This window comes from Cheilinus undulatus, linkage group 12, assembly GCF_018320785.1.
Source record: "Cheilinus undulatus linkage group 12, ASM1832078v1, whole genome shotgun sequence".
Taxonomy (NCBI): domain Eukaryota; kingdom Metazoa; phylum Chordata; class Actinopteri; order Labriformes; family Labridae; genus Cheilinus; species Cheilinus undulatus.
The window spans coordinates 29,462,740-29,722,777 of NC_054876.1; the positions used below are offsets into that span (position 1 = coordinate 29,462,740).

General features: G+C 38.2%; 7 protein-coding genes across 7 annotated transcripts; 2 read left to right on the plus strand and 5 right to left on the minus strand.

Annotated features, from left to right (window-relative positions):
• Positions 1-9,433: 9,433 nt before the first annotated feature.
• On the minus strand, positions 9,434-78,213 carry LOC121518482 (replication protein A 70 kDa DNA-binding subunit-like). The gene is made up of 17 exons (XM_041800814.1): positions 78,078-78,213; positions 77,502-77,549; positions 76,243-76,321; positions 76,031-76,139; positions 75,846-75,937; positions 75,672-75,770; positions 63,584-63,857; positions 59,110-59,212; positions 58,929-58,997; positions 51,770-51,962; positions 44,770-44,906; positions 44,054-44,202; positions 39,659-39,788; positions 24,041-24,217; positions 23,802-23,909; positions 23,543-23,629; positions 9,434-10,128 (listed from the first exon to the last, which is right to left on the minus strand). Exons 1-17 carry the CDS (start codon positions 78,108-78,110, stop codon positions 10,027-10,029), a joined length of 1,989 nt encoding a protein of 662 aa, XP_041656748.1. The 5' UTR covers positions 78,111-78,213; the 3' UTR covers positions 9,434-10,026.
• A 6,751-nt stretch (positions 78,214-84,964) lies between these two features.
• On the minus strand, positions 84,965-157,307 carry LOC121518483 (olfactory receptor 1-like). The gene is made up of 4 exons (XM_041800815.1): positions 156,224-157,307; positions 150,175-150,195; positions 139,737-139,858; positions 84,965-85,355 (listed from the first exon to the last, which is right to left on the minus strand). The coding sequence occupies exons 1-4, from the start codon at positions 157,249-157,251 to the stop codon at positions 85,114-85,116; spliced, it is 1,413 nt and encodes a 470-aa protein (XP_041656749.1). The 5' UTR covers positions 157,252-157,307; the 3' UTR covers positions 84,965-85,113.
• On the plus strand, positions 118,763-119,836 carry waif2 (Wnt-activated inhibitory factor 2). Its single transcript, XM_041800816.1, has one exon. It carries the CDS (start codon positions 118,763-118,765, stop codon positions 119,834-119,836), a length of 1,074 nt encoding a protein of 357 aa, XP_041656750.1.
• Positions 150,226-152,278, plus strand: LOC121518485 (cytochrome c oxidase assembly factor 4 homolog, mitochondrial). The gene is made up of 2 exons (XM_041800817.1): positions 150,226-150,381; positions 151,877-152,278. Exon 2 carries the CDS (start codon positions 151,908-151,910, stop codon positions 152,157-152,159), a length of 252 nt encoding a protein of 83 aa, XP_041656751.1. The 5' UTR covers positions 150,226-150,381; positions 151,877-151,907; the 3' UTR covers positions 152,160-152,278.
• A 5,565-nt stretch (positions 157,308-162,872) lies between the features above and the next one.
• On the minus strand, positions 162,873-163,853 carry LOC121518514 (olfactory receptor 1-like). Its single transcript, XM_041800864.1, has one exon. It carries the CDS (start codon positions 163,851-163,853, stop codon positions 162,873-162,875), a length of 981 nt encoding a protein of 326 aa, XP_041656798.1.
• A 1,756-nt stretch (positions 163,854-165,609) lies between these two features.
• LOC121519145 (olfactory receptor 1-like) lies at positions 165,610-166,593 on the minus strand. Its single transcript, XM_041801962.1, has one exon. The coding sequence runs from the start codon at positions 166,591-166,593 to the stop codon at positions 165,610-165,612; it is 984 nt and encodes a 327-aa protein (XP_041657896.1).
• A 13,140-nt stretch (positions 166,594-179,733) lies between these two features.
• ubl3a (ubiquitin-like 3a) lies at positions 179,734-239,341 on the minus strand. Its single transcript, XM_041801223.1, has 5 exons — positions 238,641-239,341; positions 189,148-189,256; positions 185,954-186,040; positions 182,634-182,711; positions 179,734-181,479 (listed from the first exon to the last, which is right to left on the minus strand). The coding sequence occupies exons 1-5, from the start codon at positions 238,668-238,670 to the stop codon at positions 181,427-181,429; spliced, it is 357 nt and encodes a 118-aa protein (XP_041657157.1). The 5' UTR covers positions 238,671-239,341; the 3' UTR covers positions 179,734-181,426.
• Between the last annotated feature and the right edge of the window lie 20,697 nt (positions 239,342-260,038).

The following is a 260,038-nucleotide window of genomic DNA, read 5'->3' on the forward strand; positions in this document are numbered from 1 at the left end:
GCCTAAGCTTATACACAGACAACATGTTGTGCCACTGTGTTTCTGTTTTTAGAACACAGAAGCCGAGAAAAAGGGTCAACAGTTTAAACTTTTGATACTGATTTTCAACTAACAGTCTCAGATTTGACAAAAAGGTATAAGCTAGGCTTTATGGAGCTGAACAACTTCCTGCTCACCCAGCAACTTTATTCTTTTGGTTCAATTTTACTCCTCTCTGTGCGTTGTTTTCAACTTTTGAGAATAAAAAATCCTAATCTCAAGAATTTCGTCCATTTAGAACGGCTACTTGCTTTAGATAGCTACATATGTGTGATCAATAACCTGCATTTAACTGCAATAAAACATTAAAACAGAAACACTGTGAAACAGTTTCATATCTGCACTAAAGCAGGACTGAGGACATATTTTTCTATCTGAACCCAACCCATAGACCGACACAGTAGAAACGAGCTGGTGGTAAACCCGCATTCTTGTTACCCTGTTATTACAGCCTACTTGTTTACACATACACATAAAGACATGATTTTATTTGTCTATATGTGAGTTATTTAAACACGATAAAAACTTTGGTAACACTTTATTTGAAGTTTTATTCATAAGACTTACATTATGCTGTCATAATCATGACATGACTCCTGTCATTAACAGGAATAAGGGTTCATGAATGCTGCCTTTAAGTGTCATTAAGTGTCATTCGCTAAATTATGAAAACTTTACCGCAAATGTCAAGTTATCATGATTAAGCCCTCCAGGAAAAATGTCAACTTTGCGGTAAAGGTGTCATAATTTAGCAAATGACACTTAATGACACTTTATGGCAACATTCATAAAGCCCTATTTATGTTAATGACAGGTGTCATGTCATGATTAAGACAGCATAATGTCAGTCTTATGAATAAAACTTCAAAGTGTTACCAAAACTTTCAGCTTTTCCTTACATGCATGCGGCCTGTTGCACAATACACACCTATGTTTAACACATAAACTACAACTGCACTTAGCTTAACATTTTCATTGTTAGCTCTAAGTTAGCCACTCAGCACATTAGCTTCTACCAGAACTTAGCAGTATACAACAGCCAAATAACATCCTCCACTGAAAACACCAACAAATCATCCAAACAAATAACTAACCAATTCCCCTTTAACTATACATCACCTTAAAAGTCTGCATTGCAAATGAAACTTGAGTCTTACTCTCAACTGTCCCATATCAGTCCCCTAAACTGATGATCTCAACTGTAACCACGACTAAAACAGTCAAATCCAACCATCGTGGATTCTTTGGAGTTGTCCTGAAGAAAGACCAAAGCTTCCACTGAGAGTAGTTCAGTACAGTCCTCCTCTGATTGTTGTCTTTCCTACACTGTTGCTGCTGATTAGCCAGGATGACCTGAACATGAACACCCAGCTAGGGGAGGTGAGATGGTGCTTTCGCCTTTGGCCCTACCAATCTACACCTCTCTGCATGACATGATTTTGTGTTGAATACAGTTCCATGTCGTCAAAATTTGTCATAGGTAGATTTACCCACTCATTGAAGTCCACTACATCTTTGCTTGGCCCAGGCCCATCCTTGTCCCGACCACTGCAACAGCGTTTACACAGCGCAGCTATTTGCACTTCCCTTCATTTCGGCTTCTATATTACTCATAGTAATGACAAACTCAAAATCCTTCCATACTGCTGATGTCCCTGCATAGCTTCAAGTAGCTCTAAACTCTCCCAGAGATATGCTTTGTTTGATGCCATCCACGTTGATCATGAGTATTCACTCATGACTAAATTTGCCATATGCTGTCTATGTAGAAATACAACCCCAGCACCGCACAGGAAGTAGTAGTAAAATAACTTTGGGTTTGTATTAGTTTAAGTTTATATTAAAGGATTCTTGCAATAAATCTTCTATGTAAAACAATATATATGTAATTATTCACTATTTACTTATTTGGATATTGGCAGATTTTTAAGATGGACCTTTAGCCTTTAATATTTTTACCTGCCAGACATCCACCTGTGAAACTGGCCAAAGACCAGTAAATGCCAGCTAACAGAAACTCTGCATTTCACATCATAAAGAAATGCTTATTACAATAGTTGAGAAGCTTCTTAAATCTCTATATCATCTATAAAACTGTAATGCTTGCTGCAGGTATATTTAAACAAGCTAAAATGTGTAAACTTGCAGAAGACTAGCCACCTTTTCTAGATGGATGCAGCATTTTCTAAGCTAGTGCTGCCCCTGGCCAAGCAGGGGCCCTCTTTCACCTTAAATCATGATATTTTCCACTCCTAAACTAAAGCTTTTATTGTCTTAACCACATACTGAACAGCTACTCTAATGATGATTACTGCAGATTTATGTTAGTCAGTCAATCCTTAGAAAGTGGATCTTTACACGGGCACCTAGAGCCTCTCCAAATCCAGGTCCTCTGCAGTGAAGATCTGCATACCAAGTATCAATATCCTGTGTATATTTTAACTTTTAGCACCCATAGAGTCGACTGAGCCAGCAAGACTTAATTGCCTTGGGAATCAAACAGCATAACATTAGATTTATACAAACTTAATGATATTGTCATAATAATGAGCACATGGCTAAATGGGGAATTAAAGCATCTATGCTTAACATGATGAGGTATTTTTCAGCTAATTTCATACTAACTCACACATACTTAGAATATGTGGAAGTCCAGTGAGGTCATGAGCCACAAGTACTCAGGTGCTTGTTCATAAGGTTAGGCATACTCGAGTTTGAAATTACTGTTAAGTCTCATCCCTAATATGTACAATTTAGACTGCACTACACTGGTATCCCAGTTTATATGAGTTAGTTTGCAAAAACCGGGAATTGATGTTGGTATCCAGAAGGGACAGGGAAACTGCATATCGATACTAAAAGACGGCGCGTGCCAAAGTGTGCATTTCATGTTCACCAAAGTAGTTCTGTAATGCACATTCACCCTCTTTCTTCTTACTCAATGAATTTTGATGTTAATTTGTCTAATTATTTTGTAATTCTCTTTTTCTTTTTCTCTTGAAAATTATCACATTTTTGCACAAAGAAACAAAACAAACACTCCTATGTCTCTTAAGTTTCCTTTTTGTTCTTAAAAGAAAGAAAGACTTGCTTTGAATCACTTCTTCTTAATGGCTTTTCCTAAGAAGTACAAAAACGTACAAAAAATTTACTCCTATATCTTAAAAGAAATAAGTACAAAAAAGGGTAAATTAAGAAATTACCTGAACTGGTTCTTTTGCAAAGTCCCCCCCCCCCTCTCTCACACACACACACACACACCCACACACAGAAAAGCTTAACTGAACTACAGTGTGTCTTAAGATAAGACTGCGGTCAGATACACTGTGATCAGGGCTACGACCTGTGTGATAACAGCGGCTCATTTCCATCGGCTGTCCTTGTAGCCTCTCTCTCTCACACACAGATAGACACTCAGTGTATATCCACCAGACTGGAGGTCCCACATTCCCATAGAGGAGATATGACGAGCTTACCAGGAATTCAGTTCACTACTGCTTAGCACATCACATTCAGATAAAGTTCTCTGAGGATAATACAAAAAAAGTATTTCTCTTAATCTCTTCACTATGTCCTCTGCTGTCCCATATTGCCTTGGGGTTATTCGCTGCCGCAGACCGATGTGTCTCCATCTTAAGTCTCAATCACTAGCAAGGCTTTAAGTTGGAAATGACTTTCTGATCTCATGGACTGGTTTTTGAAGAAAATAAAGTTAGAATTTCAACACTTGCTTATGCCAGAAAATGAAAACACTTCCTGGTTTCTGAGCTGGTGAAGTCTGAAACTGTCTAAACCAGGAGTCATCCATTACATTCATACAAGGGCCAGCAATTTCCTTCATGGACACTTCACAGGCCGGACTTTCAAATTCACAAAAACAAACAAAGATCTTAGTCCAACTAACATAATTTTGTCTACAGAGTTTGATATTTTTTAACTGTACATACATTTTTGCCTCAAGCAGTGAGATTAGTCCTGATCACCTATTCTGCAGCCAGCCACAAGGGGGCGAATGAGATATTTTGGTCAGATATTTCTGGGATTGTCACATTGTCCTTAATATGGTTTGACTCTAATATAATGTGTTGTGATCCATGTTATTTGCACTTATCAGCTGGCAGGTGGATTTCTAAGATCACGGATCAAATGTTAAGTCATTCCTGATAAAAGTGTTTCAGTCACAGTTTTTTTTGTGACCGCTTAAATGGCTGTAGGGGTTTAAAGAAAGCAAAGATACCTAAATACACAACACGTATTTTCCTCTGCATATTTTCTGAATTAATCATCTTCAGGGTGCCGGATGGGAAACTGTGGGGCACCTGATGTGGACATGAGGCATTTCATTTTGAAGTTGATATATAATCAAAAACCAACCAAACTTCATTGTTACATGAAAATGATGTTTTCTTGTGAGGGTTTGTCATTGTTCTGCCACTAATACAATGATTCAGGAACTCAGCAACATCATGTGACAGGACGTGTGAGGAAACCTAATTTATGTTTGTTAAAGACTTTCTTTAAGGTGACTTCTCATCTATCACTGTTAGAAAGATGTATATTTTAAAATGTATTTACAGGAGTGAAATAACAATGAGGAACTTTGTAACCATCTTATTTTAGTGGGCCCTAATTACCTGGTGATGTTACAGTAATAAGTGATAATTATCTAGTAATTTTCAAAGAATAAAGTAGTGTTTATCTCATAATAAGTTGGCATTTTAATAAGTAATAACTCATAAATGTGGCAATATTAAGGAAGTATTTATCCAGTAATAATGTATTAGTTATCAAGTAATTCCTTGTAGTTTTGTAGAGGTGCTCTGGTGCTCAGGTGGTATTTCACTTTAACCCCCTAAATCTAACCCTAAAAATTATGTGAAAATTATTTAGGAAAGACTCACTTTAATTTAGTGGGCCAAAGTAGGAAAATTGGAATAGTGCCATCTTATTTCTAGGAAAAAATTACGACCTTATTCTTGTTTAAATTACAAGATAATTGCACTTCAATCCATCCATCCATCTTCCTCCGCTTATCTGAGGTCGGGTCGCACGGGCAGCAGCCTAAGCAGGGAAGCCCAGACTTCCCTCTCCCCTGCCACTTCGTCCCAAGGCGTTCCCAGGCCAGCTGTGAGACATAGTCTCTCCAGCGTGTCCTGGATCTTCCCCGGGGGCCTCCTCCCAGTGGGACCTGCCCGGAACACCTTGCCAGGGAGGCGTCCAGGAGGCATCTGGACCAGATGCTGGAGCCATCTCATCTGGCTCACCTCAATGCAGAAGAGCAGCGGCTCTACTCCGAGACCCTCCTGGATGGCTGAGCTTCTCACCCTGTCTCTAAGGGAGAGCCCAGACACCCTGCGGAGGAAACTCAGTTCAGCCGCCTGCAATCTTGTTTTTTTTGGTCACTACCCACTGCTTGTGACCATAGGTGAGGGTAGGGATGTAGATCGACCAGTAAATCGAGAGCTTTGCCTTTCAACTCAGCTCTTTCTTCACCACGACAGACTGATGCACCGATCCACCTGTCAATCTCCTGCTTTGTTCTTCCCTCACTTGTGAACAAGACCCCGAGATACTTGAACTCCTCCACTTGGGGCAGGATCTCATTCCCAACCTGGAGAGGGCATTCCACCCTTTTCCGACTGAGGACCATGGCCTCAGATTTGGAGGTAATTGCACTTGTTTCTATAAAATTACTTGGTTATTAGGCCTACTAAGATAAAGTGCTCACATAAACTTTAACAACTATTGCTGCCGGTGGGGTTAAATGGGTTAGAAATTTGGCATCATGTAAATCGATGTTGATGTGAATTGTTTGAATCAGTTCCATTTGCCCTTCCTTGCATGCATCAAAGTAAATCTCTTTTGATAATTTTGGATAATTGTATTTCATAGCTCTATACTAGACTCTGTTGTCTTAAACTTGATTATAAGTGATGGTCCTGGACAGTTTTGGGGAAAGAAAACAAAAAAAGGAAGGAAGAGAAAAAAGAGCAAGTAAAGTAAAGATAATGGAAAGTTAGAGGAAAGGTGACACCAGATGAAAAGATCAGTGTGTGTGTTTCCTAATCTCCCAAACCACCACACACACACACACACACACACACACACACACACACACAGCTTGGCGGGCAGCAGGCATGAGATGGTGCTGATGGAGCTCTGAGTGAGGGGAGCAGGCGGCTTGCTGCCAACATAAATCAGAGCTGTGCCCTTGAGCCACACCTTTGTGGAGAGACAACGCCTCGGATACACTGTCCTTGCTTCCACTGTCTAAATGTATACTCACAGTGAACATAAAGTAGAATGATTTAAGTCGAGAGTCAAGAGCTTAGTAGCTCACCAGATCAATGAAAAACTGCTCAGAGTGGTGCATCTGAGGTCAGAAAAATGCCTGGTTTATCAATCTTTTTTGGCATTTTTAAAAATAATTCTCAGAGAGCTTATGTATCTTTGCCTGTCAGGACAGTGAATAAAGTATGTGATTTACAGGAGAGCTGGGGATGATGTGCAGAAAGGAGCATAGGGATCCATAGTATGTATAGATATGGATACATAGTCTGTAGATATTAATAATCAGGGTTCACTTTTGTTCATGCAGAATTTTTTAAAAGCATCTTTTTGATATTTCTGAAGTGTGTAAGTGTGTCTCTGTGAATTATAGCCTAAATCCTCTAAAAACATATTTAATAAAATAGACCATGTGTATTGTGTCTGTTCAGTGGAACAATGAAGAGAGAGGTTTAAAGAGCCAACTGGAGCTCAGTCTATAAAATAACAAACTTCCAAATACTCCACCTGCACCACGTACCAGTTGTGCAGTAGTTTGCTCCAACCAACAGCTTGCATCCTTATTCACTGGATACACTTCTGCAGCCGACCAGAGAGGAGTGCTTCTTCTGCCATCTGCTGTAGATATATTAGAGCACATATGGTGGAACTGCAAAGTCTGACTAAAGCAGGAGGCTCCAGAGTGCTCTTTGCCTGCGTATCTTTACGCGGGTAGAGTATGTGGAAGTTGAGGGTAAAATCCACCGTTTACAAAACCAGCCAGCCATTGTGTGCACTTGGTTCTTGAAGAAAGAAAGTTGACTCTCGTAGTGGTTTGATTCATGTCCCTCCAAAAACACACCTCTGTATGATCAAGCCATGTAATCCTTCACACCTCGATTGTGTGCCTTATAGGTGGTAAAATGTGGAAGAACATGCCCATGTACTTTAGACAGTGTGCCTTATGCCATCATTGTACGGCCCATAATCTATAATTTATCCACTATCTACATTGCTTATCCTGTTGGGGGTTAAGAGGTGCTGGAGCCATAACCAGCTGTCAGTGGGCAAGAGGAGAGGAACACCCTGGACTGGTCACCAGTCAGTCACAGGACTGAAATACAAGCAGCCCCATTCACACTCATACCTATTGTCAATTTCAAGTTGCTAATCACCTTTCACAAGAGTGTCTTTGGTCTTTGGGAGGAAATTGTAGCACCAGGAGGGAACTCAAGTAGTAAGGTCAGACCAAGTCAGGCAAGGTTGCACATGCCAGTTCAGCACTTCACTGCATTAACACCGGCCCTGTGGCCTACTGTTGGACATCGCTGAGGCCTGCACCAGGCCCACACCCCTTCTCTCCAGGTATGCTTCCAGCTGGCCCCTCCACAATGCATGTGGCCACCCCTGAGGTCTGATCCAACCCATCAGGTCCTGGGCAAATACTCCAGGTACCTACAGAAGTGCAGCTGCATTAGACACATGGTCTTGCCAATGATACTTGGAAATGCGCCAAAGACAAGGCCTCACAAATAAGTCCAGTTGGTGATTCTGGCCATCAGTCAACATCCAGGCCTCACAAGAGTTTAGTAAGACCAGGAGGTCCAAGGACCGAAAGACTGACCATCTTGCCCAGCAAACCCATCACTCTGTGCGTGCTGCTCAGGGCAGTGCATGAAAACTCCTCACTCAGTGCTTTCAGAAAGACATGGTTCTGGTACTGGCTCTGTTCTGGAGTCTCAGAACCTTGGTGCTCTCTGGTGAACCAGCCAGTGTTCACATAAGTTTAAGAAGAACCTATGTGGGAGTACGTGATTGACATGCATAACCACGTCCAGCTCCACTTTTGCTTAAGTCTTTCTTGCTAACCTCATATTCCTTCTTCAGTTTCTTGAGTTTATTAATTATTTGGTCTTGTGTTCAGGCGAAGTCAGCCTTCAGCAACTCTTCCCAAGTTCTGCATGTAACTCCTCCTTCTACCACTCTCCAGCTTCCCGTGGAATTCTGCTGATAGCCTGATGGCAACAAAACATTTGTCTCCTCAGACAGCTTCAAAATTTTCCACCCGTCTTCACTCCCTAGAACATGACTCACCCACTGATGATGTCACAGTCCGCAAGGAGGAACAGATATATTCTTGATTCCAGCTAAGAACCACATTTTCAGGTTCTTAACCTTTTTTTTGTTGTTTGTTTGAATGTGCCAGTTCGGGAACCAGAACTGGCACTGAGCCCTGCCAGTCTGAAAGGCCGAACAGTGAGACCCTGTCCAACCAGGAACCTTCTTGCTGTGAGGTAACAGCATTAACCTCTGCACCACTGGGAAGCCCCCACAATCTAAAATAGCAGCCAAAGTTACCATAGGTGTAGCACCCTCCTGTAGATTAAATGGGATGAATCATCTCTTTGCTGTAACCTACATGTCTTAGTTGTGTTATATGACAAACCATCTCATTCCTCTTTATCGTAAATGTCTGATAAGTACCTCACAAGGGCTTTTGAACATGAGTTATTGCAGCAGCATGCTTTTAATCACCTAACCTGTTGTGGTGTGTACAGGGACATCAAATTAGTTTGTCAAAAATATCTCTCTTCTCTGTGGTCCTTTTATTGGTAATTAAGAGGAATCAGCATGAATTTTGGTATGTTCAATTACTATATAAAAACTGCTCATAGTAGTTTTAAATCTAGTAACTAACAAAAACAAGAAATATTCCCAGCAAAAGTAAGTCATGGACAGTCTTTTAAAGTCTACAGTCTTAAAGAATTCCTGCTTGTAACCATAATTTCTTATCTATATATATATATATAAATACACATGTGAAGACAAACACATTTAAAATGTATGCTTGTAGGATTTGAAGGTAATGAGAGGGAACCCATGACAAAATTGACATCTAAGTAACAGTAATAAAGAGACGTGTACTTCTGATTATTTTGAAGCAAACTGGCTCATGACTGCTAAACCATGTAGGCATTAAATGTTTCCTAACAGCAGGCCACGTTTTAAGGTGGCCTGCTGCTGTGGTGGTGCTGAGACATATGAAACATGCTTAAGGCTTTGTAAAACATTTTTGGAAGATAGCGAACATCCCGTTAAATCAAAAAGTGAAACGATTTTTTGTGAAGTGTTTTTTTAATCAATCTTTTCTGGTAAAACATTTTGGATGCTCACAGCACAAAACTACTCTCTCAAATTTTGAACAGAAAAGAAGTTTAACAAACGTTTAAGACAATGAGAAATTAAAACAGCTGCTACCACCTACATTGCCCACACCTTCTTTTTTAAAACAAAATTAAATAAATCTGACTCATCTCCATCTCACACATGGAACACTGGGCATCAGTCACTGATCCTTAACTCAACACATGAATCACATGAATAAAACAACAGCTATCACTGACCTCATCTGTGAGAGACATGACAGACATGAAAACAATGTCAAAACAGTAATTTATCCAATGTTTTGGTTAAACTATTATAAAATTAAAAGAAAGAATAAAATTCTGGTGTTTTACAACAGGCCAGTTGAAGAAAATGAACAAGTCTTAGTTTTTTTCTTGTTTGTTTGGCTGCCATTTAAAACGTGATGAATCACTGACCACCCATCTGCTGTCTTAGATATGCTGATATCTCACTGGAGGAGAAAGTTGAAGCCAGTCAGAGATCAGCGGAAGACGGGTTTAATCAGCAGGCAGCTGTTGGATGACTGGGACGAGTTTATCCGGCCAGCTTGTGGATGTTGCTGATGAGTCTCCTGCTGTATTCCCGGTGGGCAATGGGTTGGACTTCCAGTACAGTTACCTTCAATCGAACCTCATCCTAAGGAGCAAAGATACATCATCAGTTAGAAGAAGTTCTTTTAATAAAGAGGAACTTCTATTCCAGACAAAAGGCCCTCCCCAGACCAGTAGCATTGGTGCTAGCATCCTGGCTAACAGATCCATTTTGGATGGAAAAGTGTGTCAAGCTATTATTGATTTTTCCATCCATATTTGCCGCTTGTAACACATTTTCACTACGTTTTCTTTTCACTTTAAACAACTTTTTGTAACTTTTAACCCATTGTTGCCAATTATTGCCACTTTTAATTCATTTTGTCACTTGTAATTTTAACCCATTTTTGCAACTTTTCGGGCACTTTCATCCTGATTTGCCAGTTATTGCCACCATCAACTCTTTTGTCCTAATTGCCATCTTTAACCCATTTTCACCACTTTCTGCCAATCTTTTTTCTGTTTTTTTTTTTTTTTTTTACCACTTTAAACCCATTATCACCATTTGTTGTTCACATTTGCATCATTTTGCAATTATGTAATCATTTCTCCATTTAAGTTGTATAAGTTTCTTTTGTTTTATTTTCTGGCATCCCTACACCTGACACTGCTTTATAAATGTTTTAGTTCAATGTGCCCATCCACATTGTTATCATTGCCTACAGAAAATATAATTCTGTTTTTTAGAAGAGGTCTACATCTTGAAAAAGGCTGCAGCATAAATAAATAAATTTCACTTTTGTTGCTATGATAAGAGTTATTATTATTTAGGTTAAAAATAATGGTTTTCACAGCTTAACTTTACAACTGATCATGATTTTGCTGACCTCCATGGGCCCCCCATTCAGCAGGGCCCTAGAAAGCTCTTCCTTTTAACCCCCTTATACAATGGCTTGCAAAAGTATTCCTACCCCTTGAACTTTTCCACATTTCTTCACATTACAACCACAAAGGTAAATATATTTTATTGGGATTTTGCGTGATAGACAAACATAAAGTGGCACATAATTATAAAGTGGAAGGAAACTTAAACATGATGTCTTTCAAATTTTTTTGCAAATCAAAATCTGAAAAGTGTGGTATGCAAAAGCATTCACCCCGCTGGAGTCTGATACCCATGAATAAAATCCAGTACAACCAATTGCCTTCAGAAGTCACCTGATTAGTAAATAGAGTCCACCTGTGTGTAATCTAATCTCAGTATAAATACAGCTGTTCTGTGAAGGCCTCAGATGTATGTTAGAGAACATCAGTGAATAAACAGCACCATGAAGACCAAGGAACACACCAGACAGGTCAGGGATAAAGTTGTGGAGAATTTTAAAGCAGGGTTAGGTTATTAAAAAATATCCTGAGCTTTGAACATCTCATGGAGCACTGTTCAATCCATCATCTGAAAATGGAAAGAACATGGCCCAACTACAAACCTACCGAGAAATGGCCGTCAACCTAAACTTACAGGCCAGTCAAGGAGAGCACTGATCAGAGAAGCAACAAAGAAGCCCATGGTAACTCTAGAAGAGCTGCAGAGATCCACAGCTCAGGTGGGAGAACCTGCCCACAGGACAACTATTAGTCATGCACTCCACAAATCTGGCCTTTATGGAAGAGTAGCAGGAAGAAAGCCAGTGTTGAAAAAAGCCATAAGCAGTCTCATTTGCTGCTTGCCAAAAGCCATGTGAGGGACACACTATACATGTGGAAGCAGGTACTTTGGTCAGATGAGAACAAAATTGAACTTCTTGGCCTAAACACAAGGCACTATGTGTGGCGGAAAACACTGCACATCACCCTGAACACTTCATCCCCACCTTGAAACATGGAGGAGGCAGCATCATGCTGTTGGGATGCTTTTCTTCAGCAAGGACAGGGAAGCTGGTCAGAGTTGATGGCAAGATGGATGGAGCCAAATACAGGGCAATCTTGGAGGAAAACCTGTTAGAATCAGCGAAAGACTTGAGACTGGGGCGGAGGTTCACCTTCCAGCAGGATAACGACCCTAATCATACAGCCAGAGCTACAATGGAGTGGTTTAGATTGAGGCATATTCATGTGTTAGAATGGCTCAGTCAAAGTCCAGACCTAAATCCCATTGAGAATCTGTGCCGAGACTTGAAAATTGCTGTTCATAGACGCTCTCCATCAAATCTGACTGAGCTTGAGCTATTTTGCAAAAAGGAATGGGCAAAAATTTCAGCCTCTAGATGTGCAAAGTTGGTAGAAACATACCCCAAAAGACTTGAAGCTGTAATTGGAGCAAAAGGTGGCTCTACAAAGTATTGACTCCAGGGGGCTGAATACTTTTGCACACAACACTTTTCAGATTTTTATTTGTCAAAAATTTTGAAAGCCATGTATAATTTTCTTTTCACTTCACAATTACATGCCACTTTATGTTGATCAATCACATGAAATCCCAATAAAATACATTTACGTTTGTGGTTGTAAGGTGAAGAAATGTGGAAAAGATGCAAGCCACTGTTGGTGTCATTTCACTTGGAGGCTAACCAACGTCTATGCAAAGACCAGAGGTCATTGACAGCATTCAAATGTTTTGTTAGAATGCTTTATCATGGCAATAAAAGAGGTGTTATTTACTTATCAAATGTTTAAACTGTATAAGAAATAAATTTACAATTAATTATAAAAAAACTCATGCAAACCTGGCTCCGATAAATGCGCCTGTACTATTTATTAATTTTGGGATTTCCTTACAAAATATGCCAGTAGCCCACCCAAAGACATGAAGACAAAATCCTAACAGGCTTGAGGCTAATTAGGCCCAGACTTACAAGAAAACATCCCCAACGTAAAGCATGACACACATGGGTGAATACTATTAGTAAATGTCAATACTCCACCTCAGCTGAAGACAACAAAGAGAAGAGTTTCAGAATTTTCCTTTTGTTAGTTTCATTAACAGAATAAAGACTGTAAAGGTAATGTGACTGTAACACATTATCTTTGAATTTCAAACATTAAAATATTGATGTAATACTGCATTGTTGCATGAATGTGAAGTTAAGGCCAACAACACAAAATCATTCAGTCTAATGCTTGTTTTTTTTCATCAAGATCTCACAATTAAACATAAATTAAAACTTATATTATTATTTTAATGAAGACATAGAGCTAAAATAAGTTTCTATTATAGCCACAGGCGCTATAGTGTCAATCCAAAGATTTTTCATTAATCAAATAACAATTCAGCCAGCACAGCCGGCATCAAGGGTTTCACATTTGCCCATTATCTCAGGTGTGATTCTACAACTAGTTTAGTGTTTTCAATTTGCATCTACCTCATAATAGCAAGTAAATTAAAGGAAGCAGGGGGCTGCTGGGACACAAGTTCTGCTTGAAAAGGTGACAACTTACACAAAAACTTGCAGTCTTAAAAAAGGACAGGCAAGGTTGTGAGACAGGGCTTCATCTAATGAATGTAGACTTACATTCTCATTACATCAGGAGAAACACATTCAAACTGATGCTAGAGCAAGCTTTGTGATATAAAACACCGTGGATAGAGGTAGCTCTCACCTTTTTGCCCAGTAAACAAACAACTAACTCACACCTGTTTGCTGTGCCACAACCTCACAGCGGATTAACAAGGCTCTCTGCTGTAGTGAACAATAAATACATACATTACATAAGGACCCCTGCCGATTTATGAATAATGGAACAGACTGATGGTTAGCATGTTAATGAGAGTTACATTATACGTATATTTAAATTCACCTACAACCTTCAAACTCTGAGCATGCTGGCTATATGGATGTTTAAAAATGTCTGTTGACTGACTGTGCCTTGAATCTAGACTAAAAAACTAATGTACTAATTTATTAAATAAACCCTTTAAAAACATTTAACCAACATAAGATATGGGTTGGCAGTCAACATTTCAAACCCTCAACATCTATAGTGGAAAAAGTAAAGACCACATAGAAAAGGATTCCTGGGGAATGTTATATGCCTGTCATTTTGGAAGAGTCATTGTTGTACCAAACTTCTTCCATTTGAGAATTAGGGAGGCAGCTGTGCTCTTGGGAACTTGACCGCAGCAGAACTTTTTCTGTAGCCTTCTCCAGATCTGTGCCTTAAAACAATCCTGTCTCTGAGCTCTGCTGGCAGTTCCTTTGACCTCATGGCTTGTTTTTTGCTCTCATATGCATTGTCGGTTGTGTCTTTCCAAATCATGCCCAATCAATTTAATTTGCCACAGGTGGACTCCATGTCAATGTGATATTTCAGTTTTCTATTTCTAATCAATTTGCAAAAACTAAAATACAGAGAAAATTGCATTTAAATGAATATTTCACAAATAATGTAGTGCTGATGAAAAAGCAAAGTTGGTTCCCTAAAAGCTGCATGGTGCAGTTGACATTGGCTGCTATTGTCCATTCTAGCCAGCAGTTTGTCCAGTGTCCGTCTCTCTGCCATTGCCACCACAGAGTCCTGCTCCATGCCGACCACGGAGCTGGCACGCCTCATCATCTTGTCCAGCCTTAGGTTGTCCCTGCCTCCCCAGCACACCGCGGCATAAAACAGGACACTGGCTACCACAGACTGGTAAAACATCTGTAGGAGTTTCCTGCAGATGTTCAAGGAAGCCAGCCTCCTCAGGAAGTAGAGCCTGCTCTGCCTTCTCCTGTACAGATGGTCAGTGTTGACTGACCAGTCCAGTTTGTTTTCCAGCTGCAAGCCAAGGTACTTGTTTGAGCTCACTACCACCACCACCTCCCCCCTGATGGAAATGGGCTAGGGAGGGGGGCACTTCCTGTGGTAGTCAAGTACCCTGTCCGTAGTTTTGGCTGTGTTTCTCTGCAGCTGGTTCCACTGGCAACACTCCACAAAGTCTCTGTCCTCCTTCTCACTGCTTCCTCCAATACAACTCAAGTGTCGTCGGAGAAATTCTGCATGTGGCAGAAGTAAGAAGTGTACTGTAAGTCGGCATTGTACAAGGCGAAGAGCAGGGGGGACAGTACAGTCCCCTGTGGTACTCCTGTGCTGCTGGTCACAGTTTCTGATGGACAGTCCTGCAGTCTGGCATACTGTGGCCTGTCAGGAGGTAGTCTATGATCCAGGAGACCTGAGACCTTGTCAGTTTTTCTCGAGTAGGTGGGGCATGATGTTAAAATATTACGATGTCATTAAGCACCAAAACCACTTGTGACAGGTGTTCCTGACGTTAAGAACCTTGCCCAAGGGCACGCACTGAACACTCCTGCTCTGACTGGGATTTGAACCCCCACTCTCCCATACCACAGTAAACAATGAAAACCACAGAGCTATCCAGCCACATGGTGTCAAAGGCACTGGAGAAGTCAAAGAAAATATTCTTACAGCACCACTCTTCTTGTCAAGCCCCACCTCCTCCTGGTAGGCAAACTCTAGGGGGTACTGAGCATGCTGCACCTGGGGCCGGATGAGGTGGAGGATGAGCTGCTCAGAGGTTTTCATAAGGGGGGGAGGTGGGTGCCACTGGTCTGAAGTCACAGAGGTCGCTTCTTCTTGGGTATGGGGACGATGCATGAGGCTTTCAACATGGTGGGCACCTTCTCCAGACTCAGGTTGAAGATGCGCTGGAGAGGCTCCCCCAGTTCACCAGTGCAGGCTCTCAGTATACGTGGACACACCTTGTCCAGGCCAGCTGCTTTACTATATGGTTTCATTAATAATCAAAGCACTGATTGAAAAAAATTACAACTCCTTGTGCATCATCAGATCTAAAAATCGTTCACATAAGTGTCAGTGTCACTTTTTTGGCACCGTAATTACAGAATTTTCACTATTGTCACAGTAAAGTGTCGTCCTTTTTTTCCTTTTCAATGAAAACTGCAGCTCCAACTATCCACCCCTCTCCTGCTTGTCAACATGCCCGGTGCTGACCCCGTGTGTAGTTATACAACAGTTATGGTGACTGACAGTGGAGCGCCAAAAATAAAGGAGAGAAATGAAGGACATGATTGAGCTGTGAGAGAACCATAGGCTATTCTTCAGCCTGATCAATCTAATTTGTTTGCTTTATGCGTTGTTAGTGTGACTGGAATAACAGCTGGGATTGCTGTGAAACAAACAAGTGAAGACGTACATGCAACTCGTTCTAAACGTATAAGGAAAGACCATTATGTGGATTACTTTCATTAGGAGATGAGACTGTATGTACGCATGAATCAAGATCATGTTTTATTTAAAGATTTGCCATGCATGCATTGTTCTGTTCAGCCTCCCAGCTTCAGCATCACCTGCTGTGATGCTATAACTCCTCTGTTTCTATCTGTGATGCTGGATCAGTGGCAGACTTCAACATAACACCAATATTAACACTGACTGCAAGGTGTTCATAATCAGGCTTTGAGATGGCAGTGTTAAAATGGCCTGCAGTGACATTAGCACCGTTGTATAACTCACAGATTTTATAGCTACAGAAAAACTGATTTCAGGCATTGTATTAATAGTGAATAGAAGACAAAATACGGAAACAGCATGAATTAACACAATGGACTTCATTTCCTTAGTAGTACTAAAAACCCCTCTGTCAAATTGAGTTGACATTCCTGTCTCAATAAAAACCAAACACAATGAGCTTCAAAGATGACAAGAAAAAGTGAATTTGATATCTTTAATTTGATTAAACATCCTGCAATAAGTGCTAATAATAACTTACAAGTTTAAACAGAAAAAAGGCAATTCTAAGGATGTAATTCAAGTTATTTAAATCCCTGATCTGAATATCAGCTTTCTGAATAATTATGCTTTCTTTCACCTTCACCTCCTCACCAAAAGTCCTGATATTGACACAGCCTGCTTTGAGTGCGGTTTGTCCATGGTTTTAAATGAATGTGTCAGGCGTGGGTGCAGAGCTTTCAATGGCCTGTCTGTTAACATAAGGCCAGAAAGAACAGGTTCTCACTGACACTAATGTATTCATCCCGACAAAATCAATTAATTCATGTCAGATAGAAAGGTGGTGGACACAATCAAAGTTATATTCATGCATACAGTTTATAGCATCCAACAGGCAGGTACACACACATTTTCCTAATCTAATAAAGCACAATATCTTCAAAGCAACCGTGAAGTTATCACAGAGATTAATAGACATCTAGTCACTGGCAGTGAATCAGATGCTTTTCCCCTTAAGTGCAACAGTTATCCTTGATCATCTTTAACAAATGCAGATTTTATGTTTACAAAGAAAAGTGCACTCAGTAAATTTGATTTTGAAGGCTAAATCTGAACTAAACAATCACCTAAATTCCATTACCTCCACCTGTTGCAGAGTGAAGATTAGTCTTCATACTGAAGACTGCAAAACACAGCACACTATCCTTTCTCTGGCAGCTTCACCCTAAATCAAATACCAGCAGCTGCTGTTAAAAACAACAGCTGCTGAGGTTTGATTTAAGGTGTATTTTTTACAAAGTAAAAGTGGAAACAGTAATATCTAAGTCAATCAATAATATGCACCTTTAGAAATCATTTATGGCTAATTATTACGCAACAAGAGCTCCCTGTTCTTTTGAAATCTAATGTTGTTTTCACAAAGCTCACGTGAGAAACTTTTAGTTTCTGTTGATTTTTGCGGCCCCATCGGACAAAATGCTCATTTATTGCGTGTAAGTGTGTTTTTCCACAGTTTCTAATGGTAAAACACGATTCATTCAGAATTTCTAAGAAGAAAATGTAAAAGCAGCGAACAAAAAAGCTGCTTCAGCAGTGTGCTGTTTATGCTTGACGTCTGTGTTCAGTAGAAATGCAGACTGACTGTCTACAGACCTTCTGTCCAGATCCTGCATTCATTCAGACCATGCCACTGCTCATTAACTAGAAGGTTACAGATAAACAGATTGTGAAATCACCACGGATCATGGGGGCAGTATAGTAAACAGTTCAAACCAGATGAGCAAAACAGAAAGAGGAGAATAGGCTTTATGCAGACAACGTCACACAGCAGCCCCATGGGGGGCAGGTAGTGAATTCTGCATGGACAAACACTTCCAAAAAGTCCATGATTTGTTCTGTTTAGGACTATGCCAAGAATTCAAAGTGTGAAAATATAAACATTCTTAATTCTTAGGCTACTTCTGTGTCCTGAAAGTAGTGAAATATACAAGCAAAAAAAAGTTTACTCACTCACAGAGAACAGGGAGGAGTTAAAAAAGCCTCAATCTACAGCCTGGACGAGTGATGTCACACATCAATCCTGTATGGTCCGTTTGGTTCAGTAAAATTTTGTCATGGTTTAGCATCTTAAACCCTGATCTTACTCATCTCATGTCTGTTTTGCTTGTTTTGAATGGAAATCCATCTCTTTTTAGGGATCCCGATCGTTTGGCTCAGCTCAGTAGAGCTGGTTGCTTGGCTCCTAAACGGCTCCTCGTTTGGCACCAGTTTGACTTTTTAAATGTGGATTAAATAATAGCAAAGGATAAAGGAAAGGAGCTGGCACTCAAACTTGAGCTAGCTAGAGTGGTTCACGTTAAAGAGCTATTTCGTAGCACAGGCTCGTTTGTGAACGGTCCATCATGACTCGGTCTCTTACCCTACAAAGTTTATTGAGTTGATTCCATATCACCGTTTCAATTAAAAGCATGTTTGTGAAAGAATGAAGATTTTTTTTTATATAGTAAAGGGGCTCAAGTAGCCTCTGTAGCCTGGTATACACTGTGCAATTTTGGCCTGTCCCAGTCGAAAGATGACCAATTGTGGCGATATCTTTGGCCATGGCTCTAAAAGGATGGTCCAACATCGCTCTTTGAGACAGGTTGATAGTTTGCCATTTTTCATGGCCTAACAATCAAAGATAACCTGGGATAACTTTCTGATCGTGTCAGAAATGTGGGATGCCCGTCTTACAATGTGACTGCTGCAATGCTCTACGATTCCAACAAGGAGTAAAATCTTGATCCTACATATTTAAGCATATGAATGCTACAATTACAACTACTTTGTTGTTGCTTTGCTCCATTATTTACCGTGGCACTGGCAGCATAGATTGATGACACTCAATGATGTGGTGCACACTGTAGACGTTAATTTCTTGCATAGAGGCGTATGTCATAGCCTGTAATTCAGCAAGGTTTAATGGGACTTCAGGAGTAGTGCGAGACTGTGCCCTCTTGTGGATGAATTTACATTTTCAACCCTAACATAAAGTATTTGCTTGATTACATTGGTGATGACTGTTGTATCATTTACAACATACAGACCTGTATTCATACGTAACAGCAGCCTGTAATCAGTATGAAAGCTGTCACCTACCCCCCTGCATGGTTTTATGTGATTACAACTTAAGTGTGGAATTAATTTATTTAATTTAGTGCTGCTGGTAAAAATCAATTTGTATTTTCATAGAACTTTTAAAACCACACAGTTTCGAAGTGCCTCAATGAGGTGAGATGCACAAGTGCAATCACAAAGGTGATAACAAAAACTTGCATGCACAGAAAAATAAAAAATAACCTTCCCTACATCACATATTCAGTAACACAGCATGGTGCCAAAGTTATGAAAACGCTGACGTATAAATGAGTTTTTAGATGCTGTTTAAAACAGATCAGAGGTCCAGAGTTTAGGAGCTGCCACTTTGAAAGCATGATTGCTTCTGGATCTGAAACTCGAATGAGGAAGTGATAAGAAGCCCTGATTGGATGGTTGGACAAATTATCTTGCCAAGAGACCACTAATAATTTTAGTTTAGTTCCTAAGGAGTAAAAAACTTAGTCAAAGGATGTTAACACAATAAACACTGCCTGTAAGAGAAAAGATCTCTCAAAACAATGACTGATCAGCTATAAACTCATTCTAACCTCTAGCTCTGTAGTCACGCACAAACTTGAATGTGCCCTTTTATAATAAAGTGTTGATCACGCTGGTTTTATCATGTCTTTAACAAAGTAGAGTCAAATACCTCCACACAGTCAAGTCAAAATCAAAAGAAGCAGAATAGGCAGCTTAAGACTGAGCAGCTGTGTGATTTAATATTTATGCTTGATGACAGTAGGTGGTGGTTTATCCTCACTGCACTGCACCAAAATAATAAAAACAAGACAAAGCACACATTTGTAACTTTATTATTCCTGTAAAGCTCTGAAAAGTCATTATATTGTTCTATTTTTGTGAAAACACTGCTGGATGTCTGATCTTTTTTCTTGTGTTACACTCAAAAGTCTACAGGAAAGAACTGAGGCTGAGGCAGAAAGATGCTCTGAACAAGGAAATCACAGGCTCTCCTCTGTGTTCGACTTTTTGAGTTAAAAGCTTTGAAACAAAAACTTTGACAAACACCCGCTGAAAATAAATTCAGGATAAATTGATGAACCTTTCAACTTTGAGCTTGATTCAGCTCAGAGCTCAATTTGTCTGGAGTGTGGAATATTTAAATAATTATTTCTGAATCGTTCCTGCTGGGCCACTAACATCTCCCCCAGCATGACAACAATGAGACTTTGAATCGAATCGCTGGAAATATAATCCACACCTGTTTAGCACTTGATTTTCAGATCTGCTCCTCCTCATAGCAAGTACAGTCTCATGTTTGTAAATAGGTTAGACTCATTATAATGAATTTATCTTGAAATTAATTTATCACATTAAAGAGCTGTAAATTAAAGAGCTGAACAATCTGGGTGCAGATTTGGTGCTAAACATTACTTTAACACTCTCACACTTCCTAAATTAAACAGGAAAACAAAGCACAATGTAGAATTTAAGGAAAATACTATTATGAATTGTTTGTGGTTTTGTAAAACTGGGTATGTTTTAAAATTTCTTCATGCTCAATACTGTTTTTAAATCCCATTCAGGTTCTGTTTTAATAGGGTTGTCACAATTTATGCTTCAATTGCAATAAGGTAAAGGTCAATTTTAATTCATCAAATTTCTAAATCCCATTAACTATATGTTTTGGCCCTTAAAGCCCACTGTTGTAAAGCTGCTGTAAGGTGGCTGCAGCAGAATACTACTCCACATTGCTTCTTCCTGCTCTCACAGTGATGAAAATAATTCTTTGATTAACTTTACTTTTTTAACTTTAAAAACTTTCAAACATCCTGCTGCATGAGTCCTGAATAATATGCTCCTTGCTCCTTGTGTTATCTTTCTCTTAAGTTATACGATTGACTTTTCTATCCGTAGAAAGGCTGTTCGTTTGTGCTTACACTAATATTGCGCCTTTTTGTCTACTAACACTTCATGACCGTCTTCAGAATAAAAGCAGGTTTTGAAGCCTTAGAAGAAGTGGAGTACCCTTGGCTTTAGACAGTAAAACTAACAGAAAGGCATAACAAAAGACAAGATTTCTTAAGAAATATCTCAACTAAATTTGGAACCTCAGCTTGGTTCCTTACACAGTGAAAGATATGAACATGGACCCCTAAAAAGTGCAAATGCTATTGATAAACCAGGGATCACTGGATGTAAGTTAGCCATTTTGTACATGCACTCCTGCTCATTTTTTCATGTCTTACAGTGTTAAACACTGTATTTCACATCAAATTCAGTGATGGATTGCAATTAGGAAAACAAATTGTTGGACAGCCCTAGTTTTTAATGTTAGAAAAGTGCATAATAGGGCACGCAGATGGTCGAGTGGTTTAAGGCGCTACCCATGTACGTGGGCAGCCGGAGTTCGAATCCGGCCTGTTGCCCTTTACCGCATGTCTCTCCCTACTCTCTTCCCTGTTTCCGAGTCTATCCACTGTCCTTCCTCTATCCAATAAAGGCATGAAAAAGCCCAAAAATAAATCTTTAAAAAAAAGAAGTGCATAATAATGTTGTCGTAAATTAGCCGACATAGCAATATATTATTGAAAGTCTTTCAACACCACTGTATCTGATGGCCGTGACAGCCGTGATCTATCAAATGATAGAAGACTGTTGTTTACCGAACTGGCTGATTAGAATAAAGTATTCAACACTGCAGTAACACTGAAGTCAAAACACAATCTAAATGTTCATGCCCCACAACTGAGGAACCATTTGTTTTTAACAACCCCAAACTCTTCCTGCAGTGTAGCACAGATGGAAAAATGTCTATTTCTCATAATAGTCAAATACTCAAAATTTAGTTTGCTCTGTAGCAGTATTTGTAATGAAAATATATAATGGATTCATAAAGCATCTCTGTGTTAAGCACATTAGAATGCTAACATCTCATTTAACTTAAAGACTGAACCATTTTTTATTAGACTGCAGAAACATACATTATGAATTCCATACTTAACAGAACTTTTCTTTTGGGGACTTTAACAGTTTTTGAATTTTTGAAAAATGGCTTCTTACTGCTGTTTGGCGTTCCTTGTAGGTTTTCTTGAGGTCAGTATGCGGCCTGCTTACAGCTCATCCTACATCTCAATCATTCCACTCTGACTCTTGCTTTGTGCCCCAAGTAGCAAATTAGCCTCTGAATAATTAAGCTAATTAGGCTTAGACAGACAATTGTGAAATGCTAATTAGTGCCTAATTAAGAGCAATGAATTCACAGCTGTATTTGTTTTCTGTTATCCAATGCACACTGGCTTCATAACAACTCCCTTGTCACTGTGATACTAACTGAAATGATTTTGCATTTATGACCCACATTGTACTTTGGTGATGTTGCACTTTGCACATCATGTTGTGTGGCAATCGGTTGTTGTTGCTTATTCATTGATGGCGTGCAGCATGTGAACTAAATAACATTGAAGGTTTTAACAAAAAAAGGTGATTTGCATACAACTAGGATGACTCATGTTTCCTTTGTACTTTTCAGGGAGGAGTTTTTAACAAGCACATATCCTTGTGCACCTTTATTCAAGTCACTATTTGTGGAGCATCCCTTTACCTCCTTCTGCTACCAGCTTGTTTTAAAGGTTGCTGCTAATCAGAGCGTAGTTTGTGCCAATCAAAATACTAAATCTGTAAACACTGCAGGCTCTGCCATCTCATCATGTTGTAACCATCAGACTTCATTTGTCTCCGACTTGACAAAGGAGGTGTTGCTTGGATCTGACAAGAACAAAATCCTGTGGGGTTGGCAAATATTCAGTGCAACAATTTCCAACCACAATGGAAGGATTAAAAGGTGGTTTCTGTAATAAGAAAGACGCTCTGGTAATGTACCATAGCTGGCTCCTGTTTTGTGGAGTTGATTTGAAATTTACCTACAATAAGACTATTCACTGATTTTATACCACCACTTGTTTGCAACCGTGGCTATATTTATACATATTCATATATTAGAGTCCAGGTAAAATAAAATGCCTGCTGCTTTATTCGTTCAGAGCAGTGACAAGAAAGCTGTTTATAAAAGAAGCCAATCATAGGTCAAGGACTCCAGTGAGGCAGAGTATACTTCAAACATATCCTTGAAGCTTTCAGGACAATGATGAGCACCATCACGTTATTACATTCTGGCCGTTCATTCCTGGGAAACTAAAACGTGAATCAAAACCTATTGTGCGCCGTTTATATTTACTTACGTTGTACGTCTCCAACTTGACTTTGTTTTTGAAGACGTGAGTTGTGTAGTTGGCTTTCTGAAAGACTTCATCAAAGGCAGCCTCGTCCTTTGGAACAAAGACAAACACAAAACCAGGTAAACACAGAGTCAAAAGGTTTACAGGAAAGTCTGTTATAGTTAACCCTCCAAGCCCAAGAGGCTATTTTCTTGTCAATTGTAGACAAGCTGGTTTAAGGAGAGCTGTGTGCTGTTGCAAATTGTGTTTGTGTGTCTCTCACTGTGTCTCTAAGCTGTCCCAGCATTTCTGCGCTGTGACCTAACAGGACCTCAGCTGTCTCCTGGAAGCATGTCACCCACTGGTTATCCCCGAAGTCTGCCAAGTTGGCCTGAGAGTCAGACAGACAGACAGGATGATGAAGGCGCCAGAGATTATTCATGTGTATATGCGATCACAGAAGTGGCAATATTCCTCAAAGTCAGTGATGCTGTGTTAATGATGGGAAATGTGCACACTTACAGAAAGGAGGAGTCTGTATTTGAAGTTGGGGAACTCTCTGTTACACTTTTCGCAGTGGTAAAATCCGTTCTGCTGGTCTATGACCTTCTTGTTGCAGCCATCAGATGGACAGGCCTGGTACAGACAGTTCTCCTTACGAATGTACACCACCGTCGCCACGCAGCTGAAATAATCCGCCTGAGAAGAGAGGAAAAACGGTAGGAAATCTAATTATAGGCACAGGGTGGCAAAATCAGTAAAAAAGACACAATCACAAAAAAATCTAAAGTGCTGCAACTTTAGCGCCTAAAGAGGTTGTGATTATTTTGCAGAGGAGAAACAAAACCTGCAGAGCAAGTGGCATGCCGGGAAATCTTCAAAACTCCAAACAACATCATCTCATTATAGAAAATGTTTTCACTGAGAGATGTTTATCTTATTTTCCATAAAACCAGAGGTTCCTGGAAATGTGGAAATGAATACATTTCTCAGCATAACTCAGAGCGCTGCATTAAATGTACCACTTTGGAAACTGGAGCTGCATCTGTGAAACCACCCCCACCAGAGCTGGGAGAGAAGACAATGTAACAGTATGATTCACCAGCTCATTACCATTGGCCCTCAAAAGCATGATTCTAGTCACTGGAAATGTGAGATATTGATAGAAGACAAGACAACAGCCGCAGGAGGAAGGAAATGATGATAGAGGAAAAGTCAGGGTGCCGGTGTAATGGATCATCTCGTTCCCCTGTTTAAGTGACAGTGCTCTCCTTGGTGTATGCTGAATATGTTGATGTGCAGATGATAAAAACATGAAGCTTGCTGTAGCAGTTCTTGTGACAGCTGTGTTTCATTAAAATCTTATAGTAGTAGAGCCATCTAGTTAGGTTTTTGGAGTCTTTAGCCAAACTGTGTTGGCAAGATGTTTTCAGCTGCATTTTAAATGAGAAAAAAATTATAATTTCAACACACAGTAACACATTCTCACTTAAGGTCTGCAATTAGAGAATGCAACACAGAACAGGGTTTTCTTAAATCAAGATGTTGAAAATGTGAGACACCAGGCAGGATAACACATAAATATAAATAAAACTGTTTAGTTTGAATAGTGTGTGAAGAGGAATGACAACCTGACTCTAAAAACTGGAAATCTTACAAAAACAGTTATGGTCAAATGCAATTTCAGAGTAAACAGAGATGCTGGTAGACAGAAATGAGGAAATTACTTTTAGCTAGCAGATGTACATATTGTGAAAATTAGGGCTGATACGGTGCCCAAGTTTAACAAGTTAGACAATGCTAACAACTGAATTAACAGCAATTTCATGAATTTAAGTTAATCTATGGGTTGAGTGAAAACATGGGCTGTACTGTACATGTAGAGCAGACTGGAGATAAACTAACTTTGATTGGCTGTGGTTGTTTTGCTTCCTTCCTCAATTAGCTTTACCAATTCACCATCAGTTGTTCATGTGAAAATCCACCGTGTGTGTGAGCCTGGCTGCCCTTAAGGTTCATCCCACACAACAGGATATTGTTTTAAAGCTGTAATGTTTATGATTTTAAATTAGTACAACCTTTTCATTCTTATATGCAGTTTAGATAACTCCTAACTAACCTTAAACCCCAGGATGTTTCTCAGTTCAGGGGAAATTGGGCTCAAAATTGGCCTGATTATCTTGTAGTGGGTACCTCCTTAAAGCTAGCAGACTTCAGCACTGTGAAAATAAAGCCAGCATGTTTCGCTGCCCCATTTATGAACTCGCAAATGACTTTAATCTAATTTTGGATTCTGACCCTGTCTGAATAGAACTAAAAACTAAAACTACCACCTGGTGTTTATTTGTCTTAAAAAGGTATACAACAGAGGTAGAAAGTAACTAATAACATTTACTGAAATTACTGTAATTGAGTACCTTCCCTGTACTTGCACTAGGGCTGTCAAGATTAATCACATCAATCGCAATTATCCATGAGTTACATTAACTATTTTCATTGCGATTAATCGCATACTTTAATGTCCTTGTCAACACTCCTTGGTTAAACCCCTGCGGCGTCTCCTAGCAGCCACAGTGATGTAAAATAAGCACCCTACTACTCCTAAATGTCTCATTTCACTTTAAAGTAAAAAGTCCTCTGAACTTGTCTTTCTTTCTGTTGCCTTATCTCCTGTTCAATCCATAAGTTCTTTTTTCCATTATTAAGTTTATGTCATAATCTTAGATCTACCAATAAAAGCAAGACTGTATCTAAACAGGAAGTCTATTACCCTCGTTTTTTTTAACCAATGCTGATAACAGATTAAAAAAAAACATTTTTTTTCCAAATGCTTTTTTCAAAAAGAAGTTTATTTATGTTTTTTGTACATCTGGGGCTAAAAGAGGTTAATATGTAGAGAGGAAAGATATTTAAAATTATTCAAACTGACATCACTTGTTATTTATTATTTTTTTCAAACCCTAACTAGAACATTTGTGCACAACATGAACAAACACTGACACAATTTGGTCTGAAATCCAATCCATTCATCTCTGAGCACAGTGGATGCATGTGAAAAGTTTGAAGAAAATCCCTTAAAGCTTGCTTGTGATACCAAGTTCATAGGTAAGAGACAAAAAAAATGCGAAATGATTTTAACCTTACTTCCCAAATTTGACCAGATCATCCTTAAATCATAGACGGCATGTATGTAAGGTTTGAAGAAAACCCCTTAAGGGGTTTGTGTTCACAAGAATGGATGGATGGAGGCAAGGACAAACGGAAGTTTGCCTCCAGCCTCAGCCATCGCTATCCACAGTTTGTTTAGAAGTTAAAACATTTTCCTTTCAAAAACTTTACAGATCAGCTCAAGCACAGAATAAGGCCTGTTTTTGTCTCATTCTGATTTGCACAACAAGAAAAAGAAGGATAGAATCCTTTTTTTGTCTCAAAGGTTTTCACATTCACAGGATGTGCTCTGTTATTACAGAGCCTTGAGTTTCTTTTTAGATAGACTGTTGCTGATCTTTTCCGATGCGGAAATCTTAAAAAGGTATACAACAAGTAGAACACAACAAAAACTTCAAAGAGTGTGTTATGTAGGAGGCTGAAACTTGGTCGATGAACAAGACACCAGGTGGCTCCGGCTGAAAGAACACAATGAATCACTAGTCAAAACTTAAGAGTCAAAATTGTATGACAGTGGTCGGGTAGGATGACCAATATCACACCAAACTATGTGTCATACTACTTTTGTCGAGGTAGAACAGCTGATCACCATGGGGGGTAACTGCTGCCCACCATAAACAAAAACATGTTTCCAATGGTCTTTGAAACTTTCATAAAAAAATGTTGACTATAAAAAAAAAAAAAAAAACCTTTGTCAGCGCTATAACATATGAATACTATGTCCCAAGATTATTTTAGTGAGGCAAGGCAAGTTTGTTTACAGAGCACCACAGAGTGATGAATAGTCCTTTAACCTATTGAAAACAGCATTAGGAGCACTGTTAGGCGACAAATCTTAAGTGTTAAATGCAAACAAAAGCTCTGTTTAGCCAAAGTGATTTTCTCCCAAGGCGGCATTTATGCAGTTGCACTTATTTGAGTAGGAAGCTTGAACTCTGTAGGTTGTTTTCTGAACCAAAAACAAGCCATATTGATTTTTTTCTTATACGTGTAGAGAGTAGAACAGCATACATTTAGGTTTGAAGAAATAAAGGACAACAAGTTTTAATTGCTCATTTCAGGAGATGTATAACACTCTTTAATTCTGTTTTTAAAGCATTTTTGAGTCTCTTCAGTCTCCTTACATTACTAAGATCAAAAACAACAATGAAAACTGAATAGTCTCACATTTAAGACTTTTAATACTTTGTAAAAGCCTTAATTTTGGCTAAATTGATTTCTTAACTTTTGTGAACATCAGCTCATTGCATCCTCTGAGCTGCACGGTTGATGTGGAAGTAGGCAGAGGATCACTGATAGCATATACAAACATTAGAGATCTGAATCTTTACGTTATCTCAAGATTCAATTTGATTATGATTCTTTGGGGCCATGATTCAATTCAGAATCAATTTTAGATTCAAACCAAACCTATTTCACAACACATTCTCTATTTCTCATAAAGAGGTGATCAATTTAGCATCTGCTCCAGTCTGTTGTGCAGTAAGGGGCTGTATGTCGTCATTTGACATTTAAAAGCTTAATAATATGTGCTCAAAATACCACTTTTTCTTTAGCATATCTGTAGCATTTTTTATCATCCAATTGCATTTATAGCAAAGAAAATAGCAGTTCATGCTTAAATTATGACATATTTTATTATGAATAATATTAATGTGGGCTTAAGCAGGAAAGGTATTTACCATAAACTCATCTGAGGAGAAAAAACAATCATAAATCAAAAGCCTTCATTGTTGACAATCCTGAAGGAGAGAAGGTGTTACGTTTTTACAAGTGATAATGATGATCAGTGACTTATCAGCTGAAAGAGTCACCAGTTGTTTTAGCTTCAACATACAACTCTCCACATGAAACCACACTGTTCAGCAGTTGTTGGCTGACATTCACTCTGGATGAAAGTGTCTCGAAGATGTGAATTCGAGTATATGAACCATTCCTGAAACAGGCTAACATTACTTTGGTTTAGCGCAGCAAGCAGATACGTCGGGTCAGAATTTCCTCACCTAGGATTGTAGAAATCAAAGTGAGTCTTGAAACTTTTCTTTTGGGTAAACAGGGCTGGCTGAGTAACTCAGGGATCCATAGACCGTGCAGGCAGCACATAAATGTGTCAGGCACAACACAGCAAACAGTACCGATACTAAGAGCTAGCGCTGCTAATGCAAACAGGGCTGGTAACGAGCCATACACCTCCTGAAGCATCAGTGTCTGAGACGGCACACAGAGGAAAATAATTGCAGAGTGTCTGCAGCTGAAAGTACATGCAGAGTGCAGTAAAGTACAATGCTTAACAAATTTATTAGACCACCTGTCATATTTGACTCTAAGACCATCCAGCATCATGAAGTGCTTTAAAGCAGACTCTTTCATTTTCACTGAGCTCTCCATGTTTTACCATTTTGAACAGCAATGAGGAATTTCAAACTGAATTCACCTTTTTATACCTAAATTTGAGCCGGCTCACTGGGCTTCTCTGAGAAGTCAGAAATTAATCAAGCATAACATTCAACCACTAAAACTCATTTTTCTGTTCACAAATGCAAGTAAGTAACTATAATTTGACATATTATTCAAGAAATAATATGTGCCTTACTATTTTTTTAGGTTTTTTGTAAATCACTAAATTTGAAAATTCATGGATAACAATAATTATTATATTTTAGCATTAAAAATATCATTTTGGTTAAAGAGCTTCGACATATTGGTGTATTAGCCATTGCAGAAACATAAAAAATGATTTTGGTTTTACCAGTTTTTACCAGTGCTATTAATTTGGGGCAGCTGTGGCATAAACCTTATTTTGGGTGGTGGTTTAATAAATTTATTAAGCACTGTACATTTAAAATATCAATTCTTGGACATTTTGAATCAATTCTGAATCGTAGACATTAATATATGCGATTCTGACGTGAAACGATATTTTTCCGGCACCTCTTAAAACAGGGGTGTAAAACACAATCACAGCAGGGGCCGGATTCTGGATTCAGGACTAACCTAAGGGCCTAACAGGGTCAACATTTTAACCATAAACAGTCAATCTTGTTTGACCAGTAATAAATCATGAAAAAAAAAAATCTAAACACTGATGATAAATGATTTTGACATTTAAAAAGTTAAAAAAAGATAAGTTTAAAGGCTCAGAATCTGCGAAAAGTAAATTTATTAGTTCAAAAAGCTAAAAACATGAAATTGAAATTGAAAAATAATGTTTTTTAATGGCAAATATATCAATGGGTTAGGGTTAATTTTGAATCAAAATATGATTCAAAATTTTAAATTGTTAGTCTAAAAGGTCAAACTTTGAGATAATGAAGTCAGAGTTTGAAAATATGAGTTAAAAAACAAAATAATTGGTTAAAAAAAGTCAAAATATCACCTAAATAGATTTATGAATCTTAAAGCTCAAAATATTATGAGATGTCAAAATTATGTGTTGAAATGCTTGAAGTCAAAAGAAACAGTCAAAATCCTAAGTTTGAGTCCTGATTGTGAGATGCTAAATTGAAAATCTTATATTAAAACACTAATTAATATTCTTCTCCCACATTCCTGACTTCTTATCTAACCATTTTTACTTCTTTCTTCTACAGATTCCGTGTCTTAACAAGGATATCTTAAATCATCAAGGATAAGTTCACATTTTTATACTCGAGGAAATCTGCAGACCTCATACTGATGGGCCAGTTATAACAGAAATATGAGATCATCTTGCAGGCCGGATTTAACTGTTCAACGGGCTGGATTTGGCCCCTCGGCCTTGAGATTGACACCTGTGTCTTAAAACATACTTGGTAACAGGATGGTGCTACTGTGAATGAAGATCAGTGGGGCGGTAAGGGGGGATGGTTTGTGGCATCATGCTCGGGCATGGTATGAAATTATCATGCCTAATGTGGAAATCCCTGAATAGGAAAACATTTATATGACCTACAAAAGGAAACAAGACCTTGGGCAACAAGACTGGTGATTTCTCTAAAGTTATTTTTAATGTCTGTATCTATTGCCATGGGGTAGGTGTCAGTTGGAGTGACTTACAGCACACAAAAGAAACAGCCTCCTTTTATATTTTCTACAACAGATCTTAATAATGAATGCTAAATCTCATAGACTGTTTAAATAGATCATGATGAGGTTTTTATTCAGGGTATGTAAAGAAAATCTAACACTGGATTTTATAATTTTTAAGACCTTTTTAAAGACCCTCTTCATACATTTCAAGACTAATCACATCTTCAAATTCTAACCAGTTAGGTTAACGACACACATGCATATATGTTTTGTGTTGATAGAAAGACAAGAACGTGACAAAAAGTAAAGAAAATGCCAGTTTAATTTTTTATTGTAGTATGTTAATTAAAATTTCTTGGAACATTTTGAGACTAGACTATAAAATAAAAGACACAAACGCCACAAGATAGCTACAGGGAAGGTCTTATTTTCAAATCAAGTGGCCTAAAAGTAGCTACCCTTAAATCTAGAGGTATCTATTCACAAACAATGCTGTTAAAACTAAAAAAAAAGAACAGACTGCAATTAGGTATTAGGAAAAAAGGTATGCCAACTTCAGAATCTTTAATTCTTATTTAACACATGTAAGTCAGTATCCACTTTATTGTTGCAGCTGATCAGCCATAGCTCACAATAATTGAGCTGTATTCATTTCAGAAATTTATCTCCATAAGTCTATTAGAAACTCAGGTCAGATCCAGCAGAGTTTCAACGTGTGATTGAACCCAAACATAAAAAACAAAAGCAGAAAAACTAGTCTATAAGCCCTTCAGATGAAAAGGCTATAAATTGAAACAAAAAGTTCAAAATTGTTTCAAAAGTGTTGCATTCAAGACTTTTTAATACTTGTTGAAAGCCTTAATTTTGGCTGAACTAATTTATCAACATTTAATACTTTTTAACACCCTGTTATCAGGAAAAAAACACTTGAACTGAGACAAACTGCTTTGTTAACAGCAGGTGCCAAAATCAACACAAACAGGAATTCCTCACAGGGCGTTTATGCGCTTGTCAAGGGCATTCAAATCATCAAATCATTCAAGGTAAATAACAGCTACCAGATTTGCTGGTCTCGACAAAGGCCCTTGTTTACATCCATCCCTGTGTTTACCTGTCCCCTTTCTAAATGCCTTTACAACTCCTTCATTCATGACTCATTTAAGCCTTAAACAATGGAACCACGAGGAGATAAAATTAGCATCAGAACATACAGTATGCAGGACTTGTTGATGGTGTATTTTGATTGAGTCCCTTCTAAAGTTCTGGGATGCACGAAAACCTTTGAGTGAATAATCCCAGGCAGATGGTCAGTTCTCATCCAAATGTCTTAGTATGATTTGGCATTTGCTTGTATAGTCAATATTGGTATTTTTAAATCCTAACTTTTCAGCAAATGTCATGAAAATAAAGTCGATCAAACTGGAGTGGAAAAAAGGAGAGAGATGAAAAGGAGTGAAAGTGTTCCTTCCAGAGCAGACAGGAGGACATCTTTCAACATTTAAAGGATGCGAATAAGCTGCTTAGGGTGAGCAGAGACACAAAATCTAAAGTAAAATACATTCATATCAAGCTTGGCATCATCAGTAAAACTGCTGCCAACCAGTCAGTCCAGCTGGTAGATGCATGCTGTTTACACATCTCTATTTGACTTCCAAACAATCTTGGAACAGTTTAAAAAGAGAGCAGAGGGAGTTTGAGAATTCTATGCATAATAGATGTGAGATGAGACGAAATCTCTTTCTTCCTCTCTAATACATAAATTGTGCTCATGTACACACACAGGCACGCACTCACACATTTGCAGCCATGCAAGGTTATATGCAAAGATCTAAACTTAAACATCTGCAATACAGATATAATGACACTTTTGAATTTAAATGAGTCTACCCAGTCAAACAGGATCACATTAAAATGCATTAATATTGGCATAATTTAAACTGATATTAGCACCTTAAGCGTCAGAACTCACACTGCTAAAATCAACAGCTAAAAAGGAAAGAAATGCTAATTCTGAGGGAAAAAGGCTATTCGCTCATCCTGTGGAGGGGCGCAGCATTCGATTTCCATAAATATAAATGTAAAGAATGCACACAGTAGATGAACTGGGTCTCACTGGGAGGAAGCATGCCTGCATACGCACAAACACTGGTACAACAAACTAACATACATGTGCAGGCACTAAAGGAGAAAGATGGTAAGAAACCCCAGAAAAATCCTTTTCCTTTTCCTGGCATCACCCAGAGGGTATTTCTGCTACCAGGAGAATCGGCCTTGAACAAGATGTTGGAATAAGAGCCAGAATTTAAAATGAAATGCTTTAAAATGCATTCTGAAACAACAACTACAATCTCGAGCTGGGCCAGACTCATTACTAATGTTGGCCTAAATGAGTCTATCAAAGAATATCTTCAGGATGCTGGCCAAAATTTACAAACACACACATTGCAATGCTCTTCCTTGGTTTTATAGCCCACACTTCATGTTTAAGAGTTCAGTAAGGGCGGCTGATTTGAAAAGGCCATTGTGTTCCCAGCATCCCTTGTGAGATAGATGATGCTCTCCTTTGTCCCCATGACCTCCACAGATACTGTCAGTCAGACTTAGAGCTCTGTGACACTTTCCTCCCGCCAGCTAACAATGACTCACAGCCTCATAATCTGTCCACCCATCCATCCACCCAGCGCCCATGCCACACAGCAAGACCTCCCTGTTCAAAACACTTACTAAGGAGCTTTTTTTAATTAGGAGAACTTTACCCGTTAGCAACAGCCCTCTCTCCCGTCAGCGCTGCACTCCCATGTTTCCGCCCGCCTGCCTGCCTCATCATATTTCACAAACTTGGGTAGATTGGAGCGCTGCAAGGCTGGAGAGGTGGGAAGGTGGGAAGGAGGGTGCATGTGGCAGGCGGGAAGATGCTTTCTTTGGGGGGGGCGCTGTCAAGGGCTCATGATGTTGGCAGACACTACGCAGAAGACAGAGGTCAGAAGGATCTGGACCACAGAGATTCAATCACAACCGGACCACTCTAAATAAATCCCCTATCATCTCTCTGCTTCTTATGTGGCATTTCTGTCTCTCCCTCTGTATTCCAGTGTGTACACAGAAGCCTTGGGGCAAAGTCTTAACCTTAAGTACACTGAGGAGAACCTGGAGGAGCAGCATGACTAATGCTGCACAAAAAAACAGATACACAAAAACGCTCAGAGACACACTTACGCACAAATACGTGTTCAGAATCACCTAAGATTCATACGCACACACCTCTGATATTCTGAAAATAGTTTTTTATTCTTATCACACCAAATCCCTGTGTCACCTCTGGCACCTAAATGCAATTAAAATTTGTATGTGGAAGGGCAACCAAGTGAAAATCTACTTCACATAATTGACGTTGCTGCACATGCCAACCTTAATGCTTGTCCCAAAACCCCAAAACATGCACGCGTGCAAACACACATGCAGCTGTTTTAATTAGAAATGGCTTGTACACATTCAAACACACAAACAGAGTCACAGTCACGCACAGGCATGGAGGAAAACAGGTAGAATGTCAAATTAGGTTCCTTCAAACTACAAGCTAATGACTTGGATTCCATTATTAGAGCCAGAGCTGCAGACTCAGAGTAGATGATAGACGGCTTCCTCAAAGCCGTTCAATTACAGAAACGGTTGGGGGTACACAGGCATAGGAGGAGCATGCAGGAGAAGACAAAAAGAATAAGAAAAGGGGGAAATAGTGTTAAAGGGGAGAAGAAAAAGGAGCTTGAATTATTTACACATTTTCACCTTTCAACCCCACATGCCCTCTGCCAATCTATGTCCTATTCTCACAATCCTGCGTCAATTTTCTTTCTCCCCATACCACTGCTCTTCTTATGTCTCTTGAACTTTTCAATCATACAAGGAAGGTTTTTTTAATGCCCGTTGAAAAAATTCAGAAAATCTGAATGTGTGAATGCAAACAGATGAAGTTTTTATCCTGACTTTACCCAGACTTCCACTCCTTCACGTAAAACTTCTAAACAGATGGAGACATTCAGGAAAATGGGTTCATATCATGTGATTTGTGCAATTTTTGTGCCAATTCACACCACACTCAGCTTTTCAGAATGTTCATTTCTACTCATCCATTGTACTTGAATATGTTTGATTCACCTACCACCAACAACCACCCTCTAATGCCATGAGCCAATCACATTTCTTGTAGTTATACAATGCACTCCAATATCCAAACTTCACATGTTTGGCTATGGTTATGTTCTGTGCATGCATGCTTCGTCTCAGAGCTGAGATGCTCCAGACACTGTGTACCATGGAGCTTTGAGGTTCATCACTAACTTTAAAGCCCTCACCCATCACCGTTTGTTTTATGAACATGTGGGGTGGTCTTCTTTGTCTTCACGTAGTCTAAAACACTGGCATATTCTTATCTACAACGCTATTCTGTCGTTTTCCTTCCTACCTTTGGACCTGCATCAAGTAGAAGTCTGGAACTTAAAATCTCCATTCTCGGGAGCTTTATTATCACCTGTCCCCAGGGTCCGAACTGAACTGGGAAAAAGGCATTTAAATTTCCTGCTCCCTCTGCCTTGAATGATATACAGAAGGCCCTAAAACTTAGGTAGCAGGTCTCATTGAAAGCTTTAAGAGGGGGCTGGTTGACTTGGAGGGAGTCACATCTGGCTGCAAAACACACCTTGACCTTGTGCTCCAGTTTAGTTCAGTTGGTAGAAACAGGCACCCATATACAGAGGCTGCAGTCCTGAACGCACTGGTTGTGGGTTTAAATCCCAATCCTAGTGCATGTTTATCTTTTCAACACTCTCTCCTCTGTCTACCTTCATTTGTCCTATGACGTTAAGGCAAAAGCCCCAAAAAATAATCTTTGACAAAAAACATGGTCTTGAAAACAACCTTGTTGAAAAATTTGAGTACAATGAATTCCAAAACGCTCTTTTAATGTCACATCAAGCCTGCTGAGATACTGTATCTTCTCATGTCTAGCAGGGAAAACCTGCTGCTATAAGGGCCATGTGAAAATCAACCCAGAAAGATTTAGGGGCAAGTTTTCCAGAGACTTTCTAGAAATTTTCAGGGGTACATATGTGAAAAACTAACAAAAGGTATCAGTCTGGCTTTTCTCCAATATCTCAATTTTAAAAAATCTCCATCAGAGTCACTTTCCTAAGTGTTAAGCCCTATGGGCTTCCTCTACCTCAAACACATAATTAGAAGTTTTTTATTAAAACAAAACTCTTCTTCAAGCTTTTTGTCAGTGGCTTCTAATTAAACGTGAGGGTGAGAGAGACAAACTGGAAGTGAACCTAATTAATTAGTCAAAGTTTATAAGTGCCATAGTACACCACTTACATGCAGTCGACTTTTTCTGCAAAGTGCAGATTATCCTCCGTGATAACACTTCTTAAAATAGGACAAGGATCAATTTCAGAGTTCTCACGTGCTTCTGCATCAATCTATGGTTGTTTAAATCTGTACAACTTATATGTGAGCTCCTCTATCAGCCTCCCACAGCTAATACAAAAGAGTGATGACCAATTCATTAAGTCATAGCAGAGCAGAGCTAAAGCTACTCTGTTTAAAATGAAAAGGAGACTGACTATGGATTTGTGTTCATTTCAAATTCTCATATTCAAATTAGAAAGATTCTTTAAAAATGAAAAAACCCACGTCTGTTCACAGAAAGCCATATAGAACGCATTATGTCAGTGACATTATGTGTTATCACTGTGTAGGTAAATAAAAAAAAGCACCATTTATAACAAACATGCCTTTATAGAGATTATGGCAGCAAGAGTTTTCAATTTTGGAGAGTATTCAATGTCAATTTCTGCTTTTTAATTTCTAATGAATTGAATTGTGGGTTGATATAAATTAGAGTTAAAGCCTTTGAAAAAATAAAGGAGAGAGAGTTAGTGATAGAAGTCAAGATAAAACAAAAGTTGTTTTAGATGTCAATGCCATAAAGCTCAGGGACAAACACCCAGACCTGATGTTTACTCTCTTTTGTCTTACAGAGCTGAAGATCTTCTCTTCTTATTCTCTGCTATTCTCTTTTTTTAAAACATCAGCCAGCTGTCTAAGAGAGACCCAAAATTGTCTGACAGATATTTCAATCTGCTTCCAGCCAAAGTTTCACCAAGAACCTGCTACGAGATCCAATCAAAGAAATAACATTTACTGCTGCGGCAAAGCCCTCAGGGCTCTGTTACCACCTGTTCTACTGTACAGACAGTTTCTGTGACTAGAACTAGTGATGTTCCTAGGTGAAGAATTTCACATCCAATCAAACACAAATTGTTATTCTGTTTAGTCGAAAAGTCTAAAGAAAAGAAAAACACTCTGTAAGAAATCAAAATTGAACACTGTTTAGTTAAGTAGTTCTCAACGTGGGGGTCGGAAACTCCTGGGGGGAAGATGCCTTTCAAAGAAACAATGAACATTTTTTAGTTTTTTGAAGTTGTATCTTTTAACTATTTTTATGAAAATCATATGAAAAAATTAGTTAAATGTAAAATAAAAACATGGCCATTTGGTGAGATTTATACTGAAACCACAGTTATAGTTAAAAAAATCCTTAAAAAGTCTGAACATGACTATTCTTGAACGTGCAGGGCTGTGTTCTACTATGCTTTAACCACCTTCAGGCAGTGGGGGTCTCCGGTTTCTGGCACCGCTAACTCAAAGAGTAGTACATAAGGCTAACAAGAGTTTGCCTTATGAGCTTACTCATTAGATGACAACTTTATCATCACAGACAGGAAAGGAAAAGGCCGTATGCAGTCCTACAAGCCATGGCAATGCTGACTTGGGTGAAGAGAAGGTGAGTGGTGGGATTTGTGGAAGTAATTTCCTGTCCTTGATAGGAAAGTCTGAAGCTTTCAAAATAATGCTTTCACACTGGGCATGAACTGGACGGTGGTTCAGTTTGGTCTGGACCAAGATCATCTCTGTTGGTCAGACAAAGGTCTGGCTGTTTGGTTTGGACCTTGGTCCAGGGGAGGTTTCATACCTTCCATTTAAGTTCAGATCAATCTGAAAAGTCCTACACTCTGGACCAAATTAAGTGTGTGAAATTACCCTTAGTGTAACGAACTAATAACTCTGGTGAGTGGGTTTGGCAAAATATCACACACTCCTCAATATTATGGCTCCTAACACCAACACCCACCAACTCCAAAAGAAGAAGGATACAGAAGACTTATGTGCTTCCTGACAGTCAAGCTATTTGTTTAATTTATTAATTTATGTTAAAAATTATGTTAAAATGTAATCAGCCAATATATCGGTTATCAAAAATCTTTTATTCCCTAATATCAGCATCAGTCTCTATAAATCCATTTCAGTCAGGCCCCATTTTCTACTTCCAAAATCTCATCAGTTCATTCTTGTGTTATAGTGGACATTTAGCTGAAGGAAATATTTATTTAGATATCGCATTTACAAGCAAGGGATGAACTTGAGACATTTGACCTGACAGTTGACTTTAACTCTAAAGTCCAACCAGTTCATCTTTATACATTTTTGCACAACTGAGTTTTCTTTAATTTAATATATGTACAGTGCTTAACAAATTTATTAGACCACCTGTCATATTTGTCTCAAAGACCATCCACCATCATGAAGTGCTTTAATGCGGACTCTTTCATTTTCAGTGAGCTCTCCACGTTTTACCATTTTGAAGAGGAATGAGGGATTTCAAACTGAATTCACCCAAATTTGAGCCGGCTCACTGGGCTTCTCTGAGAAGTAAGAAATTAATCAAGCATAACATTCAACCACCAAAATTCATTTTTCTTTTCAGGAATGCAAGTAAATAACTATAATTTGACATATTATTCAAGAAATAATAATGTGCTTTACTATTTTTTTCAGTTTTTTTGTAAATCAGCAAATTTGAAAATTCATGGATAACCTTGATAATTATATTTTAGCATTAAAAATATCATTTTGTTTAAAGAGCTTCTACATATTGGTGTATTAACCATTGCAGAAACATAAAAAAATGATTTTGGTTTTACCAATTTTTACCAATGCTGTTAATTTAGGACAGCTGTGGCATAAACCTTACTTTGGTTAGGGTTAGGGTGGTCTAATAAATTTGTTAAGCACTGTACATAAAAAGGCATAATAAATTAATTTCCTGTTTTATATTAAAAACAATGGCAGAAGAAATGTGCAAAATCTCTTTTTTCCAATATCGTCATCTTGTTAAAATACATATTTTGATTATTATATACCACTTACAACATTAAAATGAAATGTCTTTGAATAAATGTGTGTCTGTGTTAATGTCTATCAGTGCTCTCTTTTGTAATTAGTTTATCATACAAATAAAGGGAAAGGGGTGTTTTTGTTAGGGACTATTTGTGTTGCCAACCACTACTTAAAGTGTAAAAGTATCTCTCAATGGAAGTAATTTGTTGTAATCCGTGTTTTTGCCCTTTAAATCAATGGTTCCAACCCTGGCGTCCGGGACCTCCCGGGGGGCTACCAAAGAGGTTTGGCAGGTGTGAGGCTTTGTCTCTTCTGAGGCTGCAAAAATTAGATTTGCAAATATTGACTAAAACAATGCTAAAGCAGTTATTAAGTAGTTTATGCAAAGGTCTTTTGATAAGAAAAGCATGCATAGGCTTTCTTAGGGTTTATCAGTCAAACAATTGAAATCTATGTTAATTTTTGGTGGCAGTGTGTCACTTTTTTCTTCTTTCTTGTGTACTGGGGGGGCACTTTTTTTTAAGGTACATACAGGGGGGCTCTGAGGAAAAATGGCTGGGAAACACTGCTTTAAATAAAATTTTTCTGCACCTGATTTTCAAATTCCCTCCTCCTCCTGTCCTAAAGTGTCAATGCGTTTGTTCTGACCTCTTTACAAGACAAATCCTTGCTGGATGGCAGCATAAAGCTTTATGTTTGCATATACAGAGTGTACTTTATGTACTGTACCTTCTCTCCATGTCCCATGTGCTCATCTTTAATGTCACTCAGTGATTTCCAGTTTATCTTTGCTCCACTGCCTGATGACCTGGTCTCTGTCAGGGATTGGCTGTTGAGCTTATGGCCTTCTTGGTCAAACCTACCGCATGGGAATATAAAAAAAATCACACAGGACATATGTTAATAAATCTATGCGCAAACAAGACTCCACATCCAAACAAAAACACGTGAAAAATCTCACACACAATTTAAAGTGAAAGGAAACTGTACGACAAAGAAATTAGGGTTTGTCGAGTACAATGAAGAGAGCAAAAAGAGTGTGCCTGAAAACAAGACTGAGGATCTCTTCCTGATAATTAAATCACACAAGATACATTACTAAAAGTAATTTGTGGATATGTAGCTATCTCTTTGGGAACAATAGAGTGTAAAAACAAGTGCCGTTGATTCTTTTGTGTTGCATTAGCATACTTCTTCTCTGCAGAGAAGAAACTTATGTTCTGTATGAAACACTGCACCATCTGCTATTATCTATAGAAACCATCTTCACCCATGACTGAATTAGTCCCCTAATCCCTTAACTGATTGAAAATCCACTGCATCTGCATGCTGCAATCTTATCTATCCAACATATGGCTGTCTATCATAAACAAATGCATTCACATATCAATCAGCTTTATATCTAGTTTTATATTCCACAAGCCTTCTTCACAAAACATATCTGTCTTTGTTCTTGTCTACCCAGTCCATCTATTCATTAATCTACCTTTTTAATATTCTCTTTAAAAACTTTTATGTATTGCTGTGACTCCTGCTCTGTATTCAAACCATGCGGAGCAATCTAATCAAGGCATCATCCAAATTCATCAGTTTCCTTCAATTATGCAAGCAAGCCTGGTCAAAGCACCCAACAACGCAGCACGTCACCACAGGAGCTCGAGTCAGAGAGGCGCTCTTTGTTTTTGAGAACTTAATGTTAAGAAGCTAAAATCAGTGTCTGAATGTGATTTTTCGTGCATGCAAACTGCAAAGGGGATCAAACAACAGCTCTGATTGAGGGGGGGCAAAAGGCATTAGAGACAAATGGAAGGAAATTGAAAGTAAAGAGGGGCCAACGGTCTTGAGTTGTTTAGCCCTTTGAATGTCAGAATGAGATGGTGTATTGACCAGAGACTAATAAGACCAAGATTAAAGCTAGAGCAATGGAGGCGCCCCTCCTCTTTTGCTCCCTTTCTAACAAAAAATCACAAGTATTACAACTAATGCAACACACACACAAAAGTGGCAAAACTACAACTTACATAAGAGTAAGATAAATTCATAAACCAAACATTAAAGGTTTTAAGATTTAGAAGAATAATGCCCACAGGTACTCCAAAACAAAAGCAGTGTGTTCTGAAACTTTAAACCTAAGAATAGCTTTCAATTTAACACACGGGCAATCATATGCACACTCAAGCACTGTTACGTACACACACACACATAAGAAAAAGTGCATTTATATTTCAGCTGTGAAACTAACTCGGGGAACAGCTTTAATGAAAGAATGAGTCATAATTTCAAATCCCACCACAGGAGCTGCTAATAAGAATCAGGTCTTATGCAGCTCACAGTGTCCCCCCGTGTTCTCTTCATGTAAAGTGGAAGTTCAGAGAAAGAATCCAGATTTATCCGTGGTCTGTGTCTCTGTTTTCCCTCAAGCTGGTCCTGCCTAAACTCCATCCCACTGGGACTGCTGAAGCACATGTAAGACAAGTCCTGACACGTGATCATCAGCCTTTAGCTTGGAGTACTATTATATTATACCACAGGCAAGATTAAATATTTAGTTTCTTAATACATCCTGTCATCATAAGAGGCAGAATGTGGTACACATTAATCTATTTTTAAATAAATATTTACAATATGGTTTTATACATAGGTTTTCTCTATTTAAAAAAAATCTATTGCTGGTATCTCTCTCTTCACTCATATATAACTGTAAAGCCTTTTTGTGATTGCTAAACTATTTTCCTGTTTCCTAATACAGTGCCCCACCAAGTCACCAGTGCCAATGGGGTGGGTTCCTCCTTTAAGGTTGTAGCATTTTATTTGAAGAGGACGTATTTCTTGTGAGTGGGCGTGGCTTTAGCTCATTCAACAAAGATACCCACACCATCCTAGAGCAGATTTTACTGCCTCATTTTTCATTATTTTGGTGCTGAATTATATAAACTTAGAGATGTTTTTCCTTACTTAAATTTGGCCTGGTACTTCATAACACAGCAACCTGTCATACAACAAACCTAAAATGCATTTCTTTTAATACTTTGCATAGACTTAACATTTCAAGATCTGACACACTCATTACAATTTTCTTAATTATAACAAATAACTGTCTGTGAATATCCAGTCCAAAATTGATGATATTCTGATAAAAATTTCTGAAGATGCATGTGACGAGGTTGAGGTTTGCCTTTTTGGATAGACTTAAATTTTCTCCATCGTCAGTTTTGATAAGATCAGTAGATAAAGGAGGTAAAAACACTGCTATGTTTTGTAATACTTTTGGTAAAAGTTCCTCAACCATTAATCAAGGAACCCACTGGCAGTAATTGTCTAGCATTGTCTGATAGACCATGTATGCCTCTGGGATGTGAATTTCCCTAAAATTCTGATGAAGTCAGAGGTTAGTGTTAACCAACTTCCAGGCAAGACTTCCTTTCCCATGTGAGATGTACGTCTGCAACATGAACTCTAACATTCCTTTTATATTGTCCCGGAGGAGTGCCTCTCACCTTTTGACTCCCAGTTCAACAGCAGACAAAAGTTTTTTAAGTGTTTGACAATGGTTTTCTGAACAGTGTGGTTTGATCATTTCAACTGCATTTTAGGGTTGTGAAGGAATCTACACTGATTGGATTTTTGGCAGACAGTGTCAAAGAGATTTGTGTGGCTTATGTTTGAATGTTGGATTGATAATTGTTTGTTACTTAGCTGTATCTTTGTGCAGATGTTAATTTACAAAGACAAATAAATCATTATAAGAATACTGTCAACAGAAACTGTCATTAGAGCAAATATGGTACTGGATGTTTAATTTGGCAGCTATTTCCAATGTTGTCTTAGTCCTTAGATTAAAATGACTTTTGGTTTAAGTAAGTTTTTAACCATTATGGTTTTAGTCAACAAAACTCCAAAACATTTCAGTCGAGTTTTAGTCTCTAAAAACTCCTTAGCATTTGTTTTCTTTGAACTCATTTAATTAGCCACATTGTGAATTTAATCTCAATGTAAAACACATATCAAAGATGCAATATGTTTATTTTTTGCACTGAAATATCTTTATTAATTTAAACAGTGACCTCCTAAGTTATCAATATTTCTTTTTGAGGTCTTGTAGTATCTCCAATATGTCCTTAAGTTTTTGAAGACAGAGAAATCCTTAATTCTTCTAACTGAAACGAGAAGTGTCTCATCATGAAGGCTGCCATCGGTTGCAGGTTCAGTCTCCCAAACTCCCCTCTGTAACACTGTAACAATCGTGTGAAATGTGCTTTTAATGATTTATGCTCTTATGTGTTGCTGTTCTGTTGCTGTTCTGACTGTTCATTTCATTATCATCACTTTTATTCTCTGTATATTATGTCTGTGTAAAGCACTTTGTGACTGTTGTTGAAAGTGAGCTCCTCTGCTTTTACACTGGAAGCAACACTAGAGCATATGCATAGGCTAGTCCGGCACTGCATCAAGCTTGAACACACCTTTATGTGCATTTCTCCATCATTTTGAGAGATTTATTAAACAAAATGTTGTTTTACCATTTCTTAAATATTCCTAATGAGGTGCTGTTTCATTGAACAGGGTCAAAACAAGAGTTCAAAACAAGCTTTTCTGTACTTGTCATATTGAGTTATTGTCTTGACTGAGAGCCCCCTGGTGGTGGAGTTTCAACTATTCTGTGTTTAATGCACTATCAATACTTATTTTAAATTCACTGATGAAAATACTAACAGAACTCAAAAGCACAGAGGAGAAATGTCATTGATTTTGAATGTCCAACCGCCCAGCTCTTACATTTTAGTCTTTTTTCAGTCTCTGTGACAAAAACTAAACGTACTTTTTATCAGAGTCTTATCACAAAAGATATATTTTTAGCTAGTGTTAGTCCAGTCTTCCTCATCCAGGTGTACAAGTTCTTCATTTTCATGTAGAGCATTTAATAGATTCTTCTAACATAGTGAGTGTATGCTTGGGTGACCATGTAAAGTGCCTAGATCTGTTTCAGTTTGTTAGTATATATGCAAAACAGTTGCAGGAGTATTAATATGTAGGGTGCTTGAGATAAAGTGATTAGATATCTATAAGCACATTGAACTCTGTTACAAATGTGTTTTTTTCAACATGCATCACACCGTGACTCACCAGCCCCTCAGTCTAAAGGCCTCGGGTATGTCTGGGTTGACCATGACTGTGGAACTGAACAAAACAGAGAGAGATCTGCCTCCAAAATCAGACAAGCGAGCTCCTTTGATTGCGACCACTGGCTGCCCCGAGCCGTCAAACTTCTCAGCCTGAAACAAGAAAAAAACTGTGTTAAAGGTTGTAACAGAGAGGAGAAAAATGAAGAAAAAGAGACAACAAAGGCTGTGGTGGTATAGTCACAAATGTCTTTAGTCTGTTTCTGCAGCTCGGATAGACCAGAAAGTGATACAGGGTATGATTTTCTTTTATAATTGGACAACCTACAAGTTAATTTGAAAGTCATTTTTGGATTTTGGCAAAAAGGAGGGATTAGCTCCTGCAGATTGAATGAGCTTAGAGAAGAATAGTGCCATTTCATGCACATTCAAGAGTTATTTAGCCTGCCGTCTCAAATCAGGGACTCTGGTCCAAAACACTCCTGAAGGTCAAGGGAATGATTCGACCCAAATGAATTTTACAGCCTTGAAATCCCCAAAAAACAGCTCAGTATGCAAGAGCACACAGAGGCACATGGGTACATGCACGGCTGGGCATCTTCGTGAACACACGAGTAATTAAGGCCTGTTCTGCATGTTTTTATGTTAAAACCTCAAATCCATCCCTGGATACAGTGAGAGAAACTACAGAGAGAGGGAGAGAGAGATTATAGTTATTACCTCCTCTCCCCACAATGTGGCTGTCACCACTTTGCCAGTTGTGTCTATTAAGCTGAGGGCCCTCTTGGAGACTTCTCTGCTGCTCTTAGTGGTGATACGGGACACATCCTCCGCACTCTTGCACACTCCAATCACATCTGCAGACAGAGAGAGTCATTTTACATCTCCAGCTATAGATAACTTATGAACACAGCAGTGGTAGCATACAACGACAACGAGGAAAAGGAAGCTTTTAAAATGAAAGACTAAAAGTTTCCTTTACATAATACAAAGTGGTGTGAAGTTTTAAACTGTAAAATCATGCAGCAAATCTGGAAAACCTCATTCAAGAGTACCGCCCTGAAAAACTAAAGAGCCTGGTCAAACATGATTAATACTGCATTCAAAGTTAGAGCAAAAGTGTACATGTATTCAGTTTGTTAGGAAAATTTAAATGCTGCTAATTTTCAGGTTTACATTTATGGTTGTCAAAATGTCAGAATTTTAAACTTGGTTGTAGTACTAGCAAAAATTGAATGATATCTTTAAACTGAAGACACCCATTGCGGTCTATTTTTCTTCTTTTAATTTCTCAAAATTTGCCGGAAATTTCTGGCTCATATTAAAATGCACAAAACATTGAATCGATTCCAGTACCAAAGTAATTGCAATTTAGACAGTGTAATGTGCCTGCATTTTTAATTTGATTGAATTGGATTTATTTCTCTTCCACACAATCATATTGTGATATAGATGCAGTTCATCAAATGAGTAGGACTTTTCAAATCTGTTAAACATTAAAATAAACAGATTGTATCATTTAAAAAAAAGTGGTAACAATAAAGTATTCAAGTATCAAAACTCTCGTCAATCTCAGTGACCAACCAATCACACCAATCAGTGCTTTGTGTCAAAATAGCAATTTTCATGGTAACAAGACCATAATCATGATAGAGACATTTAGAGATAGACAACTTGTATGAACACTATCTCTAACACCTCAAATGACATAAACTGATTGTTCCTCTGCCTTCAACTATGAAGGAGGAGAGGACAATATGAAGAAAAGGTCTTATTATTTCCTTTATTACCTTTATTAGCTCTGTATCAGTCTGACAGTTCTCATTATCATTGGGCTCGGACTTTTTCTTTCTAAATGTCATTGAAATATATATACAGTATATACAGTGCTTAACAAATTCATTAGACCACCTGTCTCAGAGACCATCCAGCATCATGAAGTGCTTTAATGCGGGCTCTTTCATTTTCACTGAGCTCTCCAAGTTTTACCATATGGAACAGGAATGAAGAGTTTCAAACTAAATTCACCTTTTTATACCCGAATTTGAGCCGGCTCACTGAGCTTCTCTGAGAAGTAAGAAATTAATCAAGCACAACATTCAACCACTTAAACTAATTTTTCTCTTCACGAATGCAGGTAAATAACTATAATTTGACATATTAATCAAGAAATAATAATGTGCTTTACTATTTTTTCAGGTTTTTTTTGTAAATCAGCAAATTTGAAAATTCATGGATAACAATAATAATTATATTTTAGCATTAAAAATATAATTTGGGTTAAAGAGCTTCTACATATTGGTGTATTAACCTATACAGAAACATAAAAAATGATTTTGGTTTTACCAATTTTTACCAATGCTGTTAATTTAGGACAGCTGTGGCATAAACCTTACTTTGGGTGCTGGTCTAATAAATTTGTTAAGCACTGTATATATTTTTTTGTTTGTAATGACTGTTTGTTTTCTTGTATGGTTACTTATTTTGTGTCTTTGCTCTTGAGAAGCACTTTATTGTTGGTATTGAAAAGTGCTATACAAATTAAGTATCATTACTAGTGCTGTCAATTTTTTCTTTAAGAGTTTTTGGGGGAGCTTTTTATGCCTTGATTGACAGAGGACGACAGTGGACAGAATTGGAATCAAATATGAGAGAGCTGGGGAGAGACATGCGGGAAAGTGCCACAGGCTGGATTCGAACCCGGGGCACGCCTTAAACTACTCAGAGATCTGCACCCCATGCCTTTAAATTTTTTTATTAGTTTGATTAATTACTCACTGGGGGAAATGTGATTAAACACTGTATGCAGAATCATCAAACTTTGATGCCATCTAAAATCAACTGATGTAACTCTGTAACTTCAATGGAGCACATGAAAAAAATCTCTGTGCTCTTTATTTGTATAAAAATATAATATTCTACAGATTAACACTATCCCAGATTGACTTGCAAGTAGGCAAACTGCACTTGGTCTCCACTTCTTCTGTTTCAAAAGCTGATAAAAATGTTTTCATGCAATTTAGAAACATGTCCTTTCTGATTGTTTTGTTACTATTATTATTAAAACTACCAGTAATGCAATCTTTTTTTAATAAGTGATATATGTGATCATTTGTGATTTATTCCCATATTATAATTATTTAGATTCATTTTATTAATTGACTGAAAGCACACATTCTTAAAATCATAATTGTTATCATTATCATTATTATTATTATTATTATTATTACTATTATTATTATTAGTAGTAGTAGTAGTAGTAGTAGTAGTAGTAGTAGTAGTAGTAGTAGTAGTAGTAGTAGTAGTAGTAGTAGTAGTAGTAGTAGTAGTAGTAGCAGTAGTAGTAGTAGTAGTAGTAGTAGTAGTAGTAGTAGTAGTAGAATTATCATCACCATTATTGTTATTAGTAGCGTTAATAGCACAAGTATTATGATTACTATTACCACTAAGGCCGGTGTCCCTCTATAGGTTACAGATTTACATTTGTGACTGAGCCTTCAAAAGCTTGGTCAGTTATTGTTCTAGGGACAGCTTGGTATGGCATCAGGTTGCCACAGCACTTCTTGCTGTATTAAAGCTGTTTTTGGCCCTCTCAAAGGAAGACACTTTGTTCTACAGAGCAAAAAAGTCTAAACCTTTTATGAAACCGGTCAAAGGCGTGGAGAGGACTGGGCTCCATTAGGATGAGAGTGCAGAGTGCAGCTGTGTTCAGGTGTTTAAGTTCTTCAGCTCTGACAAAATCTTATCAACTTGTCAAAATCAAAAACAAAGAAATACTTCTCCTTCCATCTGTCTTGAAAAAGCCTGAAATTTATATCAGCCGCTCTTTTTGAACAGTGTGTACTGTTTGCTGAGCGGAGGTATTGCAGCTGCATGGTGTGCAGTGTGCGCTCTGCAGCATGTCTTGCTTATGATGTTCCCCCTGCTGAAAAGACAACATTCTTTGTAAGGTGATGCTCAGGTAACTTATTTATTGCATCACCATATTAAGCTCTTCCACTGCTATGACAATACAGTAATGCTAGATAGGTGAAAATGTGTATCAAAAAACTTTAATAAAACAATGCAAATCAATATTTTTCAAAATATCTATTTACATATTGCATTCTCTTTTTAGCTCTTGTTATGAGGCACTCATACATCCTGGACTGTGCAGGGCATCAGTTTAGTTTTAGAAGCAATCACACTCATGTTCATGCCAAGGTTTTATGAGGAAACACTCGGTTTAGGAGTGCTGGTATATTTATTGTTTAGCAAGGTTAGATACGCAAGTAAGGTTTTATTTCCATTTAATTTCACTTCAGCGAAAGCTAATTTTTCTAACTCTTTTGCTATATTTTGATTTGAAGACCCAGTGCAACTCTGTTTCAGTGCTGCCTCACCTTTGCTTTGTAGCACAGTGTGACTTCTTTGTTAATACATTATCATTTCACCAAAAAAACATATATTTTGAGTCCCTTTCCCCTAAGAGCTGGGTGGTAACATCTGTCAATCATTTTATGGTGATAGAAGTAGTGCCCAAGTGTTTAACACATTTCATGGACAGTACTGTAATATAAATTTTGTTAAACAGTCATTCTCTGAACTCCATCCCCCTGTCTGGTACCTCTACTAACCTTTTTCTATGCTCTCCCCCCTCCTCCCTCTACCACTCCTCTCTCTCCCTGTCTGCGCTCTCTCAGCCCTCCTTAATTCCATTATGATTGAGACGATGTCATCCACCTCTGAACTCCATTATCACCACAGGAACAGGCTGACAGTTCTCATTACCATGTTATAATCCCCTATTTAACAAAGGAGCAGGGAGAGAGGCAGCGCAGAGGGAGTCAACGGAGAGACAACAGATGACAAACACACACAACATGTAAAACTCCCCCTCTGCAATCAACACAAACACACTCCTGCAGGTAATCTGTGTGGTGTGTTCATAAATGATACTAGTTTCATCACCTAACTGCTGCTCCGTTGGTAACCCTACACAAATTTTCCACTCTGTAGGTTACATTTTGATGTTTGCACTTCTTTATGAGCACTCATTTGTTCTCTAATATAATGTGTCCAACGCTTTAATGAAGTGATAGCGCTGCTTGTGCAGCTACACAGCAGTTGCTTTAACTCTGCTGACTCAATGCAGTACAACTGCATTTCATTACTGTGCAATGCAAAATCCCTTCTAAAGTACAAGCAGACACACAGACCTTCAGCAGCTGGATGAAGTAAGAAAGGCAACAGATTTCAACATTTAAACACAGAGAGGTCAGAGCAGAGTATTAGTCATTCCAACAAAATTCAGAGTAAAATTGCTTTTTAATTTTCCACTGTAGCTATGCTGCATGGTCACATATTTAGCCATGTTTTTGGACAACCAACTCTTTTTCTTAATATGGACTGTACAGAATGAACCATTATCAATTATGGAAGCTTTTTCAAATAGAGTCTAAAGTACTGTTTGCATGGGACAAACAATACCTGTGGACCTCTGGTAATTCATAAATTACCCCCTGACGTCAGTGTTTGGTGAGGTTCAATTGCACAGGATAAGCTAAGTCTGTAATGTACTAGAATTTACAGACATTTCTGAAGGAAAACATAAGGGTGCTGCATGGCTGCAGCAATGAAAATACAGTGAATTTTATGAGCTGCACAATATGAGCTAAAATATAAATAGCGCAATCACATAGTTGCACATTGACATAATATTACCATGCTAGATTTGTGAAAAGTCCCTCCTGAATCCAAAGAGTTTCCAAAAACCACTAAACTGGCACCGATCAGTCTGAGGGTAGATGATAGGCCTAATTTGCTTCATCTGATATCACTAAGGTGTTCTGTCTATTACACCTAGGCTTTGATCTAAAAGTAAATTTGTATGTGAGCTGAGTGATAAAGCATTACTTATTTGCATAAAATAATTTCTTGTTTATTGCAATAAATTTGACTTTTACTACATCTTAACTTCAAACTCTTATATTTCAAAAACAATTTAATACTCATTGTGCAGTACCGGTTAACATGGATTACTTATGCTGTAAATGATTCTGTGTTTTATCAGATATGGTTGTGTTATTTAGTAAGTATCATATAAAGCGAAAGATGAAAATTCTCAAGAGCTGACCAAACAAACAAATGAGCCAGAAATTACCACACTATTATCTATCCAGCCTGAAACTTTCACACAGACCAAAAGCTGTTTCCATAAATTTTGTTTATAATGGCTAAACAACTGGAACATCATCATCATACCTGTGCATCACCTCACCAATAATGTTAAGCAGTCTGCCAAAACACAATGTTCAATCACTCATTTTAACCCCAATCTACACCTGAACCATCCCAATTTCCCATTTGCAGAGATAACACATTACTGACAGGCACAGAGGCCAGGAACCACAACTAACCTCTGTAAAACAGTGGAATAATCAGTATTCGTTTTTTTTATCTCTGCTCTTTACTATGTGCCTGAATTAACCTTCACTCTGACCCTGTCATAACGTTTTCTTCAAGGACAACTGGGACATGACTGACAGGCACGTGAACATCTTTTTAAGCTCAGTTTCTCCATCTATATCTGAAACGTATAATTGCCTCAAGCTTTAGTGATAATCAAGCTGATAATCTCAATATTCCTATACTGGCAGAGGATTACATTTTCTGTCCCGACAACACCAACCACCATTCTGGTTAGCAAGTGGAGAGATTTAATTATACAACCCTTTAATGAAGAAGAAGTCATATAAAGATTTTTCAGCACACATGCATTGTCTAAAAAATGATCTTGTTTGTATGGTGCTTATGAAATCATTTCATTTAATCTGTACTGATTCACTTTAAATTTGCGTGATAGCAAAGCACTGCTCTGCTCTCTTTGATAGCTGAACTTAAAACATTTATTTCATTTTTATGTAACAGTTTCAGGTCCTCAAAAACCCTTGTGTCACTGCTAACTTCAAGCTCTACAGTGTGAAATCCTTCTGTAAATGACATAAAAGCAGCAAACCAGATGAATATTACAGAGGTTTGATTGCACTGACAAACATGTGTGCTCTACTTTTCTTATCATGAACAGATGGAATTTATAAGTAAGAAACAAGACCCTTATAATAAGGTTTTGTCATTGAGAAAGTCTGGTAAGTCCATTCATACAAAAACAGGTGTCACAAATAAAGAGTGGAAAATGAATTGGCATGAGGCCCAGCTCATTCTGGTCAGTCTTTTCTTTACAGAGACATCCAAACAAGTAAGCTGTGGAGTAAATCATTATTGACAACTCTCCACTTAACAAAAAGCCATTTTTCACTCGACTGGACAAACACAACACCCTGTGCTGACGTTGGTCTTCGCCTCTGATTTTGAAAAATAGAAGTTTTTGCACACTGTAGTCATTTAGGAACAGGAATGTTTGGGTTTTTTACCAAAACCTACTTTGACATTAGATAAATTTATGGTAAAGAAATGCCACGCTGTTGCTGGGCTGAATTCCTGTGTTTTACTAGTTTGTTGCTGGCATGGTTTGACACGTGTCTGTCTTTATAAGCTTATCATAAATGGTTCCATAGCTTGATTGCAAAAACCAGATCTAGTGATATGCTGTCCAACTTTGACTTCAAATGCTCAGTATCTATGTTTCCTGCTTTTATACACATTCATTCACATATTTAAGCTGTTAAGTTGTTTCTTTAAATAAACAAATACATTCTCATTATTGAACTCAATTTCTTACCAACAATGTCGTTGTTATCTCTGTTCTCCAGCTCTGCAATGGACACAAAGTCACAGTGCAATGCAGGGACGCCCTGACTGTCATCACATGGCACAATGGATGAGTTGGCATGGAGGGTCATCTCATAGTCGTTATTCAGTGTGCAGTACTGTTTGTTGGCCACCTTTAGAGTTGCCTTGGTGATGTAGTACACCTACAGAGAAAGAGAGAGCACGATATGACTACCATGAAAAATTACATCAAATTAGGCATGATATGAAATAAACATAATATGCAATAACATTGTTCTGTATTGTGACAATGGGAAATTTGATGAATAAACAAAAAAAGTTAATATGTCCATCTGTAGTTAAATATTTTAATCAATATCTTTGTAAAATATCCCTCCAGAATAATTCCAAAAATGTATATTTTTTTGCATCAAAATGGTGTCAAAGTGTGGCTTTCATACCTACAACTCTACATGATCCTAGAAGGGCAATAAACCACATTATGTGCTTTAGTTAGCACAAAAAGTAAGGAAATTTATGTTTGGTAGATTATTTCTTTGTTGTAACAATGCTTATTGGCAATAAATCTTATACCATTGGAAAGTCTGTTTATTTCTCTTTAAAACGGTGACACATTTACAAAGAACATGCATTTGTGGGTTCCTTCCATTAAAAAATTTGCCAAATCTTCTCCACTAACGTAAAACGGATTATTTCCCTGGATGCTACTGACTACTGACAATCAGGTGCCTGAATGGCAATTTCAATGCAGAGAGATATTGAGATGAGATTCTGCAACCAGTGGCAATCCTATATCTCTACAGTCTGGGAGTGAACTCTATCCTGCTAGATAAGGACACTTGCCCCTACAGAGCAGGGTTTATCAGAGACTACCTCCAGAATTTGGGAGTGGAGAGGATGGAATGGCCTGCCAGCAATCCTGACCTCAACTCCACTGAACACTTGTGGGTGTGGGATCAGCTTGGGTCTGCTGTTTGTTCCAGAGTGACCAACACAACCACATTGGCTGACTTGTGAAAAATGCTGGTTGAAGATTTGGATGCCATCCAACAGCAGGCTGTGACCAGGCTGGGGACCAGCATGAGGAGGAGGTGCCAGGCTGTTGTGTGGCTGTGTGTGGTTCTACCACACACTGCTAAGACTCCTGTTTGTTAAATGATTAGATTGTTAAATTGCCCATATGTCGTGCATCTTCAGACTTCAACCATCCAATCCGCAACACAACACCAAACAAGAGTCAATGGCAGAATAAGCTGTTTGATATTGGCCGACAAAATTTGACTAATTTTCATGGGCAGAACCCACATACTCAGCTCTGCTGCTCATCCATTGAGTGGATGTTCCTTACAAATGTGGCACCATTTAAAAGGGAAACAAACAGGCTTTCCAGTGGTATAAGATTTATTGCCAAGAAGCATTGTTACAACAAAGAAATAATCATAATAACCAAACACAAATTTCCTGTACCACTCTGATACTAGTGGGATAAAATACTGGACATAATACTGGTTGTAAAACACTGACAGCTTGAATTTCACTTGTGAAGGTCACACCTTCTGCTAGCTCCACACTTTTGTTGTTTTTATAGAGAATAATTTTATTGGTTATAGCAACATTTGCCCATCTTGGCAGCGAAAACTTTTGTAAATTAGATTCTTAATCTCAATGAGGTTTGCCTGGTTAAATAAAAATCAAACTGGCATGCTCACCAAAAACCACCAATATCCCAACACAGTCTTTAGGCAGGGTCTGAGGCCAGTTAACTTTAATTACTGTAGTTTCTGTATCACCAAAGCTTTAGTGATATGAAAAACCTTCAGGTCTAACACTCATGTGGGGTCACAGCCACCCCATTACTTCTTTTATTCACTAGAAACTAAAAAGCAGCTGAGAACAACTCCGCTAAACAGCCTGATTTAAACTTGATATGCAAGGCATAATTCTTCATTTATTCAGCCAGCTCTCTCCTTCTTCCCCTGAGCGTCTCTTTTCTTCCTCTCCTCCCTCTCTCTAATTTACCCCAAACAGAGATAGTCACATGAAACTAATGTGATAAGCATTCATAGCACTCAGAGTAAGTCACACCCACTCACTGTTCTGTCAATACTCTGATCACAACAGGAAGACAGATTCATTCCTCTATTCATCTTTGGAGGGCAGAGGGCACAAATTGGATCTGGGGCTGTGTTAGAAGCCACTGCCAGTGGCTGATACCTGAGCCAGAATGACTAGGAGATGATGGCTGGGGTTAATTGAGTTATTATGCCCCCTCTGACAGACTGAGCCGACTCAGTGATGTTAACATGTGTTCTACCTGTCTGCAGTTACAAAGGTAAACAAGAGCATGTAGAGAGCACGTCCTGAGAGTTCAGACTAAGATTCAGGTTTAAGCTCAAACTAACAAGATCACACTTTTCCCTGGTATAGTCAGTGACACATACGTAGGTGTTCTTTCAACTGGCCCTTTAAGACTGTTGCAGACAGTTTGTCATTATTTATCTGTACCTGACTTTTTATGGTTTGTTAACTGTAGACTGTTTGAAGAATGAAAAATAACATCTTGTCTCAGGGGAAGCAAAAAAATGTAGAGCTCCACCTGGGTCAATAAAAGTTATAAGCCCTGCCTCCTCCGTGTTAACAGACAGGAAATGGATCAATCCATAAAATACTGCAAAACCCAAAATCTGTTCTGCTGTGGACTTTACCAGCCTGAAGGATGACTTTTCATCAATGAGACGTCAAAACCGCAGCTCTTATAGTGAAGCATGTGAAATAAGTCAGCAATTGTTGTGGGGGTATTTTGGCTTTATCTTTGCAAAATGGGTGGAGGCTGAGACTCATTGTACATCTTTATACAGTATACACTCTGTGCTTTTAACAGATAAACTAAATGCATGTAATACATAATTAAAAAGATATTTTAGTTGTTTTGAATTTGGGTTGTACAAGGTACTTAACCATATTAGCCCCAAGAGATTTCAGTCCACATTATCAAACAGCGGAGCAGCCCTGAGGTGGAGGAACACATAGCCTATTTGTTGCAATGCAAAATAGTGTCAAATACAGAGGCTTCAAGATTCTTCTGTACAGCATATAATAAAGACAACACTGATATCTGGCCCATTTTTACCTAAAATTCTCTAAATCATCATGAACACCCGTACCCATTGCTAGGCACTGTATAGCCTAGCTTCCTTGCCGGTAACCTCAGCGCTAATCTTATCACTATAACTGGCGGTGTGTCTGTCTGTGTTGATATGTATGCCACGCTGTCGCTCTAAATTATATATATATAAATTATTTTTATAAATATAAATTTTTTTTTTTTTGTTTTGTTTTGTTTTGTTTTTTGTTTTTTTTGTTTTTGTTTTTGTTTAACCTTTATTTAGCCAGGTTAGTCCCATTGAGATCAAAGATCTCCTTTTCAAGGGAGGCCTTTGATACCTCAGAGGATTTCTTGGGTGTACTGGTTCAAAACTGGTGCCATGAATAAATCATTAACATTTTCTATAAAATCCCAAAATTGCTGCACCAGGTCATCATTCAGGGACTTTTGCCATGTTCTTTTAACCTCGGAAGTTGAAGCTGGGAATGTGTTTCATTCGATATGAGCTTAAAATAGACTCAAAACTACTCAAATTGATTGATTTATGCTGCTATTGTCTAAGTGCCATTGATATGTATTATATCAGTGTCATATTTAGGATCTTTAGAATAAATTCTAGGGTATTTTAGAGTGTTGAGTTAATATTAGGAATGATGTTTGAATTTGTAATTGTGTGTAGTATTTATTTTGAATGTTATCTGTATATTGTATAACTATGTCTGGGCCCCACTTACAAGCTCCACATAGCTTCTGGGGAGTCCCTTTTCACAAATGAGTTTTTAATGAATTATCCTGATGGATTGTATTGTATTTTTACTGGTTTTGTGAATAAACTGATTGATTGATTGATTGTAAGAGTCAGTGACAAAGCTGGAAAATAACTGATGCTGATGCAAGTGTGCTGCAGTTTTTATGATGCACAAAATTTCCAGAGATCAGGAAACAATTCCGCCTCGGTATGACTTTAAAATAAATTATGATGAATGAGGTCAGTTAAGATTACATTGACATTGCTATTATTAAGCCAAACCAGGAGTTAAATCTGTCCAAGACTCCCAGCTGTTGTTTTTATTCATGTGTGGCACCATTACCCATGACAAGGGTGTGGTTGTTTTTTTATGGATTGCTTCATTCAGAGAGGAAACTTAATCAGGGTGGTGCTTAAGTGATCATATCACTATTGTCTTTAATTAAACACACTGTCTGTTATCCTAAATATACAACATGGATTGTTGTGGGGAGTGGGCAGTATTTTTCTGAAATACAGTGGGAGCAGGATAAAGAAAAAAGTCCCACACAGGACTCTAGTATGAATACTATTACCAAGTACCTTACACAACCAAACTTAAAAAATACTGAAATTTTCCCTCAACTTTGACCTTCTGTCTCATGTTTTATTTGAGGCTGTTAACAAACTTGTGCCCTTAGTATTATTAATGAGTTCTTAAATATCTATTATATCTTAATATTCATGCTTAATCAAAGGATCAGACTGAATATGCATAATTCCTGTTAAATACAGTTAAAGTTGTTGCTTTGCAGTAAGGGCAAGGGTCAGTGTCAGTTATGTAAGCGGGTCTGGAGCTGCTGGGCATCACGCATCTTACTAAAAAGCCAGAAAAGATGTTTGTTTACACAAGGTCTCTATGGGGCCCTGTGGTTGAAAGATGATCCCATTAACAAACTCTACATTCACAAATCTTAAAGAGCAAAGGCTTTTCCAAAAAAGATTAATGCATAGTAGTGTCTGACTGAATTATGAATGAGTATTTTTCTCCAAGATAAATGATAGAGAGCCTTATGAACAGGTTCAAAATTTTTCAGATCAATCTAAATTTAATACCCACATGCTCATGTTCACTGGGAGAGTTATTTTTCATTTTAATAATATTTCTCTTCAGACTTTCAAAGGATTGCAGTTTTGTTGGCTGAAGATGACATAAAATGTTTTGCTAATACTTCAGACAGTGTTAGATTAACAATTATAAATATGGAAACTGTAGTTTGTCCTTTTTTCCACTGAAAAACTGTTAACTGTGATAATGTGAAACCGCTACAAAATAAACTACTAAATATATTCTTTGATCTTTAGGACAAGATTAGTCATAAACAATTCTATTCAAACCAGGGATCACCTTTTGTCTGTTTGCTAAAACTGTAGCTTCTGCAGAAAACGTTTTTCATTTGGTCCGATTTTGATTTTGATCATATTTTATTTATATCTATAGCCCTACGTCAAATGCAATCACTTTATGCAGAACTAACCTTGCAAAGCAGACAGATATGCCTGTTTCCATGTTTCTTACTGGCAAATCCATCTTGCAAAGCTCCCATCTGAACCATTTGGGCCCGGTTAGAAAGTGACAGAACCAATAAGGGGCAGTACTTTTGGGCGAAGCGGAGTCGTGATGTAAGCAAGCAACGAGAAGAGGCTGATGCAATTATGGCAGAAGACATTAGCTTGGATGCAGCTAAAGCACCAGTTTTATCAGAACTTGACAGTATTTCTTCATTAAAAGAAGAACAAAGAACAGCATTGAGTTGTTTTCTTTTGCCGTCTATGGAAGGTTTTCCAGATGGATGTGTAAAATGTAGGGGTGCACCGATTGCAATTTTCTGGCCGATCACCGATCTTTAAAAAGCCTGACCTGCCGATTCCAATTTTGGCCGATACCGATTTTTTTTTTAAACTGACAGCAAACACCTTCAATGTTCCAATCTTATTTTATTCAAAAACATTGAACAATACCCGTGAAACAATACAAACTTGTTATTTTAACTGCACATGAGGTAGTTTTCTCAAATATAAATGAAAGGTAGAGCATTGCTGTCCAAACTACTAAATTATATCAGTTCCTTTAGTCTTTCATTTTTCACATTTTAGTAGGTAGAGGTACATATGAAACCGATCTTATCCACCAATCTTATCTAAGTATCGGTCGATCACCGATCGATCGGTGCACCCCTAGTAAAATGGATTGTTTAACACATCCATCTGGTGTGCCAGGTTAATGCAGAACTGCAAGTGAGCTTTCAGTCAAAGCTGAGTTTAATTGGTGGGTTCATCAGTGGGTTCTCCCTGCTAAAATAAAGAACAAAAAAAGGATAATAATCTAAGTGGCCCATACAGAGTGGATGCATTCCAAAGTAAAAGTCTTTAAGAGTGAAATTCCGTTGTTGTAGTTCTCTGAACAGTTGCTCTTTAGTGAGCCGCAGCTGAGATGATAAATCCTTGTAGATACATTGCCAAGACACCGAGTTTGCCTAATTAAGTCCTTTTTTGGTCCTGTTAGTTTCATGTAGGTTTATCAGCAGAATTCTGAAGCTTTTCTTGCTTTTGCTAAACTTTGTAATACATTCTAGCACACAATTAGAACTTTTCTTTGCACTTTCTTCAATGTTGTAACTAAAATGTGATGTCTGTGCTTTCTGTATACAGAGGAAGGGTCAAGGTATACAGTTATTGAGCCAGAAAAGAAGCTTTAAAACAGTTTTGTTATTCTGCACACAGCCGGCAGTTCTTGCAGCCATTTCTAATAAACGAAAATTTAACCACAAGACAAGTTTTCTCACGCTCATATATCCCCCAAAAATACTTAGTATGTCTCAAACATATACATTTCAGTAAAATATGACTTAATAAATCCCTTCCACAAATCCTCTAATACTTGCCTCCGGCTCATTCATTGGCCTGAAGTCCTGCAGGCATGAGGGGATTTTGTAGAAGGGTTTATTAGACACTACTTTAACAGTGATACATTTGTTTGAAGCGCTGTGAGCGAGTAAAAAGTATACCTGAGACAGGGTCTTATTTCTCATAGCCTTTAGATATTGTCTTTCTATTGTCTAAATGGGACTGAAGTCAACCTCAAAGATGAAATTGCAACCATGTTTAGGATTTTTTTCATAAGAGAATGTAAGAATAAACGTGTCCCTGTAGCGTTTTAAACTATTGTAAAATATGTTAATAAGTTATTGACTTTCAGAGATTGTCTCAAGAGGCTCTATGTGAGGACTGAAATGGATGAGCAGGTTTGCTTACCTTGCCTTGCTCCACTAGAGAGTAAAACTTGTCCACTTCCTTATTAAAGGCTGTGATTCTGATTTCTCCCTGTTGACCAAAACAACAGTCATATCAGAGATAAAAGAGAAGACGGCCATGTGTGACGTACTGTTTGTTGACGTGCATGATCAAACAGTCAGATATTCAGGCCTCTACTCACACTCTCATCCACTATCTCAAATGAAAAGAGCTTGCCCTCTCCCTTGGAGTTACTCCAGTTGCGGATGTTTGATTTGTTGGTGACTCTGGCTCTGATGGTCCACCTACAAGTAAGCACAGAGGAGACATGCATTAATAAATAAAAATACTTAAGTATATTGATTTTCAACACAATAATAGTAAAATTTTAAAAAAAAAGGTTTTGAGGGAACAACTATCAAAAACTTTGAACAGAATTGTTCTATTCTGTTCTATTGTTCTATAATATGCACTGGTTTCTGGGAAATTCACATGACCCAAAAATATCAACAGAGTGGTACCATATCAGGGTGTAATACTAGTCAGAGCTAACAACATGTAGTATTAGTAAAGACTGTGAAGGTGGTTCCCTCTCGAAAAATAATTGCAACAAACTCTAACAAAGGAGCTCCAGAGAAAGGAGAATTGTATAGAAATCCAGAAATATCCAACCTACTTCATATCCTTGGAGGACACACTAAAGAAAACCTTTATTTACAATGGTTCTGCAGAAAGCAGAAAAATGTAGCTGTAACCAGAGAAATAATGTGATAATAATAATAATAATAATAATAATAATAATAATAATAATAATAATAGCTTGGACTTCTATAGCGCCTTTCATGAGACCCAAGGTCGCTTTACAGAAGAGTGGAAAACAAGACAACACAAAAGACAAACACTAAGTTGAGTGTATGTAGGGGACAGATTAGGGGAGACTGTGAGCTGTGGTGAGCAGGTGGTGCTTGAGGAGTTTTTTAAATATGTCCAAGGATGGAGAATTTCGGACGTTTTCCGGAAGGGAGTTCCAGAGGATGGGGGCTGTAGTCCTGAACGCTCTGTCTCCATAGGTGCGAAGTTTGGAGGTGGGAACTATGAGAAGGCCAGTGTCTGAGGACCGGAGGCTCCGGGTTGGGGTATATGGCTGAAGGAGGTCAGAGAGGTACTGAGGGGCAAGGGCATGAAGGGATTTGCAAATGAAGAGGAGGATTTTGCATTTGATTCGGAATGTAACTGGGAGCCAGTGGAGGTGGATGAGGCTGGGGGTGATGTGCTGCAAGGGCCTAGTGCGAGTGAGAACCCTGGCAGCAGAGTTCTGGACGTATTGGAGCCTGTCCAAGGCTTTGTGAGGTACCCCAAACAGGACTCCATTGCAGTAATCCAAATGGGTCTAGACTCCAGATAGATCAAATAATCAATGAAACTAGTTATGCAGGGTAATGGATTTTTGACAATATATAATATGCTGATTTAAAAATTTATTTTACCTGACATTGATACTGATATTTAAATGTAGTTAAGACCTAAAACTTCCGGCCTTAAAACACAAAATGCAGAGTTTGAGGATGAACAAATTAACACATTTCAGGCTTTATAACCCACTTTAAAGGGCAAGGAATGATCATGAATAAACAAAAAAACTTTAATGAAGTAGGTCTGTTAGTCCAGCCTAAAACTTCACTAACTTCTGTCTTCGTACAGCCAATATTCAAAGCTGAATAAGGCAGATTTTTATGGCCAAATATCAGTTGTAACTATTGGCAGAATTTTTTTTATTTGCTCATACAGTATTTCACTTTGTACGTTAATATCTGCTGATATAGATATCCTTACATGAAACAATAAAACACTAAAATTGTATTAAATACAGTCAAGAAAAAAAGTATTCTAGTAACATTTTTTTTTATTTACCGATCAATTCATGTAGTGGAACATTTTATTATTTTGGCACCACAGAGGGAATGCCATATGTTTGATTTGGTCTCATGTTTTGTCTCATCTCCATTTTTACCTTTTAAAAATCCCAACAATTTACTTTTGTGTTTGTTGTTTTTAGTTTTGAGGTTATATTGAAATGTCACCTTACTGTAAGTCCTGTTTTGTTTTGTTTTTGTCTGCCCTAAAAAATGTCAGCACCAGCAATTTTACACCAACATTATGCATATTTTTCTTTAACCTCAACAGCAGGGCTTGACATTAACATCCACAACCCTGTAAAATACAAGCTGCTTTCAGCAGCGGTGGTCACCACGGTGCCTTCCACAAGCCATTTTAGCAGGTTGAATTTATCAGTGCCACAACCTGTATTTCACTAACCGTGCTCTGCTTCTAGCGCCAGTATTTGTGAATTAAACCCTTATTGCAGAGAGGCCAACCTGCACTAAAGGTTGAAATTTTTCTCCAAAATAACTGCAAAGTAGCTCAGCCTCTCTGTGCACGGGTTCATCTTTGCACACAGATGCAAATGCCACACACACACACTGACACAAACAGGCCAACATGTCAGCAGTGTAGACGTGAGGCATTCATCTGCAACGGAGACAAAGTTTCAACGTACTGGAGTATAAACCCAGACTCACACTTTCTCCTTCTGCTTTAACATATTACATATAACTTCAAAGATTCTCTCTGACAATGGCAGATACTTGAATCAGCGCCATTTATCTTCATGTATTTCCTCATGGAAGGACACCATTGCTTCTAAATTGGTCAAGTGTTCATTTAAGTTTCAAAGGATTGTCCTTCTAGTTCTAGTTCAGGTCAGTTCAGTTAATGCTAGCATGCCATAGTCCTATAAAACATAATTTTTTGTATCTGGAGAAAATTTCAGAGTGACTGCTGGCTATCAGCTTTGGAAACCACAAACCTATTGAGCAAAAAAAAAAAAAAAAGTTCATGTCAATGAACCATGCCCATGAGTTAAGGAGGGTCTCTCAGTATTGGTCAAAAAACAAATCAGGGTATCAGTGTCTGAAAAGACAAGAAAATAAATGATAACAGAGCATCAGTTAACCAAAAATTACTCAAATCAAAACAATACCAAACAATCACTGAACAAGTTCTAAAAATATTTTACTCCTGCAGTAAGTGGTTCACATTTTCTATAACCCTGAAGACTCTACATTGTGAATGACTACTATAAGAGTGTTTTATTTTCCTTGACCAACAAACAATTGTGTTAAACCTTACTACAGTAATTGCAGTCTAGAGGTCAGCACACTTAAAAGCAAAGAGACGTTTTAAAAAAGCTGCCTTTTTTGTTAATGAGCATCCCAACTTAGCTCACATCAGTCACGAATGTGAAACCCAACCGAGCAACAGAACAATTCCCAGAGAAAATAGATGACTGTCTATTCAGTCTTTTAAAGTTCCATGAAAGCAAAATGAAAAAAAACCCAGCTACTTTCTTTTCAAAGGGTGAACTAGGTGTTGTACATCCGCCAACTCCTGGATGCATTTAAAATGTTCTTCTTGTTTCTGTTTTTAACACCAGCCAGCCGAGCTCGGCAGTTTATGCAGCAGCGAGCTTTTTGACTGCGTTGATAATTGTGCAGTGGGGGAAATTCATACCATAACTTTGCCTGCAATTAAATCCCCTATCATGAGAGCAGCTGCTGGCCCAGAGTGAACCCCATTCCCTGCTCAGTATGGATAAGACCACTACACCAAGGTTTATGGCAGCCAAAAGCCAATTACAGCCAGCTCTAGATGCCTTTACTTAACACAGGGAGAATGGGATGAGAGAGTCATACAAATGGCAATAAAAAATCTTGTGCATATGCACATACAGCTTCCCTATATGACCTACTGTATGTAATGCTATGTCACACACAGCTATGCTTTCCTCAAGCACAAATGTACATAGAAGAGCAGCTGCTGAACTCATCCCTTTTTCCTCACTGTGGGTACTCCCCAACTTCAAAGTTACAACAGTCATCAGTTTATTACAACACCTCTAGGCACAGTTATCTTTACAGCTTGCAATTTCAAATAGGGCTACGTTATCAAAGCCCAAACACTGGAAGAGTGTTGACTGGGTGCCTTTACTCAAATCTGAAACCCTACATCTTGTATGTGAAGCTCTCTTGTCTATTTCTGGACCATTTTAAAGGTCATAGACAGAGACCGAAGCCAAATGAAAGGATAAAGAGTGAAAGAGAAAAAAAAACAGCAGTAAAATTGAACCCTGAGGGAGGTAAAGAAATTGTGAGAGAGAAGGAGGGGAGGAAAAAAAATTGTAGGCCAAATCCCCAACAGGCCAAATAACAGAATCAAAAAAGCTCAGCAGTCATAAAGACCCAGCAGAACCTGCCATTAAAATGCCCATTTCCCAGGCAGGATTGGTCATTTCACTTCATTTCCATGCAGATGGGCTGACTTACATGCAGGAAATACACACACAGCCACATGTATTGCTATGGGAAAAAATGACCACACATGCACTCACAGATTTCCAAACACACAGGAAAAAGTGTGGCTGATGAATGAGCAGAAAGATGGGGGGAAAAACAGCAAAACCATCAGTAAACATGAAGTACAGGACTAAGCTGCTTGAAATCTGGGAGTAAATGTAGGTCATGTTCTACACTTTTTAGGGATTTGAAGGATTCAAAAGTTTGTTAAGATTCTCTAACTGCTATCGTGCATGCTAACAGCTTAAAGACAATTTAACTTACTTGCTTTGATATGGGTTCAGTTGAGAAATAGGAATCACTTTTGTTGAAGAACCAGGAGATGAGCTTGTAGCCTTCATGGGTGAAAATTTCCCAGGAGAAGCTTTGAAGGGTGAAGCTTTCATGGGAGAAGTTTTCATGGGTGAAGTTTTCATGGGTGAAGTTTTCATGGGTGAAGTTTTCATAGGTGAAGTTTTCATAGGTGAAGTTGTCATGGGTGAAGTACTCAAGGGGGGAACTTTCATCATTGAGATTCCAGCACGACCTCCTCTGCTACCTGAGGAAGTAGAAAGGAGAGTAAAAAGAAAGCCAAATACATATCATTGTGGTTGGGAATCAGTGGGTAACTTACGATACGATAAGAGAAACATCAGTCCTTCTTACTTAAACCTATTTTCATTGCTGTCTGGTTCCCCTGTTGTCTCATACTTTTTATCCCTTTTGCCAGTGAACTTGTTTGTGTTCTTCTCTTTCACGTCACAACTAGCAGCCTGAGGATTCATGGGATAGTGACATGAAATAGTGTTGACAGGACTGTTTAATGAGTGGTAATCGAATAATTGAAATCCTTAATCACTGTGATGGCCGAAGCCACACAAGGGTAATACAACTCAAACAAACACATTAACCTCCTGAGTTCTTTACAAACATTTAGTTATTTTGCAGCAAACCACACAAACATTAGTTTGATAATTCATTTTACCACAAATTATTTTACAATTTCTTTTCAAATAATTTATTTTGTTCTAATACTTGTTTCTTTCTTTTGAGTTACCTGGATGGTGGGGGAGGGAACTTCCTGGTTCAGGCAAAAGGTGTGGCCAAGGGCAGAGAGAACTTTTATGCTGAAGCCACCTTGTTGGGGCAGACCAAGAGCCATGGTGTCATGGGGGGAATTGGGTTTAGTTTGTTTTGCTTTGAATTTAGTTTAGTTTAGCATCCATTTTGTCTACCCCTCTTGTGTTTCATTTGGCTTGGCCAAACCTATAAATTCACCCCCTTTGTCTCATTGTGTTAGGTCTGTTTGTTTCAGTTCACACCTTAATTTAGTCCTCTTTACTTAAAGTTACATTAAGTTGACCTCTTTTATAGGCCTTGTTCTTATGAGTTGTTTTGTAAACCTGGTTCTCCTTTGTTTGGGTAAAATAAAATCCAACATTTTCTTTAAAAGTACTCCTGTGTCTCATGCTGTACTGCTTGGTCCCTGACAATCACTTAAAAAGGATTCTGTTTGTATGTCTGTCAATTAATATTTGGCAGGCTTGGTGTTTTAAGCAGATACCAATACTTAACTCAACAATATAGTGGATGCTGAGACCAATGTTTTTTCATAATTTTTTTGGTGTAAGACTCCCACAAGGCCAACATTGTCTGTCATGTTTGACCATAAATATAGACTAGATTTCATCTAACTGGTCATTTCTACTGCCCTGGAAACATTCCTCAGATTTTGATCCATATTGACATGTTAGCATCACGCTGGTGCTGCAGATTTGTCAGTTGCACATCCATGATGCAAATCTCCTATTCCACCATATCCCACAGGTACTCTGTTAGACTGAGATTTGGTGACAGTGGAGACCACTGTAGTGCACTGAACTCAGTGTCATGTTCAAGAAACCCGATTAGCTATTAGTGTCAACAAGCAATTGAACAGGTGTACCTAATGAAGTGATCAGTGAGTGTATTTATTATTCCATGTTATCTGGCCGATATGTCAGAGAACGATCTGAGGACATGGACAGGTAAGTATATATTGTTTCAAAAAATATGACATTTCTTATTATAAGCGCTGAATGGTAATTCTGTTATATTAAACCTAAAAAGGAAGAGTCAAATGCAGCACTAAAAAAGCCTCAAACACTGTATGTAAGACTTGCCAGAGATCCCTTTAAATCAAACTATGGACTGTAGATGGTCATTTGTAAACAAAGATAGACTGACTGGTATTGTCATTATTTGAGCATTTAAATACTCCACACAAAATAGAGATACTTTGAGATACTTTTTACCTCAAAGGACATACTAAGGTATCCTTTAGACAAATTACTTACTAATACAAAACAGTTCCCAAAATCCTGTCATCAGGAAGGAACAACTTAATTGAGCCCCCTGGATGAATGTTTCAGCTTTATTTAAAAACTGTATGACAATGCTGTAATCTGCTCATGTAAGGAGCTGCCAAAATGAAGAAAACACGCTCCTCTGAATTCCTCTGTGAAGTATCCAACAACATTTCCATCGTTAGTATCAGCTAGTGCCAGTTAAGACACATTATTAGTTCTTGGGTTAGGAATGCACATTAATTACTCATTTTAAAATCACTATTCTTATACCTTGAGGTCTTAGGAAAAGGATAATTAGGATTACTTATCAGAATATCAGTCCTCACTCTGTGAGAGCATACATAAATGACCAGGAGCTAGTCTTAATCAGATTTATGATTTGTGAATGAATGTATGATTGAAAGAGATTAATTAAAATTGTGCCTGATTCTTAGGAAATGTTTTTATAAATAGGAAGTTAAAGGGGAATTTTCCTAAAGTTTCCTCAAGAAACCCACAAAAGCATGCAGTACATTTAATCTTTAGTAAGACCTTACATATACAGTGCTTAGCAAATTTATTAGACCACCCTAACCCTAACCAAAGTAAGCTTTATGCCACAGCTGCCCTATATTAACAGCACTGGTAACTAGCAAAAGCTCTTTAACCCAAATGATATTTTTAATGCTAAAATATAATTATTATTTTTATCCATGAATATTCAAATTTACTGATTTACAAAAAAACTGAAAAAATTGTAAAGAACATTAATATTTCATGATTAATATGTCAAATAATAGTTATTTACTTGCATTCCTGAACAGAAAAATGAGTTTTAGTGCTTGAATGTTATGCTTGATTAATTTCTGACTACTCAGAGAAGCCCAGTGAGCCGGCTCAAATTTGGATGAATTCAGTTTGAAATCCCTCATTCCTATTCAAAATGGTAAAACGTGGAGAACTCAATGAAAATGAAAGAGGCTGAATCAAAGCACTTCATGATGCTGAATGGTCTTTGAGACAAATATGACAGGTGGTCTAATAAATCTGTTAAGCACTGTATGTGTAAATAGTTAATTATGTTCATTTTCTATAAGTGCAAAAAAAAATGTCAGACATTGAATGAATGTTAGAAGCTTTTAATGTGTTATTAATAAAGACTAATGTTTTTTCCCCATTAATAAAAGGAATGCCATACTACTTTGGATTAAAATATGTTCATACCATGAATATAAAAAGTCCAATTACAATCAAATCAAGCCTATAAAGCTGCAATTCTTCCAAGCTGTTGAGTTCTGTTTTGGCTTGGTAAATTGTGATTCCACAGTCAAAAATCGGGAAAGGCACCAAAATAAATGATCCACACGGTTATACTCTTTGGCACCTTGCTGTTAGGGTACCAAGCATACCTATTTGACCCTAAAGAGTGGCATTAGACCCTGTTGATTGGTCAAAAGAATCTTTCCTTCCCATGGAACAACAATAATATCAGTCAACCTGTTTGTATACCTCCATTTCATAACCAAAGCTATATAAAGACAATTTGCAAAGGGGGCAGGTCAAGACTGTACTTTCTATTGTGGCCTACTGTAATAGACCAGCATTAATTATTAATATTATAAGTATAAGCACTATTGTGCTGTTTTTTAATCATCACAAAAAAAGAAAAAACAGTACCAAATGAAGAGCCGGTTGGGACCTGCAAGACTGGCTCTTATTACTGAACTGAGCCAAAAGATCCAGATCTCCAAAAAAAGCTTCAATTCCCAATACTGTACAAACAGGGCCGAATGGATATTAGCTGTTGAAACTCAAGAAGTATCGGGTTTACCATACTAAAGTGTGCCAAACTGGGCTGAACCAAACCATTCAGGAGAGAGGAAACGCGGCATAATACATGCTCGCATATACATAAAAATACAGAAATCTAAAGTTATGAAAGAAAAGTTAAGAATAAGTCCTCTTGTTTCTGAAACAACTGTTCTTTTTTTCTTTTTAACAGTTGAAAATGCCAACAAACTTGAACAGTTCAGACCTGCCCACTGAATCACAAGGTGTTATCTCACCTCCTACAACAAAAGCAGCATCAGCCCCACTAGCAGTGATTCAGGCGAGAGAGTTGCCTGTTGTCAGGATGTATTTTCATGCAATGGATGATGCCCGGTGTTGGCATGAATGAGCCACCATATTGAGCAACAGCATTCAAGGGGAGGATTGTCAGGAATAAAAAAGAGATGTGATCCCACGGAGACCCCTCCCTCTGATTTAAGCTCCAACAAACACTCACCTCTATGATCCCCTCTCTTTCGCAGATGTGAATGTGCGTGTGTGTTTGTGTTATGAGTGAACTCCATTGGGAAATCACAGATTGAACTGCTTTTTTCAGGCAAGGCATAATTAACATCAATATTCATACGCACGCTATCTTGATGGAGTGGTAGAGGAAGCAGCAAAAGAGGAAAAGAGGAGATGATAGATGTAGTAAGGAAGGAAGTGTGAGGGTAGTAGCAAAGATTGGTGTGAGAGGTTATTAAGGATCCTTATTTCATACGATGAAGATCAGTGTATGATCATGTATGCTGCTAACATCTAACAGCTGCTGAGTACGTAGTGGGTTTGGTGGAGAGAACGCTGTAGGAGAGGTATAAATAGATAAGAAAATGGCAGTAAATAGTTGAAGTGATCAAGAAAGGAAGTGTGTAGAACTGTGTGAGTGAGAGATAAAGAGGAGTAAAGGGAAGGAGTTGTGAGGAAAAAGAAACCTTCAGAGAATGGTAAGTGATGAATAATGAATTTTTTGTTAAACTGCTCTTCAGCGAGTGCACATCTCTTTTTAGAATTTAAATATCATCCACAGAGCAGTTTGAAGGTAGTCCATTTCAAGGAGAACTGCTGATGAATATTTAAATGAGCACACACAGATGTTGGTGACTGCTGTGTCGTGACCTTTGTCCCAGTGTCTGCTGCTGAAGGACTAATTTTTTAAGACATTTCAAAAGATTCATTTTTAGATAGTAATATGTTTTGATTTTCTGCTTTTTTTTGAGACGGCAGAGTAAAATATTCTCTGATCACATCCTCCCACTCTAAAGATGTCAGAGTTCAGTGCTGAAGAGAATGCTAGGAGCCAGAGGAGGGAGGGATGTTCAGTTTATTACACTTCGCCTTTACTCCTATGTCCTCCCATCCCTGTGACCTGGAAACGGATCAAGGTCCAGTATGACTGAAGAGATTCCAAACCTAAAATATATTACAGCAAAAGAAAGGCTGCAAGAAGGACAGAGGTTTTATGATAGTTTTTCATTGGATAGCAATTACATATAACACAGAATCTATCAATTTATCAACAACAAATGAAACTAGAAAACCACTCAGAGAGCGCAGACCTCCGCCATTAGCCCTATCTCCCAATAGTGAAGAATCCTTTAAAACAATTCCTGGATTCGCCCCCACGGCCCCCCACCACAGCATTTGCTGGTTACTCCCTCCCCAGTGGGGTGGACACGCGGTTGGCTTCGCTATGGGTGGACTGTCATGGTGGAAGCATTGCCTGCTGGTGCCAACAGATGCACTGACAGTCTCACCCATGGTCTCACTGGACAACTGGAAGTCATGGCAGAGGGTAAATATTCCTCTATTCCTCCCAGCATTTTGAGTATTCTTGCTACAATTCGCTGTCTTTCTCTCCAACTCGTCTCCTCAACCGGGTGTGTGTCTTTCAAACTCTATAAACTCCAAAACTTTGAATAGAAACACACCCAAAATGCTGCTGGGATAGAAGTTGCTCATGCCTGCCATCTCCTGGTATAAAGTGGTAACAGCGCAGACCTCCACCATTAGCCTTATCTCCCAATAGTACAGAATCCTTAAAAAAAAAAATCCTGAATACAGACAGTGATCCAGATCACTCCCAAAATCTACTGAGTTCTTCCTTATGCCATTTCTGACATTTCCTGGAAATTTCATCAAAATCCGTCCACAACTTTTTGAGTTATGTTGCTAACAAACTGACAAACTAACTAACTAACAAACTAACTAACAAACCCACCCGATCACATAACCTCCTTGGCAGGGGTAATTAAACTGACCAACGTATGGTTGTAGAAACAACAGAATTGTGGTATTTTTGCTATGGAAAGCAGACAATAGATCAATCAAATGGCCTTCAGTGATGGAGTAAAGGTCTTAACACACTAGGTCTGTTATTTCCGGAAGCGTTTTTTCGGATCCCTAATCCGAAAAAACGTCACGCACTCAGACCTTGCACCCTGGGTCTGACGTGTTTTTATTTTCCTTCACTGCGAAAATTCGAAGAATGTGGCAAATTGTTTCACACTGCGAGCCTGAGTCTCTGTCACTCCTTTAAAATCCTGTTGGATCCATCCTGGCAGAGAACTTCATACAGCACCTGCTCAGGCATCATAGCGCCAAGCCAAGTTGGAGAGATAAGGAGTAACTTTTAAATTCCTCCTGTTATGACCTGTGGGTAGGTTACAAACTTCTGCCTCTATCTGTTATATTTCCATATTTGATATCCACATAATACACCGGCAAACTACGGTGTTTGCAGTGAGGTTTCAGTTCGAGAGAGGGAGAGAGGGAGGGGTTGGGCTGAATCATCAATCACCCATCTATCTGTTATATTTCCATGGTTGATATCCACATAATAAATGAGCAAACTTTGGTGCTTAATGTGAGGTTTCAGTACGTTCGAGAGGGAGAGAGAGAGAGAAGGGGTGGGGCGGGGGGTGTGCGAGCAGCAGCACTGGTTTTTAGGACAGTGTTATGATTTCAGTTAACTATAGTAAAATTTAAGGGGGCAGGATAAGTTAAGTTTATACTTCTTCCTACTCCTTTTCGTTCATGTAAACTGAGATGCTTAAGAATTTGCAGATTCTAGTTACTGCCTTATTTTGTTTTGTATTTTTAAATGTTTTTAAGTTGTCATTTACATGATCCAAATAAAGATATCAATCAATGAATCAATACTCTAATTTTCTGAGACAATGAATTTTGGTTTTTCAATATCTGTAAGCCATAACCATCGCCAGAACTGCCCTAAATTAACAGCATTGGTAATTACCAAAATTATTTTTTATGTTTCTGCAATGGTTAATACAACAATATCTAGAAGCTCTTTAACCCAAATGATATTTTTAATGCTAAAATAGAATTATTATTGTTATCCATGAATGTTCAAATTCACTGGTTTACAAAAAAACTGAAAAAATAGTAAAGCACATTATTTTTTCTTGATTAATATGTCAAATTATAGTTATTTACTTGCATTCCTGAGGAGAAGAATTAGTTTTAATGGTTGAATGTTATGCTTGATAAATTTCTTACTTCTCAGAGAAGCCCAGTGAGCCGGCTCAAATTTGGGTATAAAAAAGGTGAATTCAGTTTGAAATTCCTCATTCCTGTTCAAAATGGTAAAACGTGGAGAGCTCACTGACAATGAAAGAGTCTGCAGTAAAGCACTTCATGATGCTGGATGGTCTTTGAGACAGATAGGGAAAGACATAAAGTGTTCTCACTGTGTGGTCAAGTATGCTTTGGAGTCAACTGCTGAGACTGGTACTTACAAAATGTGCCAAGGAAGGGGCAGGAAATGAAAGTTAACTGAAGCAGATGTCAGACACCTCAAGATTTGAAGTATTAGAGACAGAAGGAAGACCACTGCTGATCTTCAGGCAGAGATGAATGCTTCTAGATCAGAGTCTGAGAAAGTCTCCAGAATGATCATAAGCAGACGGCTGATGGAACAAGGCTTAAAGGGAAGACTAGCTGCTAAGAAGCCATTATTGAGGCCTGCAAACATCCAGAAACACCTCAGATTTGCTGGGGAGAACAAACACTGGACTGCTGATGACTGGAAGAAGGTACTCTGGACAGACGAGTCCAGGTTTAAACTCTTCGGTCAGCATGGTCGTGTTTATGTCCGCAGAAAAGCTGGAGAACGTTTTGATGCCAGATGCACCCACAGTGAAACACGGTGGAGATTCCATTATGGTATGGGGTTCCATTTGTGGATACGGTGTGGGCAAATGAGTGAAAATCCACGGTGTCATGAACAAGAACGTCTACCACAACATCTTAGTGCATCATGGAATCCCTTCTGGACTGAATCTGATTGGTCGTGGGTTCATATACCAACAAGACAATGACCCCAAGCATACTTCAAAGCTATGCAGAGACTATGTGACCAAGAAAAAGGAATCTGGAGTACTGGAACTGATGGACTGGCTAAGTCAATGTCCGGATTTAAATCCTATTGAACAAATTTAGGATGTAGTAGATTCAAAGATTGATCGCACAAAAGTTTCATCTAAAGCAAGTCTGTGGGAACAGCTAGAAACTATTTGGAACTCAATAACAAAAGAGACTGTGGAAAAGTACATAAAAACAATGCCAGCAAGAATGCAAGCTGTTATCAAGGCCGAAGGAGGCCATACAAAATATGAAGTTTTTTGGTTATTATGTGTGAAAAAGGACTATTTAGTTGTTTCAGTTTGTTATTTGCCAAATAAATAACAATAACATTTTTAGTTTTAAACAAGTTTTTGAAAAACTTCTAAAATATTTATGTTTTCTTGTTTTTATGACAGGTGGTCTAATAAATTTGTTAAGCACTGTATATATATATATATATGAGTAGGCCAATCATAGTGTGCCTAAATATATACAATTCTTTCATTTTTACTTAGAATAAGCCTTCAACTCATACATGAGGAAGGACCTGATTTTTGCATTTTGCATATTGGATGTTTTACAGTAGCATAGGTGGGACCATATAACAGATATGCATCAGTTAATGCCAGATGTGAGCATTGCAATCTAGAATCTGATGGTTAAACCCTGTCCTACTAGATGCAACATGAGCAAGCATTAGCGACAAAATCAGCCTGATTAAATCTATTGCTTTTTAAGTGTCCTGACGGCCTGCAAGCGATGCAGTGCAAAGCTGCACAATGAAGAGCAACTTCTTTGCAACCTCCTCATTCCCATTTTAATCTCTGTCACTTGTGTTGAAGGGGGCGAGGAACAACGAAAGAGGTAGAAAACAAGGTATCAGAGGGTCAGGCAGGAAAATTTCCTGATTTTCTTTCACTTTCCTCACTCAACAGAGGTTGTTTGCTTGTTTACAAAGTGGGGATAGCTGTGCATTAATGATATCCATCTGTGTTTGAAATCCAGCCTACTCTGACTTATGTCAACACAGAAAGCAAAACAGTTTGCCACAAAGCTCCTTTGTCTGGGTTAACAAGCAATAACAAGATATTGTTAAATACCACTAGTCATGTTAGATATTACTAAGTTTCCCACTTTGACAAACTTTGTCAAATTTTTGGCATAATGCAATACTGTGAATCACCAACACGGATTTGTAGTTTTAATTTATGTAAATAGTGAATAAGTCATCACATCCTGTCGGAAAGAGAAAACATTTGAGATTTGGTGCGTCAGGCCTTAAACAGGACCATTTTATCAGCTGGACAATTAAAGAGGGCAGCAGGTTATGAGTGTCTGGCAGAATCTCTGAGGTAACAAAATTCAAAGGGTACAATGTTGAAAAAGGCAAATGAGCTTCTTAATGCAGCTCCTCATCTTTGCTGAGTCAAATGAGCAGACTCTCTCTCCCTCTCTTCCTTCATCTGTGCATCGCTACAAGGGGACTCAGTCCACAACACAATATTCATGAAGCCATGAACTAGAGGAGCCATCGGCCCACACAGGCTCCCTCAGTCATAACACACATACAGACACACACCTACACATGCACGAACACACAACATATACAGAGCACTCATTATCCACCCACATGCCTACATCCTCCACTGAGGAGGACTGTTGGTATGTTTCTGCCACAAAACAAAATCGATGTGGATGCTGGGGGCAGTTAGTGAAATAAAACAACTGGGTGAAACAAAGGCTAAGCTAATAAAAGCAGATTCAATAAAGCAGGGGCCACTTTAGCCATGATAGATGGCACCGGCTATTCTAGCAGAAAACCAACAATCATTTGGAGGCGCTATTCTGTTATAAGAGTCAGGTTGGTGGTAAAACACTGAGAGGTTAGAGTTATGGACTCTAACAGCCATAGTAGCCAGTGGGCAACAACACTGTTTCCAGTGCATTGCTGAGCAGTAAATATAATAAAGAGGCACTCTAGTATATTAAATTATAACACTAAACCAAAAGTAACACCTTTTTACTGCTACCTTACAGTGTTTGAAAACCACCCTGTTCCTTGTTATCCTCTTTAATCTAGTTCTTAACCCACACTCAGACTACAAGCTTCAAAGTTTTGTGAACTTCAAAGGGATGAAAACCAGGATTTACTTTGCAGTCCACAGTGCTGCTCAAAGTGAGGTACGGTAAATGAGATTGAAAACCGAACACCAAAGAGTTAGTTTGTCCCAAATTTTGGCTGCAAAACAACAGCATGAGGAGAAAAACCTCTGAGGAGACTTTAAATCATTTATCATCCTGCTTCAAAGGTACATGGCTCCCTCTGTTGGCAGAATGAGGGCTTATCACATTATTAACATTTTTACAGCAATAACTGGAACAGCTCTGACGACTATCTAAACAGCTCTTCTGAAACCAACATTCATATTACATTTATCGCAGCACAACACTTATTGTATTTTCTTTTGTTGCTGAAAAGTAATTATGTTGTAACAATATTACTGTGAGACAAAAGAGTGAATTACAATCTCACGCAAACTTCCACTCCATCTATTCCATTCTGACCAGCTGCCAAGAAAAGGGCAGTTAGACAATGATATCTGATCGCTGCACTTTATATCTACCACAGCAACCAAAGATGCCTTTAATTTGTTATGATGTTTTTATTAAGTGCAGAGACCCATAACTATGCGAAAAGACGTGCTGCCATAGGTTGTTTCAGCTTGCCTAAATAAAAAACAGCCAGGCAAAAAGCAGTAATTTAAGTGTTAAAATGCAAATATGCAGGGAGAGAGCACTGCTTGCTTATACAAAGAACCTTTCATACTTTTTGAAAAAATGTCATACTTTTATAATGTTTCAAGCAAATGTGAATTCAAAATGCCCTAAAACCAATTTCAGACTGGCCGCGTGTTTTGCTGCTTTCGTGTGCCGTGTGTGTCTGCTCCTGCCAGTGAGGCTTTCACACAGGGCACGAGTTTGCTGGATGTCAGCCGCATCTCCCCGCTCTCAAAGCCCTGTCCTTCTTCGTATGTTTTACCGGTATAATCCCCCTTCAAGCAACTTGACTCAGTGTATAGAGGAAATGTGTAGGGAACTATTCAAAACAAAAGCATTCTGTACAAGTGAAAGGAGTTTCTCTACAGAAATGCTAAACTGGGCTTTTAATTTGAAAAGCACAAACCAGAAAAGCACTTACAGTGTTTAACTTTCCTGTGGCATATTCTACCAGTGTGGAGACAGAAAGCTTCACTAATAGTAGATATTTAGAGAACAACTTTATCAAACAGGCGCATTTAAGCTTGTGGCCTTCCTCAGGGTTATCAAGAAACATATTGTAAACTTATTCTATGTGCATATGTGCTACAACAAGGTAAATATGGCTCTCCATTTATCATTTTCCTGTCTAATATGGTCCATATTAGACACACTGTGCGCAGAAAAAAAATTGGCAAGACTTTGAATCTCTAAACTCTCTGCGCCTCAGCTGCGCGTATCAGGCACGCAAGACACGTCACACATGCAGGCAGTCTGAAAGCCCTGACTTGTTAACATGCAATCAAACTGAAAATCCAGGCGTGTCGCGGTCGAGACGCACATGTCACGCTTCCAGTCTGAAACGGGCTTCACAATAAAATTGTGATGTACTGTGCAGCTCTTATTAATATAAGGTTTCAGGATTTTATCTGCCTACAGCTGCTGACCTGTTCATGGAAAACTTGACGTTTAGCTTTTGTTGATTGTTGCTAGAACACATTTTTATGAAATTAAATAGACACAAGAAACTGGGGACTTTCCATCTGACTCATGCAGAGACATGAAATCATGCACATAATCTTTGTCATGGCACTTACTGTTGTTGTTGCTGAAGGAGGGCCCTGGTACTGCTGCAGGTGGAGGGGAAGCTGGCATAGAGGTACTAGAGTCTGGATCCTGCTGAGATGGAGTCTTACCTGCAAAGACCATGAGGAACCTGAAGTCTCTTTATCACCAATTCTGACTTGCATTCACATTTAAACGAGGATTACCATCTGCATTATATGGAGTGGGTTCTCCAATCATCCCTCCTGCTTCCATTGCAGACTGCAGTATCTCCATCTCCATTACAACCACCACGAGTCTAGAAGAAGGTGTCATAAAACAAAAGGTAAAAACAAAACATGGGGGGGGGTTTGAAGGAAAAAGGGTGTGTTGGGGGCAATGAAATGCATACCTGCCATCTGCCAGCTTGTTGGGAATAGTCCTCTTCACCTTGCACACACAGTGTGGTTCCAGGAGGTTCTCCTCAATCAAATAGTTTAACTGTGTGGCTAGCAGGAAAGCTGGATAAACAAACATAGGCGTTAGCTTTCTACAAACAAAAGAGCATGGGTGCTTTGGTGAACCAAACCCAAGGCCTTACCGTTATTTTTTAAAGATACTCACAAGCATACGTGTGTCGGCTGTCACTCATCATCAGCCGAAACCGAGGTGGACCGGAGCTATTAGGGACCATACGCATTTTCTGAAGAAAGCAGTGTGGGGAAAAGAAAAGACTTTACAAGCAGCGGAAACAAAATCTGTTATCATGTCTTTCTTTCCTCTCTCCCCCTCATGCACTTTGTAGTAAAATAAAAAAAAACCTAACATCAAGATTTTACTTGGTCAGCAGCTTTATAAAAATTGATTTACACATTGTTTCACAGACAAACACATAACACATATGAACAAAGTATGAAAACCTCAAACATAAAATAATCTCACCAAAAAACACCAAAAGCACCCACAGTGTAAATATATTATACCAGCGTGATGTGGTGAAAAACAGAAAAAAGATTTTCAAAGACATAGTTTCTCTGAAATCATTTTTTGTATGCCTTAAAGGCTTTAAAATATGGGAGTATTCAAGTATCTGTTTTCTTATTAATCTTCTTATTACTTTAATAATCTCTCTGCCTTTTAATCTCCCTTCTGTTATTATGATTATTATTGTAATGACTATTGTTACTATTTATTTTTAGCGTGCTTTGTGTCTTTTACTCTTCTTACTCTCTTAATTTCCTTTTAAGCACTATGATCACTGTTTTCCTCCCTCATACTTTTACTTTCCTTTCTTCTTTTATCATTTTAGCTCTCCAAATGTTTTTACTTCCTATTGCTTCATTTGTAATTACTTCTTAAAGCTTTTGTCCTCATGGTCTCAGGTTTAGTAGTTTGGCTCCTGTGTTGTCTGGGTACTCATGGATTCTTTTAATGGCATGTGATGTCTTAGTTCTTATGATCTTTTGGGGTGTTCTAGTGCCAATGATGTCTCATGGCATGGGTAACAGAGCACTTTGTGAAAATGCCATGAAAATAATGTTATTTTAAGTTATTAAAGTCAAATTCTGACATCATTTATTGTGTACAAGGCACAGGCCACCCAATCATATGGTTTCTCTGTTCAGTTTACCAGCCTACCTAATCTAAGTAACTGGTTACAATCCTTACTCCTTTACATCACAAAATACATTTTACATGACTTTTAAACCATCAAGGTGATATTCTTTGATTTGTACCTGTTTACACTGACTGCATGGATGAAAACTAAAAACTTCTACCTGAATATATTTAATCCATAATCATTGTCCAAATCAAAAGTTAAACATACCATAAAGAGGAATGATGGACAGGCATACCGAGAGGAAAAGTCTGAATTCACTTACCAGCACCTGTAGGACGGGATTTTTCACATCAATGCCTCTAATCAGGGCCTAAACAGAAACACACGTGGAGTTATTGTTATGTTTGCCACTTCCTAATATGTACTTCCTACACAGTGCTGCTATTACAAGACCACACAGACTGGAGAGGTTCGTGTGACGTAAATTTTATGCCACCAACGCTCAGCCCTTGAAGTAAGTCACGTGATGAAATCAGGGAGATATTGGGTTTACTAATATGACAATGAGGCTATTTATTACAAATTATTTTAAAGCTTAAGAGAAAACTTGGCTCTTTGTCTTACCACACATCAATGCACAGTTCTTTTATAATATAATTTAAGAAATCAACCCTGCCTATGTCAACAAATAGGCAAGGACGCTTTAAAGTTAATCAACTTTTAGTATCATTAATGTTATATTAGGTGTGGTCTAATGTGTGTTTAAATGCAGCTGTGGCACTCAATCTCTGTAGCTCAAACTGCTAGCACATGAAGCTAACAGCTCTAAGTTGCTAAACGCCTGCCTTGAAAAACAAGTCAGTGCATACAACTTTAGTAAACTAATAGCGAGACTTACCTGAATTGCCCCTGGAGTAAGTCTGACACTCATGTCTTCAACAATATGTTGTCGCCGAACTCAGTAAGCCTCAGCTTTTCCTGTGTTGGAAAAGCTATCAGTGAAAGCACGGACCGTATCGCGAGAACGTCACAACAACAGGGTTACGTCATTTGAAAACTATCTCAATCGGATGCGGCTGTTCAATACCTTCAAAATATGTTTTTATATCACCAATGTTTCTATAAAAATTAAAAAGAAACTGGGAGAAAAAAATATTTTGAGCATCAAAGTCGTTGGTGCACGTGATATAACTGATACGCTTGATCTGGGATGATCGACAGCTATTGATCCAGACGGATAGATTTATTTTGAACGCTCAGACCGGAAACTACTCCTTGATTTGGATAACTTGAGCAGACGTGGAAAGGAACCCAAAAAAAATCCAAAAGAGTATTCCGGTTTCATTGTGGCTTTTTTGTAGTTTTAATGATGGATCTTCCGTGCAGGCAATGGCAAGATCACGTTGCGCAGAAATGGACCGGGCTGGACTCAGAGCTAAAGGAACATTTTATAGCTCTAAATGAGATAGATGATGTGTTTAAATGCACCCTCACTCTGACAACGTGAGTAGCTAGCATACTCTTATAAAAGCATCAGATTTGTAAGTCAATCAGAGACACAGCTAAAGTCTCCAAAGTGGGGTCGTACTTAAAGTTTCATGTCAGGGTAGATTTTTATTAAATTGATTTACAGGAACCAATTTGCTGCAGGGACATTGGTCAAATTGAACATACTTTCGGTTTTCACTGAGCCTTACAATGACAGTACAATTCCAGAGTATAAGTGTCAACACATGCCGAATATTTCAATATCAGTTTATTATTATTATTATTATTATTATTATTATAAGCCTCTTTTCCGTGGAATTATTTTCTCTTTGTCTCATTTTACAATTTAAAGCAATAACACATCAATATTCTTAATCTCATTACTCCTCTGGGTTCCTTAAACTGTTACCTTTGTTCTAGAAAGGTGTACTGTTAATATCTATTTGCGCTATGCAGCACAGGGGGATTCTCCACATCTTGTTGTTTTTGCTTAATGGACTATGACATTTTAATCATAATGGCAACAATGACTGAATCTATGAAAATAAACCAAAACTATTTAACTACACGGGAACATTTGGAATCCATGTAGTTGTTTGTTCGTTTGACCTTGTTTTAAGGTTTCTATGTACAGTATCTGTAATTGTCTTTTTATTTTTTAAAGCCAACGTGATCTGGACTTCATGCAGTCGATCTCATCAGGACATCCAACACACAAGGACACGGAGCAAGCAGCCAAATGCAGGGAGAAGGGCAACTCCAGTTTCAGAACCAAAGACTACACTGCTGCTGCTCTGCACTACTCACAGGTGAAGTGAAAATGCCTGTTATTGTATTAACGGAAGCATAACCCATTAGACTCTATGTTAAAGTGCTGCATCTAATCAAATTTATTTACATTTATTATGTGCAGGGTTGTTTTATTGTCATAGTTTAAAATGCAAAAGTGTTGCATTCAACAGATAAAGCTGCATATCCCCATATTATAGTTTAAATAATCTGACTGAAATTAGGGATGCACCAATACCACATTTTTCCAGACTGAGCTTACATTTGAGTACTCACCAATACCAAGTACTAATATAAATACTTCATGATACCATAACTGCTCTTTAATTTTCATAGATGTTCTTCACCCCTCCTCTTAACAATTTATCAGTGCATAGATTTCATCTTGTCTACTTTTTTGTCCTCATTTATGTTAAAATATAAACAAACTTCAGACATGGCACCAACTTTGAATACATATTCACATACTAAGTAAAGTGCTTTTTATGTTAAATTGTTAGATTATTGCATTACATACTGAGAAAAGTCATTTGTTATGTTACTGCATTACCTGCTTCTAAAGCTAACTTGTTAGAGTATGTTCGCATTACTTAATATTAAAACTCCCTAACCATTCGTTCCACTTACCGGCTGTAAAGACTCATAAAGACCATATGTCTGCCTTTGAATGTTTAGTCTCTACTGCCATTGTACAGCCTAATTTACAGCCCATATTATGTAACTCTGCAGCTCTGCATACAGAATCACAATGGGCGTAATAAATGTGCGTACTTGGGACAGCTGCACAGCTGATTCAGTAAAAACAAAACTGGAGCTTATAAACTTATTTCACCATGATGTTGTTCTTGTCCCTTTCATCCAAAAATATAACATAAAGGGAATAATTCCACAGTGTAATGCTGTCCTCGCTTCCATCTCACTAGCTCAATAGGCTAGCGATACGTGTGTACTGGTACAGTGTTTACCTTTCACAGGTACGCTTCTGCATACCAGTGTGCACACAGGAAAGAAAGAAGGACAAACAGTGCAGATGCTTCGAGGGGCTTCTTTTTCTCTTTCTCTCTTTTTGTAGCCAGAAGAGAAAGGAACTTGGAGGGTGTTTCTGTCAGTAATGGATTACTATTATGAGAATGTAGCCAATATGGATTACTTGTATTGTAAAACTAACATGTTACGTTACTTGTTACAACAAAAAAAGTAATCTGAGTACTCTAATAGATTAATTTGTAACACCTTACCCTAACACTGTTTATGAGTACATGTGCAAGTACTTGGGCTTGATATCAGCACCAGTACCCAATGCTGGTACTGATATCTGTGCATCCCTGACTTAGTTATTGGTGTCTTTCCAGTATATTTATTTAATATTCTTTAACCATCTTAGGCCAATCACAGTAGATGTTCTTCAATATAAATACACACTATTGTATGATTTTTAATTGTATCCAATGTAGAAAGCAGTGATTTGATTGACTTATAAATAGTGTCATCTTGTAGTTTATCCACAGAGAGCTTCAGCCAGTTGTTTACAATACTTTAATTCTACCAGTGTCATCATATTTAAAATGCAGCTGCAAGGGTCTTGATGACAAACCAATACACATTACTTCAATACTTCAGTCCTGAAATCTTTACACTGGTTACTTGGTACTCAGAGAAGTAATATCAGACCCTCTTTGCTTCCATATAAATTTCTCTATGGCCCAGCAACCACATACAACTCTGAGATGCTCATGAAATATAAACCATCTAAGACCCTCAGGAGATATGGGGCTCTACTGGTTGTCCTCTACTCCTCTATGATGTAATGGCCGCAAACTTATTCCTTACTGAATTCTATTTATAGTTGTACCTTTTATTTTTGCTTTTTAAAATAATTTAATGAATTTGAAAAATGTTTAAAACCCTTGACTTGTACTATTTGAATGGTAAATTTGTATTTGGTTATGTTATTCTACACTGAACTGACTGAATTCATAAAATCAAATAACAGCAGTCAGCATTTAAGCAAGCAGAAATGTATAAAATGTTATTTATTCTTTGATAAAGAGTACCTACACATATTTATGTCAGAGTACAATCAGTAAACAAAAACAGCCTTTATGGCTGAAAAATAAAGGTAAAATTGCATTGCTTCTTTTCTCTGTGCTGTATATAATATAATATGGAAAATACAGAAGGTTATTCCAGTATGCTAGTATTAGGATAAGGATATGACTGCAATATGTTCCTATGTTAAGAATCCATATTATGACTGTTTCTCCAAAATTCAAAATAAATCAGATAAACATCTTTTTCACCCATAATTTGATAACAGTTAGAGTTATAGAGACTAGCTTGAACTTCATCAAGTTGCATCAAAAGGGTATGAGAGAATGGCTGTGGTGTTCAACAGGTCAAATCTACATATGCTGAGTGACAATGTAATTCTTGTTTTCATTAAATCATTTTTCTTTGTCACTGTGATAGAGTTAGACTTGTTCAATGTGTTTATTGCAAGGGCTCATAATGCAATATATTGTGCAGCCCTAATAGCCCTGCATAGTTATTTCAATGTATTATAAAGGGGTAGTCTTTAATCAACTGAAAAGTCAACATGTTGTTTTTTCATGAAATCTGTGATTTTATTTCCCGTTCTTTTATTTTTATTTGCATCTCCTGTGCATTGTCATGTTGGTGGGGCTCCAGATAGTAGTATCCCCCTAAACTAGTCCATATTAATGTTGAGCATATTGTAACTAGATTATTTATAGTAAATCACTCTTATTTAAGTTCTCTTTAACAATAGCATTAAACTGCCTTTGTGTTCATTAGCAGTACATCTTAAACATGGCATGCCTCCCAGTCCTGATTAATATTCATCAACATCAAACTTCTCTATCTCTGTCATGACAGGGCATATGCTTTGCTCCCCAAAGTTCGGAGCAGCTGTCTCTGTGCTATGCCAACCGCTCTGCTGCGCTCTACCATCTGCAGCACTACCAGGTGAGCTGGCTCCATCTTCAGCTATTAAATAATGAGGTGGTGTTGTTCTTGTGCAGTCATTAAAACCTGTTTAAACCGGATCTACTGCTTGTTTGTTCACTGAAAACGGGCCTGCAGATGCTGGGCAGATTGTGTTATGATTGTGTGATCAATTTGAGCAGCATCTGACTGCAGGGAAAAATAGCAACTTTTTTCTATTGTATGCAAACGGTTTCCTAACACTGCTGTTTTTATTAGCCTGTGAACAAATAACAGATGATTAGCAAAAAAAACCAAAATGAAATATTTTGTTCCCCTGTTATTTATTCCTGTTCCTGTTATTAATTATCAATTATTCATTAGTTATTTAACATTAAAATTCTGTCACTTGTCAATTAAACAATCAATCTTTAATGATAGTTTGGAAATCATCTGGTGGCAATCCACTCTTACAATGTTAAAGAATTCTATTCTAGAGCATGGGAACTGGAAGACAGACTGAAAAGCAACAACAAAACACACCAATTAAAGGCCATTGCAATTCAAGGAATTGTGGAAATTTGATATAATTTGTGTTATTTTAAACTGTCAAAAGCTTTGGCAATTTCATGGGTAGCAGCCACAACACTTTAAGAAAATCTGCAAGTTAAATGCCCTGTCCCACAGTCAACTACTCACAACTAAAGTCTTACCATTTGACTTTTTTGTCATCTTATGCTCGCTTGCTTTTCAAACTAACTATAGTACGTGCTGTGGCTCCCTCTGCTCCTCACTTCAATTAAGGAGAGAGCTGTTTAGGTAGCAGAGGCTCTATTTGATCTTGATTTCCTATTTGAGCTCCAGAGTAATTTTGAAATTGAGCACCCAAATCTGATGACCAAGCCATAGTAGTTTTTTGTTCTTAATGAAGCCAAAGGAATTGTGGTCACAGGGAAAAAAAAACAACTGAGAATATAGGCACTGTAAATAACAAGGTAACGAGTATGTGTTTTCAGCATTGACGTTAATCAAAAGTAAGTACCGGTCAGTGCTGCAGGCAGGTGATGATCTGCAGTTACTCCTTTCCTAAATGCATCAACTGCATATGTGCATCAAATACACAGCATACATTTTATTCTTCAGGGGAGGCTTAATCTACCACACTTGAAAAAAACATGGTTCAGAAGGTTAAACCTGCCCTTTTAGAGATGGGAGTTGCAAATTAGCATTCACTTTAAACAGTTCAAGGATTGGATGACTGTTCTATGTCTATTGTATATGTCTCTAACCAATAAATAGTAAAAAAGGAAAGAAAACTCAGCTCAGTTGGCTACGATTTGTTAAATGGTAGAGAAATGCTATTTTTATGCTAATCATAGTATTTGTTGAGGAACATAAGAGTGTAATTTAAGGTTGTCAAATTCGTATTACTTATTTTTCATAAGCATGTTAAAACAATCTGTTATTTTGATGATTGATATTACTGAAAAGTACTAAAAATTTTAAAACCCTGTTTAATAAGATACAGTAGGTGCTGAAGAAATGTCTTATATATGGTCTAAACTAGTGGTTTTCAGCTGGTCTAGTCTTGGGACTCGCCACAGGCTCTCTAATGAAGAATTGTGACCCAAATTTTTGGTGTTAGTGAATCATTTAGATTGATTAAATAAAAAGGTTACTGTTTGAACCCCAGATAGACATGTGTTTATGTGATGGAACAAAGTTAGAAAAGAAAATAGGACAACATGTAAAGAATAAAAAAATCCTGGAAAGTTTTATGGAAGATTCCTAAAAGTTTCTGAGAAAATCCCAGATAAAATCCATAAAACTTTGGGGAAATTTCCCCTAAATTCCCTAATGTTTCCATGATAAAACCTGAGATATTACTGGAGGGGGTTGCCTAAATTTTCTGGGTAAAGTCCTAAAAGTCCCTTATTCCTTGTGAAATTTTAAGAGCAGAGTCCCAAAAGGTTTCTGGGGAAAACACCCAAAGAAAAATCCCCTAAAATTCTAGGAAAAGTCATTTTTAGGGAAAATGACCCTAAATGTCCTTGAAAAATCAGAGAGAAAATCTCAGCTATTTTATTTCCCTTCTGCAGAACAAAATCACTAAAAAATACTGTACTTACAAACTGCACCAAACCCTACAAAGCATTTTGATACCTAAATTCTAAAAATCTTGTTTTTAATTAATACAGTAATTAAAATCACTACTTTCTCTGTTTAAAAAACTATTATTTGGTGCCAAAGACTTTCACTTTTGCTATGATGGTATGAAAACAGGTGTTCATAATATTTTATTTTTACTTGTGTCATATTGAGACTCAAACTTCTGGTGGCATCACAACAACTCTATTGTAATCTGTTATTATGTTGTTTCTCATGCTTGTGTTTCCTTTTTCAACAGGATTCACTTGAAGACATCACCAGAGCCCTACAGAAAAATTATCCCTCTCATCTTTCACACAAACTAGAAGAGCGCCGCTCACAGTGTCTCAGTCATCTCTCTGTGGGTCAAAAGACAGAAGAGGATCATCCCAGTGCTGCTACAGGGAATCATCAAAAAATGAAGGCCACTGCTGGACCCCTGATATCTGGAATCAGCCCTTGTGCTGCTGTTAGCTTCAGCTCAGAGAAAGGCCGACACCTGGTGGCTGTTGAGAGCATAGCAGCTGGGGAGGTTTTCCTACATGACAGGCCATACTGCTGTGTCCTTATCCCAGGGATGGAGGAAGTGACAGGGAGGAACACACAGAGGGGAGTGTTGTTTGGAACAGAGCACAGACGCTGTCACAGGTGTTTGGCAGAGACTTTGTGTCCTGTGCCGTGCGAGGGGTGCAGCTACAGTCGTTACTGCTCCACATCCTGTCAGAGAGATGCCTGGGACGAGCATCATCGCTGGGAGTGCTCGCTGGGAGAAGAGCTGATGGTGATGGGTGTGATGTCACAGCTGGCTCTTAGGGTCACATTAAAGGCAGGGTTAGAAAACATCCAAATGGCCAGGAAACCAATCGGAGATCAGCATGAAAAGACACAACTCAACTGTGTACATCAACCTGATCCTTCTGCGTACCACTACGGTGACTCTTACCTGAGTGTGTTTCACTTACTGCACCACCTAGATACACACAGCCCTGGTGTGCGTTTCCTGTGTGCAGTAACTGCTGCAACTCTCTACCTAAAGCTCAGCAAAGATGGACCCCAACCTGCATCTTGGCACCTCCATAGACCTTCAGGTGCAAAAAGCCAATTTGAAAATGAGAGGGGAGAAGTAGAAGACTGGAGCACTGAGCTGTGGCTTCTGGGAAGTACAGTTCTGAGACACATGCTACAGCTGAGGTGTAATGCACAGGCTGTCTGCACAGTGCAAGACACAGGTACATCCCAGACAGATTTCACAAGTACTATACATTTTTGTTATGCATGCAGTGTCATTATTTTACTACTATCATAATTATGGGAGCAGTTTGAAAGCTTTTTAAATTCTGAATACAGTTTTTTAGTGAACCAATTGGTAAAGAGATGGATGCCCGACCTAAAATTACTCTACAAGCATAGACATACTTGTAGTTGGACTACTGCAGGGGTGCCACATACACCAAAGTATGAAGATGACAGGCCACTATAGACTTCACCTGTAGTATAATAATGTGTGTAAAGCCAATCCAATGTACAACCCCAATACCAAAAATGTTGGGGTGCTGTAAAGTGTAAGTAAAAACAGAATGCAATGATATTCAAATCTCATGCATCCATATTTTACCCAAAACAAAACATAAACAACATATCAGATGTTGAAACTGAGACATTTTACCATTTCATGAAAATTATTAACTCATTTTTAATTTGATAGCAGCAACAGATCTAAAAAAGTAGGGACAGGACCATGTTTACCATTGTGTTGCATCACCTTTTCTTTTAGTAACAGCTTTTAGACATCTGGGAAGTAAGGGGACAAGTCGCTTGAGTTTTTTTGGCTGATCGTACATTTTTGCCTGATGTACGATTCTTGCTGCTCAACAGTCCTGGGTCTTCTTTGCTGGATTTTTCTTTTTAAGGTGGCCAAATGATTTCTATTGATGAAAGGTCTGGACTGCAGGCAGTCCAGTTCAGCACCTGAGCTCTTCTTTTTGGATGGATGTGGTATGTAGTTATGTAATTATGCAAAGCCTTCCCTAAGATACATGTTGTGGATGGGATTATATGTTGCTTTAAAACCTCTATATACTTTACAGCATTTATAGAGCCTTTGCAGCTCTGTAAGCTGTCCACATCACAGGCACTAATACAACCTCATACCATCACAAATGCAGGCTTTGAACTTTTGCGCTTGTAAAAAGCTGAATGGTCCCTCTCCTCTTTAGTCTACAGGACATGGCATCTGTGGTTTCCAGAAAAGAATTTTAAATTTTGATTTATCTGACCACAGAACAGTTTTCCATTTTGCCTCAGTCCATTTTAAATGAGCTTTGGCCTGGAGAAGACAGCAGAATTCCTGGATCCTGTTAACATACGGTTTCTCCTTTGCATGATGCAGCTTTAACTTGCATTTGTGGATGGCATGGCGAACTGTGTTGACTGACAGTGATTTCTGGTGTTCCTGAGCCCATGCAGTCATTCCCATGTCTGTCTGTTTTAAAGGCAGTGCCACTTGAGGGCCTCAAGATCACAATTTCTAAAACTGACCTTCAGATTCCTCTAGATTCTCTGAATCTTTTGAGAATATTATGTACTGTAGATGGTGGGATATCCAGAGTCTTTACAACTTCACATTTTTTAAATTGTTTCCATAATGTATAAACACATTTTTTTCGCCAGTTGGTGAACCTCTGCCCATCTTTACTTTTGAGAGACTCTGCCTCTCTAAAATGCTCCTTTTATACCCATTTATGTTACTAATCTGTTTCCAACTAACCTAAGTAGTTGTGAAATGCTCCTTTAGCTGTTTTTTGTTATTGCCACCTAGTTCTCCAGCCTTTTGTTGCACCATCCCTTCTTTTTTGAGATGTGTTGTTGCCTTCAAACTCAAAATGAGCTAATATTTTTCATGTAATTAGTAAATACAGTTTGACATCTGATGTGTTGTTTATGTTCTATTGTGAATAAATAAGGGTTTATTTTATAGTCTCCTCTCCTTTAGAGAGGCTGTTTATGTTCTTGAGTCTCAAAATGACCTTTTGCTTTCTGCTCGTTGCTTCTCTCAGGAACAGCAAACACTCCAGTGCAGTCAAGCAGAGAAATACGCATTGCTACGGCAATATTCCCAACTCTCAGTCTCCTGAATCACTCATGCTGTCCCAATACAAGTCTGGTGTTCAGCACTGGGACCAGTACTGATCCCTCTGAGGCTGACCTGCCTTCAGACCCCAGAAGCGCCTCATGTGGAGTCACTGCAACTGTCAGAGCAGCTAAAGCTATCAGCGCTGGACAAGAGATCCTTCACTGTTACGGTGAGAAAAGCAGTCACTCTCTAGTGAGTGAAACAGGAATGTTAGAATGCTGGAAGAGATTCTAAGAGCAGAAGTGCATGAAAAAGAACTATAAATACTTTTTCATGATAATCTAATTTTCTGAGATGCAGCTGTAGTATCATTAAGATAATGAATTGCAGACTAGCATTAACATTACTTTTCTATGCATGTTTTACTATAACGTTGCTTTTGGTGAAGTTTTTATACACTTAAAGGAGCTGTTAACCCTTAAAGCTAGCTCCCTCAGTGAAAGTATAAGAGCATCATTTATTATTCTTTTGATTGAGAGCTCCCTAACAGTGGAATTTACATACTATGCATTTAAGGAAAAGTAAAGGAGGAAAATAAAATAACTTGTAATTCAAAGATCAATATGAAAAGGATAACTGAATAATTGTTTTCTGACAGTTACATTGATCCCCTTTTGTGGGATTTCTGTCCTTATTAGATAGGGGCTATTGTGTCTTTTGTATTTTTTTTTTTATATGTATGCAAGTTTTTTTCTAATATGGTTGCATTGTGGTATTTTGTTTTACATCTATAGATGGCTGCACCATAACTGTCTCAAATTTTCATGAAGTCTAAATTATTAAAATGTGGTAGTTACTAGACAAATGAACATTTTTTTAAACCTGTTTATTTCACATTATAGTTCTTGCCAGTAATGTTCTGTCAGAATCAACAGCCATCACTGAAATATATGAAAATATGTGTTTTAGTTTAAAACAACACCGCTCTCCTCTCTCCTTTAGGTCCTCACAGTAGCAGAATGGCGACCAAAGAACGCCAGCGCCTCCTACAGGAGCAGTACTATTTCCTCTGTCAGTGTGAGGCCTGCACTCTGCAGCAGCAGGAGGAAACAGAGGGCAGAACACATCGGTCAGGTGATAGAGGAAGTCTACATCAGTCTGGACTCCTGTGTTGCAAGTGTAAAAGATCTCTCAAAGTAGGTGTTTATTTGTGTTTCTGTAGCACATTCAGATGCGTTATTGACTGCACTGACCAGAGTGACCTTATGTCATTGATAGCTGTATTTTAATTGAGACACTTTCTTTGACTTCCAGAAAAACACTGAGGAGAGAGGGAAAGAATTTATATGTTCCCAGTCCTCCTGTGGTCATCAAATGACTTCATCTGAAGTGAGTGACAGGCTGCAGGAGATCAGAGCTGACCTGGAGAAAGCTGTGGACCTCATGGAGAGGGACAACCCAGGTGGTTATCAATAGACTGTGCACAATATGTCATTTTATCGTATTTGAAATGTTACATGTTCTTCTAACCTGCCCTTGCCCTCAGATGAAGCTCTGAGGCTGCTGAAGAGAACCAACTGTCGGTCTGGACTGATGCTTTCAGAGACCCACCCTCTACAGGGAGAGCTGGAAGACACTACAGCCAGAGCGTATGCTACAATGGGTGAGAGTGACAATCCCAATGTAACATTTGAATGTTCGGTTAATGCACTGCATGCATGGGATTTGTTAGAGTACCAGAATTTTCAACTTCAAAACTTAAGAAAATCAAGTGATTTTGATACTGTAGCAAAAAAAAGAAGTGTTAGGCACATAATATTGGGACTTTTGTTTGTTTGTTTAAATACCCAAAAAATGCATGTAAGTTCAGTCACTGTCCAGATTATACAGTTATGTCATTGTGAAAGTATTTATGCAGTTTAGGCACTTCTCTCTCTTCAGATCCATGGTTTTGTTTTAATCTTTCTGATACTTTCTGACACTATCAGTCATTATAATAGCTTGTATTATTTGAAAGCATGGTCAAAAATCAAAACAGTCTTTTCATGGGTTCGTCTAAAAGATGGTACCCAGGCTTTCTTGAAGATGGTTTTGCAATAGGACAATAGTTGTTTGGGTGATTGTTTTTCTTCTCTTTATATCCTAAAAACTATCACCAAGTTATTGCTTATTTAATGCCATGTTGTTACATAGAAATACCTGGCATCTTTAAGATCCCAACTTCATCCTGAAATGGGGGAAATGAGAAGTGAAAAAGAAGTGAAAAGGGAAGTTAAAGAAAGGGTTATGGAAGAAGGTGAAAGAGAATGGAAAATGGAAAAAATAATAAATGTATATATATATATATATATATATATAATAAATGGATGAAACCCCCCCCACACATACACTCAGTTTTCTTTCCATTGAAATTTAATTTGCTTTCTTTCTGCCATTTTCAACGCAGACTTCAACACTGGAATGATATTTTAATTAAGGGGGTTTTATACAAAGTTTGGGAGCATTTTTGATTAGGCAGATGAAGAAAATTGTCCTGTTGCGGTATAAAACCAGTGTTATGAGTTCATGCTACTCCCAGTGATAAGAGGAAATGGCATTATGTCACTGAACTCACAAGACTCATAGCCGTATCGATAAGCTCAAATGTTATTGATTTTTGAAAAATACAGAACATTGTGATTATAGCTGTGTTTGGTTCTTCCTCTCTGCTACCAACTTATATGGCCCAATCCATCCCTAAATTTTACTTTCCACATTTCCCCTACCAGCCACTTTCAGAAACATCCTGTTTGCTGCCTCCCAACACACAATGCACTTTTTTTTTGTTTTTGCCATCCTTTCTTTGTTCACACATATTTTTGCATCTCCCTCATAGCATTATGCCTCTCACATGTTTTGCTCAGTACTGCATCACTTAATCAGAAAAAAAAAACAGTAGAAAAGGTTTGGTTCTAAAATCTAAATACATTTTGGAAATTGTACCTACCTACATCAAAAGCGCCAATCGTGGCTCACTCACATTTGTAGCTAAAGCCATAAAACAGTGACAGACTCTCAGACACCCTGAGGTGTCAGATAGATCATCCTGACCTTTAGATCCTCTGTCTTCTTATTGCTTTCTTCCTTTTTGCTGATTCTGCAGGTGACTGGAACAGAGCTGCCTTCCATCTGGAGCGAAGCGCTGTCGCTATTAGCTCACAGTACGGAGAAGACAGTACTGAACTGGGCCGACAGCTCTTCAAATTAGCTCAACTGCACTTCAACGGGTGAGTCAAAGATGTGCGGGCAGTATGAGCAATTTCTCGGGGTATGCTGTGTTGGATTTTCAAGTCCCCCTGTTTGATCTTTTTGGCATTATCAGTAGATATAACAGAGTAGTTTCTCCTCTCATCCTCTCAGCGGAGCCCGAGGGCCAGCACTCTCCGTCATCCCCAAGGTCGGGCGGCTGCTCTGCCTTCACTGTGGCCCTCACTGTGAGGAATTACAGGAGCTGCAAGCCATGGAGGACTGTCTCCGAGGGAAGTCTAATCATTAAAAATAGTATTTTTTCTTTTTTGCTCAGTGATCTGTTTTAAAATCTGTAAAGTGCACTTTTTTCTTGAGTGCACTGATAATGAATAAATACATTTATAAATTGCAATGTGCCAATGTGTGTCTACCAGGTGGCCACATGCTTAAATGCTGCTGTCTGGAGCTCTCTGACCTCTTGGTGTCAGAAGGTATCCATCAATAATTTCAATTTCATGCTTCAGTTGCAGTCTCTTAGTGTGAGTCAACATATCCGCCAGGTGCTTTCAGGTTGAGTGTACTGCTCTAAAGGCAATGGCTGTAAAAGAGTGTGTTCTTTATGACTGTAATTAAGTTTGATTTACTCTGGAGCTACTTAATCAGTCCATCTATTAAATCTTCAAATAGCCACAGCTACTACACACATACAGGTATCCCTCTGACCTTTAGGTGGCAGCAGTTATCCACTGACAAATTCAATTTCATGCCCAGATGGCAGAAATGCAAGATGTAGCTCTGACTTTTGAACCTGCTGAGACCTGTAAACCTCCAACTTGCAAGTCTATAGAGCTACAATTTGCAAGTTTTGTTTATTTAGTTTTTTCCTCTCAATATCAGAACATTCAAAAACCTACTCCATGAGGAATAAATGCAACAATGAACATAAACGGCTGTAAAGAAGTCAGAGCAGTGCAAGATCTGCAGTTGAGGGTCATTGCTTTTGCACAGATGAGCGTGACAGGTCCCGTTGAGAAAAGACAATAACATCTACAACCACAGCTGGAACTCCTGAGGCCTCTGACAACTACACATCACCAGTACCTGGAGGACAGCCAGTCCCACAGATGTAGAAGGGTACTTACAGAAAGTCAAGGTCGAGACAAAATTGTGGAGAGGCAGCTGGTGAAATCAGCGTAGGAGTCCCATGATGGTGACTCCAAAAATGGCCTGTTAGAGAGGGTTCTCGCATAATGTTGCAAAGATAAAACAGTCACAGGTAAAAGACTGCATAATGTTCAAACTTTCAGGAACTTCATAAAGCAAACCAGGGTCAACTTTGACTCAAAAGAATCATCAATGCCATTAAGGCTAAAGACAGTTAGAGAACAGACAGTCCAGGTTGTAACTCAAGTTGTAAATTTTATATAAGTTATCATTTATTGCTAATTCTAGGACCTTGGGTATTAAGAAAATATCAGATCTTTTGCATCTGATGTCATAAGGTCTGTCCTGCCCAAGCCTGGATGGCAAAAAAGGGCATGTATACTGCTTATCAAAAGTGTTCATCCCAATGGATATTTTACCCTTTAATTCATTTTAAAAACCAATCATAGTCAATATATTTTGACTTATTGATTTAAAAAGTACTAAAAATGTGTTAATGTCAAACAGAATTCTACAAAGTAACACCAATTTAGTAAAGTTACAGAATGTATAATAAGTGATTTCAAAGACCCCCCTCACCCCCACCTCCAATTCTGTCAGGTTAAAAAAGGCATCAGGTGTGAACAGCCCTTTTCAAGCCCAGCCACAAATTCTCTATTGGATTGAGGTCTGGGCTTTGACTCCAGAAAATTCACCTTGTTGTCTTTATTTCTGTGTAGCTTTTGCTGTATGCTTTGAGTCATCATCTTTCTGGAAAATAAATCTTCTCCCAAGCCGTAGTTCTCTTGTAAACTAGATAAGATTGTCCTCCAGGATTTTCCTACATTTTGTTGCATTCATTTCACCCTCTACCTTTACAAGCCTTTTAGGGTTGGTTACTGAGAAGCATCCCCAAAGCATGATGCTGCCACTGCTGTGCTTTACAGTGGGAATGGTGTGTTTGTGGTGATGTTCCAAACATAGCGTCTTGACTGATGACCAAAAAGCACCATTTTCGTCTCATCAGACCAAAGAACTTTCTTCCATTTGGCCATGGAGTCTCCCATATGCCCCTTGGCAAACTCTAGTCAAGATTTAAATGACTTTTCTTCAAAATGCCACTCTCCCATGAAGTTTTGAGAGGCAAAAGTTGTTATATGCAGAGTCTCTCCCATGTCACATGCTGAAGCTTGTAATCCTTCAGAGTTGTCATGGGTATCTTAGTTGCCTCTCACTAGTCTCCTTCTTGCATGCTTACTCAGTTTGTGAAGACAACCTGATCTAGCCAGATCAGGTCATCCAGCAAATTCCTTTCATTTCTTGATGATGGATTTAGCTGAACTCTTGGGGATGATCAGTGCCTTTAAGTGTTTTTGTATCCAACCCCTGGCTTATACTTTTCAATAACCTTTTCTTTGAGCTGCCTGGAGTGTTCTTTTGTCTTCATGATGTAATGGTAGCCAGGAACACTGATTAACCAGTGGCTGAACCATCCAGACACGGGTGTTTTTATACTACAATCCCCATTTCACTAATAATGAGACTACTTGCACCAATTGGCTGGACCTCTGTTAAATTAGGTCAGTCACTTTAAAGGGGGTGAATATGTATCAATCACTTATTTTACATTACAAATTTTTATTTAGTTGACATTACTTTGTAGGACATCTGTTTTCACTTTGTCATTCAAGGCATTTTTTAGCACTTTTTGTCAAAAAGCAAAGTTATATTGGCCAAGATTGATTTCTAAAATCAATAAAAGTGTAAACCATCCAAGGGGTGACTACTTTTTATAGGCACTAAAGTGTTGGTGATAAAATAGACCAAACTGTATGTGTTTAACTTTAAAGTAAAACTAACTCAAATTCTTTTGTTTTTAAAAATATTAATAAAGTGAAAACAGTACCTGATATGGAATTAATAAGACATGGCTGACTTTAAAAACCAGGATGGTATCAGTAGCTGTAACCCACCCGACAATGTACACAATTTCCCTCTTTTGAGAATATGAGTTTTAACCCTTTCGACCTTGATATGGTATCAATACCAATTGAAATGAGGTAGACCCTGTTGCAAACAGTATCCGAAGAATGAGGGAACCCTGCAGATTCTACAATGAAAAACAATTTGAACTCCTGATTAAATCTTTCCCAAATGACTACTATCTGTTCTCCACCTTGCATCTCATCATCAGTAGTCTCCCTAAAAACTACGACCACCTATCCCAACTTCTGACTTCCATGAGCCATAACGTCTCAGTTATTGCACTTACAGAAACTTGGCTTTCAGTTGACATAAAAAACCTCTACGAGATCCCACAATATACCGCACTACATTTAACAAGACTGAAAAAAAGTGGCGGTGGTGTAGCATTGTATATTCACAAGGATATTAATTATGTACACAGAGCAGACCTGTCGATAAACTCAGAGGGTGCTGACACAGAGTCCATTTATATTGAATTAACCCTACCCAAAAATAGCCGAAAGATTATCATTGGCTGTATATATCACCCGCCGGATACCGACACTAACAACTCCAATGATTATATGGCAAGTACTCTGAATAAAATAACTAAAGAAGGAAAAATGTACTGTATCCTTGGTGACTACAACATTAAATTATTCAAAAATGAAACCCACACGCCAACTCAAGACTTCCTAAACAACCTATACTCCAATTATTTTTTACCTTATTATTCATAAACCCACTATAGTGATCATTTTCCAATTTTTCAATTTACTTTGCTAGACAATTATAAGGAAACACACCAAGAGAACAAAGTAACTTACCATAAATATCATGCAAGAAACATAGCTAGTTTCAAACAAGTTCTTAGTAACCTTCCTTGGGACAATGTTTATACTCAGACCAACTCTAACACTGCTTACCAAACTTTCATGGAGTCCTTCAACACGGCCCTCAATAAATGTTTTCCCTTAATCAGTGCTAAAAAATCCTCAAGTCAGGACTCTCACAAGCCTTGGTTCATCCCTGGGCTGCTGAAGTCCTCAAAAAATAAAAATAGCCTTTATAAAAAATTTCTAAAAAATCCTACACCACTAAATCAAATGAATTACAAAACATATAGAAATAAATTTACTCATCTAATCAGAACAGCAAAAAAAAAAACAAAAAACAAAACAAAACATTTTGCTGAAAAATTCAAGGAGTCCTCAAAAAACATTAAAGAAACCTGGTCAATCATAAATCAATTATTAAACAAAACAAAATCTGTTGTAAAATTCCCACCACACTTCTCTGATAATGGGAAAACGTTTACTGACCCGTATAAGATTGCCTGCAAGTTCAACGATTTTTTTTGTAAATGTAGGTCCCTCTCTTGCAGGCAAAATTGAAACCCCAGATGGTAGCCTTCTGGACTATATTGATGGTTGCTTTCCCCCACTTGAGAAATTTGATCGGCCCGACACCAGCGAGATTGAAAATATAATTGATAAACTTAAACCAAGTGCTGTAAGACACGACGAAGTTAGAACTACCCTGGTGAAAGAGATCAAACCCTACATTTCAGGTCCATTAACATTCATATTCTCTTTGTCACTAGAAACAGGTGTAGTAACAAATGATCTCAAAATTGCTAAAGTCATTCCAATTTTCAAATCAGACGATCCAAGCTCATTCACCAACTACCGCCCACTTTCAATTTTACCTTGTTTCTCAAAAATTCTGGAAAAATTGGTCTACAAAAGATGTCTACATCACATAACTTCAAACAATATTCTTTACAACCATCAATATGGCTTCCGCAAAAATCATTCTGCTTACGTGGCTCTATTAGATCTTGTGGATAAGATCACTACAGCACTGGACAACAATGAATACGCAATAGGAATCTTTCTTGACTTATCAAAAGCATTTGATACAGTCGACCACGAAATATTATTATCAAAATTATATAAATACAGCTTTCAAGGTAATGTCTTCCACTGGTAAAAAAAATTATGTCACCAACAGACAACAATTTGTATACACAAACAACTGTAAGTCCAGCACGTCAACTTTGACATGTGGTGTGGCCCAAGGTTCAATCCTTGGTCCCTTATTATTCCTACTTTATATCAATGATCTAGCCACAGTATCAAACACTATTTTCCCCATTTTATTTGCAGATGACACAAACCTTGTTCTTTCCAGTAAGCACTTCAAAACCCTAATAAAGGAAGCCAACAACGGCCTCCTGGCCTTTTCAAAGTGGTTTCAAATGAATAAACTATCTTTGAATATTAAAAAAACCAACTTCATCATATTTTCTAGCAGGAAAAAATATGATATGAATACAGCAAAGCTCTTCATTGAAGACAATGAAATAAGTAGAGTATCCTCTGCTCGCTTTCTTGGCATCATGGTGGATGAGCAATGCACCTGGAAAGAGCAAATCAATTCTGTGGTAAAGAAAGTATCCAAGTCCTTAGGAATCATCAATAAAATCAGTTCATTCCTCAACAGATCCAGTTTGCTAACACTATACTATAGTCTAATATTTCCATACCTAACTTACTGCAATGTTGTCTGGGCAAACACATATCCCACTAATCTAAACAAACTCCACCTCCTCCAGAAACACTTTGCAAGAATAGCTACTAACTCAAAGTACAGGGCCCCTTCTTCTCCACTGTTTGACAAATTAAAAATCTCCACTATCTTTGATTTTAACACCATCCAAATCTGCATTTTCTTCTACAAAGCAATCCACCAAAGTTCCATACTACCAGTCCAATTCTAGCAATATTTTCGCACAAATTCGAGTATTCATACATACGAAACAAGACAAGCACGTCAACTACACTGACCCCGTTGCAATACTTCTAGAGGGCAGTACACCACCAAGTAGAGAGGGATTCTGTTGTGGAATGAACACCACCAACTGGCTGAAATCTCCTCTTCATTGGCAATATTCAAAAAGAAAATATCATTGAAATTAATAAAAAAAAGCACAACATGGCTTAACTGTCCAATTCTCCCTTCCCTAATGCCACATTGTTTTCCGTTATGCTTGTTTTTTCATTATACTAGACCGTATATATATATATATATATATATATATATATATATATATCAACACATGTAAATACAAAAAATATAAATACAAAAAAAGGAAAAAGAAAAAAAATGTATATATGTATGTATGAATATATATATATATATATATATATTTTTTTTTTTTTTCTTTTCTTTTCTTCACAGTAACTGGCTTGATTACTGTTTTGTTGTATTTTCATTTAGTTTTTTTTGTTCTTCCCCTTTTTTGAGCCTATTTTATTTATTTATTTATTTACTTGTTTTCTTTTCCGACAAATCCTGCTGCTACTACGTCCACCAATACGACTTATGTCACTACCTTTATTACCATTATTTTGTATTACTATCCTTCTTTATTTTTATAATGTATTGAACATTTATCATAATCAAATAATTAATCAGGCTACGGTGAGGTCCTCCCAAAAGCCTTCCAGGTTTCTGACCTCACCTGCTCATATTTCTAAACTTCCTCTCTATCAAGAGAGGTATGTTACATGTATTTCTTTGTTTTACATATTATATGTGCAAATAAATAAACTAAAAAAAAAAAAAGCTTATCAAACACATGAAATGCCTGTTGCCTCTAAGAAAGTAATACAGTTTTAATTCCACTCCCAGCTCAAGTAAATCTTTTTTTGTAAAATTATCAGCACTTCTCAAGTTCTCAACTGCTTTTTATCATCATAATGTTAACATGACATGTTAGAAAATGACTTTTAACTCCCAGAGTCACTGATGCAGCTAAAAAAGTGCTAATGTTGAGCCTAAGATAACTGCTTTAATAGATGTAGACAGCCTGATGCCTGCTGATGTAAAGCTAGTGTAAGCATAGCTGTCAAAAATGTAACAGAGCCAATGAAGCTGCTGTGTTTAATTAAAAAAGATTGACATTCGTCTTTAAAAGGACACTGATTTATACTCCCAGGACAAATTGTGTAAAACTCAAAACCTAAAATCACTTGATCAGCAGGTTCAGGTTTTCTTTTGTTTTCTTATTTTACTTGCCCTCCTGTTTTGTAATGTTTGCTACAGATCAGTGAGAAAATGTGAGCTCATGTTCAAAGGGAAGAACACTGGCAAATACATATAGTTATGCAGGGAGGGAAAAGAGGAATGAGAAAGAGAAACAGGGCCAGCATGAGTGAGTCTGCCGCAGTATCAGATCACAGGCTCCACATCGGACTGTCCAGTGCCATTTGAGGCCATTTCCAGGCGCCGTGATCTCGGGCTTATCAGATGTCTTGGTATACATAATGCAATCAAAATCGTCCAGACCACAAACAAAAAGCTGTCGCGTGTGTATTCTGTGACAAGGCCTGCGTCAATATCTGTAACACAGACCGACAGAGTTACAAACAGCTGAGTTGGCCTGAGTCAGTGTGTCGCCTGTAAGCAGCTGGTCATCAGCTTTAAAAGTGCATGAATTATACACGCCGCTGTAACCATAACAATGAACTCTGACCTTCACTGAGAAGGTGTGGCTGTTAAAGTGAGAGAAAAACTACACCTATACACTAAACAAGTTTATCATATGGTAAAATTGTTGGATTTAGCAGCACTGGCTCAAACAATACATTAATGAGTTAAACTTCTACAGTGAATAATACGAACGAATGACTTGAGGACAAATGTGTGACATTTTTTTTGTACTCATTATGTGATTAAGTTCCAATTCCTTTAACACATTTTGCATTCAGTACTGCAACCCAAGCCTCTTATGGTGCCATTTGAAGTCTCTGATCCATTTTTCCAGCCATCAGCAAAAACAACTGCTAGCCTACACACTTGTCATAGTCAAAGAAAACCTGTCCTAATGTTTTGGGGGGGGAACAGAAAGAAGGTCTACCTGTTAAAATATGGCTGGAAGAAATGGTAAAACTCAGCTCTTATCATCAAAACTACTGAGGCACCTTAACATGAGTTTGCATTCCCTTCAATACAATGAAGATGCAAAATCAAATGTTCATTAAACCACACTGGTAACCTCCTTTGGTGTGGCATAAAGTAAAGTGCTGTCAAGAGGAGAGAAAGGATAATTTTACACTCTTCTTTTAGTTTCATTGTTTGAACTGCCTATTATTTTGATTCTATTAAAATGAGGACAAACCTTTACTATTGTTCTTTTGTTATTATGCTTTTCTTCATTAAAAAGATTAAAAATTTAAGAGTAGCTAAGGGTTTCAGCTGAAAAAGTATGTATACACTGTGAGACCGAACAGTGAAAGTTAGTTAAAAAAAAAAAAAAACTGTTATTTTAGAAATTCAAAACACCTATTTCAGCTCTATTCTGGGTTGATAGAGCACCTTTTTGTTGTAAGTAATCAGTATTTGATCAATTTAGGTATCTTTTGTCATTGTACTCTAAATTTTTTTTTTTTACAATCTTCTCTCAACCTGCAGTTTTCCCAGAATTCCTCGGGCATTTGACACTTTTGCACTATGACTGAAGTTCAATTTGTCAAATCTTGCCTGTGAGAGGCACCTTTGCTATAGCATGGATGGTATGCTGAGCACACAGTGTGTACCTTTCAGTCATTAATACTTTAAGTCACACATGTTAGCGTACCTTGTGTGACATGAATGAGCTAATGTAAGCTACGTAGCTCTAACCTACGATTTTAAGAGGAAGGATTTCTTTCCCTTCATTTCCCAAACAGCTGCATACATCTTTAATACATAAAGCTGTCCATTGTTTTGTAGACTTTCATCCTGCTGGTTGTGTAAGGAGAAAGTTTCTCCACTTTTGTAGATATAGAAGTACTTAAACATCACAGAAGCCACTGTTATAAGCTTTTCTGCCAGGCTGCTGCATGCTCAACCAACTGAAAGCCATGAACGCTGCAAAAAAATCCATCTTAATTAATGCTGAATGAACAAATTATGCTATATTGGGAGCACTTTTGAAAACTGACACAACACATTATACTGAGTTTCTTAAACTACTGTATGTAAGAAAGATATACCAAGTGAATATATATGTAGATTAAAGTTGAGCCAACAATTTCTTGAGACTCAGTAGAAGCAGACTATAGCCAAAATTTGCAGGCAATAGCGGGCTCCACCAATCAGAAATGTCACTGTGATTCTTAAGGATTGTGGCTGTTCTATATATCTTTTCCCGTAGATTGCAAATAACCCAAATTTCTCTGAGGATAAGGCTGATAGCATACAAGCTTATGTCTTCTACTGGAGCCAGTACCATCATTTCAGCTCAAGGTAGCTCAAGGTAAGTATCAAATATGTAAAAGCAGCATAGACTTTATGATGGTTTTAGGGAGATTCATTGATCTTCCTTTCATCACTTATCCATCAATCTGCACTACAAATTCCCCCTGCATCCCCCTTGGAGGGTCTTATGTTCACCTTTAATGTACAGAAACTCCCCTCCAGCTGCTCCTCTACCACCCTTGTGGACACATGAGCCCCTCACTCTGAAAACTGCGACCCCCTCGACCTCTCTGGTGTCTGCTTCTGCCTTTTAGTGGATTTGTTCCTTCAGTCCGTTTTCCCCATGCCTCTATCTTTCAGCCTCTTTTGCCACAGCAGAGGACATCCAATACATGATGCAGATGATTGTAATGTGGCTGGTGCTCATGCAAAAATAAAATCTCCATCACTCTCTCATACAGACAAGGTTATTACCTACTGTAATGGAAATGACCCGCGGTAAATAATAGTAGGCCAGAACTGAATATAGAGTATCTTTAAAACAGTTTGGAAGACACCGATGATTTCAGTGTCTGTTGGAGCAAAATCAAATCATCCGTGGTTTGTTGGAGGCTTGCATTTGCAGACTACAGTTTCAACTCCCAAATCATAATTGGAAAGAGAGAAAGGGAATGAAAGTCACGATCTATGTGTTTGAGGGCCGGTGTAATTTCAGCTGTGGAGAGAGGTGCTTGCTAAATTTGGCACATGTGCTGGAGAGGAGTGTGCGCTGCTGGACAAGATGAGGGTGAGCTGGACCAGCAGACCCAGCGGCAATCACTCTAATAAAAAAGAGTTTGCTCACCTTTCTGGGACACTGACACACAGCTATATCTAAGTAGCTGGAAGGGTAGAAGGGTTTTTGTTATTAGAATTTTAATTTTCCACAGTTCAATTAGAATAAGGTACAGACTTTCATGGTCCCCAGAAATATGTAAAGACTGACGATTGATACTCTATTGACTTCAATGATACCCTGACTTTGCCTCTATATATCACTATAAAAATGTAAAAGTAATCACTTTTTAGAGACCCCATGAGCACATGTGATTAAGACAGTTGTGGTACACATATGATGCATCTTTAGCTTTTTTTTTTTTTTTTTTTTGCTTTTTGCAAGGCACTGAACATGCCCCGGAGTTCAGTCAAATCCAGAATTGTAATAAGTAAGCCACTGGTGGGTTGTTGATACTTAAAACATTTAAATACAGACAGGAAAACTGATTTATAGTGCCAATAAAAAGTATTCATGCCCTTGGATGTTTCACCCATTTATTGATTTTATAATCAGTCATAGTCAATTTAATTTGGCATTTATTACAAAAAAATACAAGAAAAATCTCTTTAATGGCAAAATGAATATGGATTTAAACACAACAATAATTAGTTTAGTCTCTGGTAAATTAGTATTCCTGGCTACCATTACACCATGAAGACAAAAGAACACTCCAAGACTCTTAAGAGAAAATTATACTGTGAAATGTATAAGTCAGGGATGGATAAAAAAAATTCCAAGGCTCTGAAGATCCCTCCGGAGTTCAGTTAAAGGGGACATATTTTACCCTTTTAAGACAAGTTTATATTGTTCTCAGAGGTCCCCAAAACATGCCTGTGAAGTTTATTCCTGAAAAAAACACTCCAGTATTTGATTTTTGCATGTCTAAAAACTCTGTTTCAGCCCTTCTCAGAACAAGCTATTTCTGTGTCTGTGGCTTTAAATGGTAATTAGCTGTCTGACTCCGCCCTCTCAGGAAATGGATGCAGCACTCATGATATTACAGACACTGTTTTTCCAAAGTTTAGACTGTGTTTCAAACCTTCAATCTCCCAGACCGTAGTCAGCAGGGTAACCCACTGAGCTATCCAGCATCTCAGCTGGTAGCGGCTTGTTTCAGCACACATTTTCTGAAAGGTGGAGAAAGAGAGGGGGAGAGGGAATGGATTTTTCTGGTACTTGAGGGGATTCTGGACAGGCCAGTGGCACATATTTGTGTTGGAAAAGCCTGAAAAATTGATTTTGCATAATATGTCCCCTTTAAATCCATTCTCAAGAAATTGAAGGAATATGGCATATCTGTAAATCTGTATCAACAACCCACCAGTGGCTGACTTAAAGACCCTGTTAAGTGAAAATGATTTTTTTTATTTTATTTATTTGTTTGTTTATTTGTAAAGGGACCATGCACAATAAAAAAACATAAATGTTTCCATTTGATGGATTGTACCAGAGTTAGCTCAAAGCTAATTCACATCTGCAGTCCCTTGGGAGGTCACAATTGAAACATCAGTTATAAAACATCACAAAGAAATGGCAATAAAACATTAGCTCAAAACTGCAGAGCTGTAGATCACCCACACAGGCACATACACTCACATACACACAAACAGTCATTTTTAAAATTATGTTATAAAATCAGTGGTTACAGAGTTGAGTGTCTCTCAGTAGATTTTTAAGTTTGTTCTTAAAGCTTCCAATAGAATCACAGTTCTTAGTGCTGTCAGGGAGAGCATTAAGAACCATTCCCCACTGTGGGCCGGTGACATCACCAGTCCACATATTTGCCCAGCCCAAATTAAACCCAGCCAGGAAAGAGGTGGAAAACTTTCTAATGGTCTTAATTCAACGTTCAGTCACATATAGATCTCAGTGTTTCACATGTTTATAGCAACCATATTCCAACATATCTAGAGTATTAAGACTCAAATTACAGGGTTTTTAAATTACAATTCTGCCCTAGATCTGCTGTTCTCACAACCATGCAGGATGCATGCAGAATTATTATTATTTCCAACTACAGACACATAATAACTGGATAGCAGCACTAGATATTTTTGAGAGCATGTTACTTGCATATTTATTTTGTTTTTCATTTACTAAAGCCCTTCTCAACCCAAACCGCATAATTTCCCAATATCAGCTGATTATTTGACAACTTTTTGGAGAAAACTGTCTTCCTTTCCCTGACTACAGCCTGCTCTCTTGTTATGATGCTCCCAGAAATGAAAGCTGAATATTGCTGACATTATTCATCCCACTCCAGGGAACAATAACCCAGGTGACTTACTTCCAACCTCAAAAAGCAAATAAAAAGTATTGAGGAAAAATCCACCCTTGGGGAAATTTATTTACTTACTTAGTTTATATTCTGTGGTGTCAGCAGTTCCCCTCTGTCGCCTGGAGAGTCTATGTATGAGAACTTCAGAATAAAGATCTGAAACTCTTTTTTATTTTCATAACTGCCAGAAAAGTGCATTTATCTGACAAACCAATAATAACATCAGTAGGACTTTTCTGTTTGCTGTGAGCTTGACAGAGCAGTGGTTTGGAAGAGCTGGGCTCATATAAAACTCTTGATCTATCTTGTGGAGTCATAAGGGTAAAAGCTAAGAATAGGTCTCCCTCTCTCTCCACTCTTCAGATAAAAATAATGACCTCCCCTTTTTAATAAGTTCCGCCATAATAAATGAAAGATAATCTCTCCCTCTCCTCCTCCTCTTTCATCTATCCATGCCTCCTTTCCTCTGCAAATGTCCCACTTTGTTCTCCACTGTAATGGCACGAGTATTTTCGGCTCCGCTCTGAAACATGGATGGATGATGAACACATTTCTCTCCATGCTTTTCCGTCATCTGTTATCCCTGCTCGTAATGTAATATAATGCAATGTGATCCTTTATGGCTCTCTGTAGGGAAATTTCCTTTTCACTTTCTTCTCTTCACAAGAGGAGCTCAGGATCAGCTGATCAGAGCAGGTGGGGAGGTGGTGTCGTGTTCAAGGACACTTCAGCAGGGATAATGCTCACAGGTACTCCTGTTAAAAGAGGTTTGCCTACACACTTTCTTACTTTGCATCAAAGGTTTCCAAAAACTTACACATCACCGCGCTTGTTTCCCTTTTGGTGAAAGCATCTGCTCTTGATCTGACAAGTTTCTTTAAAGATTAAGAGTAAAGAGCTTGGTTAGTTGATTATTTAGGTGACGGTTTTGAAAGAGCTTCTCTAATCCATAGACAGTTTAAACATGAATGTAGTCTCAGTGGCATTATCCATTAGTTTCTAAAGCAAAGTTTGAAGCTTTAAGCCTCCCACAGCCACTACTCTCCTGCCTGTCAGTCAGCTCAGCCACACCCCTGATTTAACATATTTAGGAGAACTCAGTTTTAATGTTTACATGACAGACTAGCTTTTTTAATACAGCCTCTGTACAGTGTGTACTAATAAAGATATGAGCCATTGATACTACATTAATTGAACCAGGCCCTAAATGTGTTTACATCTGCTGTAACAATAGGCATTTTAACATGCATGGCAACAGGACCTCAAGGACTTTTTGAAGTCATACTCAAGTGGACACTTGAAGAACTGCAGCTTTTTGAACTAAAGCATTAGATTAATTTTTAACATTTGAGTCCCTGCTCTAACATCTCTAAGGGTGTCCAAACTACAGTCCACAGGGCCAACACATCCTGAGGTTCATTTTAACAGGCTTGCAGCAAATTCTATAAATATAATGCAATATGTCCAACATTAGAACATGGAGCTTGTGCTTGACTTCAGCCCTGCCCACAGAGTGAGATTAATCAAAGTGGCCTATTATATTTTTTGAGTGTGATTTATGGTTAAAACCTGTTTGATACCCCTGCTTTAAATTTTTATCTTAGAGTAAAAGCACCAGTATAACAATGAATGTGCCAGATACAAAGATCCAAACCCGTACTTAGTTTAAATATATGGGTAATATCAGTAAATGTACCCCTCCCTGTAATGTCCAATATTTGTCATGCCCTCTGTTTGATAAATGATGACTGTACTACATATTTATAAGCAGCAGCATTTTTACTACTGTAGCTGGCACAGGAGAATGTGTTTATATCTCATATACATTTACATTATTATACATTGTGTAACCAACCTATGGTCTAGGCCCTTCAGCTCTCAACAGGTGGGTCAGGACTCAAAGGTGGGCCGCCAAGCCATGTTCAGTGAGTTGTAGATGTGTGCCTGGAAAAAAGTATGTGGTCTATAATGGGCTTTTATTTTGAAGAACATTTCAATATTTTTGTTTCATCACAGCTTTTGTTCCATCTCAAGTCCAAACTACCCCCATTTTTATCCAAAAGACTTGGTTATGACTGACATTTTTCAGATATTGGATCCCAATTGGTCAACAAGGAATTGGTGGTAGGTCCTGACTCAAGGCCAGGTGAGAACCACTGGTCTAGGTCAAAAGAACAGATCTTAAGAATAATCAAACAGGTTATGACATGATTCAACAGCACATTAGAATAGAAAAGAAAAAGGGTCAGCAACATGAATGTATCTCCATCCTCTGGAATTTTGTCTAATCGAAATGTTTTGGAGAATCCTTAGGGATTGTTTTAATATTAGTCGCACTCAAGCTGCTAAGCACAAAAATGCACTTTTCATATGGTAGCTATTTAAAGACATATTTTCCCTTGAGTATCATGTTTTTGTCATGATGCTACCCTGTTTTTGATGAAAAAAAAAGAAATTATTTTTAATATGCTACATGCAATTATTTTGTTTTGAATTGTTAAAGCCAGTGAATGATTAGCAGCAACATTGATTTTTGTGCAATGTCACATACTCCCTATAAAGCTGCTAAGCGCAGAAAATGCACTTTTCATACGGTAGCTATAAGAATATTATATGTTGATATTTTATTGTACTTTACTCATTGAGCTGTTTATTTCAACTACTACTGACCTAATTATTGATATCAAATATTCATTAATTTTTGAATATTTTAACCCTTTGAATGCCCGTTTTTGTTTGTTTTTTGTTTTGTTTGTTTCTGTTTTTTTGTTTTTTGTTTGTTTGTTTTGTTATGATGCTACAGAAAAATGAATTAATTTCAATATACTACATACAAAGTAATTTTTGTGTGTTAAATAATTACAGCCTGGGATATGTAAATAATTAGCAGAAACATTAATTTTTAAGCATTTTTATTTTTTGCATGTTTTTTCTTCCCCGTATGCCAAATATGGTCAAAATGACGCCGTCAGGTGGAGAGTAGTAAAAATGATCAATTCCAAGGCCAAAGCCTAGATTGACACCCTGATGTAATTAAATGCATGTATGATGCTTTCATGAAAGTGAAATTGGATTTCAATGGTGCATTTTTTGCTCTTAACAGCTTGAGAGTAACGCTTGTAAAAAGAAAAAGTATTTCAGAGTTACTGTAGGAGCTGAGCTTGAACAAGACCAAAGACCAAGAACATAACAAGATCAAATAAAATTACACGATCTTGCCAAAACTCATGCCATATACATGAACACAGCCAAAATTATCAAAAAATGAAGAATGAAAAGCATGTAAAATGTGCATAACCTCCCCTGAGGGATAATACAAGTCAATTCTGTCTGTGCTGTCCTGAAACAGTCATTTGAATTTCTTCATTCTAACTGGAAAAACAGTTTTGGTAAAACAGATATGAAGTATTTTTACCTTTTAGTGCTTCTTTTTAAGTTGTAATGGTAAAGAAAGCTGTGAATATTTAATGACATACTGGTTTTCACAAGCTATTTTCTCATCTAAAATGCAATCAAACATTCGAATACTGCTGTTAAATAAATGTATAGAGGTAAAAAGTTCAATAACGTTCCTGAAATGCTGAGAAGTAGAAGTGTACAGTATTAGTTGATAGAATTCAATATCAAAATCTAAAACCGTGCTTAGGTACAGAGTTTGATAAGTTTCCTTGTGGATAAGAACTTTTTACTGACTTCCTTCTTTGCCACCCCCCCCCCCCCCCCAACACACACACACACACACACAGGCCTGGAGATCTCACATCGCTCATCTCTCAGCGGCTCCAAAATACATCAATTATTGAGTAAATGAGAGACGAGAGCAGCAGAGTCAGGACGCTGCTCGTCCATCTCCACAGTGTCTTGCTGCCTTGAGTACAGAGCAGCGGCTGTTTGCCCTGAAAAGTTCACCCTGACTGTGCAGAGAAGTGATGAGCCGTCTGTTTGCTGATGGATGGAGGGTACTACCACTCTGATAGCTCGAACCTGCCAAACATAAATACGGTCTCTTATTTTGGCCCTTCAGAAGAGTCTGACAGCACTGAGGTTTATGGGAGGGGGGTGGATGAAGTGTTGACAGGCCGGTAAGACCACAATCAGAATTCAAATCTACATTTCTCTTCTAAAACGCCTTACTCTAACACTTTGACCACTTTTTGTAACAAAGAAAAAGGAAAACAAAGTGTGGTGTTTATAGCCAACTTGACAAATGGAACAAATCCTCCTTTTTCCAAAACATTTTATCCACACAGTGCGGCTGAAACTGGATCCCCTAAAACTGATTAACCCCTTCTAACAGGATGGGCGGCAGGCCCAGTGTTGGCCGGACACAGGCAGCAGGTTCACTTTCCAAGGTGTCACTGATACACTTCACCCTTCAGCACGAGTGTCTTAACTGCCATGGAGGCCGCAGCGTCTCTAGTCAACGATAGCCAGAAGGACAAACAGCGGTCACCTGAACATCAGATATCAACCGTTTTGTAATTCAATCTAAATAGAGACATTGGTAGCCAAGTATCCATATCATTTGTTTGTTATGTGATCGTTAGAAACTTAATGTTCATGACAGACCGGCAAGAGATGCAAACTAATCCAACCAAATACTAGAGGAGTGACTGTTGTGTAATCTTAAGGTAAAAAGAAAAAACTAAAGGGACTTTTCGGGGGTTACAAATCTTCTAAAAGTCTTGACTTTATCTTTCAACTCATGCATTTGTAGAAGCATACGAATTACAACACCTAGGGGAATGGCATAATCATCCTAGAGTGTGGCTCTTACATACTTATTATTCAAGACATATTGTCTTCTTTTCAGATCCATATATACAAGAATTAATTTCTAGTTAATCCTAATTTGACAGCTATGGTATGGAAACATAGGGAACATTTGGTGTTATACTTGAGATTTCTTGGGCTTATGTTTTTTAATGTCTCAGATCTCAGATTTGGAGGTGCTGATGCTTTGAGATCATATTACATATTTAAAAACACCAGATGTTGAGTTGGAGGGGGATGGATTAACTAAGATAAAATGATATATTCTTCCAGTCAGGATGTTAATGTGAGAAATTATGAATTTATACATCTCTGTGAGGAAATTTCATTTATCTGCAGCCTTGAAATGGAAAATTAACTTTTTATTATAAGCAGGAAGGTAGGATGGTTAATGGAATTTTAAATTGTGCCTATTATTAGGTGACTTGAATTCATCATTTTAACGTATGGACAGTGACTTCATAGAAACTTAGTCTTTGTCTTATATTCATAGTTTTTTTTTAGTTTTAGTTTAGCAGTCAATATCTTTTAAGTTTAAATGCAACTGTGTATTTACTGTCTTTCTTATATTTTCCTAGTCATCTGTTTATTTTTTTATTGAGTTTCCATTAACATCATTTTCGTTTAAAGAATTCAGACTTTTTCACTTTAAAGCACAAGATTATCTCATAAATGAAACTTTTGTGTAATTCTGATCATGAAGGCGAAAAAGAAAATCTGTGAAAAATGTCAAAACTTTCAGCACTTTAAGCCAACAGTACCCCACTAACTGGCATTGTTAGAGCTTGTGCATCAGTAAATGTGTACTAGGTTCATCTCCACTCTGTTTATTTAGCTGAGAAAGAAGAAGGATTTGTGCCCTGCTCTTACATGGTAAGATAGTTCATGGATAGCCTGAGCAAGAGTACACCAGCTCCTGAACATTGGAGAGCTTATTGAATAATGAGCCAGAATGCCTCCCTCTGCCACAGCCCACGGGTACTTTCAATGTGAAAAGCTTGACCAACATGAAATTATGAACTCCCAGAGTGCAACAAAACTGAAGACAGTAATGATGGGATTTTTTTTTTTACTTAGTGGATCTTCAATACAGATATTGTTTAATTTTTACTTTTCTAAGACTTCACTGCCTCTTAAGAACTCAGGTCAATTGATATTGCAAAAAGATAATGTTTTTGATAAAACCAGTTGCCGTTAAGTTAGTTATGTATACAATTAAATGATTATTTGCTATTGAAGATTATGGAATTAATAACGGTTAAATGTTAACAAAGTTAAATTCTTGTTAACTGTAAGTATGATACATACATTTCTTGTATTAAAATTGCAGCAGTCTTAATCTTTAGACCCATAAATGACAATTTCCACTACGTTCTAGTATCAAGATAACAAAACAAGGATGTACATCCCAGTCTTTTATGAGCAAAACTGAACCCTCCATGGGGAGTAATGTCACTTGTCTGAGTCTAGATTTTCCCGACTTTCGTTAAACAGCACTGTTTAGTGATATCCTGCTTGTATGGCACTTTTCAAACACATTAAAAGGGAGATCTGAGATCAAGAAAAGTGCATATTTGATTGTATAGTCATGTGTGTGAGTTTTAGGCATGTAGGGCGCTAAGGATTCATCATGGGGCCTGATGTGCAACAACCTAGGGCTCCACACATATCAACACACATGTATATTGCTCAGCAGCAAAGGTTAAGCTCAACGACATCTCTTTTGCTGGGTCTTTTCCCACCTGGCAGTTTTTGGCAGTGGTGGACAGTAAGGGAGTACATTTACTTGAGTACTGTACTTAAGTACATTTTTTCAGTATTTGTACTTTACTCGAGTATTTGTTTTTTTGGAAACTTACGACTCCACTACATTTCAAAGAAAAATATTGTACTTTCGACTCCACTACATTTCTAGGAAGCTTGTCATTGCTCGTTCCTTTTAGGTTCAGCAAAGCTTTGTAGTCAGATGTTTTTCTTTTCTAAAATGCAATTGGCCATGCGCTGTGCTCCTCACAGAAGGGAACCAATCAAAGTCACCGCTCACACCTGGGATGGATTTTGGAAATAGGCTACGTCATCCTCGCTCTGTGTAGCAAGCTCTCCCACCTTCATTCAAACAAAACTCAGCAATGGAAGATGGCAGGAGAAACTCAAGCTGAAAAACCAGCGCACCCATGGCCATGTCTCAGCTCAATGTTTGAGATTTCAGAAATGAGGAATGATTCATATCAACAAAAATTAAATGACAACAGTTGTCCTTATTGTTTTTGATTGCATTTTTATGGTGAAGTTTTTACAGGTGTTTTTATAGACTTTTTGTAGCAGAGTGGCTCTACATGTAAGTCAGTACATCATTAGGTGGTTTCAGAGAGTTACAAGGTTCTGTAAAAGCTCTGGGAAAACAATACAGCAATGTACTGATATTAGAAAGTGTACTTTGTACTTTTGAAGACTTAAGTATTTTTAAAAGTAAGTACTTCAGTACTTTAACTTGAGTAAAATTTCACCAAGCAACTTTTACTTGTACTTGAGTAAAATCTGACAATGAGTATCAATACTTTGACTCAAGTACTGGAGTTGAATACTTTGTCCACCACTGGTTTTTGGGCTCTTGAGACATCCACAGCCCAAACAGGGACTTGTGGCAACCGAACTCCCCACCTGGACTGTACCCTGGGCCATATTTAAGCGCCACATCCACCCCCTTACTCTGCCCTAAAGGTGTGGAAATTGTTATTTTTTTGGCAAAAGACATCCAGAGCTCGAATGGGGTTGTGCCAATCCTCCTTTCCATCTGATGGTGCCCTCAGGTGGCTTACTTGCCACATCTATGCCTTACTTCAGCCTGAAATTTTAGCCAAAACATGTCTAAAACTTATGCACAGTACTGAATAATAATAAATGTTTAAAATAATTAATAATCACAATAAGAATGTGTTATCTGCTGGGGTTACATACTAACAAAGGTTATTCAGTGATGGACATCTGCACTCCTGAGCAAGACTAATAAAAAAGTTTTCGCTGAGAATTTTACTTCTTAACTTTTATTCCATTTATAAATGTATTATATTATCGACTTTGAGAATTTCACAGTGATCAGCAGCCACAGCTAACTCTACTGAGTGACTCCTTTTTGTTTGGCCCGTTGTGTCCGTCTGGCTCCGGCTCACTCCATTACAAGTCTGAATGACTAATTAATGGTCCCGGGACAGGTGACACCGGCTCCTCAAGATCCATTTACACCCTCATCCCCACAGGGCTCGACCGGACTCTGCTGCACCTCTTCACTTCTCCCTCACCTCCATCTATCCTCCCCACACTCATCCCCTCATCTCTTATTCATCCAGTGGCGGAGTACTGTTTAAGGAGCAGGTCTGCGGATAGATGGATGGACAGATTGAGAGACAGGACAGGTGGAGCTGACAAATAGAGGCACAGGCTGAGTTTAGGGGTTGGAGAAAGAGAGAGAGACAGGAAGAGTGGGATGGCTGATGTTTTACTATCTGCACTGATCTTTTTAACTTTGGGATATTTCACTGAAGTTTGTCTGGAGGGGAGATAAATGAACTCTGATCTCTTTCTGCCTATGAGCTCCACCGGACACCCACACTCTCCTCTGAAGAGTTTCACTATGGGTCTGACAGATAGCACCACATTCTGTGTGCATTTGTTTGTGTATAAATTTTTCAGTAGCAACAAAGCAAAGACAATAAAGAAAAAAATAATGCAGATTTTAAACAAAACTACTGTCATTCATGAGCACCTTTGAGTGCCACAGTACGTCCCCTGACACCCATCAAACAGACAGCCAAAGTACAAGGCTGCATGCTTTTAGCCACTAATAATCCCATGGAGAAAAATATATTTGTATTAGAGTTAGTCCTCAGCTTAAATTCCTCTTCATGTATAACTTCTATGAACACAGCTAATCCATCAAAGGTAAGATGAAGGGCAGGATTTTTTATTGTTATGCTGCAAGCTGTGGGAAGGAGAAAGAGGAGAAAGCAGTTTGACAAAGACGTTTGAGAGGCCAGTCTGCTCCTTTAAGGTTGGGATTTTTAAACAGGTTTTTGAATAAAGTGAGTATATTCTGAGAAGCTGGAAAAAAAGGAATTGTGACCTATTGCGGCTCAATAAAACTGCATCTCAAGCTTCCACCCCGAGCTTATTTTAGCTCATGAGATTGGAACATTAGATGCCAAATAGCAACTCCAAAGGTTACTGTGCAACTGAATTTGTCTGCCAAAGTGGATTTTTGGTAATAAAAAATCAACTTAGGCAAATACTGAATACAAAAGGTCATTTTATGGCAGCTTTATATGGTCTGACACAATTATGACATGTTGATACCAGTGTGTCTGCTTCAGCTTATCAAGGCCTTTTGCTGTTAGACACTTTAAAAAGCCAGAGTGTCAGCCTCTGCTATCATTAGTACTGAGAAAATGGGATGTTTTTAGAACTGTACTGGAGTGTTGTGAAAACCAAGCTTTCTCTGCCGGGTCTTCTTTTGGAAGTATTTTCTATTCACCATACATCAACACATAAATGTATATTAACATACACTGAAAACCCTATCTCACACAGGTAGAACACGGTAAACAGATGAAGTAAGGCTCTTTTTAATATTCATTAATGTAGAGCTGAAGCTGAGGGAAAGATCTGACTTGTCATCTTTTCTTGTCTCAGTTTTAGTAGTTGTGATGTCAGCAGAGAATTCACTGTAAGTCCTACATTTACCCAAAGTTGACTTAAAAACTTTGCCATGCTTGTCTAGCAATGCAAAATGGCACACATTGTTTTTACTTAGCTTTGCTAACACATTGTTTTTACTTAGCTATGTTCACCCCTCAAATTGCTTCAGGCACTATAGGGTAATCACTGCAATTGACAATGTATAAAGATGGACTGAGCAACATCATAATAATTGTTCTAAAATCTAGATTATGTTGTGATGGATAGTTATCATAGTAAGCATTACTAAGTAGGCCAGTGTGGATAAGTTAGCTTTAAATGTGAGCTTTAGAAACCATAGCTAAAGGTAACATAGCTATGTAGCTTATGTAGATAATGTAGCTGTGTAGCTAAGTAGCCAATGTTAGCTTTGTAGCTTCATTAGTGCATCCATGAGCTTCATGATCTTAAGCTTTAGCTATGTTGTCTACGTAGCTTACATAGGTAATGGAGCTATGGAAGCTACGTTTGCCATGTTAGAATGTTTTCATAGAGGACACGCTTTGTCCTGTAAGCAGACTGTTTAGCTGGATTTATAAAACGTTTTGTCATCAGGTTTTGCAGGTCAAGTTTTTGACTTTTAATTTTTGGTAGCCTAACCCAAACCTTAACTTTTACCCTAACCTAACCAAAGGTTAATATGATTTTTTATTGTGAGTTTTAGCATGTATTTATGACAGATGTAGTGTTTCACTGTACTGGTCTGCTAGAGGTTCCATCTGTGATCTACAGCCTGCAGACTCCTTCTTGCATCTAGAGCAACATCAAAACTGAGGTTTGCCGTTCACTAATAAAAGAATTAAAGATCATTGGAAGTATAGATGCAAATGGATCAAAAATATTGATGGCCGTGCATCTTTACTCTTTGCTTCCTTGTAAGAGGTGAGGAAATGTTGCCTATTGGTGGTTGCTCTCTTCTCCTGTTCCTTGAAATTAAGTGGATACACCAAATCTGCAATGCGCTGTTGGTTTTCATTAGTGCTAGGCCAGGTCATAAACCAGAGTGGTTTTATTTTTCTCAGTTTTCAAAGTTACCACAGTTTTTGTTGTAAAAAAAAAAAAATAGTATTCCAGATACCAGATAAGATGTAGCAATCAGAAACAGAGATACTAGTATTTAATACTTTGATAAACCAGGCCTATCTGCAAGCATGTAAACGCCATATCCTATAAGTGATGAAAAAACAGAAAAAAGGGTTCATATTCAAGTCCACGTAGATGCATTTAATGTGTCAGAGCCTGTCAGATAATCACTGACCATTTTAATTTACAGTTAAAGTGAAAGCTCCCAATATGAGGATAAAACTTGGTGGCCACTGAAGGCAACTTTTGTGCAATGTTTGGTGGCCACAGGGTCAGATGTCTGGTCTGTGATATTAGGTCAGTGTTAATAGAGCCCTGTAATTTATGCAGCAGAGCTGCATCTAAAATGTGCTCTCTGTCAGTGCTAAATTTGAGGCCGTGGTATTTTCGCATGTGGCATGCAATCTTCTATCTGTAGGCAATCTCGTTTTAATTGGGACCATGTAATGACTACATGGACATTGTGGTATTCTGAGGCCTTTATGGCATTTTCTGCGGTCTTTTGATGGCAAACGTTAAGTTGTGTCCTTCACTTGGGTTGCCTTGGATCATATTAAACAAGTTCAGCATGTGTCGGCCATGCACCAGCTGGAGGGAGGGTGAAGGACAGATGAAGTTGGCTGTTAAAACAAGGTTAATGAACGGCGGATGACACATTAAGAAGGAAATCGGATGCAAACGTGCATTTCAGGGGAAATCTAATTTTACACACAAAAATGAAACTATGTGTGCATTCACACAAAAACAATACTGCTGCTAATTTGCACCACAGCTGTCAGAAGAAACTTGTCTGCCAAGGCTGTCTGAAACTGGTTGCTGACTCACAAGTTTACACAAATACACACATATACACTGTAGTCATAATATAGGGATGGCCAGCCTTGGGTAAATCAATTACAAGGTTCAGTGTCAAGTTGAAGGCCAGTAGGAGGGCAGCATAACAACATCCCAGCAGCGGCCACTGCTAAATCAACCATCTGCACAAGAAGATAGAGTGGACACCTGTGGAGCAGGCGAGGGGGTCCAGAGAGGAGAGGATGAGGACGCCTGAGCTGATGTCCTTGTTTGTTTGGAGGAAGAAATAGTGTCTCATTCGCCTTAATGGCCAAACCTGGCTTTAATATGGCCCTTTGTGCTTATCAGGAGCACCAGCAGTAAGGCCATTCTCCATCATCTGCTAACTCTGTTGTCTCGTTGTCTCCGTTCCTTGTTCTCTCCCCCGCATAGTGTCTATATTTACATCCCCTCAACAGCCATTTCTGTCTATCCAGATGGAGTGCTGTTGAGTTTGACAGCAAATTGCACTCAGCTCAAGACTCCCCGGTGTCTCAGTGTGCTCCATGGTTCCAATTGACCTTTAAGTGGAAATTTTGTCATTTGGGGAATTTATTGTTCTTGTGTCCAATTAGGGGAAGACTCATGGTGCAGCCCACACATGTGACGTACAGATACAAAGATATGAGACAGTGGTGCTGGTATATCTTTGTGGCACCACTTTTTTGGTTAATATTTACAAAAACTTGGTCTGTTTTTTTTTTTTTAAGGAATGGATTTTCAGATGAAATGGATATGACCCTGACCTGGACAACGATGGTCAAATCTGAAGCTCAAGCACAGAGATATAACAGAACAAAAGGTGAAGTTGTAAAGGAAGTTTTACATAGAAGGTCAGTCTGAGAACAGCATACAAATTCAGTCTGAAGCAGGCAAAAACCCAAAATCTGAGAGGCAAGGGCATCCAAAAATCCACAGAAACAACATGAGGGAACGATAAACCCCGACAAACAATCTGAAAGAGGAAGAGAATAAAATATGCAAAGATTAACAGCAAGTTACACTGGACATTGTCCAACACATTTAGGTTTTTTTTTTAGAACAACAGGGGTCAGTGAAAAGCTTGAAAACAGAAGAATGAAGGCTGTTGTAGCAGCTGCCATACGCCCATAGAGGTTAAACATAAGTGAGTGTATTTGTGCGGGCTATTGTTTTTGATTTTTTTGCTTTATTTATTTCTAATGGAAATTCTCTGTAGTTCCTGAAGCCTACTTTTATCCAAGCGTGCTTTTATCTGGTGGTGTGCCACAAGAGTCACATCTTGGGTCCATTTTATATTCATTATACATTCTTTCTGTTGAGCTGTTTATTTAATTAAGATTTGCAGAGGTTGGCTACTAGTTGTCACAATTTTTCAACAAGCCCCATTTAAGAGTTTAAATTTGATTAAAAGATACAGTAGACTTGGCTGAGAGCTAAAACTTGTAAAACTTGCAAAAGGATGACTTTCCAGGTAATGGTTATCTATGCTTTAGTATATTCCCACCTTAACTGCATGGCCTGCTCTCCACTTCTGCAACAGCCAAGAAGCTGTCACCTGGTTAGAGCTCTGCCCAAAAATTACTGGAGAAAGATTACTTGGTAAGTCTCACATCAGCCCAAATGAATAAGATGCAAAATAGCTTTTTCTAGTGCAGGTCAAAAGACATGCCATCATTAAAAGTGGAAAGGCTGGCACTTAAATGCAGTTTGCAGATGCACCCTTTGCTTTATCAGGACAGAACACAACACCCCATGGTCTGATGGTCTTTGTCTGAAAGTGTGCTCTCAACCAATGAGTACACAAACACATGCCGAGAGAAAGGGCCTGTTGTTGTGATTATTGGGACAGGGGTAGTTATAAATAAGGATGTTCAGCAAGGAAACTTTAACTTTTAAGATGCTTAAACTTGGTTTGTTGGTATTGGTTTGGTCTTAATAGAACACATCCAGTAGCACTTTATTTTAGTGGGCCTTAATTACCTATTGATTTTATAGTATTAAGTGGTAATTTCAAAGTAATTTCTCAAAAATAAGGTGGGTTTTGCCTAGTAATAAGCTGGCATTTTACCAAGAAAAACTCAGTAATTTTGAGGCAGTATTCACAAAGTAATTATGTATTAATTATAAGTCATTTCTTACAATATTGAGGCAAGTCTCTGGTAATTATGTGGTATTTTGCCCTTAACCTAATGCTCTAACCCTAACCCTCATTATATTGATGCCGGTCTCTGGTAATTATGTGATATTTTAGTATCAAGTAATTTTTTAGAAATAAGATAATTTTATACATAAGTTGATTGATAATTCCCAGCTAATTTCCTTATTTTGGCCCACTAAATTAAATTAAATCCTTCCTGTATAATTATTAAGCCATGTTTAGGGTAAGGGTTAGGACTTAGTATAAGGGTTAGAGGGTTAGGCTCATGGCTAGGGGAAAATACCACCTAATTTCCAGAGAACTGCCGCAATATTACGAAGAATTACTTGATAATTAATACATTATAACAAGATAAATCCTCCCATAATATTAATATATTTCAGAGTTATTACGCGTAACATGTAACTCATTACAAGGTCATAACCATTGTATTACTATAAAATTATAAGGTGTGACCATAAGTTCTTTATTTATACTGCTTATCTAGTTCAGGGCTTGTGGGGGGATAGAGCTGATCCCAGCTGTCACTGGATAAGAGGCAGATTACTTCTTGGATTGGGTGCCTGCCAACTGAAGGCACAAAAGATAAGCAGTCACTTCAGCCTCACATCTACGGGCATTTTAAAGTCACAAATGAACTCAATAAGCCTGTCTTTGGCCTATAGGAGGAATCAAGGGTAAAGAGAACCAACACATGCAAAGATGAAACATGAAACCCCACACAGCATCTTAATTTCTCTGTTTTTGTCTGAATTATAACAAAGCATTCAGATTTTTCTCTGTATTCAGTCTCTTTCTTCATTTGGAACTGTCCAAGGTGCTGAACCCTTCACTGTCTCACTTATTTCCAGTTTCTCTCTCTCTGTCATCAGTCTGTTACATTTGAGGGGGGGAAAGTGTTCTTATTGTCTCCAGTCTTTCATCTTTTCATTTGAAAGTTTCTTTGTCTTCTTTTGAACAGAGAAAAGAAACAATCCTTTGGAGTGGTGTATGAGAGGTCCAGGTGGAGCTGTCCATGGTGCTGAACCTCTAACGTTTTTTTTGCCACTTTTTTCTCTCTGTGATTTTTTCCTCTGACTCCTAGCATCATTTTTAGAGTTGATATGCTATCAGTGCCTCTAATTTAACCCCACTTTTTCAGAGGACAATCCATATACCTGTATTGACTAGAGGAGGGAAGAGGAAAGTCAGTTCCCATGTCAGTCCAGCACCACATACTCATACAAATCTCTCAGCTTGAAGCACTTTATTTAAGGTTATTGATTTGTTTGCCAACTTTATACTATAGACTTGGAGAGCGGGTCAAGAGAATTTTTCTGTCTCTGGAAAAGAATCAATGGAAGGGGGCTGACCAGGGCCTCATTTAATAGGCTCCACTGGCTGCTAATAATTAGGGTAAGTGATTTGCAGCAAACACAGAACGCTGTTACAATGGAAAAGCGAGGGAACAGCAGTTAAATTAGCTCACATACCATGCAGCCATGATGAATGGGCTCATTCCTTATTCAGGCAGTATTTCAACAAAGTAGCTGTACATTAGGAGGACTTGGGAGCGTTTGTTTTGCCGCGTGCCTCTGTCTCCTTCTCTCTCTCTCTCTCTCTCTCTCTCTCTCAGTGACAGGCGTCAAAAATACCACCCAGGGAGCGTGGATCAGCAGCTTTTCACGCAGTCACACTCGGCTCTTGTCCACCGTCCTGTGCGTACTTTTCGCTCTGAAACTCAATTTTTTTCTCCAGTCGTATTCACAGAGAACGGAGATATCTATGGAAAGGCGTTTTTTTCTGTCCTGATGATTCAAAGTAACCGATGCTGGCGGACTCATTCGACTCTACATGTCTGAGAGGATTGTAGTCGGTCACCTTTTCATCAAGACGCACTGGTATAAACCTTCCTTGGGACTAAAATGAGGAAGAAGATGTGGATATTTCATCACGCCGATAGCTCAAAGTGTGTATTTTCAGTTTGGAGTCAGTGGTGTTGGTGTTACGCAGCACTGGTGTGTTTATTGTTCACATTTGTCAGGACGGACGAAGCGTGCCCGTCCTCCTGCGTCTGTGCCAGAGACTCGGGGACGGTGACCTGCCGTGACGGGGAGGACACCGACGTACCGGGGGACATCCCGGAGTGGACGTCTACCTTGATACTCAGGGGCAGAAACGTTTCAACTTTACAGCGCGGTGCGTTCATGATCAACGGCACGGAGTTGGAAATGACGACACTCTCCCTATCCTACAACGGGATCCAGACTATCGAGCCGTACGCCTTTCTGGGACTCCCCCGGCTGCATTTGCTGGATCTGAGCCACAATCAGCTGGAGTCTATCTCAGCTCGGGCTTTCCACGGTTTAGTCGAGCTGCGGTCTCTTTACCTGAATCACTCTATTTCACCTGCGGCCACAACGCAGCTCTCCATTGCGCTCAGCACACAAAGTTTGCGCTACCTCCACAGGCTGGAGTTGGCGGGAAATGCCTTAAAGTCTATACCCTTATTAAGGCTCGATCTATACAATCTCCACGCGCTGGTGCTGATAAATAACTCAATAGAGAGTATAGGGAGGGAAAACGTCACCAGTTTATACCAGCAAAGACGCTTACGCGTATACCTGTCTTTGAACCCGTTCAGATGCACCTGTGAGCTCGAGGCGTTTTACTACTGGCTGAAGAACTCCTCCCAGTGTCCGGATGCTGGAAGGATCCTGTGCAACGAGCCAGAGACCAAAAGAGGGGTCCCTGTGGAGAAGCTCCGTGGAGAGGACGTGGATTGTATGAATGAAAACCTAGAGGCGGTTTCCTACGTGTTCCTGGGGATAGTGTTGGCTCTGATAGGGGTGGTGTTTCTCATGGTGCTCTATCTCAACCGGGGAGGCATCAAAAGGTGGCTCAACAACATCAGAGAGGCGTGCAGGGACCAGATGGAGGTCTACCATTATCGCTACGAACAGGACTCAGACCCCAGGCTGGCTAATGTGGCTGTTTGACCCACTGAGATCTGAGACTAGCCCTGCATGGTGAGGGGGGACTGTGAGCTGGAGAAGTACTGGAAAGACTCCCTTTGACTATTGATATCTGAAGTTTTTTTAAAAACCAGTTTCACTTTCAGCAGCTGGCCAATGAACCGCAAGAACCCCTCTCACTGCAGGAAGTACACAGAGCCAAAGACAGTACAATGTGTTGCATCACTGATCAATTCAGTGCAGTTCTGTGTAGACTGAAATAGCTCTTCATGCATCATGTTAGCTTAGCTTTGTTCGACTAACTTTTAGGACTAATTCTCTTAAAGATCCTGTGAGATTTTTTTTGTCTGTGTTGATTTCATTTGCTTGCCAAAAATAATCTCATCCTGCTTTTTATATAGCAGTCTGATCCATCATTCACAAAGGCAGACTGTCCCATTAGGCAAAGACAGGCAATCCCTAGGGGCCCAAGAAGCAGAGGTGGAAAAAGTGTGACTATTGTTCTCAAGTAAAAGTGCAGTTACTCTGGTTAAAATGCACTTAAGTAGAAGTAAAAGTCACTGGTCTATAAATCTATTCAAGTAAAAGTATAAAAGTATATATCATATTGGCAAGAACACAAGACTAGATCTCCAACCAGGTCGTTCAGGTAAAGTCACACCTTTACATAAGAGTCAAATATACATCAAAATTGTAAGTTTTAATTAAACTCATACAAAATTAAATTTAACACTTTCAAAGTGTCTGCATTAGTCAACACTGCATACAGTTAAACTACATCTTTGAAAGTCAGAGAGAGTTGCACAAGCTTGGTCATTTGGAATTTTAGGCCTAACACGTTCAGTAAAAGTGAGAAATTTAACGTAAACTTGATTATGTTTAAGACTTCTAGAGAGAGGAAAAATTTAAAATTTCTAACAAAGTCTAGCGGTAACAACTCACTGATACACAGAAACAGAAACTATCCCTTTAGTGTGAGGAAAACACAGGAAAAAATGAAACTCATGGTGCGTGCGGCCTGCCTTCTCTGCCATATTGTAGTCTGATAATCAGTACAATCCTGTTAATCCTGGTATCAGATGAAGGTAAAGGTCCAACAAACAAAAAAGCTAACTCGAAAAATCATCAATAAAAGACACTGCAAAAACACTGCTTATCTCTGACGTGACATATTGTGCATTTAGTGATCTGTTTGTCATGTCTGACTTGCCTGGTGTATTTAAGAAACTTCTACGTCACAAGATGCCTTCCAAAAGACGGAGAGTTTTCTTAATGGTTTAAATCTAATATTTTACCCATTTTTGTAGAGATACATACATAAAATTGGTTCAATTTAGAATAAAAGCATGCCATTTGGTAAGATTTATGCTGAAACCAAAGTAATGTTTAAAAAATCCTTGAAATGTTACTCTGCTCATTACTATTCTTAAATGTGCATGGCTGTGTTCAACTATGCCACAACCACCTTCAGGGACAGTGGGAGTTCCCAGTCGCTGGCACTGATATTTTGGGGGTTGCAGGCTAAAAAACTTGGGAACACCTGCTCTAAAGCACAAAACAAGCGCACCCATGTGATCCTGTGGAATCTTTGCTGTACATTAATCACCTCACTCGACATCTACCCATCAGTGACTTCAAACAATGAAAATAACGACAGAAATGATCACTCTTGTCTCTGATGGTCTGGTTTGCCCTTTATGTCACACAAAGACTTCAGTAATATTTTCAGTCTGTTTCATAACCGGCTAAAAACTTCTCACAGGAGCTTTAGGGGGATAAATATAGGCTGTAAAGGTTTATAGAGGTCTGATTTGTAAACAAGGAGCAAAGGGAGAATCAATACTGATAGCTGCAGCCCATGTAAAGTGCTGCAAATGAGAAGTCTACATTCATGAAAGCCTGCAGCGAGAGCCAGGTAGAGAGTCTGTTTATAATGCACTGAGACAGAGCATTATGCAAAGCGTGCAGAGAGAAAAGTGGTGGGGGTTTAAAGAGGAGGGTATGATGTTGGGGTGCCATGTTCGTTCATTTTTCACACTGGCACAAGTTACAAACCATATTTTCATAAGCAGAACTTTGATCTCTGGAAATAGCAGAAGTGTGTATCAGATGACTCCAGGTCAGTTTATCAGGAAAAGAAGGGCAAGAGGAAGAGACAGACTCTAACCATGCATGTGATTGTTGTAGGCGTAGAAAAACCAACCAAAACATTAATAAAAGGTCGAAGAGAAACATTGAGTTAGCTGTGTTCTTTATGTCAGTTCATTTTAGCGTCACTGTCTGGGAATGTTCATGCAGCACCTTGCTGGAAATTTTTAAAAATGGAAATGTTCTGTTGGAGAAAATGCTTTTTAACACTTAGTAGAAGCAGGTGGACTTGTGTGAAACTTCAATGACAGTACAGAATCACGTCTCCTCCTTTGGGCTCAACACCAAAAGTCTGGAGTATCATCAGCTTCTTTTTTTAAAGCACCAAAGAGTGCAGGGCCAGCAGAGGTCTGAATGGAGAGATAGAACAGGGAAACATGGCAGTGCTAATCTCATCAGCTCCGTGACTAATAAACCATGCAGAATGACAACCGACCTGCAAAGTCAGTATCTCTGCAGCCCTGAGCTCATCAAATCTTTTCACCAAAGGTTTACATTATGACCTGGGGGATTTTGAAGCCAAGGTCAAGCATGAAAAGCAGGGGAAAAATGCACAAGTGGTTGATAATATACATAAGATATACATACATATCTAAACAAAAGCAAAATGACACATCAGACAAAAACCAATTAGCAGTTCTCATTAAATTACATCAAAAGTGATGATCTTATCTTATAAAAGTGATAGATAGATAGATAGATAGATAGATAGATAGATAGATAGATAGATTTTGTGCTGGTGCTACTTTTTGCACTCTTTATGAATGTATTTCACTGTGTCAGCAGCGTAACAGCAACCATTACATAACAATTTCATAGTGTGAGATGCTGTCACTTGTTATGTCAGATGACATCACAGTCTGTCATGTCGTATAGTGAGGCTGACGAGGCAGACAGAGCTGAGTTAAGGGGAAAAGTGTGCTCATTCATTGTGGGGATTTTAGAGCAGAGCTTCACATAGGCTGCATCTGAAACCATCAACTTTACCAGCAGAAAGCATTGTTCCCACAATGCAACACAGCAACTGATCAGAGATCCCAATGGCTGGCAGCACCAGCATTTGCAAGCAAAGCGTTAGTGTTAAGTAATTAGCAGCTACATTAGCCCAAGACCAAACCACACAAAGATACTATTGATTGAGTTTTCTGAACAGGTAACCAGTTTAACTGAAGCAGGACAACAATGCTTGTGTAATCAAAGCCAAAGTAATGTCAGAGGAACGCGTTCCAACTGCATTACAGTGCAGTCATAGTTAAGTTGCACCAGCTACGCTGGGTATACTCTTAACTTATCCCCAAAATTTGAAGCAGCTAATTCTGCTAAGGATAACTGCCATGTGTTACACATAGACATGTAAGAACATTTTGCATATTTAGATCATTTAATCTGAACCTCTGCTTCAGGATGTTAGATTGCTTTTTTGGGAGAAGATTTTCCCATGAGACAATGACATAATGATGTATTTTGAGTTAATAATTGCACACTCCTAGTGTTAGGGGTAAAGCATTACAAAGGCAGCGCTAGTGTACTCAGGTTAAATTTTTGTTACCTCTACCATCTAGGAGAAGGGATTTAGAAGTGGGTATAGTCTATGGAGAAAGCAAAGTAATTGGGTATACTCTGTGTACTTGCATACACCCTATACTACACCACTAAGCGCAGTGATGCAAATCAAACGCTGCTGAATCTACCTTTTAAGTCATTAAATCAGTGTTACACATTTCACAGGTGAATATTCATCTCTGTGCTATTTGCCATTAGCTCAGCTATTGTTTACTTCTACTTGCCAAGACTGGAAAAGCAGCTAAGCCGGGCCCAGCATACAGCAACATAACAACATACTGTGGTAAACAGTACACAGTATAGAAATAATGTTCTCAACAATACTGTGCGATAGGCAGTTTCAAGCATAGCCATAGCTTTAGAGTGGTGTTCAAGAACTTTTACAGAAAGGACATCCATCAGTTGTGAAACAAGGGAAACACCTAATCAAACATACAGTGTCAATGAGAGTCAAGATATAAATCAGGAGACTCAAGGTAAGTAAGAGCTCATAAGGAGGGCTTAAAATTCGCTTCACAATAAAAACCATTCATATAAAAGGAGTGCTGAATGATTTGGGAGATATTATTTATTTGTATTTTTTTTCCCAATATTGCATTGCGATTATTATTTGATTTTCTTCTGTATTTTTCAACAAATGCAAAGCGATTAATCATTCTGTATTATAACCAACACAATAATAGATTAATTTATAGCTCATTCTTCCAAATCAGTTTTTATTTCATTAGTGTTTGATAACAAAAACATCTACAGACCTTGTGAATTTCTTATAATTTTTTTGTGAGTTGCCCTATAATATGATAGCATAATAATGGATTGTTTAAACACAGATCTTTTGGCGAGAACCTATTAAGTTAGTAGGCCTATTATGTTGGGATTTTGTAAATAAAAACAATGGGGGGGGGGCTTGGCATTTCTTTTTTTTTTTTTTTTTTTTTAAAGATGTACTTTTGGGCCTTCATCAGATAGAGGAGGACAGTAGATAGACTGGGAAACAGGGAAGAGAGTGGAGAGAGACATGCAGTAAAGGGCCACAGGCCAGGTTCGAATCCAGGCCGCCCAAGTGCATGGTGCGTGTTTTAAACAACTCGACCATCTGTGCGCCCTGGCTTGGAATTTCTTAGATCAATAACACAATAAAGGTTGGGAACCACTGGCCTTCTTCAAAATGTAACCCCCTTTTCTTAAAATAGAATTAACATGGGTAACAAGTGGCAAAAATGGGCAATAAAGGTGATGAAATAGATTTAAAACATGGCAAAAGTGGGTTAAAAGAGGGTGAAAAAAATAGGCAGAAAGTGGCACAAATTGTTTAAGTGGCAACAACAGGTAGAAAAAGAGGTTACAAGTGGCAGAAATGGATTTAAAGTGGCAATAAAGGATATAATAAACGGCAAGTTGGGGTTAAAACCACAAAAATGTGGTGAAAAGGGGTTGATAGTGGACAGTTACATTGGTTATAATTGGCAAAAATGGGCAGATAAAGTGGTGAAAATAATGGATGCAAAGTGTCAAAAATGCACAGAAAATGTGGTGAAACAGATTTAAAAATGGCAGAAGTGGGTCAAAAAAGGCAGAAAAATCAGAAAGTGGCAGAAAAAGTTTGTATGATTGATTAAAAATTGCACCAAGACTTGCTCCACTGCTACTGATCTGACAAACATACATTGATGCTATCAATAACTCACAAATGGGGAGGGCTCATTCTCTGGGATCGTCAGGGGCCTAACAAAATCTGGGGGGCAGGCCTGGACTCACCAGTGTCCGTTAGATGTATCCTTTGCAGACCACAAACTCCTGTTTATGTAATGGAGATATTTTTGACTGGAAAGTTTCCGTTAGACACATTTGTTAATGCATAAGTATTAATACGCTCTATGCAGTGCTATTCATGCAGTAAGAAGGTAAGACTATGAAACCTCAAAGATACCAAGAAAGGGGTTTAAAGTAACCCCCTAATGCTGCACAGCTTAAAAAATAAAGAGGTAAATACAAGGTTAATACTGTTTTCTGCTGCAGTGGAATTTGCATTAATAATACAAAGTATTCAGATGATGATAAATAAGTTGTTCTTAAAAACCGGAAATTGTACTATTACAGGACACTGAAATACAAACATAACAAGAAAAGCACTCGGAGAGTGCAGACCTCCGCCATTAGCCCTATCTCCCAATAGTAAAGACTCCTTTAAAAAATTCCTGGATCCAGACTGTGAGCCGGATCACTCCCAAAATCTAACCAGTTCTTCCTTATGCCATTTCTGACATTTCCTGAAAATTTCATCAAAATCCGTCCATAACTTTTTGAGTTATGTTGCTAACAATCTAACTAACAAACTAACAAACAAACTAACAAACAAACTAACAAACCCTGCCGATCACGTAACCTCCTTGGCGGAGGTAACTATCAGCTTAAGCCTATAAAATCACACATTTGAAGTACAACAAGACCCTTCTTAATGTAAATGTTCAATCTACTAGAAACTATCCTATGAAAGAACATCAGTAATAGACATGGTTGTCTATTCTCTGTTTTTGTTGTGATGTATTTCTCTTAACACAAATCAGCTGTTTATTTTTTCTAAATTTTGGATAAAGTAAAAGGTAAGACTGCTAATTCATCTGTTCAGTTTTGTAGTCAAATAAAAAGACTGAGCTTGTATTTTCAAAGAACCCAGGCTTCAACTTTGCTTTCTAATAGCATTTCCTCGGTATTGCTTTGTTTCCATTTTTCTCCTTAAAAACTGTATTTTTCAAAGACTTCTCCTCTGCCCTACGCCCTACCCTGTCTCCCTCTCCCTGTCTGCTCCCCTCACTCAGTCCTCTTCTTCCAGGTAAATGACTTTATCCAGTTGAGTGACTTTGTAAGGACGTAGGGACAGGGTTTAAGCTGAGCCCAGCGAAAAGGAAGAAATGCAGAAAGAAAGATAAAGGAGAGGGCAGGAGAGAAAAGATTCATTATGGTTCTTTAGTCCAAGCACCAAATGCCCTTGCCTTGTGCAAAGGGATGACTCATCGTCTTGCTCTATATATGAATGTCTGGAAAGCTGAAGCCTGGCTGTAAACTGGGGGAAATGTCTGAAAATAAAGGTGTAGCTTAGAGAACTAGATTACATCTCAGCATATGAACCTCAGGACGCTTTAAAACAGAAATAGAATTCCTCTGTAGGAATGCTTTCCCCTTAATGTGCAGGATTTGAAATGGCAGTAAAAACAAAAAAAAAAACAAAAGGTTTTGTTGCTGATTGCTAGATGCGCATCTGAAATTGTTAGAGGTTAAAAGGGACATCTTTTACAGTGTAGGCGGCAGTTGGGGCTCTACTCTGCAAAGTTAAACCACATATTAAACCTCTTATAACATTGAAAGTCTGTGTCTAAAGGGAAGGAATGCTTTAAATGTAAGGGCACAATGTCGAACATTTTGAAATCCTTCAGAGGGGAACTGTGGGCTAATGAATGCGTGTGCAAGAACTGAAACCGGCTACAAGTGGATGAGATTTCATATTTCACTCTCCCTACCGATTTTCTGCTATCACCATCCTACACAAAACCATAGAGCAGAACTCTCTCCTTCATCACCAAACACTCTCTTTTACTTTGAAGCATAAATCTCTCACATGCTGTCACAACAATCAGAAATATATGGCTGTTCTGTTTTTGCTTTGACAGCAGTATTCACATACAGAAGGAGACAGAGGATCTTAATACAAGCTTTTCCTCTGACTTCGTCTTAGTGCTCGGTAAAGTACAAAGCAGAGAGAGGGGTTTAAGACACACAGAGGATGAAAGATGTTTCTTCCCTTGATCCACTTACTCCCTCATATTTATATTCAGAAGGGTTGCTATCATATACAAATCCTTAAATGCTGTAGTGTTGCTTTTTTACACTTTGTGCTGGAAACAAAACTCCATTCCCTATAGGGTTACCAAAATCAATGGGTCTTCACAAGTTACTAACAGATTATTGTGTAAAACATAATCATGTATGAATGAATGCTGGTTAAATCAAGTCTTCATGATGCAATGGTTCAGCTCTTTCATCAAAATTTATTTACATACATAGAGTTGGCATCATATATCTCATGCTGCTTGCTGCTTATACGTACAAAAATAGAATCTTAAATGACGCACCCTGCCCATATTCGCCTGCACATCTGTTAAGTTGGAGAGAATATTAAAGAACACATCCACAAGAGGTCACTGTTTCACACAGACCTCCACAACTCCTTTGTTGCTGCTCCGTCTGCCCTCTCTACAGCTGTTCTGTTGTAGTTGTCTGTCTCTGTGCCCAGGTGAGCTTACATCTGTAGTTTCTAACAACTCATAAATATTATTCAATATTTCATCAGAAAGTTTGAGAAAACTTCCACCATTTTACTTACCAAAATATTCTTTGTCATTTAAGGCCGGCCACACACTAGACGACTTTTTAATCTGAAACAATTTTAAAACCGTGAGAGACCACAGACTTCAGGACAACTTCCAATGATTTTTCATCTTTAATCTTCTGACTAGACGACTCAGCCAGACTGTCAGATCACTGGAGACCACACACCTGCCAACCTGCCTACGACCTCGCATGATCACGTGACTTCAGAAAAACAAAAAGCAAAACACGGATGTCTGTCGATAGCATCTTGCTGTCTCTCCACAACAGGCTGTCCTGGCATGCGTTACAGGTGAAGCAAAAATCATAATACAAGGGAAAGACTCGGGATGAAATCATGGCTGAAATTAAGTTAAAGTTGTGTTCATGGTTGTGAGTGGTGAAAGTACGTAAGATCTGGCTATGACGCTACCCGGTCTGCTCGCCCTCCTTGGTTGTTTTGGGTACTCCCTCAGCAGCACTACGACCTACAATCGTAGATATCAAACGTGTTTGATATTTACGATTCGGGAATTTGGAGGCTACGACATGATTTGCAGCAGTACAACAATTGTGTTGACACCACACACATGCAGACTACTCAGACAAACAGTCCTTCGCAACGAGGCTCCTCTCGGGATACGCCCCCACGTAGTTGGAGGAGGCAAATCTTGTCCCAAATCAGGTTTAAAATCCTGTAGTGTGTGGGCGCCCTAAGAGGGCTCTAACTGCAGACAGCAGATATCAGAAACCCTTTCTTGCAGACCTCTACTGTGAGATGCTGCCTCTGTCAGGCTAGAAGTGATGTAGTTTGCCAGTACATGTTTCCTGTTTAAGAAGATTTTATTCATAAACAAAGTCTAGCAGTTACATCAATGAAATAACCACATTGCAAACATTACAGACTAAGCAGCATTTCAGAATTAAAACAGAAAAAAAGGACAGAGGTTTAACCTGGGATTAAATTATTTATAGGCCCGTTTTAGAAGTAATTATGCAAACAGTGGCTCGCTTTAGCTTTGTTAGCTTTTGCTAAAGCTTAAGTAGTTACGCTAGCTTTATAGTCAATGTTACTATATAAGCCAATGTAGCTATGTTAGCTTTCACTTTAGCAAACATATGTAATCATAATATAGCTACATTTGCTACATAGATAACTTGGCTATATAGCTAATGCAGCTAAAGCTAACATTGCTAAGTTAGCTTCAGGAAACATAGCTTTAGCAAATGTACCTAACTGTAACATAGCATGCATTAGCTAGAAAGGTAACTCAGCTATATAGTTAACGCAGCTAAAACTAAAGAAGCTATGTTAGCTTTAGCAAGTGTAGCATAAGCCAGTGTAGCAAACAGAGCTTTGATTGCTTTAGCTAAGTCCGACAGATGGTATGTACCTACATAACTTACGTAGACAAAATTGCTTTGTGAGCTTTAGCCTTAGCTACTCTAGCTGTTTGAGGACAAGCTTTTATTCCTGTAAGCCAACTGTTTAGCTGGCTTTATTAAACATTTTTTAAACTAGGCCTTTCAACTTTTTGTATCCTACTCTTGCCTTAATTCATATCCAAACCCTAACAAAAAGTGTAATCCAATTTTATTTTCAAATTTTTAGCATTTACCTCTGACCTGACAGAGTTGGGATCTAAGATCTGTGGTCTACAGTACGCTTTTGGTCTGTATCAGTAAGTTTCAAAATAACATGCAATGCAATACTATGGACAAAATGAAAGTAGAGTACTGGCAGAAAGCTTCCTCTGTATTAGTTTTTTGTTTCTAGCATAGGGCATAACCCCCTATGTCCTCTTACACATGGTTACAGAGGCAAGTCAAACAGAAGTCCATTCATTCCTGTAGTCCTGTTTTTGTCTTTTGTCTCAGTAATTCTCAAAACGCATATTCCAATCTTAAATTACCAAAAACGGACAAAATATACTTTCAGTTACTCAGAGTTTCTATCAGGTTTCTATGCATCTGTAAAGAAATGCTTTACCTTGTGTTGGACACTGGGAGGAATCATTCATATTCAATATGACTGATAGACATCAGTCACATTCGATATAATGGCAGCATTATAGAAGTTGTAGGCTCCAAACATTGGGAAACTTGTAGTTTAATAACAAAAATTGCAAGCAAGCTTCTGCACTTTGTCTAAATTTCAAAACTACATTTCTTCACTACAGTTAAGTTCACAGATTTGTGCAATTTAGACTGGGAGTTGCAGCTTGACTGAATATTTTCCAAGCTTCTGCACTTCTTAGTACTAGCCAATATTACGATAAAAGGGATTCTATTTTTTCAAAACACATGGTTTAAAAAAATGTCCACATATCAAAACATTTGGACAGCTTTATGCCTTAGAGTGAGCTTATTATTTAAGGAGAATCCAAATGCCAAAATCCTCAAGGGGAACCTATAACTCGTGTTAGGAGCTGGATATATGCCAGCTAATCCATGAATAATTATTAATTAGGTAATTAGGTTTATGTTCAGGTCATATGTGTTTCTTGAGTCCCCTCGTATCATGAAATTCTGGCCATGGAGGGGAAAGAAAGAAAGCATGTGAAAGACATTAAACCTTCTCACCACTACGTGGCCCCAGTGCTCTACTGACATGCAATAACAGGCACATGTACAACAATGCATGCTGGGTTTACCAACAGTATTTTTGCACCTGCTAAGATGGATTACGGATAACCTGAGCAAACAGCACACTACCTCCTTTATCATAGAAATCTTACTGAATAACAAGCTAAAATGTCCTACTTTGATCCTGGTCAAAATTGTGACAGACAGAACATTCATCCAACCACCCTCCGAGTTTTTTTTCAGCCTCTGCCCTCTCCCAATCACTGTATATCGAAGGGTTTCCAGATGGATGTGTAAAACAAATCCATCTGGCGTGTCAGGTTAATATATACCTCTGTATCAGTTGATATTTAGTAGTACAGACAGTATAATAGAGCTCAGTGAAGTTGCAGGGTAGATCTGTCCTTTAAACAGTTATCTCTTATTTGCTAAAAATTCAGCTCCTAACACCAGCCTTAATGACTCACCAACAGTGTACACCCTCACACCTTTTCCTTTGTTAGAGAGCAGACTGGGGGCTCCCAACCAGCTCTTATGAGACTAATTAAGCTTAAATATGAACAATGATAGGTTTGTTTGTTACAGGCGAGGTCATTCACCAGCATATAGAGCTAATATCATAGAGCTCATTAGAAAGACTCCCAGGAGTCAAGAGAAGGCAGGAGTGATTCCTTTTTCTTGGGGTCGATGGATCACGTTGAAGGTAAAAACACCCTTTAGGTATTAAATATGCTGGTATTTCATCACATATTTTGTTTATTATGTGCATTTTTATAACAAGATAGAAGACAAACAGAAAGTCTTATAAAGACCAAATTCATAGTGTTCAGTCATGGTACAGAGGCCTGGAGGGCAAAAAGAGCTTGGGACATTGTCAGTTAACATTGTCAATGTGCAGCTGCAGCACTGGACATCTTGATTCTCCATTCTCCATCTCTTTAACTACAACCTCAACAAAACTGCAGAAGATTGCTACATGAATTTAAACTATGAGGTTTAAGTCCAAGCCACATAAGACAAAAAAGTGCATGAGTATATCTGCCATAATGGAGATCCATCCCCTTAGCCGCTAGGAGGAAAGTCTACAACAGTATGGACAAGTTTATGTATTCTGGATGTGTATGGGTGTATTTGTTTTCACTTTGACATGAAAGAGGTTTTAAAGTGTATTTCTTTTGTCAAAAGCTCAACTATACTGACCGTGATTGATTTATAAAATCATTAAGAGGGTAAAACATCCAAGGGGTGAAAACTTTTTAAAGGCACTATAAGTATAGATTGGTTTTAGCAGTAGTTACAAGAACAGTGGCTCACTTTAGTTCCATTAGCTTTAGCTAAAGCAAACATAGCTACACTAACTACGTAGTTAATGTTATTACATAAATCAATATAGCTTCATTAGCTATAGCTTAAGCAAAGTGAGCTTTAGCAAACATCACTAATACTAACATACAGTAGCTACAATCGTTACATAAGCTAAGGTTGCTATGTTATCTTTACCAAACAAGCATAAACTAATGTAGCTCATGTAGCTTCATTAGCTTTAGTTTTAGCTACATTATAAACACTGTAATTCCTCACTTCTCTCTCCCTGCTTTCTACTCCATCCAAAGCCATGTCCTCAAAAAAAGGGGCAAAGCCCCATATAAATAAATAAAATGGACTAGAACAATAACATCCTGGAATTGAGGCCAAAAGATTTAAAACTCCACCTGCTGACTGGCTGCAGCACAGACTATAAACTCCAACTCCTCTGTGTTAATAGACGGGACATGGGTCAAACTGGAAAATTAGATATACTTACATTTATTCTCAAACATGGTTTCTGTCTTTTAAGTTATTTATTATCATGTTAGTTTATGTCCAGATGCTCAATTTCCTGAGAAGTTTAGTTTGAATCTGTAATGTGCCAAAAAGAGGTAGTAATGTCATGACTGACAAATGCAGCTCATGCAGCATTCTTATACAGATTAGAAGTATGGAAGAGGAAAAGCGGAAGAAAACATAACAAAAACTAACAATACAGTCATTAAAATTTCGTAAACTTGAGTGTTGGCTCCAAATTAACACAAGAATTAATTCTACTACTGACTGTTGTGTTTGCTTCAGTTTGCAGAGGATGTGTGAAAATAATCCTGTGGATCCATCAGCCAGCTCTAATCAGAACATTTTTGATCAAAAACAAATCAACAGCACAAATTTTCAGTGAACATCATGAGGGTATTTTGGCATCACTTTTGTACAATGGTAGGGTGCAAAGGTGTGATGTGTTGTTCATACTAATAAAGAGTCAATGGCTTGCACATGCATTTTTTAAGTCAATATTTCCATGTTCTGGATACTCTGCAGTGTAATTACAAACCCTGGGAACCAATACCCCAGAGTCTGTTGTTTTAAGCTCCTGTATGGCCTCTTAACTCTGAGGTTATGTAGGTTTCAACCATAACCAATCAGGTTTTAAGGACCCCTGCCCTGAGTTTGAAGTCATCATGGACTGTGAGTAAAAATGGTCTGCTGTTTGACCCACCTTTGACCAGCAAAACAGATTTTGATTATGCAAGCTGTATGAGCGTCAAAAATCTATACACTGATTAAACCTTTTGACCTGCCAGAGTAGAAGTAGCCAGCGTGTGGAATGAGTGTATGAGAAACACAGAGAGAGAGAGTCCTGACCTTAATCTGTGCCTGTAGGTCAAACTTTAATATTTCACATTTCACACGCCAATTTTAATCATTCTTCCCTGTGAGGGCACAGGTGCTCGTTTGGGATGAGATCATTTAGCTAATGAGAAATATCCTTCACATAGCAGGACGGCAGAATGATTGAAAAGATGATGCTGATGCTCAAGATAAAACCACACTTTCTTATACTTTAACGACAGGCTAGGTCAGCTGCCAGTGAGTGTATGAGAGTAATACATGTTAAACTTTGTCTATGTCACTGCGCCTGCAACTAACAATGTCCAGTGTATACCATCAAGTTTGGATATGTTGGTCAGTTTATTGACTCATTTAGTCTGATCGGGAAAAAAACTCCATAAATCCAAATCCAAATCAAAGCTCTAACATGCCGCAACAGTCAAAAATGCTTTGAAACACACATCAGAATCAAGTTCCCCAGAGTGTTGGATTCCCATAGTACGACCTTTTGGCCTCTGGCGATGGAGTGAGTATGAAATTATGATCGGAGGGCACAGCAAGGCCAAATAAAATCAATGTAGACATTTACAATGTAAATAAATGATGTAGCATATAAATATATATATATATATATATATATATATATATATTGAATACTGATTATTTTTGACTCGTATTGCAAATTGGATATGAATTTTTGCATTAAAGGGTCTTTGTCATTCTCATATTTAATAAGAAAAAGTACAAAAATTAAGAAGGCTGGATTTTTTTGTTGGCTGTTCTAAAAAATGGCACCTGAATGATTAAACTTGGAGGATGACTGTTGTTACAATTTGAAAGATTGTAAGTTTTACATTGCAGAATGACTTTAAAGTTGTTCTCCCTGTAACAGCTGTTATTTTTCAAGTTGGTTGTCACACATTGAAGTTACTGTATATTTTGAAAATGTGAAAGATAAGTTCTTAAAATGTAGGATTTTGAGAGCAAAAGGTGACAGTGTGATTTTTTTTGTACATCCATGTTTAGCTGAGCATGGAGAAGGGTTGGGTAGCTTTGAAAGAGTCTGGGAGCTGTTTATCTATGTATCTATAACTTGCAAGGGACAGATACACAGACACCTAAAATCATTTCTATGGTAGCTTAGTCCATAAGTAACTAAATTAACATTGTGCTGTTCTGAAGAAACTTTAGATTCATTTAGAAGAGATTCCTAAAGTATATGGAGTTGCATCTTTTGTTCTGCTTCCAAACAATCAGACTTCTTTTTGCAGCCAGTAAGGTTGCTCCCTGCTGGCCACAATGAAACTGAGCTTTAAAGGGATATTTAGGTATTTTTGAAGTTGGATTGAATAAGGTACTTGGCAGTAGTAGTGGCATTAGCCTCCTGTGATTTCAGTGTGCATTGTCCCTTTAAATATGAGGCGCTTGGTGAAGCTAGGCTACATTACATAGCAGAAAGGTGCAGCAGTTCTGCTTGATTTAACAAGTTTAACCAATAACAAAAACAATGCTGGCCCAATAATTTGCTATTTTTTTAAGTATTTATTTTGGGCTTTTATTGTGCCTTTATTTGATAGAGGAGGACAGTGGATAGAGTTGGAAACAGTATCAAAGGAGAGGGAAGAGACACGCAGGAAAGGGCAACTGGCCAGATTCAAACCCGGGCCGCCCACGTACATGGGGTGCACCTTAAACCACTAGGCCATCTGTGCCCCACTACTATGCTATTTTGAAAAATTTTGAAGTTTTTTATTCTTCCCCCAGAAAGCCTCTGTGTTTGGCACTATTTCACAAGCTTCGGCGACCGACTAAGAAATTCCTGATTGAGGATAGCGACTCACAGATGGCTGCAGCCTGCATCACTCCCTATCCAGAGTTGCCCGACGCACTGAATGCTGATGTTTCGCAGACCTTTCTTAAACTTTGTGGATATAAATTGGAAAAACAAACCCGAAGAGCTGAATGGAAATTTGTGATCCAAGTAAGTTTATGGCTGCCGCTTTAATTAGACACACTACAGTTGGCAAAATACGTTTACTTTATGAAAAATTGTGTCAGCTGAGCTGGAATAACTAGTTTTAGCTTAATTACTTGTTGTTTCTTCTGACACAGCCTGCAGACCCAAACAGCTGTTCAGACATGCTGCGGCAGAAGAGTTGGTAGCTGAAGCTCACTTTGCAAAATAGAGCTGAACACAGACAGTGTGTCCTGAACCACATACTTCCCTTCTAAATGCTAAACATTTTGAGTGCATGAGTGCACACAGTGCATTCACATTGAGAAGTACACTAATATGCAGTTTACTACTGGCACACGCAAAACTGTCCAAGAATTAGGAAGGATCAGGGCCACCCCTGGTCAAAGTGAGCCCCCCCCCCCCCCCCACAATGCATGAAGTGATTAATTGCAGAGTGAGAGGACACTGCACACTTAATGATTGATCAGGTATTGCACCGATCTCCAAAAATAGATATCTTGAGGGTTGAATTATTCAAGTATGATGCCCAGTTAAAGTATGTTTGGCCAGCACTTTACATACAATATCTCAATCATATTTATCATGCAAACACTGGCCTGATGTGCAGAGAGGGAAGGGAAAAAAAGCTCACACATGACCAGGTCCTATGTGCTGTACATGGTCTGCATATGGGGAGGGGCAGGCCTAGGAAGGATGGACACTTTGCACCCTCAGTGGATGTCATATTGATGACGCAGTGGATATTGTACTGTTAGCAAGCTGGCACACTAGCTAATGTTGGCATCTGCTAACAAGCTAGCTTGTTATTAGCAAGGGCAGAAGATTTCAATCAAGAAAAGGGCATCCGAGGCAAAATAAGTTTGTTTAAAGTTATATGAATTAAATAGTGAGTGGAAATAGCTGTCAAATTTCAATTATAATGGTGTAATGTCAGCATTGTTTTTCGCCCCTTTTTTATATATATATATTTATTTATTCTTTATGTAACCAGGTTTGTCCCACTGAAATCAGAGATCTCTTTTTCAGGGGGGGCCTGATCAAGAATATTAGCAGCACACAGTTTGCGCAATGGATGTTAGCCGATAATAAATCATCAGGTAAAAACTAAAACCTAAATCCTTGGAGGCTAATACCACTACTGTTGCCGAATATATTTTACTACCAACTTCAAATATACTGAATTATCGCTGTTAAAGATTGTCAGCATTGACTTCAGTTTTTAAAAAACATGACTGGACCAATCAAACCTCTTCTTCAGGTTGCCTTTCTCCATTTATATACACAACTTAACCTGGTCACTTATTAGCTCCTGCAATGATTATTACTACAGATGCTGCCTCACACAAACTGATCATTTTAACCAACATGCTGTTTCTTCTCTTTGGACTGAGGACATAGAAATCCTACAGTGGCAAATTATATGTGCAGCACCATTTATCAAAACAAATTTGTTTGTCAGTTATTTAAAACTTAATCCACAGCAGTTTTTACAAGCTGCTGTGTGTGTTACCGCTCACCCCCTAGCAGCTGTTTTGCTGCATCGAGATATTAATTAAGTTTATAGCAGCTGCGCTGTCTTTTGAAGGGCAGGGAGGAAATAAATCCAGAAATTCTATCAGCACTTGAAGAAAGTCTGTTTTTCTAAGGTGTACAGTAATTGTAGATTTTTACAGCATTTGCTCATTTACATGTGTTAGATTAGTTAAAATCCAATCACTCGAAACCTTCTTTAATATGAGCATTGTAAAAAATTAAAGACATTGTTTTTGTAATCACTGTGACACTTCTTAAAATGGCAAGAAAGCTGTCAAATGTCCTACAGAGACTATTCATCTTCATAACAAAATGTTTGGTGCTCATTAAATCTCCCTCTCATTAATCACACGCTCATCCTCGCAGCTCTAATGAGCTCCCAGCATGTCTGTTTGAGCAGCAGAGTAAATATGTGATGGGCAGCTTCTCGTTCAAATTTCTGACAAAAAAAGAAAAAAAAAAGAAAAGATGCAGTCTCAGCAGTTTGAATATTTCATGCTGTCCTTCACTGAGAGAAGCAGCCGATCCCCTGACCGGTCATAACATTGGCGTATTACCTCAGAGAGAACAGCATCTGCTTCGACAACCTGTCTGTCACTTTCAAATAGCTCTCTGCTCTCTGCACGGGCTCAGGGAACTTTCAAACTTAATGTCAACATGTAACTACAGCTAAAGCCATTAAAGCCCATCCTTAAAGATGGTCATATTCATAATTGAGTTTTTAGTTGATACATAAGACCAGAAAGTACAGTCCTGCAAAGATAAGACACGCCTTGGCAGCAACAACAGAGCTCCTTTTTCCTGTCCAACCTTTAATTCAAAACACTGATTCAAAGTGTTCTGGGGTGATTTATTCACATCATTATAACCTTATTATTTCTTTTACATATGAGTGCACACAAATTTTTTACACCTATCATTTCCCTTATCATTAAATTCTTTAGCTTGTAGACTACTGCCCTCATGTGGCCACAAAGTCAGCTGGCAGCAGTTTTCATTCCTGTGCTCACCGTTACCTTTAATTCAATTACATATCACACACTGACAGCTTCACAATCTTTTAACTCCTCTCAGTTTTTATCATAACTGGAAGTGAATATAAAATACTATAATTAAGGTTTCTTAATTGAATATATTTTGGATATTTTTTGCTGTCGACACTATCACCAAAGCATTTTCAATGATAAGATCCTGCTCTTTTTAAATGCAAAGTATGCCAGCCAACATGCAGCATTAATATAAAAGTAACCATGCTGTAATTCTGCACTTTCAATTTAGTTTTGTAAATTCTCAAATATGTCAAGACAGTCCAGCTGCAGGGGTGCCCAGATAGCCAAGCGGTCTAAGGCACTACCCATGTACGCAGGCACTCCAGGTTTGAATCCAGCTTTCTGGTCCTTTACCACATGTCCCTCCCCACTCTCTCTCCCGTTTCCAACTCTATCCACTGTCCTTCTCTATGTTATAAAGGCATGAAAAGCCCAAAAAATAAATCTAAAAAAAAAATAAAAAATAAAAAATAAAAATTAATGCTAAAATATAATTATTATTGTTATCCATGAATTTTCAAATTTACTGATTACAAAAAAACTGAAAAAATAGTAAAGAACATTAATATTTCTTGATTAATATCTCAAATTATATTTACTTGCATTCCTGAACAGAAAAATAAGTTTTAGTGCTTGAATGTTATGCTTGATTAATTTCTGACTTCTCAGAGAAGCCCAGTGAGCTGAGTCAAATTTAAGTGAATTCAGTTTGAAATTCCTCATTCCTGTTCAAAATGGTAAAACGTAGAGAACTCACTGAAAATGAAGGAGTCCGCATTAAAGCACTTCATGATGCTGGATGGTCTTTGAGACAAATATGACAGGTGGTCTAATAAATTTGTTAAGCACTGTACCTCCGTATTCTATGTAGCTTATGCAGTTAAGTAGCTATTCAAACTTTGTAGTTAATGCAGCTTCGCATTGGATGTAGTTAACGTTAGCTTTGTTGGTAGCTATCCATGAGCTTTATGAGCTCTAGCATTAGCTACATTAGCTCCATAATCTACGTAGCCTACACAGCTAACAGAGCTAAGAAGCTACATTTGCTATGTAAAAGTGTTTTCATGGAGGAGAAGCTTTTCTCCTGTAAGCAGACTGTTTACTCAGCTTTATTCGAACATTTTGTCATTAGGTTATGCTGGTCAGACTTTTAACTTTTATCTTTCGGTATCATAACTCTAACCTTAAACTTTGCCCTATTCTTACCAAAAGTTTCATCCAATTTTATTTAGAAAGTTTTAGTGTGTACTTCCATTCTGGCAGATGCAGCATCTCTCAGTAACGGTCTACAAGCGGCGGCGTCTGAGAGTTACGGCCTGTAGCCATACCTCTTTCAAATATGTAGCTGTAGTGTAAGCTAGGATAACCCAGACATATAACAAGTATATTTGGACTAAAGAATCCAGAAATGATGGCTGTGATATCATACTGCTGATGTAAACGGATGGTATGTCTTTTTTAATGAAGATCACTCTGAATAACAGGATAAATAAGTCATCATCTATACAAAAGGATGGGAAATGGTACAAACAGTCAATCTGTTTCCATGGCTCCTCCGTTATTCATCATCCTTTAAGGAAACCTTGCTCATTATTTGACTGATGACTTTGATGAAGAGATTTAATTGTGAGTTTAGTGAGATAAATGAGATTAATAAGGTTCGGGTCTAAACAGTAAAAGGTTTACTTTGTTACTGCAAAGATCATTAACCAACATGCTCAGGAGTAAACACCATAAGTTATTCTTATTGGAGGGAAATTGTGGAGAAAAAGATTTAAGAGTGTGCTGTGCTCTCTGGAGGCTCTTGTTTGTTTGGGAAATTTGGATGTAGCTCTGTGTTTGCCATAAATGTAAAGTTCATAAAAACATTAGGAGGATTTAAAGGGTGTCTGTGGAATTAAAACACTTCTAATCATCTAATCAGTTATTGCATGTTATATAACAGTCCAGTCCATTACAAATGAATGAGCATGACCCCTTAAAGCACCATTCATTTAACAGCATTCTTGATTTAATTATATATTCATCCTTATAGTTATTTCTCAGTTATTGGTGTCTGTACCTTTGTTCAGGACCGTGATGTCATCACTGGGCTCTTGAACCAGTTTGCAGTAAAGTGCTGGTTCTGGATCCACATCAATGCCACTGCTACTGATCACAGATTCAAGCTGCCGGGAAACAAACCTGAAACACAAACAGCTAATGTTAAGCATACCAGTTACCCATGGACTTAGAGAAGATTTTAACTTTTTTTTTTTTTTTTTTTTTTTTTTTTTTACCACATTTATATTTTTCTATATGATTTTTGGGCTTTTTGGAACTAATTAGTAGATAATTATAATCACTACACTGTAAAAACAAACAAGATGGAATACTCCAAATATTAGTTGTAACTGGCTATTTAATTGTTTAGAAGTGGTGGAAACACATTTTTTGAGTATGACTCAAGTAAAAATACTTTACATGTCAAATCATGTCACCCAAAGTAAGCTAATTTGATCGATTACATGTAGCCAGGACTGAAAGACACACTATGACCCAGAAAGGGTTCTTCTGCAGAGTTTAGTAATATAACCATTGCTTTGTTGAAGTTGGTCCCTACAGGCAGGATTTCTCTAACTGAGTCAGTAACCTTACCCATGGTGCAAAACTGTCTAATGCTCAAAGGCATTATGGAAAACTCTACATATTAAGGGATGATTGTTGAATAATTTGAGAACAATGACAAAAAATACTTAGAGTGATCATGTACTGTTTACTCAAGAAAAGTTTTCACCAACTCAGAAAAATAGAGCTGAAATAGCTATTTTGAATTTATATGTTAACATGAATTATTTTTTTTCTGACAGCCATGGTCCAAGGTTTCTTTTTTTGAACCCAAAAAGGTAAATTTGACAGGTGTTCAGCATCCTACAGACAAAAAAAAAATACCACCAGCACTGATTCAGAATTCAAGACACAATCAGACAAAATACATTAAAAACTATGTTTGAACAAACAGTGATGTTTAAAACCAAGTCATGATAAAGCACTTTTAAAAATCCATTCTGAAAAATACTGAAAAAGTTCTAAAAATAAATAAATAAACACAAAGAGTTAAACAGTGTAGGTTTTGTTCTCTGTTGCTGTGTAAAGCAAAAATAAATAAATAAATAGACTGTCCCTTCAATTTTTGGATTTATGAGAAAGAAATGCTGAAACTTCTGATTGCAACTATCAGCAAAACTGCTATAGCTGTGGACGAACATACAGTACAACAAACTAGGGCTGCCTTTATGCCCAAAGTTTGAACTTTGACTAAAAAAAATCCAGCTATATTTGTGCCAGTTTTGCTTCCACAGCTACAGAAGTCCTGTACATGTAATATCCTGTTATTTCTTGTTTGCAATTTATAAAACGTTGCAAGAAAACTGAAGTGCAAAATGACATTGTAGGCGCATTTCTGCAATTTAGATAGTGTTCAAAATGACTGCAATAAGATATTCATTCAAAATCATACAGTGAAAAAAATCTGTCTTTTAAAACCACAAGGTATTAAAAACTTTACGAGTACTTTAAACGCTTGCATCAAGAGCATTATGGTTTCCATGGTGAGTTTAGGATTTGAGTTAAGACACCTGAACGTCCTCTGTGCTGCCGGTCATGTCTCCATAGAAAGTTCATTATATTTGAAGTTTTTGCACATTGGTTTCCAACAGAACACAACAGCTCATTTGTTATTTATCAGGGTGAAAGTGTCATGAATCAACGTCAGGATCACAGAGATACAGATCAGACGGTTTCAGCGCAGCCATTAATCAAAAGGTACCGGGACTTAAGAGCAGAGGAAGTTTATTCAAGTTTTGTCCAGTTCATTTAATGTGAACATAAAATGTTGACAGCATGGGGGAAAAATATTTGATGTTCATAAAGGTGTTAACATTTCTAGACCCCTCCTAGAAAACCAACTGTTTCACCCACACTTATATCAAATATAAAAGTTATGTAGCGTGACATTAATTAGGTCTTATTGATTGCGTTGTCTTGACACTTTAATAGGATTTCCCTCATCTTATATTCATTGTCTTTTTAAAAAGGACGTGATGACCTAAGATTTAAGGATCATTCCTTTGTAACTCCTCAGAGTCTCTGTAAATGAGCCCCTGTTGTAATACATCTCAGGGGAACCAAGCTTAATGGCCTCGACTGTAAACAAACAAACCCTCCACTGTTTAGCATTTTGCCTAATTAATCTCCAGCCTCATTTATTAAAATTACAAGAAAAGGAGGAATGTATGTTAATCACTCTGGCTTTTTATTAGAGGGAAAGCCAGAGGTTTATTTCAAAAGTTGAATGGATGTGGTAAATGAACATTTCTGATCATCTGATTCTGGTGCTACTTTTTTTTATGTAAACTACCCTAAATTGTGACTCTTCCATTCATTATAGAGCTCTTTGAGTTCAATAGCTGATGGCTTTATATAATTGTCTTCTATTGTTAACATCAGTAAAGCTTTGCACCCTTTATAAACTGTATTTCTCAGTTAAACTGAAGACAGCTTTTTTCTCATCTGTTCTCATTATTTTCTCTCATCTGGGTCTTGTTAGCATCTTTTTTTTTTCAAAGTTTGATTTACCCCTGATTCTTATTTTAAAGATACTGTATATTTCTGGGCTGTAATGCCTCTGTTTAGATAGGACAGAGGCAGAAACCAGGGAGGGAGAGTGCATGGGGAATGATGTGGGAAAGAAGCCTCAGGCCAGACCTCAACCTTGACGGGAATGACAGAAGCAGGTTGTGTAGCCGTGAGGATCTGCTACTGACTTTGTCTACAAGTGGTCAGTGAAGACCAACAAACTTGACCATACAGGGTGCAATGATGGGTGAAGGAGTTGAGATTTACTGTAAACCTACAAGCCTCATGATACAGTGTCAGAAGATTAAAAGGCATTGACGAGATGCATGCACGTATAAAACATCACTTTAATCAATCAGAGGCAAAAAGTGGCAGCAACAAGTCTTTTCTTTGCAGCAGTTGAAAACAAAGACGTGTCTATGAAATAAAAACCCAGTCACAACAGTAACATCTTTACAACTTGTTCAATATAAAGCTTAAAAGACAGCAACATGTCAGTGATAAACCAGAAGTATGGATAGATAGGAAGTGATTTTGATTCACTGGTGGATCATGGTGCAGCCTTTGTATGTGGAAACTGGAGGTCAGAGCTATTACATGGGCAATTTCCTATTCAACTGGACCACTGGCACGAGCCACGAGATCCTATCACACCCCTTGTATTCATGCTGTTAAAATGAGCATTTTTGTATGGGACCTAACGGATATTTCTGGGCTTTTTAGGGCGCACTCACACTAGGGCATTCGTATCGTGCCTGGGCCCATTTGAGCCTAAAGTGCCTTCACTTGAATCTTTCAATAAGAGGCCTCTTAAATGTGATACTTCTGCACATGAGGTAATTTCAGGTTTCTTTTTGGCTTTAAAAATAAAATATGTTCATTTTTATGGATCTGCAATATATCGTTCAGGATCACTGCCAACAGCAATTATCTGCTAATAGATCCAAAGTTAATTGGTACCAACTGTTTGTCACACTAAGGCTGCTAATTATAGCAAGGTCATTCTGAAGGGCATCAATGGTGTGTAGGGGTCGAGATTGCGGCCTATCTTCAACAAGCCTTGAGCGAAAAGGCTGCGATTACACAATTAGTGAGTTTAATGAAGCCTCTCAAGCACACTAATGACCCAGTAATATCAGTGAACACCCCTTCCTATTACAGCTTTAATTGCCAGAGAGCAAAACCCCCTAATGGATGCAGATGAGATTAATTAGGCTTAAGCTTTAACAGTAAAAGGTTTGTTTGTTGCAGGCGGGCACTCATTAACCAGCATCCTTTTGGTAATGACATCACAAATAGGGCTCATTAGCAGGCTCTCGGGAGTCAGAGAGGAGAGACAATCCTTTTGTTTGGGGTCACTGCGTCCTGTTTGGTGATAAAAGCTCTCTCCGGGGTTACTAACAATTGTTGATGCAATTTTATAAAGCCATTTCATACAGTTACATTTTCAGAGTAAAACCGTCCCATTATTACACGCAAACCAGTCGGTTCATGTTGGCCTATAAAAACAGTGCATTCTTAGTTTTAAATGTTTTATTCGATGGCTGAATGTTTGATATCAATCACACTATTAGAGAAGGTGTATTAGAATTCAACCCAAACATGAAGGCAGCACTGATCATTCATTATCTGCCTGTTTGAGAAACAGATGTGTTTCAAGATTTAATTAAGCTTCACACAATCAAATGATAATTGTCTTCGATTGTTTGTTTAGAAGGGGTCCACTTGAAAAAACACTGGCAACTCACAGGGGCATTTATTTACATGTTCCTCCAAATTCGAAACCTCAGTAATTGCTAATAGATGCTGTTGAGATTAATTAGGTGAAGGTTTGAACACTAAATGCTTTGTTTGTTTTGACATGTTTTCAACAGGTTCATTATGAAGACTCTAAGGATGCAGAAAGAAGTCTTTTAGTCTAGAGTTGTTAAGTCCTGTTTGATGTTAAATGAATCCCCAGAGAAGAGGATCCATGCTTTGTTTTCATTCAAAGAGATTTTTTTTCTTACACCACGGGCCTGAATATTCAGAGTAATCAGAATTCTTATATGAAATTGTAGCCCAAAAATGTTGATTCAGCTGTCATAGTCAGAGGCTTTAATTCTCTTTCTTACAAAACCCAAAACCTGAGAGTAAAATTGTGTATAAAGATAGGCTGATACAGATTGGTCTTTCACAGGGCTTATTCTTGTATTGTCTTTTAGTTTAAAAAAGAACAGCTTTCTTAAAAATCCTGCTACCATGATATTGTTGACCCAGTATGATGTTATTTCTTGAATATGTTTTGAGTTTATCATTACATCCCTGCTAAAACCCTTAGGTTTAAAAACAATCATGTTGTCATTACTGGTGTACACTGGGACTATTGTTTGACCTGAAGAGACCACACAGTGACAAATAATCAATAAGCCCTCCCTATCAGCCAGTTTCTTTGGGTTTGACACACAGTTCCACACAAAAAAACTTCAGTATTGATATTTCAGTGCCATTTTGGAATTGATTTTACTCCTTAATTGTAATTTTTTTCCTCAATTCTGAGTGATAAGTATTGCTAGTTTTGATAGATCAGTGTTATTCCAACTCTGTAGAGAGTCAATTGCTATTTCAAATCTGGGAGGATATGTGGCGTAATTTTCCAATCATGCCCTTGCACAGAGGGTTTAGATTTGTTTAAATGTGTAAAACTGTGTTCAGGCCTACAAGTTGCCTTTCGCACAGTGATTACTGTCAGGTTTCCTTTGATCATGTTTCTGGTGGACTCTTGTTAGATTCTGTTGCACCATGGGTGAAGTTATTCACTGAGTTAATGACTTCCTGCCTGTTGAATTTCTATCCTTTCAGAAAAGCAAAACCTAGCTTTGAGTTTGTATTCCTACCTTTTCCATGCCGGAAAAGGTGGTCAATGTGGGGATGTTCAAGTCAGTTAAGAGTGAATTGCAAAGTGTTGAAAATAAATGCTGTAAAAACTTAAATCAACATGAAAGTGAAATGAACTAACATGTTGTGATAAAACCACAGTAATAAAATAATGTTGGCAGTGTTAGGAGAGTCAAAATATGAGCACCTTCTAAAGTATACATTTAACCCAGAGCCTGTGAGAATTATATAATCTTGGGGAAAGTGTCACATTTAACACTGTGTGAGTCGAATTAACACTCACAATTTTTCTGTGTAAACACAAAGAAGATCTGGTTGACTAAATATAAGACATTTAGGGTAAGTTGACTTCTCATTTAGTCATGCTGTCTCTTCACAAAGACAATAAAATCAAATCTCTGTGGTTTAGTAGGTCCACACCCAACAAGAGGTTATTTCTGTTTGTCAATTAATTTTTGTCTTGAGATGTGCATGTTTACAAAATTAAACCAAAACTCAGACCCCAAGATAAGTGTTTCTGGTGATGCATTTTAGTTCTTTAGTAGCTACATTCTGCTAATGGGTATGGCTGATATACTGGTGTAAATATTGACCCCAAAAAAAGTTGTATTTGTCGATTCCAAAAGTTCACTTTTATTGGATATCTGCTGTTAACATTAAATTTCCGATAAAATCATGCATATTTATTAATGCTATGTCTTTGTGAATAATGCCACAAAGAGTACTTTGGAGGATGGAACGTTTTTTATGAATTGGCATTTTACAAAGACAGACTGATTAAACGTGAAGCACACTCTGTGCCTCAGTATGAGATGTGCTCTATGGATAAAGTCTGACTTTGACAAAACATAATGTCCAGGATCATTTAAAAATGTTTGTTTTGTCTGCATAAAGGAGGATATACTTTTCATGGACAAACATTTTTGGGGACTGTTTTACCTTGTAAAACTATCATTCATTAGAAGCTGTTTCAAGTGTATTTTTATTGGGAAAAATCCACATGATGAGGCACATGTTTTACATGTGACATGTGTCAACCCTGTCTTTTCCTGACTGGAGAGCTTAACTGCAATGCAGGACAAAGTAAAGGTTTAACTGTCTTTATGATATCTACTTTAAACAACTTTTTCATTATTCATTTGTGTTCTTTTATACTACTGTATTTTAGAAAAGTAAGTGAGTAAAATCTATTTGATGTTGCACCTTCCACAGAGCAAGTCACAAAGTGCTTCTTAAACAACATAAAAAAGCAACACCAAAAAAATCCTGCATGGGCTAGAATAAAACACAGAAACAGTAAAAGAGCAATAGAAATGTTAGACATTTCCCCTTGTCTAGATTGATCAGAACTATTACACAGTCACACAGTCAAAATTTTCTGGGTTTGGTAAACCTCAGTTATCCATGAAAATTCAAGCGGAGGCCATAATTCCTGCACAGTTAAGACATTACATTACTGTAAGTTTACTGAATTCAACCTCTGGCATTAATCCTAAAGTTATAGGTTTCATTTTGAATGTGGATGAGTTCATCTATAAAATGCACTGCCATTAGTTCTACTCTCTAAGGATCAAATGAATCTGACTCTTTCATCAGACTGCTGAAAATTGTCTTCTGATTGATCTCCAGAGATCAGTCATAGACTATATTATCAGAGTTCACCAGTCAGCAGCTATCTGTAAGCTGCTTCACAGTCAGTATCATGAGGTCGTGCTAAATGACTCTGAGAAAACAGAGGATCAGGTGAGCTGACTTTTACATTATCATTATGTAACATCCTGCAGAATGACTGTATAATTGTTTATTTGTGCTGTCTAAATCTGAGTGATATTGCATTTGTGCATTTGATTCGTGTGTTAAATGTGATATGATCTCTTTGGTTGTAAAACTGGAACATTTTTGAAATTTTGCAGACAAGACGCCTTCCTCCAACACAGTCCAGCGATGCCCTCTCTCAGCCCTGTCTATAACAAATCTGTCACTGTTCGTCCTCCTGGCTTTTACATAATTGGATTTGAGACATTTCCCTTCATCAGTGTCTATTTCATCTTTCTGGTGTTTGTCTATGCTGTTACTGTGGTCTTCAACAGCCTGGTGATCTGTACGATCGCCTTTAATCATTGTTTACACACTCCAAAATTTTTGGCAGTGGTCAACCTGGCAGTAATCGATGTCATACTTAACACTTGTCTTATCCCCTGCATGATCAAGATATTTCTAGTGATGGACAACTTTATTCCGTATAACTTGTGTTTGGTGCAAATGTTTTTCTACTATGCTTTTGGAACTTTGGAGTCATATGCGCTTGCTGTTCTTGCTTACGATCGGTTGATTGCCATTTGTTTCCCTCTGCGTCATAACTCCATCAACACCATGCGGAGCATGTCTTGTATTTTGGCCATGACTTGGCTTTTTAGTGTGGCAATCATTGCATTTTCAGTATCCATAATGACACAACTGTCTTTTTGTAAATCTGTTCAAGTGTTCAGCTATTTCTGTGACTATGCTCCTGTGTTTCGGCTTGCTTGTAATGATTTCTCAATGCAGTGGATGGTGGCCTCTTTGCTCACCATCCTGTTACTTGTGGGACCTTTTACTTTTATTTTTCTGACTTACGTCATCATCCTGGTGACTGTGTTCAGGATGAAATCTTTAGACAATCGGGTGAAAGCTTTGGCCACTTGTATTGAGCATCTCATTCTTGTCGCCGTGTTTTACATTCCTCTTATTACCATTTTTACCATCGGGTTTTATCTGCGTCTCATTGACCCAGACCAGCGTGTGCTGAGTCTTTCTCTGGCTTCTTGTATCCCACCTTGTGTCAATCCTATTGTATATTCTTTAAAAACCAAAGAGATTAAAGTCAGATTCATGGCTGTAATGAAAAAAAGGAAAATTGACATTGTAACTCCAAAAGTAGAAAGGTTAGGGAAATCCCAACAAAATTCAGGTGCTAACTGTTTGCATTCTGTCTCAAAAATCAGATAAAATTGGGCTCTTGTATGAGTCTCTTTGTCCCCTCACCTTGCCTTGACCCAACAGAGAGAAGGGGGTTAATATGGGACACCATTTTTTACTAGAAGGGTGGACATGCTTGTAACGTTGCTAGATTGTGAGGAGAAAAGTCTAATTTGGTTTGTTAACAGACGAAACAAAGGGCACATCTTCAGAGGTCATGAAGATTCATCCTCTGCTAATGTGGTTTTAAATTATCATGTCATAAACATGTGTCATATCTGATTATTTCAAATCCTGTTATTTGGTGTCTCTGTGGTCATTTTTGTTTTCATTTTTTTTTTTTCATTTGGAGTTTGTGATTGAGTGTTTTTACTCTAATATGTCAAGTATGGAATCACATATGTGTTTATTTAAACTTCTGATTTTTTAAAATTTCATGCTGCTTGAACTGTTATGAATACTACTGAACTCTCACATGAACACTGCAGTTAAATCAACTCTTATTTCTGTTTCAAACTATTTATCTTGTGATTTATGTGTTTATGTGTGATATCTTGAGCAATCAGTGTTGAGCCATTAATCAGCAAATGCTTTGTCCTAAATTGTGAACTCATCCTTAGTGAATCATATTTTGTTGTAGGCTATAGCATATTATATTATTATATTACATATTATAGCATATTAATTGAATCTTTAATGGAAGCAGGAGATAGATCATTTAATTATTAAGCTTATTTATTTGTTTACTTTAATACCATTTACCAATTAGCCTATATTATTACAAGGCATAGTGATGTGGTCATAATTTACTGATTTTTTTATAATTTAGCCTAAATTGTTACATGAATTAAAATGTTAAGTTGTTTTAAATAAAAACAAATAAAGAAAAAAACTAGTGCTGCCAGTGTCTTTCATTTTTCTTGTGGAAAGTTTGCTGTTCTTTTAAGTTTAGAACGCTACATGTGATATTGAACAATCAAAAGGCAACAGAACTACAAAAATGGCTACAGAACCTGCCCTCCATCTGCTTACATATCTTTATTGGAGCATTTAGTGTGTGATTTGGTTTAGGTAAATTCTCTGCGTGGTCAAAAAGCATCAAAGCACCTTTAAATTGCTTCTCAAAAACTATGAATAATTAGTACACATTTCTCTATGACAGCCTTTCTCAATGGGATGTCTTCTGGCATTATCAGGGGTGCCTGCAAAATGCTTTAAAGTAACATAGAAGTACTCTGATAAATCAGCACAAATGAGTTTTCTCAAATACCGTTTTCCTGAAGTCACATCAGTAGGTATGCCAAAATGTGTTTTAAAGGTCTACACAACCATTCTGTGAACATATAGACATTTAAATTATTTCAAGAGATTGTTTAGTGGTTTCTCTTGATAATCCTGTAATTAAACAAATCCCTAAAAGTCATAGGACAGTTTTTCAGAACATTTTGACTGGGGTGACTTGAGATTTTTTCAACATTTTTAAAGGGTGCCTCGACAGGGATAGAAAAGGATGAGAAATGCTGCTCTGTGATATAGACTACTAAAAGACTGGTAGCGTATCAATTTGAGATTTTCAAGTACAAAAGTTGGTTATTTACAAAATTGTGAAAAAGTAAAACTAGTCAGAAAATTGGCCTATGTAAGTTTTATCAGTGCTGTTGAATTTGAACACTACAAGTAGTACATTGATGAGTTGTTTGAATTTGTCAGCAGCAGATATTTGTCATTTTTTTAATTTAATTTTTAGTAACTCACTTTCTCGCTTTGTGACATTGTGCTTCTCTGCAAAGGCAAAGTGTTTTTAATTAGTGTGATAAAGTGTGTTTTCCTGACCAAAAGACATCAGTAGCAAAATTCAATCTGATCAAAGTTAAAACTGGAGATACATTTTGAGGTTGTTATCATTGGACTAGAGGGATATAAAACATACACTCAGAAAAGTACTTCGCTGTTGTAATAAACAGTTCAAGAAAATCATCACGGAGAAAAACTAATCGTATAAATGCAACTAGTGTAACAAAATACTGAAGAAAAGGCGTGTAATTTACCTTTGACTGTTCCATCTGACGCTACAAAGCGGAACTGATGCGTTGCATCGACGGAGCCATTATATTGCTGCTCTGGTCCTACGCTCAACAATGTCCGCCATGTAACTAACGTTCTGTTCTCAGGTCGGTTCAAAGTCCCAAACTAACGGCATTTAATAAATAAATTGGATGTCTTGGTCCCACGTTTGCTTCAGGGAAACCGGAAAGGTAAGAACACGGGCGATCATTTCGCATGTTTGCGTTAGCTTGGTGAGCTGTCGATGGTGTTAACAGCACTCTCACTCTCATAAAACTAACTTCAAACAGACACAGTCTCTGTTATGTTAGAATAACCGCACTGGTTTGACAATTACAAGTGTTTTCTTTGCTGAAACTCGGTCTTACAAGCGTTTGATCTTGACTATTTTGAAAAATGTAGTGAAAATGGAAAAGTCGGCTTTTTGGGAGGACCTGGTAGCAAAATTAAAGTAATAGTAAATAGTTAATGTTAAAATTGTATGATACCATGAAACGAACCAACGTTTTCACTCGGAAATTCCATATTTTAAATTAAAAACATGAGATTTACTATTTTATCTAGCCATAACACTGTTAAGGCACATTTGTCTCTCCTGCTCGTATGTGATTAATATGTCTTTATCATGACCTTTCAGTTTATCCCTTTAGAATTAAAATGTTAACGTTAAATAAAAACCTTATTTCTCAAGTTAAGTACAATGACCCTTCAGATCTACCCACATACAGAAGAAATGAAGTGATATTACTCCTCTGATAGCAGTGTTAAGTTTGCAGCTTAGACAAACTAAAAGGTTTTAATCACTTGGAATCACCGGATGTTTGATGACACAATATTTAAACCATAAATCAGTAATGACTTCCTTGCATTATTTAGTGTATTTGAAACAACATGTACTGGAATTTAGCCTACATTTTTTAAATCTGTAAATCTAGGGGCACTGGTGGATTTTGCCCTATTTGCTGAGGCTATGGTCCTCCAGGCAGGCAGCCCTAAAAAAGTACCAAACAGTCATTTGTACTGACAAAATTAATGCATTACAGGGTAGACTGATAATTGGCCTGACTGATTATTTAGGCCTATATTTTGCTTTTGGCTGATTATCGGTATTTTACAGATAATGATTAAGTTAATCACTTAAAAAGTGTGCTACTTTGGTTCCACTGCAAAGTCAGTCTTCCCGTAGGAATTTATGTTCACTCTTGTCAGTCTCCCCTCATGTCCTGTGTACAACACAATCTGACTGGCTAGATGTCACATGAGTACGATCAACATTTAAGCCTGGGTGCCACTTGCACATTGATCATTAGGCGTTACCCCCTGTTTTCCTGCATTTACTGGGTTGCTCTGTGCCATTTCTCATGCAGGCAGAGCTAGGGCGAAATTGTTTTTCTTTCATTATTTTGATAATGCAATTTTACTTTTGCCACATTAAGTACATTTTGTACGTCATAATAAATATATATCTGTCCCAAACTATTGGGTATGGGTCTCACGAGCAACTAATAATTTGTTTCGGTATTAGCCCTGAAAAAAACAGCCTCGGTTGACCCCCTAATGCCTTATATAAAAATGTACATCTTTTATCCATACAGTATAGTTTTAAATATTTCTGACACTGCTTTAGAGATCTAAGCAGTTAAAGCATGCAGTCACTAATCTGACTTTTATTGCTGTCTTCATCAGACTGCCTCGGTCAACACCTACACTGAGCAGAATGGCGTCCACTTCCCCACATGACCGCAGCCGTAGAGATGAGGATGAGGATGACCCTGTTGATAGGATGATATCCCGCACCGGCTGTGCTGAGCTTCACTATGCTGTGCAGGAGTGCATGGCTGAACATCAGGACTGGAGAGCCTGTCAGAACCAAGTCCAGACTTTCAAAAACTGCATGATGACTTTCCAAAACGCCCGGAGGGAACAGCTGAGAAAACAGCAGCAAACCACCGAGTCAGCGCCCAGCTGATATCAAAATACCCCACTGAAACCAAAACACAGGATCAGGGTGTATTCACAATCTGCCTGACCTGTGTGAGGTGGGAAACTACACCGATTGATAAATAAGAATAAATATATCTGATCACATTTCATTTTTATTCAGTTTTTTCCTTTTAATTAAAAAGTTCCTAGTGATGGGATGGTTTGTCCATTTATCTTTTAAACAACTGACAAAATGTCTGCCAACAACAAAAGAATTTAAAGTCTCTTAAGCTAACAACCCTAAATTTGGGGAATTAAAAAAATATACAGTGCTTAACAAATTTATTAGACCACCTGTCATATTTGTCTCAGAGACCATCCAGCATCATGAAGTGCTTTAATGCGGACTCTTTCATTTTCAGTGAGCTCTCTACGTTTTACCATTTTGAACAGGAATGAGGGATTTCAAACTGAATTCACCTTTTTATACCCAAATTCGAGCCGGCTCACTGGGCTTCTCTGAGAAGTCAGAAATTAATCAAGCATAACATTCAACCACTAAAACTCATTTTTACTATAACTATAATTTGACATATTAATCAAGAAATAATAATGTGCTTTACTATTTTTTAAATTTTTTTGTAATCAGTCAATTTGAAAATTCATGGATAACAATAATAATTATATTTTGCATTAAAAATATCATTTGGGTTAAAGAGGTTCTACATATTGGTGTATTAACCATTGTAGAAACATAAAAAAATGATTTTGGTTATTACAATGCTGTTAATTTAGGGCAGCTGTGGCATAAACCTTACTTTGGGTGGTGGTCTAACAAATTTGTTAAGCGCTGTATATATATGTAGTTTTTCATACCTGTTATGGTCTACCATGTCCTTGCAGCTCAGAGTATGTTTAATATTGTCAACACCATCCAAGGAAATGGTTATGTACCTTGAATGAATTCCTGATTTTAGTTTAAAAATATATATAAAATCCTGGCCTATGTTGGCATGAGAATTTGGGAAATCTAACTACACAGGTATAATTTTAAATGTCATCCACTAATAGTGTAACATACAGGCCAAACCACTAGATGGTGCAATCTCCCAAAAAACTTGTCTTGACTGAGCTCAGGCATTCATACACTATCATTACTACTTCTGACTATGCGTGGACTTTCAAAACTATGCACATACAGATGTAGTTCCTTTTCTGCATGAATATTTCTTTAGTTTGGAGAATGTAATATACAGAAGGTCTGTTCAAATAAAACACTCCATACACCACATGGGTATGTTTGCGTAGACAACAGACAATAGGATTTAAAAAAAAAGTTCAATTCCAAGTAAAATAATAAAAAAAAAAAAAAAAACAAAACAGTGAAATAATTTTATAGAAGGTGTAGCTAGGTAGTAAAATATGTATTCCTTGTTATGAATTTAAATACTGGACAAATTATTTCAAAGTTATTTCTACCAAATCAGTGCAAGCTTTAGAGAGGATTCAGCACATGCTGCAGGGATCTTCTCTGGAACAGTTTTTCATCTAAGCATCTTGATTCTGAATTCTCTTCTGAATTCTAACATTTTATATGTTACATTTTAGATTTTACCATGACTTCTGCTACTATTTTATGAAGTTCTATTTTGATTGGTTTTACTATTTAATAGTGATGTATTCATGTTTCATGGTTTGCTTTTATACTGTGAAGCTCTTTGGTCAACCCTGGTTTTTTTAAATGTGCTATATAAATAAAATTGAATTGAATATAGAATCACAGATCTGACAAATTATCAGTAATGGGATTATTTTTAGTTAAATTGTATGAAATGGTAAATGTAAAATGATGTCCTTCATTGTTTTTACTGTTGTTAGATTACTAATAAGCAGACCCTCAAAAGAGAAATGGATGTATCACCGCAGACAAAAAATCCAAATAAATGGTGACACACTATTATAACAAGACAGAAAAGAGCTTAACGTTGTTGCAGGGTTAGATACAATACAAACCACCATATATGAGACATGATACAATACCTTTAAATCACTTGATTTTGTCAGATAACCATTAAAATAAATGCTGATACCAATGATATACTAAACGGCAACTATTGGCATCAGTAATCAGCAAGACTGATAATCAGCCCACCCCAACTTTGCAAGATAATACAGGTCAGCTTCACTGAAACACACAATATGAAAATTAACAGGATCTCAAAATCTCAATGCAAAAACGTGTCAATCTCAACTGACACTCCAAATGTTATGTTAGGTCATTTTAATCATCTCTCTCTAAAAAGATGCTTTTATCAGTATGTATCCTTTCCAACCAGGCTGGATAAAATTCTTGATCACATGATAAAGGAAGAATATAGATCATTTCCTCTGCCTTTCCTGGAGATCACAACTTTGTTCACCCACTGCCCTGACACAGTACTGTTTTAAAGAGGGAAAAGGTCCACATAAAGGACACTGAAGACTGGACAGAGGAGTCTGTGCTTTGTCTCCAGGAGTGTTATGATTGCACTGACTAAATTATGTTGATTGAAGCATGTGATGAACTTGCTAATGTCACATGTTCCTATGCTGCCTTCTGCAGAGACATGATTATACCATGTAAGCGTGTTAAGATTTATCCCAAGAATACGCCGTGGGTCACTTAATCTATTTAATCTTTCCTCCAGTTTGAGAATTTTGCTGTTGAACATGGAACTGTCTTGGAGTTGCATAAAGCAACTGCATGGTCAAGCATGAAAACCATTTCAGGCGTACCAAATTCTAAAAACAGCAGAACTGTCACTTTACATAGCTTTGACTCAGACTCTGATTTTGCAAATGCTCTTAATTGTTTCATTCCTGTTTTAATAACACCATGTAAACAAGAATTGTTGAGAAATTCAAAAATCCATCAAATAGCTGTTAAGGTGTTGCAAATAAATCTTAATCCCACAGAAGAAAAAGCAAGAGCATCTACACTTAAAAAAAAACATCTCCACTTTTAGTATCAAAATTGTCTACAAACAAAAAGACTTGTTTCCACTTCAGCTGTACTTTGTCGTCAGTACTAATGTGTAAGTGCTGAAAATATGCCTATATTTCTATACTTAATATCAACATGCTAGCACTTTAATGTTGGGCAGACCATGCAGAACCGTGCATTTGGCTCAGGGCATTTCTGTGCACAAACACAACTTCACAAAGCTACACTGCTGCAGAGCTACACAAGTGGTTGTAGAGTTTTATCTTATTTTAAACCTCAACTTATAGGATTTGATGGTAATTTGATCAGAAAGATTCTGTTTGAATTGCATTAGGTTAAAGTGTGTACTTCTTCAGCCAGTGATCAACATTATAAATTGTTAAATGAATCATTTAAGATGACTTTTGTGTGACTTAATGAGACATGCATGCCTACAGATCCCTTCATTAATATCCATCTTTGTTTTGTGTTGCAGATTTACAAACACTGCATGCATTTTAAAATCACTGAATTATATTTGATCTGTATTGGTCTTTTTTCCCCCTTTTATTATGAATTAAGCAGAGCTAGACACTTATGTAAGAAAGGAAGGAATCCCTTTTATAATGAAAACAAATATACTGTATTCATGCATTGAAATGATTTATTTTACTCACAAAGAACCCAGTGACATAGTTAACAATCATATATGGTATACAGAGAGACATAAGGAAAACTATTCCAACCAAATGGAGAGAAGGAATGATATATTCGGCATTTCATCCTTAAACACCAGAAAATGACTCGCTATTAAATTAGTTGCTTAAAAAATTCCATAATTGCACCAGAGGATCATACAAAAACCAGGATCCAACTCTTAGACAGTATAACATCCTGTAAAATGATCAAAATCTTCAGACAAATATAAATAAATTGGCGTGATACATTTTTGACAAGAATTATTGTGCAGAAGCAACAACAAATTTACTGGCGAGGAAAATCCTTGCACAATAGTTTAGATAAAGAAAACAAGTAGTAAAATAAAATTCATTTTTATGTCTATTTATAGAGTGAACATCATGATTAAAAACATTCTGGTAAAGTATGTTTGTACTTTAACACTCCCATGGCAGTGATAAAGAGTTCACCACTTTTTAGTGGTGTTACCTATCCTATTTCTATTAAAAAGCTTCTTGAAAGAGTTCAGCACTTCTTCTGTCTTTAAAGAATATATAATGGGATTGAGCAGAGCGGGTATAGTGTGTGTCAGAGACGAGTTAATCATTCTGGCATTAGGGTCAATGTTGGAGGTCACTGTTGCAATGTTGGAGCCAAGAATTGGCAGGAAGAAAATAGCCACGAGGATCAGATGAGAGGTACAAGTTTTGAATGCTTTTAGTCGTTCCTCTCCTGATGCTATCCTGCTCAGTGCTACCGAAATACAAACATACGTCACTGCTATCAAGATCAATGGAAAACAGATGAATAGGAGGAAAGCAACATATGCCATTATGTTATTTAAAGAGGTGTCATTACAAGCCAGGCGATAAACAGGGGAGTGATCACAGAAAAAGGTCTTCACCACCAAAGATCTGCAGAATGAGAGGCGATCAATAAGCTTCACAGTAAATGCTACGATGCTTGATGCAACAACCCATAAAAACAGAAGCAGCAATCCAGTACTTTGTTTAGTCACGATATTATGATACCTTAAAGGACAGCAGATTGCAACGAGTCTGTCATATGCCATTGTGGCAAGGGTCCATGACTGCATGCTAGCAAAGAATAAAACAAAGAACATGTAGCTCAAACACGCCTCATAGATGATGTACCGTCTGTCAAACAAAAATGTGTCTAAGAGTTTTGGGATGAGAGCAGTGCTGCCACACAAATCTGTGAATGCCAGGTTAAACACAATCATGTATTTAGGAGTATGCAGGGCCTCCACCAGGTAGATGACTATGAGGAGGAGGCTGTTCCCCACAACGGTCATAATGTAGACAAAACATAAGAACACATAGTAATACTTTATATGAGGCATGTTGGTGAAGCCACTGATGTAAAACTTTGCAGGGCGAACAAAAGTGGCGTTAAGAATGATTGCAGATTTTTCTTCTGGACCCATTATGAGTATCTGTTCCCCTAGATGTACAATTAGAAAAGACACAGCATACATGAGGATTTCACAATGTCACCATTTGATTACAGCTGACGAAGCAAAACTCACCTCTGAATCAGGTATGCAGCATGATCAACTGAGTGGTACAGTGAGGGGCAGACAGTTATATGTTTCCTCTGTCTCTAAGAGACATACAGGTCGCTCTGTCAGTCAGAGGGCCACACATGTCTCATGTGACTGTCTCAGGGTTGATGTCATTGTTTTGTTTAAGCATCAGCAAAGGGAATTACTGGCATTAAGATATAATGACAACTATTTTTGGAGAAGACACAACAACAGTAAAAGGTTTATGAAGTGTAACTTCTTTTGTCTCTGTTTTTCTACTCTTATCTTTTATGCTTGTGTCCACAGATGCTGATTTTGTGCACTTGCAGTGTTAATTTTCATTCAACACCAATGTCCAGAAGTGTTTTCAGTGCTCGGTGTCACAAGCTCTGAGCATCAGCTGTTTTTCCGGCACTGCTCACTGTCCTTTCAGTTGAAAATAGTTCAACTTTTGCAACAGCACTGCTTTCATTATGTCACTAGCCAATCAAAATAGGATATCAAATTTCAATTCTGCAGTGTTTTATGTTTTGAAAAAGAACATTTTTTGACTAAGGATGAACCACTAGATAGTAAAAACCTGTCATCATCACAAGCCAGCACTATAGTCTGTTTGACAAAATATTAATAATTCAATAATTGGTCCATAATTCCAGTCAGATTTTGGGCTAAATCTGTGGATCAATGCATGCTGTTAACATAGCCACACTTGATAAATAAAAGTACACCATTTACCCGCAGCCAATTCAAATTAATGAATTTAAACTTTTTCTGACTGTTATCTTACCTTTAGATTAGTTTGGTTGATCTGAATTTAACTGTCAAGGTAACTAGCCACTAATTATATCCCTTCTTTGAATCCTGATTTAATATCTGTCAAACTCATGGAATGACACTCCTGAAATTGACATAATTAGATCATAAAGAGAGAAGACATAGTACTCATTTAACTGCTGGAACTTCAGAAAATTTGAGTTCTTAAAGAACTGGGAACTGGAAAATTGAACTTAACAGAAAGACAAAGAAAGCTGGCTATTTCTGCCTGTTTTCAACACTCTTCTACAATAAATATTATTTAATCACTGCAGAAATGTCTCTTTTGACATTGGTCATTTTATCTGTTAAAGGTAGTAATATAGCTGACTAAAAGTGAGATGCTGCAAACTTACACCACTATGTTTTATCATACTCTTCACTAAGGGTTTATAGCCTCACAAACAAGCAGTGTCTCGTGCAAAGAATGTTTGCAAGCACAAACCCCCATTTTCTCAAATACCAAGCCAAATGTTTTTTCCCTAAAGTGAGCTGCTACTTCACAGACAGGAAGAAACAGGCAGTACCAGGACCCATAGCCACAGCAGGTGTATACAATCAGGCACCTAGCCATGCAGTCTCCATTTGCAAACATTTATGGGACAAAATGTGTCGTTCTAAAGAGCTCATAACTTCAAGGGCGATGCTGTGATGGATGACACCTTTGTTATAAAATGGTTCCAACAAATTTACATCCCTGTAATTGATATTATTAGAAAGTGGAAGCATTTAGGAACAACAGCAATTCAGTCACGAAGCTGAAGGCCATGTAAAATCACAGAGTAGGGTCAACAACTGTTGAAGTGTGATAAAGTCCCATACACTCTGCTGACTCCACTGGCATTAATGTAAGCACAAAAACTGCACGGCAGGAGCATCATGGATCGGGTTTCCATGGCCAAGCACCTGCATGCAAACTTCACCTCACCAAGTCCAATGCCAAGCGTCATATGGAGTAGAGTTAAGCACACAGACACTGAGCTGTGGAGCAGTGGAAGTGTGGAGCAACGAATCACACCTCTCTGTTTGGTCAAGGTTTGGCAGATGAGAGCCAACAACAACTATCTTTCTTCTAAAACACTCTCAACTCAAGACAAAGCAGAGTTTTGACAATGTTTGATAAAAGCCAGACAACATACAGGATCACCACTGCCTTCAAATAGAAAACAGGTCTTCCTCAATATATCTGCTTTGGTCTTTTATTGCCTGATAATCGCATTATATTTGTAAGTCTTAAAAATATACATATATATATTCATTTAAAAAAAAAAATCAAATATGTAGACTGTGAGTGAGTCTTTTCCTGCTGCACCTAATTTTTGTTCAGACAAGAAAAGAAAACACAAACTGAGAACACTGCTTTAACGTGCAACTCAATATCTGTGGACCTTTTTAGAGATTAAAAAATATGTTTTTACTTTTTTTTTTAATTCAAAAGCACTTAAAAGCCTAAGTTTGCTGTATTGTCTTGAAATAACTAAATCCAACACTGTGAGGAAAAAAAATTATAAAGAAGTCATTTAGGCGATTGGTGCATCTCAAAAAATGAGAATAAAATAAATAAGTTCATTTTTTTTCTGTGATTTAATTTTCAAAAGTGAAACGTCTATATATTCTAGATTTATCTCTTACAAAGTGAAACATGCCAAGACTTTTTCAAATGTAAATCTTGATGATTATGGCTTATAGCTCATAAAATAAAATACAATAATCCAATATCTCAAAATTTAAGAAAAAAAAAGATTTATCATACAGAAATGTTGATCTCTGGATCTGAAGCTCATTTATGCACTCAGTGACTGGTTGGAGCTTCTATTACACAAATTACAGCATTTATGCCATGAGGCAAGGTGTCAATCAGTCCGTGGCACTGCTGGGGTGTTTTGATATCGGCCTTGAGCTCAACTGTACTGTTTATTCTGGTGCCTCTCATCTTCCTCTTGGCATTTCTCCAGAGATTCTCTATGGGGTCCCGGTATCAAACACTGGGAAAGGAAATCAGTATCTCTATAAAGTAGGGAAGCATATGAAAATTTTGGCTGATATTCGATATTAATATTACTGTTATGGCCAATAAGGGTCTCATCAGATGGAAGCATGAAGTGACCAACATGAGCAGATGACATCGAACCCCAAACCATCACTGACCACTGAAACTGAAAACACTGGACTTCATCCCTTTTGGATTCTGTGCCTCTTAGATCATCCTCCAGACTCTGGGACATTGATTTCCAAATAAAATGCTAAATTTAGTTCAATCTGAAAATAAAACCTCTGACCACTGAGCAACAGTCCAGTTCTTTTTCACCTAGCCCAGGTGAGTCTCTTATGACGTCTGTGGTTCAAGACTGGCTCGACACTAAGGACACGACACTTGTAGCCCAATTCTCAGACCCACCTGTGTGTAGTGTCTCTTGATCCACTGACTTCAGCCTCAGTCCACTCTTTGTGAATCTCCCCTTAGTTCTTGAATCTGTTTTGTTTGACAGTCCTCTGAAGGCTGAGTTCATCCCTGTTGTTATCCATCTTTTTTTACCACATTTTTTCCCTTCCAGTCAACTTTCCATGAATATGCTCGATACAGTTTCTAACAAAAGCCTGCCTTTTCAGCAATGACCTTCTGCGACTCACCCTCATTGTGGCAATGACAATAATTGTCCTCTGGACATTTGTCAAGTCAGCAGTCTTCCCCATGATTGTGGTTGTGTGTACTGAACCCGAGTGAAAGAATAAAGGCTCAAGAAACCTTAGCAAATTGGACTTTTCCACAATATTCTAATATTTTAAGACAGTGGATTTTAGATTTTTGTGAGCTGTGAGCCGTAATCATCGAGATTGAAACAAAAAGAAATCTTGGAATATTTCTCCTTGTATGAGATGGATCTAGAATTTATCAGTTTTTAAAGTAAATCATAGGAAAAAAATAAACTTTTACATGATATTCAAGTTTTTTTAGATGCACCTGTATAACAAATCAAAACATATAAACCAAGCTTCTGATATGTAAAATGTGTGTAACCTGTTTATTCACTATTTGCATATATTTTCATGTGAATAAAGTTTGCTGTTTCTAAGATGATATCAGGGGTTTTTCTTTTTCATATTTCTTCTTTGTTCCTTCTTTTTTAGTTGCTGGTTGTTGTCTGCAGAAACTGGGACTAGGTGATAAAGCAAAAAAATATACACTTCAATTAGACTTTAATTTAATTTCTTTTTCTGCAAAGAGAAAACACTATAGAGTAAAAAGTAAGACTAAAAAACACATTTTGCTCCAAGGCTGTAAAATATCTTTAAACATTAACCATGCAATATCAGGGTAGCATTTAGTATTAAAAGTAGAATATATTATCATATATTTTGTTGTTGTTTATTTCATATAATAAAGTTAAAAGAACTTTTACTATTCATACAAACCATGTGCACAATGTAATGTTTAGTATTATGGGAAGCATTGGAAAACTTTTATATTATATTATATATTATTATATATTCTATTGTTGTTGTATATCATAATATTAAGTAAGTTTCCCATTGTTTTTCATACAAACCCTGGGCATTATTCTGTAAACCTACCTTTTTCTCTGGTACCTACAGTTCTTTTTCTCTTTAAATATGAGGGTAAACTACAACATAAAGAAATATACTGTAGGTTTGTTATATAATGTATATGAATTATGACATATTGTTCTCTGGATCAAAAGATCAATATACAGTATGAATAGTTGAACAGTTGGATATATATTTATCTTTATAAAGAAAAACATCTTTGAGGGTTTCAATCCTGAAAAGAGCAGTGTTGAGTTTTAATAATAATTGAATAATTGCATATGTTTCTATTGATGAATAAGATAATGATTAACTATTACTAAGTTTGGCAGAAGGGCTGGATTAAATAAGTTTATACCTCTTCCTATTCCTTTTAAAATGTGTGAACTAAATCATTAAGTCTTACTTTGCATTTCTATTTCATGTATGTGTTTTATGTTTTTCCATTACTACATGAATATTTTTCCCCTTGTATTTATTCATTTTTTGCATGTTTGAAATAAAACAATCAATCAACCATGAATTTCTTTTAGTGTGTGAGTTTAATCTGCTCAGTGAGCTGGTGAATGAAGTATCAAGTGTGTCTCATATTGATGCAGCTTCTCACTCTGTAACCGTTTCATCCTGCAGAGGAAGTTCAAGGGAAAATCTACATTTTGATTTTTTTAATGTAGATTTTCCAGAAATAGAGTTTCTTGATAAAACTCGATTTATCATCAAGGCCCTAAATCCTACTGTCAGAGAAATAATTCTCAAGCAATTACCCAAGCAGAGTAAATTCAGCTTCTTTAATAGCAAATGCATTTGTGTTGGAAGCACAGTTACAGTATTTTTGTGAGTGAACTATTGAATGGCACACATGTTAAAGAGCTTAGCTTTCTTTAAAAAAAAATCCCTTTGCAAGAAACAAGAGGCATGTATTATCTCTTTATAGTGATATGTAAATACATACCATTTCCTAAAGTAGCTATTTTCCTGTAAGACATTGACATTTCTTAAAGGGAATGTTGATGCACAAGCAAACAATCAGGTCTTTTTAGTAGGACATACATCAGGAAAATGAATTAGCTTTGAATAAATTAGCAATAATTACTTAGCAATAAATTCACAGAAGAAGCTCAAAGAAAGGAGGACCTGATTCCTACTAAACCTGTCTGGATGGTGTTGCTTTTATGCATGTGACTATAACAATGTCCAATAAAAATACACTTGATTTAGGACAGAAGATGAATGTTTGAAACTTTAGACACAGCTTTGATATCAAACATCTTTCTTAAAGATTCTCTGATTTCTTTCGTCTGCAGAACATAAATGATCGGGTTCATCATGGGGGGAAAGATGGACGTCAGAGACATGTTTATGATCCTGGCATTTGGATGAATTGTTCTTCCAAAGCGATACACAAATATTATTGGAAGAAAATACAATGCCACTAATGTAAGGTGACTTGTGCAGGTTTTAAAGGCCTTTACTCTCTCCTTAACTGTGGCAATCTTTGACAAAGCATAAGCAATAGCACAGTAGGTGGCCAAGATAAATACTAGAGGAATTGAAAGGATTAAATGTGGTGACATACCACCAATTACACGATTAGGGGTGATATCATTACAGCCGAGGCGGTAGAGAGGCCCGTGGTCACAAAAATAGCTGTTTATAACCACAGAACCACAGAAAGACAGCCGTGTTATAAGGCCAACTGCAATGAGGTTTATAGTGATTGCAAAAATCCAGAAGGAGGCTATCAGAGACAGCATGAACCTGTGGCTCACTCTCACATGATAGTGCAGAGGCAGGGTGATAGCTATCAGTCTGTCATAGGAGAGTGCAACCAGGTTTAGAGCCTGCATCGACAGGGAAACAAAGCAGAAAAAAAGGTACGCCAAGCAGTCACTGTAGGGGATGTAGGGATGGTTGAAGAGAAAGATGTCCAAAAGCTTTGGCACCAAAGCAGAGTTCCCAAACAGGTCCACGAACGCAAGATTAAAAACTGCTATGTATTTTGGAGTTCTCAGATTATGATCAATAATTATTACAGCCATCACAACTGTGTTTCCCAAGACTGAAACAATGTAAACAAAAAATAGAAAGACATAGTAATATCTGATGTGAGGTATGCCGACGAACCCTCTTATTATGAAGTATGCAGGACGCATAAAAGTGATGTTCTTCCCAAGAGCTGAGTTAAAAAACTCCATTGGAGGGTTTTTGGTTTATCTCTCACTGAAGTGCAGGATCATGGATCAGTCTGATCCTGTCTGTGATTTAGGTAGTGCCCGATGTTCTTTATATAGAGAATAGCAGCCTACTTTCCTTTGTCTCACTCTCTGATGACAAAGCTGTGAAGGAACTTAAATGTCCAGTCATGAGTGGCTAGTGAGTAAAAGAAGCTCCCCTGTGTTACCATCAGTCATAGCAACATTTTCTATTCCCCTCTGTCAACATGGCTGTGAGCGTCTAAGTGAGGTCAAAGTCTGTACAAACAGGGAATATTTACTGCATGTGGAAAATTCATGATAACTTTGAACTTTTAGCTTGAGTTCTTTCTATCTGTGTAATGCGTGATGGTACAATCTAAAGCAGGTAGTGCTTTAGGTTACAAAAGCTGAAGTTGGATTTTACCAGTAGTACACTGCTAACAAGCTCCAGAAAAGCCACCAATCATGTCTTAAGTTATTGTAAAAGGTCCACACTAAGCCTTAAATTCACACTAATAAGTTTTAACTTAAATTGTGCCATTGTTTGGTTGCTCCACAGAGAATATTACCATTATCAGGGCCCTAGCAGCCACCTCAGTGTGAGGGCCCTATTGAAACTGTGGCAATTTAAGTTTTAGTTATTTAGTTAGTTTAACTTAACTATAATAACCTTGGCTGTAACTCCTGAATACATTATTGTATGGTCTTCAACCTTCTCTCGCAACACAACAAAATGACACTGAACATGCCTACATACAAAGATCTCATCATAGTGCCTCCCCATGGCCACAGGAAGTGACACAAATGAGTTTTATCTTCAGAGATGGACCTGCTGGTGTGCTTTTGATCATTGTCCTGCTGCATAACCTAAGTGCGATTGAGTCAAAAACTGATAGCTGGACATTTTCCTTCAGGATTTTCTAGTAGAGCACACACACACACACACACCAGCTCACTGAACATAACTCACATATTAGATTTTTCTCAGAGCAAATTGAATATTAAAGAATAAACTTGTTAATTAGAATCAGCCTGGTCATCAGTGTTTAAAATACGTAAAAAAAAAAAAAAAAGCTCCACATTGCTACAAAAATAAAACCCTGCTGTCAATGATCAAATGTGTTATAGCCACCCAAAAAGAAATATAAAACAGTTTAAAAGTCATAGAAAATGTATTTTATTTTCATGTATTTTCTATATATATTGATTAATTAAGCTTTTAAATGTAGACATTCGTCATTCTTTATGTACTGTATGTTTGGAAATTTGGATTTCAGAGAGAGTGCAAACTTTGCATTTGGAATTTATACTTAAAGATCCCAGGCCTAGAAAATGTGTAAAAACCCCAGCATCTCTTCAACAGGATTGCAGACAAACAAGGCTGAGACACATGTTTGCTCACATACTGATTGAAAAGTTAATCACACTGTAAAAAAAAAAAAAAAAACCTAGCATATAGTGTACAAAGAGAAGAGAAAAATAGACATTTTCATAGCTATTGCATGGATTTTTTTAAAGCACGAAAACTCTTTTATTTGTATAAATCCTTATTTAATTTATGTTTTTTTCAGTCTTCTATCATTTTAGCATTCAATATTCATATCACACAGGAAGTGAGTAAGAAAAGAAAAAATTACAATGCTTCACAGAAAACAGCTACTAGATTTACAGTTTTTTATGCAATAGTTATAATTAAATCATATTATTTCAGATTTATTACCAACAGAAGTCTGCAAATAAAGACCAGAAGCAGCTGTCACACTGTGAATATTTTTTTCCCAGATATTCTGGACTTCTTTCTGATCTTTAATATCCGTTTCACAGATTCTTTGATTTCTTGTGTTTGTAGAACATAAATGATCGGGTTCAACATGGGTGGAAAGATGGAGGTCAGTGACAGGTTTAAGATCCTGGCGTTAGGATGTATATTTTCCATCAAAGTAAACGTGATCAGCAGTGGAATGAAGTAAATTGCTACCAAAGAGAGGTGTCCTATGCAGGTTTTAAAAGCTTTGAGTCCCTCTTGAATCGAGGCCACTTTAGCCAAAGTAAAGCCGATATAAAGGTAACTAAACAAGATGAAAACCAGAGGAAGCCAAAACATCAGAACAGGGTACAAACAGCTGAGGACATAATTTGGATAATGGTCATTACAAGCCAGCCGATATATCTGGCCATGGTCGCAGAAGTAGCTATTGATTATTACAGACTTGCAGAATGAAAGTCTTGTAAGAAGTCCAACCGCAATAATAACAGCAACTATTATAAAAACCCAGAAGGAGATAATTAAAGACAGCATGAACCTGTGGGTCACCTTTACCTGATAATGCAGTGGGTAGATAATGGCAACTAATCTGTCATAGGAGAGTGCAACCAAGTTAAACGACTGCATAGAAAGGCAGGTGTAGCAGAAAAAGAGGAAAGCCAAACAGTCACTGTAGGGGATGTAGCGATGGTTGAAAAGGAAGATGTCCAAAAGCTTTGGCACCAAAGCAGAGTTTCCAAACAGGTCCACAAATGCTAGATTAAAAACTGCAATGTATTTCGGTGCTCTTAGATTATGATCTAAGTATATAACAGCCATCACTACTGTGTTTCCCAGCACGGAAACAATGTAGACAATAAACAGAAAGACATAGTAATATTTGATGTTACGGATGCCAGATAATCCACTTATAATGAAATATGCAGGATGTACAAAAGTGATGTTCTTCCCCAGGGCTGAGTTGAATAAGTTCATTGTCAGACTTTTCGAGAGACTTTCTCTGCAGTGATTTTTGTTGAGTGGAATCCTCTCCTTTGCACGAGTCAGGGTTGTGCTCTCTGTTAGCGTGTGGAGGGAAATAAGCTCTTCTAACTACAGAGCTATGTCAGGCTTTAAGTATTCGGTCAGGGGTGGCCACAAAGAGACCTAGTCCTCTTCTGCATCTGTTAAATAAGGTCAAAGTATGCTCCCATGTGTCCATCATATGTGAGTCATTCACTATGAGAGGAACATTTCACTCTGTTGCCATTAGGGCTGGGTTTTTCCACAGCTTCATAATATGATATATTTTAGAACACAGAGGCCTTTATGGGATTTATCCTGGGATATGCGTTAATTGTGGATAGTGGACATGTCCTATACAAAATCAACTACAGTGGCTGTTATTGGTTGTAGAGAACAGCAAAGGCACTGCTTTAAGGATCAAAAACACCTAAAATTCAGGTCCTCAGAGATTACCTAACTCTAAAAAAAGACAGGGGGCTGTTTAAAATGTACCTGTTTTTTTATTCACAATAGAACATAAACAACATATCAGATGTTAGAGTTGAGATATTTTACTATTTCAAGGGCAATATTAGCTCATTTTATGTTTTATGGCAGCAACACTTCTATAAGAAGTAGGGACAGGGCCATGTTTACTGTGGTATAGCATCACCTCTTCTTTTAGCAACAGTCTGTAAATGTTTAAGAAGTGAGGAGACCAGTTGCTGGAGTTTGGGAGAGGAATGTTGTCCTGGGTCTTCTTTGCTGGATTTTTTGTTTTATGATGTGCCAAATGTGAAAGGTCTCTACTGCAGGCAGGCCATTTCAGCACCCAGACTCTGGTACTTTGAAACCATGCTGCTGTGATGGATGCAGTATGTTGTTTAACATTGTCTTGCTCATATATACAGGGCCTTCCCTAAAAGAGATATAGTCTGGGTCAGACCACATGTTGCTCTAAAACCTCTAAGTACTTTTCAGCATTGATAGTGCCTTTTTAGATGTGCAAGCTGCCCACCCACACCATAAGCACTAATGCATCCCTGTACCATCAGAGATAAAGGCTTTTGAACTGTGGGCTGATAACAAGCTTGATGGTCCCTCTCTTTTCACTTTTGTTGAGTAGTTATATGTGAGTTCAACTTTTGTCAGACTACATACCACTTTTTATCGGCTAAAGCAGGACTAAAATGTTTTCAGAGTTTTAGTCAACTAAATCTAGACTAAGGGCGCACTCACACTAGGCCATCCGTATCATGCCGTATTCGTATCGTGCCAAAACTCATTTGACCCCCTCCCCTGTCCCCCCTTTGGCCAGCACTCACATTGCTCAATACATCCAGGCATGAGCACGTCACCACATGGAGAGTCCACTGTTGATGAATTCATACGTGTTGATGACTCAGTATATATAAGTTTTGTTTTTTAGGCTGTAAAATAGCAACAGATTTATACAATATCTGATCTGACACTGGGGTTATTTCATTTAACCTGGGATCAGTAGCTACGTTAACTATACAGAACCCACTGAGAGGGGAGAGAGAGAGAGAGGGGTCCTTAGCAGAGAGTTATCCCTCACAACATATAATCTCGAACCTGATCAGAGTTCCAAGCACTTCTGCTGAATGAAACCCGGACCTTGTGACTCCTATGAGCCCCTACGGTCATTCCTCTGCTTGTCTGTATACTATCTGAATCCCCCTGGCATTCCTTCATGTGCCATGAACTGTGCCATACCCACTGTGCCTCTCTGCGTAATTTTGGATTTTCATGTCATAGGACTGCCTGTGTCCAGAGCAAGATTAAATGTTCAGGATTTTCAATCCCAATATCAGTTCAAGAATTTTTTACCGTGACGAGAGCAATTTTAACCATCTGATGAGAGCTGGAAGTGAAAACGCCACAGGATTGATAAACGACGTTCCGTTCAAACGTCAGCGATCAAGACCACTATTTCACGTTTTGATGACATGAAACAGAATCATAGGTAAATTGATTCAGTGGACAATAGTTTGGCATTATAATTTTATAATAGGAGAGCTTAAATCAGCCGTGAGATTAACCCCGGCACACACTTGTCGTGTATTTGGCAGGCTCTACACAAGGAGGATGAAAGGTGTTGGTTATCCTGTGAGCTGCTGTTTGTGGCTCAATCAAGGGAAGAGGCTTTATTTCAAATACCAAATAAACTTCTCTCTAGAAATTGGTCAGAAATATGGACTGGACTGGGATCCACTAGAACGAGGTCGTAGTGGTGCTGTGCGAAGTTGAATTCTTCAGCTCTGATAAAATCTTTGTAACTTGTTGAAATACAATGAGACAAAATATATAGATTTCTCTCTCTAGAAAAAAATCTGCTGTCTCTAGCATGCAGCTGCTGCCTGGTGTGCTCTCTGCGCTCTGAAGCGGGTCCTTTTGTTGTTACTTCACATTACGTCACATTCCAGCGCTTGTGCTCCTTCATTTGCATTCAAACTGTGCCTAGGCCCACCTCTTCTTTCCGTGCCGACGCCGCGAAGCGTGCCGCGCCCAAGCATGGAACAAATGGACTCACACTGGTCAAACGTACCGGACTTTAGGCTGAAACGGGCCCAGGCATGGTACAGATGGCTTAGTGTGAGTGCACCCTAAAACTATGAAGGGTGAACAGGACTAAAATGTGACTAAAACTGTTTTCGTCTAGACACTAAAACTAAGAGTAAATCTAAAAACACTGGTCTAAACAAAAATTTCCATCGTTATATTCCAAATTTAAAGGTCAAATCTGCAACATCAAAAACACACTGCAACACTTTTTTCGGTATTTTCATTTAAACCCAGAAACCATTTAGAAATGAAAAAACTGCTTTATTCTTTCACTGTGTTAAATGGTCACCTATGATCATCCCATATTTACTGCAGTGTTTATTTTGGCAGCTATTTTTTATTTTAGTCTTAGTTGTAATCTTTAAATGAAATACATTTTAGTCACATTTTAGTCATTTCTATCCTATTAGTTTCAGTCTAGTTTTAGTCCATAGAAAGTCCTCACATTTTAGTCTTTACTTTTAGTCCAAGCATTTATTTTCTTGCCTAAACCTGATAGTAATTCATGGTAGTGTGTTCTATGTACTCTGCCAAACCTGGGGTCCCTGCTTTCTACAGGTAAAAGGCAGAATAGCTACAGATGCATTGTTTTTTGACAGATTTACCCACAGTGGAGAAATATCACAAATTTTGAATGTCTGACAAAAACTACATTACATTTTAGTCTAGTTTTGTCATCTTGATATAAACTAAATTTACCTTTTGTCAGTTTTAGTCATCACAGATCTATTTTTGTCAGTCTTGGTCTAGTTTTTGTCATGGAAAAAAAGGTCAATGAACATTTTAGTCATAGTTTTATTTAACGAAATTAACACTGATTTACTGCAGGCTGAATCAAAACGAAACAAATCAAAATGGACTGTGGATGACTTAGTGATATGAACTATATAACTGTCCACAGAATCAAACTCATATTGTTTCATGATGAAACTGGTGATTTTAAACCCTATTAACAAGTAACCTTTCACTGTTGATCATGAAACCATTAAAATAAATCAAATATGGCCTGAAATAACCTTAAAGCACACTCTGTATCAGGAAACTATGTGTAGATTCTTACTAATTGAATTTACCTCAGTCAATAGCAGAGCATACTCTGGGGATTATTTAAACTCCAGGGTTTTGAGGCCTGTGAACTCAAACTACTACATGGAGAATAATCCGGAGGGGTTTAATATTAAAGCATTGCAGTTGTTGTTAACAGATAAATGGGTTTTGTCCCCAGGGGGTATTACACATTATCCCTGAAAGAGACATAAATGAGGACAAAGTGAGCGTTAAAACAGCTGGGATTAGTCCTACATTATTTATGTCCACCCAAAAGGGGGCACAAATTAGTCTCCTAAGGGGAGTGATCACCTGTTGATATTACAACAGTGGTTTTTTTTATATGGTTTTCATATTTACAAACATGTATAGCAGGCCTGCAAACACTACTGAGAGCAATCAATTATTTCTGAAGCTAGTTTTGATCACAATTATGTTGATAACCAATAAATGAATCTTAAATTTTAGCTCTTTCATGTATTTATTAGCATTGTTTGTTGTAAGTCATTGTATAAATACTTTAAGTTAAAGATGCAGAATAGGCAAGGAAATGAAAATGTAAGTTCGGGATTATTAGCAGTATCTTTGTTAGCTGAATTTGCAGTTGTAATATCCACACACACACACTAGTACTGCTGTTAGTCACTTTAGTTGGAAAATAGAACTTCTGATAAGTAAACAGATTTAAAGTTCACCATGTTAGATGAGAAAATTAACCTCACTTGTCTTTGAACCATTGAAAACAGGTCCGTCATTCCTCCTGCAGGCTGACCCAGGAGAATACCACCACAAAGTCACTGTTAACTTTTTGTTCCCCCTCAAGAGGGACACGATCTGTTTTTCTCCTTGCACCCAGCTAATTCCCCGCAGGATGAGTCTGACTTAAACATGTTATGGCAAAACTAACTAATTGATCCTGAGAGGATTTCAGACTCCCTCTCTGCCTCACACAGACAAAAACACTCACAAATATTTACCACACATATGAAACAAAAACTTTTCAAAGACTTTATCACAGGGAGAGGGTAGAAGGAGTAGACACTTTTTTTTAACTTTCACAATTCAAAAGAGTGTAAGTGATTGTTACCCAAAGTTTATTACACTGAGATAAAACAACAGAGAAATAAAATTAAAATAGGTGACAAATGGTGCAGCAAGCCCTTATCACTTTTTTTTCTGTTGAGCTTAACCTAAATTTAGTTGGGGGACAGCGTTGTTAACTCGTTGTGTTTTGTGTTTTTTTGTTGATCTGTCCTCCTTTTGTTTTAATGCTAAACCCCTAAAAACAAAGAACAAAAGTATATAAAAGGGAGAATATTCCATCCATCTTGATTTTTTACTTACTGTTAATCTGGGCTTCAGGAGGATCTTTGGTCTGGGATTGATCCCAAACAGGATTCAGACTTTGCTTGCTCCACTGTAAAAGATGCAGGACATCAGTCAGACACTTTATGTAAAGAAAGTCACAGCTTTTATTTTGAAAATACACTGCCTTACCTTATTAACATTGAAACACATATCACCCATGTGGCACTGAAGTCCTTCAAATCCATAATTTCTGACATTATAGCTGGTCTTTGGTGTGTTACTCTGAAAGAGGACAAAACAACTTAGTGAAGACATTTGATTCACAATCAGACTGTCAGTAAATATCAGGATTGGAATTGGGTTTTGATTCCAAGTACATAAGCACACACTGGGAATTTGCTGTCGTCTTGTCAATACGTTTTGTAATGTGTGGTAAATGTTTCAGTGTTTGTGTATGTGTGGGTGGTAGGTAGCCGTTATTGAGTCCAAGCTGAAAAACTGGGATACAATTGTGCTTCGTCCACAATAGTACATAGTATACAACCTCTAAAGGGTTTAGAGTGTTAAGTGTTTTATTACAATAAATCTTCAGACGAGGATGAAATTCTTCACCTGTGAAAATCTCAGTTTTTAAGTATTTCCCATGTGCCGTTAAATAGAGCAAGATATTTTTAGCACAACTTTTCCTAACAGCCTAGTTTCATTTTGGATCTTTCATTATTTTACTCTGCAAACAGAAACAAAATCATTAACCAAAAGAGAAAAACTACCAGTTGAAATGATTAGCCGCCTTTATAACTGACCTTTCTGTTGAGTCATTGCACAAACCACTGTTGTGCAATGATGTGCTTTAACTTTGTAATGCTCATAGCTTGACTTGAGAAAAAGAATGGTTGATGCTCACAAAGGAGGAGAAGGGCATACAAAGTTATCATCAAGAAATTCAAAGACAGGCAGGATTTGGAAGACTCTGGAAAGAAAACTAGTGAGAGATGTTTCTAAAGACCTCAGAACAATTGCCAAGACACTAGTGAAGGACTTAGCCAAGTAATTGTAGTCCCAAAAAAGACCATCACTAGAGCTCAGAAATGGAATGGACTGTGAGATTACAGATCAAGAAAAACGCCACTAATGCAGAGGAGACACCTTCAAGTCAGACTTAAGTCTACTAAGGACAACCTGGAGAAGGATTATGAATACTGGAAACGTGTCCTTTGATCAGACGAGACCAAACTCTTTGGCCATAAAGTCGTTGCTGATGTGTGGAGAAAAAAGGGAGGCGTATAACCCAAAGAACACCGTCCCCATAGTGAAACATAGCTGTGGGAGTGTTATGCTGCGGGGATGCTTCAGTGTGTCTGGAACTGTGAATCTTGTAAAGATGGAGGGGATCATGAAGAAAGAAGGATATGTGAAGATTTTGAAAGAAAACCTCAAGCTTTAGCAGCCAAACTGGGTCTGGGTTGTCGCTTTGTCTTCCAACCCAGAACATACGTGGAGAACCACCTCCAGAAGACCAACGTGAACATTATTGACCGGCCTGCTTGAATCCCATTGAAGACAAAGGTCCATGCCAGACGACCATCAAATCTGGAAGAGCTTGAGAGATTCGCCAAAGAAGAAGGAGCTGGGATGCCTCAGGAGACGTGTCTGAGAAAAGGATACACAACTGACTATTAGCAACAGAGGGATTATAATTTAGACCCTGACAGTTTTTGTGAAATAATCTTGTTTCTATGTGCAATAATGTAACCATTCAAAATAAAGCTAGGGCTGTTAGGAAAAGCTGTTAAAAATCCTTGCTCTTTTTAGCAACACGTGGGAAATACTTCACAAAAACTGAGATTTTCATAGGGGTGCTAATGATATCCTCATCTGCATGTAACATGATAGTTAAATCCGTAATTTATGTTAAATAACTGTGAGCTCAGTATGAGTCAAAATAATCATGATGAAGATTTTTGCTGTAACTGAGCAGCCATACAGCCTGTTTTATCATGGGATACAAAACAACTGCTGCAGAATTGTTTATTTTCCATGACTGAGAAACAAAATGTGGTAGAAGATGAGATCCATAACTTATTAGTTTAATTCAATGTTAATCTGAAAATATTGATGTAAGATAACACAGTGGTAATTTTCAGGTCAAAGGACTAATTGTAAAATACAGAATGCTGATATTTTGGTCTTACGAGTACCGTTAAATGGTGATTTTCTAATGTCTGTGGTTGCTGTACCAGTTACAACAGATACCGAAAACCTGAGTACTTATGCTTGTTTTGTTTTATTTAGGGATGCACTGATACCTACACATATGACCAAGCCTAAGTGCTCTAACTTGTAAAACACTGCAGATACTGTTCTCTGAAGTGTATGGGGCAAAGACGGCCTGGTCGTCAACGTGCACCCAATGTACACAGGCACCCCGGGTTCAAGTCCTGGCCGGTGGCTCCTTTCCTGCATGCCTTTCCCCCACTCTCTAATCCCTGTTTCTGACTCAATCCGCTGTCCTCCACTATGAATTAAGGCTAAAAAATTATATTTTTATTTTATATTTTTGAAAAAACAAAACAAAACAAAAAAAGAACTTAAAAGGTTTTTGGTAGTCAGTGTTTTTCACAGGACTTTAGGTGATAGGTATAGTGGTGGGACTCCTCGTGTAAAGTGATGATACGTCTGATTGAAGCCTATTCTTCTCAAACACTCGCTCGCTGAGGTTTTGTCACTAAGATGGGAATAATTCCAAATTAACACACGGTGCTGTCCAGCCCACCTGCAAGAGACACACGGTGTGAGTGTGCAAATCCATGTATACACAGATCCTCCATGGACATAGAGGCGGAGCGGAACAAGAACAGGAAAAGTTTTGTTTAACCAGAATATTTCAAAGCTTTGTCTCCACTAAGATTTCCACTGCAGCTCAACCACACAGGTCAGGGCATTTGCTACATCACACTCTCTGAGACTGTTCTCTGTGTTCAAGCACAGTTCATGTGTGCGAAGGGTTCACTGCCACACAGGCCGAAGAGATGTCGGCTTTATGTAAATGTGGCGTTGGTGCAACAAATTAGACGATGTCAGTAAAAAGTGTGTATTTGACCTGCTCATCTATTTTGTTGAATCTGATGTCTCATCTTCCTCTTGACATTTCCCCTGTGATTTTCAATGGGGTTCAGGTCAGGCCAGTTGGCTAAACAGTAATGTCATGGTCAGCAAACCAGTTTCTGCTAGTTTTTGATTCACTGTGGGCAGATGCTGAGTCCTGATAGAAAAAGGAATCAGTGGCTCCATAAAACTTCTCAGCAGATGGAACTATGAGGTGCTCTAAGACCTCCTGGTAGATGGCTGACAGTGTTGACTCTGGGCTTGACAAAGCACAATGGATCAAGAGCAGCAGATGACATGGCACCCCAAACTGTCACTGACTGTGGAAACTGAAAACACTAGACTTCATGCACCTTGGAATCTGTGCCTCTCTGATCTTCTTCCAGACTCTGGGACAATGATTTCCAAATGAAATGCAAAATGTGGGGTCGGACCTACACTTATACCCCTTGCTTGATATCGGTATCAGCTAAAATATAGCTATGTCATCTTGTACCAGATTTTGTTTTTTTTCTGCCTCATCTTTCCTCTGATGTCTTCTAATTATTCACATTACCATTTATCATATTAATTTTATGCTATCAAGAGCTGGGTGAACTGAATTATGGCTTCTTGAGTAATGAATCAATGAGGATTTCATGTTGAAGGTGTTTTTCTTCTTTTCAGTTTTGTAGTTTTGACAATAGTTAGCAGCACTTTAGCTTGTCACATGATAAATTCTGTCATTTATATGCGCCAGGATGTTCAGTAACTGACTATCAACACTGTTTTTGATTTATTACAGAGAGCTGTGCCAGTTTACTTTTTCCTACTTTTTTCCTATACTGCCCCCTTGTGGGAACAAAACGTTATAATTCCTTTCTCTGTACTTATCGAAGAGGACCCAGTGGTTCTTCTTGTTTTCCTCTTTTCAGATTTTGCATTATAAGATATCAAACCTTCATTAATTCAGAAATAAGCTCTTCACCAATCAACTCCAGTGTGGGTATTTGAAATAGTGGCGGGTTCTGTGTAGAGCTGTGTTGTGTTGGCTTTTTTTATTTTCATTAACTTAATTTGTTGATAGTGAGTTATTGTCATGTGGATGATCTTTTTGTGTTCTGTTTTTATCGAAACAATTTACTTTTGTGAAGGTTTTGCAGTTAAGTTTTGGACAGGGTCAGAATTATTGTACAACAAGAATATCATAAGATCAATACCAAAACATGTACAGAAAAGGCTACGCTGTCCCTCAATACAAGAACTCTTAAATTCACTTTAATACTTAAGTTAAGGGAATTATTTTTCTTTATTTGGCTTCTCTATTTTCTGTTATTTCAGTCATCTACTCTCAGAAAAAAAAAACCTTTTTGGTTCAGTTTATCTTCAAAGTGTAACATTAACATTTGTTTACAGTATTTGTGTAGCCTACATTTAAATGCATACTTTCCTCCTCCCAGGGTTTCAGTAAAGATGTGCTCTTAAGCATATCTGCTTTATCTTTTATTTTTTCAGTCTTATGTCTAAAACTGAGACAGATCTTTTCTAATAAATTTGAGTGGCTTAAATTTTTCAGACAATTGGGATGTGATTTCTTATTCAGGAGATGGTATTGGGTCCTCCTGTGGCTACACCAGTTGAGAAGTACTGAAAAAAAAACAGGAAAGTTTTATCATATATGCAGATTATCTTAGAAATCTTAGTGATACTTTAATGTAAAAAGAGCAATTAAATCATGGCGAGATAAATGCTTGATGTATGCCAGCTTTTTACAACTCACAACTAAGAGTTAGGCTAATTTTTTTTACCTAAATCTTATCTGCCAAAAACATTTTCAAGCACCAGAAACTGTTCAGTGGTTCTTTTCCAAAAAGAGAAGAATTGTTTGATTCAGGCTACATTTGAAGCAGAAATGATAAAATTATGCTTTTAATTCACTATCAGTATGGAAATCCATTGTTTTGGATCAAATCATTTGACTGAATGACCAGTTTATGTTGGCTCTATTATACTTTTTATTTTTTTCATACAGTAGTGCTATTGCTGAAAGCTACTTAATGTGCTAAATTTTATAAACTATGCTGTATATTCAAAGGCCCAACTCGATCTAGAAGCTGGATATCAGCAATATGAACTACCTATGTGCTACAGAGAGGTAGAAGAGGTGTTCATTTGCATTGTTCATACACAAAATAAATTCAGTTCACTCAAAAATAAAGGGAGAAAACAACCAGCCATGGTTAGACATAGCTAACGTTAGCATGCAGACGTTTTCTTGCTAACATTAAGCTCAGCAGATGGACATGCGGGGTTTTGTTTGGTTGCTTTTTCACAGTTTCACTCATATGGCCCTAAAATATGAAGGTATAGGCCTTTATCAGATTGGTTATATGACTCTCTCACATAACCTTATAGGGTTTACAAATATCATGTAATCTTAGTCTTTTCTTCCGAAATTTTTAGGTGTAACATAAATGTGATTTCCATTTCTTGTTGCCTTGTTTATATTGGCCTGGATTTTTTCTTTTTTATTTAAAATAGTAAGCTACGGTGGTTGTAGTCCCTCTCATGAAGTAGAAAAAGAAGACAAAAGGAAAAAACTGCCCTAAATGTAAGTTTTGTTCACTCACCCATCAGTCAGCGAGAAAATGCCAGTGATAGGACATATTCTAACATTTGGCCTCTGATTTGGAAACTAATTTAAAAAAAACTTTACCATTAGTGTTTGCTGATGACGTAAAGAACGTGTAGGCCGGAAATACCTATCGTCCATTGCACTTTGATCCTTTGCGCATGACAATTATGACAGTCAAAATAGAATGATTATGAAAATATTTAAGATGCTAAATGACGTATTTCTAGGATGCAGATTTGCCTTTGTTGATCGGGGCGTCAAAGAAAACCGGCATTAGTACAAGGACCCAGATGCCGTTCCATTTCTTTTTTTTTTTTTTCAGACTATCAAGTTTTTAAAAGACTTTACAAATTCCCTTAAAACGTAGCGTAGCGTATTTAAGTTGTTTCCGGGGTAAACTAAAGCCAACAAAAACATTCAAAAAAATGAGTACCATTATGGAAATGCCATTAACACTAGTCAAAAAACGAGACTGTGTAACAGAATCTTCTTCGTCGCCTTCTTCAGATCTCTGCCTTGCAACAATCCTGTATCTGAGCTCTGCAGGCACTTCTTTTGACCCCATGGCTTGGTTTTTGCTTTGATATGCATTTTCAGCTGTGAAGCCTTCTACAGAGAGGTGTGTGCCTTTCAAAATCATGTGCAATCAATTTAATGAGGTGGACTCCAATCAAGATGTAGACACATCTCAGCAAAAGTTGAGAGAAATGGGAGAGGAGCTTGAGCTAAATTTACACTGTTGTTGCACAGGGTCTGAATACTTATGTCAGTGTGATATGACTGTGACCATTAAGGGTCGCCTATGTAAAAAAAAAAGGAAAACAAGAAGGACCAATGATTGTTTCACTTGTATCAGCTTAGAAGAACACTCAAGCAGAATGATCTTTTTTCTCCAGAAGGGGGCAGTATAGGCATACTTAAAGATGTGGAGGCACTTTCTGACTGACTGTAACACTACACCTGTGAAAAAGACAAATATATTTGGTTTTGTGCATTAAAATTGTGTAACTAATATCAACAGTCACCATCTGCCAGAAGAAATGTTTGTTGTAAAAGGAAAGTAACATATTAAACTACAAGTTCAGTCTGAGGACTGTCACAAACATTCCTAATCAGGTGTGTCAACTCATGAAAGTGGTCTGACATCCTGCGATTAAAGAAATTAATGAAATCATATCATCGAGTCATGCCACGGTTCAGAAAACTATAAAACTATGAAGAGTTTTGAAGTCATTGGATGTTTTACCCTTTTATTCATTTTTAAATCAGTCATGGTCAATATAATTGGGCTTTTTTGACGAAAAAAGTAATGACAAACAAAAATATGTAATGTAAAATAAGTGACTGCATATATATTCACCCCCATCAAGTCAGTAATTAGTAGATGCACCTTTGGCTGCAATCACAGCACTGAGTCTGTGTGGATAGGTCTCAATCAGGCTGGAATGTTACTCCATTCTCCTTCACAAACCTGCTCAAGCTCTGTCAGGTTGCACGGGGATCAGACGTGAACAGCCCTCCTCAAGTCCAGCCAAAAACTCTCTATTAAAATGAGGTCTGGATTTTGACTAAGCCACTCCAGAACATCCGCCTTGTCGTAAAACCATTTCTGTGTAGCTTTTACAGTATGCTTCAGGTCATTGTCCTGCTGGATAATAAATCTTCTCCTAAGCCGTAGTTCCACTGCAGACTGAACAAGATTGTCCTCCAGGATTTTCTTTTATTTTGCTGCATTCATTTTACCCTCTACCTTTACAAACCTTTCAGGGCTGGCAGCTGAGAAGCATTCCCACAGCACGATGCTGCCACCACCATGCTTCACAGTGGATGGTGTGTTTGTGGTGATGTGCAGTGTTTGCTGTCTGCCAAGCATAGCGTCTTGTCTGATGGTGAAAAATGTTTTTGGTCTCATCAGACCAAAGAACTTCCTTCCACTTCACCATGGAGTCTCCCACATGAGTATTGGCAAACATTTGTTGTGATTTAATGAGTTTCCTTCAACAGTGACTTTCTCTTTGCCACTCTCTCATAAAGCTTTGACTGGTGAAGAACCCAGGAAACAGTTGTTGTATGTAGAGTCTCTCCCATCTCAGCTGCTGAAGCTTGTAACTCCTTCAGAGTAGTCATAGGGGGCTCATGGCCTCTCTCACTAGTCTCCTTCTTGCACAGTCACTCAGTTTGAGAGGACGGCCTAATCTAGGCAGATTTACACATGTGCCATATTCCCTCCATTCCATGATGATGGATTTAACTGAACTCAGGAATGTTCAGTGCCTTTGAAGAATGTTTGTATCCATCCCCTGACTTTTACTTTTCTCTAACATTTTCTCTGAGTTGTTTGGCGTGTTCTTTTGCCTTTATGATGTAATGGTAGCTCGGATTTCTAAAATTAATAAAGTGTAAAACATCCAAGAGTGTGAAAACTTTTTAAAGGCACTGTATGTGTGATAAGTCATCACAAAAGAAAGCTGTTCACTTCAATATCCTTTATTTAGTTTACAGATGTATTCCATTTTGAAGTCTGGAGGGGGTACAGGGAGTATTAGTGCTATTTACAATTGGTTTGAAAACGTTTATCTCTGTACAGATTTGAACCTTGATCAATATAAACAATATTTCTTTTTTAAGACCTAGTGCTGTTACAAAGCCATTCCTGAAAGCAAAAAATAACCCACAAAGAAAAAGGATTACATTAAATTATAAACAAATGAAAAATAATAATAAAAGAGCACAGAAGAAAATAAAAGTACAGTCTGTCAATGATTAGGGAGGTTTCTTTTTTTTTTTTGCTGCTGTTAAGCACAAGACTCAGCGAGTGACTGTGAACAGGCTAGAAGCTAACCGTATACACAATCAGAGACTACACACCAATATACTGTATAGCAACAAGATCTAGAGTCATCATGTTCTATATAAGATTCATATTAAATATATTCTACACGTTACCTTAGTCTGTTTGGAACATTACTTCCATTGGAAAAATATAAAATAAGACAATAAAACTTTTATACATTTGTATTAATCTGATGAAGGAGCACATGCTTCGGTTGTGCAAAATGGACTTGTTAATGCAGAGAGAGGATTAAGGAGCGCAAATTAAGACAAACGAGGAACATTTTCATCCCAGGAGTTCATTTCCCTGCTTGAACAGTAATTGTCAAGAGAGAGATCCTTCACAACACTGTTAAAAAAGGAGACCATATAGGCGGCTTTACTAAGAAAGAGAGTGGGAGGAAACTGACATGATGTCTTTTTTTTAATCACAACACTGCTTGGTCAGTAACAAGCGCTGACTGTCGAAAACACAGTCACAAATGTCATGGACAAACAAATAACCCAAACAAGACCCACCAAAACCTGGGTTTGTTTGTTTATTTGTTTGTTTGTTAGGCTTTGTTTGGCTAAAATATGACGACTAAAAGAGCAACGTGTGCTTCGTCTCTACAGCGCTCTGCAGACAAAACAGAATAACATCTCCCTTGTGACCTTTAAGGGCACAAGCAGAGGAGGGCAGTAAAAGGACACAGGTGTGTGTGTGTGTGTGTGTTTGAGTTATCTGATCAGGCACATCTAAGCTTCGTCTGCTGCACTGAGGGAGATCACACAAGCACATATGGTCGGATGTGTAGACAGGATGTCATAGAGCGTGTGAGAATGTATGAGGATGTTAGTGGTTAATATTCTCAGCTTAAAACAAGGCCACACACGCACAAACTTGGGCACTGAGTTACTACGACATCCAGCTAGAGAGCAAAGAGCCAGTAAGAAACCGGCTTTCACTAGAGCTGCACAATGTTTGTGTGTTTGTGTGTAGGAGTGTGGCAGAAGGCTTACAAAGGTGTGCATTAAGAAAAAAAAACATGCAAAATCCAGTTCCTTCGTCTAATTTTCACTTATGACAATAAATCAAGTACAAAAAAAAAGGAATCAACTTTTTTTGATCAGTTTCCTGCTTCCTGGATTGACCTGTCATCTTTCTATGGAAGATTAAGAGACGGGGTATGGAAAAAAACAGAAGACGGGCGTATGTATGAGTTCTTATGTATGCATATCCGCACTGTGGACAGACTCCAGGACGGGATACGCTCTCGAGGTCCAGGATGTTGGGCGGTTAAGAACGGATGAGAAAGATGATGGAGGGCTGGCGGCAGCGGAGGTGTGTATTTACAGGATGACGCAGCAGTTACTCTCCCCGGTTTTCTCTCTATTCCTCTGACCTGGAAACACACAAACAGACACGCACAAAGATGATCGTCAAGACAAACACCAATCCCACAAAGGCAAAGCGGTAGGCTAAAAACGAGCTGCAGAGCTGTTTTGGCTTTTTCAAACTCATCAGATCTGCTCTGAAAGATTTATATGTGCTAATGACACCAAACAATAAAATCCCACCTGTTGCCTTGAAGTGTGGCAAATAGATCAAAAGATGTTGCTAAAATGATGTTCACTGTATGGGGTGGTTTTTTTTTTTCAAGGGATGCTATGAAGCCTCTTTATTTGGTTAAGAAAATATGAAAGACTCCTGCAGATTCCAAGAACTGTGATTAATCACAATTAACTCATGATTTAACAAGGGGGGCAATTACTTTTTTCACATAGGGCCAGATAGTTTTGGATATTTTCCCTCCAAATAAATAAAATCATCATTTAGAAACTGCATTTTATATATACTGGGGTTGTCTTTATGAGAATAAAATTGGTTTGATGATCCGAAACATTCAAGAGTGATACGCAAAAATTAGCTCAAAGCTAACTCTGGTACAATGCATTGAATGGAAACATTTATGTTTTATATTGTACATTGTCCCTTTAAAAATAAACAAATACAGTAAATAAATATAAAGGACACCAGTTCCACTAACAAAAACATCTAAAGCGCCAATCATGTGCCAAGTTTGTGCATTCAGGTGTAAAGAAATGGTCGAAAGGATCAAATCAAGGTAGAAATCGGGAAGAAATTTGTTTTGACTGACTCTGAATGTTGGAATAGTTGTTGTGAGTAACAGAAATGCTGAAATCCATTATATCACATGTAAGTTTGGGTAGAAAACGAGATCTGGTACAAAAAATTTACTGTCAATGTTTTATTCAAACAAAGCCGCAAGTAATTAAAGCAAGTCTAAAGACGAGAGTATCCAAACCTGCTACTAGCATGGTGTACCTAATAAAGTGGCTGGTGAGAGTTTATTAGTTGTATTTTCTACAATGCTGTATCTTAGAGAAACACTTCAGAGAGACAATCATTTGCACCAGTTAATGTTCCAAAACAGAAGCTATGTGTAGAAATAAATAATTGCCAGGAGCAGAACGTTTAAAGTCTGGCGTGTGAAAGGCCCGCTGAAAGGAAAGAAAGAGACGGAGAGCTGGTTACCTTGGGAATTTGGCTCAGGCAAAGTCTCTCTGGCAACTAAATGCATCACTGTGGTCTTCCCCAAGGGCAGTTTGAGAGCTTGCAGGGGAGAGAGAGAGAGAGAGAAAAAGAGGATGTAAAGGTTATTCAGTGAGCTACAGTATTTGTGCCTTTGCAAAGTCATTAACCATCAGTATGCTTTTAAAGCAAGCTCTGTAACTGAAACTTTGGCAGCTTATTCAGAGAGAGAAGCTAACTACACACTTTAATGAATGTTATGAAATAAACTGGGGCTTAAGGTCAAAAATGTTTAGAGGGGAGGTCAGGAAGGTCTGTTCTGTTGTAGAATAATGGTCAGGGAAGAGCCTGAATCACTGAAAAGTGTTTTACTTTTATTACACACAGGCTAAATTGCCTTCCTTAAAAGTCACATTTTTATTTTCCCCTTAGATAAAAGCCGTTCTTAAATTTTTTAAATGTTTGTGCTCTCAAAGAAACAATTCAAAATAAGTTTGAGATTTATCTGTTAATCTGTTACTGACTCAGTCAAAGTTGTGACCACATAGTTATGTTATAGTTCCTTTCATTGATTTTCACAAACAAAACAGTTCAATACACTTTGACAAAGTATTTTGCTCACTTGGTCCAGGAATCACATGCATTATTTCTCAGTGTTGTACAAATATGTTTAAGACTTTGGTGTTGTACATTAACAGAACAATCCATCACCCCAAGCTGCACTTCATATTTAGAAGATTGAGAGGTTTCTTTCATTCCTTACTATGATACAGTACCTCAACTCCTCTAATGTTATACCATCAGATATTAGAGATTTTCACAGCTGAACAGAGCAGGACTCCTTGTTTACAACCCATTCTGTCATTACATCCTAGCCAACATAAAATTCATTCTCATATAGCCCTTCAAATGGTCAGGTTTACCTACCATTTAAAGGGGAGGTAAGCATGGAAGAGGGCCAGAAGCCATTGTTGTCCTATCATCATGTCTACTTCTCCACACACTGCTATCTGAAATAAATGTATTTTTAATAATGTGTCCTTAAAATGAATGAGCTTTCTCCCAGAGGGACTTAAATCTTGTTTAACCAATACAAGGTAAACACAATAACTGCCATCTAAAGATTTCAGGATCTCACTTTCTCACCCTAAAGGATGTAAATCTACAGTGTACCATAGTGCCTGTGCTGTGCAATTTATTATTTTTCCAACTTTGTTCACTGAAGTGTTACAACATAGAAAAAATGCATTTGGTTTTATAGAAATACAAATGTAGTGTTAAGTATAAAGTAGAACAACAAACAGAACACAGTACAACATACCATGTTACATAATGTAGTATTTCTATGGTGCTTTCCCACTATGTGCTTCAGGCTCGACTACTGTTTTTATTCCATTAGGGAATTCTTCCTGGTACAGAGAACGTGGTTTCACATCTGATGAGGTTCTAAGCAAACTGAGCTGATGCTAAGACAATGCTTACCACTGAGTGGTCAGAGTAACACTAGGAGCATCATGAGTGGTCTTACACAGGAATCACATCCCTCCTGTTGTTGGTTTCGTACTGCTGTATATAGGTTGTTTGATCCTGAATGTCGGTTGGGGGTCAGGAAGTGGGGGACAACCATTTGGGATGAATCGGAAAGGATGAGGTTGGTACTTTATGGCTCTAAATGGACCTGAACGCTGCAATTATTATCAGAAAACGTCTACATGCACTGAGTATGATCTCAGTATTTGCAAGAAAAGAGATTTTCTCCAAAGTTTAAACTATTTACCTGGCCTGGAGGTGATCAGAAATTACTCAGTCCTGCAGACCTCCTATAGCCTACTGTAGTCGAGCCAGGTGAAGGGAGATAAGGGTCTTGAACTGAGCTCTGAGGCTAGTGGGGCCTCTTAATACAAAAAAATCCCTAAATTTTCCCAAACATGCTTTTAATTGAAACAGTCTTAAACTATCAGCCTAAAAAAACCTTGTGGGGTAAATGCCCGACTAAAGGTATGTCGTTCATGAACGACTGTTTTCTACGAAATGGCTCTCTAATGTTAGCCACTGTAGCTAGCTCCCGTTTGAGTGCCAATTTCCTTTTGTCCATCCTTTGTTGTTATTTAATCCACATTTAAAAATCTAAATTATTATCAAATGAAGAGCCATTAGGGAGCCAAACAGCCAGCCCTTCTGAGCTGAGCCAAATGATCTGGATGGATTTCCCATCACAACAAACGAGGTTGGAGGTTGGTGAGACAGACATCAGCAAAGGGGTAAGATCAGAGTTTAATGTGCTAAATCATTGCAAAACTGTACTGTACCGAACTGGACCACTTTGTGGAAACAGTCCATACACAAGTGTTGTGCTTGTCCAGGCTTAGAAGGAGGCTTTTTAATTCCTACCTGCTGTCATTTCTCCGAGAGTTTTTCAAACTTATTTATTTTTCTTTTTGCCAGAATATTTACTTACTTTTAGAAAACAAATGTAGCTTAATAGTTAAGAACGTATTTTCACACTTTGAATGCTTGGCATAGTCGTAAACAGTACCTTTTGGTAGTGTCTCTCTACGTGTTTTCTCTATGTAGACTACACAAACTCTCCTGTACTTTTCCAAAATAATTTGTCTTGCAGCTTGCAACTGTCTCTGGAACAAAAGATGTCCCCTTCCTGTGATAAAAAGCCACAGAGTGAGAACTAGGTACACTATTGCCTGGATTTCTTCCATTGTTGTTGTAGGGGGTAACAAAACCTGGGAACAAAACTAAGCAGCATCAAGGAGAGCTGAGGCAGTACCACATATGCACCATTGTATTAAGTTACTCAAAAAATGTAAATCAACCTTAACAGCTGAGTGTATTTAAAAACTGTGGAGTTTTGGCCTTTGCTTAAAGAGGATACTAGAATCATCAGAAAGATGGCACTACTGGGGTCAGTGTAAAGGGCAAAAGGATAACCGTAATACCACAAAAACACCAGTCAGAAAATTTTGGGGTTCAGTTTAAATGCCTCAAAGCCAAAAATGAAGTAAAGCGGGCAGACTCAAGAGACCCTCTCCCCCTCCCCCCTCTTTGCAGCTTTTCTGTCTCTTCATTGTGCTGTTACTGCCGCTGCCAGTCTTGCCCTTTTCCTGACCACTCTCTTTCCCCTCTTTTTCTCTGTTTCCTCTCTCCTCCCTCTCTCAGTCAAAGCAGGCTTGTCCAGAGCACTGAGGTACCTCTGTTCGGCGGCGGCGCAGGAAAGGGATGAGAACAGCAAAGAACTTTCCAGCGACACACTGCTGTGAGTTTGTGTGCATGTCCACGAGCACGTAAAGGGTTTTTCTGTGTTTTCTCACCTCCTAGTGTTACGTTGCCATGTAGAAAGCGGCCCTGGTAGATCAGCCTCAGGATGTTAGGACTGCTGACCTGCTCTTCCTCCCAGTCTGAAAAAAAGGACAGATGGACAGAGTGTTACAGAGAGAAACATGGAGAAAAACGTGACAAGCTTCCTCATTTTTTTCTTTGGAAGATTGAGCAACTACAGGGGAAACGGCCATGGTGCACCACCTTTTATTGCATCAATAAAAACACAAAAGTCGAGCCATTTTTATAAAAACATAGCAGATCAGCACAATAAATCTAGTCTTTAAAGGGCTCTAAGTTCATGTCAAAGCACTCTAACTACATCAGTTTAATGTTATAGTGTGGTTGAAGGCAATCTGTCATTGCATGGTGAAACAAAAAGACCACCAACAACCACACTGAAGATATTCTAAGACATTTATGGGTCTTTATTTCAGATAGTTTTATGCAGACTATATAATATGCAGGCTTTGTGGGATGCATTATTGAATATTAGAGCTGCAGAACACGAGGTGTGGCTTAAGAAGACAAAGTGAAGGCATTCAATGAGAGAGAAAACAGAGACGGCAGCAGAGTCTGGCCGCCAGATGTTTGTCTCCATCCAAACGAAGGGTGTTGCTGCTGATGGAGAGCCTGCTCCGGGTCTCACAGGGTTCAGATCTGTTGTCTGGGAAGAACACCGGGCGCTTCCAGCACTGACAGAACTAAAAGGAAAAGTCCTCTTGTCAAGTAGAATCTGCATCCATCAGCGTAATTTATAGTTTTTTATCCACAGTGGGCTGGCCATAAACCAGACTACAGTCGGAGCACCGTGGGAAAAGGCAACAGTCGGTTCAGATTTGAAGGTGGTGTGAGGTCGGCAGTGGAGCAGCAGCATTTAGGGAGTGGGTGTATTATAGAGAGGTGGAGGCTGTACTGCGAGCCCACATTCCTGTATGCAATGATAATCAGTCCGAGAGAAGGAGTTCACTCTTATTATCCAGCACCAAACACTGGTACACTCCCACACTGCTGCACAGAGCTACATGCCCGTAATTAGCAATTATTGGGTCTGAATGTGATCTCAGCTCTCTGGAAACTTGCAATAGCTTTTCATCTCATTTTATCTGTTAGAGAAAATACAGCTCAGCTTAGATCACCTGCTTTCCAAGTGCATCAGCAGCTAAACTGCTAGCAATTAGTGCCCATGCAAACACACTGCAGCTGTGCTTATGTAATGTGAAGTAACACAGCATTAGCCTTTATTATCTATAAGCAGAATGCTGAAGAGGAAAACACCCATAATGCCTAAACTGTGCCAGCAACCTCTATTAGGTGTTTATATAAAACTTAAATTTAATACTCTTTGATGTTAGACTCTATTTCTACTGTAGTGCTAAAGCAACATGACCCTTTTTCAAGATGAACAAAGTTCTGTCATTTTATATCCGAAGCAGTAGCTAGTCACAGAAGCACAAGAATCTCTCACATAAAACAAAATCACATTTAAAATCGTTCATCTCTTCTTCATAAGGGGGGAATTGTTTTATTTTGTCTTATTTCTGCAAATTAGGGGTGTGCATCTTCAATGATCTCAATTTGATTAAATAAATAAAGTGCACCATATCGTATAGATAATCCTGTAAACAGTCTGATTCAATTCAATATCACAATGCATCATGATTTATCCCAAGGGCGTTGCATCCTTGCTTCTCTATTTGACCACTGATGGCTACTTTTTGATGAATAAAGAAGGGTAAGGATGCACAGCATTTTCGGCATTATATCTGTATCGGCAGATATGAACATTTCTGCCAGCTGATATTTTGACTTTAAAAATTAGCTGTAAACATCTGCCGTATGAACAAAAGTGAATGAAGGTTTTTAGGCTGGACTAACAGACCTACGTCAGCTAAAGTCTTTATCTTAATTCAATATCATTCTTGTCACTTTAAATGCAGGGCTTTTAGGGCTTCTGTAACCTGACAAGCCAGATGGATTTGTTTCACACATCCATCTCGGAAAGCTTCAATAGGAAACGTTTGAGAGAAGGCAGAGGATTTGAAAAAAACTCACAGTGTGATTGGATGAATGTTCTGTCTATCACATCTCTACGGGCCAATAAGAGCAACAAAACACGTGACGTAGCAGCTATCGTACTGCGCTTGCGCAGCTACTGAGGAATAACGCGAAACATGGCGACTATAGACATGTAAGTACTCAACTTTTGTCATTTTTGAAAAGAAAACAACTCACTGCTGTTCTTTGTTCTTCTTTTAACAAGAAATGTTGTCAAGTTCTGATAAAACTGGCACTTAAGCAGCATCCACGCTAATCTCTTCCTCCATAACTGCACCAGCTCTTGCTGCTGCTTGTTTACGTCACGACTCTGCTGCGCCTGAAAGTACTGCCCCTCGTCTCTGATTGGTCCTGTCACTTTCTAACCGGGTCCAAACGGTTCAAAGCTTTGCAAGATGGATTTGCCAGTGAAAAACAAGGCAATAGCGTATCCATCTGCTTTGCAAGGTCAGGCCTTGCTTGATTGACCAAGCTCTGCTTTAAGCAGTGACTACATGTACCACGATGCATTGCTTTAGTTTCATATTTTTTCTGCTTCATTTTTGGTTGCCCGTGATGAAAAAAAATTCTCACTAATATTCAAATCAAATGCATCAATGTCCCTGACACTGCATGGCCTTCACATCTGTATGCCATGTTTATAATACAAAGTGAAGCTAGCTATGGTTTGCCCAGGCCACCAACTTCCTCTTCTGGCAACAGAAAAACCAATTTTAACAGCAGCTGTGAAAGACAGGAGTCCACGGGCATCGTCTTCAGCTGCTGTGAAAATTGTTTTTACTGTTGCCATTTTTTTTAACAATTTAACTAAGGCTGCATGACCTAATGTCCAGAGATCTGATGCCTGACAGCATTTCAGCCTTCATTCATATTAAACATAGTTGTTATTTAGGTAAGATATTTTAAGTAGAGGAGCTTTTAAGCAGTCATCAATCAGTTGAGAATGATGAATCCAAAATTTTGATGCTGTATTGATTCACTGATGTGCAAAAGCAAGTCAGAAAGACTTGGCCAAAAACAAAAAAATGCTTTTTAGAGTAGAAACCTTTCCTAATGTAATTACAGCTGCATCACTGTCAGTTACTTTTACTTGTAATAACCACAGAGGTGACTTAAAGCAGCTACTCACCCATCGGCCAGTTGTCATAAACGTGTTTGGCGATGTCCGCTGCTGAGTCATTGGGGGAGAAGAGGAATTCTTTCGTCTTCCCGCTGACTAAAATAAGCCGCAGGTTTATCTGCAACACAGATAAAACAAGACAGAACATTCATGAGAAAGATCTTAGGACATATTTTACACAAACAATTCCCCTGTATGTCACATTAAACTCTGTCCAATCAGGAAGCAGGCAAGTTCAGGTTCTGTTATTTAATAGGAAACAGGAGAAGGATATGAGGACTCCGAGGAGCATCCTTCCAGAGGATCAACTCCCATCTGTCTCCCTGACTTCCTTTCTATCTTCTCTCCTGTCTCATCCGTTTTACCCTCCATTTCTTTGTCTTTGATTCAGTATTTTGCTGCTCCCAGCTAGTATAAGGCCTGCACACAGATCTGGCTGGGCCCCTGACAAACCTAAAGAGCTGGCCTTACTCAGTTATGATTAATTGATAGTATCGATGTATGTATGTTGGATAAGTAGCATTGCTGCTAGCGTCCTGCCTCATTTTGGAACTGAAAACTGTGCCAAACTATTATTGAGAGCCGATATTGAAATTATGTATTTGTGCCACCTTTAACCTCTTTGGAATTCTTTTTCTGCCACTTCTACTATTTTTATTTGCCACATTTCACAAATTTTGCACATTTTTGTCCCATTTCTGCCTCTTTCCCCCTATTTTTATTATATATATTATATATATATATATATATATATATATGTATATATATATATACATACATTATTATATATACATTTTAACCTCTTTTCATCTCTTTTCCAACATATTTTTCCATTTTCAACCTATTTTTTTCTAATTTTAAAACCCCATTTCAACCTCTATTCTGTCCATTTTTCCAATTTAACGAATTTTTGCCACTTTCCAATCCCACGTAAGCTCATTTTAATCCTGTATCTGTCACTTTTAAACAGTTTCCACCATGCTTTCTGCCTGTTTTTGCCACTATTAATCCATTTTTGCCATTTTCGATAATTGTTGCCTTTGTTCACCTTTTTTGCCACTATTTAGCCCATTCAACCAGTCTTTTTACCCCTTTTTTTATTAGAAGTCACCTGTTAAGACTGTGATTTAATTTACATTTAAACATGAGAGAAAATATTGGCAAAGTGGAAGTCTTGCACCAAAAGGAGTGCAACTGGCTAAGTTGTTATTTTAAATGTTGGTATTTGTCCTAATTTTCTCAGTCAGTGCATGTCTACAAATGCTCAAAAGTGTGAACCCTGTCATGAATAGCAGATATCAGAAGTTGGTCATAAAAGCCAGCCCTCCTAAGTAACTGATAGCATGAGACTCTTGTTCATAGTGGACGTTTTTTTTGTTTATCCTCTTCATTCAAAGGTCAGAGTGAGTCACTAAACAGCACCTCTGAAGCAGCAGGAAAATTATCTCTGTGGGGCTTTTAACAGCCACAGAAAACTCCTCACCTAACACAACGATTCATCAACAGACACAGATTTCTATTTCAGTGACAGTCAGAGAAGGGATTGAACAAAACAGCCGGTCATTCCAGCACAAAATGAAATGAACATCAATCAGAAAAATAAAATAAATAACAATAAATAAATAACAATCTCTGGTGAAAGAAGGACTGTTCAGAACTGTTCATGAGTACAAAAACATCTTATCAGACATAGTGACCCCCTCTTTTAGTTCTGATACTTGATTTGTTATTATTCTCCTGATACATTTTGATCATGATGAAGGCTGTGTGGCATAAACACACTGTAACATTACACACTAAGCAACATTTCATGAATAAAAATTAAAAAGGCCAGAGGTCTGATCTTGGACTGATTATGTTTAGAACCATTTTAGAAGCAGTTTTGCAAATGGTTGCTCGCTTTAGCAGTGGCTTATATAAACCAAAGTAGCTTCATTAAATTTAACTAAAGTTAACAAAACTAATGTGAGCCCACAGTCCAGGAACTAATTATAAAATGGGTCTAGCTTTACCAAATGTAGCATAATCCTACACATCAAACATAGTTTAGTTTGCTTTAGCTTTAGCTACCTTACCAATGTAGCTGCATAACCAGTGTAGCTAACATAACTTTGTTAGCTTTAGATCTAGCTATGTAGCTACAAAACCTGCATAGCTTAAATAACTAACATAGCTAATGTAGTTAACATATGCTTTACATTTAATTGTGTTAGTTTTGTAGCTGTGTTACCTACATTATCTGTATAGCTAATGTAGCTTTTGCTATTTAAGATTTTACTGTTAGATATGTAGCTACATTATCAATGTAGCAGCTAAATTATCTATGTAACTAACATAGTTTAGTTAGCTTTAGAATTAACTATGTAAGCTACCAAGCTTTGCTACCTACATCTATTTACTATAGTTAATGTAGCTTTGTTAGCTACATTATCTACATTGCAGCTACATTATCTATGAAACTAACATAGCTTAGTTAGTTTTAGATTTAACTATGTAAGCTACCTCGCTATGCCACCTACAACATCTCTGTACTATAGCTAAGGTAGCTTTCTTAGCTTTATATTTAACCATGTGAGCTACGTAGCTTTGTTAGTTACATTATATGCATAGCAGCTACATTATCTATGTAACTAAGATAGTCTAGTTAGCTTTAGATTTAACTATGAAAGCTACCTAGCTATGCTACCTACAACATCTCTGTACTATAGCTAATGTAGCTTTAATTAGCTTAGGTTTAACTCTGTGAGCTATGTAACTTTGTAAGCTACATTATCTACACATCTGGTAACTCTGATAGCTTTATCCCAAGGAGCTAAGGAGCTTTGTTAGATACATTAGAGTGTTTTCATGGAGGACAAGCTTTTTCCAGTGAGTAGAAAGTTTACTTCATCAAACATTTTTTAATAAGAATCTAAACTTTCAACTTTTGTTAGCCTAACCCTTACCTTTACCCTTACCCTAACCTGAAGTTTAATATGATTTTATTTTGAAAGTTTTAGCACGTATTTCTGTTCTGACAGATGTGGCGTCTCACTATAATGGTCTTAAAGTGGGGCGTCTGAGATCTGCAGTCCACAACAAGACTGTCATGGGCATTTTTGCCGTCTATCATGTTTCAGGCCAAAATCGTGAAAATTCAGCTTACTGTGCAGCCCTAGTATTCTGTACAGTACTCCTTTAAGAGCCAGAGCAAAGGTCTTTATGTGTGAGTGAGTGCGTGTATCTCGCCTGCAGTGCCTGTGTGGCACAAACACGTGTGTGTCATTGTTCCTAGGGTGTATCCATGTGCCAAGCGTCTGTTTGCCCTGAACACCACAACGCCCCAGCCCCACCTAACTCCCTGTGCTGAGTGACACAGACACACAGACATGCATACATACAGCATATATACACAAACAGAGACAGAGGCGGCTGCAGTGATGTAACACAGCTAACGCCGACGGATTGAAACATAGATCTGTGTAAGCCTGTTATCAAATCAGCTTATAGGTTTAAGAATGTAAGAGCCATAAACAAGCAAACACATACACACTCACACTATGCAAAATTATGTATACACCCACACTGACCTCAACACTGACCCCATAAAACGTATAGTTTATAAGCTGCCTATAAGAGATCACACGAAGATCATAATCATCAATAAAACACTGCATGTTTTCAGAATAGACAAGCAAAAATGATAAAGCTTTCAGAAAAAAGATGACACCTTTAAAATGTCTCTTTAATAGTCGTGATAAAAACAAACAAAAACAATAATTCATGAAGCTGTAATCAGAGAGTATTGACTTTCCTGATAAGTTACCACACCATTAAAGGATTATCACACTCCTACATACAGTATGTTAGCACTTTGTACACCCTTTGAAATAAACAAAGACAAGGCAGTGATCATAAATCAGGAACTTGTTAAACATTACACTGACAGATGTAAAGTTATTCTCACTTATTCTTGGTATTCTTACAACCTATAGAAAAAAAAAACTGTGAATGAATATGAATGAGATGGATGGAGACAGAAATAATGAGAGCAGGAAGCACCTTTACATAAGCAAGGTCTTGCTCCTTCCTAGTTGAACACCTGACTGTTGCCATGGTGTCACCATGGTGACAGCCGCTGGTGGGTGGCTTAACCTGATAACTTCTACAAGATAGCTCTACACCCCCCCCCCCCCCCCCAACTGTGTCACATCACATTGTCTTCGTCTCTTTGCAGCAATCTCTGCCTCCCCTCCTCCCTCTTTCTCTGAATGGCTTACAGTGGAGGAATGCACAAGGCTAGAATAACAAGAGGCAGTGTGCTCTCTTCAATTAAACAAGGTAAACTCTGACTCGCTCCTATCATCATCAACCTGCACATATTTCAGCCTCTCTTTTTGCTTCCCTCCCTCTTTCCATCCTCTGCTGCTTTCTCCATTCTCTTTCAACTATCTTCCCTGAAAACATGCTTCAAATGACTAATTTCCCTGACATTTACACAGAAGTTTTAACTTAATAGACCAATCTATTTACTTCACTTAAAAAGTGGAACACTCAAAGACAAGCAAAAAAGTGCAGGGTCTAATCTACTAAGTTAAACTATTATGAAAAGCTCTTTATCATACTGGCCTTTAAAACTAAAAATCTAAGGGCACAAATGGCCAAATGGTCAAGGTGAGCACCATGTGTGTAGGTGGCCTGGGTTCAGGCCAGGCCTGTGGCTACTTTCCCGCATGCCTCTCCTCAGTTTCTGACTCCATCCACTGCCCTCCTCTGTGAATAAAGGCACAAAGAGACCAAAAATATAGTTAAAAAAAAAAAAAATCCCATTTTATAATGGTAAATAGCATAAAACTGCAGCTTTATTGTGTGAAACTTAATATTATTTACTAGAAAACAAGCACTATCTTCCAAAACATTACCAACTTTATGCAACAGTATGTAACACTATTTTAACATTGTTCATAACATGTCACTAACAATTCACAACAAAAATGTTTTTTTTAATAAATATCTATCTCACGTTTCTTTAAACACCAGATATTTTGCAAGCCGTACGAAGGTAAAACACTGCAGCAACACTAGTCTTTATCGACAAACAACACTGATCTTATTAGCAGGTAGAAACAACAGCTAGACTCACCAGGATAATATGCGCTGTCCCAACAAGCACTGAATGACGCTGTACACTTAAAGTTTCCCTCAACTTCCAAACAGGACCAGGATATCATAAATGTCTTGATCTTGAAATGATCAAAAAACATAAAAAATGTTATGATAAGGTAAGACAGATGATGGAGATGGAGGACGGCAAAAATTATTAGCCTTTTGGCTGCTGTGACCTGGTCCACTCTGGTGAAATAAAGTGAAGTTGCAGATTGTAGACTGCAGATGGCAAAACAACAAGTCCAATATACTTGTTGGCATCCTGAAATGTCAGAAATTAATTTCCTCATTCACATCTATCAATGGCTGAACAAGTGCAAAACAATTTTCATGTCCTCTGCTATTTCCCCACTTTTAATTCAGTGGCTGTACTTTTAATCTCCTTTGATTTCCCCTTTTATCTTCTTTTAAAAGATGAAATATAATCAGCAGTTGCTCAATGTTTAGCAGCTCCAACTTTAAACTAATATGCTCAGTTTCAGTTCCTCAGTTCCTGGGCACAAAACAGGAAACATGGCAGGCAGACTAGGAACTGGCACAAACTGCCAAGTAGAGATTGGGTGGAGTATTGCAGAGGGACGCCAACAACCAACGCACAAGTATTAGTGCTTACTACAGCGTAGCTGCTGTGTAGGTTCGGTGAGGCGTTATAAACCAGGCTAAACTGTTAATACACTGATCAGAAACCAACAGTTATCACCAAAGCATTGGTTTCAGTCGCATTAAACATCAGTGTATCATAAACAGAGTGCAAGTTGGTCAAAGCAAGAAAATGTGAGCAAATGTCCACAAATAATAGGTATTTATTATCAGTAGGAGTGTGACGAGACACTCAGCGGACAAGACAAAATGAGACAGGGTATGGGGTTCAAGAGAACAAGTCAAGACTAAACATTATCTTTAGGAAAACTTTGATAGTGAAATATATGACAGGAAAAAGCTGTCTTTGGTTGGATTGAATGTCACACATGCAGACAATGCAGGCCCATTATGAAATGTCTTGGTGTAGGTGGGCATCAGCACTGGCATCAAGGCAGCATCTGAACAGCTCTAATTAGTCCCAACGACAAGAACAAGAAGACTAATCACACACATTTCCACTAGAATAAGGTGACAAATCAGCAGAAAAAGCTTGAATAAAAGTTACATAACGCTGAAGCTGTTCTGGCAGCTCACAGTGGAGCAACACCCAATTATTAGTCATCCATCAGTACCTCTATGTCTCCGCTTTTCTTCTTTTCCTTTATTCCAACTCTGATTTCGACCGAATCAAGCTCTTAACTCACTCTTGCTCTCTTTTTCTCTCCCCCTGAGGGTCCCTGCTCCTTCTCCCTGGACTCTCTTGCGCAGAGGGGCAGGTAATGAGCTTTCACAGCCAGCTCAGGGAGGAGAATATTCAATTACAACCTATTCTCTGTAACAAATACAACAGCTCCAGGTACAGGGAGAGCAGTGCTTCATGCATAAACATGCAGTAAATACACATATCTTCAGGCTAGCTGTCAATTACTTATGCATACAAACAACATGTCCTCGCCTACAAGCTGTGTGAGAAAACAAAAGTAGAAATATTGAGTAGTGCGCACAGTGAATGTGAGTATGGGACGCCTTTGGTGAGTTCTCATATCAGCTAGACTAAATATGAATGTCATAGTGCTTCAATGGGTGAAACCGACTAAAGAAACAGGCTACTGGTGCATGAAACGGCCCAATGTCCCCCGACTCTTCTCCCTCCTCTGCAGACATTCAGAAAAACTACAATAATGCAGCCCTGCTGCCAAGTAGTGCAATGGTGTAAACATGGGAAGTAAGCAAACCTCTTGGCTAAACACTGCTTGCACATGGTGCAGAGCAGGAAATTCAATGCCATCTATAATTATTCCTCCCTGAGTACCGCTCTCAAGTCTTTCTCAAGGCGATACTGTGTGGATGTGCATGTGTGTTTATGTGTGCCTGTGTTTATAAGTGCATTTAAGAGTATTGCTGCTCTTTAGAGCCTCTGCAGCGTCAACAAATTACAGAGTGGAAAGCCTTCCTGTGGGAACATATTAGAGCAACTTTATAGGTAGTCTATGAAAGAAGGTTAGCCGCTGCAGTCAGTGTAGATTCTTAACTGTATGAATGAATTCAAAGGGAAGGAGGTGGGGGCGATTAGCCTGACTGGGGTCTGTTTTAACACTGGCCAGCTGAATGCAGCAGCTTTGATGGCTTCATTAAATCTGCAGAAAACTTGACTCTTAACTGCAGAATATAGCTACACAGCTTTTTGACAGTACAGAATCCTATTAGGAAGCTGACTTTGCTTATTTATTTTTGGGAACTTTCCTTCGGGAGTCAGCAAATTTAAATGAATATCAAACACACAATATGTCCATCCTGGTGCCAGGGGGCTCCTCAATGAAACAATAAATAAAGACGACAAGAAATGCACTGATCAGTTCCGCCAACCTCCACTGTGTCGAATTTAGGACTATGTTCAACAGAAACACTGCACTCCATCAGGGGTATTTACGAAATAGTGGACATATGTTTCATTTCATGGAAGACTTCCTCATAATTTGGGAGTAGGGTGTTAAAAGTTGTCTTCATCTTACAAGCTACTTGCAAAGCATTATAGAATCACTTAGTGATAACAGGATGGCCATTTTTAACTGCTTTTCTCCCCCAATATGTCAGATTCTTTAATGAAATGAAAAATAATGGTTTACTGTTTCGTACACCGTACAGAGGGCATAGTCCTTATTTCAAAACAAGAAGCTTCAGTCATGGACGAAGCTGAGCATGTTTCTCGTATCTGGATTGGACACATCTAACAACGTTACAGAAGTAGGGGCGTGATTCAAGTGTGTGTATTTTACAACCAACTAACTCAAAAATGATAAAAAAACAAACAAAAAAAAACAAACATATTTTTTCATTTTACATAAAGGAACTAAGAACAGAAAGACGGCTTGTTTCCATCTCATCATTTCTATGTTCGGATCTAAAAAGGAAACCAAAAAAACAAATCACTTGAACATTCATTTTTTATGTTCTTTATGTGTGATCTGGTGCAGATGTTGTAAAAGAATGAATGTTACAGCCCCAATAATCCACTTTAAGATGGAAAAAAGTAATTGTTTTATATTTGTTCATTTTTCTTTGGAGAACCAAAAACAAGAAACTGAAAACAAAAAATGGAGATAAAGCAGGATGATTGTTTTTTCTTATTTATTACTCACCACTCGTTCATATTCTTACATCTTTTTTCTCTCTTTCCACTCCGGTGATCAGATGATTATGGGCATTCACTCTCGTAAGAACTCAGCCAATCCGATTCTGCCACAACCTTGTTTGACCAATAATCACGCACCTGACATATTTAAAATCTGTCATCTTCTCTTTCACAGTCAGCCTGTCATTTCAGTGTGCACGCTGCAACCCTCCTCCACCCCAGCTACCTCCATTCAGTTCCATCAGCATCTAGTCCAGATCCTCATAGGTCTTTTGCTCATCTCATCCTGCATATCTCAGTTTCCCCCTCCAAGCCACCTCATTGGTTCCTGGTCCAGCCTCTCAGTAGTCTACTCCTAATCTGATTCTGCATCCCTCATCACCACTACCACCAGTGTCTAGACTCCATAGTGGGGTAAGTACAGAACACAAAGTCATCACAGTGGAGTCTAATCACCAAAGACTTTGAGGATTTCTCTTCATTAAAATTTGTCAAATAAACAAAGCAGGCCATTCATTTGTAGCTAACCAAATCCAACATTCAACTGTAATATGTTAGCACTGATAGATGAACAAACAGAGGTCAGTGAAGGACCACAAGACTTGATCTGATACCCTTATAATAAAAGTCTGTTTAAGAATAACATCTGGCTCTACAATTAACGATAGTTTATACTTTTCAACACATTTTCGGTAATGAGAAACTTCTTTGGGTTAAATGCACAATAAGTGCTACATTTATCTAACAGTAAGCCGAGCCTCATGTGCCTTTCTGAGAGCTATAAACTTCTCTGAAACAACCTGCTTGCAGACACTAAACTCTAGAGCTCTAAATAAAAATGTGACCTTTAAATGGAGCTTGTACTTCCAAATTAAAATGAATTCTTCTAATATGCCAATACTGATTATAACCTTTTTAAGCTATTATCTGCTGATTCCAATATTATGCAGATAATACTGTGCATCCTTAATAATTAATCCTAATTAACATGGTGCCATTGTCTTATTTAATTAAAAAGCACTGAAAAGGGGATTTAAGAGTCACTGAATGAGACTGAACAGCTGAATCAGAGGCTGCAGCTTCACTTTCTCAAGTTTCACAAAAGCAAGCCAGCTCCCACGGAAACATACGAGTCGTCAGAAAGCCTCATTTGAATGCATTTTTCATTTAAAAAACAGTAAAAAGCTGTTTGGTGTGTGTGTGTTTGTGTTCCTCCCAGAATATTGTCTCGACCTGCTCTGCATGAAAAGATAACTTGTGTTAATATTTGGCGCGGTATAAATGAAATTGACTTGCTCTGTGCGCACACACACTCACACAGACAGAGGTTATGTAACAGCGGCTGACTGATGATGAGATATGAGAAACAAAGCCTGAGGCCAGGACTTGTAATCTCAGCGTCTTGCTGAGGTTGTGTGTCTAACAGCGAGAGGGGATAGTGTATTACTGCAATCCGTTTTAGGCGCTTTCTTAAACTTTATGTGCTTCTTTTATTTGCCTTCCTCTAAACGAGTTCTCTTTAATATTTATTTTAAGGAGTTCACAAAGACCTGACTGGAGACAGATATGTTAGATGCTGAATGTATTCGACATAGGAAGGGTAGAAAGTTGTCCAAGTCTATGCAGGGAGTGTGTCTGCAACATAAAAACAGCAAATGTTTGAAAAAAGGGAAAAAACAACATCGATCATGTCAGAAGGACAAGGATGCAGATTTGTATTGAGTTAAAATTGATTTATTTACTTACTTGGCCTGTCTATTTAAAGTGTTGGCATTATTGCAAATACCTGTTGCACAGAATTTGCATATACAGGTGTGTTTATGCATGTATTATTGCAAGAGATAACGTACATAGGTGCAGGAGGATAAAAGGGAGAGCTTTCAGGGGCCAAGCCAAATCGGGGACCCAAGGAGGTCTGCAAAATCATGGTCCAGGCCATTGTTTTTTTCCTTAATAAAAACAACTCTTATCAAAGCAACAAAAACTGTTGATGTGTTTATGCTGTAATACAATACAGCTTTTTTAGTGTAAGCCTCTTTTCTTCAATCAAAATGACCTTTCTTGTGGTAATGTTGACTATCTGGATGGGTACATTGACCTGAACCGTTAGGAAAGTAAGGACAGACTTCATAGCTAAGCCATGATGTGCACAAACATCTTGATCCAGTGGAATAAGTAAAAGACACGGTCATAACTAATGGAAAATAATTAAATAATAGTGATAAGAGGAAAAAATTAATGGAAAGTGGTAATAGGGCTTACAAGTGGCAAAAATGGGTCATAAGAAATAAAAAATTGGTTGAAAGTGGCAAAATTGGTTAAATGTGGGTTGAAATTGACAAATACAGACAGAAAAAGTGGTGAAAATGAGTTAAAGAGTGGCAAAAATGGCCAGAAACAGAGGTGAAAAGTGGTTAAAAAGTGGCAAGAATTGGTCCATAATTGGATTAGATTAATAATTTCAACAAAAAAATAGCTTGTCACTTTTTTCAGCTCCAAAATAAGTAAACTAAGACGGGACACATGCTACTAATGCTAATGCTACTGATACAATACACATGCATTGATACCAATAAATTTCAGCTGGGGAGGGCCCATTCTCTGGGTTCCAGACCTATATACTGTAGCTGTATTTATGTGTTATATTGCACAAAAGATCCACACATAGATGTATGTATGTACGCACAGGGATAATACAATATGTAAATGAACTTTATCATTAAATAGAGCATTAAAAACAAACTATTTGCTTCATGAATTCATTTTTGTTCAGATGAAACTTTGTTTAGGATTTGTATGGACTTACACTGTGAACTTTTGTCCATGTTACCCACTAAGTCCTTAATCATTGAAGCCAAGTTAAAATGACTTTTTAGGTCATCCACATAAGCTGATGTACGGATACAACAGAGCTTTTCACACCAGTTAAGATGTAGAACAGCAGACCTTTACCCAGCTAAAGTTTGTTTTTTATTAACTTTATTATAACATTCAAAGGGCATTTATGTTGACCCACTTCACCAACAGCACGTACAAAATGGAAAAAAAGACTAAACCGTTGAATCCTTGAAACTCAGTGAGATCAGATAAAAAAGGAAAAGGATCTGAAAGATCACTCAGCTAATGCCTAAACTGTTAAATAGAGCATGACAACAAATTAAGCATTTTTGTCTAAAGACCAAACAGACACATTGAAAAAGAAGACAGGGTGAAAACTTCTACTTTCTCCCTGCTTTAGACAAATTGTCTTTTTAGCAGTTATGCAGGAGAACATGACAGCCTTAGACAAACAATCTGACTGGTCCACATTTATTCCAGCGCCGCTCATTATGCTTACAGTCAAGCTCTGCTGGTTGCCATGCCAATGCCAGTGAGCTTGTTAGTCATCTGTGCCGTTATGTTTTTATGCATGTTCAGAGAGAAGACGGCCTCTCAGACAAGGCTCTTGTGATAAATGAAAATGATGATGCATCATAAAGTAACAAGAGGACATTGGTTTTAATGGGATTATAAACATGTTGTATTTCAGGTGATGCTAAGAGGCTGTTTTTAAAAGCTCTGCATTTTATTGTATCTATGCATAAAGAGCTACTTTCCGGAATTAAACATCTCTAGTTGAAGAGATTTCCCTTAGCTTTGATCAATTTTAACTAATTAACTAGAGTAACTAAGTAATAGGAGATGGTATGAGCAACTAAATGTGAAACATCAATTTAAACTGAGATTTAGAGTTTTGTCATGTGTCAAACATGTAGAAATGTCCTCATTTCTTCAACAGCAAACAGGATGTTGTGTTTTTTATCTTTAAAAGAAAATGCAAATTATCTTTGGTTTTCACGTCAGCTGCATTCATTCAAGCAAGGCGGCCATGCCTGGATAATCAAAAATTGGACAATAACAACGCCTTATCTCTGAGTATCACATTGACAGCAGCTGTTCGCAGCAGAATCTACAGGAACATTCTGAAATCATGACAGTTTCCTGTTTTCTAATACTAAAGCAGATTTATCATCTGGAGGTTGTTTCTAGAAGTGCTGCTATTCTCTGGCTGTGAGTGAAACTGTTTGCTAACAATTAAAACTCATCATAACGAGCCTGTAATATTGGGGGTGGTTGGTTGTTAAACGCTTCTGCTTTGAAAGTCAAACATGTGGCCCCGCTGGCCTTTGATCAAAGCTTCTGTTCCCGTTTGAGCGGACAGAGAGCCGCGGGCATCAAACACAGACCTTCTTCCTGCTGGACTCTTTTAATGCCACTAATCATTAAAAAGAGGATCTGCTGTTAGAGAGACAATAAGAGCAAACACTGCAGCACTTTGCCGTGCTTCATGCTAACTTCCTGTGATAGAGGTGGATAATGGTCTTAGTTCTGATAACAGTGAATGACAGAGGATCACTGAGACTCAGTGATGTCGACAGCTTTTCATGGGGTGTGATCTCAGTGGGTCCTGAATTATTGTTCCTTGAAATAAAAAAACTTTCATTCATTCACTCATTTAAGCCTGTATGACTGATAAGTGCCACATTAAAGCTCATATTCAGTACAACATAAAAGCCAATGTGTGTTCATTTACACAGTAAAAAGCACATTTCGTTTGAAATAAAAATTGGTAAGGGGTTTTTCCCAAGAAATTTTTAGCAATGAATACTTTTTTTCTTACATTGTAGTGTCTTCTTATCACCCTAACTGTCATGAAGTTGCCTTTACTTTTGTAAAAGTAGCCCTAACCTCGTAAGACCATGCATGCACATTACATTCTTGGTTTCCTACAACAAAGTCATTATTTCTACTACTAGAATGTTTAGATAATTTACGTAATTTACTTAAAATACTGGGAGAATTTGGGAGGATATTTTTGTAATTTTATCGGCGTTACTGTAGAAGCTTTTTGCAGTGAATGAGTATTTCCATGAAAAATAGAGAATTATTAGGTATTCTCCAGGAAACTTGGGAAATTTATTTACTTAATTCTGGAAAACTGATTGGTAATTGGGTGTCTTTTGCAATTTAGAGAATGTTATGGAAATTTCAGGGATTTCTTAAGACATCTGGGGGAATTTTCTGTCATTTTCATTGAATTTTGGGGACTAAATTTAAATTCTTGAGAAAAAAACAGCATTTAAATGAAATTTTGGGAACGTTTTTATTAAAGTTTAGGCTTTATGATTAAGTTTTACTGCAACATTTGAGGAATATGTGGAGAAATTTTTGGGTTCTTTTTATGGGAAATTTTTTAAATACATTTACAAATTTTCACAGAAATTTTAGGTATATTTTCTTTGAAATTTTGGGGGATTAGTGTTGAGATTGAACATCATTTTTGATCATAATTAGTTCCTGTTCAAAGACAAGACTGAGATTTGAACTTATCAGGTTCTACTGATACGGGGAAAATATTTCAATATCATGTTCATCTATTTAGTTTAGCTACAATCTAGCTAGAAATAAAGGTCCATCATTTTCATGGTGGTATAATGAAAGCTGAACTCTTACAACATTGAAATGTTATTGTTAAAAAGGGTGCCATTTTTAATTTCTGCTTATACATTTTTGGTTTGCGAGTTGTTCTAATATAAAAAAATAGGTTTTTCCTATTTTTTGGAGGGTTTTTTATGCCTAAATTGATCGAGGAGTACAGACAGAGACAGAGAATCGGACAGAAAACAGCAAAACATTACTTTAATCTTGAAGCCTTTTTTTATTCAGTATATTTTGAGTCAATTTGTGAAGTTTGTGAAACTTTGAAAAGAGCTGAGGGCAGTATGAAATCTAACAGCGGCAAAACCAAGTTTGAATGCACATTGACTCATCCTGTAATCAATTTGGCTCTGCAGACGAATGTTATTCTGTATATGGGCTGCACAGACAGTGGGTCTACTGAGTCTTTTTGGATGTGAATGCATAAAAGATGAGTACCTTTCAACATAACTATTCAGGACTGATGCAGATATTGATTTAAAAGATGGAAACTCATTTTTACCAAGGCTGAAGCACTGAATTCTTGAGTCAGACTGATAAAAAAAATATTCTAATGTTCATCAACTTTGCAAAGATAACCAGAATGCTTCTCAAGTATCAAGATTTTGAACAAACAACATACAAAGGAAGATGATGGTCAGGAGTTTTCCTTGGTTAAACTGAAAAGAGCCCTGTTTAAGGCCTTAAATAACTGACTTTCATTTGACTCTCTCCAAGAGGATGCACACCATCATCAGGCAACAGCTGATGTGTTGTGAGACTGTAAAACCAAACACAACTCCTCTGTGAAAATCTCTGATAGCTGAGGCAAAAACCCAATATTTGATATTAAATGGTCATTTTTGTCATTTCTGCAAAGTGTAGGCTTTGATATTCATCATCTCACTGCTGCAGTTACAAGTCTGGATTGAGGAAGAAATGAGCAACTAAACAGCCTCTTTCCTTCACACTGGCATCGCTCACTTGTCTCATTATTACTCAGCCACCTCACCAGTCCTATCTCAAAGCTCCTATCTTTCTGTACTGTCATTCAAAAAACCTTTCCTTTGATATGCTGACGTCCTCATCACAGCTCCCTCTCCTTCCTGTCACGAGCACCATCAGCTGTTTCCTGCGCTCCGGCTGGCACCGCACCTGACAGCTCTCCGCTTTCTGTCCACTCTTTCTTCATCACTGGCTCCTCTCCGCTTACAGACTGATAACCCTTTAATCCATCAGCTGCTTCTCCACTCCATGGAAACAGGTTAGAGCTCGCTCGCTCTCTCTCTCTCTCTCTCTCTCTGGTGCTGTCATTGCCCAACTCAGCTCTGAAGTGAAAAACTCACACACACATTCACTCACGCAGAGCTGCATACCTCTCCTCTGACAGACAGCAGGTAGGTAGGCAGGAGCCTTTGATCACACGTTCTTCCTCACACTCCGTCTCTGTGATCAGAGCTGTCATGAGAGGTTGACGCAGGGTTTTACGTTGCGCTGGCTGCCCCCTGACTCTCCTTTACCTCCTGTGTCTTGCTTCATTCACTCTTCAAAATAGCTGTTCAGCACCTGAGGGCTAAATGAATTAACATGCGAAATGTGAGCCCTGCCAAAACTGAGGCAAACTACTTTGCATTACCAACACACTGACGGGACAGAGAGAGATCAAAGGGATCTTTAGTCGACATAATAGTGTTATATGACAGAGAGAGAAATCTAGGTTGAAGAAGATGAAGGAGCTGATGGACTCCACAGCATCAAACGTCTTAACTGGTTCATGTCTGGCTAAATATTTATACCAAAGTCTGTTTATCCAGAAGTTTGGCTGCCCTCATTTTAATCACACTTTCTTTTTCCACTAAAAAACCAGAGCAAGGCAACACAAGCTGCTTATCAATGAGTGATGTAGCTATCAAAGAGTAACAAAGGTGGTGCAAAGTTTAACCTGTTATAGTAACAGGAGAATCAGGTTTATTCCCAAGCAACAAACATTGTTGGTTTTAGTTTGGGAAATCAAGCAGCTTCTTCAGCGAGAAGTTATGATTATGAAAACTTGAGATAAATCCACAGATAGTGAAAATGGTGTTAATTATGGGACAATATGGCATCTGCAACCTTCAGCATCAGCATTCAAGGAAATGTTTGGTGTATTCAATAAAAGAGCTTATCCAATACATGATCAGTTTTGATCACACAAACCTACCCCGTCACCACAAAATTACATAAAGAATTACAAAGTCTTTTTGCTGACTTTTACCAAATAAATCAGATCCTTCTCACATTAGACAATTTCATATGGACCACTCAGTCACCCCAGATTATTTTCCCATGCCCCTTTTAAGATGCAAGGACATCCAGAGCATGACAGGGGTTGTATCAGACCTCCTTCCCACCAGAGGGTGCACTCAGGCGGCTTAAGCTGGGTGTACACTGTGGGATTTTCCACCGATTCAGCCATGAATTTTGAGTCGCACTACTCCTTTTGAAGTCCGGCTGACTTTCAGTCGGATCGGGGGTTGTTTGTCGTGCTGTGTACAGAGGGGTATGACGGCCGACCACGGCCCGACTGCGACCTGCTGACCTGCTCCTGACTGGTCAAGAAGATTTCTGACATGTTTGATATTTTGGTTGTACGACTCCAGACATTTCACAGTGAGAGCAGAAACATGAGCAGAATAAAAAATTTTGGGGGAATGTTTTCATTTGTAAACGGTCAGACAACATCCTAAATGACCATTACAACAGCTGCAATGACTTTCTGATGCCCCCCTCCTCCCCGCTTTGATAAAGGAAATACATGAGCAGGAAATATGAGGCTTTATGAAAAGGAATCTTAGCAGGTTTCTGTCACAGTCCGTCCCAACTTCACTCGTACAGTGTGAGCACACAACTTGTGCACGATTCTCATGCGTCGTAAGTAGCACAGTACGAGATGACACTCTGCCACGACTGTCGTATTGTCGGCTTGAAATCGCATAGAGTATACCCAGCTTTACTTGCCACATCTACGCCTTTCTTCAGCCTCAATATCTGGCCTAAACATGCCAAACATTTGCACAGTACTGTAAAAAAATGGTGCCATCTTATTCTTGTTAAGTTATCTGCTGAAAACAATATTTTTTCATGTACAAATTTTGCCCCTACAGCCTTAAATTTCTTATGCATTAGTGAGTCTAGCATTGCACGTCCTGCTTTCATGCTAATGGACATTTACGGGACTGGGCCATCTGTGTAAAATGCTTCAAATAAAAAATAGAGATGTAATCATTTACAACATTCACAGCACAATTTTACATGGCAAAATATTTCCATTTCCCATTTATCTGCTTGCAATGTCCCAACAAGCTGTATAATATGTGTAAACATGCTATCAATGTTCTAATCAAACAGCCTGGTTTGACTTAAGAGTCCATTTCATTTCAAGCATCCTGTTGAGCTTGTTTTCTAAGAAAGACCTGACTGAGATTTCTCAAGAGATAAATGTGTAAATTTGTTTGTGATCTGACATTCAGGTCACAACACTTCAACTTACATCCCCTTTTTGTTTGAAGTGCTTTAGAGCAACCATGAAAACTAAAGCATGAGCAAACATTTAAATACCTTCATGGTTGCAAATAGAAAATACAAACAAATACAGTGCATTAAAAATACTTTCTCCCATCAGAGTTGAATTCCATTTCCCCTATTTTGTCCCTATATAAGAGGGCTCAATCATGTTGAAATTTAAGTAAAAATGATGCATGTTTAGGTCTGTTATGACTGCTGTTTCCCATGGTTACGTTTTTTAAATCAATACAGTCATTTATACTTATTAAGATCTTTCAGCATATGGAGGAAGGATGCTTTAAACAACCAGATGAAACTACAGGCTGAGGAAATACTATAAAAGTATTATGTTTATGGAAATACTGAAGTGAAACCATCTGGTCGACATATTGTATCTCAGCCAGAAGGAGATCTGCTGTCATCTCATCTAACTCCACAAGATTACTTCAGAGAGAAATGAAAGAAAACACAGTCAGAGCCAGACTTAAATTAAAAGAGAAACACATTTTAACAGTAAAAAGGGAGAAAACCATGACATAGTCCTGACTTGCACATCACCACTGAAGTGCTGATGTGATGCTGTGCAGGCGCCATGATAGTGATGACGAGGTCTGATGCTGCACGAGGACACACGGAGGAAATGCTGACATTTTTGGAGACAAGCCAGAGGGACCGATGAGGGAAATTAGAGAGAGAGCAGAGGGACAAGAGGGAGACTTAAAAAAGCAAGCCTGCTGAAGGTCAAAAACAGGCTGCCAGAGGACGAAGCACGAAGGTGGAGAAAATCCGTTTAGTTCCTTTGGTAATCCCCTAACTTTCTGATGTTTTAAATTCACCCGCATAATTCACACTGGTAGACATCTTTGCATGCACACTCGAAGCGCCCGCTGCTGAAGCTTCGCTGCTGAAGCTGTGGGCGGAGACATGAAATTGCTTTTCTATGCTTTAATCGATTCTCCTCTCATCCCTCTGTCAGCGTCCAGACTCTTTGTCCTTCTCTCACAGGGAAACACGAGGAAAGAGACGAGAGAGAGAAGGGCATAACAAAGGTGACGAACACTGGAATAAGATGTGTTTCTCCAGTCATCACTGGAGGAGCAAAAACAATAAGTGATACAAGTCTATAAACAAAGGGAAGCACCTTTTGGAGCTGATAAGGTGTTCGCGAAGAAAGATGTCTGCCAGCCTGCAGCTTAGCAGGAGGCTATCAGCTAACAACATCTGCCTGTCTCTCCACATATAAACTGTGAGAATACAGAGGAAACTTTAAATTATTTCTGGCTCTGAAAAGAGGTCATAAGGTGGTTAGAGCCACGTATTAAAAAGTGAATACCTTTGGTCAGAGCTGATCTTATTGAGGCAGCAACACAAGCACTTGAAACCTGTTCAGAGGAGCCATCTTTGTGAACTATAATTTGTTTAATGGATTCAATTATCAAGGTTAAATCAGCTAGATTAAATTCTAAACACCATTATGTTTCATCTCTTTTAAGATGTGGCTATGTACTGGAGTAAGTTTTTGACATCTTAGCAAGATTTCAAGAAAAACAGAGCAAAGGGTATAAAAAAGACCAATACAGAAATATGACTTTTGACTCATGCAACACAATTTTAAAATCCTCAGTGCCAAATATTGATTTCTTAATGGACCTCTAAATACATTTCCCTGCCAATTTGACTCCTCATAGAGGTCGTCATGACAAGAAGAGGGTAACATGAACAGAGAATAGTAGGCCAAAGAAGAGGGAAGTTGTAGAGCAAAGAAATGAAAGGACGACTTGTGATAAGAGGTGGAACGGACATATACCGGAGAGAGAAAATACAATAATTCTGCACTTTACCTTTCATTTTTGTACTCTTTATTTATTCAGAAACTCATTTAATGTCATGACATAATTCTCTTAAATCTTTTATTAGGAAATTTCGTTATTGTGATTTTATTGTAATTGTCAACCACATGTATTGTATGGTATTGTATCATACTGTATGGTATTCCATACTATTGTAGAGTCATATTGAATCTTATTGAATAATTTTGTCTTGTATTGTCTTGTATCATGTTGAATGGAGCTGAAACATATTGTAAAGCACTGAATCTTTTGGAATAGGTTATTTGCAGGTGACGCCACACAGCAGAGGGCAGGTAGGGATTTCTGCATGCTACCAAAAAGGCCATGTTCTGAGCTGTTAACGAATATGCCAAACGTTCAAAGCGTGTCCCAAAAGTAGTAAAATATTCAGGCCCAAAAATGATAATTTCATTAATCATAGTATTTTAAAAAACTTACAGGGAAAAAGCCATCTAAAGCCTTGAAGAAGCAGTGCCACACATCACTCATGTTTGGTCCCCCCCACAAAGCGATCTGGTTTGATTCAGTACAGTTTTGTCATGGTTTAGCTCATTAAACTCTGATCTTACCCGTGTTTCCTCAGCTGATCTCTATCTCTTTGATCTGTCTCTTTTAAGAGCTCCAGGTCATGTGGCTTATCTCAGTAGAGCTGGTTGTTTGGCTCCCTAACAGCTCTTCATTTGTTTAACAGTTTGGCTTTTTAAATGTGGATAAATAACAACAAAAGATAGAGGAAAAGAAACTGCCACTCAAGCAGGAGCTAGCTACAGTGGCTCACATTAAAGAGCCATTTTGCAAAACAGGCTTGTTTATGAACAGCACATCTTTACTCGCTTAGCCCGCAAGGTTGATTTGGATAATTTTACATCCCTGATTCGATTAAAAGCATGCTTGTGACAAATGAGTGTATTTGTATGTGTCAGAGGGGCTCAGCTAGCTGCTATGCTCAGTATAAGACTCAATGCATGTAGAAATTTAGTGATGATAATTGCAGCACAGAGGCCCATTTAGAGCTGTAAAGTACTAACTTTCCTCTGTTCCCATTCCTAATGGCTTTCCCGATGGATACGTGATTGCTATCAACCTAAAGGGATGCACAGATGCAATGGTTTAAGATTAGTATCAGCAAACATCAGCCTTTTGGCAAATAATCTGGGAATAAACGGATGTTAGAGGCAAATGTCTGTCTGTTGTATCAATTTAATGCGGCCATCTGATGGCTGAGTAAAAGAAAATGTTTATTACTAGGCAGAAGATGAGACCTGTTGGGCTAACTCATCTGTTTTCTTGCTCAAACACGGGAGAAAATATTGTTGGATTGTTACACCTACAGTATATCAGCCACTGGCTACATCAGCATAGAGCATCATAATCCCTGCCAGTAGTGCAATTTTGGTGAGTATTAATATCACTGTTATAGGATGTAGTATATAAACTTTGGGACATCAGCAAGCATCATATTGTTTTTTTGTACTGATTCTTAACTTACTTAATAATAAAGCAACCAGCTCTGAATTTAAGAACTGTAAGTGTGATTTGGCAGTGAGTTTTATTTTGTCTCGATTCCTGTGCAGCTGTTTCCCAAATACACATTACTTTCAGTGTCCAGCCCTCTCCTCTGTGCTCTGTCTGTTCAGCTTTGAGGAATAAAAACAACCAGCGGACACACATACTCACCCAAAGGCCAACACGCCACATGTGGTCACGCTGCGTCTGCAGTGATGGGACCACACAGAGGGACCACGAGCCCCGATGATGACTTTGATGAGACGACCTCCTGTCCTTTACATCCTTCATGCTACCATTTGCTCTGCAGTAGCTCTGTCTGCCCCTCCACCCTCCCCCGTCTCCTCTCACTCCCTCACTTCCATCACAGGGTGTCTCACCAATGTGACTTCCTCCCCCGTGGTTTCCTGACCCCCCGCTATGTGAGAGCCCTAGAGTCAAGTAAAGCATCCTCATGCTGTTTCTCCCCCCTCTCCAGCTCTCAGGAGAGAACATACATACTCTAATGTGACCTCTGCCTTCCCATGCCCCCCCCCAATCTGTATACGCCCTCCCCCATCCTGTTTCCTAGGTGGTCTCCCCAGCGGTGTGCAGTCAGACGCCCTGCAGTCAGGATTAGCTTCATATGTAACCTTTCCATGTCCTTTAAATGCACAAGGTGCTCCTTTTGTCTTCATGTGTGCATTCAACACCACGAAAAATAATAGCGTCTGCAAAATAAATAATTTTAAGCATGAAATATAAAATTTAGTAATGCTCACAAACTAGTTTTTAGTTATTTTTGTCAACAATTACAATGGTTGATTTATGATTTAATTCATACCAGAAGCAAAAAGCTGTATGCTTTATGGTTCCAGCTTCAAAATATGATAATTTGGTCATGTGTGTGCATTATTTCCTTAGTGAGATTAAGATTTTAAATATATATCTATATAGATATATATAGATATTTCAGTTGTAGTTTGTGGCTTATTTTAGTTGATATCAGGAGCACGTCTCACTCTAGGATAAGAAAACTTTTAAACCCCTCAGACCTAAAATACTAGCCCACATAGTTGCCAGATAAACCCAATTCTGTCTCTCAAATCCTGAAATCTTTTTGTACCGCTTTAAAGGAGACATACTGAAGGACATTGCTGTGCAGACTTAGAAACCAGAACTCCTTCTCTCTCCTCTTCTAGCCTACAGTAAAGGCTGAGCAGACATTTAAAAGAGAATCTGACGTAACATGCGAGAGACAGCAGCTACATCCACAACGCTGCATTTTTCTCATCTCCCTCAGAAAGAGTACTGCCCTGCAGTCACGACGCACGTGATGCTGTCGGAGTGTGTGTGTGTATGTCAGAGGAGAAAATGTGTGTGCATGTGAGTGTATGACAGAGGGAGAGAGAGAGAGAGAGAAAGAGGAGGAGACACAGACTGCTGGCAAGCTGAAATGCCCTCTGTGCTGGAATTTACCAGATGGCACTAAAAAGACACAACCACGATATTTCAACCAAACGCACACAGGGTACTCGCTCCGTTCCAGTTTGTATGCAGTGAAAGAAACACCCACATTTTATTACAATTACATCACCTGGATGCTTCCTTTAAAAACTTCCACAACCAGGGCTTGGAACAGAAGAGAACCTTGTGATCTGATCTGATGCAATGATACTGTGGTAATGGAAAATTTCAAGACAATCATAAAATGATATAAGATGAAAACTGATTTAATAAGGGATATAAAATGCCTCTAAATGTGTTTTTATTCACAGCAATTCAGTTTCAGTCTCACTCCTGAGATCTTGTTCTGACCTTGCAGTAACACGGATTAACATCCGTTTTGGGTGTTCAGATATTAAGTGGTAATCCTTAAAGCTAGGTGTGGACACACCTTAATATGTACTGAGGACAATTTGATATCCAGCAGCTCATGCAGAGGTGATCTGGGATGGCTTTATCCACACTGGATTGGTAGTGTACACACTACAAGTACCGGCATGCATTAAAGACCGTCAACGGAAGCAATTTTAAGTTGTTCACTAATAAACAAAAAGCCCAGCTTCATTTCACTCAGAGTGATGGGAGTTGTGGTTCTTTTAAGCGATCTGAATCATTTGGCTCAGCTCAGAAATAAACAGTAAGCCAGCATTTCAGCTCAATAGCAGCTTTTAAGTCGGTACCATCTTGGCTTTTATTATGTCTATAAAACAACAACAAAAATTAAAAAGGAAGTCGAGCTAGAGCCAGCACCTTTCATTCAGAGAAAAGAGCCAGCTGTTAGAATCAACTCATTTATGAACAACAGATCACTATTGGCTTATAACTTGGCATCTTGAATCGTCATTTCAATCTGACAAATACTTATATTTTAGCATTAAAAATATCATTTTGGTTAAAGAGCTTCTACATATTGGCGTATTAACCATTGCAGAAACATAAAAAATGATTTTGGTAATTACCAATGCTGTTAATTTAGGGCAGCTGTGGCATAAACCTTACTTTGGTTAGGGTTAGGGTGGTCTAATAAATTTGTTAAGCACTGTAAGTCATCCTGGTATATAAGCTTCAGTCTGTTTTTGAAATGTCATGGGGGGAAAGGTTTTAACTGTCCTCTTGTGTGATGATTCCCATTTCATTCAGCAAAGTCCACAGTGTGCCGTTTCTGTTGAGCTGTATCCTCTTTTGGTAGCACCTATTCTCACCTTTTTGAGTTTGTCCATCTATTAGCTACAGTACGGTAGCTGAACTTTTGGCCTCCAGTGATTACAAGTATCTCTGCCCTCCTCTGCCTGTCACTTATACTTACTGCAGAGTTTCAAGTCAAAACCAGCACTCAACATTAACAGTAATGCTTAAAGTATCCTTCTCATTTTCTATAATGCACAATTACAACCAATGAAGGAAGAAAAGTGGTTAAAAAGTGGCGCCAAACCCTGCAGGTCTGGTCTGTATTACAATGTGACACAGTGTGTTCTCAGCAGTTAAGTGGCTGCTTGCAATACACAGAGAAGAAAGTGAATTTTTGATTGTGTCAGATCACATGCAGCACATGGAGGCAGCTACAGATGGTCTATAAGCTACAGCAGACTTTTAGGATAAAAAAATTATTTAAAGTGTAGCTTGTACACCAGATGTTACAGTAGTATGTCACTGTTTCCTTGAGAGCCATTTTATGACAAAATGAGGAAGAAAGTTGGTTGAAGAGGCACAGCTAGTCTCTTAAGTCGTGGCTAGTTCCCCCATTCATATGCATCACCACCAGCTTAAGATGTACTGTTAATGCATGTGTGGATGTACAGATTAATAATCCTAAAATGTATGTTAAATGCAAGGTGTAAACTAGGGATTTGCGTGGTAAGCCAACTAAAGGGAAAATATATCAAATTAGCTGGTGCTGAATTACAAGTCGGTTAAACTAATTATGTATCATTTTTTTAAGAACATGAGCCTGAAATCCAAGTCAAATTCTCTTTTAAACTGTAATGAAGCCTCCCGTCACAAGCAGCCACTGTAGCTTCAGTTAATGGCCACTGCCTTCCTCTCAGAGCTTTCCCCACAGCACATCCTTGGACATGACCACGTGAAGTTTGGCATTGTGCATGTCATAGGAACAGCACAGTATGGCAGTGTTTTGAACTAGAAAATAAAGTTGTATGTAGGCTGTTGAGGGTTACTCATGTGCTCAACCTTAGTGATGAGTAGGCACAATATTAATCTGCAAAGTGGAATGAAAGCTGGTGGAGCTAGCTGCTAATTTTAGCCACACTATACTAGGCACTGCAGCCTCATATCATAAAGCCACTGAAACACTGAGCTGGGGATGACGGTGACTGTTTTCTAAGAATTTTTCCACAGGGCTGAACGATTTTGGAAAAAAAATCAAATTTTACGAATTGACAAATTTTGACTCGTATTGCCAAATGGATATGAATATTTGCATTGAAGGGTTTTTGACATTCTCATATTTAATAATAAAAAAGTACAAAAATTAAGAAGGTAGGATATTTTTGTTGACTATTCTAAAAAAAAAATGGCACTTGAATGATTCCATCATTACGTCGTGCATAGCATCTCTGGTGCAAAAAAAAAGTTAAAATTAGTATTTTGACACAAATCTTAGGTCAAAGAAATATTGCACCTGCCATATTGCCATTTAATCTAACTTTCAATTAACTGTCCAGCCCTGCTGTAGACTAGTGGAGACAATCCTGCAATCAACTTTCTCTTTAATCGAATAACTTCTGTTCAATTTTTTCATATCCATGCAATGAGCATCACTGGAGTCATGAAGTAGTGAACAAGTTCAACTTGACCTGTTTGAAGCACCATCTTTTGACAGAAATAGGAGTATATGGCTGTCTTACCCTGATATTTTAGTTCATTTTAGAGCTGCTCAATTAAGGTGTTTTACATCTGCATCTGTGCAGATGTAAAAACATTTCTTGGTTTTAAAAATGTCATAAGGACCAACTTTACACAGAAAAGGTTGAGGATGTGTGTACTTAACTATATTATTATTAATGCATGCCAATAAAACATGTTATTCCCATCATTAAATAAAGAAAACTATGGCCTTAAAAGTTCATTTGAATGTCCTGCAAGTCTGAGGCTAAGAACAAAATAGACTAAATAATAAAAAAGACAAACTTCAAGTGTAACCATGTGTCTGTTTACAGTAGATAAGAAGGCATGCCATCTACAGAGGCTTCCACTTTGTTTTGGTGCCTTTTTTCGCTTGTTCATTGTTGTCTGGTTAGAGATCTGAGCCTCTGGTTATGTTTGTGTTGAGCGCCACAGGAAAAAGGCAGCCTCTGTGGGGAGACAGTGAAGCAACACAAGCAACAACAGGAAGTAGCAGAGCTGCGACGAGGAGGGTGGAGGTGGAGGGGGGAAGCGTCTGGGGACCAAACTGAGATCTTTAACAAACACTGTAGCACCCTGAGGAAGAAAAAAAATATGGATACAGATGACATTATCTGGAAGGGGTGTCGTGGGCATAATTTGGAGGTTTACAACCATGCCAAATAGCACCATAAAGAAATATATTTTACACCCTGCTCATGTGACAGGTCAACGAGGTCCATCATTTCAACACTGTAACCTTTAACTAATAACTACACTGGATTACTTTCCAATATTCAAGCCTTTTTGATAAGTGAACCTGTATTATTAACTGAAACAGCACCAAGATCTGCTGACTGAGCCATTAATGCTAAAGTTATCCAAAACCAGCAGCCCATACTCCTCCACAAACACCTGGCTTACATCCCTAAAATACTGAGCGCTGCTTTTTTGTCCCATAATTGTATATTTAACCAATTGATCCCTGGCTTAGAGAGGCCATTTCACAAAAATGTGTAACCAGACCAAACTATGGGTCGATAAATTATGTCCTTTAGTGAAAGTCAAAGTTCTGCTGCTGCTTCCCCCAAGATAAACCAAAGCTTCCTCATTATAAGGAAAACTGAAAAAAATAGGATGAAAAGCCCTGAATCACTCCAGTCCAAGGTCCAATGCTTCATTACTGCCAGCTCGTTCAGATAGGAACACACATGCACAAACACACATGAAACACACACAACCCCTGCTGGGATCATTAGAGATATTCATAGTCAGAATGCTCAATAACATCCAACATGCAATGACAAATTTGTGCAAGACAGCATGAAGGCCAAATACACCCTCTGTGCATGCTTCCTCTTTCACTCTGTCATTCACACACACACACACACACACACATTTTATACACACACTCACACACCCTCCAGTCTCTGGCTGAGCTCTATCTTTAACTCCTCTCTGACCTCAGCCTCTCTATTCCTCATTGACTGTTTCCCACCAACGTTTCTCTCTCTCCCTGAATGTCTCAGTGAATACCATTCAATAGAAAAAGATGCAAACAAGGCAGAAAGGCTTCCTGCTTCCATCTCCCTATTACTGTCTCCTCCGACTGCTCACAAATTCAACACATTACATCGATATACAGTTACATCCTGTTTGACTATCCTTCAGCAGCAGAATCAAATCACTGGCTGGTGTTTATGATGTCAGAATGACAAAAAAGTTCAGTGATTTATGCAAGAAATCCAGGCTATTTGGAAAATCATTATCTTTTCACTTCACTTCATTCAGGACTGGAAATATATGTGATAGCTGGAGGTGCACTAATCGACCAACTGGTAAAATGGCCTATTTTTAGTCTGTTCAGCCATAATCAGAGACCGCAGTCCTCTCAGATAAACCCTATTCAATCTCAGAGTAACAAAAAATAAGCCACTTGTTTCACAGGTCCATACATCTTTACATCAATACATTAATGTGCATTTTCAAGCTTTTTCACTACCTTAGATCGATCATAAATTCTGTATTTAAACAGCTGCATATTGTTTCACCTCCTTATCATTTGAAATTAAGTACTGCTTTAAATAAAAATAATCTGTTACACAATAGAAGTCTACAGATGCTGTAGACAACCAATTCAAGGAAAACACAACAAAGTCAATATAAAACATCAACCCCCAAATATAGTAGTTATAAAAAATGAAACTGTTAAACTGATGGCCCATGACAAATTATGATTAATACTTTGAGTTTAAATGGTGACTGGCTGGTATTCTGCTAAAGAGAAACTGCATTTTTCTAATATTTTCTTGCTATTATGTCACTCTAATGTAAAAAAGTCTTCAACCTTTTTTATTTCTCTGTCTTAAAATCATACTGCATTACACTGCACACATTATACACTATAGCTACCACATTAATATAGCTAATCTTGTCATACGGTCACAGTTTCAAGCAATTGATCCGGAATCCCACTATTCAATCCTTGAAAACACGACAATAAAATTAAAGCATTTGCAAGGATTTAAGCACCAGTGCAAATCATTGTTGGTGCAAAATGCACACAGCCTGATTATGAACACAACAGCCACACACACACATGTTAAATGTCCGCGGTGTGGATGTGTGGTGTCATCAGAGGAGGTGAAAAAGGATTAACCTACAGGAGGTCAAATAAGGATACTCTCTTCTGTGCCGATCTACCAAAACACTGAACCTGTGCCTTGCCATTTCTATGCAGTAACCGCTGTTTCAGACTGGTAACCAATGAGGGCTGCATCTCAGAAACGCAGCACGTCTTACACACGGAAAATTACAAAATTTGTGGTCCCTTCTATTTCTTATTTGCACCATGAGCAGTTATCTGTCCATATAGACATGAAAATGTTAAATACAGAGCCATATTTACCTTCTTGTAGCAAATAGTTATATCCACATCTGTAGAATATGTTTGAAATCTGTTTCTTGATGAACCAGAAGAAGACAGTACACAGTACGAAAGCACTTCCGGTTTTTGCTTTTCAAAGTAAAAGTCTCCTTTAGCATTTATTTTGAGAAACTCCCTTCGTATGTACATAATGCTTTTATTTTGAAACGTTTCCGTCACGCTTCCACTATACACTGAATCCAGTCACTTTTATTGAGGTAAAGTTGAGGAGGAATGACAGAGCTTTGGCAGCAGGGAGACAAAGCTAACACACAGCAAACTCGTGTCTGGTATGAAAGCCGTTATGACAGCAACAGCTGCAAGCAGCAAAACCATTTGGAGAACAGTTACTGCGTAGGAACAGCGAGGAGCGCTGCAGAACTGTGACGTCACACTATCAGCACGGACCAAAACATGGCAGCCTCCTGGTGAGTATATAAGCTCAAATTTGCTCAAAGTGCAGATATCTAGTGAGTTTCTTAATTCAATATACATTTGAGAGATACAAATATCTATCCAACAAGATGAACTTGTCTGATCATGCAAGGTTCCTTTAAAATTTTGATGAAATCCACTGCAGCCTGAAGTTTTCCTTTACAGACATAAACAAAGACAGCTGTCTCATTTGTCCTCCACCCTGAATGTGCAATCAAAGATCATCAAATTAATTTTAAATAACAATGATTAGTGCTGTCAGTCAGTTATAAGGTTAATCTAATTAACTGCACCCTTTGTAAATATGGGAATTGCATTAATAGTAATTTAACAGTAATAGAATCAGAAAGAGCGTGCTTTTGAAAGGCATCAGAACATTTCACAGGTATTTGATAAAAACTCAAAGATATACAGTACTGTGCAGAACTTTTAGGCATGTTTGTGTTAAAAATTGAAGCTGTAATGGCGAGTGAACCCACCTGAGGGCACCATTGGGAGGAACGGAAGATTGACACAACCCAGGTCGTGCTCTGGATGTCCTTGTATGTTACCAGGGGCATGGAAAAATAATCTATTTAAAAATAACAAAGCCCACACTTTTGGGGCACAGTACAGGGTGGATATGGGGAGTAAGCAAGGCCTTGGGCACTGGCCAGACAGGTAGCAGGGTTGCCACGTGCCCCTGGTCGTGCTGTGGATGTTACAAGGGCCTGAAAACTGCAGGTGGTCTCTGAGTCAATCACCAGCCCACTGGCTTTGAGATACCTCTACCTGCCTTGTTCATCATGAAAATACCAGGCAGACTTTGATGAGTCCTGAGGACAGTAGAGAGTTTTACTGAGGCAGCCACCTCATAATGCTCTATGCAGGAAAAATCCTGTTTTAGCTTGAGCTGTAGTTTCTTTTGCTCCTGATGCTGGACTACTGCTCAACACCAATAAAAATGGTCAAGAAGACTGCTGAGGACAAACACAAATAAACAGATCAATTAATCATAAATATTTACAGACTGAGAAAAACATAATCCTCCAATTGAAAGCCACAGCATGTTGACAGTCTGTTTTTCAGCCTGTGTGAGATCGTATACGGGCTGATTATTTTGAACATCCAGTCGATGTAGCCTGACCTTTGGATGACTGCTCCGTCTGCCCTCTCTGGGAACAAAAAAAAAGCCCTCTCCACTGACTCTAATTCTCCCAGAACGTATTGTCTATCTGACTGTGCTGGCACAGAGCTGTGAATATCAGGTCAGAATTAAGCACTGATTTAGAAATGGCAGCTTGTCCCAAAAATGAATCAGGAAGAGGGACAATTGATTCTTGCTAGCTGGCTGCTCTGATGCACGCACACACATACACTGGCACGGCATTGCTTTAATATAAATGTCCCCTCAGCTGGAAATTGTTTCCAGTGTAGCTGAAAGGCTCCTTTTATTGAGCTAGTCAAACACCACCCATATCCACCCCCACCTCCTACTTCTCCTACACATACACTTTTTCTACTTTGACTTAGAGAGAAGTACAAAGTGCTCATTCACATGAGTGCTGTTGTTTTACATGTATTTAAATTATGCAGTATGTAGCAGAAAAACAGCTGTGGAGCACCAAGTAAAGACCCTCTTATGTAATCTTTTTTGAATGTCATTTACATCAAAACAAGAGACTGTATAAAGATACAGGAGTTAGCCAGTGAAAATAAGCTCTGGTGTAAACAGGAGAGACACAAAGCCGAGCTGGATTTCTATAAACTCAGTCACATTAAAGCAACAGTGTCTCTTTAATGAAACACATCAGTCCACTTTACTGATGGCAGAATATGTCTGTTGGAAAATGAGCCAAACTTATTGTTGCTTTAGTAAATAAGAACTTTCCAAAGATGTTTGGTTGCTCATCTTTCTCTCTGTATGTGTCTACATGACTTTCAAATTTCACTTCCAGTTTCTTCCTCCAGTAACCAAACCGTATCCAAGTTTCATTTCTTCAAAATCAAAAGGTACTAACTCGTCTGAAAAGCTGCTGTTTTGCTCATAGCTGAAGCTAAGGTCAGGATCATAGATGATAGGCTGCCACTGCATAGATGATCAGACATACTGGGATTTGATGCAAAGAGTCTTAAGTTAATAAGGTTTTAATTAGACTCTTAATTACTGGAGTTCAAGTACCTAAGGTTCTTCTACACGAGTGATGGCAGAGTGGACCGTGAAATTGGTGCAGCAACAGCAGCGTTACAGGTGCCGTACTGGACTAATGCAGTGAAGAGGGAGCTTAGAAGGAAGGCAAAGCTTTCAATTTACTTGTCCATCTTTGCTCCATCCTCACCTATGATCAAGAGGTTTGGGCAGTGACCGAAAGAATGAGATTGCAGATACGCAAGATGAAGGGAGCTTGAAATAAAGTCCCTCCAATTTACACAAACAGCAGCTGCTCTGCAATCCGCTGGCATATTGTTCTGCAGAGCAGATTGCCCCCTCTCTAGTCAGTCAGAGCAGTTCCACTACCCGTCCAACTCCAGTGCATCCCTGAAGCACCACTCTGCAAATACAACACAATGCATGGACTCCCAATTGTAAATCATCACTATATCAACATTATGTCTCATCCTGCAGCACAAGCAAAAGGTCATCAAGAGGTCAGTGTGTAACAGAGCTACAACGGTGCCATTGATAAGGAAAAGTTGAGTTTGAGGTTAAAAAACAAAACAAAACAAAACAGAATTTGCACGTGCAGATGGTCGAATGGTTTAAGGCGCGACCCATGTATGCAGCCAGCCCGGGTTGGAATCCGTCCTGTGGCCTTTTACCGCATGTCTCTCCCCACTCTCCTCCCTGTTTCTGAGTCTATTCATTGTCCTTCCTCTATCTAATAAAGGCATAAAAAGGCCCAAAAATAAATCTTAAAAAAAAAAAAAAAAAAAAATTAACGTGTGGGGTCTGCTGCCCCACAACCTGAATGCAGACAAATAGAGGAAGATGTTACTTAGCCCTCCTTTGGTGTTCTGACCAGAGCAAACAGTTTTTGTACTGATCTCCATTCACATTTTCAACAAGCTGAAGAAAGAGGTCCTGTCAGTGTGAACACAGAGTGGAAAACAACAACGTTACTCAACAACAATCTGTATACTTTTAAAGAAATGCCTTCATATATTAGACGTGATAACTCATCTGCATTTTTCAAGCTATGGACAAAACCTATGGACAAAACTTAGCAACATGGCAGGATATAATCTCAGTTCTCTTGTTTTAAAGAAGTCAAAATGAAAACTGAGAATGAAACCTGATTAACCGCCCAACACTAGTGTGCCTCAATGCTGTTGATGCAAACAAAGGCATTTAGGTGCAGCTCAAGTTTGTGCTTTTCTCAGGAACAGGAATGAACTGTTGGAGTGGGTGACAAAGCCGAGTAAAGCAGCTAACACGTCACACTTAACAGGAAGAACAGGTTGTGCTTCTCTATGCAAATGTGAGCATGCATAAATAGAAGGAAACATACTTCAGAGGTGACTGCAGGCATACAGAGTCCAGTTTGGACTTTGTAGTGCTCACGTATAACTCACAACAACACGTTTATGTCACACCCTGACTGCTTTGGAAAAAGATCCTGAGGTGTGCAGAGCCCTACGAATTCTGTTTTATGTTTTTCCAAATTCCGTTTTTTCCATTTTAATTTTTTTGGAATTCCATTTTTTAACCTTTCCACTAATTTGACCATGAGAAAGAGTGTCCTGTTTATGTAAATAAATAAAATGTTCACTAATTAAAAGGAAATAACCTCAAATTTACTGAAAAAGGGCCATAGGTGGCCACAGAGCCATTATTTGGATAACCCAAATATTGGCCAATTCTACAATTCAGTTAACGTGGAAATCATAGGGCCCTCGCTTTGCTTCAGTTTCAGTGTTTAAAATCCTGAATGTGCAGCACAGACAGCTGCTGACCTGTTTGGTAATCAGCGCTGATTATCTGTGTTCATGTTGTCACGATCACTGCTTTTCTAATATTAATATTCAAGGAAATGAGGACAAGCAGAATACAACAAGTGCCTTTTCACTGTCTGGAGAGATCAGGAGCAGGATCAAGAGTTTAGACCACAAGCTTCCTCTTGAGCCAGGAACCTGGGAGCCCCCCAAAACAGTGAAGTAGCCGAACACATTCCTCAGCCTGAGCAAAGCTATACCTGCCAACACTGCCTGCTGAAAAGAGGGGGATTTTCCAGCAGAATAAGCCCTTATCCCAACAAGCACAGCCTGACTTTTTTCTTCTTAGAAAGCCACTCAGAACAATTTATTCTTCTAGCTGGGGCTGATCTGAAGAGCAAACGCTCTCTAAAAGAGATAGGGTCTCATTCGAGGCTGCTGGAGATGAAATCTAATAGCTTGCTTCATCCTCAAGATTTAATCGCGCTGGTTAGATTAACATTTGCTTTGTGAAATGTGCCTCTAGCCTGAATTATCACGCGCAGCAGAATAATCAACAAAACCTCTTAACTGCAGTTTTATCATCATCGCCTGCTGCAAACATCCAAATTATGGTGTTAGTTTGATTAAAGCACTTAGATGGGTTGAAATAAGCGGTTTGATGTTGATTTACTGTCTAGGAGAATGAGTGGTAGCCTCCAGACTGCAGGGAAACAGAAATTTATCAGAAAATCTGAGAGACTGATGTTTATTGGTTTTCACTGAGAGTCAGGTGTAAAGAAGCTGTAGAAAATTTTATTCATTTATTTTTATATACTTTCTATTTAGATTATATATTATCATATATCATTTATTATTATTGCTATTATTATTATTATTATTGTATCATTTCTATTTATTATTTATATATAAATCATATATTATATATTTATATATTATTATCTATAATTTATATATATATATATAATTTATTCCCTCCACCGTTGCCACAGAGGCCTTTTGGTTTTTATCCACTCCAAAACCACTGTGAAGTGCGTACATGTGTCATAAAGTAGATCCATTTGACAATAAACCTTAATGCGAATACTTACACAACATAGCCCCGTTAACACTTGAAACTTGTGACGTTTTCCTGAAATGATGGGGTCTGTTGCAAGTATGAAAACAAATGAATGGATGAAATGAAAACTTTTTCCTGGCAGCTCCCTTGCTGCATTTCACAAGAGGATGGGATAAGTTAATGTTTATCACAGCAGGAAATATCGAGGAAAATAAAACATGAGGGAGTGGTTAGGTCTGATGACCTTTATGGGTCTGGTGTATGACTGGTGCTAAATTTGGGAATGTGATAAAGCTGTATCTAACCTGATATGCAGCCATTATCATTGTTCTCTATCAGTGGAGTCAGTTGTAAAATTAAACTCCTGCCGAAGCTGGTCAGGAGAAAAGCAACAAGATCTTTTCTACCAAGATCAAGTTCAAAAAAGGAAATGTGTCTCATTAGCTAATGTCTTCATGTCCTCTCACTGTGCAGGGGGTGCATTTTTTTGCACCATTGTCGTTTAGATTATATTTAGGAAAAACCTCACTGATTTGCGTATGTCATTTGATTGACAGATAACTTGACAGGCAGAGGCTACATTTCTGTCAACCAGAATGCTAGCTAGCTGGCAGAAAGTGGAGCTCAGTGGGCGGGCCGTTAGCTTTATTTAAGGTTCAGGTGAGACAGCCATTTCAATATGGAAGCCGCCACAGATTGGCTTCAAAAGCTGTTTGAGTCCGCCTATTTTAATCAAACGGCTGACATCACACAGGCTTTATCCAATTATTTTTACAATCTTTGGTTGTGGCATATCAGGCCCTGTGGTGAATCCTTAGCGCCCTACATCACTAAAACTTACACACATGACTGTACACAAGTGAGACACCCTGCATTCTTTAAAATGACCTGCAAGAGGCCACAGCAGTGGTAGAAAAAGGAAGTCAGATTGAAAAAACATGATTTCCTATTTGATATAGAAACTTAGCCAACAATCTCTCAATATAGTCAATTGCTAATTTCAGTACTTTTTGTTAAAATATGTCATCCATTGTGTAAACTATTGCCCTACTTGAAAGACAATAGACTTAAAATAAATCTCACAGAGCTAAATGCAACATGGTGAAAAAAATGAGTTTATGCCATGTTTTGGTACATTTTTTTCACTCTTTCTCAGGCTGACAAACATACACTGATGCAGAAACCCCACCCACCTGACCCCACTGTAATCTATATGGGACATCAGCTATGCTGTAACCATCAGTCAGCTGATAGCTAGCCTTGGGATAGAGCAAACTAAAAAACATGCTTGTGGTGATATGTATGAGGGGTTAGCCAACCTTCCAAACTATGTCTTTATAATACTTTATGTTATGGTGTATTTACTCATCAAATCGTCTCCTTGGAAAGTGAGTAAAAAAGCTTAAACTTGCCCCTAGGGATATATAGAGCAATTTCAATCAACCCTGTCATCCCAATATGGCCGCTTTTAATTAATAATGAGCAGGAAGAAAAGCATCACATAGCTAATGAAAGGGATGATTTCTTACCAGTCAAAGCAGCTCCTGTGATTATACATCTCTACTGGCCTTTTTGAATACCTAATCGGCTGGATCAAACATTAAAGATGAGGAGAGAAGAAGTGATGACAGGTATGTATACAACAAGATAACTATTCATTATGGACTTCACGTGCACAGACACATGCTGCACCAAAAACAGAAACACACACACCAACATAAGCAAACAGTTGCATAAGCAATCAATGCATAAGAGGTTCTCAATAGGACTTCCTGTTGGTGTTGTAGACATGCATCAATAACATTGAATGAGTGCTACACAACCACAGAGGATGGCTGGACATCGACAAAACTGTGCTAGAACCTGCACTGTCAATGGAAACAACACAATCCCTCTAAGACAGACTAAAAACTAAATAATTGTATGGCACGCTGCTTATCCATCACCTAAATTCATTTTCCATCCGTGTCTGCTCAAATATTTTGTTATTATGGCAGGATATTTACATCATTTATCTCATATTTTACTGAAACTGCACATTCATTCGGTATTTACACTTCAAATAAAAAATGTAAAAAAAAAATAAACTAGCCCCTTCATGACTTACTGTCAGAACTTTCCACAGAGCTCCGAGGCCAACATGTGACAACGTCACAGTCAATGCATCAGCGCGTGCACCCGGGCGCTATGATGTAATTGTGATCTGTGACTCAGACTCACAACACATGGCATCAGCAGCACACCAACATCCAACCGGCACTACCACTGTTCAATAGCGTTCTTTCTTTGTCCCTCTGAATGTGTCAATCAAAGTCTCTGTCAGCAGCTCCGCCCGAGGCTGGGCACCGCCTGCAGACCTCTCCGCCTCTGACTGCTCTGGGTCATTATGCTGAGCACAGCTCGGGTGGGAAGACAGACAGAGATTGCTGTTTAAAGCAGCAGAGATTGCCCGCCCATTGTTTTTTGATCCGCGACCAACACACCGCTGACCCCTGACACTCACCTTTGACTCCTGTGTGGGTGTGAGTGTATGTGTGTGTGGCCCCAGGGGACTCTGAACAATGTGAGAATGAACTATTAACTGCCGTCTAAGCTCCGGGTTTCACCCCCCACAACCACCACCAACAGAGAGGCAGACATAGCTAGCTTTAGCCACATGCTGATACAGTGACACAAACATCATCTATTCTGAAAAGATGGGTGCTATCAAATTCATACACTGGTAAACTCATGTGTAGGTTACATTTGTAAGAACTAGGGCTGACAAAAGATTTGCATTTTTGATCCTGATTAATATTAACATTAGAATTTCTGCAGTTGGTTAATCGTGATTAATCACACCCTTTTTAGTGCATTTCAAAATTCCATTATTTTGCATTCAAAACTTCTTTGTATGTGTGTGTCATTTGGGATTTTACTACTGTCTTAAACTAAGGGTGATTGACTTCCTGTTTACAGATCTACTTTTACAGGTAGATCAAAGATTATGACAAACCAAAATGAACTTGTCATGGATCTTAAAGGAAAACATGAACAGTACAAAGGTAAATGTCTCATAACATGAGGTGCAAAAGACGTCTGACTTGTCCACTGAGCTGTCTGTTAGTAAAATGAGGCTTTAAGCAGTGGTGGTGGACTTATCGTACACCACTGTGGCTGCACGGAGATGCTGGAGTGGCTTAACCAAGGTGTGTTAAAGGAGGCGATGAAGCATGCGATTAATCGCAATAAAAAAATAAAGCACAAATTGTGGACCTTGATGAATCATGCTTAACTCAATTAATCTTGGAAGTCTTAATAAGAACTAATACTAATGCACATGATAATAATGCATATCAGCAAGTAAAGCTTTCTAATCTATGATATAACTCTTACTAAAAGCCTAAAAACTCACAACATTTAAGATCAAATCAATAGATCAAAAGTGGCCTGATCTCCATTGATTTTTTTTTTGTTCTTTTATAAACTACACAATTGACAGTAACACATTATGTCAGACAGACGGTCCAAACAGTTACCTTGGCATCCATCCATTATCCATTATTTATACTAGTTATCCCATTAGGGCTCACAATGAGCTGGAGACAATTCCTGCTGTCACTGGCTGAGAGGTGGGGAGGGGGCCTGGCTTATCACTAGTCAATCACAGGGCTGACATACAGACAGTCAAATATTCACACCTACAGGCATATTAGAGTGAACAACAACAACTCAAGAAGCATGTCTGTGAGTTGTAGGAGGAACCCAGAAGAGAACCCACATGAGAACATGCAGATTCTACACAGAAAGGCCCTGTTTGACTCAGAACCAGGAACTTTCTTGCTGTATATTACTGGCACCAAATGCTGCACCTGCCTGTTCAACAGAATAACAAATCCTGTTAAGCCAGATGACTGCAAACTTGCATAGATGAACACCACTGTTGATGATTTTACCTTCCATCCTACTTCCCAGTCTAGCAACTGACAGGGCATCTGAGTGTGGTCACAGTGTTTATATCTTCCTGTTATATCAGGTGTGTGCACCTCTTCACTTGTAGTAACCACGTCTTTCCTGGAGAAGAAGTTGCACACTCAAATCTGTCAGCAAAGCAAAATGTTACTCACTGCTCTACTAATGGTTGATCAATTATTGAAGCACTTTGTATACATCTTTCATAAGAACAACAGCTTGATTTCTATGTTGTCTTTCTCAAGAAGATGGCCTTGGAAGACGTAGTGAAACTTTTTTTTACTGGAGTAAAAAACAACAATGGTGTATCATTCTAACACTGTATACTGTAGCATGTAAAATGTTCTGATGAGTAAAAAGTATCACTTTTTTCACTGATATGATACTGATATGTATGAAGTTTAAGTAGGATGATAACAGCTATAGCAGCAGCTTATTTCCTCTCTTTTGTCAATGCTTATTGGACAAATGAGAAACCACTAAATGGTCATGCGTTCAATAATTTTCAATTTGTAATTTCACAAACGGTTCCAAAACAGAAATCTATATATTCATTTATTCTTAAACTACATTGTTTATCAGCATTTTAATGTATTTTTTCTTGCAAAAGTTTCCTGTTGTGCAAAGCAGACAGCATTCACTGATTTCAGAGATCCTACTTTTATACTTCACTGAAGTGACATAGACTAAAACCAGGGTTGGCCCCATCAGCATTTCTGGCCTCCAATCCCAATCCAATTTTTTAATATTAATTATCCCCCTGCATTATACTGCCCCTCAATCCGTTACTCATAATTACCTAGATTAAAGTTTCAATTGTTTTTGTTTGCAAAAATAACTGAGGTAAACTGAATAACTACTAGATATTTAAAACGTATTTCATTTAACTAAGTACAGCCAACATTGTTGTAAAAAAACATAAAAGCACATTTCTGCTCAGAATGGTGTAATAGCTCTGTTTCACTTTAATCATTTGTCAACAAAAATAAAGTTACATATTCACTTAGTGAAGTGTTTGAATTAAATCAGACAATCAAAAATCCACTTAAAAGTAGTCAAAACAGCTGACAGACCTGAGCAGTCAACGAAAAAAAAAAAACTCAAATAACATCAGTTCCACTTAGAGGTAGTGAAATCAGAGTCAATAGTCACAATAACAAATTAATTCAATAAATGAATCTGAAATATAATTCCACTTGGAAGTGGTAATTAACTTGACTATATTAGTCACAAGAAAAACTGAACTAAAAAATGAATTAAAAACATCCTAACTCCACTTAAATTGCTGTAAACAGTTTAACTTGAATAGGATCAAAAACATATGAATCATACAGATTCGAAACAAATATCCTTATTAAAATGTAGCAGCTTAATCTGAGACATGAATCAAAACATTACATTGCAATAAAACCCAAATATTAAATACAAGGCACTCTAGAGTGCAACTAGAGCTGCTACATTAGTTTTTCCTCCCTCACTTTAATTTCTTTACCCACTGTTACTTTAAAATGAAGCTTCTTGTTTAGGAAAAATAGCATCTTCAACGGCCTGCTTTACATGCTCTGCTGTGTGAGACCAATGAAACTGGCGTGCATGAAATAATGTACACTTTAACTCAAAGGTGGAAGACTGTGTAGTGAGACTCAGCAGTGACATGGGGCAAACATCAGAGCTCTAAGTGTCTGTAGTGAAGCTAACGGCGGTGAAGTTGCTTTCTGAGTTCTCTAGTATGCTGTCACTTTGTTGTACAGCTCCAGTAAGGCAGTGTCAGTAATGTAATGTCGAGACTGCAGGGCATAGCGTGGGTCCAACAGCTCAAGAAGACAACAAAAACCCAAATTCTCCAGCACGGAGATGAGCTGGTTGTCCAAAGCGATGAATTCAACCACCTTTTCTGTTATCTTTTTGGCCTTATGCTCCCTCAAGGGTACTTGTCTTTCCTCTTGAAATCCAGAGGTTGTTGCTTTGGGGAAGCTGCCTGTTGCTATAGTGAAGTCAACGTATTCGATTCCACTGCATGTTTAGTTTGGAGATGACGGCTAAAATTTGTAGAGTTAAACGCAGCTCTGCTGCTACCACCTCGTGAGACGGCCATGTTACAGATTCTGCAAGTGGCCATTGGACTGTTTTCACTCTCACGTTTGAAGTTTTTCCACATTGCTGACATTTTAAACACAGGAATGCTAATGTTGCTACCACTACTGGTGCGTTTACAGCCTTTTGTAAATTGTGCTACGTCTACAACAGCTGAGGTAAATGATTGGCTGGGCTGATCGGATCAAACTGCCTATCTCTGACCAATTAAAAATGCTTGTATCGGCTCCAATCCGACACATACAATCAGGATTGTGTTGCAGGGAAACACAACAGTTGACCATGGCCCGAGCAGCTGCTCCTGACTGGTTAGATGGATTTCTAGCATGTTTGATGTTTAGGTCACACAACTGCTCACACTCGCACAGCGAGTGAGAAGATTCTCTAACTTCTGGGACATTTATTCCTTTATGAACATGAAAACAGCTGAATGCCTCTTTGATGCATCTTCCTTATGTTACAGGACATAAATGAGCTGGAAACAAGCCTCCCGACAGACTTCCTGCTAATATTCATTGTTTAGCTGCTAGATATGCTTTCTGGTGACGCTGTTTATCTCTGTGTGGGAGAAAGATTCAACTTAAGGATGTGAGACTTTTCCAAGGAAAGCCCACTGATATTCATCACATTCTGTCCTGAATTCACTCGTACAGTGTGAGCACTCAGGTAGTGCAGGACCATTGGACCATATACTGCCAGCACATAAATCATGTGTGATGGTCGTTAGTCGTAAAAGATTCAATCTGAAAAAAAATAAATAAATAAAAAATAAACAGAAAAGTTATCAAAATTCCACCTTCTATACATTTTTTACCAAAAGAGAGATAAAAGAGAATCAACTCAACTGTTTATTGTACCATGTTATAAACATGTTAATACTTGTTTTCAAAGTGAGCTGTCGATATGGACTCTAATGGAGATCATTTGGCTTTTGGAGTCTGCCTCAAGTGGAGAGTCAAAGAACGGCAGCTTTTTGACAGTTTCTCAGATTGGTTTTATTTTTCTTGATTACAACCCTTACAGTAAAACTGTCAGTGTTACTTCATCTCCCATAGTGTTAAATTTAGCATTTTACAGTTTACATAATTCTCACAAGTTCCAGGTTGAATTAACACTTCTGAAGGTAAGAATTTATAACACTGACTCATTAGATTTTTTTTTTTCATACTTCATCAAGATTAGCACCCTGAGTAGAAGACTTGTGGCAAAACACTGTGTTCTCTGTACAGGCTGAAGCCAAGCAACGAAGACAGCGCTAAGAACACCTTTTGATGGAGACCAGCATACTTCCATTTGCTGTCCATCTGCTGCTACAGTGGCTCAGTGGATAACTTCACTCATGGTGCAGAAGTGTCTAAAAAAACAACAACAATACACCAGAAACATGAGCAAAGGAATCCCAGTAGTGATCAATATACAACAGGCAGCATCCTAACACATATAAACACTCTGCCCAAGAGCATTATGGGAAAAGTCTGCCCACATATCCTCCCAGAGTTAGGTCAACTGACTCTACTTGGGGTATTGAAATCATCTCTGAATTGTTAAACACTGACATATCAGCACTCACACTATGTTTACTGTGCTGCACATTCTTGCTCTGATTTCATCCCAAAGTGTTGCAGTTGTTCCCCATTCTCAACCCTGCCAACAAAAATCTGACTGGTTTCAAAAGTCTAGCTGTGGTTATGATCCAGATTTTATTTAATCTGCCAATTAATAGTTCAGTGAGTAAAATAAAGTGAAAAATGTCAATCATATGGTCCTTATTCCCCCTAGGAAAAGGAGCATAGGGGTTTAAAGCAGGACAAGCATGGTTCATAATTCATTTGCATGTCTTAGAAGCGTCATGTACTTCTCTGTGTAGATCGTTCTCCCATATCTGTTGTGCAGGGACACATCTAGAGCATTGATGTCTGAAAATCAGCTCCATAGGCCTCTTTGTCTTCTCTTGAGAATATTTATTCATATGAGCTTATCTGAGGTGCTTTGTTCTCCTACCTCACGCTCTCTCATTTCTTCATACCTGCAGTGAACCCCCACCCAAATCCCTCCACATACTGACTCACAAGGGCATCCAGACCTCTCAGATCCCAGCGTCCCACTGTTGCCATAGCCACCATTACGTCCCTGTCAGCACTTCTGAGTTCTGCCTGGAGCGAGGTAATTTCTTGCCCCTCTCCCTCCCCCATACCTCTCTCTTCCTATCCCTCAACCCCTCCTCCTCTCCTCTTTCCTTTTACTTTTCAAAGACAGAGAAAAATGCCATTCTCCATTCTCAAGAGGCATGACTATTCCTCCCTCCTTTTCTCTCTCAGATTCATTCACCCACAATGTTTGGCAGCAGCAATCTCCTCTCCTCCTACTCCCACTCCCACTCCATGCAGCTTGCAGAAGAGTGTGTACGCTCACATACACAGACTATGAAGGAAGGAGATTGGGGGGGTGGGGGGGGGGTGTAGGGTGAATCTGCATCTGCTGCAGATGATGGTAACCGCACAGGATAAGTTAAATGCATATTTCTCCACATCTCCTCTCAGAACACATGGAGCTAGTTTGATGCGAGTTATAGCCACACAGGGAAAACATTTTTCCAGAGATTTACACTGGCAGTAATATTCACCGTGTTTCCGATGTGCAGGATTTGACCTTTGTGTTTTTGCATAAGGCATGTGAATAACATGAGCCTGAAGACAGCAGCTCTGGCAAAAATAAAAGCCGGTTTAAAACAATGCTCCAGAGTTAGCAGATAAAAAAAGATCACTACTTCGATGTTAGAGAAGTGAACTGTACGCCCGACCCTGGGGATGAATGATGTGATAATAATGTGATACTTCCCCTACAGGGAAATTTTAGAGCACAAATCAGGCTGAGCTTTAAACCAGCTGGCAGGAATTCAGTGTGTTGTTAAGAGACACTAGCAGTGCCGCTGGAGCCTTGAACCAAAGAAATCTGGCTGAGTGATGTTCAGGCTGTGATGTACAAGAAATATCTGCTACAACACAGATACCATTACCTAGAATACCTAAAATACAACATAAAATGCAAGATTATTAATGTTACTGTCATTTTAGGCTGTTCAAATCTTTTATGCATCCATAATTTTCATTGGCACATGTTTTCAAATGATGCAATCTCTTTAAATTATTGACAGAATCAAAACTAACAAATCTTTCAAGAAACTACAGATCTTCAGTCATTTTAAAATCCTTATTCAGGCTATGCCATAGCCCATGATTTAGGTCTGTTTAGCCTTAAACCCTCCATAGAAGCCTATGCACGAAGAAACAACTCAAAAAGGCAACTACATGTCATAATGATGCAGACCGGCTTTGGCCTGCTGGTTACTGACAGTCTCTAAGTATGTCTGCAAGCAAATTGTGTGTACTGGAGAATGAGATATATGGCGATACAACAAGTCACATCTACTCGCCAGCATCCAAAAAATATCAGACAAGCATATTCTCAACCATTTTTCTCTCATTGGCCTCACAAGTGCAAAAAATCCCCTCATCTTCTGCCTCAGCTGATAGAGCGGCCATATTTTCCCTCACCTCTGATCTCTCTTCTCCTTTCTTCTTTGCAGTAACTGTTTCAGTGGGATCAGAGACTGGCAAAAAATGCAAGCACACCTATGCGCTGCACAGGACACTTTATAAAGATGCATAAGCCAGGTTTCAGCTGCTTTGCGCTAGTAAAATTTTGTGCACCTTCATGGATGTCATGCAGCCGCCACAGGCTGTGACTGTTTTATGAGTGGCAAGTCAAACCTTTATTTTAATAGTGCCTGCCAATTCATAACCAAAGTTATCTCAAGACACTTTACAAAGAGTTGACGTCCAGACTGTGCTATTTGATATGTTATACTAAAGACCCAACATTAACCCACCATGCACCTACGCCCATTTAACAAAGTTTCAGTGGCAAGAACTAACTTTTAGCACCCTTAACCAGTCAGAAACCTTAGGCATTTTAAAACTGTGCTGATGCTTTTGGGTAAACAATGCATTTTAGCTTGAACTGTGAGCTGAAGGACAGAGAGATGAATACCTCTAATGTAAGTTGAGCTTGTTTAGTCTATGATCAAAGATAAACTCATTTAAATATTTAAATTAAATATGCAAATAAAATACTCCCTCAGGTGCTCTTTGGCAATCTTAGCATTTCAGAATCAGAATCAAAAATACTCTATTATTGCTGAAGGGAGATTCAGGTATAACCTTTCTCTAAGAGTGCACTCACACTGGGCCATCCGTACCATGCCTGGACCTGTCTGGTACGTCTGGCCAGTGTGAGTGCAATCATTCCGTGCTTCAGTGCAGCACGGATGCAAATGAAGGAGCGCAAGCGCGGGAATGTGACGTAGCGTGAAGTATCAACAAAAGGACCAGAGCGCAGAGAGCACACCAGGCAGCAGCTGCACACTCAACAGACTGCCCTAAAGAGAGAGAGAGAGAGCAGGATATTTTTCTAGAGAGAGAGATCTATAGATTTTGTCTCAGTGTATTTCAACAAGTAACAAAGATTTTATAAGAGCTGAGGAATTTAACTTTACGCAGCTCCTCTACAACCTAATTCTAATGGATCCCAGTCCAGTCCACATTTCTGACCAGTTTCTATCAAAGTCAGGCTTTATTGACTGTGAGAGGTTGTTTTGGTTGGGGAAATAAAGCTTCTTCCCTTGACTGAGTCACAAACAGCATCTCACAGGATAACAAACACCTTTCATCCTCCATGCGTGAAGGGGAGTCTGCCAAATACATGGACAAGTGTGTGCCGGGGTTAATCACACAGCTGATTTAACCTCTCTTATTATACAATTATAATGACAAACTATCATCCACCGAATTAATTTGCCATTAATTCTATGTCATGTCATCAAGGAGTGAAATTATGATCTTGATCACTGACGTTTGAACGGAACATTGTTTATTATTCCTGTGGCGTATTCACCTCCAGCTCTCATCAGATGGTTAAATTGCTCTCATCATTGTTAAAAAAAAATTTTTTAACTGAACATGTAATCCTGCTCTGGACACAGGCTGTCCTATGACATGAGAGCTTGTTTGGTGCACCACTGAAAGGCATCCAGAATTACGCAGAGAGATGGCACAGTTCATGGCGCATAAAGGAATGCCAGGGGGTTCAGATAGGATACAGACACACAGAGGAATGACTGTAGGGGCTCATACGAGTTCAAAAGTCCAGGTTTCATTCAGCAGAAGTGCTTGGAACTCTGATAAGGCTCAACATTTTATGCTGTGCGCAATAATTCTCCACTATGAACCGCTTTCTCTCTTCTCACTGGGCTCTGTATAGTTAACGTAGCCTACTGATCCCAGGTCAGGTGAAATAATCCTGGTGTTAGAGCAGATATCGTATGAATCTGTTGGAATTTTACAGCCAAAAAAACAATACTTATGTATACTGAGTCATCAACATGTATAATAATACGGCATGGTACAGATGGCCTAGTGTGAGTGCACCCTTATACACATTGCAGAAATGTGACCCAAGATGAGCAACAACACATTAAGATCAAAAAGTGGAACAAACTGAAGAAATAAAGCTGTATACAAAAGTAAAAGTGTTTGAAGAAATAATCCATGGGTACAAATTTGCAGTGTTGCACAGCAGAGATATGAGTTATTGCATAGTCGTCTGAGTATTTTACCACTGTGCAAACACGCAAAATGTTGGCTAGCTTCCAATTCAGTGAATTAAAAAAAAGCTATGTATAACAGATTTTAGGAAAGGCAGTGTGCTCCAGCTAGCATTAGCTTAACATGTTGTCCTCATAATAAATGGCTTGTGTGATAAGATCAAGGGAAAAGCAGTAGAGTAATAGGAATAAGTACAGTGCCTATAGAAAGTATTCACCCTCCTTGGAAGCTGTTAAAGAAAACTCATGTTAAATCTTGACTAGAGTTCACCAAAAGGCACAGAGAAGATATCCACTATGTTTGGTGGACTCCAAACACTGCACATCACCACAAAACACACCATCCCCAATGTAAAGCATGGTGATAGCAGCATCATGCTATGGGGATGCTTCTCAGCAGCTGGCCCTTGGAAGGCTTGTAAAGAAGGGTAACATTAATGCAGCAAAATACAGAAAAATCCTGAAGGAAGATCTTATTTAGTCTGCAAGAGAACTACAACTTTGAAGATTTATTTTCCAGCAATTTGTCAGTCAGTATTCAGATCTAGGTATCTGAATAATTATCAGGACAGAAAAGTTTGAGCATCTCTGTCAGGTAAACACTGAGCAATAATAAAACCACAACAACTTTACACAGTCCTCTGAAAAGCTCAAAGTACAGGTAATATGTAACCTCTCTCATGAGCACAGATGGCGACTTATCATTCAACTTTCTACGAATTTTCTGTAGTTTCCAGGAGGATTTATTTTCTGCATTATATCAGGTCATAATATGAAAGATTTGGCTCCTGATTAAGTCGATAATCCATGGAGATTCCTTCCTATGTGCTATACTTAGATGCTTTAGCTTTAATAAGACCATGCATACACACATTGAACTTCCTCACAGCTTTGTCCTGATATCCTGACAGCATAATGGACCTGCTGTTTCAGGGGATCAGCTGAACATGGACGTAGCAGGAGTGCAGGCACAGCTGGGATGGCTGGTCTCTGCATCCACGGGGCACATTACGTGGTTTTATCCTTTCTATACATAGACCTGGACATATTCTTAGAGCCACCATGCACTCAAAGCTAAAATGACTGGCAGACAGAAGGGGAATATTATGTCTGAGATTGGTTAAACCTGACAGAACACACTTTATATGCCTTTAATTTAAGAAACAGCTTACTCACAAGGAGATGGCATAAATCTTTTGGGTGACAGCTCAAAATACAAAACCAGGAAGCTTGTGTAAAACTAAGTCATAAGAGGATAGTGTCTTGTGAGGGTGGGGGTAAGCAGATAAAGTCACCTGATGATGATAATGTACTTAAGGTCATAAAGTTCAGCCGTCTGTTAAAGTACAACTGCATCAGCAGGTATGAGCAGTCTCTGCAAACCAGAAAAAGAACTTCCTCATTAGCTCCAGTTGCTGTACAATAGAACCTTATGATGCTGAGGTTCACAATGTCGCACATAAAACAGTCAACACAAGAGAGAGGCAGAGAGAGGCTTGTTTTGGAAGAGTGGGCCATATGACCTAACTTGGACTCTAGTTTAATCCAAGGACAAGAAAAACACAGTTAGCTTGAGCATGTCTGAACATGTTCTTGTAGGACAAAACCAGTCCTTTGCACCTTTGTATTTCCTTTTGGCTTGTTCACTACTCGTGGATTATATCCAGGAACACAGCTGACCACTTTGTGAAACCCAGTGGCTCACGTTTTCTGTCTATTTTACTATCTTTATGTTTAATTAACATTTAAATCAACCCTCCAATTTGAAAATAAACCAGTAAGGTAATCCATTATAATGACTATAAGGTGAGCAACAGAAAAACAAGAGCTGTTGTGATTTCAGAATTTTACATTTAGATATGACACTAGTAAAAAGCTAATTATATCTATCCCCACATCAGCACCACAGTAACAAAAATAATAGAAGTCCTGGGAAATAATGATTGGAATTCTGGCTCTTTTAGGGACCCGGATCATTTGGGCAAACCCAGCAAGAGGTGCCTGCACTTCAGGCTCCCAACAGGCCGTTCCTTCAGTAAAAAATGTTGCTTCACTAAATCAAAATTTATTCATATCTGGCATACAAAATATGAAACCTTAAAAGTATCCTGCTTCTATGAAACAGGCCATATCAGACCTGCTTACTGGCTGGACGGTATGACACCCCTGGTATAAATCCAAAAGGTTACACCATCAAGCATGAACCCTCAGTGCATGGTGTGCGGTGGTGGAGCAGTGTGGAGAAAAAATAATCTAATTCTGCTGAACAACATAACACAAACCCAGTACAGGGCAAATTCTTGTTTCTAGTTATCAACTATTGCAGGCAAACTCCTGCTGATTGGCTAAATAGTAGAGGCATTTTGCAAATGGGTACACCTTAGACAGTCTTCTCTTTCATTTACAGTAACTTTAGGTTAAAAATGGAACAAAAGAGGAAAAGTTTTCCCAAAGCAATAATAATTATTAGGTATTAGGATGGTTTTGAACTAAAAAAGACCTCTGTTGTGTTCATGATTCTGACTGGAAAATGCTAAAGCTTAAAAAATCGACATCTATTTCATGCACGTTGTCCTAATTGAAAAAATGTTTGCAACTTATTTGCCCACTTTAGCCAATGGACAGGGATAGATATGCTTTAAAATGCTGATGTACTTCTATGTCTGTCTAAACAAAGCTGGTTTTACATGGTAGATTTTTAAAGAATCATGTTGAAGTGTAAATTTCTGCTATTATGACAACCCTCCTATTTATTATTACAGGCATGTCCAGACTAGGGATGCACAGATACCGATACCAAGCCTGTGTATTCGGACTCATGAAGCATTGCAGAGACTGTACTCAGGACCATTCTACAGCATGATGTTAGCCTCTCAAAGTTATTAATCTATGTTGGAGCCATGTCTGCAGTCTGGTGGTATTTTAACATAAATGAGGAGAAAGAAAACTATGCACTGATAAATTGCCAAATGGATGGGTGAAGACCATCTGATGAAAATAAAAACAATATTCAAATAATTTTATGAATAGTTATGGCATTACTACTTACTCATTTTTTACTTTGGTGGGTAACTGAAAGTAAGAACTTGTAATCGCACTTGGTGTGGAAAAATGTGGTATCAGTGCATCTCTAGTCCAAACAGTGGTCAACAGGCCAAATATAGAGCCTGTGGTCCACTTTTAAGTGTCCTGCAGGAAATTATAAAAATATAATATTGATCAAATTAGAGCATTAAGCTTGTGCTTGAAAGAACTGTACTCAATGGATCTGACACTTATCAAAACAGCTGTATTAATTCTATAAACAAACATTTTGACAAAGAGAATTTGTTATAAAGATTGTTCTACCAGTAATGGTCATAAACCAACACTCAAATGAAGTTTGGCAGCTTCATTTTGATTGCTCTTTTTTTGTATCTTAAGGTTAGAGATAAGCCACTGCTGTCTCCCCTCTCCGCTGCACAGAACGGCATTCTCATCAAGGCCAGGGGCTGATCCAGTAGTAGCCTGGAGCAAATAGGGCCCCCTGACCAGCATATTCAACAACTAAGCATATCTTAAACTATATTGGATAAATTTTACTAACTTAAATCCACTAAGGGTGAGGGGTTGCCCATTCATGCTCAGATTATTTAGGTAAGTGAAAAAAGTTTGGACACCCCTGGATTATTGACATAACAGAGACTGTATTGTTTTCTTTTGTGTAACATGGTGTACTAAAAATCAGCAAAGCCTTTAAAATAATGAAAATTATACTTCAAATGTATACTTTCCAGATAACTCATAGTTTGTAAAGTATTATCTCATACTGAATGAAGCTTATCACACTTCCAAGCCCTCAAGTTGGTTTACAAAACAAAAGTATGATAAATGAATAAATGACAGCTCAAACTACCCAAGTGGCATTTAATATACATAACGTTGGGCTCTTTGTTGCATACATCTTTTTGGAGCAGCATCACAATCTTTTTTAATAACATGGCACCAAAATTATACAAACATGAAGCTGTGAGCGATAGAGAAGGAAGTCATGAGGTTGAAGAGCTTACTGGTATTCACTTTAAAGCTTCAGAAAAATCTATGGGTGCCAATGGCTGCCTGGAAGTATAGAACAATATTATTCAAATTGTTGATTACCAAAGGTATACAAAGTCAAACGTAACTGGTTGATTCTGATAAAGTGAAAGAGTTTACCATGCAAGATAGCCAAGATATCCACAAGCCAACTGTGGGAACCTTTAGGATGCATAGTTCACTATCACTGTTATAGTGGGCCCGTCTATGTCAGCACTGTACATAAGATGAAGGAAGCAGCCACAGATAACACCCTAAAACCCTCTTATGTTGCACCTATAGGTGAATCCCCTGTGGAAATACACGTATGATAACATTTAAGGGTGAAAAGCTGTCAATTCTCTCACCATGTCCGCCGGGGTGCAGCTGCCCGTCATCGTGAAGGTTTTCCCGGTCCTCTGAGGGCTTCACACTCGCACTTCCACACTCACACACACGAGACAAGAGCTGAAATATTTCCTCTCCTTCTTCTCCCGTGGTAAAAGCTCTCGAAACCTTGAACCCGCGTAGTCGTTGGGCTTACAGAAGAAAACGGAACCGTATTCCTGGCGGTGCTTCCTCGCTCTCTCCACAGTCTCAAACTGAGGTAGTCAGGACGCAGGGCTTCTCTTCCTCTCTATTGCACAATCATTTCGTTGATCATTTTCCACAGAATTCGGTCAAATTCAGGTGTAAAGTTAATGATAGTTGGATAAGCGGTCGACCCGAGGGCCTCCTCCGACCCACCGAACATCAAGAATCTGCTGCTGGAGGAAAGGTGCCTACGCCATGCGAAAAACTAAATACTGCTGGCACATCCGGACTCGGATCTTTTTCGCTCTTGGTGAAAAAAAGAGAAACAGTATCCGTGAAGGTAACAGTTAATGTCCTCTGAGAAACTCAAAGGCTTCAGTTAGTTGATAAAAACGCGACAAACAGTGAAATGTGCCGGTCCTTCTCTCTAAACAGGAGTTTGTGGTGATTGTTGTTAAATTAGTCACTGCGCTGCTGTGCCTTTGAGACCCGTTCAGCTGTCATCCTGCTTCACTAACTCACGTCAAGCCATTGACGTAAGACGGCGTGGGACTTCTGGTTATACCTTCAAAATAAAAGCCTTCATTTTTTTAGTCACCTTGCGCACCATTAGAGTATTCTTTTTCTTTTAATCTTTTTTATGACTAGATTTATGACTTGAACAGTCATTTTTTACTTCTGTTTGAGAAAATCTTAGACAAGTAACTGCACTTTTACTCCAATACAACAGTCTTTTACTCCAAGGCTGGAGAGGGAGGGAGGGCGGCCAGAGTCAAGCTTGACACATGTCGACACACGTGTGTTGCCCAGCAGCCAAGGTCAAGCTTGATGGCATTTCACCTTGTAATCCGTACAGAGACTGCTGTGGTTTTTGGAACCTTGGGACATCAGTGGCACAATCAGGGGCTCATGGCAACTCCCCTGCCCGCCCAGACAGTACCCCAGGCCATGCTTACTCACCACAGCCATCCCTCACTCTGCCCTGAAGGTGTGGACTTTGTTATTTTCTAAACAGATTATTTTCCCATGCCCCTGGTATGATGCAAGGACATCCAGAGCATGACCGGCGTTGTGTCAACCCGCCTTCCTTCTCATGGTGCCCTCAGGCAGCTCACTGGCCACATCTGTAGCCTCAGTTTTTGGCCTTAACATGCCTAAAATTCATGGACAGTACTGTGTATAAAAATATTTTATTTTTTGAGAAATGCTAAAATACTGAGTTTGAGTTATTGAACCAGGTATATATTTTGATAAATGTAGGTAGTAACTGAGATGGATGTGTCCTGTGGCCTTTTACCAACAGAAAAGATAGGCTTTAAAACATTTTATTAACTGGTTGTGGTTGCTTTTAGCTTTTTCAGGGCATCTTATTTGTCTTGTGGCCAACAAATTACTATAACCACTCCTGCCTGAAATGTGCCTGCAAGGTGGAACAATGCTGGGTGTGATACTGTGATGCAACCGCTATGTAAATGTTAAAAGCATTCACTGTGTATAAAAATGGACAGAAGCTCTCCAACTTGTTCAATTTTCCTGAACTAAAGCCAAAATACTGCTCAGCAGATGCTGACATATTGCACTGTTGACAATATGTGGAGTCAAGACAAAGAACGTTTTGAGACTGAATTTGTAATTTTTTCGGTGTTTCTTCCTCCTTTCCTCCTCTGCTGTATTGATGTGGTTTACCGTACTGTGAGGAGCCTCACCAGGTCTATCTATTATAAAATTACATCTACTCTTTTATATGAAGTTACTTATTAAACAGAACGTTTATTTTAAGTTTATTGTTTGACCAAGGTCCCATCTGTTAACATGGGGGAGGCGGGGTGTATGGTCTATTAATCAGCCAGTCAGCAGGGGGCAGCCTTAATTCTTTTAGCTTCCCTCTCAGGTGACTGTTGCTCTGCATCTTAATATATAAGCTAAAGGTGTAGTTTTGCAGTGCTAATTTACTTGTTAAAGTAAGAAATATATTTTCAATATTTTAATGTATCTTAGTTGTAAGTATTGGTTGGGTCACCACAGTCAAAAAAAAGTTCATATCTGCTCCTCCTCTTGGGTACAACTGAGTTCCATGTAAGAGGAATACATGTTTTTAAATGAAATTAATTTCTATGAAAAAAAAAAACTCTTACATTTTATTTTGAAGTCGAAAGTGCTTTAGATCCGGGTGCAATGTCCTCCAAAGTGCGGCTTGACGCGGTCCCTTTAAAAACATGGCGGCAGTCCTCAGATGAGGGGCTGGAAAAGAGGGGTCTCTGAAGTAATGGGAGAGTCAGTGGGAGAGCCTAACGCTGGGTGAAGGAGGCACACACACCTCTGGAGACACAAGGACGGAGGGATGGGTGAGGAGGAGGAGAGGGTGGCGTTGTCTTTTCACTAAAAGGGAGAATGGGTGCGGAAAATCAATGAAAGCGCTTTAGAAAAGAGGATAGTCATCATACATAATCACTGAGAGACTGCTGTGTATCTGTTTATATTTGACACACCTCTTCAAAAACAAAAATAACGGTCTTGGTCACAGTTTTACCACTTTGAAAAAGTCTCAGCTCCTCAAGCAGTGCAATCAAACCTTTTCTAAAACTTTTAATGATGGCAGACAGTGGCTACTGCTCTGATTGCTGAAGGGAAAGTTGGAGGAAAGCTGTAAGGCAAGATTAAGGATGATAACGGATTTAACGCCTCTTTAAATGTTGTCATCCAAATCTTCTGCTCAAAGCTGAAGTTAAGAACTGGTGCCCCCCTGTAAAAGATATTAGTGAGAAGCTTTACTTAGAGTTAGAAAAACTTAAATTATCGTGTTAATCTGACTTAAACTGAAGTTTTAAAATGCAGGTTTCGCATGCGAGCATGACTGAAATCATGCTAAATCCAATTTCTTAAAGTCAGACAAATACAGCTAGACAGAGATCAGTTAAATTTGCATGTGAACACTTGAAAATGGACTAGGTGCTAGGTGAGTATGACCATAAATGCTAAAAGCCATTGTTTACTCTCTTTGTGGTTTTTTTAACCATTTTGTGTCCCTTTTTTAACCAATTTTTGCAACTTAAAAGCCAACTTTTTCCATATTTTGTCACCTTTTCATCACTTTTTCCCACCAATTTTGTCACTTTTTTGCAACTTTTAACCCATTTTTGGAGCTTTAAACCTATTTCTGCCTCATGTAACCCATTTTTTGTCACTTTCTAATACCATTCATCATTTACCAATTAATTACAATAGCCATTTTTGCCACTTTAAACCTATTTTTGCCACCATCAACCATACATAGCTAATGCTAAAGCTAACAAAGCTATGTTAGTTACATGGTTTAAGGAGCTTATGTAGTTACAGCAAAAGCAAATACAACTATATTAGCTACATTTGATTATGCTATGTTTGCTAAAGCTAGACCTGTTTTAGAAGTTGTTATGCAAATGGTGGCTATCTTTAGCTTTGTTAGTTTGAGTTAACACAAGCGTAGCTACAGTGGCTTATGTAGTAACATTAATTACATTAATTACGAAGTTTTTTTAGCTTTAGCTAAAGCTAACAAAGCTAAAGCAAGCCACCATTTTTATAACAAGATTTTAAAACAGCTCTTTAATCTCAGATTTGTCATTGGAGCTGTTTTCTGATATATTTATGAGATGTTTCTTAGTCTGTAATTTTTGCAGTGTAGTTATTTCATGGATGTAGCTGCCAGACTTTTTTATGTGTAAAGTTGAATTTAATAATTAAATTTAATAATTTGTACCAGCAAAGTAGGTCCCTTTGAAACTGACAGCAGTGGTCTACAAGTGGGGGTGTCTGAGATCCCCGGTCTGAGACCCTTTTCCTTTCGGGAGCTTTCTAAAGTGGCAGGTAGGAAATTTTGAAGCAAAAGTCAGGTTAAATATTCTGCTGTTTTGTGTCCACACATTCAGCCCACCCTGAAAGGTCTAGAACACCGAAGGAGTGCAGTGCATGTGTAAAAAAAGGCTTTGCATTAGAATTTATGGATGATGATAGTTCATTCGAATTGATCAGTGTCTTACAGGATAAGTCTGGGACACAAGCTGTTAAGAAATAATCAATATATAAACCAGTTAGTATACTGGACTGCTTTTTCTGTCCTGGAAAGAGCTGAAATGTGCCAACCATGGCTTTTGCTAAATGGTATCAGCTGTTATATGGTAACCTATGGACCGAGTCTATCATGAGGTATTAAGATACAGAATATTACACCAACTAAATGGACTAGAATTGACAGCTTTATTACATTAGCTCTATATAGTGGTGGTGTTATATATAGCGTACATCCAATACATGTGTAATATGATATCCTGTCCTCAGTGAATTGCTCTATCTTGTATGTGCGCCTGAGTCTGTGGGGTTTGTTCATGTGTGTGCCTGTGTGTGGGCCCTGTTTCTGTCAGAGGTGGAGATGTGTATCAGTAGCAGGTCTGTCCTCTGTCTAGTGGACTGAGTGAAATCCATTGTGGCATCAGGAGTGGCTTTTTCCCTGAGATCTACAGGATTAACCACCTAATCTCTGCACCATAAAGGGAGAGTGAGTGGAGAGGGGGTAGTGAGTCTGACACACACACACACTCACAAAAGCGTAAGCATGCCTGCACAAACACAGTGAGGTGTGAATGTGTTTTCGTTGGCTGTGTTTTCAAAATTAAGGTCAGTGTGTGATTTTCAGCCAGTGAGCCAAGTAGGGCAGCAACCCAAACCTATTGTCTTTATTCACCCATCTTTTGATTATTCTTCTAACAACTGGTCGTTAAAGACATTAAATGATGAGTATGTCAGAAAATGTTGCCAAAAGCTCTAGACACTATAGTTCAACTTTTTCTTTGCAATATACTTAAAACCAAAAGTATGATATAAACTATAATCCAGCATTATCAGACACATACATACACTATAGAAGGCTACCTGTGCTTTACATAAAAAGCTATATAGTACTGTAAATAACTTTTAGGCATGTTTGGTCCAAAAATTGAGGCTCCAGAAAGACACAGATGTTAGGATAGGAGAGAGACTTCAGGGGGGGCACAAGGGTTTATCTGCTAAGGTTGTGAGAATTAGGTTCACTCTAACTATCTCAAATCATGATAAAACACATATGAATGGTTTATACAAGGGTTTTGGGTAATAACATTTTTGTTTTGTACTATTTTGTTTTGCTTTAAAAAATGAAAACAATTGCCAGAAATATGTCACTTTTTTTGTGGGTCCTGGGGGGGGGGCCCTCAGTGGAAAAAAGGTTGGGAACCACTGGCCTTCTGACGTCAATAAAGTGATAACAATTTCCTTCAAAAAAGGGAAATAGGTCTGTTGCCTCAGCTGTCATAAATTTGTCTTTCAATTGTTGTTTTGTTGTTTCTCTTGTCCCTGTCCTCTTCTTGCTTTTCTCCCACCCCTACCCCTCCTTCTAGCCCTTTCCAGCTCCATTGTAGCTTTGGCAGAGAGCTGTCAACATGAGTCTGGGTTGCTCAACATTATTGTCTTATAGTTAGGGAAGGTTTACGTAGCCACAGTAATGGGGCTAAATACTGCTAGTGCGGTGCTCAATCATTATGATGATTGAATAAGATAATGAACACTGGTCTATTATAATAGGGGATAGTCTTTATTATGATATAAATGATGAACACTGGTCTATTATAATAGGGTATAGTCTTTATTATGATATAAATGATGAACACTGGTCTATTATAATAGGGTATAGTCTTTATTATGATATAAATGATGAACACTGGTCTATTATAATAGGGTATAGTCTTTATTATGATATAAATGATGAACACTGGTCTATTATAATAGGGTATAGTCTTTATTATGATATAAATGATGAACACTGGTCTATTATAATAGGGCATTGTCTTTATTATGATATTAATGTTGAACACTGGTCTATTATAATAGGGTATAGGGAAACAGGAATTTATAAAAATGTCTTTTTACAACCTACAAAAACGAAAAAAGAGAGGCCTCATTGAGTCCTCAATGGAAAAAAGGCAACAAAAACATTGAGAGGTACAGAAGCCCGAAGTGGACACATATGTCTTGACAACAAGTAACTGAGTTGCTTTCTTAAGATCTTGATTTATTTAAATCATTGTTTCATTGATAACAGAGCTGGTTTTCTCGTAGTTATGTGTTTATTTCACAAGATCTCAAGAAAACAGCAGGGAACAAAGTAAAATAAAATGTATGCATGTATTTAAGGAGGAGTTTGCAGGTCCTGAAGCTAAACCAGTTGAGAGTGAAATGCTTTCATTAGAGTTCAGTTTCTCTTTCTCAAATCTCTCGAGAATGAGTATGGTTTTTAATTTGTAAGTGCCTGCATAATAATGGATACTAAAAGCCCAGCTTCATTGATCTCAGTCAAACAGAAGTGCTTGTGTGTTCCTATAAGGCCCGCTGGATGTCTCATATGTTCCAACCAAAACCTGAATGAACCTAGACAGAATAAATACAAGTGTGTATGTGTCAGAGCAGCCTGTGTTTCCGTCCTCAGCACTTGCCTGTACTTGTTCCATAGTGCAGGTCTGTGTAACAGGAACCAGCAGGTCACCTTTACAGTGCCTTAGTGCCTCTCTTTAGGGTCTGCTGATCAAATATAAGTGTTACATTTGTGTAAAGACAATACTACTCTGTAATCCTCTTAGGATCTGCTCTCATTTAAACTTTGGTCTGAGATCCTGCTGCCTTATTCCGACTACACCCAGACAAATAGTTAACATGAACCCTCTCATAAAAAAAGAAACATCATTAACCAGCCCTTGTGTTTGAAAAGTCCAAAGGTAGATATTAGTTAAGCAGCTCATTGCACACTGCAGAGATGAAGATAAACGGATCTATTTCTGCTCACCGTGTCACTACATGACAGTTGTTGCTTTTCGACTTTGAAGGGCGGCGTGCACAACGCACTTTGTGGTTACCACTGATCCATATATAAATATGACGGTGATCACAGCAGCACACGAACATCCAGCTGCTCCGCTGCACACAGATTATTAACATACACCGTGCGCCATCGGCTATTCTGAGAGCCTGGAGCAGACTTTGAGCTCTGGCTGCGGTTGTGCAAAGGTTGGTGCTGGGAGCCACCGACGCAACACAACACCCAGCATGATGTGTCACCTCACTCTGACTGAAAGGACAATTCAGTCCAGCTCTCACAGAGGACATGTGAGCAATTACTTCTCTGCTATAACCCTGCTGTCCTGTTTGTCCTCGCCATCCATCCCTGTGTAAGAGATCAATGTCAGGAACACAGTGTCACTACTATCACTGGGACTATTTCTTCTGATTAAAAACATGATAACTTTTACAACTGGTCCTCTAAAAAAGCTCAGGCACCTTCATAAGGTTATTATTTAACCTCTTTTAAATGAATGTCTTAGATATGTTGCAGTGTTGACCAATTAAGTAAATGTGGCAGTAAAACAAACTACAGCTCCTTGAGTGTGTAAACTCCAAAGGCCAAGGAAGGCCAGTGACATCCATGTTAAAATACCCGTTTGGCAGCAGAGATAACATGGTGCAAAAAGTATATATAAATTGGTATGTGAGATGTAGGTGTTTTCACAGGTCAACCTGTGATCAGAACAAACTGCAGAAAGCGCTTTACTTTTTGAATCAAACCAGCTACAACATCACTGAGACACTCAGGAATGTATGGCTATATGGCTGACTCGTCCCCATATATATGAGTTGAAACAAGGCTTTATAGGTTTATAAAGGTTGCCTGTGGACTATCAATGTGCTACCATCATCAACATATGCATACATTTGCAGCCTAGTATTTACAACAGCTCACAGGAAAAGCAGCATGACAGTGAACTGTTTTTACCTTTTAAACTCTTGGTGTTTTGTTCCCCCATAAGATTGCTTTTTTGGGGCTTTTGCTTTTATTGTAACCTTTTAAAGCAGATTCCATATCTGTCATGTCTGGAAAATCCATTTTCCTAAGCTCCAATCTGAAACAACTGTGTCAGGTCTGAGAATGGATCTGACCAATCAGCATCATTTGAGGAAAAGGGGTTGGTAGCTACAGGCAGGGTTTAGTTGTACTCGAAGCCCATAGCGATGGCTGCCGCCTGTGTAGCATTTAGTTCAGATTCAGCTGTTGTATAGCAGTAGATTTATCAGGACTGGACCACATTATATCAATGAACAAAAAGCTGTTTTTGCTCTTCTTCAACCTGCTTTGGCATGAGTTTGGAACGTTGCAGGCAGGGTTTAGTTGTACTGTTACACCAGCATGTATGGGTGCTGCTGGTGTAGGGATTAGCTTGGATGTAGCTGGACTGGAAAGAAAATTTGGCCCGGGCATTTTTTGGTGCAAACCAGCCCTTTTTGAACATGACATGAAAATTCTGTCATCCATTTTAATAGGTCTACCAAATGATTCCCTCAAACTGTTAAAAAGCTGAGACATAAATGCCATAGATAATAAAATGGCATATATTTACTCTGTTTTCCAATTATCTGATGATAATTGGTAATGTGGTGGACACTATACCCTTATCATAGTAGAAGAAATTGGTATTTCAAAAAAAAAAAAAAAAAACCCCACAAAAAACAAACAAAGTAGAATTATACTGGCCCCAAAGTGTGATGGCTCACTGGGAAACTGCCCTGTATGCCATAGTCCAGCCCTGGATGTAGCTATAGTATGATGGCAGTTTTATCAGAAATGGGCCACATTTCTTTATTAAAACACGAGCAGAGTATCACACTGAAAGCTTCTCTTGGCAGAGATGTTTTTGCACTTCCCTTGACCGTCCTTGGCATGAGTTTAATCCACCAGCAGGCTCCACCGTTCCTTAACTACTGCCACTCCAGCCTGTTGAGCTCATTACTACTGAAGCTGTGCATGCTTACAACCTCATAGTGTCTCTGATTGGCCTGTAATTAATGTGAAAAATGGATGGTTTATCCAATCACCTTCCGAGAATTTTTTGAAAAGTCTTGCCCTTCCCAAATGCTTTGTATAGGAGGTTTCCCAGATGAATGTGAAATATATTCCATGCAATGGATATATCATAATCTATGTGGCGTGTCAGGTTACTGTTACTGGACAGGATAGTTGAAGAGAGAGAGGTAATAGAGGGAGAGAGAGTCGGGGAATATATGCACCAAACAGCGCCAAGATCAGGATACGAATTCTTTGACTAGTAAATGAAGGACTGTAGCCTCTGTATACATGAGCCTGCCTTATCAACTGTTTAAATATTTAACAAATGGTCAAAAATAATGCCTTTTATCAGCAATAAACTTTTGAGCATTGTCAGTCTACACGTGTTAGCAGGCTAATGTTAATGTTTGTGTGTTTTTTTAATGAGTTCAGGCCCATAATTCCAGTCAAACACTGTCTAATATTTAAAGCTGCCACCAATCACTAGTCGTCCCTATAGCTGTTCTTAATGAGTACTGCCTTGCTGCCACAGTGCTCTAACCTGATGTAAACAACAGTGAACTGTAAGCATTGATAGCACCTTGTAGGAACAGCATGGTTTAGCATTATTTTGACCCAGAAAATACGGGTTAAATTTTCCGGAGGTTGTGACAGGTTCCCCTCATACATAACCGAAGCATTCAAAGGCATTGGTACGCACAGGAATGTGGATGTTAGCCTGCAAAGAAGATCCAAAGCCGCATTCTGAAAATCCATTTTGCACTGCTACAGTGTGATTTTTGTTTACAGAATGTGTTTCACTGACTTAAGCCACATCTAGTGTTGTAAAACCTCATCTCATCACCGAGGAATGAAAAAGAACAAAGAACTGCAAAGGATGAAAAATATCCTTATTTATATTTGGAATCTACCTTTGTCAGTTTGGGAGCTATTAACAAATAAGATGAAAAACCCCTCTGAACATTAGGTTATTTAGAGAACAATATATAAATCATCTCACATATAAACTCATTTCTATGTGACTGACAGCTCTGTTAAAATGTCACCAATCCTCTAAGAGTGGTCTTCATTACTTGGGATCAGCTCCCTCTCAAAAGTGATAGTCAAAATCGGAGTTGGATTTGGCTCAGACTTACCAGGAGACAGCATAAGCCGAGCTTATCTACAACGAGCTGTTGTTGTGGGGATCAGGATAAGGTGGTGGCTCCTCTAATCTGCCTACCTGTCTAACACACTCTATGGTAAATATACACAGGGATTTGTCCTGAGAATGCTCTGATAGGCCTTTTGGCTGGGGGCTAAATCTGAGATATAAGATTTAAAGTAACTGCTTCTGGGTGTTTGTGTTTTGAGTCATTGTCAAGTGCAGCTTGGTGGTTTGTTGGACTTGAGCACTTGTCATAGAAAAAAACCCTCCTCCCTCCTGCTGCAAAAACAATTTGTCATCATCTCACGTTTTGCCATCTGTCTGACACAGTAGGGAATAAAGTGCATGCTCAGTGCTTGTATTTTGTATCTCGAGTCTGTCAGCCTGCCTCTGGCTGTGTATGTAGATCTGTTCTCCTCCAGTTTACCTGTGAGTAGGAGTAATTTAACATTTTATGACTCTGTCTCTATTATGTCTCAGAGAGGTCCTGTTCAGTCTGCTTTCACCAGACTTTAAAGTACTCCTCCTTCAGCCTCATAGACCACCTTATCAGTGCATTTTCTTAATATTAATAGATTCACATATGTAGGGAGTCTGTGGATATAGCAGCTACTGTATGTCAGGTGTTTCCTTTTATCATGGAAGGTAGCAGTTCAACTGGTGTCTTCCTCCTAAAACTGCTGTGTATAAAAAAAGTGAGAGACATATCAAAGCTGCTTTTGGATATTTTGAAGTTGCTTTGTGCCTTGCTTTTAGAGGATAGGAAAGTAATTAGAGTGGGTAATCTTGAGGAATGAAAAGTGGGGAAGAAGTGAGAGAGGTCTGGCTGCAGATCATAGATCTAAGACCTTATAGACCTCTGTGAGACACCGTCTCGGTCAGATCAGAAAAAAAGTTTCACAATAAAATAAAAATGGATTAAACTTTTGGTCGAACCTGATTACAAAACATTTAGAAAGCTGAGAAGACATTCTGCTTAAAGGAAAAAGCTCATCTCCCATGATAACATCCTAACAGTAAATATAGCTTACATACCTATGTTAGCTGTGTTAGCTATGTGGAAAACTGAGCTTAATCTAAAGCTCCTGATACTCCTGGATATCTATACTAATGGAATAACATTACCTATGTAAGCTATGTAGCTGCATTATATATGTAGTGTTATCAGTTAGCTACATTTGCTTTAGCTACATTTGCTAACATTTCTCATACTCACATTTCTAAAGATTACTTAGCTCCATTGGCTTACATAGTAACATTAACTACATAGTGCAGCAATGTTAGCAGTAGCTTAAGCTAAAAAAGCTTAAGCATAGATAACATAGGTAAAGCTAAAGCTCATGAAACTCATGACATCTGTACATAGGACACTACAAAGCTAATGTGTGTGACAAGCTACATAGCTATGCAATCTAAATAGCTCATATAGCTACATTTGCTCTACCTATGTTTGCTAAAGCTAACTTTGCTCAATTGGCTTATTTAGTAACATTAATAATGTGGCTGGCCAGCTATGTTAGTTATGTAGCCAAAAAGTTGCAAAGCTAAAGCATAGATAACATAGCTAAAGCTGAAGCTCATGAAACTTATTGATATCTATAATAAGGATGCTAATAAGCTAGCGTTAGTTACATAAGCTTTGTAGCGTCATTATCTGCATAGCATTGTTTGCTTTAGCTACATTTGCAAAAGCTAACTAAGCTCCATTAGCTTACATTATAACATTACCTACCTAGCTAACACAGGTATATAAGCTGTAGATAAAGTTAACAAAGCTAACATGGGTAATGTAGTTAAAACTAAAGCTCATGAAACTCATGATATCTACACTAACCATGGTAAAAAAGCTAACTTTCATCACACAGTCTTCCTGTCTATGTAGCTTATCAAGCTATGTTTGCTTTAGCTACATTTTGTAGAACTCACATGGCTAAAGTAACTTAGTTAATTGGCTTATGTAGTAATGTTGACTAGGTATGTAGCTAGGGAAGCTAGTTTAGCCATAGCTAAAGCTAATACAGCTTGAGTGTGTCATTGTTCCCTAGGGTAAGTTAACGTTTAGGGTTTTTTTAAATATCAATGCCAAATCAATACTTTCTGAAAGGTACTAGTGCATAAATGGTGCCTGAATCGATACTTTTAAGAGAAAAAAGACTTTCAAAAGTCAGAAGCTGGTTTGGGCCGTATGGAGGAGAACAGTCTGTACATAAGACAACCGGGGTATAAAGCAATCCACCGAGAAAAATCCCTGAATCTGCCTGTCTTTAATGAATATTTACAAACAGATACATTTATTATAGTCCAGCTTACAATCCACAGTTAGACGTTTGCTTTCCATTACAGCTCCATTACACTTTTTTTTAACTTGCCACTTGCATTGTAAACTGTGCAAATACAAAGAGAAGAAGTCCTGGCTGCAAGTCCTTTTTCACTAAACAGCTGGATACACTAGTCATCCTGAAAGTTGGCTGCTTTCCCAGAGGCTACTTTTTCCACAGACAGTCTGCAACATGTTCCAACGTTGGCCTCTCTTGCGCTTGGTAGTAAATCCCCTACTTTGGTATGGACAGAAACTATTCGGTGCTTTGCAATCAAACATAGAGCTCATATTGCTTCTAACAGAGGATAAATCCTTTGTTATCTTAAAAAAAACTCACCAAGCAACACCAGCAGGCCAAGGTCTCTCTGATGTAGAAAAATATCTCAACATTGAGTTTATATTGATTTTAGAGGTGGAAATAAAGCAAGAATAAATTAGTAATTTAATCTACTCATCAGTGTCCTGATTTTGTACATAATTTAATATTCTTTCTGGTGAATGTGGTGTTTCCAGTCTTTGCAATGCATGAGTTTTGTTTTAGAGTAATTAAAGTTTCGTATTGATGTCTGTCCTACAGGCATGGTCATTTCATTGACTGACATAAATAAAGCCTGTATCATTAATTTAAGTTTTGCAGTCATTTTGTTTCAGTAAGGCAATCATTCAGAGGGTGCAGCTCATACAACTTGCTGCTGCAAGGCTTTAAATCTGGTCCAGAAAGTACAAACAAATCACCCTCTTTCTTCCTGACCTTCACCTGGCAGCCTATTAAATTTAGGTCTGATTTCAAAATTTCATTGTTTGGTTATAAGGCCTGACATGGCCAGGCACAATTTCATAATTCTGATCTTGTAACTTTTTATGCATCTCTCTTGAGTTTAGATCCTCTGGCAAGAGGGATCTCAGATTAGCCAACTCTGTGCCCATTTTTAAATCATTCCTCTCCACAGGATTAATTGCATTAGCGTCATAGTATTTAATAACTGCTTTCACTGTCTAAGCCATCCACACAAATGTGTAATACTTAAACACCCATTTCTTAACACTCTAATGCTTAACATTTACACTTACATGATACTGGCATGAATAAAATTAATTTTACTTTATGTCTCACAATTTGTCATTTTTGCGTAATGAGCTACTAAGATGCACAAGTCTAATATTTTTTTTTTTTATTCATTGCAAAACTTTGGAAAAAGGTCTGCAGATCGAATCTCTCAGACAACCTTTCTCACAGGCCATTACTGTGAGATGCAGCATCTGTCAGAACAGGAATACACACGAAAACACTTATAATAAAGTCAGAATAAACTTCCAGGTAGGGTTAGGTTTAAGGTATGGGTTGGGGTACCAAAAGTAAAATAATAAAAACCTGACCTGCTAGCCTCGTCCTCCATAAAAACATTCTATTGTAGTAATGTAGTTTACGTAGCTCCGTTAACAGCATAAACTATGTAGGTAATGGAGCTACATAGCTAAAGCTAAAGCTCACAAAAATCAAGTATATCTATACTAGCAAAGCAACAAAGTTAATGTTAACTATGTAAGCTACATAGCTACGCTGTAAACATTGCTTATGTAGATATGTTGCCTTTAGCTGCGTTTGCTAAAGCTTGCATTGCTAAAGCTATCTTAGCTACATTGGCTTATGTTGTAATGTTAACTACATATGTTTGTTAGCTAAAGCTATCTTAGCTACATTGGCTCATGCTATGTTTCCAAAAGCTAACATGGCTACATTAGCTTGTGTAGGAACTTTAACTATGTAGCTACACAGCTTTGTCAGCTGATCTAATGAAGCTACTTAAGCTATGCTGGCTCATGCTAGGCTGGTAATGTTAACTTCTGTACATAGCTAGTGTAGCTACATTAGCAGCTAAAGCACACCACTGTATGCTAAGTTCTATAGTCTGCAGCCAGACTGTCATTAAAATTTGCAGCACAAAGAAAATGGTCTTCAGCTGCAAAGACAAGGAAAGCAGTGAAGATGCTTTTATGGCTCTTCATTTCTTTGAACATAGAAAGAAATACTGGATCCGTCAGTCATGGCAGAGACCTTCATATGGGTTATAAAATTGCAAAATATTAAACCTGTTCCAAAAAATACAGATGTAAAAACGCAACTGTCCACTCTGACTCAAGAATGAACTGATTTGACTTTGGAAGTCAAAGGTCAAGGTTATTGGTCCTCATGTTCATCTCTTGCTGGTGAGATTTCTAAAATCACACCATGTCAGAAATGACCCCAGCCCTTCTTCTTGGCCCACCACTGTACTTTTACTGTCTGGCAGTTGTATGTATACCTTTTCAATGCATGAAACTGACAGGCAGTAGTTCTAGTTCTTTCTATCTTTAGGGACAGGATGATTTTAAAAGAGGGCGTGTGACTCTAGGAATGCCTTAAGCCTTAAGATAATCTTGTAAAAGAAAATGAGTCATTTTGAAACTCCCAGATCTGTAGGCTGTGTGCCTGCAGTGACTCTCACCCTACCAGCTATTCTAATGTCACTCCAGTAGTCATAGTCAGACATAAAACTGTCAACACACACAGACATATACGTTTATATTTTTAGAGCACACCACAGACATCAACCTCTGCTTACCTGAGTCGACCTCCTTCCCTCTCCTCTGCTCTGCTTCTCTCCATTCCTCCCTCTCTAATGGTGACGAGGCAGGTATAAAGTAGAGGGTGAGGCTGAAGTTATCAGCCGTGCATGTCTGGCATTACAGCTACCATGTGGATGTCAGACAGTTATTGTGGCACAAAAATCACTGTGATTAGATGAGCTGCAGTCTTCCCTGAGGAGCTCCAAACAACAACAAGAGGCTTGTCAGACAGCATCGATTGTGGCTTTCATGGTTACCCTTTGGTTTCAAAACTTGCAATACAACACAGTTGAAACACAAACACACCATGTAAATAAAGGCTCATGCTTCATTCAGCCCTCATCCCGTGAGAGTGTGTAACTCTTCAGAGCAAATAATTGGATCATGTTTTGTCTTTGGCTCCGGCTGACTTTGTTTTTCAGGTGGTTGACTTGATAGATGTTTGTTCCAGGTTGCTGCTTTGAGTCATCAGGACAGAGGGTGTTGCTGCATGGTTTTGTTTTTTCACATGCAGCACATGGCAAATTTAAAAAACATGATGTGTTCACGGAAGAAAAGCCCAGACAGAGGAACACAGAAAGCTGGGGAGGTAAGAGCCTGACTCAGAAATAGTATAAAATCTGCAGGGTATTAAAGGTGAGATACTGATAACAAAGATTTATGTTGCTATTTAGTATTTATTTTCCGATGGTGTGGTCTCAATGAATGCATATGAGAGTTGAAGGTGCCTTTAGCATTGAAACACCACATTCACATAATGACAACATTTTCTGATGACAGTCAACCAGATGGGAAAAGATATCTGGGAAAGACACTAAGGATCATTCTTCCGATCTTTGACAACATACAGACAACGATCCAAACCTGTTCTGTCAAGTGTATTAAAGAGGAAGTAAACCCTTGGATGTTTTCTTTGTATATGGGGATTAAGTTGTCCTGTTAATCTGTTAGGATCAAAATTATGACATTGTTGCACCAAGTACTTAAATTCTTTACATTTTGTGTTACAATGTGTGTAGTGACTGCCCTCTAAGGGCTAAAACTGTCTGCTGCAACAGCATTTTTTTTTTTTTATTCTACTTGCTGATCTTGTGCTATGTGACGTATGTGGTGCCATCTGTTGTCACCACCAGGCCCAGAGTGGCTTATTTGGAGATCTGGGATGGTTTCTGGTGGGCCAGGCTGATTTTAGGCCAGAAGGGCTGCGGTACAATGGCATTGAACAGGTTTTACTTGCTAGGAATGGGAATGGGCAGGAGCCCTCATGTTTCGAGTTGCATTACCCCCTCACAAAACTCTCTCTCCCTCTGCCTTGGCCAATCTCTCAGTCCATGCAACTAAAAACACCCCCACAGCATGATGCTGCCATCACCATGCTTCACTGTTAAATGGAACATTTCCATTCTACTTGCTGATCTTTTGCTAAGTGACATATGAAATGCCATTTGTCTTCACCATCAGGTTAGGAGTGGCTAATCTGGAGACCTGGGATGATTCCCAGTGGACCAGGCTGATTTTAGGCCAGGAGGGCCACTGTACAATGACAGTGAACAATATTTACTTGCTAAGAATGGGAATGGGCAGGAGCACTCATGTTTCGAGTTGGATTACCCCTCATAAAACTCCCTCTCTCCCTCTAGCTTGACCAATCTCTCAGTCCCTGCAACTGAAAAACACCCCCACAGCATGATGCTGCCACCACCATGCTTCACTGTTAAATTGCCCGTCTAGTCATCTGACAACTCAAATTGCTTTAACACCACAGGTCACATCTACTTATTCACTCCACATTCACACACTGATGGTAGAGGTTGCTATGGAGAATTGACCATCAGTAGCTAATATCAAATGCATCCATACCAGTGGGAGCAGAGGGAGGGATAAGCGTCTTGCCCAAGAACACACCAGCATGTGACCACAAGAGCTGGGGATCAAACCCAGAACCTTCTGACTGCGGGACGTCTGACTTGTCCTACTGATCCACAGTTGCCCCTGGTGTTGGGCAGGTGATGAAATAAACATGAAATGGGGATAGATAATTAAGGGAATATTTACTGAGGTCATAATTAAAATGAGAAATTGGCATTTTCTCTAATTAATCCTTTGTTTATAACTACATTTGGTACCCCCCACTGGCAACAGGCTTAGGGCAAATGTACATATGGCCTCACATGTAGATGCTACGGATGCCGTTGTTCTTCCCTTTTTCCTATAGTATCTACAAAGTAGGAAATCAAGACCACATAATAAAACAGCATTAAAAAATAAACTATATCACGAAGACAAAGTTCTAATTATTCCACATCCTCTACTATCTTATTATCCTGTTATATAATATCCTGCTTGGCTGTGTGTCTTTAAGTCATAGGTGCACAAACACCTCTCTCTGTCTCTCTTTCGCTCTCTGTCACACACAAATACACAGATACACACACTTAATTAGGCACAGATGGCCTGAAATTATATGATTGATTTGGGGTTTTCACCGGACAAAACTGTTTTTTTGTATTTCGACCCAATTACAGCTGGAAAATGAGATCACACATAAATAAATCACTTCCTCATGACACATCAAACAAGTGGTCAGAACAGTCAGTGACTGTATTCTCCTCTTATATTCACAACTCTCTTTATGCAAGAATGACATTTATTTAATTAGAAATTAAAATGATCTAAAAAATAATGGGCTGTGTATTGCTTCCAAATCAACAAAATTAACCCCCATGCTAATAAGGTTATGAAGCATAATCTTGCTGGTTGATGATTGGAGACATCCACGGCTCAAAACAGGAGAATGAGTCTGATTTAAGTTATTGTTTAACATTTCAGACAGAATGGAATATTTCATGAATGTAACAACTCCTTTTAGACTTTCTGCATTTAGCTGTAACACATGAATGGGTTTTTTCTGTTCATATTGTCAAGGAAGAAAGGCCTTCCTATGAAGAAGTGAGGATGAGGATTCAATCAGAGGAGGTGTAAATGTAAAGAAAATACTTGGCGTTTCCTCTAAAACTGTATTTTTTTGTTCCATGCCTTTTTTATCATCAGTGTCTATCAAATCTAGAATTCTAACCAGCACCAAACCCTCCTTTAATTTGTAATCTTTCCCTCTTACTTTCTATTTCGACACCTTCTCTGAAATGCTCTGCTGACTCTTTTAACAGTGAGACACTCAAAAAACACAGACTCACTGGAAGCTTTAACCCACATTAAAGATCAATAAATGGATGTTTGACTTTGCTGTTAAGACCACATGTACTTTTTCTGTGTTGACACTTCATTGGTTTCCGCTCTGTGATTATTCAATACTAATTACAACACCTCTGTTCTGGGAACAGCTTGTCACAAGAAGTATTAAACTGTCACTGTACCTGTAGGTCAATATCCAGTCAGTAAAAAAGTCTTTTTGCCACTTTGTCAACTGTGAAAACAATCCTGCAAGTCTGATGTTGGATTTCACTGTGTGTCTTCTACTTCTGAAGAAAAGTGATTTTTTTCTTTCTTTCAATCCTGGCATGGCACATGTGTCTCGTTATGTCAATCAGAGCTACAAAACATATGATAGAAGGCAGGAACAAGCTTTCCAGCATGAAGCGTTGCAAGATAGACCTGTCTGATGACAGACATGGAATCTGGCCAGTCTATCAGCTTTGCAAGGTTCCTGTAGGAGACACACATTTGTAACCTCATTTCCAAAAAAGACATGGTTTAACCTTGATCTTGAGTAAGAAAATTACTTCACCCACAATCCTAGAGTATGACAGCAACATTCCTGATTGGTGGAGCCTGTTGTTTGATTTATGATATGCTGCTTAGTCTATAACAGGGGTGTCCAACTCAGGGCCAGGGGGCCAAATCCAGCCCATGGTGCAGTTATACCCGGCCCACCAGATCATATGATATTTTTATTATAATTGTCCCACCAGTATGAGGTCTGCAGATTTCCTCCAGTATAAAAGTGTAGAATTAACCTTGATGATTTATAATATACTTGTTGAGTCATAAAAATTATAAAAAGTAAACAGAAAAAAAACAATTTGATAAAAAGTCAGGAACATGGGAAAGAATTTTTTAACCTTTCAGATTCATATTTTTAAATTTCAAATCCTATTTTGATCTTTAAAGTCATGATTTTGAATTTCTTCTCATATTTAGGCCTTTTTCAACTCCTATATGACTTTTATCTCATTTTTGCCTTAAAAACTCAGGATTTTTAATTTTATTTCATATTTTGACTTTCAAAACTCATTTATTTGAAATTTTAACTCATATTTTGACATTTTTAACTCGTGATTTTGATGTTAATCTCATATTTTGACTGTTAAAAATCATGATTTTGAATGTTATCTAAGTTTTTTACTTTTAAAATTTATGGTTTCAGTATCCTATCTCATATTTTGCCTTTCAAAAACATTTTTTTTTACTTTAAATGTCATGTTTTTACCTTTTAAACCTTTAGGTCTATTTGTCTCAGATTTTGAATTTTTAACTTATCATGTTGACCTTTTAATTGCAAAATCATTTATCATCAGTGCCAAGTTTTTTACCCTGTAATTCATTGCTGGTGAAATAAGGTTGACATTTTTTGGTTAAATATCAACCCTGTTATCTTTATTTATTTCTTTAGACCCTAAAATGTACTTACAACTTACATCACCCTCTGTGGACAAAGCAGCACATTACTACATCTTTTTTGTAGATTTTCTTCCTGAAAACATGAATATTTTGTATTTCAGTCAAACATCCCACCCTGCTCTCTTTTACACAACAAAAAGTTCCCCTCATTGAGAGTCCTTAGTGTGGAAAATGTGAACCTCAGGTGCTGTTAACTTTTTGCCTCCACCCAAACAGCAATTTTGGGTATCAACAATAGCTGTATAAAAATATTCATTCTTTATTTTGATGGTCTTGTTTGCTTTCTTGGATCATAAAAGAATATTAAATTAGTTTGTCTTTTTTATAGCCAGTTAAAATCTCACATCTAACAAATGCAAATTCATGAGAGACTGTCAGTTAAAGTGATTTTTAACTTTAATGTGATAGGCTTATTTTACATGTTTCCTCATGTGCCATTTAACTTCACATCCACGCAGTGTGAGCCATGCTCCTCCTGTAATAAGACAAAGTCAGCACAAAGTTGCTCATATGTTTACACATGACATGCACATGTACCTCAGTCTTTAATGTTTAAACAGTGGAGTGTCACAAAGCAGGAAAATCAGGTGCAGACAAGCAGGAAGAAGCTTAAGATGATTCACAACCCTGGACAAAGGATGACGAATCTGATTTCGCAAGATTTCAACGTTTGTTCACCCGCCTCCTTAAACATTTGCGATACTTAAAAACCCAATGTGTGGTTCAGATAAACAGGAAAAGCAGGTGTGCAGGCATAATTTCAACCTTATGATTTTAAAGCTTCTTGCAAATACTGTTTTTACTTTTCAATATTTTCTGTATTCTATTAATCAGACTTCAGACATCAACTTTCTATTGAATCTTTTTAGATGACTTATTTAAGGAGAGAATGATGAAGAAATGATGACTGACTGATTGACATTGGGAAAATCGCTTCAGTCTCACGTCACGAAATAGCTATGACTATGGTAGGTTTATATGTGTCCATGCAAAGCAGCCTTGTCCTTTGCAACAGCGCCACCTAGTGGATAAACCGATGAAGACAGTGCACAACTGAGGAGAAGTGATTGTTCATGAGCATCTTGAAAAAAAAATCTGCATCCTTCAAAGCATAAGGTTCATATCATTAAATATTGCTTGGCCTTTTAAATAATGCAGCACAGCCAGTGAGCTCATTCACAAAGCTGATCATCATGCTCCAGGTCTGATAGAATCAGTTCTCACATGGTTGGTACAGAGGGGGGCTGGTACTGAGAAAACGCACCTGATTGGTTGCTTGCTTTGAATCACGTTGACGTGCAGATGCATGAAGTGGTGCTATGGAATCACTGGTCATTAATGAAGATATTCTGATAGCACACATAATATATATATATGTATATATATATATATATAATAGTATACATTGTAATAAAACTGAAATGAGGCTACTGTCAGCCAGACATCAAACAAAGTTACATGTATTATTAATGTTGTTATTATACCAAGCAGGCTCACATGTACCTGGGATTTAAATCCCCTTCAGTTATGAATCCTTTGATGTTATTATTCTAAGGAAAAGCGATAGAAGATCCCAGGACTCCACATAAAAAAGAGACAATTTGTTGTCAAATTATCA

What these genes read in the sequence shown, in the direction of transcription:
- LOC121518482 (XM_041800814.1), bottom strand. Translation starts at nt 78,110, where the DNA reads ATGAGTGTCAGACTTACTCCAGGGGCAATTCAG. An exon ending in AACAAGCTGGCAGATGGCAG is followed by an intron (nt 75,938 to 76,030) that starts GTATGCATTTCA and finishes ACCTTCTTCTAG; the next exon opens with ACTCGTGGTGGTTGTAATGG. An exon ending in AATACAGACTCCTCCTTTCT is followed by an intron (nt 23,910 to 24,040) that starts GTAAGTGTGCAC and finishes TCTGACTCTCAG; the next exon opens with GCCAACTTGGCAGACTTCGG.
- waif2 (XM_041800816.1), top strand. Translation starts at nt 118,763, where the DNA reads ATGAGGAAGAAGATGTGGATATTTCATCACGCCGATAGCTCAAAGTGT.
- LOC121518485 (XM_041800817.1), top strand. Translation starts at nt 151,908, where the DNA reads ATGGCGTCCACTTCCCCACATGACCGCAGCCGTAGAGATGAGGATGAG.
- LOC121518483 (XM_041800815.1), bottom strand. Translation starts at nt 157,251, where the DNA reads ATGTATGCTGTGTCTTTTCTAATTGTACATCTAGGGGAACAGATACTC. An exon ending in GGTAACACCACTAAAAAGTG is followed by an intron (nt 150,196 to 156,223) that starts GTGAACTCTTTA and finishes TCCGCTTTGTAG; the next exon opens with CGTCAGATGGAACAGTCAAA. An exon ending in GTCAGATGGAACAGTCAAAG is followed by an intron (nt 139,859 to 150,174) that starts GTAAATTACACG and finishes TTTGTGTTTCAG; the next exon opens with GTTTGTTTCCCGGCAGCTTG.
- LOC121518514 (XM_041800864.1), bottom strand. Translation starts at nt 163,853, where the DNA reads ATGGAGTTTTTTAACTCAGCTCTTGGGAAGAACATCACTTTTATGCGT.
- LOC121519145 (XM_041801962.1), bottom strand. Translation starts at nt 166,593, where the DNA reads ATGAACTTATTCAACTCAGCCCTGGGGAAGAACATCACTTTTGTACAT.
- ubl3a (XM_041801223.1), bottom strand. Translation starts at nt 238,670, where the DNA reads ATGACGGGCAGCTGCACCCCGGCGGACATG. An exon ending in TTATGACAACTGGCCGATGG is followed by an intron (nt 186,041 to 189,147) that starts GTGAGTAGCTGC and finishes CCTTTTTTTCAG; the next exon opens with ACTGGGAGGAAGAGCAGGTC. An exon ending in GCCTGAGCCAAATTCCCAAG is followed by an intron (nt 181,480 to 182,633) that starts GTAACCAGCTCT and finishes GTGTGTTTCCAG; the next exon opens with GTCAGAGGAATAGAGAGAAA.